At 41.9% G+C, this 288,358-nt stretch overlaps 3 protein-coding genes and 1 non-coding gene across 13 annotated transcripts; all 4 read right to left on the bottom strand.

Annotated features, from left to right (window-relative positions):
* Window positions 1-31,391: 31,391 nt before the first annotated feature.
* LOC110533877 (dehydrogenase/reductase SDR family member 13) lies at window positions 31,392-33,670 on the bottom strand. The gene is made up of 5 exons (XM_021618450.2): window positions 33,443-33,670; window positions 33,077-33,195; window positions 32,529-32,652; window positions 32,111-32,437; window positions 31,392-31,933 (listed from the first exon to the last, which is right to left on the bottom strand). The coding sequence occupies exons 1-5, from the start codon at window positions 33,567-33,569 to the stop codon at window positions 31,674-31,676; spliced, it is 957 nt and encodes a 318-aa protein (XP_021474125.2). The 5' UTR covers window positions 33,570-33,670; the 3' UTR covers window positions 31,392-31,673.
* Window positions 33,671-46,123: 12,453 nt separating this feature from the next.
* On the bottom strand, window positions 46,124-58,850 carry LOC110533875 (PHD finger protein 12). 5 transcript variants are annotated; one of them, XM_021618447.2, is made up of 14 exons: window positions 58,263-58,850; window positions 57,789-58,165; window positions 57,252-57,433; window positions 56,019-56,091; window positions 54,081-54,631; window positions 50,607-50,739; window positions 50,340-50,504; window positions 50,033-50,191; window positions 49,115-49,919; window positions 48,863-49,009; window positions 48,507-48,605; window positions 48,299-48,381; window positions 47,972-48,110; window positions 46,124-47,805 (listed from the first exon to the last, which is right to left on the bottom strand). In XM_021618447.2, the coding sequence occupies exons 2-14, from the start codon at window positions 57,852-57,854 to the stop codon at window positions 47,417-47,419; spliced, it is 2,991 nt and encodes a 996-aa protein (XP_021474122.2). In that variant the 5' UTR covers window positions 57,855-58,165; window positions 58,263-58,850; the 3' UTR covers window positions 46,124-47,416. The 5 variants fall into 5 exon arrangements, with proteins under 5 accessions (XP_021474122.2, XP_021474121.2, XP_021474123.2 ...); XM_021618446.2 differs by having other exon boundaries at window positions 58,413-58,850; XM_021618448.2 differs by having other exon boundaries at window positions 57,789-57,968; window positions 58,413-58,850.
* Window positions 58,851-64,616: 5,766 nt separating this feature from the next.
* LOC110533874 (seizure protein 6 homolog) lies at window positions 64,617-273,015 on the bottom strand. Of its 6 annotated transcripts, none has more exons than XM_021618444.2 (18): window positions 270,855-273,015; window positions 180,657-181,451; window positions 177,790-177,929; window positions 139,660-139,855; window positions 106,176-106,361; window positions 93,645-93,813; window positions 92,723-92,889; window positions 92,409-92,603; window positions 91,272-91,410; window positions 75,110-75,306; window positions 73,965-74,159; window positions 69,412-69,603; window positions 68,283-68,477; window positions 68,126-68,164; window positions 67,896-68,004; window positions 67,675-67,774; window positions 66,020-66,095; window positions 64,619-65,411 (listed from the first exon to the last, which is right to left on the bottom strand). In XM_021618444.2, the coding sequence occupies exons 1-17, from the start codon at window positions 270,937-270,939 to the stop codon at window positions 66,069-66,071; spliced, it is 3,126 nt and encodes a 1,041-aa protein (XP_021474119.2). In that variant the 5' UTR covers window positions 270,940-273,015; the 3' UTR covers window positions 64,619-65,411; window positions 66,020-66,068. The 6 variants fall into 6 exon arrangements, 5 of the variants coding, with proteins under 5 accessions (XP_021474119.2, XP_021474117.2, XP_021474116.2 ...); XM_021618442.2 differs by having other exon boundaries at window positions 66,020-66,031; XR_005053663.1 differs by having other exon boundaries at window positions 64,617-65,411; window positions 66,020-67,774.
* Window positions 199,301-199,376, bottom strand: trnaa-ugc. The gene has a single exon. It is a non-coding gene; the product is annotated as a tRNA-Ala (tRNA).
* Window positions 273,016-288,358: the final 15,343 nt, after the last annotated feature.

Here is a 288,358-nt window from a genome sequence, read left to right as displayed (position 1 = left end):
CCACTGCAATCTGCCATAATCACCTCTCCATTTAGCAACACCTAACTGCTCACATCCCATTTTACTCCGGGTTAGGAGCACCAAGTCATTTCCGGGCAGTTTGCTGGCTTACTTGTGTTTCATCTGGATACACCTTTGTTCTTGCTGACTGTTGTTGTATTGTTAAATACATTTGTATGACTAGGAGTTGTAGTGGGCTTCGGGACCTATTTACCTGTTGGTCTACATTGTAAAACACAATTTGACATGACTGTTTTGATTAATGCATTTTGTAATAAAGTACAAAGCTGCTCGAAAAATGCAATTTTTTTGTAGGCATGACCTACTTTACTGCTACCAGTACATGTTTTTCAGTCCCAGCACTTCCATGACAGTGATGTCTCCAAAAAGAGAGAACAACATGTGAGAAGCCTAGTGTGTGTGTGTGGGGGGGGGGGGGGGGGGTGCTTCCTCCTTTACAACACCTGTGATTAAAGGACACATACAGTATCAATGGGAAACGTGTAGTGGCTATTGAATTCAATTCTGCCTAATTAACAGTAAGGGCCCTTCTGTAAAGAGCGTCTCATTGACACAGCGATGGGACGGCTCTCTAACTTACTGCAATTAGAACAATTACACATAGGAAGCCTAGGCAGTGGTACTCAGCACTAAGTAGCTGTAATACTGACTCTCCAGCTGATGGCTGGCCTCACTTCACATCACAGCCATCATGATGAGACTGTAGGGGAATGGCTCCCTATGCAGGTCAGGAGTGGCAGAAGGACAACTGTCACACTATCCATTACCCAATTGATTTAAATAGCCATAATCTACTCCGCATTGACATCTCATAGTGAGGAATAAGACGTGGTGGAGGACACGGTAGAAAAAGGTGTTAGTAAAATAAAATGAATAGACAGTAGAGCTCGACGACAACAGGGCCGCTAACAAAGATCACCAACGTAGTGGTAGGAAGCTCCAGAACATGCTGCAGCACAAGCTGCACCAAGCCACATATGGATGAAGGTGCCCCGGTGTTGATGTGGACCTATGGACCTCTATTACTGGGAAACGCTCATTCCAAACTCAAGCACCTTTATGACAGTGCCCGTGCTTGACCGAGGAGAGGTGTCGTCAGGCTAATGGTGCTTACACACACAGACAGAGGATGGGGGAATGGGGTTCATGGGTAGCGGTGCAGTGTAGGCCACGACAGCACCTCCACCACAGTAAATCATTGGGTGGGGTTCCCCACAAAGGCTGTTCATGTGAGTCTGAGACACATAAAGACAATATTTCATGTGGGAAAGTGGGAATGTTAGACTTTGGTTTTCGCCTTGAATAATAATAGTGACAGTGGATGAATAGAATTCAATCCAACAGGATGGATTGCTTGCGCCTGCTTGCCCTGACGGACACAGCTAACAATAGACCTTTTCTGGTGTACAGTTTCTCATGAAAAGCAAAAATACTAAAAACAAATGCAACTAATCTCAGAGACAAAGATGTTGATCAACGAAGAGCAAAAAACTACAGACAGCTGGCTACATCAAAAACATCCTAATCCTAACTCTTTGTCCTTCGCAAGCAGTTCACATGTCAAAACAATATTAGATAGTAGTCTAAAATGGGAATGATGTCAAGAAAATCTGATGAAGAGAGTTCCCCTTGTTTTCATACAAGCCTTCCTCAGCTGCCATGCATCTGATGAGAAATCAGTGTATAAAGAGTTAAATTAATCCCGGGACGACTTTACCCACGGAATACATTGCTGTTTGATGGGGCCAGCAGGGGAGCTTCGTTCAGGAGCTGTCAGTCTGTTGCATTCCCTGGAGTGTGTTTACTGGCTAGTTAATATATTAGACACATGAAAAATAGTTAGACAGAGACCTCTTCTCATCCTCACTCCCCAGTGCAGAGGTAAGAGGGACACAGCCCGCCTGGCCTGCCTGCCAGCTGAGCATCAATATTTCTGCATCCCCCTTTTCTGGCCTGTCATATAAAAGCGCTCATAATTCTGCTGCTTCCTCTGTGGCCTTTGCCACAGACGGCGGCCATATTTCCTGGTGAATTCAAGGGATATAAAAGCACCAACTGCCAGGCTGATGACGACGGCCCTCTCCTGGCTTTATGTGAAGGACAAGCAGGGGTCGGGAACAGGAGCCTTCTAGGCTCCACTGCACACAGTATATATCACCATTACATACTCACAACATTTAGGAAGTGTATACTACATTGTAATTATATAAAGTGAGGTGGATTATAATTGTAGACAGTATTTGAAATACCATACTGTTTCGTACAGTATGTTTTCTCAATCCATTGAAAATGACAGACTCTATTAATTAGCTCTATGAAGTAAACACTCACATTTTTTGTACAGTACTAATCACACAAAAAGACACTGAATCTGACATCTATACAATATACATTCATTCACACATCACATAATATTGACTTCCCCAACTGCTTACCCAGGAATAGTGACCTGAGGTAGCCTGGTTTTTCTTGAATCAATAGACCTCTTCATTACATATTACCCCTGTCAGAGAAATAACTGAAGTCTGGCCTGGAGACAAAAGCAATGAGTAAGCTGATTTAATTTTCTCCAGCAAGTGACCCTATATTCAGTAAATTACGTTCTGTACTGTTGGCATTTAAATGTGACACAAATGTCAGCAGACACAATTTACAACCCAAATACTGTAGCAAGTGCTCTTGGGTAGTGAAGTAAATGAACAGGAAGAATCTACGACGTAGAATACAACAGAGTACAAAGAAAGTACCCATAATTCAAACATTCAAAATAAAACACTGTTATATTAGACCAACTCTCTGACGAGGTGAAGAGTGTGATTGAGATAAATGATGATTGAGTGAGAAAGACAGAAATAAGGAAGTAGGAAGTGAGAACATCATTTCTATTGGATCAGAGCTCCGAGACCACATTACATTGAAATGATTGACTAATAGCGGGTTTAATAAGCTCCATTGCACTTCCAGCAGGCTAAGTAGTGAAACACCACCCCATGTCCCCCTCAAAGACACTCATTGGCCATTAAAGGATGAACTGACATAGATGGAGGAACAGGTTTCCTCAGGAGGCCTATAACCATGCTCTTCTCCCTCCGTTATCCTCTGTTAAATCATCACTCCATCCCAACCATTCTCCTCTGCAGACCGCTTGGCCACTCGGATCTTGTAAACTGCTACCATGTAAATGTCAGCCAATTAAACTACCGGGAACAGGGAAGTAAAAGTGACACTGTAGAGCACCATGATACTATGTTGCCAGTATGGTTTTAAAGTCACAGCTGAGCTTTCCTTCTTCTTCAAGTCTCTTTTGCACAAGCCAATACAATCAAGATATCATCCCGACCGTAAATACAGTGCCAGTGTGAACCAAAAGGACATCATCCTTTCACCTTGTTCCACCTATCTCCTAGTAAGAGAGTGTTATTATAGTTATCTAATAATTCCCGCTAAAGATCTCATTAGTGCCTGTTTGGTCTAATTAGGTTATCTTGGAAAGAGCAGAGATAACCAAGGAAGTGTGAAGAAGATTTCCACACAAAATTAAAGGAGACCAATGAGGCAGCAAGTGAGAGAGAGAGACAGAGAGAGAGACAGCGACCTAGCCAGAGACAGAGAGACACAGAGAGAGCGAGACAGACAGAGACAGAGAGACAGAGACAGGGAGACAGAGAGACAGAGAGACAGAGAGGAGACAGAGAGAGAGAGAGAGAGAGAGAGAGAGAGAGAGAGAGAGAGAGAGAGAGAGCAACAGGGAGAGACAGGGAGACAGAGAGAAGTCATTCAGAGACAGAGACAGAGCGAGAGAGAGAGAGAGAGAGAGAGAGAGAGAGGGAGAGACAGAGCGAGAGAGAAAGACAGAGAGAGAAAGCAACAGAGAGAGACAGAGACAGAGAGGTCCTACAGAGAGAGAGAGAGAGAGAGCAACAGAGAGAGACAGGGAGACAGAGAGAAGTCATTCAGAGACAGAGACAGAGCGAGAGAGAGAGAGAGAGAGAGAGAGAGAGAGAGAGAAAGCGAGAGAGAGCGAGAGAGAAAGAGAAAGAGAGAGAGACAGAGCGAGAGAGAGAGACAAAGACAGATAGAGAGAGAGAGCAACAGAGAGAGACAGACAGGGAGACAGAGAGACAGAGAGAAGTCCTTCAGAGAGATAGAGAGAGAGACGCTCTGCTCACCCTCTCTCATTAGTACAGTTGTCTCTATTAACAAAGCCTGCATGGCACAGTGCAATCACCCCTCCAATCATTTATTTAGGTTGTGCTTATCAGGGGTGGCCACCATCCGTTAGGGCCCACACAGCACAGCACAGCTCAGCTCAACCCACAGCTCAACACGGGCATCATTAAGTAACCCAGTCAGTGGGGATGGGAGGGAGGGGAGTGTCTCTCCAGCAGCCTGATGCCTAATAAATGTACCTGATGTGGATCAGGGTGCAGGGGGGAACCAGATTGGTTCATCCTCTGGATCACTGATCCTCTACTATACCACAGCACAGCGCCTGCCGTCTTTTGTTCCTCTCACCACTGTTTCCACTTAAACCAATCTAGCTTGCAGTTCGGTTAGGTTAGCATTGGAAGACCCATACACCGTGACCTGCTCATCACGCCAGAGGACACCGAACAGAGACACAGGAGAGTGGAGGATCTAAAGTAACCACCATGTTTCAATTAATGTACAGGCAACGCAAGAATATTAACCGTTTACCAATTACCACTATATATTATGCACCTCAGTGTACATTTTAATATACAGTTAGTGCACAGCTGGAGACTGTCCTGTACTAGATCTGCCGTATGATATGAACGGTAGCAACATAGTGCTCCTCCACGTGGCCCAGACCAATAAACACCACATGCAAACAGAGAATGAGAGCCTGTCAGCTGCACCCCATTCAGGGGGAATTAGCCTCATATGCTGCCCAGCCGCGACCAACCCCAGCCAGGCCAGGAGATGAATCTGATGGCTAATGTAAAAATAACAGAGGCTCATAAATCAGGGAAGTGGGAGAGAGTCGATGATGAGAGTTAATCAATACGGAGGCCTGGCTTTGCCACGGCCGCAAAATGGCACTCCATTTATTACTGAGGACTTTGAGGGGAAACATCAGTCACATTAGAGTATGCAGCGTGGCACCAGACCAGAGGAGAAAATGTCTGGATCACACAAGGCAAGGTGCTCTGGGAGCCGGCTGGGTCTAACCTGCTCTGCTGCTCTTTGACCTGGACTAAAGCGTTGGCTTCGTTTTGTTTCTCAGAAGAAAGAAGGAGGAACTGCTTCTCTAGAAAATAATGTTTTTATAGCACAAGGAATAGTTCCCTAATGTCAACATACAGTATGTAGGTCTAGGACCATGCAGGTCCCTTTCCTGCAGTCAAATGACCTAGTGACCTCAGGGGTGGAATGCTATTCATATTTTTCAGAATTGTTTAATCAATAAAGATTATTAAATTATTATTATTATTTATTATTATTATTAAAAATCCAGTGTTTCTATGTCAAATGGTTCGCTATAATTCAGTCTTCTGTTATGTATATAAAACGTAATACTGGAACGCTATATTTGACATTGGGGCAGTGGTCTAAGGCACTGCATCTCAGTGCTAGAGGCGTCACTACAGACCCTGGTTTGATTCCAGGCTGTACCACAACTGGCCGTGATTGGGAGTCCCATAGGGCGGCGCACAATTGGCTTAGCATCGTTAGAGTTTGGCCGGGGAAGGCCGTCATTGTAAATAAGAATTTGTTCTTAACTGACTTGCCAAGCTAAATTAAAATAAATCAATGGTGCAGGTGCCTTCTCTTTTTGAATCCCATAACCATGTGTGTGAGGTGTATACTTTTGTTTCAAAGTAGGTTTGTTTAAGACTACCAAGAAACACTCTGTGTGCCTGTGATTTAGCCCACTGCAATGAAATCATATTAAAAAGAGACACTCCTGTCAGTGATCAGGTGATTCTACCACCAGCCCACTTAAGACTGAAATCCAAACTAGCAACCATACAACATGGGCCATGAAAATGAATTGCGATCCAAGAGCAACTTCCTCAGTAATCCGTTAGTAATGTATGTTCAGCCACGATGGCAAGACGAGGAAACACATTACAATGTCAATTGAAAATATATGCATTTGCCGGTGAGTAATTAATCAAGACATGAGTAAAACACAGTCTAGCTTTGCCTTCTGGTTAACACATTAAATTTTCATATCTAATTATAGAAAGGTGTGAAATTAAATATTTACAACTTTTAATCATTCAGGTGCTAATTTGGCAGACTCATTTGTAGTGCTAATGTTGTTTCCACAGCTGACTTTGAAAAACAAAGGTCACATTTGATTAGCACTTCATAATATTCATGCGCGTAATAAAGTGTCACACGTTGTTGTTCATTTCTCCCTAAAAGGGCATTGTTTATTAAAACTTGTTTAGCAAAGATAGCAGACTAAACAGTGCAGCCTCCAGGCTGAAAGCCCAGATGAACATGCACCAAAACATTCTCCAATCTGTCAAAAAAAGTTGACTATTTGTTGTTTACTCAACAGATAAAAGTGAAAGTTTTACGCATTACTCCAAATGTAAACCCCCATCCCACCCCAATATCCTTATATCGTCAAGCCCTATCCCCTCCCTGCCTCACCCTGACCTCTGACCCCCATTAGAGTTTTCACATAGTATTCTCACCCACCAGACTGCTGCAGTGGCCGTGGACACGCAGGGAGCCAATATGGCTCCATAATTGGCCCGGTGGTGTGGCGGACTGTGGCCAGCGTCCAAGGCCATTAATCCCTTCCACCTCAGCACAGTTTGGCCTGCTTGAAGATAACAGGGTGCATAGTAATTGGACCTGAGCACCCTTGTCCCCCCTCTTTACATTAATATCCCTCCAATCCTCCACGTATAATCCTGTCCAGGTCACGGCCAGCTTCCCCTGGTCATGTATCAAGTGGCCACATCAGCCATCCCCACGCTTATTTACTGAGAGAACCATGGAATATCATCTGAAGGTTTACGTTTGGGGGGGGGGGGGGGGGGGGGGGGGTAAGTAGTACAGGTGTAAAAATGCGAATTGGCTCAAACAGCAACACACAGACACAGACACCTTCATGTACAGTCCAGCGCGCGCACAAAACACATCATATAATATACCTTTCCTCACCAATTGATTCAGTCAATTTAAACTGGAATTAGGAATAAAAACCCAATGACACCAGCCTGTGTGATATATACGTCACAGTGATTTTGAACAACACCTAGTCTACATCTATCTACAGTACAGGATGTGAGGGGAAAGGTTGTCATAACATCACAGCCAAGTTGAACCAAAGATACTGGTGTGACTGAGTCATCAAGGCCTCACAGGGTCAACCTGTTCATGGGTGTGCTCAGTTTGTCAACCAGCCCCTCTTCTGTCCTGCGGTCCATCCAGTCCTCTCTCTCACTCTCTGTCCTCGGCTGTTTATGATTCCCTCCACTGGCTCTCATTACATGTGCTTCAAACACAAATCAATAGGAGGATAATGGCATTGTACACACTCTGTAATCTCAATATCGTTACTTCTCATTTACTCTCCCTTTGCTTCTCATGCATCAAAATTTAGCTGGAGAAAAAAATAAACTTTATTTAGTATCCCATGAATTTCAAATCAGTGATGTTTCATAATGATTTTGCGTCAGAGCCCACAGAGCCGAAGGGAAAGGCAGAGGGAGGAGAGGGTGAAATCGATATGAGCGGCACTCTTCCCCTGTATGGCAGAGGGGGGATCTATTATGGGGAAATCATGATTTATGTCAGCAGTGGAGGGGACATCAGGGTGAGCAAGGGATGGAGGTGTGCGCCAATAATGATGAATGCCCCCCACTCATATAAGCCCACCCGGCCCCCACCTCCGTCTCCCCCTAAACACCGTTCTCTCTCTACTGCTCTCTCCCCCACACCTCTCCTTTGTGTCTCTCATTCCATTCTAAAACTCAGTGTATATCTAGACTATCCTCTATGTAACTCAGTCTCTTCTGGTTCTTTATTCTCATCCCTCCTTTTCTCATCTAATACTCTCATCTCTGCCTCCCCGTTCTGTTGTTCTCCATCCTATGTGATGTGTCTGAGTGGAGTGCGGTGTCCATGAGGGAATCCCAGGATCCAGCGTTGTTGGGCAGAAGGAACGAGGCAGTCACCTTTAAGCTGGGGCTGAGCGATCTGTCTCTGCCAGCCATCTCCGTCCACGTAACACCAAGCAGACAGTGAGAAACAGAGAGAGGGGGATGAAGGAGAGAAATGGAGGCGAGAGGGGAAGGGAGAAGATCAAATATATGAGATAGAGATCAAAATGAAGCATTGAGGAGGAAAGAGCACTTCCGTTTTTATCTGCTACAACCAGTACACAACCTCTTCACAATGTTGCAGCGATGGAATTCTGAAAGCCGGGAAACACAAAACAACTGTCCGTCCACAGAATAATAGACCGGCAGCTCCCAATGGAGCCTCTATTAGATGTTTCCAATCATCATACTATTAACCAGAATGTAACTGCCAATTAAAAGATGGTTTCACAATGGAGTGGGGCTGATGGGTTTTGATTTAATGTAGACCATCATTAGAGGCAGGGCCCGATTGATTCCAGATAACAGCAGCTCAACTCAGCTTAACAGGAATGTTCTCAATTAATACCTTGAATGGAAGACAAAAAGGAGGGGAAAAATAAAAAAAGAAGATCCATATGACATTTCTTGAATATGCAAATTTGCACAATGATCTATAATGTAGCCTACATTTGACAGATGAGAATCCAACAGAAAAGAGACGACAAACGTTTAAATGACTGTCTCCTATCACCGTACATTCCTCTCACTTATTCAGACTCGACGTCACTCAGACCCAGGATCAGTAAAAGGTACCGGTAGCCATGTCGAGTAGCCGTCCGCTGGACATCTCTCTGGACAGTACTGTTGTGATTACAGATGTCTGCCATTGAGTAGCCAAACTCTACCAGACACACTGATGTCACACTCATACGCACATCTGTCATCTTTCTGAGCAAACTTGACTGGACATGCATGTATCTGATCTATCATATTGACTGTTTTCAATATTGAGTTGCCTTCAGGGGTAGTTGTTGTAGCAGGGCTCCTGGGAAGAAATGTGAACACCTTCACTTTCAGATGCAGTAAAACCCTATTGCCCTCCACACCTACCTCTAACAGTGCCTTGTCCAATACCTGCTGTGTGGCGTGTACATCACATCCATCTGTCACGTGTTCTGAACCTACCCCCCCCCCCCCCCCCCCCCCCCCCCCTACCTAATATGTTATCCACTGAGTGGACAAAACATTAGGGACACCTTCCTAATATTGAGTTGCACCTCCCTGTTTTGCCTTCAGAACAGTCTCAATTTGTCAGGGCATGGACTCTATAAGGTGTCGAAAGCGTTCCACAGGGATGCTGTCCCATGTTGACTCCAATGCTTCCCACAGTTGTGTCACGTTGGCTGGATGTCCTTTTGGGTGGTGGACCATTCTTGATACACATGGGAAACAGTTGAGCGTGAAAACCCCAGCAGCGTTGCAGTTCTTGACACACTGAAACCGGTGCATCTGGAACCTACTACAATACCCTGTTCAATAGCACTTCAATCTTTTCAATCTCTAAATGACACACAATCCATGTCTCATTTGTCTCAAGAATTAAAAATCCTTCTTTAACCTGTCTCCTCCCCTTCATCTACACTGACTGAAGTGGATTTAACAAGTGACATCAATAAGGGATCATAGCTTTCACCTGGATTCACCTGGTCAGTCTATGTCATGGAAAGAGCAGGTGTTCCTAATGTTTTGTCCACTCAGTGCATATCTCCATAACCTGATACTGTATGTTCTAATGAATGAACCCATAATGTGTCTGCCAGTCTGCTATTTATATATGGCAACTTATTTGGCAAAATAAGAGTTTTGTAATATGTAGCCATGTGTCTAAATTTAAAATGGAGGGAACCCTCAGAAGAGGATAGTGGTGGGCCACTGTATGTGTGGGATATATGTATTTCACCCCTTTGAGGTGGCAGAAGGGCATGAGGCAGCTACTGTGTAATTGACAGAGACAGATAGCAGTCAGAGGTGATTAGTTCTGGCTTGGTAAGCAGTCCATCAAGGGCAAAGCTGACAGAAGAAAACAGAAGTGGTAAAGCAGCAGCAGAAATGGACTGGGGAAGCTGTTGGTTCAGAACAAAATATATATCCATCACCATATTCTCATTTATTTTCCATTCTGTGTCAAGCAATGAGGATACATACTGCATTCACTCATGATGAACAGCAGGTGTTTCCAGCATGCTGCTTTCCCCCAGCAAAAATAGGACAACAGTGTCGTATTCCCCACACATGATTCAGCTAATAAACCTCTCACTATTCTTACACCTGACCCCAATTTCTATTCCCATTTCGAAAGGGAAACTCATCAACTATGAAGTTGGACAAAGGGATTGTCACTCAGAGAGCAGTAGGATGGACTGGGTGTAGAGATGTTGTGAACACAGCACCACCACTCCAGACAACATCCGAAAAGAACAAGCAAAACATGAAAATGTTTGTCTGCAGGCAAGTCTTCAGTGTATAATACAATGAAATACATTCAGAGATTTCACATCCTAAAAGGGCTCTGTATGTTTTATGTGTGTAGGTGGGTGTGCATGTTGCTTGGCAAATAACTCGAATAAATCCTACTTAGCATGCTCGGGTGCATGAGCAAATACAACTGTGGAAGAGAGATCAGGCACTTTCCCCAGTATTTACAAATGTACCACACAGATCATATCCTTCCCTGCTGCTAAGCCCTGTGCAAACAGAACATCACACAACAGAACAGCCATGTGCATATAGAATATAGAATGGTATAGGCATGATGCATGGTGGACCTGCACCCCATTCACCCTCTACACACCCCAGGACCAGGACCATGGAGTAGGAATGGCTGAACATTAGGTAGTCTGGATGGAATACAGCTGTGTGTATAATCATGGACCTTGATGGTATAGGGAAGGTACAAAGAAAATCGGAGCTGAAGAAACTGGTTACTGGTTTGTATTTCTCTCTGAAAGCGGTGGTCATGATCCATGAGAGAGGGAAAGAGAGAGAAGGCCAATGTGTATTCGGGTGTGAATGTTTTTTTGCAAACAATTATTTATTTGTTTTACATTGTATGTCATAGACAGTTACATAAAACATGATACAATACCTACTCGTGTATGTTTCAATGGGAGCGAACCAGAAGGAGAAAAAACAGACAGACAAAGAAAAAACGAAACAAAAACAATACAAATGATAAAAGACCAAACCTAACAACTTAGAGAAATGTGAATATTGACAAAGCTCTGGCTATGGGGATTTAAGTCTAGCAACATGCTAATATTATGTCCGTTTGAAAATGAAGTGGGTAAACTAAGAGAGTGGATGGAGAAGAAAATATGGGGGGGGGGCAGAGAAGATGATAAATAAAGATGAGAAGAGAGTCAGTCAGTCTAGTGGAAAACAATTGCAGAGGCATGGGCGTGCAAGCAGCTGACAAAAGGTCTGTCCTGAGCAGCTACATGATCTAAATACTGATCAAACATCATTTACAGCTTGTTTTATTTCAGCCTCTTGAGAGACTGTCCCCTCCAGCCTCTTTGCCATGGCAACCAGGGTCTCATTTCAGAGGTGTCATGCTGCATTATCATCTCACCGGCTCATCCACTCCCCCTCTCCCCCTCCCCCCCCAACCCCTCACACCCCACTCCCAGGACCCTGTGAGAAAGACACCGTCTCTCCCTCTCTCTCTCTTGTCAAATACAAACAACCTTGCTCCTCTCACTATTCCCTTTTAAACCATTTTTAAGACTTTGAAAATGTTCTAAATAATAGTTTCCTGGACTTGCTTCTTGCTTGAGACAATTTGCGTAAGTGTTAACAGACGACCGTTAACATGCTGGACCGTGCTCATTTTATGAAGGCTGGCAACCTAGCTACAACGAGCATTAAACACTGAGAGAGACCTGTTGTAACGTCACACTTAATAAAGACTGTTTAGACACTTTTAGAACAATATTGCTGTAATGAAGAAGTGTTCATTCCTGAAAGAGTGTGGTTTCTCTAATGCAGCCCCTCCTACTTCCAGACAAAAACCTGCTCCATGAATATGGTCAGAAAAAGCTATGCGTTATGTCCTCTCTGGTCTGCATGACTCGCTTCATCTATTTCTGTGTGTCATGCAGATGAGGAGAGGTGATGGAAAAAGGGGTGGGATTACCAATGCCAGTAGTACGCTTGGCTTGTAGACCAGGGGCTAATTCAGGAGGCCATTTGTTTACATGTCTCAGCAATTTGAGGCATTAGGGAATCCCCGGCCCCCTGCGGACCACAGAGAGTGAGAGACGACAGCGTCTGGGCACACACACCTCCGTGCCAGAGGAGGTAGCATGATGCCTGGGTTCACTCTTTGTTTTGTGCCAAATGGATTCCTGAGGCTGCAATTTTCACTAACAAACACGGTGAGCCCCTCCATTCTGGTGTGGTATGACATGGCTGCCAGCCTCGACAGCACAATCGTCTGCCCGCCCGCCGCCCCCGGGTGAGCTGCACATATGCAAATTGTAGGATGGATGTCCCTGGCACGGCGATAGACAGTGAAGGAGGAGGGAAGAGAGGAGGAGTGGGGAGGAAAGGAGGAGACAGACAAACCCTGAAATCCCTCATTTCAGAGCAAAAACTCATCTGACATCGGAAAACATATGATGATAAATTATTAACTTTTTGGGTTTCTTGATACTTATCTGATGACAATGAATGTACTGTATAGTAGACTTCAATGCACAATTATCATAGAACAGGGAGGCTGGAAATTGCTCTAAATTCAATGGAAGCTACACACTGGGCCTTAAGACTATAAACTCTCAGTAAATCAAATCAAATCAATTTGTATTTCTCACGATCGTCGTAATAACACTCGGACCAAAGCGCAGCATGAAATCGGTTCGATATATTTTATTTGAAGTGAACAGCACAAAAACAATAAAGAATACACGAAACGTGTCGATCTGGCGTGCTCACAGGCAACAACACAAAAACAAGATCCCACAAAACACAGTGGGGAAATGGCTGCCTAAATATGATCCCCCAATCTGAGACAACGCTAAACAGCTGCCTCTGATTGGGAACCATACCAGACCAACATAGAAATAAAACAACCTAGATTACCCACCCTAGTCACACCCAACCTAACCAAAATAGAGAATAAAAAGACTCTCTATGGTCAGGGCGTGACAGTATTAGTCTCATGCGCCGAATGCATCAGGGGAGACCTTGCAGGGAAATGCTTACCGACGAGTCCCTAACCAACAATGTAGTTTAAAAAAAATACAGATAAGAGTGAGAGATAAAAGTAACAAGTAATTAAAGAGCAGCAGTGAAATAACAATAGCGAGACTATAGAGGGGGGTACTGATACAGAATCAATGTGCGGTGGCACAGGTTATTTGAGGTAGTATGTACATGTAGATAGAGTTATTAAAGTGACTATGCATAGATGACAACAGAGAGTAGCAGTGGTGTAAAGAGGGGGTGAGAGGGGGTGCACTGCAAATAGTCTGGGTAGTCTGACTAGATGTTCAGGAGACTTATGGCTTGGGTGTAGAAGCTGTTTAGAAGCCTCTTGGACCCAGACTTGGCGCTCCGGTACCGGTTGCCGTGCGGTAGCAGAGAGAACATTCTATGACTAGGGTGCCTGGAGTCTTTGACAATTTTCAGGGCTTTCCTCTGACACCGCCTGGTATAGAGATCCTGGATGGCAGGAAGCTTGGTCCCAGTGATGTACTGGGCCGTTCGCACTACCCTCTGTAGTGCCTTGCGGTCGGAGGCCGAGCAGTTACCATACTAGGCAGTGATACAACCAGCTCTCGATGGTGCAGCTGTAGAACATTTTGAGGATCTGAGGACCCATGCCAGATCTTTTCAGTCTCTTGAGGGGGAATAGGTTTTGTCGTGCCCTCTTCAGTAAAGGTAGGTTTTAAAAAAACGAGATACCTTTATAACAATATTTAACACTTTTAATTGGTATTACACTAGTGTGAAATTGATGTATTGGGGACAATACCTCTTAGTGTGCACAGCTCCAACACCTGGGTTTAACTGTATCTTCTTCCTCTCCCCTCCTCCTGGTTACCATCTATAACGCACGCTGCATTTAGCTCCGTTATGACATACCAGCTCAGTCAAAGTGACTGTGAATTTCACAGAGCAAATTAGCTAATAACTCACCACCCATAATGAACTAAAACATTGTAATGTAAAATGTATGAGGGATTTCTCATTTTCATTTGTGTAAATGAGTCTGGTCATTTAGAAGTAGTAGGTAGGAGGGGGCCGGTCTGCACCCTCTTCTTCAAACAACTCGATATGAGCCTGGTACTGACCAGTGACTGCTAATTATATAGCTAGAACCTATGGAGTGAGAGCATCCTACAGCCTACTGCAACTTAGACGGCCAGGCATCCTCTGTTCAACATTTGGATGATGTGTGACATTTATGAAGTCCTATTGAGATGTCACTGCAAATGGCAGCGCTTTCAACGGTCTTGAAAACCAAACAGTGGAGACGCTCCCATCACTGCAACAGGGATATGGAGATGAAAGCACATATAGTAAAGAGATAAATATTTCTGTGCTTATAAGTAAGCTCATGTATAGACAAGAGGGTTGACATTCATAATAGGCACAGGTGTATTGCATTTGGAGAGTGTGTTGTTGCATTACTCCACTACCTTATACATCACTCTCAAGGTAAGGACACTGGGGGTAATATAATATATATTTACATGTTTTCATAGAAACTGCACTGAACAAAAATTAAAGTGTTGGTCCCATGTTTCATGAGCTGAAATAAAAGATCCCAGAAATGTTCCATACACACAAAAAGCTTATTTCTCTCAAATGTTGTGCACAAATTTGTTTACATTCCTGTTAGTGAGCGTTACTCCATTACCAAGATAATCCATCCACCTGACAGGTGTGGCATATCAAGAAGCTGATTAAACAGCATGATCATTACACAGGTGCACCTTGTGCTGGGGTCAATAAAAAGCCACCCTAAAATGTGCAGTTTTGTCAAACAACACAATGCCACATATGTCTCAAGTTTTGAGGGAGCATGCAATTGGCATGCTGACTACATGAATATTCACCAGAGATGTTGCCAGATAATTGAATGTTAATTTCTTGACCATAATCCGCCTCCAACGTTGTTTTAGAGAATTTGGCAGTACGCCCAACCAGCCTCACAACAGCAGACGTGTATGGCGTTGCGTGAGCAAGCTGATGTCATCGTTGTGAATAGAGTTCCTGAGTTCCTCATCGTGGCTGTGGGGTTATGGTATGGGCAGGCATAAGCTACGGACAACAAACACAATTGCATTTTATCGATGACAATTTGAATGCACACAGATACCATGACAAGATCCTGAGGCCCATTGTCATATCATTCATCTGCCGCCATCACCTCATGTTTCAGCATGATAATGCACTGCCCCATGTAGCAAGGATCTGTACACAATTTCTGGAAGCTGAACATCACACAGTTCTTCCATGGCCTGCATACTCACCAGACATATCACCCATTGAGCATGTTTGGGATGCTCTGGATCAACGTGTACAGCTGTGTGTTCCAGTACTGCCAAAATCCAGCAAATGTGCACAGCCATTGAAGAGGAGTGGGACAATATTTCACAGGCCAAAATCAACAGCCTGATCAACTCTATGCGAAGGAAATGTGTCGCGCTGATTGAGGCAAATGATGGTCATATCAGATACTGACTGGTGTTCTGATCCACTCCCCTACTTTTTTTGAAAGATATCTGTGACCAACAGATGATCCGTATTCCCAGTCATGTGAAATCCATAGATCAGGGCATAACGATAAAAAAAAAAATTGACTATAAAATCTTTTAAATTGTTGGGTTTATATTTTTGTTCAGTATAGTTTCTGTACACAGCCAATCCATACAGGTAGACAGTGGAGGAAAGTTTCTCACAGAATGGATGCAAGTATCCTACAGAATGGAGATAACTCTCCTACAGAATGGATGTAACTCCCTAACAGAATGGATGTAACTCCCTAACAGAATGGAGGTAACTCTCCTACAGAATGGAGGTAACTCCCTAACAGAATGGAGGTAACTCCCTAACAGAATGGAGGTAACTCTCCTACAGAATGGAGATCAATCTCCTACAGAATGGAGGTAACTCCCTAACAGAATGGAGATAACTCTCTTACAGAATGGAGGTAACTCTCATACAGAATGGAGGTAACTCTCCTACAGAATGGAGGAAACTCTCATACAGAATGGAGGTAACTCTCATACAGAATGGAGGTAACTCTCATACAGAATGGAGGTAACTCTCATACAGAATGGAGGTAACTCTCCTACAGAATGGAGGTAACTCCCTAACAGAATGGAGGTAACTCTCCTACAGAATGGAGGTAACTCTCCTACAGAATGGAGGTAACTCTCATACAGAATGAAGGTAACTCTCCTACAGAATGGAGTTAACTCTCCTACAGAATGAAGGTAACTCTCCTACAGAATGGAGGTAACTCCCTAACAGAATGGAGGTAACTCTCCTACAGAATGGAGGTAACTCTCATACAGAATGGAGGTAACTCTCCTACAGAATGGAGGTAACTCTCCTACAGAATGGAGGTAACTCTCATACAGAATGGAGGTAACTCTCCTACAGAATGGAGGTAACTCTCATACAGAATGGAGATAACTCTCATACAGAATGGAGGTAACTCTCCTACAGAATGGAGGTAACTCTCCTACAGAATGTAGGTAACTCTCATACAGAATGGAGGTAACTCTCCTACAGAATGGAGGTAACTCGCCTACAGAATGGAGGTAATTCCCTAACAGAATGGAGGTAACTCTCCTACAGAATGAAGGTAACTCTCCTACAGAATGGAGATAACTCTCCTACAGAATGGAGGTAACTCGCCTACAGAATGGAGGTAATTCCCTAACAGAATGGAGGTAACTCCCTAACAGAATGGAGGTAACTCCCTAACAGAATGGAGTCTTTATGAGGGAAGGTCACCAATGTGAGGGTCAGAATGCAGGGTGAGGAGCGAGATGTGACCCCCTCCGTCTCCCAGGGCGATGCGACACCATTGCACAGCAAGCCATTCATTTGGCCTCCACCTTGTGCTGCTGCGTTGTCTGATATGCAAGGCCGCTCTAACCTGCCCAGATTCCATTAGCGAGCTGCCAGTTCTCCCGCTCCACTGTTTCCCTGGCATATTAAACAGATTAATAGAACAGGGCTGCACTCCGCTCCAGGGCGGGAGAGAGAGCGGCCTGTCAATCTCAGCTAAAAACACAAAAGCAGAAAATGAAAGAAGCCCCTGGCTGAACCGTCAGAGCTGATAAAACAGAGTTAAATCTCACATGCAGCGCAGGGGGAAAACAGACAGTTAGTAAATATTTATTCTCTCTACTAGTTGAGTGAGGAAAAAGGAGGCCACATAGACTACCTAAGCCACCATACAGTGGGATCAATGGAGGGGAATGGTTGAAGAAAATTAATTAAGAAAATTCTCTCTCACAGTAACTACTGCGAATGCTGACGAGCACCCAGACCAGTCCTCAAGTCTTGGCCTATTGACATTGATTCAACTATCATTTTTGCAACAAACGTCTACACTTCAAATAGGGATCCCCACTGTACACAACAAAGAAATGATCCAAGCTTTGCTAGGAAACAAGACTGCACTGAGGAGTGAAGCTGGATCATGAGATAGGCCTACATTCTGTAGAACCTCACACAGCACTACAAATCATTCTCTGCACTAAAAATCATAGAATGGGTCATTACATTAAACCATCTCTTCTAATATCCCCCAGTCCCATGCCAGGCCCGTGCCCTGGGGCTCCCGGCACAGAGAAGGAGGTCTAATGGCCTACTGTATTAGCGGGTTAATTGCCCTGTCGTGGTCTCCGTTGGATTGCGAGTGGAGCCCGTTTTAGTTTAATTGTGAACCGTTCCGTTCCATAACCCCACTAAGCAGCCAGTCACTGGTGCATGGAGCTGGATTACGTGTCAGAGGTGTCCTTCATGATGCGTGGAGACAGACAGACAGACAGACAGACAGACAGACAGACAGACAGACAGACACCCTGGAATACTGACTTAGAGCACCACCTGCTGGCTCTCACTCTACACACCTGTTTTCAATGACGCACAGAAACATACTATTCATAGACAGTCTAAAAGTGATCAGTCTTGCCCCTGTAATATCAGATATGTTCAGGGGATGTCTTCCTATTGGCCTTGGGTGCTTTGGACACAGACACCAATTCCGACAAGACTCTTGATGCTGTCCTTCACCCCCCCCCCCCCCCCCCCCCCCCCCCCCATTCGCCTCTGTGTCCAGTCCTTCAGCAGTCTCCTCTACCTCTGTTCCTCTCACATCCTCTCTGCTGTGCTCCCACTCATTCATTATCACTTGTTCAAGACTCATCTATTTCAGAACTCAACCACTCCCCCTGCTCCTCTCCCACGTGTCACTCCCTCTTTGGCATTCCTCTCCACCGTCCAGAGGATTATCTCCCCCACTCCTCCATCCCCACCCGGCCGGCCCTGTCCCTTCTCATTCTCCTCAGAGGCAGACAAGTCATTTGGGAGAGGGAGAAGCAGGGATAAAAACTGGCTTATGACCTTTTCTACCTTATATCGAACTCCTCGTCGACTCAGAGAGAAAGTGGCAATCAGCCTAGGTGGAAGTGACACCCTTATGTGAGAATGGTGGGGCTGGACTCAGAATTGCAGAGGCTGTCACCATCTGTTAGGGTGAGCCTGGTGGGGATAGGTAGCCTAAGAGGTAAGACACTAGACTTTTAGCAGACACACCAAAACACAGTAAAGACCACATGTTTACTAAATCACATGGAGCATAGAAATATGTAACATGGTTAATTAAGAAAAATAACTATGCCCATATAAAACATATATAGCTATGATCCTGTTGCAACAAATAACCACTATAGCTATGAATTCAAAAGCCTCCATAATGTTGAGCGAGTGATCATAGACACAATAAGTCTATGTTCTGCCCAGTGCTGAAAATGAATTATCTGATGTGTGACACTGACCTTTCTACCTCTGCTGGCCCTAGTGAGACAGAGCCGTGTCACACAGACCAGGGCTCCATGTGTGTCCATGCACTTCCTATTCTGGGGCCATCAATTGAAATGCAGAGCCAGACAGCATGAATGGAGCCTGGTGTGCTGCTCTTGACTGCCATGACCACAAGAGCCCCACCTAGTATTGAACCAAGCAGTGGCAAGAACACTTAAACCTGCATTTACATTGTCATTTTCATATCACCATAATCCTCCATGGGCCTGCACTGCCATCCGGCTACATCTACATGTTCTAACACCAACACCAGACAGGCAAGCCTGGGCAACCTCATGGCTGGGACAGACCAGCAGGGGTCAGTGGGTGCTAGACAAATCCATAATTCATGTGGGTTGTGGGTTTTTGCCATTTACGAAGTGTTCAAATGCTAGTCAGAACTAGGAAACCCAGAAACTCAGAAATGTCCATGTTGCTAAATGGTTGAACGCGGCACGTGTATAATTACAAACAGTTAGCAAGACAGAAATGTCTGAGTTTCCTAGTTCTGACTAGCACGTAAACGTGGCATTATACCTCTAAAAGTGTGTGTGTGTGTGTGTGTGTGGGGGGGGGGGGGGGGGGGGGGATGTTCATAAATGGCCAAAAAGACAGTCAAAAAATAAATCATAAAGAAGAAGGTTTTGAAGTGTCTATTCTATATCTAGGAGATATAAGAAAGCTCAGGAAATATTAAAGTTTTTTTTTTACACATATTTTACACATATTTTTTACACTCCTTGTTTTTGTTGGCACAAAACTATCTCAATACATCCATTAATTTGTATGGGTTACATTCAGACGAGTCCCGTGACACAGAACACCACCGTGTTTGTGAAAGTCTCATCTTTCAATAGAGGGGTCACATTAGTTTGTAGGCCAAACCGTTCAGACGCCACATACGTTTTTGTGAGAAGATACATTTTCGGGATGTCTCGTGGTCTGACAAACACCGCTATAGCTCGGCCACCTTCCACCGCTGATGCGGAAGGCCAACCTAGGAGGATGCTGCGATTTGAGACAGAGCCCATGCAAAAAAACAGACATCTCTAGTTTAAACTGACAGATTTTTGCGGGTATTTTTTTATTACGCTACTTAGAGTGACGCACGGGTGAGTCAATAGACTCTTAAGGAATTTAACAGTGGTGGAAAAAGTAATCAATTGTCGTACTTGAGTAAAAGTAAAGATACCTTAATAGAAAATGAAAGTGAAAGTCCCCCAGTAAAATACTACTTGAGTAAAAGTCTAAAAGTATTTGGTTTTAAATATATTTAAGTATCAAAAGTAAATGGAATTGCTAAAATGTACTTAAGTATCAAAAGTAAAAGTATAAATAATTTAGAATTCCATTATATTAAGCAAACCAGACTGCACAATTTTCTTGTTTTTTTTAATTGACTGATAGCCAAGGGCACACTACAACACTCAGACATAATTTACAAACAAAACATTTGTGTTTAGTTAGTCCTCCAGAAAAGAGGCAGTAGGGACGACCAGGGATGTTCTCTTGATAAGCGTATGAATTGGACCATTTTCTTCTCAAAATGCAACAACATTTTGGGTGTCAGGGAAAATGTATGGAATAAAAAGTACATTATTTTATTTAGGAATGTAGTAAAAGTAAAAGTTGCCAAAAATATAAATAGTAAAGCAAAGCACAGATACCCCCAAAAACTACTTAAGTAGTACTTTAAAGTATTTTTTACTTAAGTACTGTACTTTACACCACTGGTTGATTGAGCAAAACATGGGTACATTGACAAAAAGTTGAACTTCAGAGGAGCACAATAGATGTCTGTCTCTCAACTGGAGAATGTAGCGTAGCCAACCAACTCTGTGAATGCAATCAAACAACAGCAAGCAGGGCCACTTAGGGTTCCATCATGATGAGAGGGGAGTTAGGACTGTAGTGAAGAGCAGCCCATGCTCTAACAGGGAACTGGAGGACCATACAGTAATTGGTCACTACAGTCCCATCCTGCTATCATCACCACATACACTCAATAGAGCACAACACACCAGTTCATTTTAGAGGGCTTTGTCCTGCAAACTCCTGTTTTTGTTGTGTGCTAAATCAAATGATTTTTGCGTTAATACTTAACTGTCATCAACTTTGCAAGAACGCCCGATGAAGGAATCAAATGTCCGACCAATACGACTGCCTTGGTGAAGTGCTCCTTGCAATCCACAGAGCTCATTTTCTAGAAGAGTCATTTCAGTGTAAGATGACTATAAATGCAGGGCATTTAGAGAGCAACCTCATTTTGTGAACCGCTGACCATTTCATTCCACCTCAAATTGCTGTGGCTCAGATGTCTATGTTATTGAGAATAAAATAATTGTGTGCCAAGCTTTGGAAAAAAAAAAATATGATGTACTCCATTGCCGCACTTTTCCAAATGTTGTTTTGCACAATTGCAGTTCAGAGAGCTTCAGTGCTTTTAAAAGATTCCTTGTGGTATTTCCAATCAGAAATAATAACAGTATTTGTTGACAAGTGCAAAGAGAGAAGCCGTAATGATGATATTTGAACCCTGGGGTTCAAAAAGCTATAAAATCCCCTCCACTACCCCACAACAAACTCCCCCATTTGATTGTGCGATCACCGATTATTCTTCAGAACATGATGTGTATGTGTATTTCAGAGTGCACAGCAGATATGTGGTTAGCACAATCATTTACAGAATAACTTTTGGGGACATTGATCACTGTTAATAACAACTGCCATGACAACTACATGGGCCACTACATGGGCCACTACATGGGCCTACAGCCACAGACGAAATGGGATTCCAATTCAAATTCCTTCATAGAAATCCAAGTCAAAACTTGAATAATGCTGTAATATCTTTAAAGAGGGGTATACTACAAAGCAGGATCCTGGAGTTAGCCTGCTAACTTGCCTAAATAAATATTTTTTAAATGTTTGAAATGGGCGTGGTCTACTTAACTCAACAACCAAAAACAAATAACATAAGTTTAGCTTTCTTGATGAACCTGAAAATGAATGTATTTCTGGTTGTTTATCAAAGTCAGCTGGATAACTTGATCCTGCTTTGTAGTATACCCCTCTGGGCAATTCTAAAAAATTGCAGTTACAATGCATAATATCTCTGATCATTTAAAATGACAAATCATAAGCGGCTACATTTTTTCTAATTGCTTTTTTCTGCTCCACACATCTCCTCCAGGTCGGTGGCAGCCGACATATGGGCCTGTCTCTCTGTGATTAACATGTGAAGTGAAGGGGACAAGCTGACACATCCCCAAACCCTTGAGCAGATCCCCTCTCCCTCCTCCTCCTCCAGTCTGGCCCCACTGAGTGCACAGGGAATTTACATTTTAATAGGTAGAGCTGCTTGGTGCCTCTGCATCAGAGTGCAAGCTCAGCCGAAACAGCAGGTGACCGCTCCCCGAGTGTTCAGAGCGACCCCCTGAGACAATGCACATCTCATATCAGCACAGGACCTGCAGACAGGCACAAAGCCTGCTAAGACATAAGACAGTGTTCAAACACTTTAGGAACCTCTCCTTATTAATTAGTGTCTTTGTTAATGACCTGATCAAATGTGTGTCATCATTGCCAGATTCTAAGCTTATACTATATGCTCAGAACACCTTACCGACATCCCACTAAAACACAAAGGCCAGATTGGTAGGGATCCCACTAAAACACAAAGGCCAGATTGGTAGGGATCCCACTAAAACACAAAGGCCAGATTGGTAGGGATCCCACTAAAACACAAAGGCCAGATTGGTAGGGATCCCACTAAAACACAAAGGCCAGATTGGTAGGGATCCCACTAAAACACAAAGGCCAGATTGGTAGGGATCCCACTAAAACACAAAAGCCAGATTGGTAGGGATCCCACTAAAATACAAAGGCCAGATTGGTAGGGATCCCACTAAAACACAAAGGCCAGATTGGTAGGGATCCCACTAAAACACAAATGCCAGATTGGTAGGGATCCCACTAAAACACAAAGGCCAGATTGGTAGGGATCCCACTAAAACACAAAGGCCAGATTGGTAGGGATCCCACTAAAACACAAAGGCCAGATTGGTAGGGATCCCATCTAAGGATACGGAATGGGAAACCCTTCTTGCCTTGAGACAGCAACTATAGAGCAGGTTGACATTTATTGAGATGACTCATGTACTGGAGGCAGCTCTGCAGAGTGGTCAATAGCTGGCACAGCCATTAAGTCATAAAATCTGATTTTAAACCTAAACCTAACCACACTGCTTTGCCTAATGCCAAAACCACCATAAATTAATGCCAAAAAAAGCTACTTTTGTTTTCATTAATTTTTACGATACAGACAATTTTGACTTTGCAGCTTAAGCGCTCAGTTCTGCCTCCAGGGAAAGACATGACAATAAACATCAAACTGCAACTATGGAACTCACAGTCGAGGCAATAGCAGCAACCAATGCAGTACATTTCCCTTTATACCCAAACAAAATATGTTGTTAACAGTTTACTTTCTTATGCATGTGAATTAGATACCACTTCATAATATCCCAATGTCCTAGAAGCAAACCCTAGGAGAGCAGTGACCCTGTGAAATTCCCTGCCAGATATCAACTAGACATTTGACTCAAGCCAAGAATAGAGTCAGCTCCAGGCAAGCAGTCAGCTGAAGGACACCTCTTCCCCTCGATCAATAACTATTGAACATGCCAAAAGCAATCAACACCAATTAATTGTGTGCATGTTGATGAGTATGCAGAGCTTATCAAAACTGTAGGGCTAAGAGAGACAATGCCTCCTGTTTTCCATAATTAGTAATCAAGTACATCAGGCCAATTCATGGTCAAGCACTGCAGCACACTGGGAAAGAACAAACAGGCCTGATTATAAAGCCACTACTACTGCACTGCTCAATGTTATAGGAGAGTATTTACTCTGTAGTGGAAACTAGATTTTTTTTTCAATGGATGTAACGATGCAATCCTTGTAACATGAATTGATAAATATTTGTCAATCTATTAAAACACACATGCATATAAATGGTCTGAGGCAAAAGCTAAATGTTTGGTCAGCAAAGAACAAACCCCAGCAATGAAACTGATGGTAAATGCTGAAGATGTGACAATGTTCACAAACTATATACAGTATACAAACACACATATATATTCTTGTGTGCACATGAATGATAAATTAGTCCCTGGGTTAAACGTGGAGCGACAGTCAAAGGGCAAATGTTGCCTATCAATAGCAGCCGCTTGTTCCCATGATCAATTTTAAACAGTCACTGACCAGAAACAATAGCCCAGAGACTGTGGCCATCCCCCCCCCCCTTCCTACTCAAAACCAGCATTGGCAATCAATTTAGCTGAACCTAATCCCCTAACCCATTCTGATAATAGCACAACAGTAGCTCTTTCGCCAGGTGCTACATTCTCATAAACCCTTATCTTTTTATGGATTCAACATGCACATATGCAAAAATCTTAACATCTCGAGTGAATAAACATTAGAAAGAATCCAATAATAACTTTGAGTAGAAAATGTTTGATTTGATTTAATTACATTGTACTAGGTTTACATTCAGACAAGCAGTTAGCATGGTCCAGAGCAGTGCAGAACAGCACGGCAAGGGGACATCAGCTGCTAGAGAACAATCGATCAGCCAGCCAGGCCTCTCAGAGACCCTGATGGCTAATTGATGCAGTAAATCCAGTCATTAAGCCCTGGGAGGAGTGCCTGGGAGGGCATCCAAAGTAAACACCTTGAGTTGTGTAGTCTAGTCGGTCATCGATGGCCATCTCTACAGGACGACAGGGGGAAGTGTAGCAGGATGCCTGGAGAACACAGAGGGGAGGAGAGGAAGAAAGGGTATGGATAAATCACACCGAGTGAGATCATACATTAGCGTTCAAAAGTTTGGGGTCACTTAGAAATGTCCTTGTCTTTGAAAAAAAAAAGCATTCTTTGTCCATTAAAATAAAATAAAATTGATCAGAAGTACAGTGTAGACAATGACTATTGTAGCTGGAAACGACAGATTTTTTATAGAATATCTACAAAGGCGTACAGAGGCCCATTATCAGCAACCATCACTCCTATGTTCTAATGGCACATTGTGTTAGTTAATCTAAGTTTATCATTCTAAAAGACTAATTGATCATTAGAAAACCCCTTTGCAATTAGGTTAGCACAGTTGAAAACTGTTGTGCGGATTAAGAAGCAATAAAACTGGCCTTCTTTAGACTAGTTGAGTATCTGGAGCGTCAGCATTTTTGGGTTTGATTACAGGCTCAAAATGTCCAGAAACAAAGAACTTTCTGCTGAAACTCTGGTCATTTTGAGCCTGTAATCGAACTCACAAATGCTGATGGTACAGCTACTCAACTAGTCTAAAGAAGGCCAGTTTTATTGCTTCTTTAAATCAGTATAACAGTTTTCAGCTATGCTAACTAGAGGTTGACCGATTAATCAGAATGGCCGATTGATTAGGGCCGATTTCAAGTTTTCATAACAATCGGTAATCTGTATTTTTGGACACCGATCATGGCCGATTACATTGCACTCCACGAGGAGACTGCGTGGCAGGCTGACTACCTGTTATACGAGTGCAGCATTAAACGTATCTTATAAAAAACTATCAATATTAACATAATCGCTAGTTAACTACACATGGTTGATGATATTACTAGTTTATCTAGCTTGTCATGCGTTGCATATAATCGATGCGGTGCCTGTTAATTTATCATTGAATCACAGCCTACTTGGCCAAATGGGTGATTTAACAAGTGCATTCGTGAAAAAAACACTGTCGTTGTACCAATGTGTACCTAACCATAAACATCAACGCCTTTCTTAAAATCAATACATATATATTTTAAACCTGCATATTTAGTTAATATTGCCTGCTAACATGAATTTCTTTTAACTTGGGAAAATGTGTCACTTCTCTTGCGTTCTGTGTAACAGAGTCAGGGTATATGCAGCAGTTTGGGCCGCCTGGCTCGTTGCGAACTGTGTGAAGACTATTTCTTCCTAACAAAGACAGCCAACTTCACCAAACGGGGGATGATTTAACAAAAGCGCATTTGCGAAAAAAAAGCACAATCGTTGCACTAATGTACCTAACCATAAGCAGCAATGCCTTCCTTAAAATCAACACACAGAAGTATATTTTTTTAAACCAGCATATTAAGTTAAAAGAAATTCATGTTAGCAGGCAAAATTAAACTAGGGAAATTGTGTCACTTCTCGTGCGTTCATTGCAAGCAGAGTCAGGGTATATGCAGCAGTTTGGGCCGCCTGGCTTGTTGCGAAATAATTTGCCAGAATTTTACGTAATTATGACATAATATTGAAGGTTGTGCAATGTAACAGCAATATTTAGACTTATTTAGACCGTTAGATAAAAATACGGAACGGTTCGGTATTTCACTGAAAGAATAAACGTTTTGTTCCCGAAATTATAGTTCCCGGGTTTGACCATATTAATGACCTAAGGCTCGTATTTCTGTGTGTTACTATATTATAATTAAGTCTATGATTTGATAGAGCAGTCTGACTGAGCGGTGGTAGGCAACAGCAGGCTCATAAGCATTCATTCAAACAGCACTTTCCTGTGTTTGCCAGCAGCTCTTAACAATGCTTCAAGCATTGCACAGTTTATAACTTCAAGCCTATCAACTCCCGAGATTAGGTTGGCAATACTAAAGTACCTATTAGAACATCCAATAGTCAAAGGTATATGAAATACAAATGGTATAGAGAGAAATAGTCCTATAATAACAACAACCTAAAACTTCTTACCTGGGAATATTGAAAACTCATGTTAAAAGGAACCACCAGCTTTCATATGTTCTCATGTTCTGAGTAAGGAACTTAAACATTAGCTTTTTTACATGGCACATATTGCACTTTCATCTCCAACACTTTGTTTTTGCATTATTTAAACCAAATTGAACATGTTTCATTATTTATTTGAGACTAAATTGATTTATTGATGTATTATATTAAGTTAAATAAAAGTGTTCATTTTTCATTGTCATTATTACAAATATATACATATAAAAACCGGCCGATTAATCGGTATCGGCTTTTTTTTTTTGGTCCTCCAATAATCGGTATCGGCGTTGAAAAATCCTAATCGGTCGACCTCTAATGCTAACATAACTGCAAAATGGTTTTCTAATGATCAACTAGCCTTTTAGAATGATAAACTTGAATTAGCTAACACAATGTGCCATTGGAACACAGGAGTGATGCCTATGTAGATATTCCATTAAAAATCAGCCGTTTCCAGCTACAACAGTCATTTACAATATTAACAATGTCTACACTGTATTTCTGATCAATTTGATGTTATTTTAAAATGTTATTTTTTTTTTTTTTTTTTTTCTTTCAATAACAAGGAAATGTCTAAGTGACCCCAATCTTTTGAACGGTATGTAAATATTGATCAAAAATATAAACAACATGAAAAGTGTTGGTCCCATGTTTCATGACCTGAAATAACGCACAAAAAGCTTATTCTAACAAATTTGTTTACATCCGTGAGCATTTCTCAACTGCCAAGATAATCCATCCACCTGACAGGTGTGACATATCAAGAAGCTGATTAAAAAAAACATGATCATTACACAGGTGCACCTTGTGCTGGGTACAATAAAAAGGCCACTTTAAAATGTGTAGTTTTTTCACACAACACAATGCCACAGATGTCTCAAGTTGAGGGAGCGTACAATTGGCATGCTGACTGCAGGAATGTCCACCAGAGCTGTTGCCAGAGAACTGAATGCTAAGTTCTCTATCAGTTGAGAGAATGCCAAGAGTGTGCAAAGCGGTCATCAAGGCAAAGGGTGGCTACTTTGAAGTATCTAAAATATAATATATATTTTAATTTGTTTAACACCTTTTTGGTTGCTACATGATTCCATGTGTTGCTTCATAGTTGCGATGTCTTCACTGTTAATTCTACAATGTAGAAAATAGCACAACTCTTGAATGAGTAGGTGTGTCCAAACTTATGACTGGTACTGTAGGTCAAAAGTGCTAACAGTAAAGACAAAAGTAAAAACGTGTTAAAGTTCTCATAAAATACTGAAGCCAAACAATGAGATTCTGAAAGTAAGCTGACCAGTGCATGACCAGGCTAAAATGCATTGGGACAATATCAGCATAAGTATGAGGCTGTCATAGCCATACACTCCAATGTCCTCCATCCACACCTGTGCTGGCTTTACTCAAGACTGGTGTCAATGGACAGCTAAAAGCAAAGCAACATCATGCATTTAACACAGCCATAAACGCCATTACAATTGATTTTCAGTTGATCAGATGAGACCTCTTAAAAAACAAAGTCAGATCTTCAATATTAGTTTTGGCCAGCTGTTAAAAAGACTTCCGCCAACTCGATCCACCCCAAGAAAATATGCAGAATGTTAATTGGGTCTTGCACTCCATCTAAGAGTAGCCAGAGGGGGATGCGACTGCCGTCCCTGGGTGGCTTGGCGGTATTGTCCTCTGGCAGATAACCCAGAGGACTGGCATGCAGGCATAAACCCTGGTGGACCCCCCCTGAGCTCATCTTGTTCCAAGTCCTTCTACTAACCCCCTGGATCTGCACACACTGTCTATGGGCCTCCTCACACACCTGCCTTACAGAGGCCCTACAGGAGGCCACACCCTCCTTCACAAAAAGCCTGTGGGACTTCTTCTGCTCTGGGTAAGATCCAGGAGACGCCAAACAATTTCTCATAATTCCTGTCTTCTTCTCTGGATAGTCCTTCTCTGGAGGCCTTTACTAGCCTCTCACCATCCTCTGGAAAGTCATCACGGCTGAGCTTCCGGAGCTCAGCTGATACTCTGCTGTCTGGATTGGGCTTCCTCTCCAGGGATGCTTGAGTATCTTTCCTCCAGATTTTTGTTCTGTCGTTAAGACACTGCGTCGCCACTTCTCTGCTACCTCACATCAGTCCTTTATCCCAGAGGATAGCACTAGTGGAAATGTAGGATGCAGAGTGAGAGCCCACTTTCATGTCTGACTGACACCAAAGTCAACAGTCTACTGTGTACAAACATCCTGGAGCACTTACAAGCCAAATTCCAAGTTGCCATGTTTATAAATTGAGAAGACATGAATGGCTCTAGCAACAGTGATTGGACGGTCAACTTATAGAACGCTGGAATGATAGCTATAAAATAAATAAACTTTTACCTCTACCATCAGGTAGGCAGATGTCCTTCAGCATCAAGGATCCAGCAAGGCATGCTTGCCAACCAGCTTGCTAAAAGTTTATCTTTGGTGTCCCAAAGCTACTAAAAGGTATGAACACTGGACACAACATCGTGAAAAATAAACTTACAAAAAAATATGATCTGAATTTAAACATATTATGCTAATTAGTTTGATGTTGTACTTTTCTGAAGATCCAGAACAGTGCCAGTCATCACTAACACGAACTGTTATCCAACCAGCATGTCTGTACGCTTTCAAGACTGCCTCCTCCAGGAAGTAAACAATATTTTTTCTTCATCCTTTATGGTGAAAATGCCTACTACGAGATTCAACACTATCCTCTAGTGTCCATTTATGATATTGCATGGCCATACATGTCACAAATAGTTTTAAAATTTGAATTTTTGGTTCAAAACAGCAGCAAAGTTTAAAACACATTTTTACAACATAAAACACTACAATTTAAAAACATAAATGTACACATTGAACAGACAAAAGTTATTTGGGGAGGTGTGGTGCATCAAAACATTGATAGCCCCCCACTTCATTGCAGTGGTGTAAAGTACCTAAGTAAACATACTTTAAAGTACTACTTAAGTAGTTTTTTGAGGTATCTGTACTTTAATTTACTATTCATATTTTTGACAACTTTTACTCTAGTACATTCCTAAATAAATGTATGTTTTACTCCTTAAGTAGTTTTTTGAGGTATCTGTACTTTAATTTACTATTCATATTTTTGACAACTTTTACTCTAGTACATTCCTAAATAAATGTATGTTTTACTCCTTACAATTTTATTGACACCCAAAAGTACTTGTTACATTTTGAATGCTTAGCAGATTTTGAATGCTTAGCAGGACAGAAAATTTGTCCAATTCATGCACTTATCAAGAGAACATGCCTGGTCATCCTTACTGCCTCTGATCTGGCACACTCACTAAAGACAAATGCTTAGTTGGTAAATGATGTGTGAGTGTTGGAATGTGCTCCTGGCTATCTGTAAATAAAAAAAATAAAACATACAATCTTGCTGGTTTGCTTTGTTTCATCTGGTTTGCTACTCAAGTAGTATTTTACTGGGTGACTTTCACTTTTACTCGAGTCATTTTTTTATGAATGTATCTTTACTTTTACTCAAGTATGAAAATGGAGTACTTTTTCCACCACTGCTTCATTGTCAACCACAGTTTTTACCCTAGCTTTAAACTCATTCAGAGAGAAGAGCTCCTGTAATTTCAAGTCCTTTTGTAGCTAGGTCAAAATGGAAGGCAAAGAGAACTGGAACTCCGTTTTACCCCACTCTGTATGTGCCTTAGGCAAAGTCAACAAAATACACTTGTGTAGAAAATAGTTGATAGAATGATTGACAGTGAACACATTTGACAAGGCCCTACCATCTCACCCATCCTAGCAGACAAAGGCAGGCCCTGTTGCAGCAGGTGCTTAAACCACATTGTTGAGTAGTTAAGTGATGAGAGCACTTGGAGACAATGAGGCCAAGGTTCAGAGCTGTTCTGAGAAACTGGTGTGACCTGTCTGACTGCTGATATACGGTCTCATGCAAAGATTAAGGTGAAGGGTGTGTGAAGGATGTTCTTTCAGTGAGCCAGTCACTTCGTCACACCCAAGCAAATGCCTCTGGTGTCAAGGAATACAATGTCACGGCAGCGTCCCACAGGGGAAAAAAAAACGTATAGACTATTAGACCCCCTCTGGGGCCGAGGGCAACTGATTCTGAAGTCTCAGGCGAGGCCTCATCATAAGACCATGAGCCCACTACAGAAGCTCCAATAAAAGTTATACAAGCTAGAGTATGCAGCCTAATTACACTACATGCATAGGCCCAATACAATCACTAGTTCGGTTACATGCTGGAATTAGTCACCGTTTCATATCCAATAGAGAGCTCTATTCTATTTGATAATACAGTGATGGCAACAATAAGTCAAAGCCTAAGGAAATCCAATCAAGCCCAATCACTTGGAATCTTTTTTATTATAATAAGTCAAACAGTTTTTACAAGAGCTTCCTAAGTCTTTAGACTGAACTGGCACACTTACTACACACTGATCATCATCAATACAAGACACACCACAAACAGGATGTCACCAACATCAATGCTCTAGTGAAAAGGCGATCAGCTAATGTATGAGCAGTTTCTTGTCACATTGATCCATTTTGATGAGTGTTCAATAAGCATTTTCCCCCAGATCTGTAAACCCACCAAATCAAAAGCAGTGTAACAATGTGCCTTTTTCCTAGAACAGGCCACTCAGCCGTTCACTAACTTCCCACAACTTCTTGGCCACAGCGTCGTCTTTGCCCTTGGCAACCACGTCCTGCGGCGCACAGCAGAAGAAGTAGCGTCCACTCAGGGGCTCGATACCCTCCTGGAGGGCACAGTGGAGAGTGGTCTGGGCACCGGATTCTGGATCCAGGAACAACAGTCTAGCTATTGGCTCAATGATGAATCTCTGCCACAGGCTGCAGTTTCGGGATAGCTCTGTTTTCACTACTCCTACAGTGGGAAAAACATAATAGGTTAAGAAAAAGAAAACAGGTGAACTTTCAATGATCCAACACAGGAAAACAAATACCCTTAGCATGTATCCTAGGATGTGTAGAATGTATCAGGACTCATTGTGATTCATAGTGACAGATATACCATTTAATAATCTTGAAGGAAATGACCAACCTGGGTGAACACTGTAGCAAGTGACATTGGTACCCTTCAGTCTCTTGGCCAGCTCGTGGTTGAAGAGAACATTGCACAGTTTACTGTTGCAGTACGCGTGGAAGAACTGCCAGCTGTACCTCCCAGTGCCCAGGTGTTTATTAGTGATAAGGGCATCAAAGTCGATGTTGCCCCAGCGATAGGCCATGGAGCCCAGTGTGACAACACGGCCCCCAGTGCCCTCCTTCAGGCGGTCCAGCAACAGACAGGTCAGCAGGAAGTGGCCAAGGTGGTTGACCCCAAACTCAATACCAAAGCCATCAGCAGTGCGCCCATCTGCCACCAGACCTGAAGGAGAGACCACAGATGGTTCAATAGCCTTTTTCTACTCATGTTTTCTTGCGAACACAATTAAGAGAAAAAAAATATGACCACTAACCAGCATTGTTAATGAGAAGATCCAGTCTAGCCTCGGTCTTCAGGAAGGTCTCGGTGAAAGAACGCACTGCTTGAAGGCTCCCCAGGTCCAACTGCATGTACACCACATCAGTGCTGCCTGTCTCCTGAAATCACAATTTGTTAGGCCTATATTTGCCAGAGCTTATTTTATTGTATTTAAATTTTGTGTCCCAAATCAAATATTTTCAATAATTTCCTATAAATAGCTTACTATTTGAAAGTAATTTCCTGGGTTAAATGGTGAAATGAATGGGAGTGTATTTGAATCAGTGTATTTGTGTATTTGAAAAATAATTTCTCAGTGTATTTCCAAATATATTCCAATATTGACTACTTCAATTTAAAAATAAAATAATCTAAATTCTTACTTCCAAATGCCTTTGAAAGTAATTGAAATACCCTAAATAGTATCTGAATCCAGGTCGGATATTTACAGGCATACAATATTTTCAAATGATAACGTGACATCTAACTAATGAATATTCGAATACACATGTGGAATTATTGATTATTCTAAGATTCTTGTACCCTTTTTATATCACTTATAGCAAGTTCTGCTTTCTCTTGGTTGCGGCATGCCAGGATTACTCTTGCACCCCTCCTGGCAAGCTCCAGAGCAGTGGCTTTCCCAATGCCAGTGTTGCCACCTACAGGTAGAACAAAACATTGACATAAAATTGACTTTGACATAAAATATTAAAATACAATTCGGAGTTCCAGAGGCAAAACAAACCGGATTAAAAACCCAAATTAGATAAATATGATAGGCTGCGTGAGACAGACAACACCAATGAATGTATTATTTAGGTAAATATCCTAAATGTTATCAGACTTACAAAGCAGTCCAACATGCTTACAAAGCAGTCAAACATGTTTAAAGGCTAACAAACGTACCTGTTACTATTACAGTCTTCCCTGCCATCGCTGCATTTCCTTTAAATTTGGAGCTTTTGAAAATAGTTTTAACAAGGACAATATACACTGCAACTACAACACCAGTTGCAACTAGTAAAGGTAACATGATGTTTTTTGCCCGGTCGTTGGTGTCCCGACTCAAACTCTACTCGTGGAAGTGCAACCAGTGAATAAAACATAGTTTGTTGCGGAGCAGGCTTTTTGTTAGGTTACCTGCCAGACCTACCTGTCCCACCGGTTCCCTGCTTCCGATTGATCACAGTCAAATATTCTGACCAAACCCGTGTTGATGTGCTTCCCCATTTACTTCGAGAGATCTGTTAATTAAATTGCGTCCCCCACTTCCGATTGATCACGGTGAAATATTCTGACCAAACCGGTGTTGATGTGTTTCCCCATTTACTTCTAGAGATCTATACAATTGCGTCGTAGCAGAAAGGAAGAGGAAGAGGAAGAGAGAGGCCCAAATCGGCGGAAAATCTGTCGTTCTCCAGCAGGGGGCAGTTTTTCGTTGTTTGCCCACCAAGCAAGACGTTTTTGAATTAAGGTCAATGAGAGTGTCGAATTTGGTCGACAAAAAAATGAATGGCTTATTTTCTACGTGAGGTTTATCTAATATAAATTACTTAATCCGTAAATTGTTACACTCTAAAAAGAAAAGGTTCCTGGAGTATCCTTTACAGGTTCTTCAATTTTAAATTGTGGGGGAACATCTTTTAATGGATCGTCAACTAATCTTTTGAAGAACCCTTTGGGGTTAATTTATTAACTACCCCACTCCCCAGCTATTAGTTTTATTAATAATAATAATAATATGCATAACAACAATAACACAATATTGTAGTTCTCAGTGTTTATTATGATTTTAGTGGCAAAGCAGAATAAAAAAATCCAAATACGAGGTAAACTCTTAGCAAGTCCAATGGATATATCCTCTGGTGTGGTGATATTGTGTCGATGTTCTCCGTATCCATAACCAAAATGATTTTGCAGTGCATGGTGATAGAACAGGTTTTCTGTTATATTCATCAGAGGTGTAGGGAGGGTGAAGTCCGTGAATCCTAAAAATAGTAATTGTACAGATGATTAACAAAACATGCACATGACAGAATTCATACCTTGGTTTTTGTGGTGAATGTGAATGAAAAAAAAACTGTTTTGATCATGGTTTTCATACACATACCTTGTCCATAATGTAGAGGCCTATGGGATATTCATTGAAGAGGTAGAACCTTTGGGGGGCCATTTTCAGTGCCAAGAACCCTAAGGTTCTTCAAAGAACTTTGAGGATCTTAGAAGAACCCTAGTTGAACCCCTAATTTTTTTAATGTACGAGTGTACTGACACGTGACATCCCAGCAAGTTTGAGAAAAAACACTTTATCGGAAATGTTTTCAGATGGCTCATGGCATTAGGGCTAGTAGCATAGCATCTCTCTCCATGTAATACAGGTGGTTGACGTCAACAACCCTCATTGAATATTTAAAAATGGGATTACAAAAATGAGATGTATCCACCAATTCAAAGAAAGGATAAGCGGGAGCTGGACAGCCCGCTGTGCCGCAATGTGGACAACATCTCCCATATTTAGGGAGGAGAGACATGTATCTTGTCAGTATATCCATGTTCTTGGTGTACCTGACACAACCGGTTCTTCTACAACCTGAGAAGGTTGATTGCTCCCCACTACTGGATTCAGAAAATAAGAAGAGGGGGAAGAAGAACATCACACAAAAAAATAAGAAGTTAACCTCAGTAATTCAAATTCACTCAGAGCCCTACACAGTAAGTATTTTTTCAGTAGGACTCTGAGGGTTTCTGGATCCTGCACATGGCAAACGGCACCCACAGCACTAGACTGCGGAGCCTCCACCATGATGACCAACACACTCCCACTTTCTTTCACTATTTTCACCGCCTAGGAGACATGCTGGACAGTGCTTAGCCTGGCAATCTCTTCCTTTTTCACCCTAAGAGGGCACTCAGGGGACTCGTGCATGTTCCCCACCACAATTCCAAAATTAGTTGTCCTCTTCTATCTTAGCAAAATGATCAGTCATATCCAGTTTCCTAAAAACACTTGATACATGTCCAAACGCTTTACAGTTTGTACATTGCAATACCCTGGGAACAAATGCTCTTGCACAATAATTCATATAGCCCATCTTAAGAGCCTCCTCATCTAAAAACAGTAGCACAGACTTACTATCCTCCTTTCTTCCACTGACCATATGAGACAACCGACGAACACCTACTACTCCAGGAATTTCTCTTCATCGTCTCAACCTCAACTTCCCACTGACCCCAGAAATCACTCCCTTAATTGGTGCCCTGCTCTGAAAAATGAATAGCAAGTCACCCCTTTCTCCAACATTCTGGTGTGGCCTAACGTGTACTCCTTTTGATGTTCCAGTACACAGAACGTCAAAACAATTCCACTTCTGGTTACCCTCACGGACTCCCCAGACCCAATGCTTTCTTTACCATCCTTGAAACATCAAATGGATCCCCCAGGTACATCTTCTTATCAATAAACCGCACTCCCACTACATACGGACTCGTTTTCCACTGTAATTTTAGCTCTCTTTATCTGAGCTTTAGCGACAGTACTCCATCCAGTATTATTATCAGTTTTGTCATTCCCATTGTTGCTAGCGCCATCAGACTCAAATTTGACCTCTGCTTCCACCATTTCCTCCTCGTTTGTCTCTCCTCGTTTTCAGCAACACCACACTGGCACAACCTGCCTGACCGTGTCTACACTTCTGCGACTTATCATCACATTGAAAAGATCTAGACGCACAAAATTCGCATTGTAGTCTGAGGTCTGATTGTGTTCAAATATGGCTGACCAGGGACGCATTGTGTGCGGATGTCTCCTAAATCTGGACTCAGGCGAGTCTACATGCATGTAGCAAAAAGTAGGCCTTGGTTTGTAATCTAGTCTTCTCAAACTCAGCAGGGTATTACGTATCTCACCTGGTGTTGAGAACAATAATGAATAGGCCTACCTAGTCTGCTGTGTAAAGCCTTGTAGACTTTTCATCAAACGTACATTTCACTAGTAGTCTACAGGGTGCATTTAAAGACTTGGCGTACCTGCCAAAATTTGAACTGTATTGAATTTCTGCACTAGAACTTTGACTTTTCACCTACTTCCAAATGCTTAAACTTAAACTGAAAGGAACAGATTTCCAGCATTGAGTTGGACTTTAATACATATCTGTTCAAAGGTATTAGGAAAAGCAACACATTTTCAGGATGTTCCCATCACCCACAAAATCTCACATCATAAAATCTCATCTAATGTAATGTTTCGCCTACAGGCTACACATAGGCTGCGTTTACACAGATAGCCCAATTCTTCTTCTTCTTTGAATTTCTATTAGCAGTCTAAATCCAAAGAGGTGTATTCCTGCCACCTACTGGGTGGGGTAAAAACTGAGAAACTTTAATACAGTAAAAAGGTAATAGGGGAAGGGTGAAAAACATACTCATAATATGCTTAAACTCATATTGTCCAAGCCCCCCAAAATAACAATAAAAACTCAAATCAATGTACTCCTTCAGTCAGTTTCAAATGTCTCCTCAGATCCCTACACAGGTTTTGGGGCCTGAGAGGGGAGAGTATCTTCTGACAGTATTCCCTGCAATGTTTCAGATCCAAGAACCTTTTTGCTGCTTTCACAATGATGTCCAATTTCTTCGATTTGTATTAGTTTGTCCTTACAATTAATCACCTGAGCAATGAATGCAACAAAATCCATCCCCTTCAGCATTAGTATTTCAGGATCTTTTATCGATGAATGACATCAACAGGAATGACATGAATGACATCAACATCCACTGCCATAGCTTCGTCATATCTACTCTTTCCTTCAACAATTTTCACCGCCTCCACCTAGGAGACCTGATCGACAGCCCTGATCCTCACTACATTGATCTGTTTCACCCTGACAGGGCACTCAGTGAACTCTGGAACATGAAATTCTTATCTTTTCCCAATAATTGGTCTTTTGACCAATCAGATCTGCTAAGCCATGCCCCAAAATTTGGGGCAACCAATCGTGGCTAGCAACTGTTGTCGAATCACCTCGGACAAACTCACGTTTGAAACATTTGAAAGCACAGCATTTTTAAACGGGCAGCAGATAGCCTAGCTGTTAGAGCATCGGGCCAGTAACCGAAAGATCACTGGTTTGAATAAAGTTGAAAAATATGTCCTTGAGCAAGGCATTTAACCCTAATTTTCTCTAGGGGTGCCGTTCTACTATGGCTGACCCTGTAAAGCAACACATTTCACCGCACCTATGTGGTATGTGACAATAAAATCATAGATATTTTTAACTTTAAACCCAGAGGCGTAACATCGCGAGACTTCCGGGAGTGCTTGCAAAACAGATCAAGCAGACCAGGCCCGGGGGTTTGAGAAGTCAATGAGAGAAGTGAAAAATCTGTTTCCTGATTAGCATGAGGTAGTCTGATTAGAAGGGGGAATTGGGCTTCCTGGGAACATGTTGGCCGAGGTTGTAACAGTAACCAAGAGGGGCTTAGCGAAGGGTCAATTGGGCAAAATATTCTAATTGGGCTGCCTGTGTAAACACAGCCTTAGACAGACTCAGCATACCTACCAAAGCATCTCTAAACTATCACTTCTCAAGGTAAACCAACAGGTTTATTTTTAGAAATAGCTATCTCTGAATGTTGTGTAGACAATACAATAACAGAGGCAAAGATGGTATGGTGTGTTTTTTAATTTCCTTTATTGAACTTTTCACCAGAGGCTGGTGGGAGGAACTATAGGATCCACATGCTAGCCTCAGTTCTATTTACTCCATTTAAACAAAACTTTCCATACATGTTTGACCATGGAAGAAGTGGTCAGTAAGTGATTATTTATTTATTTTTCTTTGAATTTTACCCCCTTTTCGTGGTATCCAACTGTTAGTCTCCTCGCTACAACTCCCGTACGGGCTCGGGAGAGACGAACAACCCAACCAAGCCGCTCTGCTTCTTAACACAGCGCGCATCCAACCTGGAAGCCAGCTGCACCAATGTGTTGGAGGAAACACTGTGCACCTGGCGACCTGGTTAGCGTGCACTGTGCACGGCCTGCCACAGGAGTCACTAGTGCGCGATGAGACAAGGATATCCCTACCAGCCAAACCTTCCCTAACCCGGACAACGCTAGGCCAATTGTGCGTCGCACCATGGACCTCCCGGTCGCAGCCGGCTGCGACAGAGCCTGGGCTCGGACCCAGAGTTTCTGATGGCACAGCGTCCACTGCGATGCAGTGCCCGAGACCACTGCGCCCCCTGGGGGGCCAGAAAGGGACTTTTTGGACCTGAATGCCAAATCCTTTAGGAGATAAAGGTGCTCAAAGTTGACACATTTAGCATACCCCACCATATGATGAGACATCCATGTCTTCATCCCTGGAAAATAGAAAAGGTTTAGTTTGATATGTTTTTAAAGCTAACAAGCAGGGTTGTCAAACTATTTTATAATTTCTTGAGACATTGACATTTTACAAATGATCTAAAAACCTGTAAACTCAAACCGTTTTTGCATATGTTGTAGTTTAGACCCTACTTTACATCATCTAATGTGTTTGTACTGTGCCTGCCATTGGTTGAGACACAACATGTTTGTGAATATTGTCATTTCAATAATTTCAATATAATTCATTCAAACAACAGATATTCTAATTCAACAAACATTCCCTGATTTGTGGATCTCCAACCATCTTTGTGGGACCATTTGAAAGTTGACATTTCCATTTTATTCCCATTTTAGCACGTATCAGCAATAACATGACACCCCTTCTCTATTTAAGAGCATGTCCACTGGGCACAGACGTCAATTCAACATCTTTTCCAGATTGGTTCAATGTCATTTAATTGAAATAACGTGGAAACAATGTTGATTCAACCAGTGTGTGTCACGCCCTGATCTGTTTCGCCTGTCCTTGTGATTGGAATTCCACTAACTGTCCGTATGTAGCCAAACGTAGCTGCTACTTATGTTGTTATCTGTACAGATGGCGCAAAAGCCATGACAGGGAGACATAGTGGAGTGGTAACACGTTTGCAAGCAGTTGATCCTGACGCTACTTGGGTACACTGCAGCATCCACTGAGAGGCTCTTGCTGCCAAGGGAATGCCTGACAGCTTGAAAGACGTTTTGGACACTACAGTGAAAATTGTTAACTTTGTTAAAGCAAGGCCCCTGAACTCTCATGTATTTTCTCCACTATGCAATGATATGGGCAGCGAACCATGTAATACTTTACAACATACAGAAGCGCGCTGGTTATCAAGGGGCAAAGTATTGACCTTTTTTTTTTAAATTGAGAGACGAGCTTAAAGTTTTCTTTACTGACCATAATTGTTACTTGTCTGACCACTTGCATGATGACGAGTTTCTCATATGACTGGCCTATCTGAGTGATGTTTTTTTCTCTTGAATTATCTGAATCTACTATTACAGGGACTCTCCACAACTATATTCAATGTGTGGGACAAAATTGAAGCGATGATTAAGAAGTTGGAGCTCTTCTCTGTCTGCATTAACAAGGACAACACACCCGTCTTTACATCATTGTATGATTTTTTTGTGCGCAAATGAACTCAAGCTTACGGACAATGTCAAATGTGATATAGCGAAGCACCTGAGTTAGCTGGGTGTGCAATTACGCAGGTATTTTTCCAGAACGGATGACACAAACAACTGGATTTGTTATCTCTTTCATGCCCTGCCTCCAGTCCACTTACCGATATCTGAACAAGAGAGCCTCAACAAAATTGCAACAAGCGGTTCTGTGAAAATTGAGTTTAATCAGAAGCCACCGCCAGATTTCTGGATTGGGCTGCGCTCAGAGTATCCTGCCTTGGCACATCGCGCTATTAAGACACTGATGCCCTTTGTAACCACGTACCTATGTGAGAGTGGATTCTCGGCCCTCACTAACATGTATACTAAATACAGGCACAGACTGTGTGTGGGAAATTATTTAAGACTGAGACTCTCTCCAATACAACCCAACATTGCAGAGTTATGTGCATTCTTTCAAGCATACCCTTCTCATCAACTTGTGGTGAGTTCCGAATTTTCGATGAACAAATACGCTTACATATGTAAGATGGTTAAATAAAGAGCAACATTATTGATTATTATATTATTATTTTTGCTCTGGTCCACTTCCCACGAGCTGGGTTGTGACAAAAATGAATTCTTATATTTAATGAATGTATCATATAGTGTGTGTGTGTGTGTGTGGCAGGCTTACAGGGGGTACACAGCTGGAGGTTGAATGTTTTAAGGGGTATGGGACAATAACAAGTTTGGGAACCACTGATCTACACTGATTGAAGTGGATTTAACAACTGACATCAATAAGAGATCAATGTTTTCCCCTGGATTCACCTGGTCAGTGTCATGGAAAGAGGTGTTCTTAATGTTTTGTATACTCAGTGTATATTAATTAAGAAACCAACCAGTCATATTATCCATTTGCCTTTGCTCTGCTCGAGGGAGGATGCAACATGCAAAAATATCAGTTGTTCAATATAATGCTATGTGAAACAAATATCACACTCAAAACCGGACCCAGAGCAATACATGACTCACCAGTGTTGTTGATAAGAATATCTAGTCTACATTTAGACTTCAGGAAGCTCTCAGAAAAGGATCACACAGACTGGAGGACTCAAAGGTCCAGCTCCATGAACAACAACATTGTTCCCAGTCTCCTGAGAGAAAATAATGACCAGTCAGATGCTCTGTGTGTCCCTCACTTAATAGAGTCTAATAAACCGTCAATGACTTTCTGACATGGCCTCCCGAGTGGCGCAGCGGTGTAGTTCATGTCCATTAGCTTGAGGTGTCACTACAGATCCGGGTTCGATACCAGGCTGTGTCAGAGCCGGCCATGACCAGGAGACCCATGATGTGGCGCACAATTGGCCCAGTGTCGTCCGGGTTAGGGGAGGGTTTGGCCGGCCGGGATTTCCTTGTCCCATCGCGCTCTAGCGACTCCTTGTGGCGGGCCGGGTGCCTGCAAGCTGACGAAGGTTGCCAGCTGGATGGTGTTTCCTCTGACACATTGCTGCAGCTAGCTTCTGGGTTGACCAAGCAGTGCGGCTTGGCAGGGTTGTGTTTTGGAGGATGCATGGCTCTTGACCTTCGCCTCTCCCGAGTCTGTAGGAGGGGAAAAAATAGTTAAAAAATACAAATATAATTTCTGACAAGGTGAAGCTCAAACAAATGGATCAGTTAAAGTGACCAGAGCACAACTAACGGTCAAATGTAAATGAGACGGACAATGTGTGAGGAAATGCGAACATGACTAAGTGATATGGAATTACAGTAATATCATCCATGTATGATCCACTTGCGTCATCCTCATTCAAGGATATGTAACTGCAGTTTTTCCACTGTTTACCAGACAGTGTCATGTGAGACATATCAATGAATATTGATTCGGACACTTCTCTTATGTCACTGATGGCAGCTTCTGCCCTCTGCTTATCTCTACAGGCCATTATAACCCTTGCACCTCTCCTGGACAGATCTAATGCTGTTGTTTTCCCAATGCCAGTGTTAGAGAGGACACACACCTGGAGAGGACACACCCACACGAATCTCGAGTTCATGTCCATTAGTATATATTTTGCAATGTACAATAAATGGCATTCCAAAAAATGTATTGCGCAAAGTAATGTAGAATCAGTCTCATGTTACCACCAATAACAACGGTTGTCACGAACCGGCTCAAAGCGCGTAACAAAGGGAGACAACGTGGAGATAAGGAGTAACAAAATATATATTTATTAACTAAAGCAACTAAGGAAAATATACAATGGTGTGTGTAATCAGTAATCAGTAGTGTAAGTGATTGTTTTGCATGCATGAATGTGAAAATGCAGGGTGTTGAAAAGATGCTAAAGCAAACAACTCAAAAACCACCAAGAACCACAACACAATCTACAAAGGTGTCTGCATGGAGAGAGACTCCTCCATGAATGTGGAAGAGGTCTATTTATCCTGGGAGACACCTGACCCAGGTGTTTCCCATGAAGCTGACGACCTTCTCAACTCCGCCCACCGGCATCCTAATAAGGAAACAAGAACAAAGACAGAATACGGCAGACCTAGTGGGAGGGTCGTCACAACGGTACATAACATTAGATCGGACACTGACTGTACATGATGATGCAGAATAATTGCCCACCTCAAGTGTCACAAATTGTTTTATAACGAACCAACTCACCAGTCACGATTACAGTTTTTTCATGCAATTTGGTAGAGCTTTTGCATCTTGGTAGATTGAGATGCCAATTTAGAAGTGCATAACCTGCGATGAGTCTAGCGTTGACAAAAAGCAGTGTGAATATATTCAGACTGTATGTATTATCTTTCTCTATACATAAGAATGAACAACAGTGGAATTCAAATATATTTATCTATTGCGCAATGAACCCGCCCTTTGACAACATGTGCTGTGTTTTGTCTTGACCGTGAGACTCCTAAGAAAGTTAAGCAAAAAGCACGAATTTGAATTTGACAAAAATTCACATTTTGCACCACTTAGTGCTTATTTTATCATTACTTAGCTAGGCAAGTCAGTTAAGAACAAATTCTTATTTTCAATGACAGTCTAGGAACAGTGGGTTAACTGCCTGTTCAGGGGCAGAACGACAGTGTTTTACCTTGTCCATTCAGGGATTCGACCTTGCAACCTTTCGGTTACAAGTCTACGCGCTAACCGCTAGGCTACCTGCCACCCCATGGTAGCCTAGTGGTTAAATACTGACTTCATCACACGCTATAACAAAAATATAAGTTGACTTAGTGTTGAGCTCAAAGGTATACTGTAACTGTATTGTGCCGAAAAAGCGACAGTGCAATGCCCCTTTTGGGTCTCGAACCCTGGTCTCCCAAGCCTTAAACAAAGGTTGCAACACTATCACGCTCCATTTGTTAGAGCATGTCCCCACTAATAACTTTACCAAGTCCCTCACATGTACTGTACATGCCTCTGTGATGGCCTAACAGGCAACATCCCATCCCACTGCTGACACCGGTGTAGCAAACAGCAACGTGCAATGTCCCTTGCAGGTCTCCCATTCCTTAGGCAAGTTTGCTAATTACTGCTCCAATAGGGTTAACCCATTTAGGGGAGATTGTAAACTTCTCACATAGAAACTTCATTGGGAGAAAGGATTTCTTTTACATGCTTTTTACATTTGTATCACACCCCATTTTTGAGAAAGTCATGATTAAAGTGTCAATTTTAGACCGATACATGCCTCCTGGAAGACCTTATGATCCATGATACTGACAACATCACACTCTTTAAAGTGTGCTCTCAAAAATGTCGTATGTCAAGATTCTGAAATACATTTTCCCACATTCATTTATGACCCTGAAGAAGGCTGTGATGCCGAAACGTTGGCAAATAACAAATAAATTACAGGGAGTTTTAATATGGAGTGTGCGACTTTCTTTATTTCGATAGTTTACACATGAATTTATTCAACATAAAAAAATATTCATCTGAATATCTAAAAAATGACCTTTGTTGATTTGGCTTATTTTTTCTTGACATTGATTGCAACAATATACTCTTCAAACACATAACATTTCCAGAGTGGCTCTCTGGTACTTTTAAGATATATGACCCATTTTAAACATAGAAATGTACATTATAGGTCATTAATCAATCACAGATCCATTTTGCCATTCATTGAGCTGGTGGCGCTCATAAAATGTATCATTTCATCAGAATTAGTAGAGAGCCCACTCTAGAAATGTGATGTGCTTGTAGACTAGTATATTGTTCCAACCAATGTCTTGAAATTAACTAAATTAAAAAGGGTACTTTTAAGATATTCATAGTCATATTTTTTATTTTGAATAAATTGTGGAAATGTGTATTTCAGAAGGTAGATACAGTGGGTATCAATATCTTAAGTATTCACCCCCCCCCCCCCCCCCCCCCCTAGGATTTCTTCACATTTTATTGTTACAAAGTGGGATTAAAATGGATTTAATTGTAGTTTTCTTAATCAACGGTCTACACATAATAGTCTGTAATGTCAAAGTGGAATAAAAGATCAAACATTTTAAAAATAAAACACTAATATACCTTGATTTGATTAGTATTCACCCCCCTTAGTCAATACATGTTAGAATCACCTTTGGCAGCAATTACAGCTGTAAGAGCTTTGCACCCATGGATTGTGCAATATTTACCCATTATTCTTTTCAAAATTCAAGCTCTGTCCAGGTGTTGGAGTTCATAGCTAGACAGCCATTTTCAAGTCTTGCTATAGATTTTCAAGCAGATTTAAGTCAAAACGGCAACTTAACCACTCCAAACATTGTCTTCTAAATTGGTAAGCAACTCCAGTTAAGATTTGGCCTTGTGTTGTTGGTTATTGTTCTGCTGAAATGTGAATCCCCTCCCTGTGTCCCAGACTGAGGAGGGTTTTCCTCTAGGACTTAGCCTGTGCTTAACGACATCTTGTTTCTTTTCATCCTGCAAAACTCCCCAGTCTTTGCAATTTCTTTTCATCCTGAAAAACTCCCCAGTCTTTGCCAATGTCAAGCATACCCATACCATGATGCAGCCACCACCATATTTGACAGTAAAGAGGCAGTTATTCAGTGATGTGTATTGGATTTTCCCCAACATAAGGCTTGCATTTAGGCCAAAAAGTGTATTCCTTTGCAGTATTACTTTAGTGCCTTGTTGCATTCAGGATGCATGTTTTGGAACATTTGTATTCTTCTTTTCACTGTCATTTAGGTCATCACTGTAGTCACTACAATGTTGTGGATCCTTCTGTTTTCTCCCATCACAGCCATAGGACTCTGTAGCTGTTTTAAAACCACTAATGGCCTCATGTTGACATCCCTGAGCAGTTTCCTTCCTGTCCTGCAGCTCAGTTCAGAAGGACAACTGTATCTTTGATGTGTCTGGGTGGTTTAATACATCCTCACCATGCTTACAGACATGCTCCAGAACTTTGGCAACCAGTATTTTTGTAAACCTCCAACTTTGGGCTGGTGTGAATATGTAGGACATACATGCATAATTGATGACCAGAAGGAGTCTTACCTCAATTAGCCATGAAATCCCTAGTTTGAAAGCAACTGTTTTCTGGAAGCTGTGCTGCAACATTTTCCCCTCACCTGGGCCAGCCCCCTAGCAATTCTAGCTTCAGCCCCTTACCATTGCCCCTTACCATTTCAATGGCAGCTAGCAAGATGCACCCAGCAGAGCAGGGAAGAGCACAATGACATGGTGCACATATCTGCATGTGACTAGTTTGGGACCACTTTTGGCTTGTGAGTGCTACAGTACTTTTTATTTTATACAAAAGTATCTCTTTAAAGAGATATTCAATGTTTGATTTGTTATTGCTACCCATCTATCAATCACGGCCATTCTTTGAGGTTTTTGAAAAGCTCCCTGGTCTGTGTAGTTGAAATTCAATACTTGACTGAAGGACCTTGCATGGGGGACAGAGGAAGGAGTAGTCATTCAAAAACCATGTCACACAGTGAGCCCATATAACTTGTTAAGCCAAAATGTACTCATGAACTAATTTATGCTTGCCTAAACAAATGGGGGTGAATACTTGTGCAACAACTATATTTTAGTTACTTCATTTATTAATTTGTAGAATTTTATTTCACTGACATGAAGCATCTCGTGTAGATCAATGACAAAATATAAAAAATAAAATCCATTTCCATCCTACTTTGTAATGCAACAAAAATGTGAAAAAAATTCCAAAAGGGATGAACACGTATGATACCCACTGTATTCCATATAATAGAGTTACACTATGAGGAGTATAATGACAACAAGATGTCTATTATGTACAGTTCAGACATCAGGTCTTACAGAAGGAATGTATAGGTCTAAAAACAGCCTAAAATGGCCACATTCTTGATAAAAAAAAAAAAGTTTGTGATACAAAATGTAAAAAAACATGTCAAACATCCTTCCTCCCAATGTGAGAATTGCCAGAACAATCGGATACCAAAAATATTTTCGGGCTATGCTGGCATGGAATCGCCCAATTGGTTGTTAGCGACGAATGAAATGACAGAAGCCACAGTCTTCACTGACGCTTAAAAATCTTTAGGTATTTACAGTGACTATGACAGACAAGAAACCAAGTCAAAGTTGCTTTGTATTTACAGAGTACATGACAAAGTTCAGATGAATTATTTCTAAAAACAGACACTTGAAAAAAAACTGGACTAAAACTTTTGAAAACTACTGCACCAAATTCACATGAAGCACTGGAAAGATTTAAAAGCCAAAATGGCCATAATTGAAGTTTGCATACAGAATCCTATGCTTCCCTTGTTCTATGTTAAAATTATTCTTAATCATGTATATTTTGTGTGTGTGTATTTCAACACACACGACCATGTATACAACATGTATGCATAAGCATGGATGTGTACACGTATGTTTGAATATAGTGCTACTGGAGTGCAATAGTAGCAAAACAAACATCTGAACACAACTACATTTTCAGATACAGTACACAAACTAAATTTATAAAAAGTAAATCAAAGTTGCATTTTCAGAGGAAAAAAAAAAAGTTTATGCCATCATTACTGGCAAAAATAGAATGATTGGAGTTCTTTACAAGTATGCTGGAAACCTGGTGATGTTTACATTTCTTCACATAATGTCAACGATAAACCATCCCCCTTTTTCAAAGCCAATTCAAAAACGTTCAGAAAATTGTCCAGTTACAAAAAATAACAATACAAATTGTATGTGCAATTTGCCCACAAAATCTGACTGAAAAATACTTCATTTCATGCAAATGTATGAACATCAAAAAAGCTCTCTCTTTTTGATGCAGTATACAAGTATAGCTGCTGAGGCTGGTTCTTGTTGCTGAGGGGACATGATTGGGCTAGGGGACAGGGTTAGGGTGCAGCACTGGCACTTGGTGGAGCTGGGAGGTGGACGTGTGCTTGTCAGAGGGTTCTGTTCCCTCCTGGCACTGGGGGGTGGCAGTGGTGGTAGTTGGGTTGTTAAAGGTTTCCTCTTTGGGCTGCTTGCAGGCAAACTCTGTAATACTGAAGACAAACTGCATGCAGCCCAGCTTGACGAAGCTGCCGTGATGGAGCAGGGCAGTGCCCTCCCAGCCTGCTCCACTGCCCCCGATCAGACTGGAGCTGCTGGCCTTGCAGTCGCAGCAGGGGCTAGAAGGAGTCACCTGACACGGTCTCATCACCCCCTCCTCTAGCACCATGGGCTCCGCTGCCCCTTCCTCTTCCTGCTTCCTCCTCTTGCAGCGCTCTGCGGGTTACAAGCATTACAAAACACTCAGACCTTTGAACACCATCACCTGTCTCTGCTTTAACAACATTAGGAAACATGGCATGTCAGAGCATGGTCCTTTATCAGAGGTAAATGTTAATTGCTTCCTGTTTCTATAGGAGGCCATGAGAGGAGCTCCACTCACTGATAATGTTCTGCACTTTGGAGACCAGGCTGCTGGAGGGGCTTGGCCCAGTCTTCTCAGAGAAGTCACAGGAGTACAGCACATTGTCCACCGTTGTCCCATGTTCACTGTAGTTGAGGAGCTCATACTGCTTGGTGTTCTGATCAAGGCAAGAGCAGTTACAGAATGCAATATTTAATTCACAGAGCAGCTTCTAAAACAAATCCCCGAAACAAGAAAAAAATAAATATCAAATGTATTTATACTGTATTTCTTCACAGTTCACAAATTATTGTAAAATGTATTCCAAAACCAAGTACATGTTTAAATGTGAAATGACCCACTCACCTCATCATAGAAGATACAGGCATGTTTTCCTGAAACATAATTACAATGACCATAGTTTGTAAGGCACACGTCCATGTCAGCGCCTGCAAATAACAAGACATAACCTCAAGTCAGCAAAATCTGCCAGGGATGGAAGACACCTTTACATGAATAGAAGGTCCTGTTATTGGGTCATGTTGTGTTATTTGGGATTGGGAGTGAATCTTACCAGTTCCTATGTACAGGCTTCTGTAGCACATACGGACAGCTCCTCCTTTCCCAGTCAAAGGATAAAACACAGCCCTGGCCTGGATATTCTTGTTTTGTGCTGAGAAAGAAGATAACACATTCTCTTCCTCACAATGCTGCAATATACAGAGCAGTTAAATGTAACAATACAGGATAAACTAACTAAGGGATGATTTTACAAACATAAAAGGGGGATATAAGTAATGGACAGCAATATAAATGGACAGAATAATAGGAGTGAAGATGGTAAGGTTAGTGAGGGAATGGACAGTGAGTCAGTTAGGTAGAAATATAGGGAATACAAAATGGTGTTGATAATGAAAAAGGTTCTCTTACCTTCTGTAGGCTGGGGTTGTGGAACAGGAGGTAGGCTGATACAGCTGCTCTGTGGAGGGGAAGGGGCTTTAGGCCCAAACAGCTGCTGGATCCTCTGCCAGGCCAGGAGTTCAATTAACTTCTCATCCAGACTACTCATCTGAATCTCTGGAAAATTATCATGTTGTTAGCAAAAAGAGAATGAATTCAGTGTGGATCCAACTTTTCTTCACCAATCTAAAATGTGTCTTATTAAAATCAGGTGAGACTTACCACCATGGCAGTCTGCCACAGCCTTCAGACAGCTGGACAGGTCTACCATAGAGAAAGAGCTGGGGAGCAGAGGACCACTCCTGGTGGTCACAGCATCACGACTGACTTTCCCATCTGCTGGTGGGGTGGAGCCCAGCTTGGTCATCCTCTTGATCTGGTATGGTGCTCTGGGTGGAGTGAGGGCACAGGACCCCACAGTGCTGCTGCTACTACTGGTTAGAGCAGGGCCCTGTGTGCCTGGGGAGGGTCTGTGAGGTGGAGAGGGGCCTCTGAGGTCTGGTTTGAAGGGACAGGTGGATGAGGAGGCCGTCCCTTCACAGGGTCTTAAGAGGGTGTTCTCGGTCTTGACCACAGCTTTACCAGTGTGGTTGGGTGACTCCGGGCTGGAAGCTGCAGGTGTCTGAGGAACAGGCCTATCAAGACCTGAGGGCTCTCTCAGCTTGTGGAGGTTGTCCTGTCTGCAGGCCTCTGGACTCCCATTGGTCCAAGCCCGCTGCTCCTCCAGGGGACCGTTAACATTACTGGGCCCACAGTTGTGACAAGGCTTCTCTGTACACATGCTACACTTCCCTTCCTTGAGTGCAGGCGCCCCCTGGAGGCAAACTGCTGCACTGTCAGCTTTAGGCTTGGAGGCTGGCGACTCAGTCTGGTTAGAAGTGCACACAGCACTAGCCTCCTCTGCTGTGACACAGGGTTTGATGTCGGCCATGTCCGTCTTCCCAGAGTCCCATTCGGACGACAGCTTCTGCTTGGCTGACAGATGTCTCACTATGCTGCACTGGAGTGTGATGACGTCTCTGAGCCACTAGGAGACAACACAGGAAAACAGAACACATTCAATCAGTATTAAAGATGTGGGATTTGTTTACTCTCATGAGACATTGTATATCACTGCTGGGTAACACACCAGTTACCTACCTCCTGTTGCTCATCCTCACTGGTTAAGTGCTGAGAGGGTGTAAAGTGCTGCTGAGGGGCTTCTGAACTGCTGTTACAGACCAGCTCCCCGTTGCGGATCCCTGCCGGGGCAATCATGGCCGGGGGACACTTGTACTGGGACTTTATAGAATCAGGGACCTGTCGAGAGACACACACACACACACGTGTCTAGTTACAAGATGTGACAACAGTGAGCACAGTGGTGTGTTATACATGTCACCTCATCTGTCAGAGGAAGCACTGTTGTAACCCACAGTCGTAGTAGTACAGAGACTAGCAGGCTGACCTTGAGGGTTTTCTTCAGCTGTGTGTGGGCTCCTCGGCGGACGGGGGTGTTGAGACGATGCACCCGCTGCAGGAAGTCCACCTTGACGGCATGCTGGGACATCCTGTCCTGAAACTGGTCAAACAGCTGGCAGCGACCGCTCAACGGCAGGCTCCTCTGCTTCAGCTGGGAGAGGGGCACAACCATTAAAACAACATCAACACGTTTTCAATACGTAGATGTGACCATAAAATAAAAAGAGGTTTGTACAGGCTTTAGCTTACTTACCACCATGTGTTCTATGTGATTGGGACACATCCACTTGCCCACAGGCATGGCAGTAAGAGGGGGGTCCAGACAGTCCATGTGGAACAGGAGGGGGCAATAGTCACACTGGATTAATGGTGCCAACCTGCAGCTCCTACAGCACAGAGGAGATTCACAAAAACACGGGTTAGATTTATGACAAACAAATAAACTGCAAAATATCCTCAAAATAGAGCTAGGGGTAGTCTGCGCTAATAGTTTGGTGGAAAGAGGGGATCACTTGAGGGCCAGAGACGAATGGATTTCCAACCCACACTAGCTAGGTTTCCATCCAAATGGAGTGGAGTGTGAGATGGAGCTCTCGGGCTCCGAGCCCTGGGAGTCGTCCTCCACGTCTAGCATGTGATCATCCATGTCATTCATGCGAATATTCTAAAATATGCATAAAGAAAACATGTACATTTCCCTGCAGTGGGGTTTCCACCAAACCGACTTGTTGCAGATAAAAAACAGCGCTTGCTAGTCAACATAACGAGATCATTATGGATAAGAGCGAGAAAATGTGTACTTGTCAAAAGGCAGTCAAGCGTCGATGATCATGTCACCAGCATAATGTCACCTTGATATTTGTTGGAAAGGAGCATCAAGCTCATTACATGCACTTTCAACGCCCTGTGAAGTTCATCACAACTTAATTCATGTAGCCTAGCCTAATAAACTGCATGGTTTCCTGAGTCGTAGTGGGAGGATCTCACACACACACCATTGTGACAAAACAATGTCCCACTATGTCAAATTAACAAATTCTCTTAATTTATAAAATTATACCAACATTTCCTGTTTCCATCACAGCTGCAGTGATTTTTATTTTATACGGAATGACTTTACTTGCATGAAAACTGTGGATGGAAATGTGGTTACTGTCTGGAATCCTGGCAGTCACTGTCTGTGGCAGAGACCCTAAGCCAAGCCCCATCATTCCAGAATATATGAAATGCTCAGTGAGATAGTTTGAATTCCCCTTTCTCTCTGGCCAGCCATGTGGTTGTGCATTCTGTGGTATTCCTGAATAGCCAAGGCTCTGATGCCAGCACAGAGGCACTCTAGAGAGTGTGGTAAGTAACACAAAAAAACAAAACTACAGAACATTTTGGTGCATTGCTGAAATAAACATCAAGACAAACTCTACAACCCCTCTAAAGAATATTTAAAAAAATAAAAGGGTCAGTCAGTCATATATATATATATATATATACACACATCTCCCCAGAAAAAGAAGGAAAGCAAACACCTAACAAACACATGTACAGTGCATTCGGAAAGTATTAAGACCACTTGATCTTTTCCACATTTTGTTATGTTATAGCATTATTCAAAAATCGATTAACTAAAAACATTTCTCAATCTACACACAATACCTCATAATGACAAAGAGAAAACAGGTGTTCAGAAATGTTTGCCAATTTATTAAAAATACATAAGTATTCAGACCCTTTGCTATGAGACTAAAAATTGAGCTCAGGTGCATACGGTTTCCATTGATCATCCTTGAGATGTTTCTACAACTTGATTGGAGTCCACCTGTGGTCAATTCAAATGATTGGGAAAGGTACACACCTGTCTATACAAGGTCCCACAGTTGATAGTGCATGTCAGAGCAAAAACCAAGCCATGATGTCAAAGGAATTTCCCGTAGAGCTCCGAGACAGGATTGTGTTGAGGCACAGATCTGGGGAAGGGTACCAAAACATTTCTGCAGCATTGAAGGGGAGAAGGGCCTTGTTCAGGACCAAGAACCTGATGGACACTGACAAAGATCCAGAGTTCCTCTGTGGAGAACCTTTGAAAAGGACAACCAGCTCTGCAACACTTCACCAATCAGGCCTTTATGGTAGTGGCCAGACAGAAGCCACTCTTCAGTAAAAGGCACATGACAGCACGCTTAGGATAGGATTCTCTGGTCTGATGAATCCAAGATTGAACTTTTTGGCCTGAAGGCCAAGTGTCACATCTGGAGGAAACTTGGTACCATCCCTACGGTGAAGCATGGTAGAGGCAGCATCATGCTGTGGGGATGTTTTTCAGCAGCAGGGACTGGGAAACTAGTCAGGATCGAGGGAAAGATAAACAGAGCAAAGTATAGAGAGATCATTGATGAAGTGTGCGCTGGACCTCAGAATGGGGCAAAGGTTCACCAGGAGTGGCTTCGGGATAAGTCTATGAATGTCCTCGAGTGGCCCCAGCCAGAGCCCGGACTTGAACCTGATCAAACATCTCGGTAGACACATGAAAATAGCTGTACAGCGACACTGCCCATCCAACCTGACAGAGCTTGAGAGGATCTGCAGAGAAGAATGGGAGAAACTTCCCAAATACAGATGTGCCAAGCTTGTAGCGTCATTCCATCAGCAAGGGCATTGAAGATGAAACATGGCTGGGTCTTTCAGCATGACAATGATCCCAAACACACCACCCGGGCAACGAAGGAGTGGCTTCGTAAGAAGCATTTCAAGGTCCTGGAGTGGCCTAGCCAGTCTCCAGATCTCAACCCCATAGAAAATCTTTAGAGGGAGTTGAAAGTCTGTGTTGCCCAGCAACAGCCCCAAAACATCACTGCTCTAGAGGAGATCTGCATGGAGGAATGGGCCAAAATACCAGCAACAGTGTGTGAAAACCCTGTGAAGACTTACAGAAAACATTTGACCTCTGTCATTACCGACAAAGGGTATATAACAAAGTATTGAGATAAGTATTTGGTCAATAACAAAAGTTTATTTTCCACCATAATTTGCAAATAAATTAATAAAAAATCTTACAATGAGATTTTCTGGATTTTTTCTCTCTCATTTTGTCAGTCATAGTTGAAGTGTACCTATGATGAAAATTACAGGCCTCTCATCTTTTTAAGTGGGAGAACTTGCACAATTGGTGGCTGACTAAATACTTTTTTGCCCCACTGTATGTAAATATGATATTTCAGTTTATTGTTTATACATTTGCAAAAATGTCTAAACCTGTTTTTGCTTTGTCATTATGGGGTATTGTGTAAATTGATGAGGGGAAAAAACGATTAATCAATTTTAGAATAACAATTTTCTTGGGGCAAAAGGTCAGAACTTCTGAATGCACAGATATACATGTATATAGCACCCCTTGTGTGCACTTATGATAATACGGTATACACATGTACAGAAACGGTATGAAGTATGAAAATGTTAATATGACCCAACAGTAGTATACTGTATATTTTCATAGTAAACCATGCAATAATTTATATGCCTTTTAAAATGAGTGTCAAAACAGCTGTGAAATAATGTGTGATCTGCATATAACTGGGTAAAGAATCTCCTTTCCGGATTTGTTCGCAACGCCTAGTAATGTATGTAACATCTGGTACCAAAAAATCCCAGTTAGCCTACACAAAAACATTTGGTTTATTAAAAGAAAGGCACTGATATATGGTTATTAAAACAATGGCCTTGCTGTTGTCCGTACCTGCCACAGGGATAGCAGACCTTCACCGGTAGTGGGACCAGCCCATTGTGGTCCAGCTCATGCTGCAGTCGCTTCACATTCTTCCCTGTCATCTCATCTCTCCTCCTTTTTTTACTGGTTCCTGGAAGTGCAGTTGTGCAGGTGAGCTCATTGGGAAGCTGGAACTGCGTGGGGTTCCTCTCCATGGCTGCTGCTATCAGAAGATCAAAGGGCCTCTTGAGGTGTGGGGTGGAGCTCTCGGGCTCTGAGCCCTGCGAGTCGTCCTCCACGTCTAGCATGTCATCATCCATGTCGTTCTGCTCCGAGGGCGTGGCGGTGTCTGTGGAGGCGGTGGAGGTTGGGGTGTTGGGTCTACTGCTGGGCCTCCTCTCCAGGAGACGGACCTGGGCCACAGCTGCAGCTCTCAGGCCTGTGGTGCCTCCTACTGCTGCCGTGGGGTCCAGCCTCAGGGTGCCCGGGGCCAGCTCGAACTCTGCTGCAGGAGAGGGAGACTGCTTAGACAGCTGGCGGTCCAGCAGACCATTCATCTGCTCCTTCTTTATCTCCCGCTTCTATGACACAAGAAACACAATGTGTTAACAGTCTGAACAGCCCTGATTAAACCAGTCTCAAACTATTTTTGATTTTTATTAGGATCCCCATCAGCCGACGCCAATGGCGGTAACTAGTCTTACTAGTGTCCAACGTATAAAGAAAATGCCATTACATACAAAAGACTTAACACAGCCATGCAATCTCTATAGACAAACATTGGTAGTAGAATGGCCTTACTGAAGAGCTCAGTAACTTTTGACGTGGCGCCGTCATAGGATGCAAACGTTCCAAAAAGTCAGTTTGTCAAATTTCTGCCCCGGTCAACTGTATGTGCTGTTATTGTGAAGTGGAAACGTCTAGGAGCAACAACAGCTCAGCTGCGAAGTGGTAGGCCACACAAGCACAAAGAACAGGCCCGCCGGGTGCTGAAGCGCGTAAAAAAAGAACCTGTCCTCGGTTGCAACACTCACTACAAAGTTCCAAACTGACTCTGGAAGCAACGTCAGCACAAGATCTATTCATCGGGAGCGTCATTAAATGGGTTTCCATGGCCGAGCAGCCGCACACAAGCCTAAGCTCACCATGCACAATGCCAATCGCCGGCTGAAGTGGTGTAAAGCTCACCACTATTGGACTTTGGAGCAGTGGAAACATTCTCTGGAGTGATGAATCATGCTTCACCATCTGATAGTCCGGACTAATCTGGGTTTGGCAGATGCCAGGAGAACGCTACCTGCCTGAAAGCATACTGCCAACTGTAAAGTTTGGTGGAGGAGGAATTATAGTCTGGGGCCGTTACATTTTTGGGGCTAGGCCTGTTAGTTCCAGTGAAGGGAAATCTTAACGCTACAGCATATGAAATTCTAGAAGATTATGTGTTTCCAGCTTCTTGGAAACAGTTTGGGGAAGGACTTTTCCTGTTTCAGCATGACAATGCTCCTGTGCACAAAACGAGGTCCATACAGAATTTTTTTTCTTTGAGATTGGTGTGGAAGAACATGACAGGCCTGCACAGAGCAGTGACCTCAACCCCATCGAACACCTTTGGGATGAATTGGAACGCCGACTGCGAGCTAGGCCTAATCGCCCAACATTAGTGCCCGACCCCACTTATGCTTGTGGCTGAATGTAAATAAGTCCCTGCAGCTATGTTCCAACATCTTGTGGAAAGCCTTCCCAGAAGAGTAGAGGCTCTTATAGCAGCAAAGGGGGGGACCAACTCCGTATTATGTCCATGATATTGGAATGAGATGTCGACGAGCACGAGCAAGTGTCCACATACTTTTGGTCATGTAGTGTACATGACAGTACATACACAAAAAGTAGGTCACATATCCAAATGACGGAAGCAGTCAACATAAAACATGGGAAGTTTGTGGTGGTGTTAACATAGATTTGACTCACCTTCCTACGCACCATGCAGCGATGACACATCCAGTCTCCAGGGGGCAGCATCTCCTTACTCAGAGGTGGGTTGCTGCAGGGAGTTCAACGCAAATCAGCAATTCATAACGTCCAATGCCCTCACAATGTAACCTGGTTTACAAGTTCCAGAGGTATGGCGTTAAGGATATTTTCCTACATTGAAATAACTGTGGAAATGCTAGAGACCTGTAGCTGATGAAAGCCAGGGGAGAGGGAATTAATTATATTAAGGGCTCTTTTTGGGCAGAGTGCCAAGGTCCCTGGGCACAGTCTCACAGTTCCGTGGCAAAGGTATGTGTTGAATCTATTGAAAAGGATGTTGGTCCAAAACCAACATCGACTCATTCAAGCTTTCCAAGAAAGACCGACTGCAGTGATTTAAAAAGAGGAGCACTACCATAATAAATAAACAATTCACTTTCCTCAGCAAAAACCTTTCATGCTCTATGAAACTGTTAAGGCAACAATCCAAGGGCATTGATAACACTATTCTAGAAGGAAAACAACAAAACAATTAACTCTGTCGAACTGTAGTCCAGGCTAAGAGTAGAAAGGCCCTGGGAGGTGCTTCATGGCACCAAACAGCAGCCCTGATCTGCTCAGGCCACTGTCCCAGCAGCACATGCCATGGTTAATGATTATTTATACTGTCAATGAGGCAGCACACTGCACAGTCAGGTTCCCTGAGCTCCCCATTGCCTCAGCAGAAATCTCAACTAAACCTCACCAACATCTGCAAGCTCATTAAATACTGGAAATGGCTGTTAGGAGAGTAGTAAGTGGTGTGTGGACTGGAGAATGAGCTAAATGTATGCCAAAAATATGTCTTCCTTGACTGAAGAGAAGCATGGCTAAGTAGCTAAGTGCAGAATTTAGTGCAGACATGTCTTCTGCACATAAAATGGTCAACAACACACACTACAGTAGTTATATACAAGTACAAAGCTACAGTTTTAACATGTAGACCCAACCAATAGGGTGGCGGAATAAACACCATGTAGACCTAACCAATAGGGTGGCAGAATACACGTCTCGTGGTGTTGAAAAACTGAGCTACAGCGCCCCAATGTGGCAACTATTGTGCATTAGATTAGCTGACAATGGTCAACTGCTTCCCACAAAGTTAAGTCAACCACAAATGCTGCCTTGCACCTTGGTAGGAACACTGGGAAGTCATTACTGTAAATGGAAATATATCAATCATAAACATACCAGCACTGTAGATGAAAGGCGGCGGGACAATGATCACAGCAGAGGAGGTCACCCCCCTCTCTGCAACTGTCACAGGTGTCGTGATTCGTGGCTCTCCCCGCTCTCCGTGCGTTTTTATCTGGTTTCCGACCTCTTTTTTCTCCATCTTCAGACTTGGGAGGCGCGAGCAATGCTTGTATTTGCTACAAAGTATCAGCAAACGAGTACAGGGATACATTTGATTATCTGCATTGTTGCACAGTATCTACTGTAGTGTCAAGTCTGCCACACAACAACAAACCAATTTAATGAGCTAGCTACAAAGTAACACCTTCAGTCAATGGTTTGACTTGATACTTTTTGATGACATGACTTCTGGCAGAGGTTAGCTAGAGAGCAATGGCGTCCTGTAGAGTTAGCTAGAAAGCTAGCTACAAACGTTGGCCACTGGGCCCTAACCAACTACCTAGCAAGCTTCTACTAGAAACAAACAAAAAAAAGAGAACAAAACTTTTCTTAGTTATTTTCTCATCATGATAGTAATAGTAAAGGCTTTACCTGCATAAGACCACCAGAAGTGTCAAGATCGTAGACAATCGTTGGGGTCTCCATTTTATCCCACATTCAAACACAGCCGAAGTGAGCAAGCAATCAGCTCTGTTTAACGAATACTTCAAGCAATGTCTGACAAGAGGCGATATCCTCACTGTCAGCAGATTATTTCCCAAACAACGCTGTCTTGAAAAAAAAAACAAGTTCCTATTGGTTAGTTTGCTAATTGTTAGTGAAATGGAGAACACACTGTTGATCCCAGTAAGATCCAAAGCCTCCCTTCAGTTCAAAGACGAAGTCCTTTCTTCATGAAATCCTTGGCTTAGCTAGCTAACGTTAGCATGGTTGTCCTTAATAGGTTATCTTCCGCTTCGTTGTCCCAACTGTGTAATGCAAAAAAGACAAAACAGTACTTCTCTTGTTGCCAAATTGGAGAAAAGATAAGGTACAATACCACAGATATTCGGCTTTTGGACTTACTACTGAGGCCTAGCTTTGTACATTATGGTGCTTGTCCCTACGCCGGTGGTTGAAGCTAACGTTAGCTATGATGCTGTTTATAGAGGCAGAGGCATATCTGTTCCCTTCCATATTAAATACGGCTATAAAATAACACAGTATCTCACATACCTGACATATACTTGCAAATAGATGAAGTACTGTCCTTATATACGGGTAAAAACAGTGCCGAAACTCTAGAAAGCTAAATGGTTATTGTTGTTGTGAAGAAACACTAGCTAGCTTGCTAAGCATCACCCCTGATACTGCTTCCTTCAGCCTCACCACGGAGTTGGCGCAAATTTGCGTAGAACGACGTTTTGAGCATGCGCTCTACAACCGCGCACTGTTCTTGGTAGAGGCAAACATGGGCGTTTCGAGTAGCAGCTTGAGCTTTGGGTACAAGGAACACGATAACCTAGAACATAATCAAAATATTGTCATCCGTGGAAAATAATTGTCATAAATCATATCAGGAATTTGGTTGTTCTGTTAGGGTGAACAATGATTGCAAGCTTATTGACTTTGGCAACTGTAACTGGCCAGAAAACAAACGACTCATAATTCCCTTGTTCCAATAGTAAATCTGCATCCTTCTATTTGTCCTACCGACGGGGGGGTAGTCTAGGCCCAGTATAAATTCCATTCAATCTTCCTATTGACTATTCCCAGGAATCCTCATGAGGGTGTTGCCCTTTTCAATTTTAATTAAGGGAAATCGTGGAATAAATTAGAAATGGACCAATTATATTCATGAGGATTTATTTAAATTGGTGAAAATGATCATTTCCAAAAAGTCCTGGAGCTCTTGATTTAAGTGGGCCTACATTCAATAATCTGTCCCAACAATCTTCTAAAATGGATTTTCCTTACCTCTATTCACTCACAGTTACAGAGAGAAATCTGAAAATGGGCAGCCCTAATAGCGTTAGTTCACTCACCTTAATTGCAGTGGCGAATTTAGCACATAAATCTTGGTGGGGTAAAAAATACAAAAAGTGGGATGCATGCACTATAACGGCAACAAACTGTTAGGGCCTACATAAAGCTGTCCCAACAGCAGTCCCAACATCTTACCACTGCTACACCTGGCTAACAGCGGAGCCTTGTCTGGCAGCGAAACAGTTAATTTAGCCTCATTTACTGCCTTTTTAAAAAACATAGCTGATATGGCTGACTTGTTTAAACAAATGTGGTTTCTACTGACAATTGAGATGTACAAACTATGGCATAAGGGGACGACGAGCGCATAAGAGGCAATCTGTAATTTCAATTAAGACATTAATGAGCGAGCTAGGATGGAAGTAACGTTAGTCAATATAAATATTTGTTTAGATATTGAAATGTACAGCGACAGAATTCAGAACATGGGCTGTTCTTAAAGTGTTCTCCCTGTACACCAAGTCAGAACCGTAGGATAAATAAAGGGAGCATATAAGCAGACAATGAAAGCTCTTACAACATTCTATGGTTACATTTCTCTTAAACAGGTTATAGGCTAGATGTGCACCACCAAGTCAGAACAGTAGGCAAAATTAAGAGGGGTAAATAGACCAAAGTATTAGGGTGAGGCCCACAGGCCACTAACATCTTACTACACAACATACACTTAGCATTACTTTCTTAGCTACAGTAGACATATCTCCTTGGCATATCACATCATTTATGCAGCAACATACAATACAATTTTGGACTCACCTTGTTGTGCTGTGCTCACTTGAAAAGGAAGGTGGCGAGGCGGACCTTTGTGAGCCAATTTTGTCATCAAAGTCTGGCATTCTCTGGATTTATGTTGCTTTCAAAACATCTGGAGGCAGGATTTACAATTCCGAGTTGGATGACCATTCAAAACGTATTTTCCCAGTCGGAGCTTGTTTATTCCTGACTTCCCAGTTGTCTTGAACTCACTGAAGTCAAGTTTTCGCAGTTCAGAGTTAACAGTTGTTTTGAGCGCGGCACAAATCATGCTTCATTGAAAGCATGGCCGGTGTTGAATGTTTATCATTTTAAACTTGGAAAAGAGCCCCTTGATCCCAGATTTGAGACCACACAGACACTGTCACTGATTCCTTTCAAGCCACATTGAATTTGTGATTTCCAACTTGTTGTGTAATGTTTATGTCCAATGGCTGAAGAGCACCGATACGTTTTATTTATAATTTTTCTTCACTATATCTCTTCATATGATTAGGATTCAAAAGGATTTGCCAGTAGATAGTCAACTTTATTCATGACGATGACTGCTAGCTAAGATTTAGAAAGTATGATGTTGACATGATCAGTCCAATCAAAGCTTCTGTACATATAATGTGATTTGATGTCATGTTATCTGTGGCCAATGACCTTGAGCCTTCTTGGATGGGCACTTCTAACTCTATGGCAGCACCCGAAGGGCTAGAATTTTTTGAGGTCTCCTCTTAGACTTTGCGGTGAAGTAGTGTCCCCATGAGTGCTGGCTTGCACCACCACCACAGAAAGCACTGAGCTTTCTTACTCAAGAAAGCTCAGTGGAGCCGCCTTACTCAAGAAAACAAAAAAGAGACCATGTTTGTATGCTTCTTTATTAACTCAATGATATATATTATTTTTTACATTGTTTGCAAACTGATATGTGACAAGTATTAATGCCAAATAACATGCAAAACAGGCATATATTTTGTGTTATTTGTAAAAAAATAAAAAATAAAATGTGGGGCTCAAAACAGGTGGGTCAGCCCGGAATCACGGGTCGCCACTGCTTACCTGGTATATTAATCCATCCAAATCACTCCCTATGGAAATGCTGGAAATATGGATATCCTGGAGAGGAATTAGGCAGTGTGTGAGTGCATAAATAAAGTTGTGAAAACTGGAAAATAAATTCATAATGACGACAACCCCCCCCCCCCCCCCCCCCCCCCCAGAGTGTCAGAGTGAAAAACCATGCATAACTTATTTATAAAATGTATTAGTATTTAATATCATGGTGTTTATCACATCTAATTCACAAGAAATGAAAGACAAACACATAGGTAAATAGATATCTTGCCAACTTTATTTGTATTATTCTTCTCTTTTAACACACCCAAAGTCAATTGACTGACTCACTCATGTAAAGGTGCATTTCACATTTATTTTGGACCATCAATGCAATCAATCAGCAGGATATGACAGTTCTCTGTCAGAAAAGGTTCTTAATTTCTTGCAATTCTCTAAATAATTTTTAAACGATCTGACTCTCTGAGAATATTTCACAGTAATGCAGTTCTTTTTATTCAGATTTTGAGTAATAAAATATACACCCACCCTACAACTTACTCTGAATTTACAATTGTTGGGCAATCATCGTTTTGTACTAAACAGTGGGGTCCGGAATTATTGAGACCCTTGATAAAGATGAGCAAAAATGACTATAAAATGAATTATTAAAATACTAAGCTAAATTATATACAAAAATATTAACAAGTAATGTAATATTTTTTATCTCAAAAAGGTAGAAGTCTGAATCCTTGATATCCTTTGTCTGTGTTCATGGACATATCCCTTCAATACAAAACACAGGTTTTTAATGGGTTTTAAGTCCATAGTGTAGACTGAGATGGCCATTGCGAAGTGTTCAACTAATTTCTGATTTTTAGTAATACAAGCTGTGGTTTAAATTTGAAAAGGGCAGTCCATGAGCATCTGTGCAATAGATATCTAGGATCTGTAAGGATTCTGTAAGGAGGAATGATCCCTCCCAAAGTGTTCTCCAACTCATAAAACATTTTAGAAAAAGGCTCAGTGCCGTTAGGTATTGAAAGGTATTGAAAACAGGGGAGACAATCATTTTTACCCCTACCTTTTTGAGGAATTAAACAAAAAAACGAAATCTCTTTCTCTGAGCAATTGTATTGGTATAAACTAATATAATTTCCCACTTTTCTTGTTGCATACAATATACAGCAGCTCAATATTTGAATGAGATATTTTATACAGTCATTTTCGCTAATCTTTATCAAGGGTGTCAATAATTTCGGACCCCACTTAATGACCAAAGAGACTGTACATAATGATACCAAAGAAGTGAGTACATTTAACATTTATAGAGCCAACAACAAAGATAAACAATCAAAATAAAACCTGTTGTTACTTTGCAAACTCAAATTGGACTGTATTGGATTGTTAATTTTACAAAGAGAAGAAAAGTACACAAGGTTTGAATATCTGACATGCTGTTTGACGTCAGCAAGTGTTGTGGTTGGAGTTCAAGACTTTAAAGCTGCAGTATGTCATTTTTTGGTCGACCAAATTGATGTAGAAATGTGAGTGATAGATCTGTCATTATCGTTGAAAGCAAGTCTAAGAAGCTGTAGATGTGCGCTATTTTTATGCTTCCCGTTTCGTTTTCACATCTTTTACTTTCGGTTTTGTACACCAGCTTCAAACAGCTGAAAATACAATTGAAAATATATTTCACAGAGGTTTAGATGGTACAATGTTTCTCTACACATTAGGTCACTTGTTTTGTCACATTAACTGAAATTAAGCAAACTATTAGAATTAGAACAACCAGGAAATGGCAGAGCGATTTCTGCATATTGCACTTTTAAGCAGTGCATTTTCTTGTGTGGAAAGACAGAAACTAATGACAGCAATAATCAAGGGGTAGCCCATGAGCATTCCTATGTACATGAAGATGGTGTACTTTACAGAATAGCACTTTGTAGAAGATGGCATATTATATTCATGGCCTCCCTTCATTGAATTGATGCATACTCTCAATGCAGATGGCATGACAAGAGAAAGCTGTTGGGATTTGACATTAGTTTAATCAAGGAGATAGTGGAGTATTCGCCAACTCTATACCAGCCATGAGGAGGAGCTTAACACTGTGGGCTATACATTACAAGTACACTATCGGTCAAACGTTTTAGAGCACCTACTCATTCAAGGGTTTTTCTTTATTTGGACTATTTTCTACATTGTAGACTAATAGTGAATATATCAAAACTATGAAATAACACATATGGAACCACGTAGTTACCAAAAAAGTGTTAATACAAATCCAAATCTATTTTAGATTTTAGATTCTTCAAAGTAGCCATCCTTTGCCCTGATGACAGCTTTGCACACTCTTGGCATTCTCTCAACCAGCTTCATCTGGAATGCTTTTCCAACAGCCTTGAAGGAATTCCCACATATGCGGAGCACTTGTTGGCTGCTTTTCCTTCACTCATCCCAAACTATCTCAATTTGCTTGAGGTCGGGGGATTGTGGAGGCCAGGTCATCTGATGCAGCACTCCATCACTCTCCTTTTTGGTCAAATAGCACTTACGCAGCCTGGAGGTGTGCTGGGTCATTGTCCTGTATAAAACAAATGATAGTCCCACTAAGCCAAACCTGATGGGATGAAGTATCGCTGCAGAATGCTGTGGTAGCCATGCTAAATTCTAAATCCATCACAGACAGTGTCACCAGCAAAGCACCCCCAAACCATAACACCTCCTCCTCCATGCTTTATGGTGGGAAATACACATACAGAGATCATCCGTTCACCCACACCGCATCTCACAAAGACAGCGGTTGGAACAAAACATCTCAAATATAGGCTCCAGACTAAAGGACAATTTTCCACCGGTCTAATGTTGTTTGGCTTGTGTTTCTTGGCCCAAACAAGTCTCTTCTTCTTATTGGTGTCCTTTAGTAGTGATTTCTTTAATGCAATTCGACCATGAAGGCCTGATTCACACAGTCTCCTCTGAACAGTTGATGTTGGGATGTGTCTGTTACTTGAACTCTGTGAAGCATTTATTTGGGCTGCAATTTATGAGGCTGGTAAACTCTAATTAACTTATCCTCTGCAGCAGAGGTAACTCTGGGTTTTCCTTTCCTGTGGCGGTCCTCATGAGAGCCAGTTTCATCATAGCGCTTGATGGTTTTTGCGACTGCACTTGAAGACAATTTCAAAGTTCTTGAAATGTTCCGTATTGACTGACCTTCATGTCTTAAAGTAGTGTTGGACTGTTGTTTCTCTTTGCTTATTGGAGCTGTTCTTGCCATAATATGGACTCGGTCTTTTACCAAATAGGGCTATATTTTGTATACCCCCCTACCTTGTCACAACACAACTGATTGACTCAAATGCATGAAGAAGGAAAGAAAATCCACAAATGAATTTTTATGAAGGCACACCTGTTTATTGAAATGCATTCCAGGTGCATTCCTCATGAAGCTGGTTGAGAGAAATGCCAAGAGTGTGCAAAAGCTGTCATCAAGGCAAGGGGTGGCTATTTGAAGAATCTCAAATATAAAATATATTTGGATTTGTTTACCACTTTTTTGGTTACTACATGATTCCATATGTGTTATTTCATCATTTTGATGTCTTCACTATTATTCTACAATGTAGGTAATAGTACAAAATATAGAAAAACCCTTGAATGAGTAGGTGTTCTAAAAATTTGACAGGAAGTGTATATTTATAGTTGTTTTAGCACAGAAAATGTCTCTCAACAAAACTGTGAGTCAAATTGAACAAAGCACTAATTTGTTTCCTCAAGTCGCAGACACCCTCATATTAGACAGGCAGGTTATTTACAAAGTGATATTTAAAACCCATATATAGACTGGATGGTTGAATTTTAGTAGCAAAATTGAAAAATACAAATGTTCACTCAGGGTAAATGTGAAATTGATATTTGGACAATGTTCAAACAACTTTGGGTCATTTTGTATTTTTCATGTATACTGTATATTTCAAGACCCATGACAATGAATAAACCGTACATTTGTTCTTCACATTTCTTGTGTAAATCTTAAAACCTAAACCATTTGAACTAAATGTATCCCCCCCACAATGTTACCAGTCCTGGGCTCAGTTATGACATGAAAATGTACAAACACTAAAGAAAGGCCATCTGCGTCAAAGGTCTACAAAAATAACACCATGTTGATCCACCATCTTTGCAGTTTTGGTAGAAGTCCTCTGGAAAGACATATTTACAAAAGCCCACAAAAAGGAGTGAATTAAGAGAAAGAGGAAGGAGGGAGGAATAGGAGCTGAAGTCATTGCAGGTAAGATGAGAGGTGCAGAGAGGGTCCCAAAAAGAAACCCCTGAATTCCCCTAGCTGTAAGGTCTTTAAATGGTCACCTCATAATCTCCTTTGCCCTGTAAAGACCAGACAAATACACTCATCAAAAGTTCTTACTAGCCAAAAGCTCTAACTCTGTGTCATAATCACACAGCAGTTCCTCAGTCATTAAAAGGTGGATTATGAAAATGTGACAGAATATGGTCAATGGCCAGAACTGGATCATGCAAATCGTGTAGAAATAAAAAGTAGAAACAACATGATCAGAACAGAAATTCTTTAATATTGTTTCAAACTGATTGACAAGGGAGTGCGAGGACATGAAAAAGACAGGACATCAGTGCAACAACAATAATGTAGTACATTTAAGCTTCACATTTTACTGACACCCCATACTTTACTTTCAATAACAGTGAGATGTTATGAAAAGGTATTTTCTTTTCCAACTGAAGTAAATAGTACATGTTAGAGAGAGAAAGAGAGAGAATGAGAGATGAAGTGAGGGTCAGGGAGCTGTGTTGTGAGGAACCCCACAAGTTGTTGACTGAAGTGACAGAAGTGTTGACACCAGTTCGGTACAGTGGACAGCTGGCTGGAAGTGGATGCAGTGACAGATGACAGTGGTTGAGGTGTAGTTTAGGTGTGCCTTTTAAGATGGACAGTCGGCATCAGAAGAAGGCCTTACCTCGTTGTTCTTCTGCAGGCAGCCAAGGAGGGACAGACAGACACAGTCATTAGTAATCACAGAACGCCTGCCGGGGCTGATGGGAAGAAGAGGTGGAGGAGGAGAGTATGGTCCAGTCAAAATGGAGTCCAGAACATGAAAGTAAAGAATGAGAGAGACAAAGCATCCGCTCAAGTCCCACAGCAGAGTGACTAATAGGAAAACATTTTGAATCAAGGGCATGATTCAAGTCAGATGGTCTATCAAGCACAAAGTTGCTGTAGTTTAGGAGAATTGTATGCATCACTAACATTTGTAACAGAGATGATGAATAGTTTAACACAACACAATAATAGACATGGCAGCATTCTGTTGCTTGCACAATGTGCCTGTGACATTGCACAACAAATCCAACACTCACATTAAATAAAACAAATACATTTAAATGACCTATCAAATACATGTAACTGATATATTTGTACACACAGCTATATAGATATGAAGGACTTATGGACAAAGGAATATGTAAGACAAGTACAAGAATTCCTGACAAACTATATGTCAAATCTAAGGATTTTGGTTGTTATTTTAAGTGCTCTGAAATGCTGTGTGCAGCACATAAAAGTAACGTCAATACTAAGTGTAGATGTAAATACAGTCTATTATTGTACATTGACATTTGTTATAGCCTATGTGATTCAAAAACAATCATTTATAATAGGGTCCAGGGGTGCAACTTTCACTGAGGACGGGGACTGGGGACGGGGAATAGGGGGGTGTGGACGGGGTGTGGACAGGGGACGGGGGGTAATATGCCCCCCACATTCTGAAATTGAATTTTTGGCCCCCCCAGTTTTATCAATGGAATGTGATACAAAACGATGCAACGATGTGTTTCAGGACCATGCGGACATCTCTGAGCGGTCAGGTAGGCTGTTTGGAGTGTTTATCCGACTGGATAAAAAAAAACATATAATACAAAATAATAATAAATATGTCCCCCCCACTTCTAAAACCAAAGTTGCGCCCCTGATAGGGCCCATAAATGTACACTTTTCAAAAGTAATTCAAACTAATTAATGGATAAGACTCAATGAACTCAATCCCATGTGAATGACATGATGAAGATGACACAAAGATGGAGGAGCTTTAAAGTGTCTTTGAAGTTGACATTAAGCATTTTTGTTCAAGCTTTTTCACCTTCATGCAGTAAAATATTACATTCATCTATCCAGAAGCATAGTCCGAACAGAAGCACTGTGCAAAGCTAAAAATGGATCCTACAAAGGTCATCACAAATGGAAACGCATATGTGTAGTGTACTACATCTGTCCCTTATCCAATCCACTGATTGAGTGCTTGTACAATCCTATTGATCCACTGAAAATGCACATATTTTTATAAAGCTTTAAAGCTAAGTAAACTGTAGGGCTTCCACGCTTCAAAGTTGAGAGAGATAATTTGTAGGTGCTTGTCTGCATTCAACACAAGACCACAAATTGAGAGGCACAGCTCAGACCCCCGTGTCTGCGGTGGGAGACGGTGTGAAGAGTGCCCTCAGCTGGTTAAACATGAGATGACAGGCAGACAGATGACGATGAGATGGATCAGGACAGGACTATGGTGTTCTGGGAGTCCACGTCTCGGAGATTCATGTGCATGACATCCATACTTACTCCTGTCTCATAGATTGGGTTATTAAAGGCAGACTCCTCTGTCATGTTGTCATACGGCGGCAAGGATGATGTTGGCATTCTGATGGTCTTCCCCTGAAGTCTGAGGGACAGAGAAACGCAAAGTGTCTTGAAACGGCTCTGAGGCCTTCAACTGAATTACACATGTTATCAATTGATGGGCGTCATGCAGTTACTTCCCCTTCTTTCATTCTCATACTCACTTTGCAAAGTAGAGGTAAATCCCCAGGATGACTAGCAGTACGACCGCAGCAGGAATCAGAACAGCAATGACAATGTTGCTTCCTTCCATACCGTAGTCAGGACTAGCAACTAAATAAAAACATAGAATATACATAACTAGAAATGACCTAAAAACAAGTATAGCATAAGCATATCCTCTATTGGCATCACCATACTTCACACTGTGGTTACAACTAGCTGATATACTTACCATCCAACTTGCGCTCCTTCAAATACTGCGAGGAGGATGCTGGAAAAAAGAAAGATAATATTCATGTGTACCCTAATAATTTTACACGTCATGGAACTGGGCGTCATAAGTTATTTGAAGTTGAGGCATATGTGTGCTATGGAAGCAGACAGTGTACCGCTACAGGTGGGTGGTGTGCCGCTCCACTGTGACGGGTGTCCAGGGACACAGCGGATGGTGGGCTCCCCCTGCATCTCATAGCCGGTACGACAGGTGAAGCTCAGGGTCTCCCCGGCCTGGTAGAAGGCCTTTTCTAAGCTCTGCACGCTGGTGGATGGGGCGCCAGGGTTCCTGCAGGGCTCGTACCTCTCCGCTGCCAGGACACACACACACACACACACACACACACACACACACACACACACACACACACACACACACACACACACACACACACACACACACACACACACACACACACACACACACACACACACACACACACACACACACACCATGGCTGTCACTATGGGTGTTTCAATGTCTCTTAGACAGCAGAGTGCCATTATCAAATGCATAATTTCCAACATAGATACACATACTGCCACCACTTCCATAAGGCAGCTACCTCACTTTGTGTTTTCTCTCTACGCAAAAGTAATGATGTTTGACACAGGCAGATGTGGCTATCAATAGGCACTATCTCATTGTGCAGATAGTTCCTGACCTGACAACCAGTGTCAGTCCCTCAGCTCATTTCCCCATTGTAATTTACCTGGGACAGTTTCCAGCCTGTCTAATTACTTTGAAACAATGAAGAGAGTGTCTCATCACCACTCTGTTTGAACAGCAGGTCCAGCTCTTCTTACATAGGCCATATTGATTCTGCACCTGTTCTCTCCAGTTCTCTCCTCAAGTTTCTCCAATGCTAATTGGCTATACTTGCTGTGTCATGCATCATCTTCCTCTCAATAGATCATTCTCCAACAAGGCCTTTTATCTGAGGCAGGGAGTGAGGAGGCTGGGATGACAGGTCATCAATGCTTTTGGAGGGCTTCTGGAGGTTAGGTGGAAGAAATCAGCATGTCCTCTCGGGCTACAACTTTGCAGAACGTACTGAGACCATCCACAAGATCACCTGGCACAGAGTTCTCTGAGTTATCTAAAGGAATACTGCGGACTCTTGAAAAACAGTGCTGATTGTTAGAGAGGAGGACCACGACTATCCTGGTTGAATAAAATAAACAACACTGTGTGTGTGTGTACGCGTACGTGTGTATTTGCTCAGATACAGTTTCCTGACTTACGGTTACACTTGGGAAGCCTCTCACTCCACTTGGGGTTAGCTGTGTCTCTGTTGTAGCAGGTGAGCAGTGTGCTTCCAGACAGGGAGTAGCCCTTATTGCACACATACTGCACCGTTGATCCCACTATGAAGCGGGATCCCGTCAGCACCCTCCGACTGTGCTCCACAGTCCCCGGGTCCGGACATGTCATTACTGATCATACACAGACACACACACAGGCGGAAAACACAGGCAAATTGATAACCACTCCAATGCATAACCACTACAGTGCAGTATGTTCACGATCATCATTATTAGTCAAGTCACACCACATCTTATCCTCAGTGATTCCCTCAATAAAGGCCCAGTCTCATACAATAACCCAGTAGATGACACCCAAAGCCTTCTAATTCAATAGCAGCCATCTATCTAGGTCATTAAAAAGAACAGGGCTGGATATTGAAGCCATCCAGGCATAGCAGCCCACAGCCCAGGGGACCTCCACACAGAGAAAAGCACTGGGTCTGCCTGTAATATGCCTGTAATATGTATCAGAGATGTGCAGATGGATCGATGTCACTAAACACACAGAGACTACTTCCAGTAATGTTACACACTGGAGGCTGGGGTTGAAATGTGCCACAAAACAACAAGGAACCCATACAAAATGGAGGTTCTTATAACTGTGGTTTTCATCTGTAATTGACTGTATTTAAATATAATATTTTAATATTGCTTAGTATGATGTAGGATTGAATGGCGGGAACCCGGTTACCGAGATTTACCGCCCAAAACGACTCTCTTTTCCCGGGATAAATGACTGCGAGAAACCGGTAAATGATAATAAATTATTTCTATGAACAGCATGGAGTGAAATGGAACTACTAAATGATTTGCGATGTCTAAATCTGGCTACTCTATGGCCTCTGTATGATGACTCATCAACGCTCAGGGTGCATGTAGACCTACTCATCATGGTAACTGTTTTTCTTGTGACAGGTATGTGACAGATAGACTATGCTACAGTAATATAAAGACCGAATGCGCATCTAATTTACCCATCTCCATATGGCTTTCGGGGTCACCTTATTTTTTAATTGTAAAGATATGTTATTTTCAATTGCAGCTGCAGAGTTTTAAAACATCCTATCATTCGAATATCGTTGCTTTAAATCAGTGCATGCTGAGCACCCTCGCAGTCTTTCTCGCTCTCCTTCAACTCCATTCAAATTGCATCCAAAATAGATAATCCTGTTCTAGATTGATACTATATAGCCCTTTAAATAATGTCCTAGCTTACCTCTTTCAGGCAACACATTCAATGCAGTATTAGCATTATATTTAGCTAATTAATGATGGGTTATGCATCATAAGTTTCTAACATATAGCCTCTGGCTCTTGCACAATATGCAAGCACCCAGGGACTCAACTTTCACTGGGGACACCATTCAACCACATTTTGAAATTGTATTTTTGTCCCCCCCCCCCCAGTTTAATAATTGGAATGTGATACAAAGCAAGGCAACACGGTCTGGTAGGCTGTTTGGAGTGTTTATCCGACTGGATAAAAAATGATTACAATAATTTTTGTGTCCCCCCCACTTATAAAACCAACGCTGCGCCGCTGCATGCACCTATGCTCCGCTGGCCTCTCCTTAAAAAACGCTTCTTAGCTCTTGGAGTCCCATGCAGGGAAAGCTAGACTAGAATAGATGCTGGACATTTGAAGAGGGACTCAAAGCCTTTTTTGCTGAATGTTAAATACAGCAGCCCAATAAACATGCAATGGCTGTAGGCTATAGCAGTTATTTATTCAGACCCACAGCCATTCAATCTTTGTGAAGAGAAGTGAAAGCCTTCTGCATCTAATTCTTGTCCTATGTTATTCAAGGATGTCATTAGAATTATGACGCTAAGGACAACAAAACTTATTTCATTTAACAATTGAAAGCGAGGAAGGAATGAAGCAACAATAGAGAGAGAGAAAGAGGAGGTAGGCTAATAACATTAGGGGAAATATTATGAAAGGTACAGTTGAAGTCGGATGTTTACATACACTTAGGTTGGAGTCATTAAAAGTCGGTTTTTAACCACTCCACAAATTTCTTGTTAACAAACTATAGTTTTGTCAAGTCGTTTAGGGCATCTACTTTGTGCATGACACAAGTCATTTTTCCAACAATTGTTTACAGACAGATTATTTCACTTATAATTCACTGTATCACAATTCCAGTGGGTCAGACAACAAACAACAGTACGCAAGTATAAACACCATGGGACCACGCAGCTGTCATACCGCTCAGGAAGGAGACGCGTTCTGTCTCCTAGAGAGGGGAGCTTTGTTGCGTGAGGGACTGGTGCACTTAACAAAATAGATGGCATCATGAGATAGGAAAATGATGTGGGTATATTGAAGCAACATCTCAAGACATCAGTCAGGAAGTTAAAGCTTGGTCGCAAACGGGTCTTCCAAATGGACATTGACCCCAAGCATACATCCGAAGTTGTTGCAAAATGGCTTAAGGACAACAAAGTCAAAGTATTGGAGTGGCCATCACAAAGCCCTGACCTCAATCCTATAGAACATTTGTTGGCAGAACTGAAAGCGTGTGCGAGCAAGAAGGACTACAAACCTGACTCACTGACACCAGCTCTGTCAGGAGGAATGGGCCAAAATTCACCCAACTTATTGTGGGAATCTTGTGGAAGGCTACCCGAAACGTTTGACCCAAGTTAAAAAAATGTAAAGGCAATGCTACCAAATACTAATTGAGTGTATGTAAACTTCTCACCCACTGGGAATGCGATGAAATAAATAAAAGCTGAAATAAATCCTTCTCTCTACTATTATTCTGACATTTCACATTCTAAAAATAAAGTGGTGATCCTACCTGACCTAAGACAGGGATTTTTTACTCAGATTAAATGCCAGGAATTGTGAATAACTGAGTTTAAATGTATTTGCCTAAGGTGTATGTAAACGTCCGACTTCAACTGTACACATGCGTTAGCCTACTAATTATACAAATTGCCTTATTATATTTAAAAAATAAAATCTAATCCGCTAGCCTATACTTGTAGCTTTGTAGGCCGCATGTTTTGCACCAGAATTGCATGTTTTCTTTGGCTTTATCATGGTTTGAAGATGTGCATAATTCCAGTCCATATAAAACAGTATAATACAGTACAGTACAGTAATACAGTACACACTCAAAAATATTAGCCTACTGGAGCTAGTTTAATTTATTTACCCAAGAGAGCATATACATCTATGGGTTTTTATGTTTTTATGTCGTGCATAATGCGGACTAGCCTATATCAGATATGTAATGGACAATGGCACAATCATTTGGGAATTTTTGGGCTTGGGCTCATTAAACGTCGTTAATATATGACTCATCAGGCTCAGGTAGCATCAGGTTAGAATTGTCATACTGATCAAAGCTCTAGTCAAATCCTGACATATTTATATGCTTTATAATGCTTTTGAATGACACTTCCGGATTTGGAGGGAAATACCGGGTTACATGGGAGAAAAGGGATTTATTCTCGAGATTTTTAAAATACTGGAAAAATATTCAACCCTAGCATAGCTGCGGGAAGTAGGTGTGGTGTGTGTGCTGCAGCACCCCCTGAAAATTCACAAGAATATAAAATGTAATAAAATATAAATCACAAAAGTAGTGCACTGCGCCTTTAATGGTCCTATATTAGCGGACCGATGTAGCTGTCAGCGCAGCCAAAAACGTATTTCCACCCCCGCCCCCAAACTACTTCCAGTGGCTATGAACTCTAGTATGATGTAATTGTCAGATTATTCAGCTGTATGCAGTATGTTCTCTCTCCTGTAGGTGGCAGTTAAACCATTTTAGTTTTATGTTGCTCACCCACCCTTCAGCATCAGATTTCAGACAGCAATTAAGTTCACCCGAGTGCTTTAAAAGAATGACATTCATAAAACAATGTTCTCACTTAAAATGTCTGGTTAAATGTGGCATGACCATTGCTTTGGTGTAGCAGTGGCTGTAGTGCCATGTGATACAAAAAAACGTGTAGCCTGACATTGCATTTTGCTCTGGGTTTGATAACACAGTTTATCATCTATAGGAAGTGTTGATGGAGATTATCCAGGCAATGAGGCAGCTATTTAATGCAGAAATGGGGTTATGTATGTATTACTGTGTTTCTAGAAGATGGCTGCAGGTATGCTGCTTTCACACAGCAGACTGATACAACATGACACTCGTTACACCATTTTGCTCAGAAGTCAGCACACATTACATGGAATGTCAATCAAAGCACCAGTGACCAGCAGGGTGTAAAAGTGACTCTGACTTGCATGAACAGTTATTCTAGGAACTCGTTGAATCCAGGCTTTCAATATAGATGTTTAACCAAATTGTCTCTGGTCCGTTGTCTATCCAAATGAGACACAAAATACTAAACAGAAAATAAGTAGACATACTGGTACAATCCTGTCCCTTATCTCCTAAACGCTATGGGAGACATTGTTTGTAAGCAGGCAGAGAATCATGGTTAGTTCCACTGTGGGAGCTTGTTATTTCCCAACTCACCTTTCTCACAGCTAGGCACATCTCCGCTCCACGTCAGGTCCCACTGGCACATTAGGATCTCCGAGCCCTGCACCTCGTAACCTGGGTAACACTGGTAGGTGACCACTGTCCCGTGGATCAGGTCTGGGTGGGAGGTACTCTTCCAGCCGTTGGTGATCTCTGGCAGCTCAGAGCATGTATCGTTCCTGGGGACCTCTGTGAGCGAAGAGCCAGGGCAGGTTGGAGGGATTTAGAGATGGAGAGGAAGGACGGATATTAAGAGAGACAGAGATAGAATGAGCAGGGTGTGTCGAGATGTTATCCTTGTCAAAAATGTCCCTCAACTGCACATGGGTTATCCATTAATCTGAACAAGAGATTGCTCTAATAATATAGGCTCATCAAATCTAGAAACAGGTTGATTTATACACAGCAAGTAAAGCCCAAAATCTATGACTGTACTGATGTGTGTGGTTGATAAAAACAGATAAATGACAATTGAGTTCAGCAGCACAGCAGTGACAGGCACAGGGAATCCTTTGGTGCGACCTGCATGTGAATTAGGCTCTGGTGTGTGAAGAGAATGTCATCAATTTGCAGTGATTGTACACTGCACTGTGAGCCAGCTAAGGGGAGGACAGTGGGTGGGTTGGCACTGCCCGTTCTGCCCTTCTTCTTCCACTATGGCACACACGGCCGGGGGTGCAGCCCCCGGCAAATACAGAGGATGTGGACAAAGCAGGCCACATAATTGTGTTTTTGTGTTTGATGTCCCATAATCATATGCACCGGTGGCTGTTCAGAGGGAGAGAACAGCAGATACTGTAAAACACGTTTTCTCTTGTATCCTGCCATCCTCTGCACGATAATTCCTTCTATGTAGTATTATTCTCCCTCTCTCACTGGTTGCTACCAGCAGCCTCTTGTTAGAGGATATTTTTTCAGTCAAGGAAAAGTTATTATCATTGTTTGCCTGTGATAGTCTACAAAAAAAAGGGAACACTGTATTCCATGTACTGTATGGACAATTTTGTCACAGCCATGGGAGAATAGAGGATTTATTGTAATACATTTTAAAAAGCCATCTTCCAAGAATCCTTCCATTAAAGAATTTCTCATAAAACAGTGTGCAGGTACAACTAAACAGCAGCTTAGTACTGCCTCACCAAAGAAGTGGACCACGAAGCCGTTGCCGTAGCCGTAGATGTTAGTGGCAGGGTCCGACTGGAACTGGATGGTGACATCAGCCATGGAGGTGTAGAGCTTGAAGCGAGACCTGGTGCCACTGTACTGACCCAGGATGTTAGCTGTTAGGTCATCACCATCGTAGAAAGTCAACAGGTCATTCTTACCCACATTAAGCCTGCAAGGAGAGGTAGAAGCAGCAGTCAGTCAACACATCTGACAAACAGAGTATATCTGTATATAAGAACAACAGACAGAGCATGCAGAGCAGAGGAGAGGAATGCTTAATTTCTCCAAAAAAGTCTGGTTTTTCTGTCAAAATTAGACTGCAGAGGGAGGGTGAGAGATGTCTTGCAGGGAAATGTCAGACCTTTGCAGGAAATCTAAATTATGTTTACGTTGGATGGATCTGATGCGAAATAAACACTAAATAATTCAGCATTAATTTGCCTCTGCTCCCTTTGACTTTCCACAGAGCTCTGTCTGTCTGTCTGTCTGTCTGTCTGTCTGTCTGTCTGTCTGTCTGTCTGTCTGTCTGTCTGTCTGTCTGTCTGTGTCTCTCTCTCTCTCTCTCTCTCTCTCTCTCTCTCTTTCTCTCTCTCTCTCTCTCACTCTCTCTCTCGCTCTCTCTCTCTCTCGCTCTCTCACTCGCTCTCTCTCGCTCTCTCTCGCTCTCTCTCGCTCTCTCTATGTACTGGAAGATGTATTTGCTGAAGTGAAAGTATTATGAGAACTCTCAATTCCTCATCGCTATTCACTCCGGGGGAGGTAGTTTAGCCTCTTGGGTAAATTAGATTACTGAATAATGCCTGCTGGTTAACTGTTGAGTGGTATTGATAGATGGTTGGTAGAGGGAAAGAGCCTCAAACTGGACAGGTCCTAGACAGTTAAAAGCGCCACATGTTTGAGAGAATAAGATAAACAGTTGGACTATTATTCATACTAACAAAAAGAAAACTGCATCATAACAAGAAAATAAATTGAACAATAGAAAAGCAGGCCAGACGCTGAAGGAGGATGGAAGCCAACAAATCAGGTCATTGAATACATAAATACTGTCATTATATCAGTGGCAGGAATCAGCCCCGTTTCCCATGGTCATTGCTGCAATGTATCTACATAATAACACACATAAAGCCAGTCACATCTTGACTTGGGGGCTCAGCTGCCTCTGCCTAACTTCTGAATGCATTAACCTTTCCAAACAGAGAACTTAGACTCATTGCCCTCTCTCTTTCCGGAGCAAGAGCAAAGCCTGACCTTTATTCATAGAATAAATCATGGGAAAATAAGCAGTGAAAAACTCTAGTCCCCCATAGATGATAAGCAGTGAAAAACTCTAGTCCCCCATAGATGATAAGCAGTGAAAAACTCTAGTCCCCCATAGATGATAAGCAGTGAAAAACTCTAGCCCCCCATAGATGATAAGCAGCGAAAAACTATAGTCCCCCATAGATGATAAGCAGTGAAAAACTCTAGTCCCCCATAGATGATGAGCAGCGAAAAACTCTAGTCCCCCCAAAGATGATTTCAGCAGAGATAGTTCCTCTGTTCAGTGTGCACCTTGGAGCATGTGTCAGAATAGCTTTGCAGATGTCTGTGCCCACGGATGGGGCAGGTTAATATTCACAGCCTGTGTGTAGGAGAGCACTTAAGAACAATAAAGGAGGGGGCTCCGTTCTCCAGACAGCCATGGGTAAGAGCAATCCTCTTGTACCTATCAATCACCTGTCTCCTGCATCCGCTACCATATTTATTCTGCATCCAGATTGCATTTACATGATTGAGTGCACATGACTTTTTTAAGGATGGGCACCCACAGGACTGACTTTTAAATGGTCATTAGGACCCCCTCCCTTCACGCAGATTAATCCTGCCTGATTGCTCTGCCTGCAAATCTGTCCCTCAGAAGCCATGGGTGGGTGCGGCCCGCCCAGCTTGACTCACTTCTGCTCCCCCCCCCCCTTTCCTTCTCTCTGCCTCTGCTATCCTTCATACGTCCTTGAAGGTGAAGACTAGCACTTTACTGTGTGTCTCTGTATGCATGTTGATGGATTGTGGCAGACCATTTCAATCCGCTGCTTAAACTTAAGCAGCTCTTATTAAACAGGCCCTGATGTTAGCGAGGTGGTAGGCAGACATTAGCAGAAAGGCAGCCCATGCCACCACGTGTCTACCAAGTATGCCTGTGGACAGATTTGGGCTTAACTAACTCGGGGCTACAACTCCAGAATACAAATCAGGGTTGGCAAAGACGGCGATGAGAGCCAAACGAGGTGAAGCCTGACAAATACTCCCTCTAGTCTGCAGGACGGGCAAGAAATCAAATTAGACCTCCATTTTCCCACTAAAACCCTGGAGCGAGACACTCCAACACAAACGCCTGTAGGATGGATAGGAATGACAGGCTGTGCAATAGACAGGTTTGACATGGATCAACTGCCTGATTAAGCCAGTGTTTAAGTCCACTGATCCAAATCCTCATGGGGAAACAACATCATGCACCAACCAACATGGAGACAATTACACATGCACCTTGAATGGTGTTGGTCCCGAAGCTGAAAGACCCCATGTTGCACTGTCAGCTCCACAAGCAGAAGTAGATGCATGAAGATGGACAGCCAGAGAGTGATGGGATGTGATGCTATGCTGTCAACAACACATTGTTGAGGTTGCGCCTCGGGCAATTATGAAGTAAGCCTGTGGGCAGCTGTTGCTGTAGCTCCCCAGAAATGTTGGACACTTACAAGCACAAACACACATACACGCATGCCCACACACACACACGCATGTCCACACACACACACACGCACACGCGCACACACACGGACACACACACACACACTTTCGCTAATTTCAAACACGTGTACAGGTAATTGTGATTGCTCTCAGGGATTGAATGCTGGCATGCTACCCAGCCAGCAGCATCCAGTGAAGAGTGTTGAAATTGTCTCTAGAAGTATCTGTGGATCCATGGAGTAGCTCTCTCAGTGGAAGAGTCTTGTGAGACTAAGGAAGGCTGTGTGCTGCGCTGGCCCCGTTGCACGCTGGCGCTAGGGCACTGGGCTGAGAGACTGGGACACTTTCTGAGCAGAGAGCCAGCACGCACCCGTTCCATTGTTAGTTCCTGTCTCAGACTTAATGGAGAAACTGGTCATGGCTGGCAGAGCCTCCTTGGCTGTTCTGGACACGGTGAACACATCTGAGATGGTAGGTAGACACAGCACAATTCAATCTCTTCGCTCCCACCCGGCTTTACCAGGACTTTAGTTCTATCAAAACAATTAAGCAGAATGAGGTTTTCCCGTTTGTTTAGCTTTCTCTTTTTAATTAGAAAGTTAAGTATTTGTTTTTAAAGGCCAGGGCTTTGGCTTGGTGCCCGGGTTAGGGGGCTTTTGAAAAATGTCTTATTAATGACAATCCTGCCAAATCCCTGTGCCCCTGGGGGCATCGCTCACACCACGCTGCCCTGCGCACAGGCACCCTGCCAGCCTGGAGAGGTACATCTCAGCCTAGATACATCTCTCTACGATGACTATAACTTATTGCACTGACAGTAGGTAAACTGATGTACAAGCCAGTTATTGTGTCAGTATTAAACATGTAAGTCCCAGAGCTTCCACTGAATGAGTCTCTGGACCCAAGGTGCCCTGAGAGTCAGAGGTCTGCTTCTGTTACTGTTACCAGAGAGAGAGCCACTCTGGGTCTTACCAATTGAAATACTGTTCCTGCATGGCAGAGTCAACACAGAAGATCTAATTGGAAGAGACAAACCAAGTGTTTGTCAGAGTGACATAAGGTAGCTAGCTGCAGTATGGATGGAGGTTGTTACAACACTTACATCTTCATCTGGCCTCTAACCTAGACATTCCATTTTGTACCCAGCGGTGTGAGTCACAGGCAGGTGTGCATGACTGTCACCTGTGCTGCCGCCTGCCCGTGCCCCAAGTGTGCTGTCTTAATGAGAAGTGAGCCAGCCCTCCTAGTTTGGCCTAAATTAATTAATCAGTCCTCATTATGCACACTGTTCCTCAGTAATTGCGAGCACAGGCACAGTGATGAATGATAGTAGAAGAGTGAAAGCATTCTCATTAACAGGGAAAAGTGTTTGACCACCCTTATAATGAGGCCTCTCCCTTCCTGCTACACACACAGGTGCCCCCACTCACTTACATGCACTCTCTCTCCTCCTCCTCTCTCCCCACCGCCACTTTCTCTCTCTCTCCTCCTCCTCCTCTCTCCCCACCCCCACTTTCTCTCTCCCTCTCTCCTCCTCCTCTCTCCCCACCCCCACTTTCTCTCTCCCTCTCTCCTCCTCCTCTCTCCCCACATATCTCTCTCTACCCTCCTCTCTCCCCACCCCCACTCTCTCTCTCTCTACCCCCCCTCTCTCTCTCTCTCTACCCCCCCCCACCCCCCCCCCCTCTCTCTCTCTCTCTCTAAAACAGTGAGCGCACTGGGACTCCCTGAACGAGACAAGAGCAGCGAACTCATTTCAGATAAATGGCCAACAGCGTGGTGGTGGGGTCTTGCGGGGTCAGGAAAGCAGTGGGTTTTTGCCATGTAGGCTATTCCTGACTAAGTTGGAGCTTAGCTGGAGTTGCGTAGGGCAGGGTCAATTTAATGGAAGGTTATGTGGCTAAGAATGGTATTGATATTCAAAACCCAGGGAACTTCATCAGTCAGTAAACTCTCTGTAAAGATTCTCACATCCTTATTCAAACAAAATAATTAGTGAATTTTTTCAATGCTCTAAAACAGTACCTTAGCCAGACAAATGTCTACTGTTTGAGGTGCTCACGAGTAGCATTGACCCCTAACTAAACTATCTGAAATGTGATTTAAACCCCAAAGCCCCTCAATTAAACCCCTGTGTGTCACTGGCACACCCTGCCGCTATCATTCCCCTCCATCTGTGGCTCTCATTTGATGTGCCTCACTGATAATGTTCCATATGCCAGTTGACAAATTGGAGAGTTTTGGTTCTGTGAGAGGCTGTGAGGGGCGTGAGGTTCACTCTGCCCAACAGGGAGGATGCTGGGTAAGACTGATCCTGAGAGGAGGAGGCCACAGTCCTTCCATCTGTTTCACCTCTATATCAGCTCTCTCTCTCTCTCTCTCTCTCTCTCTCTTTGAGGAAACTGCAGGGACCAGCGTTGTGTCTTTTAACCAGTTTTCAACATCTTTCAATACAATTTCCACTCACTAAATAAGAATATGTAGTTGAATCAAGTTTCAATGTCACATGCACAAGTCAAGTGAAATGCCTTTCCTGCAAGCTCTAAAACCAACAATGCAGCAATCAACATCAATTTGAAAGGTAAAACACAATCAACAGGACAGGACTACAGAGTGCTGAAGCACATAGCGTGTAAAAAACGTCGGTCCTCGGTTGCGACACTCACTACCGAGTTCCAAACTGCCTCTGGAAGCAACGTCAGCACAAGAACTGTTCATCGGGAGCTTCTTGAAATGAATTTCTATTTTGTTTGGAGAAGGCCATTTTTCTATTTCAACATGACAATACCCCCCTGCCCAAAGCGAGATCCATACAGAAATGGCCTTTTGAGATTGGTGTGGAAGAACTTGACTGGCCTGCACAGGGCCCTGACCTCAACCCCATCGAACACCTTTGGAATTAATTGGAATGCCGACTGCAAGCCAGGCCCAATCGCCCAACATCAGCGCCCGACCTCACTAATGCTCTTGAACTGAATGTAAGTCCCTTAGAGTTCTTAAGAACATAAATGGTGGTAGTACAGACTGAGACAATGAGAGGTTGACAATGACCGTGAATTTGCCTGCCAGCTGATCTGTGAGTGCTCTGAGAACGCGCCCTGGAATACTGTCCGGCCCCACGGCCTTGCAGATGTTGACCTGATTATAGACCTTACTCACGTCGGCCTCAGGGAACAGACAGTCCTCTGGGTCCGTAGGGGCCCTCACGCACAGCAGGGTGTTGCTATTGTCAAAGTGTGCATAAAATGCATCGAGTTTGTCTGGTAGAGAGACATCGTTGGGAATGTCACGGCCAGATCTGTCTTTGTATCCATAATGGACTGTAGCCTTTGCCACATGCGGAGGGCGTCGGAGCCTGTGTATTATGATTCCACCTTAGTCCTATATTTTCCTTTTGCTCGTTTGTTGACTCTGCGGAGGTCATAGCGGGACGTCTTGTACTTGTTCCAAGATTGGGAGTGACATGTCATCTATTACCCTAATGATATAACATAATGATGGAACAATGGATAGGCAGACGATAACAAACAAGCAGATATCAATCAGGACAGGAAATGACTGTATATCTGCCTGAGTAATCTGCTGGCGACAGGCAGGCACTGCATCAGCCCATTCATGTGTTTGAGTAGCGACTTGACTTCATGTCCTCCGTGTTTGCAGTGATTCAACCCTGTGAAGAACATGAAGTATTCCTCCATGCTTTAACGTTAACCTTTCAAAGCTTTTGCCTCTGCTACTGCTTCAGGCAAAAACATGCTTCACATCTGATGAGAAGAAATATGTACAGTGCACACTCTCATGGGAGTTAAACTGCTATATACTCTGTGTACAGCATGCACTGTAAAAAATAAAAGTAAAATTCACAAATCTAGTTGTTTCAACAAATTATTATTAAGTGACTGGTTCCACAGCCTTTTTTTGGTTAACTCAACTTTTCAGTCAGTGTTACCGGTACTTAACATTTTTAGTTGGACCAAACCTCGCTCCAACATGAGAAAGCGTATGCAAAAATGATGTGTTTTCTCAATTTGTCTCATATGTTAATTCAACTACAAATTATTATTTTGCCATCTTACCTAAAATAAAAAAGGCTGTGGAACTAGTTACACACACAGTGCTTTGAAAATACAATGTTTTAAACTCAAATATTTAACACTCATTGACTGTGCATGTTAATTTATACAGCAGTTATTATTCAACAACCTCTTGGTTCATGCCATGGCTATGCCACCATGTCGGTGCCAATTATCAGTCAATCTGACAATTTTGTCATAATTGATTTGATTTACTTAGTTCAGCAATTTGAGTTTTTTCTGTATAGTTGTCTAATGTTGGTGGGGAATATTTTCAAGTTACTCCTTAATCACTATGATAAATCAAATAGTTTTCCTTGAGTGTACTTTTAACATAGCTGAGATTTACTTTGAAGTGCAAAGTGTAGCAATACAGGTGAAATTGGTCATTGACCTGGACATGGTGGTGTAGCAGGAAACTCAGCATGCTGTGAACCAAGAGGTTGTGATCCCAGGTGAGGAAATGTTGATTAGCAATTACTGTATGAATGAAAATGTACAATCAAATAAATATTTAGTGGTCACATGAACCAAATACAACAGGACTTTACAGTGAAATGCATACTTACGAGGCCATTCTCAACAGTCCAGAGTTAAAAAGTAAGACAAATATTTGCTAAAGGAAATAGTAATACAATAAAAACAATAACGAGGCTGTATACAAGGAGTACCAGTACCGAGTCAATGTGCGAGGTAGTTGAGGTAATTGAGGTAGAACAGTTTGTACATGTGGGTAGGGGTAAAAGTGACTTGTCAATCAGGATACTAAACAGAGTTGCAGCAGCATGTGTCAAGTGTGTCTATGTGTGAGTGTGTTTGTGTGGTGTCAATGTGTGTGCTTGTGTATGTGTGTGTGTGTGTGAGCGTATGTAGTGTGTCTGTGTAAATGTGTGCGTGTTGGAGAGTTAGTGTAGTACGTGTGAGTGGAGTCTAGTGAGTGTGCATAGAGCCAGTGTAAGGGAGTCAAAGCAAATCAATTAAGATAAATACATTAGAAAGGGGGTCAAGGTAAATAGTCCAGGTAGCCATTTGACTAACTGTTCAGCAGTCTTATGGCTTGGGGGTGTGTATGTGTGCCAAATATGTAAGTTGAAAACAATGTATGTTAAAAGCACTGTTGTGTGTAACTAGTTCCACAGCCTTTTTTATTTTAGGTAAGATGGCAAAATAATAGTTTCTAGTTGAATGAACATATGAGACAAATTGAGCAAAAACATCATTTTAAGTTGACTGAATGTTATCTACACTGCTCAAAAAAAATAAAGGGAACACTAAAATAACACATCCTAGATCTGAATGAATGAAATATTCTTATTAAATACTTATTTCTTTACATAGTTGAATGTGCTGACAACAAAATCACACAAAAATTATCAATGGAAATCAAATTTATCAACCCATGGGGGTCTGGATTTGGAGTCACACCTCAAAATTAAAGTGGAAAACCACACTACAGGCTGATCCAACTTTGATGTAATGTCCTTAAAACAAGTCAAAATGAGGCTCAGTAGTATGTGTGGCCTCCACGTGCCTGTATGACCTCCCTACAACGCCTGGGCATGCTCTTGATGAGGTGGCGGATGGTCTCCTGAGGGATCTCCTCCCAGACCTGGACTAAAGCATCCGCCAACTCCTGGACAGTCTGTGGTGCAAAGTGGCGTTGGTGGATGGAGCGAGACATGATGTCCCAGATGTGCTCAATTGGATTCAGGTCTGGGGAACGGACGGGCCAGTCCATAGCATCAATGCCTTCCTCTTGCAGGAACTGCTGACGCACTCCAGCCACATGAGGTCTAACATTGTCTTGCATTAGGAGGAACCCAGGGCCAACCGCACAAGAATATGGTCTCACAAGGGGTCTGAGGATCTCATCTCGGTACCTAATGGCAGTCAGGCTACCTCTGGCGAGCACATGGAGGGCTGTGCGCCCCCCCCCAAAGAAATGCCACCCCACACCATGACTGACCCACCGCCAAACTGGTCATGCTGGAGGTTGTTGCAGGCAGCAGAACGTTCTCCACGGTGTCTCCAGACTCTGTCACCTCTGTCACATGTGCTCAGTGTGAACCAGCTTCCATCTGTGAAGAGCACAGGGTGCCAGTGGCGAATTTGCCAAACTTGGTGTTCTCTGGCAAATGCCAAACGTCCTGCACGGTGTTGGGCTGTAAGCACAACCCCCACCTGTGGACGTCGGGCCCTCACACCACCCTCATGGAGTCTGTTTCTGACCGTTTGAGCAGACACATGCACATTTGTGGCCTGCTGGAGGTCATTTTGCAGGGCTCTGGCAGTGCTCCTCCTTGCACAAAGGCGGAGGTAGCGGTCAGGCTGCTAGGTTGTTGCCCTCCTACGGCCTCCTCCACGTCTCCTGATGTACTGACCTGTCTCCTGGTAGCGCCTCCATGCTCTGGACACTACGCTGACAGACACAGCAAACCTTCTTGCCACAGCTCGCATTGATGTCCCATCCTGGATGAGCTGCACTACCTGAGCCACTTGTGTGGGTTGTAGTCTCCGTCTCATGCTACCACTAGAGTGAAAGCACCGACAATATTCAAAAGTGACCAAAACATCAGCCAGGAAGCATAGGAACTGAGAAGTGGTCTGTGGTCACCACCTGCAGAACCAGTCCTTTATTGGGGGAGTCTTGCTAATTGCCTATAATTTCCACCTGGTGTCTATTCCATTTGCACAACAGCATGTGAAATGTATTGTCAATCAGTGTTGCTTCCTAAGTGGACAGTTTGATTTCACAGAAGTGTGATTGACTTGGAGTTACATTGTGTTGTTTAAGTGTTCCCTTAATTTTTTTGAGCAGTGTATGTTTTCTCATGTTGGGTCCAACAAAAAATGTTAAGTTCATGTAACATTTTGACCGAAAAGTTGAGTAAATAATAAAAAGGCTGTGGAACCAGTTATTTAATTATTTTTAGTTGAAACAACTAGAGTGTGACGCTAGCATATGAAACCCATACTAAACATTACACACGCACACACACACACACACACACACACACACACACACACACACACACACACACACACACACACACACACACACACACACACACACACACACACACACACACACACACAGTGTATACAGTATAAGATGAGTGAGGCAGGCTCTCTGATCAGGTCCAACTAAACTGGAAGAGACAGAAGAGACAGCAGAGGAAGATGTACAGAGCACCAGAGACTATTGGAGGGGCCCAGGCCTATTGAAAGTGCTGCAAGTGTGTGTGTGTGTGTGTGTGTGTGTGTGTGTGTGTGTGTGTGTATGTTTGTGTGTTTGTGTGTGTGTGTGTGTATGTGTGTTTAAGTGGTGAATTAACATTGTTGAGAGGGCTGGGTAAGTGGCTCAGAGTGGTCTCACTGCCAGAGCATATTCATTTCAAAGCCAACTCTGAGACACACACTAGGGAAAGGGAGAGCATGGAGGCTTAGTGGCTAATCTGGTCAGAGAGTGTGCTGGAAGCTGTGCTGAATATTCAATACAATGGACGAAAACATAGATTTCAACATCAGTAGCAATGCTCTCCCTTTAGGATAGTTCTACAATCTGAGATTTTACCTTGTGTACTTGCAGCATCCCTTTGCCTGTGTTTGAGAGTGTGTCCATGAGTGTGCACGTTTTTGTGTGCGAGTGAAAAAGACTCAGTAGCAGGACTTGACATCTACTCTTTATGTTTTTCATAAAAGAAGAAAAGCAAGTTGTGACCTTAAATGACGTAAGGTTGGCTTGAACTGCATCCAGCAATGTTTGGTTTCACATTGGTTCTGGGAACGAAGCCATTAGCTTCCTGACCGGTAAAACAGAAAAGTTTTGAAACGTTCTGAAAACGGAAGTGGAAATTTCACCTGTTGTGTGAACGTTTCTTTTTATGTTGCAGGGAGATTCTGAGAATATTTTACTCCAGTACCTTTAAAGGCTTCCTGGGTGGTTTTATTAACGCTCTGAAAACCAAAATTATAGGTCATTTTGAGTTTTTTTAAATAGCTTCCTTAAAACCTTCACAAGAATTTAAAAAAATAGTTTTAGGAAGACTGCTAGCTTATTTTGGGTTAACTTTTTTGAACTCCAAGAACCGATAGAACACATTATTGTGACACAACATCACTGAGATTCAAACCTGTAATCTTCTGTTCTCTATCCATGGAATTACTCCACTGCGCCACCAGAATGTGGCAAGGTTTTTTTTTACACATAAAAACCTGATTATTTTACTCTATTCAAACAGACCCCATTTCTAAGGAAACAAACACTCATTAAGAGCAACTGTGGCCAATTAGTGGATGAGGCCAACACACCTGAACAAACAGACGAAAGAGTTATGTTGACACTGAGAATGGAATGTATTTGTGGAATGTATTTTCTGAACATTACTAAGCTTTTCTTGTGGTGTTTATGGAAAGTTTTCTTAATGTTTCCGGAACAATTTGAGAACAACTTTAAATAGAACCAAGAGAAAAGCTGTAGGAAACATAGTGCTGAAGTACTGAAATTCCCACAAAAGATCATTTTTTCTTAACGTTTCTGATAGGCTAATTGACCTAATTTGAATCAATTGGAGGTGTACCTGTGGATGTATTTTAAGGCCTACCTTCAAACTCTTGATGCTTCACATCATGGGGAAATCAAAAGAAATCGGCCAAGACCTCAGAAAAAAAATGGTGGACCTCCACAAGTCTGGTTCATCCTTGGGAGCAATTTCCAAATGACTGAAGGTACCACATTCATCTGTACAAACAATAGTACGCAAGTATAAACATCATGGGATCACTCAACTGTCATACTAGGGAGGAGATGCGTTCTGTCTCCTAGAGATGAATGTACTTTGGTGCGAAAAGTGCAAATAAATCCCAGACAAAGGACCTTGTGAAGATGCTGGAGGAAACAGGTACAAAAGTATCTACAACCACAGTAAAACGAGTCCTATATCGACATAACCTGAAAGGCCACTCAGCAAGGAAGAAGCCACTCCCCCAAAACCGCCATAACAAACCCAGACTACGGTTTGCAACTGCACATGAGGACAAAGATTGTACTTTTTGGAGAAATGTCCTCTGGTCTGATAAAACAAAAATAGAACTGCTTGGCCATAATGACCATCGTTATGTTTGGAGGTAAAAGGGGGAGGCTTGCAAGCCAAAGAACACCATCCTAACCGTGAAGCATGGGGGTGGCAGCATCATGTTATGGGGGTGCTTTGCTGCAGGAGGGACTGGTGCACTTCACAAAATAGATGACAATTATGTGGATATATTGAAGCAACATCTCAAGACATCAGTCAGGAAGTTAAAGCTTGGTCACAAATGGGTCTTCCAAATGGACAATGACCCCAGGCATACTTCCAAAGTTGTGGCAAAATGGCTTAAGGACAACAAAGTCAAGGTATTAGAGTGGCCATCATAAAGCACTGACTTCAACCCTATAGACAATTTGTTGGCAGAACTGAAAAAGCATGTGCGAGCAAGGAGGCCAACAAACCTGACTCAGTTGCACCGGCTCTGTCAGGAGGAATGGGACAAAATTCACCCAATTTATTGTGGGAAGCTTGTGGAAGGCTACCTGAAATGTTTGACCCAAGTTAAACAATTTAAAGGCAATGCTACCAAATACTCATTGAGTGTATGTAAACTTCTGACCCACTGGGAATGTGATGAAAGAAGTAAAAGCTGAAATAAATCATTCTCTCTACTATTATTCTGACATTTCACATTCTTAAAATAAAGTTGTGATCCTAGCTGACCTTAGACAGGGAAATTTTACTAGGATTAAATGTCAGGAATTATGAAAAACTGAGTTTAAATGTATTTGGCTAAGGTGTATGTAAACTTAGGTCTACAGTGCCTTGCGAAAGTATTCGACCCCCTTGAACTTTGTGACCTTTTGCCACATTTCAGGCTTCAAGAAGAAGAAGAAGAAGAAGAATCAACAACAAGTGGGACACAATCACGAAATGGAACGACATTTATTGGATATTTCAAACTTTTTTAACAAATCAAAAACTGAAAAATTGGGCGTGCAAAATTATTCAGCCCCCTTAAGTTAATACTTTGTAGCGCCACCTTTTGCTGCGATTACAGCTGTAAGTCGCTTGGGGTATGTCTCTATCAGTTTTGCACATCGAGAGACTGAAATTTTTTCCCATTCCTCCTTGCAAAACAGCTAGAGCTCAGTGAGGTTGGATGGAGAGCATTTGTGAACAGCAGTTTTCAGTTCTTTCCACAGATTCTCGATTGGATTCAGGTCTGGACTTTGACTTGGCCATTCTAACACCTGGATATGTTTATTTTTGAACCATTCCATTGTAGATTTTGCTTTATGTTTTGGATCATTGTCTTGTTGGAAGACAAATCTCCGTGCCAGTCTCAGGTCTTTTGCAGACTCCATCAGGTTTTCTTCCAGAATGGCCCTGTGTATTTGGCTCCATCCATCTTCCCATCAATTTTAACCATCTTCCCTGTCCCTGCTGAAGAAAAGCAGGCCCAAACCATGATGCTGCCACCACCATGTTTGACAGTGGGGATGGTGTGTTCAGGGTGATGAGCTGTGTTGCTTTTACGCCAAACATTACGTTTTGCATTGTTGCCAAAAAGTTCAATTTTGGTTTCATCTGACCAGAGCACCTTCTTCCACATGTTTGGTGTGTCTCCCAGGTGGCTTGTGGCAAACTTTAAACAACACTTTTTATGGATATCTTTAATAAATGGCTTTCTTCTTGCGACTCTCCCATAAAGGCCAGATTTGTGCAATATACGACTGATTGTTGTCCTATGGACAGAGTCTCCCACCTCAGCTGTCGATCTCTGCAGTTCATCCAGAGTGATCATGGGCCTCTTGGCTGCATCTCTGATCAGTCTTCTCCTTGTATGAGCTGAAAGTTTAGAGGGACGGCCAGGTCTTGGTAGATTTGCAGTGGTCTGATACTCCTTCCATTTCAATATTATCGCTTACACAGTGCTCCTTGGGATGTTTAAAGCTTGGGAAATATTTTGTATCCAAATCCGGCTTTAAACTTCTTCACAACAGTATCTCGGACCTGCCTGGTGTGTTCCTTGTTCTTCATGATGCTCTCTGCGCTTTTAACGGACCTCTGAGACTATCACAGTGCAGGTGCATTTATACGGAGACTTGATTACACACAGGTGGATTGTATTTATCATCATTAGTCATTTAGGTCAACATTGGATCATTCAGAGATCCTCACTGAACTTCTGGAGAGAGTTTGCTGCACTGAAAGTAAAGGGGCTGAATAATTTTGCACGCCCAATTTTTCAGTTTTTGATTTGTTAAAAAAGTTTGAAATATCCAATAAATGTCGTTCCACTTCATGATTGTGTCCCACTTGTTGTTGATTCTTCACAAAAAATACAGTTTTATATCTTTATGTTTGAAGCCTGAAATGTGGCAAAAGGTCGCAAAGTTCAAGGGGGCCGAATACTTTCGCAAGGCACTGTATTTTTAAATGTTGTGAACAACAATGCATTGGCAATAGCCTATAGCCTACTGCACAAACCTCATGGCGACAGTACTTTTTTTAACGGGTTAATGTTGCATAGGCTTAAGTTCATGTCATGTTTGTATTTTGACTCAGAAAGTGATCAGAGACTCAGAAAACATTGATGACCACCGTGTTCAAGTAATGAAATACAATGAAAATAATGTTATATTTTTTGTCAAGTTACTTAACCTATTCACATGGGAGTTCCAAATATCTCTAACTGTCGAGCCAGAGTGAGTTTATTTATGCGTGTGATGTCAGAATGCACTCACTGTTCCAAAATGTGATTGTTACATAACAGTTAATGCATGCTGCTCTCAAACCAAGGCACGCTCGCTGATAATTATCTACAGGCTGTTTCAACTTATCAATACATTTTTTTTATTTGAATTAAGGTGTGTTCTGCCTCCTCATTAATTCACATAGAAGTAGCACATTTCATTATTGCGGACAATTTACATTTGAGGCATTACTGAGCCGGACAAATGTTTCTCTTTGACAGAGCCCAAGCACTTCCCCAGTATTTCCCCAGATCAAGTATGCAGACATTTGTGTATCTATTGCCAGAAAAGAACTTGCGCAAACATTTTCCCTCTGGCACATTTTCTGTCTGGCGCTTGCATTGCCTTCATTGTTGTTGTCTTTACTACTAATAACTTTGGACATGTGTGCAAAGTAAGTGCCTTATTGTGTTATCATTATAGCTTGTTTCTGTATATCGTGTTGTCTTTTTCACTGCAGCACACCCTTTGTACGTATGGAGCAAACTGTATCACCTGTTTTATTCACGGTTTCAAGTTCTGGTGATAAATCATGCATTCTGATTCTTGAATAGAATGTGATGGACACAAATGATGTGCATTTTGAAAGGTTGTGATGTACTTTTTTGAAGGTTGTTCTGATTATGATGAGGTAATGCTAAGCTAATTGCCAGCAATGGGTGGGGCCATGCTTGTGACATCATACAATGCATTCTGTTGTCACATAAACGTCAGACCAAAGATGTGAAGGGATGGTTCATTAGTCTTTCAAGTTAACTTCCGTAAGTGAATGATGGAAGTGAATGATGGTAGACTACACAACTCCCTTCAACTTACATACTGCAAACAGACCAAACTCATCATCAAACTCTAAAATTTGGATGACTTGAAAAACAAACATGGCAGCGCGCACAAACTACCCATCGTCGGATTACTCAATTATGTCAACCACTGGTGAGCTCACACGTGATGAATTGTAAATACTAATTGCTGTTAACTAATTCATATTATGGTTTCTGTCAGTCAAGAGCTAAATAGGACCGCTTGTGTTAGGTCACTCTTTCCTCAGTAAGAGCTACATCTAATACAGCTTACATTTTCCGGTCTGGATGAGAGTTATACTATGTTGTTACTACTTCCGTGAATGTCGGAACATTGCATCCAAAACTAAACTGCTCACAATGAGGACATAACGGTGTGAAGACTGTTTATGCTAAATGTTTCTGTGTAAAAACAGTGTGGCCAGCTCAAACGCTGACTGCTGTGTCTATCGTAACTCAACGTTCTAAATGACTGTTCTAATCACACCGGTTTGAGCATATGTTGCATGGACCACGTAGAATGATCACACCTGTGTTAGTATGTGTCAGAGGGTTAAATGCACTAACAATGTTCCAAAGCCAAGCAACTATCCTGCACCATTCACAGAAAGCTGTACGCTAAATAACCAAAGGACAACCACGCTCTCACCAAGCTCTAAGAAACAGATGGTTGTCAGAACATTATGTGCTAGCTGAGCAGTGACCACTATGGCTGCTGTTGGAGCGGAGAGCTGTCTCTTACACTTGGATGTCCAGCATAATCCTCTTGTCCTCTTCCACGTGGATGCCCCAGATGCAGTCCTGGCCCTTGTCGTAGGTCTCCGGCCAGTTTGGAGAGAGAACCACCCCGGCTGAGTCTGTGATTTCACCACTACACACAGCTGGGACACACACACAAACACAGAGTCAAATCCAAATACTGAGAAATACATACATTCATGGCCAACACTTTTGTGATAATCCAAAATAGTTCAAAAGTAAACACCAATATCAAACTAACAACATGTAGGCCTACTCACAGTAAAGTGATTGAACATCTAAAATGTCAGTGCCAGCTGAGCTAATGATATGAAATAATATGTGGTTTTGCTTTAGGTCTGGGGACTGTGGGACATCTTTCAAATGCCATGTGAATTCACATGGGTAAATAAGTGACAGCGATGAAAGAGCATCACTGCTGAACAGAATACCATTCATAATGACTTTCCATGCTCCTTGAAAACTCAAGAGCAAGAGGGGTGGTATAGAACCATTACAAATGGCTAACTCTGTAAAATACAGTACTGTAGCTCAGCAGAAATTGAATCCTTTAATGTCTACCATTGCTGAAGAGCTGTAAGATCAAGGGCAGTGTGGTGTGGGGCAGTGCGGGGGAAGTAGATAAAGTGTAAGAGGTTGTGAGGTCAGTGTGTGTGTGTCTGTCTGTGGGAAAGAGAGAGAGTGAGAGAGAAAAAGCTAAAGTAAAGGGGGAAAGGGAGCAAGAGAGAGAGAGAGAGAGAGAGAGAGAGAGCGAGAAAGAAAGAAAGAAAGAAAGAAAGAAAGAAAGAAAGAAAGAAAGAAAGAAAGAGAAAGAGAGAGAGAGCATCAGGGAGAAAGAGAGAATACACCTAGGCTTTGATGGCTACTGGCCATATGACTCAGTGTGTAGCCTAGACTGCACAGGGGAATACCTTCAGTCTGTAGCACTACTGAAACCTGCCCTGGAAACACATGGGCTAGGACGCATTACATTTTGAAAAGTCATTGACGATCAGATCCTGGGAGACTGGTTTTATTGTGACTGGGGTTCCTAGATTGTACTCAGATGCTGATAGAGAATTAGCCAAACATGAGCAGGGGAAATTCTGTGGCCTGGCTTTGAAATGGGATGAGGACTCACCCCTGCAGGCTGGCTCTGTCTCATTCCACTGGGGATTCTCTGCATCCAGACATTCAATGATGACTGAGCCCTGCTCCAGAGTGTAGCCAGGGTCACAGGCAAATTCCACCACCGCACCCACACCGTAGGCCGTGTCACTGCTGGTGAAGTTGCCATACTTCACAAAGGGCCCATAGCATGTGCCCTTTGCAAAAGCTGCAGGACAGAAATCACATGTGGATTTTTTGTTACAATAAGTCACCATCAATTCTCTATTTGACATTAGTTAGCATAGGTAGAATAAATGTTAGTATTCTGTTGATTCTTTGAAGAACCTTCATATCTGATTGCTGCTCCCGTAGAGGTGACCGTCCCATCTGTGGTGAACTCCACAAAGAGGTGACGGCCTGTGCTCACCACGCCCTCATTGGGCAGGTACTCCACCTCGTAGGAGTCATACACCGGAGGGGAGTCAATGTTGTTCCCATTCTTTATAAGGAGTCTGAAACACAATCAAAAATAGTGCTTAATAAAATGGGGGAGGGGGAATGAGACACACTTGCCATTGAGGACTAAGAGAAACATCCAAAGGGAGTGGTCAGTGGTTCTGAAGTGGCGCTCATTGTTTCATCTGTGGCTGTAATAACCCTGTGATAAGATTCTACACAACTCGGCAGCAAGCGGCTTCATTAAATGTCAGTTTGTTACCACAGCCTTGAGACATAGTAGTTATGGTACAAAAATGTAATTAAATACTGTCTCCCCGCGTCTGAGTGGCCTCTATAGTCCATCAATTAATTTGCATGAGGAAATACAGTTAATTATTTGAAATGACATAAAGCCGTTTCAATTTCATCCTCCAACCCGTTCAAATTTGACTCACATAGGGGATTTAGTTGCCTAGCCTTAGCAAGCATATGCCTATTTAAGGCATACAATTAGGCTAGGTGTTGTTGCCCAGTGTTGCATTGCATTCTGACAGCCTGAGGTAAAAGCTGCCATATCTAGCCCAACTGGAAACTAATTAGCAACAAATAAAGAAGACGCCTCCAAGTTCTACCACTTGAGCACGCACCAACACCCCCCTTCTCACACACACACACACACACACACACACACACACACACACACACACACACACACACACACACACACACACACACACACACACACACACACACACACACACACACACACACACACACACACACACACACACACACACACAGCTTCCATCCATCTTTCTGTGTACTCTACCTGTCATCATCCTCAGCCAAAGCCATTTTTTCAAAGTGTACATGAAGCCGGTGGCCTTCAGGAGCCTCCAGGACCCAATGGCACGTCAAGTTGTTGCTGTAGTTGCCAGGGAATCCAGGAGAGACAATACGGCCAAACGTGGCATTTTTAATCATACCACCACAGGAAGCTGTATTGAGGATGGATTTGATTAGAGAGATAAGGAGACAGAGAGAGAGAGGAAGGGAAGGATAGGACACAGAGAAAAAAAGTTAGACATAAAAATAACTTAAATGTCCCTTTGAAGAAAGGCTTATTTTCTATAACACTGTTGGTTTTCTGCTCTCTCTTTGCTGTGTAATATCACAGTACATAGAACCTGAGGTCAGGAGTAAGAAAGTTTCCATTCCTGTACTGAAAGAGAAGGAGAATGTTTGGGAGTCTGGGAGCTGTATAGTGGTCTGGCGAATAGCCATCTCACCAGGGACTGACTGACTTTCTGACTGTGTGTGATGATGGACTAGTGAGGAGAGCATAGCAGCAGAATAGTATCAGTGCAGAACAGCTGTAGGGAGCGAGAGTGGGGCTGGCTGAAGAGATGGTGCTATATAGAGCAGCAGGTAGCTTAGTGGTTAGAGCATTGGGTCAGTAACCGAAAGGTTGCTGTATCGAATCCCCGAGCTGACAAGGTAAAAATCTGCCGTTTTGTCTCTGAGCAAGGCAGTTAACCCACTATTCCCCGGGCGCAGAAGATGTGGATGTCGATTAAGGCAGCCCTCAGCACCTCTCTGATTCAGAAGGGTTGGGTTAAATGTGGAAGATACATTTCAGTTGTTTGCATTCAGTTGTACAATTGACTAGGTATCATCCCTATCCCAGAGCAGGTAAACGTTAGTCATGTAGCCCACTCCTGATTACTATAGTATTAGCCACTAGCTAGGTCTCGTCTTTGTAGCACTGCTCCCTCTTGCCATACTGGTAATCAGACACTACGAAACCAGGCCTCACAGCACAACCAATCAACTTTGGATCTTAATGATGATGCTCAACTGACATGGTGTAAAAGCTCACTTAAGGCCTAAGTACAATCTATTACTGGTATACAGGGAGGCATGGGCTTTACACAATGTGAAGTTAGCCGTCGCAGTGAGGGCTATTACTAATATAAACAATAGTCAAGTAGGCCTACCTACAATGTTTACAAAATAATTAACAGGACGAAGAGCAACATAAGTCAGAGCACTAACAACCTAACCCAGACCTCAATGTCTGATAGCAATTTGGCTACACAGCTGCAAGTATAGCTAAACCTTTCCATGTCTGGCCACAGCAGGAAATCATTATTTTAGGTTGGATCCTTGGAACCAAAGTGGATAAATTCAGTTTACCATGCTCACGTGAGAAAGGGAACATCCACTTGCACAGACAGGATTTTTTCATGTGTGAAACTAAACAATAACAGATAGCTCTGGTCTACTTATTGTTCCATTCCCTCTCTCCCCACCCACCACACCAGAAAGAATTAACCAGTGAAATGTCTCTGCTTCGAATAACCTTACGTAGCACGTGTAAAAGAACCGCCTGAGAGGGTTTTAAAGAAACCTGATTTTCAGGCTTTGCGTCTTCTCTGTTTTTCCCCTGAAAACTGAATGGTTTAGAACGCCATGATTTGTCATGCGTTGGATATCGTCCAATCGCAATTCAGCATCTGTCTCAGGGTTGGTTTAAAGGGGCCATCTGCTGATGCCACATCCAGTTTTTGATATATACATTTTTATTTAATCTTTATTTAACTAGGCAAGTCAGTTAAGAACAAATTCTCATTTGCAATGACGGCCTACCCCGGCCAAACCCTAACCTGGACGACACTGGGACAATTGTGCGCCACCCTATGGGATTCCCAATCAAAGCCGGTTGTCATACAGCCTGGAAGTGAACCAGGGTCTGTAGTGACGCCTCTAGCACTGCGATGCAGTGCCTAAGACTGCTGCGCCACTCGGGAGCCCTTATTAAATGAATGATATGTATCCATTGATTCTTGAAGAGCTTATATATGCCTCATGAGCCTAGTTCAACTATCGTACCACGTTGGAACCCAAATATAAGCTTGTTATACTCCAACGTTTGTAAACAAAGTAAATGTGAGCAAACACTGTATAGCCTCAAAACATGGATAAAGGTGTGTAATTGTTATATCTTGGATGGTTAGTCCTTGCATCCATAACTCTGGTGCGTCAAATAAATACGAGGAAAACAAGGTAAGCGTTTACATTTATTTCAGCTTAAAGGTAGACTCAGCTAAATTACGTTTCCACCAGCAGCATCGGCATACAAAAAAAACATATATACAAAAAGACATACAAAAAAAAGATATATATACATATTTTTTTTAATCTCTTTATTTTACCCCTTTTTTCTCCCCAATTTCATGGTATCCAATTGGTAGTTACAGTCTTGTCCCATCGCTGCAACTCCCGTACAGACTAGGGAGAGGCGAAGGTCGAGAGCCGTGCGTCCTTCGAAACACAACCCAGCCAAGACGCATTGCTTCTTGACACAATGCCCGCTTAACCCGGAAGCCAGCCACACCAATGTGTCGGAGGAAACACCGTACACCTGGCGACCATGTCAGGGTGCATGAGCACAACCCTCTACTATCCCGGATGACGCTGGGTCAATTGTGCTCTGCTTCATGGGTCTCCCAGTCACGGCCAGCTGTGACACAGCCAGGGATTGAACCCGGGTCTGTAGTGAAACCTCAAGCACCGCTGCACCACTCGGGAGAACGCCGCAAATTGTTTTAACAAACAATTGGTCACCCAAAAAATGCGTCCCTCCGTTGAATTTCAAAATCCTGATCTGGCCCTCGAGCCAAAAAGTTTGCCCACCCCTGGTGTACAGCGTGTTAGCCATAGGCCCAAAACAACGGCGAAGTTGAACCTCCCACTTCAATGCTCTTAGTTGAAACAGAAATTGACCCACTATGCTGTTGACTTTCTGCATCTGTCATATCGCTGAGACTGCCTTTAACCACATGGATTTAATTGCTTACCGTGAACCATTTTTGGAGTAACATTTAAAAAACTCTGTGTAATTAAATGTAACCTAAAATGTAACTATGTAATCCCCTAAAGTAATGATTTATCATGAGAGGGCCATAAACATTAACTAGTAATGCTGCATACTCCAAGAAAGGTTCAAATCTCAACTTTCCGGTGATTTTTAAAAAGAAATTGCTGAAGAACACCCTGAGTTAGTTGCTCAAGTAACAATGCCTAACAGTGCAGTATTGCTCCTAACCCTGGATTTCTATTTTAAAAAGTCTGTAAAACGGGATGAAGTTTACAGTGAGAGAATTTAAGTTGCACAGTGGTAAGCCAGACACCTGATTGGCCAACCTGTTCTCAGAGCATTTTGTATTATTCTGTTCTTAAATCAGATACCCCATTTCATATGGTATGTATTAAAATCTGTTTGGGATAGGGGGCAGCATATTCACGTTCGGATGAAAAGCGTGCCCAGAGTAAACTTTCTGCTACTCAGGCCCAGAAGCTAATATATGCATATTATTAGTAGATTTGGATAGAAAACACTCTGAAGTTTCCAAAACTGTTTTAATGATGTCTGTGTATAATAGAACTCATATGGCAAGCAAAAACCTGAGAAAAATCCAACCAGGAAGTGGGAAATCTGAGGTTTGTAGGTTTTCAACTCATTGCCTATCAAATATACAGTGTCTATGGGGTCATATTGCACTTCCTAAGGCTTCTACTAGATGTCAACAGTCTTTAGTTGTTTGAGGCTTCGACTGTGAAGTAGGTGCGAATGAGAGCTGTTTCAACAAGAGGTCTGGCAGAAGGCCATGAGCTGATCACGCAGGCACCCGTGAGAGCGACCTGCATTGCATTTCTAAAAAAGGAGTTCTCTGGTTGGTAAAGTATTGAAGATTTATGTCAAAAACATCCTAAAGATTGATTATATACATCGTTTTACATGTTTCTACAAACTGTATAACTTTTTGAACTTCCGTCTGAACTTTCGCCTGGACTTGCCCGCGCCTCGTGAGTTTGGATTTGTTTACTAAACGCGCTAACAAAGGAGGTATTTGGACATAAATTATGGATTTATCGAACAAAACAAAAATGTATTGTGGAACTGGGATTCATGGGAGTGCATTCTGATGAAGATCATCAAAGGTAAGTGAATATTTATAACGCTATTTCTGACTTTTACTGACTCCACAACATGGCGGGTATCAGTATTACTTGTATCGTTTATCAAAGTTTATGATGAGTATTTCTGTAAATTGATGTGGCTCTCTGAAAATTCGCCGGATGTTTTCGAGGCACACCATTACTGACCATAATGCGCCAATGTAACCTGAGATTTTTGGATATAAATATGAACTTTATCGAACAAAACACACATATATTGTGTAACATTAAGTCCTATGCCATCTGATGAAGATCATCAAAGGTTAGTGATTAATTTGATCTCTATTTCTGTTTTTTGTTACTCCTCTCTTTGGCTGGAAAATGGTGTTTGTGTTTTTGTGACTAGGCTCTGACCTAACATAATCATATGGTGTGCTTTCGCTGTAAAGCCTTTTTGAAATCGGACACGATGGGTAGATTAACAAGAAGTTAAGCTTTAATTTGGTCTATTGCACTTATGAATGTATGAAAGTTAAATATTTCTAAAAAATATTTTTGAATTTCGCGCTCTGCCTTTTTAGCGGATGTTGCCGCTAGCGGAACCCCTAGCCCTAACAAGTTTTAATTTGTGGATGTTCATCATCCATTTCATATGATATGTTACAAATTGCAATTCGTACAATATGTTACGAATTGAAATTCGTACAATATGTTAAGAATTAGCAAAAATGGACAATATGTAAACATTTTGTAAAAACACATGATATGTTACCCCCCTACACTGGCTTCCTGTTAAGGCAAGGGCTGATTTCAAGGTTTTACTGCTAACCTACAAAGCATTACATGGGCTTGCTCCTACCAATCTTTCCGATTTGGTCCTGCCGTACATACCCACACGTACACAATACGCAGGCCTCCTAATTGTCCCTAGAATTTCTAAGCAAACAGCTGGAGGCAGGGCTTTCTCCTGTATGGCTAAATGTTTATGGAATGGTCTGCCTACCCATGTGAGAGACGCAGACTCGGTCTCAACCTTTAAGTCTTGACTGAAGACTCATCTCTTCAGTTCGTCATATGATTGAGTGTAGTCTGGCCCAGGAGTGTGAAGGTGAACGGAAAGGCTCTGGAGCAACGAACCACCCTTGCTGTCTCTGCCTGGCCGGTTCCCCTCTCTCCACTGGGATTCTCTGCCTCTAACCCTATTACAGGGGCTGAGTCACTGGCTTACTGGTGCTCTTCCGTGCCGTCCCTAGGAGGGGTGCGTCACTTGAGTGGGTTGAGTCACTGACGTGATATTCCTGTCTGGGTTGGAGCCCCCCTTTGGGTTGTGCCGTGGCGGAGATCTTTGTGGGCCATACTCGGCCTTGTCTCAGGATGGTAAGTTGGTGGTTGAAGATATCCCTCCAGTGGTGTGGGGGCTGTGCGTTGGCAAAGTGGGTGGGGTTATATCCTGCCTGTTTGGCCCTGTCCTGGGGTATTATCGGATGAGGCCACAGTGTCTCCTGACCCCTCCTGTCTCAGCCTCCAGTATTTATGCTGCAGTAGTTTATGTGTCGGGGGGCTAGGGTCAGTCTGTTATATCTGGAGTACTTCTCCTGTCTTATCTGGTGTCCTGTGTGAACTTAAGTATGCTCTCTCTAATTCTCTCTAATTCTCTCTTTCTTTCTCTCTCTCGGAGGACCAGAGCCCTAGGACCATGCCTCAGGACTACCTGTTTTCAACAGCAGGAGCGGTAGAGATGCTCTTAATGATCAGCTATGAAAAGCCAACTGACATTTACTCCTGAGGTGCTGACTTGCTGCACCCTCGACAACTACTGTGATTATTATTATTTGACCATGCTGGTCATTTATGAACATTTGAACATCTTGGCCATGTTCTGTTGTAGCCAGAAGAGGACTACACCTGCATTGCTTGCATCTACACCTGCATTGCTTGCTGTTTGGGGTTTTAGGGTGGGTTTCTGTACAGCACTTTGAGATATCAGTTGATGTAAGAAGGGCTATATAAATACATTTGATTTGATTTGATATGTTACAAATTCCAATTTGTTGTGGCTAACGTTGGCTAGGTGGCTAATGCTATTGCTAACTTTAGCTAGCCGGCTAACGTTAGCAAGGCTAGGGGTTAGGGGTTAAGGCTAGGGTTAAGGTTAGGAGTTAGGTTAAAGGGTTAAAGTTTGGGTTAGGGTTAGGATTAGCTAACATGTTAGGTAGTTGCAAAGTAGCTAAAAAGTAGTAAGTAGTTGCAAAGTTACTAATCAACTAAAATGCTAAAGTTGTCTGTGATGACTCTCCCTGATCTACATTTACTATGTTAAATCTAGTCTATGAGAACAGTCTGGATGGCCTACCATAGAAAGCATACAAGAAACCTCCATTAACCTCTGCGCAGTGGGAGACAAATAACACCCAGTCCATTTAAACTGAGTTTAATTACTTTAATCATTCAGCTGAAAAGTTGGAGTTCTCTGAGGGGGTAACTATATATTCTCATTGGTTCTCAGTGAGCGGCTGGATGGATCCTGCGGTTGAAGAGCTAAAGTGTGTCTTTCTGTCTGTGTGTGTGTCAAATCAAATCAAATGTCACTTGTCACATACACATGCTTAGCAGATGTTAATGCGAGTGTAGCAAAATGCTTGTGCTTCTAGTTCCGAACATGCAGTAACATCTAACAAGTAATCTAACCTAACAATTTCACAACAACTAGCAACTAGCCACAAGTGTAAAGGAATGAATAAGAATATGTACATAAAAACATATGAATGAGTGATGGCCGAACGGCATAGGCAAGATGTAGTAGATGGTATAGAGTACAGTATATACAGTACATATGAGATGAGTAATATAGGGAATGAAAACATTCTATAAAGTGGCATTGTTTAAAGTGGTTAGTGATACATTTATTATATGAAGATTACAAGATGCAGTAGATGGTATAGAGTACAGTATATACATATGAGATGAGTAATGTAGGGTATGTAAACATTATATAAAGTGGCATTGTTTAAAGTGGCTAGTGATACATTTATTACATCAAATTTTCCATTATTAAAGTGGCTAGAGTTGAGTCAGAATATTGGCAGCAGCCACTCAATGTTAGTGATGGCCTTGAGATAGAAGCTGTTTTTCAGTCTCTCGGTCCCGGCTTTGATGCACCTGTACTGACCTCGCCTTCTGGATGATAGTGGGGTGAACAGGCAGTGGCTCGGGTGGGTGTTGTCCTTGATAATCTTTTTGGCTTTCCTGTGACATCGGGTGGTGTAGTTGTCCTGGAGGGCAGGTAGTTTGCCCCTGGTGATGCATTGTGCAGACCTCACTACCCTCTGGAGAGCCTTACGGTTGTGGGCGGAGCAGTTGCAGTTCCAGGCAGTGATGCAGCCCAATAGGATGCTCTCGATTGTGCATCTGTAAAAGTTTGTGAGTGCTTTTGGTGACAAGCTGAATTTCTTCAGCCTCCTGAGGTTGAGGCTGCTGTGCCTTCTTCACCACGCTGTCTGTGTGGTGGACCATTTCAGTATATCCGTGATGTGTACACCGAGGAACTTAAAACTTTCCACCCTCTCCACTACTGTCCCATCGATGTGGATAGGGGGCTGCTCCCTCTGCTGTTTCCTGAAGTCCACGATCATCTCCTTTGTTTTGTTGACGTTGTGTGTGAGGTTATTTTCTTGACACCACACTCCGAGGGCCCTCACCTCCTCCCTGTAGGCCATCTCGTCGTTGTTGGTAATCAAGCCTACCACTGTAGTGTCGTCTGCAAACTTGATGATTGATTTGGAGGCGTGCATGGCCACGCAGTCGTTGGTGAACAGGGAGTACAGGAGAGGGCTGAGAACGCACCCTTGTGGGGCCCCAGTGTTGAGGATCAGCGGGGTGGAGATGTTGTTACCTACCCTCACCACCTGGGGGTGGCCCATCAAGAAGTCCAGGACAGTTGCACATGGCGGGGTTGAGACCCAGGGTCTTGAGCTTAATGACGAGTTTGGAGGGTACTATGGTGTTAAATGCTGAGCAGTAGTCGATGAACAGCATTCTTACATACTGTAGGTATTCCTCTTGTCAGGATGGGTTAGGGCAGTGTGCAGTGTGAATGTGATTGCGTCGTCTGTAGACCTATTGGGGAGGTAAGCAAATTGGAGTGGGTCTAGGGTGTCAGGTAGGGTGGAGGTGATATGGTCCTTGACTAGTCACTACAAAGCACTTCATGATGACGGAAGTGAGTGCTACGGGGCGGTAGTCATTTATCTCAGTTCCCTTTGCTTTCTTGGGAACAGGAACAATGGTGGCCATCTTGAAGCATGTGGGAACAGCAGACTGGACATGTCCATAAACACACCAGCCAGCTGGTCTGCGCATGCTCTGAGCATGCAGCTGGGGATGCCGTCTGGGCCTGCAGCCTTGCGAGGGTTAACACGTTTAAATGTTTTACTCACGTTGGCTGCAGTGAAGGTGAGCCCACAGGTTTTGGTAGCGGGCCGTGTCAGTGGCACTGAATTGTCCTCAAAGCGAGCAAAGAAGTTGTTTAGTCTGTCTGGGAGCAAGACATCATGTTCCGCGATGGGGCAGATTTTTATTTTGTGGTCCGTGATTGACTGTAGACCCTGCTACGTACCTCTCGTGTCTGAGCCGTTGATTTGCGACTCTACTTTGTCTCTATACTGACGCTTAGCTTGTTTGATTGCCTTGCGGTGGGAATAGCTACACTGTTTGTATTCGGTCATGTTTCCATTCACCTTGCCCTGATTAAAAGCAGTGGTTCGCGCTTTGCGTGAATGCTGCCATCAATCCACGGTTTTTGGTTTGGGAATGTTTTAATAGACGCTGAGGGTACAACATCACCGATGCACTTGCTAATAAACTCGCTCAACGAATCAGCGTATTCATCAATGTTGTTGTTTGACGCTATGCGGAACATATCCCAGTCCACGTGATTGAAGCAATCTTGAAGCAAGGAATCCGATTGGTCGGACCAGACCTGAGCACGGGTGCTTCCTGTTTTAGTTTCTGTCTATAGGCTGGGAGCAACAAAATGGAGTCGTGGTCAGCTTTTCCGAAAGGAGGGCAGGGGAGGGCCTTATATGCGTCGCAGAAGTTAGAATAACAATGATCCAGGGTTTTGCCAGCCCGGGTCGTACAATTAATATGCTGATAGAATTTAGGGAGCATTGTTTTCAGATTAGCCTTGTTAAAATCCCCAGCTACAATAAATGCAGCCTCAGGATATGTGGTTTCCAGTTTACATCGAGACTAATTAAGTTTTTTCAGGGCCGTCAATGTTTCTGCTTGGGGGAGAATATACACGACTGTGATTGTAATCGAAGAGAATTCTCTTGGTAGATTATGTGGTCCGCATTTGATTGTGAGGAATTCTAAGTCAGATGAACAAAAGGACTTGAGTTCCTGTATGTTGTTATGATCACACAACGTCTCCTTAATCATAAGGCATACACCCCCGCCCTTCTTCTTACCAGAGAGATGCTTGTTTCTGTCGGCGCGATGCGTGAAGAAACTAGGTGGCTATACCGACTCCAATAGTATGTCTCGAGTGAGCCATGTTTCCGTGAAACAAAGAACGCTACAGTCTCTGATGTCTCTCTGGAAGGCAACCCTTGCTTGGATTTCGTCTACATTGTTGTCAAGAGACTGGACATTGGCGAGTAGCATGCTCGGGAGCGGTGCGCGATGTGCCCGTCTACGGAGCCTGACCAGAAGACCGCTCCGTCAGTAATGTTGGTGAGTTGACGTTGCTCTTATATCCAATAGTTCCTCCAGACTGTATGTAATAAAACCTACGATTTCCTATAATAATGACACATAGAAAAAACAAAATACTGCATAGTTTCCTAGGAATGCGAAGCGAGGCGGCCATCTCTGTTGGTGCTGGAAGTATAGCATGTGTGTGTTACGAATCCCGCCGAAGATGGTGCCTCTTCCTGTTCGGGCGGCGCTCGGCGTTCGTCGTCGCCGGCCTACTAGCTGCCATCGATTCCCTTTGGCAGATTCAACCAGTTGAAGGCGCTGTTTACTGAAGCTCCCGTGTTGGCGCATCCGGACCCTTCGTTAGCATTCATAATGGAGGTGGATGCGTCCAAGGCTGGGGTTGGAGCCGTGCTGTCACAGCGCTCGGGCACGCCACCGAAGCTCCGTCCCTGCGCTTTCTTTTCTAAGATGCTGGGTCCGGTGGAGCGGAACTATGATGTGGGGGATCGGGAGTTACTAGCTATGGTAAAAGCCCTGAAGGTGTGGAGACAGTGGCTTGAGGGGGCTAAACACCCTTTCCTCATCTGGACTGACCACTGCAATCTGGAGTATATTCGAGCGGCGAGGAGACTGAATCCGCGTCAGGCTAGGTGGGCCATGTTCTTTACGCGCTTTAGATTTACTATCTCTTATAGACCAGGTTCCCTTAACACTAAGGCCGACGCGCTGTCCCGTCTCTATGACACCGAGGACCGGTCCATCGATCCTACTCCCATCCTTCCAGCATCTTGGCTGGTGGCCCCGGTGGTATGGGAGGTGGACGCGGACATCGAGCGGGCGTTAAGGGTTGAACCTGCGCCTTCACAGTGTCCGACCGGTCGTAGGTACGTGCCGCTTGGTGTCCGTGATCAATTGATTCGGTGGGCTCACACACTACCTTCTTCGGGTCACCCGGGGATTGCGAGGACAGTGCGGGGTCTTAGGGGGAAATACTATTGGCCCACCTTAGCTAAGGACGTGAAGCTCTATGTCTCCTCCTGTTTGGTATGCGGTCAGAGTAAGGATCCTAGGCATCTGCCTAGAGGGAAGTTACAACCCCTCCCAGTTCCACAACGGCCATGGTCTCATCTCTCGGTAGATTTTCTTACTGATCTTCCCCCATCTCAGGGGAACACTACCGTTCTGGTCGTTGTGGATCGGTTCTCTAAGTCCTGCCGTCTCCTCCCATTGCCTGGTCTCCCTACGGCCCTACAGACTGCGGAGGCTCTATTTACCCAAGTCTTCTGGCACTACGGGGTTCCGGAGGACATCGTATCTGATCGTCCCGGGTTTGGAGGGTGTTTATGGAGCGTCTGGGGGTCTCTGTCAGCCTTACCTCTGGTTAGCACCCCGAGAGTAATGGGCAGGTGGAGAGAGTAAACCAGGAAGTGGGTAGGTTTCTGAGGTTGTATTGCCAGGACCGGCCAGGAGAATGGGCGAGGTACGTCCCGTGGGCAGATTTGGCCCAAAACTCACTCCGTCACTCATCCACGAACATGTCGCCATTCGAATGCGTACTGGGCTACCAGCCTGTCCTGGCTCCGTGGCATCAGAGTCAGACCGAAGCTCCTGCGGTCGAGGATTGGGTACAGCGCTCTAGAGAGACCTGGCGGGCAGTCCAGGATTCTCTCAGGCAGGCCAGTGAACGGCAGAAAAAGAGCGCTGACCGCCACCGCAGTGAGGCCCCTGTGTTCGCACCAGGGGGCAGGTTCTGGCTTTCGACCCGAAACCTGCCCCTCCGCCTGCACTGCCGGAAGCTGGGGCCGCGGTGTATGGAGCCATTCAAAGTCCTGAGGAGGATAAACGAGATGTGTTATAGATTGCAACTTCCCTCTTACTATCGCATTAACCCCTCGTTTCATGTGTCTCTCCTCAGGCCGGTGGTAGCTGGTCCCCTACAAGAAGGTGAGGTACCGGAGACCTGGACATCGAGGGGTCCCCGGCGTACACAGTACGAGCTATTCTGGACTCGAGACGCCGGGTGAGGGGCCTGCAGTACCTCGTGGACTGGGAGGGGTACGGTCCGGAGGAGAGTTGCTGGGTACCGGGGAGGGACATTTTAGATTCTTCCCTCTTGAGGGATTTACACCGCCTCCACCTGGATCGCCCTGCGCCCCGCCCTCCGGGTCGCCCTCGAGGCCGGGGTCGGCTCGCTGCGGGAGCCGCGCGTCAGGGGGGAGGTACTGTCACGAATCCCGCCGAAGATGATGCCTCTTTCTGTTCGGGCGGCGCTCGGCGGTCATTGTCGCCGGCCTACTAGCTGCCATCGATTCCCTTTCTTTTGTTTCTGTTAGTTTGGTCTAATTGGTTACACCTGTTTTGAGTTAAGTTTTGTTTGTAGGCTATTTAAGGGCACTAGGCCCGCTGGCTATTGTGCGGGCTTGTTCTCTGTTCATGGTGTCTGATTATTTTGTTGTCTCTATTTTTCCGACAGATTTAGTCCTGTTTGTTTGGACGGGTTATTTCATGCGCCCTTGTGTTTGGCATGTCCGTTTTCACTCTTTGGAATTAAGATCCACGTTCGGAACTAACCTGCTCTCTGCGCCTGACTCCACCACCCACTATTCCTAGAAGCTTTAATAGTGTGTGTGTGTGTGTGTGTGTTTGTGTGTGTGTGTGTGTTTGGCAGGAAGGAAGCAATGTTGTTGGCTCTTACCCAGGCATTTGGGGTCCTTTCCACTCCAGTAAGGTGTAGTGGCGTTACGACAGGTGAGCATGGTGGGGCCTTGCAGCTGGTATCCGGTCAGACACTGGAAGTAGGCTTCTCCCCCAGCATGGAGGTGAGTCACTGATACTTCCCCATTGGCTGGCTCCTTAGGGAAGGCACAGCTTAGAACGAAGGCTAGATGGAGAGAGTGAGAGAGTGGGAGGGAGGGATAATTAAGATTGAATCAGTCATGACTGGATTGATATGATTTCATATGATAAAATTCATTGAAATGGTGTTTCGAAGTGGAATCAGTTGTTATCTTAGTGACACCATTTTACTTGAATTATATGTATGCTGATGCAAGCTCCCAGCCATCCAGGACATTTATACCAGGCGGTGTTTGAGGAAGCCGGGAAAATTGCCAAATACTTCAGCCACCCCAGCCATGTACTTTTCTCTCCACTACCATCCGGCAGGCGGTACCAGAGCATCAGGTCTCGGACCAACAGGCTCACAGACATCTTCCATCCCCAAGCAATAAGACTGTTGAACAGCTAATCAATGGCTGCCCACCGTCACCCACGGACTGTCGGCACTGACTCTATCTGCACTGACTCCATGCACACTCACAGGTCTCTACCAACAAATTCACAGTTTAAACTGACACTGACATTATCGCACATGTTGACACCCATACAGAATCACACATGCACACACACTTTCACCATATGCGCTGCTGCTACTATTTCTTATAACAGTTTTTGTCTATAGTTTTGGTACTAATTTTCAAAACTCTAAGTACAAAACTCCAAACTGGTAACACTTGTCACACAGCCAGTCTTACAGTACATTCCAAACCTTTCATTATGCATTCATTTTTACCATACATTTCAATCCAAAATATAAGTTTACTGTGAAATATAATGAGTACATTGATTTAATCACAAAAAAACACAACATAATGATATCTTCTCAATTTAGTTATTTTAACAACCAGTTAATCCAATAGCAAAACATTCAAGATACATGTTTATAAATTACCCTTTGAATGTAGTATGTTACAGTACTGTACATTACACTGATTTCACATTAGGCAATACACTTACACTACCCATTAAAATTGTCTGAACATCAAATTTTATATAATTTCTATCCCATGTGTGATCAAAGGTGTGATCATTGAAGACATATTTTACAATGTAACCAATGAAACAAATTAAAGAAACAATGTTTAGCTGGCACTAGTTTGCATCAAGCCTGTCTTGAACATTTGGCCATCGGTTCTCGTCCAAATCACAGTAAATATCCTCATTGTTCATGCATCTGGGGAAAAACATTTTGACATGGCGAAGCCAAGCCTGACATACAGTGCATTCGGAAAATATTCAGATTTATAAAAAATAAAAAACAAAAAAAGCTTATTTACATAACTACTCAGACGCTTTGCTATGAGACTCAAAATTGAGCGCAGATGCATCCTGTTTCCATTAATCATCTTTGAGATGTTACTACAACTTTATTGGAGTCCACCTGTGGTAAATACGATTGATTGGGAAAGGCACACACCTGTCTATATAAGGAGTTGACAGGAAGAGTATTGGATGTTCCAAACATCTTCCATTTAAGAATGATGGCGACCACTGTTTTTGGGGACCTTCAATGCTGCAGAAATGTTTTGGTACCCTTCCCCAGATCTGTGCCTCAACACAATCCTGTCTTGGAGCTCTACGGACATTACCTTTGACCTCATGTTTTGATTTTTGCTCTGGCATGCACTGTCAACTGTGGGACCATATATGGACAGGTGTGTGCCTTTCCAAATCATGTCCAATCAATTGAATTTACCACAGGTGTTCTCCAATCAAGTTGTAGAAACATATCAAGGATGGTCAATGGAAACAGGATGCACCTCAGCTCAATTTTGAGTCGCATAACAATACTTTTGTAAATAAGGTATTTCTCTTTATAAAAACCTGTTTTCACTTTTTCATTATGGGGTATCGTGTGTAGAATGAAGACCATTTTTTAAAAGATCAGTTGGATTAAGTAATAGTAAAATGTATTTTAACTAAAGAGAAGAGAATCGCATCAAAAGTAAAGTGAGCATTGCATTGTGAAAAGCAATTACTTTACATGAAAATGCATTGGAATGTGGAACATGTATTTCTAGATTAAACACTGACTAAATTTGGTGAAAAAGTGACTGTATGATTTTGTGTGTACTTAGTCAATTAAAAATGTGCTTAGAGCTCTGAAACAACTGCCTTGTTGATGATCTGTTGTGAAAATGTACCCCAAAACTCCACCAAAGCAATTAAAAAAAACTGTATTATCATTATTATTTTTCCTGCTAACAGACATTTTTACACTTGGTTACTTGTACATATCTACCTAAACTACCACCAATATCCTTGCACATTGATAAGGTATTGGTACTGACCCTGTATATAGAGTACATTTTTGTGTGTTTTTATTTGTTGTGTGTTTGTATTTTATCTTTTTTTCTTACCTTTGATATCTAATACTGCATTAGAGCTCTCAAGAGAAAACAAGTTAGCATTTCACCCTACTGTTTACACCTGCTGTATCCTGTGCATGTGACAAATAAACTTTGATTTGACACTGCACACACACACACACACACACACACACACAGTAAATGTTGTGTATGAAAAATGTGGCATAATTGGTCAAGCAGAGCTGTTTTCATTAGTATTCTACTTGGGTTATAAATACTCCACTCCAGCTGCTACAATTAATTGCAGTTTAAAAGTACATTTGCAAATAGATTGTGACATGTTTGCAATGACTAATGAGTCTTAGTGTGCAAGTCTACACACACAGCTGTGGCAGGGAACTTTAGGTTTGGTTTAGAGGGTAGAAGTAGAGATGCAGATCAGGGCCTTGCTTCCCAGATAACTTCAGAACAAAGTTGACTACAAATCAGTGTTGGAAAATGTATCCAATTGTCATACTTGAGTTAAAGTAAAAATACCTTAATAGAAAATTACTCAAGTAAGATTGAAAGACACCCATTAAAATAAAATTCCAAAAGCATTTGGTTTTAAATATACTAAGTATCAAAAGTAAAAGTATACATTATTTCAAATTCCTTATATTTCAGATGGCACCATTTTTTTTGTTTTTCAATGTAGAGATAGCCAGGGGCACACTCCAACACTCAGACAAAATGTAATTTAATTTACAAACGAAGCATGTGTGTTTAGTAGGATGACCAGGGATGTTCTCTTGATAAGTGTGTGAACTTGACAATTCGTCCTGTCCTGCTAAGCATTCAACATGCATCAAGTACTTTTGGGTGTCAGGGAAAATATATGGAATAAAAATTACACAATTTTCTTTAGGAATGAAGTGAAGTAAAAGTTGTAAAAAATATAAATAGTAAGGTACAGATACCCTAAAAAAAACTACTTAAAGGAAAACTCCACCCAAAGGTTTTGCTTGTCAGCAATCAAGTTTTCAAGATATGTGACTTTCAAAATACAGAAATCATCCCATACAATGCATTTTGTATCATATGATGCAAAACGGGGCATCATATGATGGAAATGCATCATGCAGGGATGATTTCTGTATTTTGAAAGTCACATATCTTGAAAACTTGATTGCTGACAAGCAAAACCTTTTGGCACTATATCAACAATGGACTAATGAAACAAATACCAAAAGATAGTCTTTGGGTGGTGTTTTCCTTTAAGTAGTACTTTAAAGTAATTTTTATTTAAGTACTTTACACCACTGCTACAAATACAAAGTTGCTAAAATTTTTGCAATTCTTACAAACAAGTGAAGACTAAAATTATGTTTCAAAAGAAAAACGAAATGACTGTATTAAAAGATACATAGTCTACATGGATCTATATACTATAGGCTATTTAAATCATATTGAAATCAATTTCATGTTCAACCAATTGAGTTCTACTTTGAGACTAGGCTACTGTCTGTAATTTGTGCCTCAATGTGTTTCATGATGTGTGACAACATGTGCGCAATGATGTGCCCAAACTGTGATTTACTGCATTATTATTGGGTAAGTATAATAAGCCGCCTCAATAGACTATTTGCAGCAATAGGTGTTAATGATTCTAATGATAAGGTGAGATTTGAATGGAGAAAGCTGATCCGAGGGCAGCACTGCTTTTCTTTTGATCCTGTCAGTATCGACACATGGCCTAACGATGCACTTAGCAAATTTTCTCTCTGCATGCTTGTCTGGGAAACACTCTTAAAAAGTTGTCTCGTAAATAACGATGTATCTGCTACAATCATTGTAATGCTTAAGTTACTGGGAAACGAGGCCCAGTTCCATTTCAGAGCTGGTCCATTAATGTTATAGTGGGGAGAAGAATTGCCTCTGTACCAGTTGTCAAACCGCTATTAGTCCAGAGCAGCAAGATGAATGGGCTTCAACTTCTCTGTCCTTAAAAGAATTGTGCTACATAGGATGTATGGTAGCAATCATTAGTTGGCGTGGATGATGGATTGAGCTAACCATGTCCGTAATAGGAGCTATAAAACAGGCCTCTGCCTGTCGGAGCGCAGGCCCACTCTGCTCTGCCTCACTGGTCCAGCATCCTCTCTGAGATTATATTCCTGAGGTCCAGTACAGATAACACCAAAACCTGGAGTCTGTTGAAAAAACACCATGACAGCAAAAATATACTTTTTTAACAACACCGGACCAACAATAAAGCGATAGTGACAGACAGAGGTGGTCTAAGGTAAAGCCTAGAAAGATAAGATAGTTAGTCAAAACGCCTGCCTCACTCCAAGAGATCTACTGTAGGTGTGTTAATACCAACAATGTGTGGCATCTTTGATTGTTGAATCGGATTGCTGTTACTGTAAATTTCAACAGTAGTCTGTATATCAAGCATAACAAAGCTGAGAAATAGACTCAGTGTCTGCAGAGCGTGACAGCCAGAGGGTGACAGCCATCATTAAAAACAGAAAGCAAAGACAAGGACCCCGTGGGGGATCCCTACTGTTTAGTATGTCTGACTCAATCCTTTACTCATTAATATGATTTGGAGGAACAGTCGGAGTGGAAATGAGCTGTTAGGTTTTGTCAACACGCAGGTGGAAACATTTTAAACAAAGCTCTCATTTCAGCTTACACTACTGCTCTCCTGCTTTAAACCAGTCACTACACTCTTAGAAAAAAAAGGTGCTATCTAGAACCGTAAAGGGTTCTTTGGCTGTCCCCATAGGAGAATCCTTTGAATAACTATTTTTTTCAGGTAGAAGCCTTTTGAGTTCCATGTAGAACCCTTTACACAGAGGGTTCTACGTGGAACCCAAAAGAGTTCTACATGGAACCAAAAAAGGTTCTACCTGGAATAAAAAGGGTTATACTATGGGGACAGCAGAAGAGTGTACCTCTTCCGTTCCTGCTCCCCCAGACACAGGACTAAAAGGCACAGTGTAGCGTGCTGCTCCTGAGACAACCACTTTTGGGGCTGAGTGTGCAGACACTCAACCTGGTCTCAGAGCATTTTGTATTATTCTGTACGTAAGTCCCAGATGCTCTATATACTATGATATGTTACATTTTGCATGGTATGTATTAATTTGTGGATGTTTCGAATTACAATTTGTATGATATGTGCCAAATTTGCAAAATGTACATGTTACGAATTTGCCAAACGTTTGATATGTTACGAATTCTGATTTGTTGTGGCTGATGTTAGCTAGGTGGCTAAGTGGCTAATGCTGACATTAGCTAGCTGGCTAACTTCAGCTAGGTTAGGGGATATGGATAAGGTTAGGGCTACTTTTAGGAGTTAGATTAAAGGGTTAAGGTTATGGTTAGCGGAAGGCTTAGCTTAAAAGGTTAAGGTTAGGGTCCAAAGCACCTCTCACTCACATGGCTCTCTCAGATATCTCAATTCTTATTAGCCAAAGCCCATCACGAGATTGGGTCCTTCTCACAGTGAAGACAGACACATTGGGGACGCAATTGCGCGCATCCGAGGTGCATATTGAAGATGTTAGAAGGAAGAACTGTCCACATTTACTTTTTGTCAACCAACAAGATGAGTAGGCCTAACGAACAGAAAAAGCATTAGCGTATGTCAATCTACAATCCCTCATAGTACAAAAGAGACCTATTCAATTGGTCAACTGCCAAATCAATACAACCACTAGCATCAAAAAAGTGTTTAAAAGCAATGAGGGTGATGCAACAGATCAGAACGTTTAGTTTAAAACATTGATAAACTATTAGGCTATTTCTTCACATTATAAGCGCAGCAACGCACACCTGGCAGTAGGCTACAAGCGCATCATGTTCCAAAATGCAATCAATTAGCGGGAAATCACCATTCTCAAAAGTGACCGCAAATGTAATTATGCATGTAATGCTTTATTATAAAGGTGTATTTTTATGGTGAAAATTATCTTCACCAAATTTGAAATTCACTGTTGCCTATGTATAGCAGTTAGGCTCTACACCGGTTGTAAAGCAGATTAATGTGCTTCATTTTGAGAAGTTATTTGGCTACTTTAGTTGTGATACAAACCTTATCAAAACATACAGGGCTAGGCTATATGAGGTTTATGTCTATGATTTGAACAATTCACAATTCACACGCTGGCCATCATTCAATAGTTATAATATGTCATTCACAAGTGACAGGCTAATAGTGTCACCCATCAAAAGTGGATAAATAAATAAAGTAGGCCTAGCCTATAGAAAGCTGACGGGATTCTCCTCTTTTTAAAAGAGGCCACCAAAACTCTGTTTTCTCATGTAATTCCATAGCCTTTAGAAATGTTGTACAACATCAGCTCATGGGCTCTCATGAAGTGTTTGATTTCGATTTTCGACCACATTTGCATTCATGTCAGAGTGATTAGAGGGACAATAGATTGCTGAGTACCAGGCAGTTAGCAAGTTTGGTAGACCACCGTCAGCAGCATCAGCTTCCGTGTCTAAACTGTCACATGGAATTTGACTGTGATTATGACTCGTCACCACCGGTGTGGCGGTAATACGGTCACAGTAACAGTCCTATGTTAGGGGAAGGGGAAGGGTTAGCTAATATGCTAAGTAGTTGCAAAGTAGCTCAAAAGTAGTAAGTAGTTGCAAAGTTTCTAATTATCTAAAATAGCCTAAAGTAACCATCTGTCTAATGTAACCATACCAAACATTATATATCATACATTTACTATGTTACATCTAGTCTATGAGACCAGGCTGAGAGACTGAGCACCAGAGCATTAGGCTGTCGATAAATGGTTAAGCATTACAGAAACCATTCAAACGGTATAATCACTGCTTTTTAAATACCTCTCTCATCATGGATGCATATGAAAGTCAACATTAAAGCTAACAGTTTTACAGCCCACAACTTAATTTCAAGCCCTCTCCCTCCCTACCATAAGTTATTTGGATATTAGTGCTGAAGCAAAGGACGCACTCCCACAGCAGTCTAACTCAATAAGAATGACAAGGGCATGGGGTTTTAGTGTCTGCCGATTTACTAAGGATCCACTTTAGCTGTTGTGTACTATACATCATTGTACTTTTTAACACTGTTGTGCTATGGTATACTTTGCAGGAAGTTGTTATGTTTCTTCTTGATGTACTACATGTGGTTGTAGTGTGCAGCAGCCATGATTTATCACAAATGCCCTCATAAACCTGTACATAACTCTCCGGGCAGTAATAGGGTGTTAAATTATCATCTTACCTGGCTGCCTCAGTGGATCAACAACCGCTTAGGGTACCAAGAGTACACAGAAACATTTGTCATCCAGAGACTATCATGTATTGTTTGCATTACTGCTATAGGAACAGCACAGAACCAATAAAGATAAAATTATTTGTTACACACTGCATTCAAAAGCCCATACTGTAGATACAGTGCATTTGTAAAGTCTGAGGTCCTGAGCGCTCTGGAGCAGGTTTTCATCAAGGACGTCTTTGTACTTTGCTCCGTTCATCTTTCCCTCGATCCTGACTAGTCTCCCAGTCCCTGTCGCTGAAAAACATCCTCACAGCATGATGTATCACCACCATGCATCACCGTAGGGATGTGCCAGGTTTCCTCCAGACGTGACACTTGGCGTTCAGGCCAAAGAGTTCAACTTTGGTTTCATCAGACCAGAGAATCTTGTTTCTCATGGTCTGAGTCCTTTAGGTGCCTTTGGCAAACTCCAAGCGGACTGTCATGTGCTTTTTACTGTTGAGTGACTTCCGTCTGGCCACTCCACCATAAAGGCTTGATTGGTGGAGTGCTGCAGAGATGGTTGTGCTTCTGGAAGGTTCTCCCATCTCCACAGAGTCTAAATATGGGGTTTTGGTTTTGGCATTATAGAGTATTGTTTGTAGATTGATGAGGAAAACATTGAATGTAATCAATTTTAGAATAAGTATTTGTCTGAATACTTTCCGAATGCACTGTATCTCCCATAGGCTAACAACAGACTCTCTTTAACTTTTTTGGGATAGGGGGCAGCATTCAGAATTTTGAATGAAAAGCGTGTCCAAAGTAAACTGCTTGCTACTCAGCCCCAGAAGCTAGGATATGCATATAATTGGTAGATTTGGATAGAAAACACTCTAAAGTTTCCAAAACTGTTAAAACAATGTCTGAGTATAACAGAACTGAAATGGCATGCACAAACCTGAGGAAAATCCATCCAGGAAGTGCTATTCTTTTGAAATAGGTGTTTTTCCATTGAAAGCCTATCCACCATTTAAAGGGATATGACCCAGATTCCATTCCCTATGACTTCCACTAGCCATGAACAGTCTTTAGACATTGTTTCAGTCCTTTATTCTGAAAAATGATGGAGAATGAGCAGTTTCAATGAGAGGCCAGTGGAAAGTCCTGTTTGGTGTGTAATCCCGAGAGTGCGCCTTTCTTGTTTTTCTTTTATGTTGACGACGCTATTGTCCTGTTGAAATATTATCGATTATTTAGGCTAAAAACAACCTGAGGATTGATTATAACCATCGTTTGACATGTTTCTACAAACTTTACGGATACTATTTGGAATTTTTGTCTGCCTCTTGTGACCGCATTTGAGCCATTGGATTACTGAACAAAACACGCCAACAAAATTGAGGTTTTTGGATATAAAGAGGGACTTTGTCGAACAAAACAAACATTTATTGTGTAACTGGGAGTCTTGTGAGTGCAGCCATTCGAAGAACATCAAAGGTAAGTGATTAATTTTATTGCTATTTCTGACTTTTGTGACTAATCTACTTGGCCGCTAACTGTTTGTAATGTTTTGTGTACTGAGCGAGGTCCTCAGATAATCAAATGGTTTTCTTTCGCTGTAAAGCCTTTTTGAAATCTGACACGGCAGCTGGATTAACAACAAGTTAAGCTTTATTTTGATGTATTGCGCTTGTGATTTCATGAAAGTTAAATATTAATAGTAATTTAATTTGAATTTGGCGCTCTGCCATCAGCGTCCCACTGATCCTTAAGAAGTTTTAAGCATAGAGCAATAGTTTTTTTTTAAGGCTTGTCTATTTGTATTTGGTTCTGACCTTTTAACAGGATATTGAAGTCCAACTAACTAAGTTTTTCCCTGCAGCTTTTGAAAGGTTTTGAACTATTATTAACCAAATACCAATCAAATGTCAATACATCAAACTTAAATTACAAACCACACCCTGAAGAAAGGCCTCAGGGCTGGGTGTGCTAACATAGGTTCTAATCAAATGAACACGTGGATTTCTCCCGCACCAATATGTCCGCCATAATGAAGCAGGAAGCTCTCTACAGTAAATCAATGAGGCGCAGAGTGAGAGTCCAGCCGCCCTAGGTCATCCATTCAATTCCTAGTTTATCGCTGGCTCCACTGAGCCCAGTTATTGCCATTATCATACCACCATTTCCATCTCTGTTGAGCCTGTACAGTGTGTATGCTGCAGGCAAAGACTTAATGTGTGGAGCCAATCCCTTAAGAATTAAATTACATGCGGCCTCCATTCCATTGTACGTCGTCGTATAGGGCCATAAAGCCTGATTGTTTTGCTATTACAAGTAATGGCTCCACAGTGAATGCAGTCAGGCATATTAGCTGATGGTAGGGCCTCAGGCAACAGATGTTGAGGTAATGTCCTTGATTATTCTGCCCTGGAAGAGAGGAAAAATGGGATGAAAAGTGCAGGGAACGACTGGAAGTGTGATCCTAATCTCTGCCCTTAGTGACAGCTGTCCTGGGAGTTCGAATGACATCCTATCTCATCAATCACAATTGCTGTTTCATCAGTCAAGGGTCAATAGGTATTGATGCACAGAGCCAAAGTGGATAAAGGATTATTACTAGTGGCAATGGTGGCTAGTCGTAGGTTTGACCACCACTTTGGCATTAGGCTACAATAATCACATGCCTTTGGAATGGCATGTCACTGAGTAAAATAGTCTAATAAACTCAATATTGACCTGACCTCTAACCTATTATGGCAGGTTGAATTTGTAATCTGTCATGTATTGCATATTGAATTACTTATTAAGTACGGCAAATCAATGGTATGGATGATGACGACAATGATTACAAATCATTACTGATTCATGGCAACCAATCAGCAGTTTCAAAATAAAGAAAGTTGCACACTCCATGTATAATCTCCCAGCAATTTACTGGGTATTTACCAACGTTTCGGCATCAAGGTGCCTTCATCAACTAATCAGCAGTAATCACAGGTGCAGGGCAGCCTACAGCATCAGTGGTAATGTAATTGGGTGCTCAGGAGAGTCACTCTACTAATGCCGTGGAAAATTACATAATTAGTCATGCTATCCCTTGTTTTGCTGCTTAAAGAATAGTCTCCTGTGATATGCTAGTGCTTTTTCTAACCTGATACAAACGTGTCTTTATGTGACTTAGTCATAATACTGGGCGTAGAGCTAAGATCCGTTAGGTGCGACCGCAGCATGTGAGATATCCCGTGAGTTTACTATCTACAGAAAGTAAGCTGTGTGGACCCTTGCAGGAAGGAGCACATTATGGTGAGAACTGTGCCAAAACGCAGCTATACGGTTCAGCCCTTGTATTATCAGCCTTGGGCTATCTTAATCTGCACAGACCAATCGCCTTTTACACTATGTTCCGCCCCTGTTCTACACATCTGCTAAACTGCCACATAGACAAAAGAGGTTGTGCTTTTTCTATAAAAGCAGAGACACGACTATGTTTGTTAAGCTTTCAACTCTGAACCATTCTTGGTAATGGTTGATTGCTTCATTTTTGCAAATCTTATAATAAAGGTGTTGCAAAAGGAATATACAGTCTCTCTCTTCCTATAGAATTGCTACCACAATTTGGCGATGAGGATGGGATGGCTAACTCCGCTTGCTGATTGCTCCTGAGGAGACCGAGGTTAACTGCGCGCAAGGGAGCCCACACTCTAACTAAAATAGAGCAGAAAGGGACCCGCCTCGGACCGGCAGGGAGCGTCAGTGAGTGGATACGCCATTGCAGACAGATAAAATAAATTATAGGGTGAGACTGATTTTCTTTTAAACATCATAGAAAATCCTGTTCTGGCAACAGGTTGTGCACGTTAGGTATTTTGTTGGAGCAAAAGATACCACTAGTTAGAAACTTTGTTGTAGCAGAGTTATTTCTGAATAGCGGATGTCCTAGAATCTTTCATTAGGAAATCTTATAATAAAACAAAGATATCTTTAATTAAAGAAGTCATTTTAGGGCAAACATCCTGTTGAAGTAGGGTGGGATCTTTTTGTTGAAGCAGAGAAGTGGCCATGGGACAACATGACACGGTTACGAGTAATGTGATCCCAGGGCACAATTCTGAGATAGAAATAAGAAAATATTCCTGCAGGTTAGAAAAATATTGTAAAGGAAAATTAATGAATCAGTGTAGTGGTAAAACAGTTGGTTATGATTGGGAAACCAGCTATGAATGTAAAACCTACATTGCATATTTGCTTAAGAGAAACTACCATGTGGGTATAAAATAAAATATTACATAAAATAATTAAGAATATATAAATATATATATATATCAGTTGAAGTCTGAAATTTACATACACTTAGGCTGTAGTCATTAAAACTCGTTTTTCAACCACTCCACATATTTAACAAACTATAGTTTTGGCAAGTCGGTTATCTACTTTGTGCATGACAAGTAATTTTCCCAACAATTGTTTACAGACAGATTATTTCAGTTATAATTCAGTGTATCACAATTCCAGTGGGTCAGAAGTTTACATACACTAAATTGACTGTGCCTTTAAACAGATTGGAAAATTCCAGAAAATGATGTCATGGCTTCAGAAACTTCCATAATTTGAGTCAATTGGAGGTGTACCTGTGGATGTATTTCAAGGCATACCTTCAAACTCAGTGCCTTTTTGCTTGACATCATGGAAAAATCAAAAGAAATCAGCCAAGACTGATTGTAGACTTCCACAAGTCTGGTTGATCCTTGGGAGCAATTTCCAAATGCCTGAAGAAACCACGTTCATCTGTAGAAACAATAGTACGCAAGTATAAACACCATGGGACCACGTAGCAGTCATATTGCCCAGGAAGGAGACGTGTTCTGTCTCCTACAGGCATGTACTTTGGTGTGAAAAGTGCAAATCAATCACAGAACAACAGCAAAGGACCTTGTAAAAATGCTGGAGGAAACAGGTACAAACATATCTATATCCACAGTAAAACGAGTCCTATATCGACATAACCTGAATGGCCGCTCAGCAAGGAAGAAGCCACTGCTCCAATACCGCCATAAAAAAAGCCAGACTACAGTTTGCAACTGCACATGGGGACAAAGATTGTACTTTTTGGAGAAATGTCCTCTGCTCTGATGAAACAAAAATTGAACTGCTTGGCCATAATGACCATTGTTAAGTTTGGAGGAAAACGGGGGAGGTGTAGCGGCCGTGGTTGGTGGAAGAAGGTGGGGACCAAGGTGCAGTGTGGTAAGTGTCCATATTGATAATTTATTATCACGAGAACACTAAACAACATAAGGAGAATGAACGAAATGAAACAGTCCTGTCTGGTGAAGACACAAAACAGAAAACAGAAAATAATCACCCACCAAACACAATAGAAAACAGGCTCCCTAAATATGGTTCTCAATCAGGGACAACGATTGACAGCTGCCTCTGATTGAGAACCATACCAGGTCAAACACAGAAATAGCAAATCATAGAAACACTAACACAGACAACCCACCCAACTCACGCCCTGACCATACTAAAACATAACAAAAGAACTAAGGTCAGAACGTGACAGGATGCTGGCAAGCCGAAGAACACTATCCCAACCGTGAAGCATGGGGGTGGCAGCATCATGTTGTATAAGTGCTTTGCTGCAGGAGGTGCTGGTGTACTTCACAAAATAAATGGCATCATGAGGGAGGAAAATTATGTGGATATATTGAAGCAACATCTCAAGACATCAGTCAGAAAGTTAAAGCTTGGTCGCAAATGGGTCTTCTAAATGGACAATGACCCCAAGCATACTTCCAAAGTTGTGGCAAAATGGCTTAAGGACAACAAAGTCAAGGTATTGGAGTGGCAATCACAAAGCCCTGACCTCAATCCCATATAAATTTTGTGGGCAGAACTGAAAAAGAGTGTACGAGCAAGGAGGCCTACAAACCTGACTCAGTTACACCAGCTCTGTCAGGAGGAATGGGACAAAATCCACCCAACTTTTAGTGGGAAACGTTTGACCCAAGTTAAACAATTTAAAGGCAATGCTACCAAATACTAATTGAGTGTTTGTAAACTTCTGACCTACTGGGAATGTGATGAAAGAAATAAAATCTTAAATACATAATTCTCTCTACTATTATTCTGACATTTCACATTCTTAAAATAAAGTGGTGATCCTAGCTGACCTAAGAAAGGGAATTTTTACTCGGATTAAATGTCAGAAATTCTGAAAAACTGAGTTTAAATGTATTTGGCTAAGGTGTATATACACTTCTGACTTCAACTGTACATATAAAAACAATTTTAAGAAGTACATTTCGCTAGAAAGTGTCCAAATCCAAGTAAGCAGCTGTAGATACTCTAGAGAGAGCAAATCTGCCATCACATCTGTCAGCTCAGGCTGCAGATTTGTTTGCACTGACAAGGGCAACGATGACGATTTATACTGATAGCATATACCCATTTTGGGTGTTGCACGATTTTGGAACATTGTGTCAGCATCGTGGGTTCCTTACCTCATCTGGTAAGATGATTTTACATTCTAAACTGATTGCGAACCTGATGGAAGCGATTATTTTGCCAACATCCATTTTTGTCTGCAAGTGCCAAGCTCACACTAATGCATCTGATCCTATCTCTAAAGGGAATGCTATGGCTGATATGGCTGCAAAAGTAGCTGCCATGTTGATTGTTTCCCCCACTCTCCAAAAAAGTGTTTGATTTGTATGACTAACAATGCAGGCAGAGGCATTCCGATGCCTATGTCAGGACATTTGAGCTCATAATGATCGACTTCATTGAGCTTACTCCATGCCAGGGGAATAAGTACTGCCTGGTTGTGGTTGATGCCTTCTCCAAATGGGTAGAAGCATGCCACATAAATGGCTGTAGCAAAGAACCTGCTAAGGGAAATCATCCCTAGTTGGGGTCTGCCGGCCAAATTAATGTCAGACAACGGCTCTCATTTTGTAAATAGTGTTACTCAGAACATCTCTGAAAGTTTGCAGATTGACCTACGAACACATTGTAGATATCATCCAGCCAATAACAGTCTTGTTGAGAGAGCCAACGAAACACTGAAAATTAAATTGACTTAACTGATGACTGAGACCGGATTGCCATGGGTAACATTAATGCCTCTGGCTCTGATGTACATGCGTGGACTCGCACATCGTACCACTGGTTTAGCACCTCATGAAATACTCAAAGGAAGACCCATGAGAATGCTTAACACTCCATTCCCACAGAACAGGTTGACATTGATGGGTTGCGAGGATCAAATGGTAAGCTACTGCGAGGATGTACCAGCTGATGTCCTGTTGTAGGCAACCCCAGATTCCAAGGGAGGACCAGGACCGGACTCTACGCATCATGTTTGTTGATTTTGTGGTCAGTCTTCTCATTGCAGCTGTTGTATGTGCCCTGGGAGGAGCATAACAGTCCAGAGCGAGAACTGGCCACAATGCAACTGAAGTATACAGCACCAGCATAGTCCCACGGTGGGACTTAAATAACAGCCGCTCCAGCTCAAGCCAACGGCAGGCTCAGGACCTGAGTCCAGCAAACAATAGCCACACTGATATCAGAAGAAGCAGGAGATCGATGCATCCACTTGACGAGCATCACAGCCTGAATCACAAGGTGAAACACTTGGTGGTCACTGCTTCATCAGGATTGGTGAGTCCCCTGCAGGACGGTTCAGCTAACGTAGGCTAATGCGTTAGCATGAGGTTGTAAGTAACAAGAACATTTCCCAGCACATAGACATTCTGATATTGGCAAAAAGCTTAAATTCTTGTTAAATTAATCTAACTGCACTGTCCAATTTACAGTAGCTATTACAGTGAAATAATACCACACTATTTATTGTTTGAGGAGAGTGCACAGTTTTGAACATGAAGAGTTATTAATGAACAAATAAGGCACATTTGGGCAGCTTTGATACAACATTTTGAAAATAAATTCAATGGTTCATTGAATCAGACTAAAACTTTGCACATACCCTACTGTCATCTAGTGGCCAATATCTAAATTGCACCTGGGCTGGAATAATACATTATGGCCTTTCTCTTGAATTTCAAAGATGATGGTAAAAAAAAAAAAAAAAATTAAAACTTTTTTTTCTTTGTATTATCTTTTACCAGATCTAATGTGTCATATTCTCCTACATTCCTTTCACATTTCCAAAAACTTTAAAGTGTTTATTTTCAAAAGGTACCAAGAAAATGCATATCTTTGCATCAGGGCCTGAGCTACAGGCAGTTAGATTTGGGTATGTCATTTTAGGTGAACATTTTAAAAAGGGGGCGTTTTGTATTTTTTTTGTACCATCATCTTTGAAATAAAAGAGAAAGGCCATAATGTATTATTCCAGCCCAGGTTCCAATTAGATTGGTCACTAGATGGCAGCAGTTCATGCGTAAAGTTTTAGACTGATCCAATGAACCATTACATTTCTGTTCAATGCTATGCTAGGCTATCGATAAACTTACACAAATGCTTGTCTTGCTTTGGCTGTAAAGTATAATTTCAAAATCTGAGATGACAGGGTGATTAACAAAAGGCTAAGCTCTGTTTCAATGTATTTCACTTGTGATTTCATGAATATGAATATTTTCTAGTAATATTTGTTGTCCGTTGCGTTATGCTAATTAGTGTCAGTTGATGACAATTCTCCCAGATCTGGGAGAGGAAGTTCCAAGAGGTTTTAAACAACTCGCTTTGAGGACAATATAGAGCCACTGACCTGGCCCGCTGCCAAAGCCTGTGGGCTCTCCTTCACCATGGCCAACGTGAGTAAAACGTTTAAACGCCTTAGCCCTCGCAAGGCTGCCGGCCCAGACGGCATCCCTAGCGACGTCCTCAGAGCATGCTGTCTGGTGTGTTTACGGACATATTCCATCAATCCCTATCCACGTCTACTCTGCCCATGTGCTTCAAGATGGCCACAATTGTTCCTGTTCCCAAGAAACCTAAGGTAACTGAACTAAATGACTATCACCTCGTAGCACCCACTTCTGTCATAATGAAGTGCTTTGAGAGACAAGTCAAGGATCATATCACCTCCACCCTACCTGATACTACTTGACCCACTCCAATTTGATTACCGCCCCAATAGGTCCACAGACGACGCAATCGCTATCAAACTGCACACTGCCCAATCCCATCTGGACAAGAAGAATACCTATGTAAAAATGCTGTTCATTGACTACTGCTCAGCATTTAACACCATAGTACCCCCCAAACTCATCATTAAGCTCAAAACCCTGGGTCTCGACCCCGCCCTGTGCAACTGGGTCCTGGACTTCCTGATGTGCCGCCCCCAGGTAACAACATCTCCACCCTGCTGATCCTCAACACTGTGGCCCCACAAGGGTGCGTTCTCAGCCCTCTCCTGTACTCCCTGTTTACCCACGACTGCGTGGCCATGCACGCCTCCAACTCAATCATCAAGTTTGCAGATGACACTACAGTCGTAGGCTTGATTACCAACAACGACGAGACGGACTACAGGAAGGAGGTGAGGGCCCTCGGAGTGTGGTGTCAGGAAAATAACCTCTCAATCAACATCAACAAAACAAAGGAGATAATCGTGGACTTCAGGAAACAGCAGAGGGAGAATCCCCTACCCACATCAACAGGACAGTAGTGGAGAAGGTGGATCGTTTTAAGTTCCTCGGCGTACACATCACGGACAAACTGAAATGGTCCACCCACACAGACAGCGTGGTGAAGAAGGCGCCACAGCGCGTCTTCAACCTCAGGAGGCTTGTCACCTAAAACACTCACAAACTTTTACAGATGCAAAATCGAGAGCGTCATGCCGGGCTGTATCACCGCCTGGTACGGAAACTGCTCCGCCCACAACCACAAGGCTCTCCAGAGGGTAGTGAGGTCTGCACAACGCATCACCGGGGGAAAACTACCTGCCCTCAAGGACACCTACACCACCCAATTTCACAGGAAGGCCAAAAAGATAATCAAGGACAACAACCACCTGGGCCACTGCCTGTTCACCCTGCTATCATCCAGAAGGCGAGGATAGTACAGGTGCATCAAAGCTGGGACCGAGAGACTGTTAAACAGCCATCACTAACATAGAGTGGCTGCTGCCAACATATAGACTCAAATCTCTGGCAACTTTAACTTCTTGGATATAGGGGGCGCTCTTTTAATTTTTGGATGAAAAACGTTCCCGTTTTAAACAAGATATTTTGTCTCGAAAAGATGCTCGACTATGCATATAATGACAGCTTTGGAAAGAAAACACCCTGACGTTTCCAAAACTGCAAAGATATTAACTGTGCGTGCCACAGAACTGATGTTACAGGCGAAACCCAGATAAAAATCCAATCAGGAAGTGCCGCATTTTTTGAAACCGCCTCATGCCAATGACTCCTTATGTGGCTGTGAAGGAGCTAGGAGTCAGCTTACGTTTTCCACGTTTTCCCCAAGGTGTCTACAGCATTGTGACGTATTTGTAGGCATATCATTAGAAGATTGACCATAAGAGACTACATCTACCAGGTGGTCGCTTGGTGTCCTCCGTTGCAATTATTGCGTAATCTCCAGCTGTAGTATTTTTCAGTTTGCTTCTGATGAGAAGCCAACTGCCACCACTGATAGATTATCGAATAGATATGTGAAAAACACCTTGAGGATTGATTCTAAACAACGTTTGCCATGTTTCTGTTGATATTATGGAGCTAATTTGGAAAAAAGTTTGGCGTTGTAAGTGACTGCATTTTCCGGTCTTTTTCTTAGCCAAACGTGAAGAACAAAATGGAGCTATTTCGTCTACACAAATAATCTTTTTGGAAAAAATGAACATTTGCTATCTAACTAAGAGTCTCGTCATTGAAAACATCCGAAGTTCTTCAAAGGTAAATGATTTTATTTGAATGCTTTTCTTGTTTTTGTGAAAATGTTGCCTGCTGAATGCTAGGCTTAATGCTATGCTAGGCTATCAATACTCTTACACAAATGCTTGTGTAGCTTTGGTTGAAAAGCATATTTTGAAAATCTGAGATGACAGTGTTGTTAACAAAAGGCTAAGCTTGTGTTTGAATATATTTATTTCATTTCACTTGCGATTTTCATGAATAGGAAACGTTGCGTTATGGTAATGAGCTTGAGGCTATGATTACGCTCCCGGATACGGGATTGCTCGACGCTAGAGGTTAATACATTTAATAAATGGATTTAATAAAGGTATCACTAGTCACTTTAGATAACGCCACTTTAATAATATATAATCTATATAATCTACTGTATTCTATACCATCTACTGCATCGCTCATCCATATATTTATATGAACATATTCTTATTCATCCCTTTAAATTTGTGTGTATACGGTAGTTGTTGTGAATTTGTTAGATTACTTGTTAGATATTACTGCACTGTCAGAACTACAAGCACAAGCATTTCTCTACACTAGCATTAACATCTGCTAACCAGGTGTATGTTACCAATACCATTTGATTTGATCAAATGAAACTTCATGAAGTAAACCTTCACAGGGTAAAACTTTTAGGGGAAAATGCATTAATGGTGATTTGCCATCAGCAAAACATATGAGAGGTGGATTTGATTGTGCACATTGGTGCACCATAATTATTTTAGAACCCAGACATCGTGTACCAGAGCCTATTCTAATCCAACCCCGGCAAACTCCATTCCTGAACCTGCCATTGTCACAACCCAAGTAATATCTCCATAACACAATTCAATGAATCCTATCTGAGAATGCAAACGTGTTAATTACAATATCTTCTCAAATAGGATGTAGCTGGATAAATGGAACATGCGCTTCTAGCATTCCCATTAAACTGAATGTGGGGTACACCACTATTCAGGCAGAAGCAGACATTCACTCTCCACATCAATATGCCTCAGTCATCATTCCTGTCTCATTTCCAACCAGAGCCAGTCTCTTAATGTTTGTCTTGAAAAATGGGCCACTCGAGATAGGCCTCCTGTCCAATTTCCATTAACAAACTGGCAGCAGAGAATATGACTTGGGAAGACTGCAAGAGCTTGTCTGGATCATTCCATGCATGGTTCGTTACACAGTATGGCTGGTAAAGGCTTACCCATTCAGTATTATTCAGGCCCTGTAACTGTAGTAAAAACCAGTGTGTTTCTTTCTCCAGTTTTCTGTCAGCCTCTGTGACAGCTGTGTTTTATCTCTTCAACAGGCTGAAACAGCAGCTGCAGCTGAAAGTACTGAAGGCCACTCCAGAGAATGTGCTGTAGTTTTACTGGTTGAATAATGTAGCTTTGGCATAAGCCTCATTTAGGGGAGGGGAACATCTGCAGTTTCCTCAGAACTCTATGTATTATCTAGAGTGTAGCAGTGGGAATCAGAAATGAAAGACAACCAGGGATCTGATAATCATCTTGAACACATGCACCAGACTACAGTGCATCTACTGTCCCAGTGATATCTTGTAGCCTGTCCCCTGTTCCAGACTTCAGGCCTCCACATCAATATATCTCAGCCACGTTTACTGATCATTATTCGATCTGTGGTGAAGGCATATCTTTATTTACCAACAAATTGGACAGGGTGCTGTGTTTTTGGTCAACTAAATCTCTATTGTTGTAATGCATAAAACCAACTCCTCCATTCCAAGCAGATTAAGACGGGATTGAAGTAGCATTTCACAATTGAATGACGTTCCAATTTAGTCAAGACGATCCTCGAAACATGAAACGTTTTTGGTGCGGATTATTTCCTTGGTATGGGGCATCAGAAAATGGCCATGATTTCGATCAATTAGGATATCATTTAGAATCTTTGTTAAATTTAACTGAATGTTTTTACCTTGGTATTATGGATTATCATAGTCTTCATCAGACATGTAATCAGACATAGGAAATAAATCAGGTAAATAGAGTTCTGAGGTGTCTCCTTCAGGGGTCAGTAATGGCATGGCAAGAATAGTCTCAACGGCTTTGCTGAACAATTTATAATTTATAATAAGCATTATTGTAAATAAGATCACTAAGCCATAAATTAACCAGTGAAATATTGTAGCTCCCATAACTCCAAATAATGACTGAACCCATCCAAACGGATTCCAATTGTTGTCTGAGCTCTTTCAGATGTTCCACTGCAATATTCAAGTTACCGTCACCCCAGGATATGAATGTACAGCAATGGTCACCTATAATTTGGCATACTCCCCCCTCCCATTGCTACCAACATGTTAACCAGTTGCGACGAGCAAACCCGTATCCGGGATCCTATTTATAGCCTCAAGCTCATTAGCATAACGCAACGTTAACTATTCATGAAAATCGCAAATTAAATGAAATAAATATGCTAGCTCTGAAGCTTAGCCTTTTGTTAACAACACTGTCATCTCAGATTTTCAAAATATGCTTTTCAACCATAGCAAAACAAGCATTTGTGTAACAGTATTGATGCCTAGCGTAGCATTTAGCGTAGCATTTAGCGTAGCATTTAGCGTAGCATTCAGCGTAGCATTCAGCGTGCAACATTTTCACAAAAACAAGAAAAGCATTCAAATAAAATCATTTACCTTTGAAGAACTTCTGATGTTTTCAATGAGGACACTCTCAGTTAGATAGCAAATGTTCAGTTTTTCCAAAAAGATTCTTTGTGTATTAGAAATCGCTCCGTTTTAACATCTTGTTAATCTACCCATCGTTTACAGTAAAAGCACCACATATGATTATGTTAGGTCATAGCCAAGTCGAAAAAATACATTTTTCCAGCCAAAGATAGGGGTCACAAAAAGCTGAAATATAGGTAACATTAATCACTAATCTTTGATGAACTTCATCAGATGACACTCATGGGACATCATGTTACACAATACATGTATGTTTTGTTCGATAATGTGCATATTTATATCCAAAAATCTCAGTTAACATTGGCGCCTTACGTGCAGTAATGTTTTGATTCCGAAACATCTGGTGATTTTGCAGAAATACTCATAATAAACATTGATAAAAGATACAAGCGTTATTCACAGAATTAAAGATAGTCTTCTCCTCGCTGTGTCAGTTTTCAAAAAAACGGAAAAAGCATAATCTGAGAACGGCGCTCAGAACCCAAAACAGCCAGAGGAATATCTGCCATCTTGGGAAAAGTTAGAAACAACACCATGAATATTCACTTACCTTTGATCTTCATCAGAAGGCACTCCCAGGAAACCCAGTTCGACAATAAATTACTGATTTGTTCCATAAAGTCCCATAAAGTCCGTCATTTATGTCCAAATAGCCACTTGTTGTTAGCTTGTTCAGCCCAGTAATCCATCTTCATGAGGCGCAGGCACTTCATCCAGACAAAAACTCAAAAAGTTCCATTACAGTCCTTTAGAAACATGTCAAACGATGTATGGAATCAATCGTTGGGATGTTTTTAACATAAAACATCAATAATGTCCCAACCGGAGAATTCCTTTGATTTCAGAAAAGCACTGGAACGAGAGGTAACTCAGTCGGGAACGCGCGTCATGAGACCAAGGCTCTCTGCCAGACCACTGACTCAAAGAGGTCTCATGAGCCCCTCCTTTATAGTAGAATCCTCAAACCAGTTTCTAAAGACGGTTGACATCTAGTGGAAGCCCTAGGAAGTGCAACCTCATCCTTATCTCAATTTGTATTCGGTAGGCCAAGCTTTGAAAAACTACAAACCTCAGATGTCCCACTTCCTGGTGGATTTTTCTCAGGTTTTCACCTACCATTTGAGTTCTGTTAAACTCACAGACATCATTCAAACAGTTTTAGAAATTTCAGAGTGTTTTACATCCAATACTACTAATAATATACATATATAAGCATCTGGGACAGAGTAGGAGGCAGTTCACTCTGGGCACGCTATTCATCCAAAAGTGAAAATGCTGCCTCCTATCTCAAAAAGGTTAAACCACCTGGCGTGTCAGATTTCAAAAAAACTTTTCAGCGAAAGCAATCCAAGCATTTATGTAAGGGAATACCCCCCTGAATTGTACAAAAATGAATGGCAAAATATTGGCATTGGACAAACCATATACACGATGTCCAATACCACCCAAAGCGGCGTTGATTCGTTCAAAGTATATTGCAAATGCCATATGGCAATTGCCAATTGTAACACTTCAAAAATCCAACAGGGGGCGTGTGCGCTCCACCGGGGTTTTTCATATTGGAAATGCAACCCAAGTCAACATCCAAAAGCAACATTTTGAAAAAATGATTTTTTTTTCAAAAACTTATCACCCCTTAAAAAAGTGCTTTCTGGACCTTTTTTTGAAATTCTTTCGATTTTTTTGTCAATTACACATGTGTAAGAACTGTATGAATATACTTTTGTCCAATTTTGTTATCATAATTTTTTTTTTTTTAATTACATGCGCATAAGGCATATGTTTTGTCCATTTGCAATATGATTTCATAGGAAGTCAAAAGTCAAAAGTCAAAAATGTCAAAATTTGGTAAAAAACTTCACACATCCTTAAAAAAGTGCTTTCTGGACCGTTTTTCAAAATTCTTTCGATTTTTGTGTCAATTACACATGTATAAGAACTTTATCAACATACTTTACTCATACTTTATTATCATATTTTTTTATTTTTTTTACTTGTGCATAAGGCATATGTTTTCTCCATTTGGAATATGATTTCATAGGAAGTCAAAAGTCAAAAGTCAAAAATGTCAAAATTTGGTAAAAAACTTCACACATCCTTAAAAAAGTGCTTTCTGGACCGTTTTTCAAAATTCTTTTGATTTTTGTGTCAATAACACATGTATAAGAACTTTATCAACATACTTTAGTCATACTTTATTATCATATATATTTTTTTTTTTACTTTTGCATAAGGCATATGTTTTCTCCATTTGGAATATGATTTCATAGGAAGTCAAAAGTCAAAGTCAAAAGTAATGATTTTCCTCCGTGCAACTGGTGATCTGAAATGTGCAACTGGTGATCTGAAATGTGCAACTGGTAACCCCCCAAAAAAAACATTTTGATTTTTTTTGTTTATGTTTCCTTACTTTTTCAAAGTCACTGTGCATTTGCAATATGTTTTAATAGGCAGGTACCATCACGAATTTGTCATGCTCAAAATTCAAACTATACTTTGCTCAAACTATACCTTTGTCAACTTGTATTATCATAATTTTTTTTGTTTTACTTGTGCATAAGGCATATGTTTTCTCCATTTGCAATATGATGTCATAGGAAGTCAAAAGTCAAAGTCAAAAGTAACGATTTTCCTCCGTGCAACTGGTGATCTGAAATGTGCAACTGGTGATCTGAAATGTGCAACTGGTGATCTAAAATGTGCAACTGGTAACCCCCCAAAAAATCTTTTAGATTTTTTTTGTTTATGTTTCCTTACTTTTTCAAAGTCACTGTGCATTTGCAATATGTTTTAATGGGCAGGTACCATCACGAATTTGTCATGCTCAAAATTCAAACTATACTTTGCTCAAACTATACCTTTGTCAACTTGTATTATCATCATTTTTTTTGTTTTACTTGTGCATAAGGCATATGTTTTCTCCATTTGCAATATGATGTCATAGGAAGTCAAAAGTCAAAGTCAAAAGTAACGATTTTCCTCCGTGCAACTGGTGATCTGAAATGTGCAACTGGTGATCTGAAATGTGCAACTGGTGATCTAAAATGTGCAACTGGTAACCCCCCAAAAAATCTTTTAGATTTTTTTTGTTTATGTTTCCTTACTTTTTCAAAGTCACTGTGCATTTGCAATATGTTTTAATGGGCAGGTACCATCACGAATTTGTCATGCTCAAAATTCAAACTATACTTTGCTCAAACTATACCTTTGTCAACTTGTATTATCATAATTTTTTTTGTTTTACTTGTGCATAAGGCATATGTTTTCTCCATTTGCAATATGATGTCATAGGAAGTCAAAAGTCACAGTCAAAAGTAACGATTTTCCTCCGTGCAACTGGTGATCTGAAATGTGCAACTGGTGATCTGAAATGTGCAACTGGTGATCTAAAATGTGCAACTGGTAATCCCCCCCCAAAAAAATTTGGATTTTTTTTGTTTATGTTTCCTTACTTTTTCAAAGTCACTGTGCATTTGCAATATGTTTCAATGGGCAGGTACCATCACGAATTTGTCATGCTATAAAAATCCTGCAGGAATGTGAAATTGACTGGCCCGATGAACTCGGGATGGCTTTGCAGTGATTCTGGTTCATCTCAATCGCTCGTTAGGGTAGATTTCAGAATGTCGCTTTTTGTGATGGTACCTCACTGTTTAAACATATTGCAAATGTACAAGAGTCAAGTGGACAAGAGTCCATCCGTCAATTAGATATCATTCTGACACCAAACTGATACAAACTGACACCAAACCCACTTTTTCCAACTCGTTTAGTAGCCAACTATTACATACTTCAGAGCTGGCCCAAAATTCACAACGCCTTCGGTTCAAACCATAAAAAAACCATAAAACACGTAGTTACGTTCTAGCTGCGGGTCCATTTCTTATGTTATGTGTTGGCCTAGCTGAGGCGACCCCGAATCCCAAGTTTCGGCTCGATAGGTCATTTGGTGTCCGAGAAAAAGCCTAATTGGTGCTGAAAATCCACTATTTTCCATGACTTGCTACGGGGTCCTTGAATGAGCTATCGGACAGAAACGTTGGGGTCTGTCTATATGGGCTGAGACGTTCGCAATGCACCTAGTCTTGCGACTCTGGGACATTTCTAAATGTCGTCATTTTCGTGATGCAAAAATGAATTGAAAGTATTGCAAATGTACGAGGCTGTTTCTCGGTCCGAGAACCGTCTAGAGCCACGTAACTCACCACGCACCATCGACGGGAGGTCTAGAACAGGTTTCTAAAGTTTCGGAACTCTAGGTCTGACGGTTCTTTTTTAGCTCGAACAAAGCTAACTATTGCAGCCACTGTCTGTCTCTACGCACCCCAATACGTCCCTCCTTCCAAGTTGTGTTTTAGTGTGATTTTTTTTTCCTTTGAATTTTTTTGGGAAAAATGACTGATTTACAGTTCATGGGGGTTGCCTAATCACACATATGAAGTTTTGGAAATATCAGACTTTTTTAACCCCTCGAAACAGCCCCTGAGACACCAATTATGGCACTTCCGGTTGGCACAGGAAGCTATAAATCAACACATATCCTCATTGGGGTATGCTGTTACAGAATCCGGAGTTTTAAGTCCTTACGTTAAGAACTGACTGATTTACACAGGCTTGAATGCACTATGTCTATCAAACTGCAGGCAGGGTATGGGTAAACACTTTTAGGGTGATTTTAACCACTTCCGGTTGGTCCAGGAAGCTTAGAATCAACACAGGTAGACCTGATAGTGGCCTGATGGACTGGTACCGAAGACAGGTTCATACGGCATTCATAACCCATATAGACTTCAGGTTGAAATTAGGGGTGCAGGCAATGTATTCCTATGGGGAGAGAAGTCAATGCAAACTGTTTGATGTAAACACCTTCTTTAAACTATTAAGGGTTAATGCCACACGGTCAAGGTTAGGCTTGCACAGATCGGGAGGACCTTAGGAACATTCCTGTGGTGGAATTTTTCTTCTCACCCTAACGGTTCTCTCACTCTCACCCAAAATCAAATGACATTGTGGGGCAGGCTTCATTTTGGGCCTACTATTCTAATGGTCGCTGCGCCTAGACCGAGCGAGCTACGGTCAAGCGGGATATCTCGTTGAACTCGGCACGGCCTAGGGATTATGGTAATGCCATTTCCTGCTCTCTGTGTCTTTAAGCACCACGCTTTGTCACTCCATCCTTGCTGTGTGTGTGTGTGTGAGCTTTTCTTTGACATCTGTTGGGAGAAATGACTGACTTACAGTTTATGGGGGTTGCCTAATCACACATATGAAGTTTTGAAAAGATCTGACCTTTTTAACCCTTGGAAACAGCCACTATGACACCATTTAAGGCACTTCTGGTTGGCACAGGAAGCTATAAATAAACTCATATCCTGATTGGGGTATGCCTTTACATAATCCTGAGTTTTAAGTCTTTACGTTAAGAACTGAGTTATTGTGTTATTTCAGAAAATCATAGAAAATCACAGAAATGTCGCAGAGCTCCGCAGCACACTTTAAAAATATTCGTATGAACACCCTGCAACTGGATCTGTAACTGTGGGAAAAAAAACGGCTATTTGTGAACATCACCAATTTGTCATTGTTCCGTTTCTCTTAAATGACGATAGATAAATGGCTGGTTCTTTTTTTTATTGACACCGGAGGCTCCTTGACTTTGACCTGAAGTGGAAAAATAATTTCTCTATTTCCATTTTGGACCTTTAATCCCAGAAAAATGGCGATAACTCAAAAACCGTTGAGGCCTAGACGCCATCCCGTACGGGGCCAACTGCCCATTATGCCAAACCTACGCTCACCAAGTTTCGGCTTCAAAATATTTTCCGTTTTTGAGATAATTCCCGGCGTGACTCGTGATGTTTTGCCAAATTGCCATATGATTCCGTATGCCCTCTTGTGGGAATTTCCGGGATAGCGGAAAAATGGTCCAAAACTTGTTTATTTTATTAAACGGAAACTGAATGTCCGACAAAGTTCATTCGATGACTTCCCGGTAGGTCCGGCCCTACCGCACGGCCCGACGCCGACCGCAAATTTTACAAACGATTTCGGACGTCTAGTAAGGGACCGTACATTTGCAATATGGACTTTTTCACTAATCATAGACGAAATGCCGAAATGTTCCCTTAAGGTATGTTTCAGCGAAAGCAATCCAAGCATTTATGTAAGGACATTACAAACATTACGAACAGCTAGCAGCAAAGTAGATTGGTCACGAAAGTCAGAAAAGCAATAAATTAATCGCTTACCTTTGATGATCTTCGGATGTTTGCACTCACGAGACTCCCAGTTACACAATAAATGTTCCTTTTGTTCCATAAAGATTCATGTAAAACGTTTTTTTATAATCAATCCTCAGGTTGTTTTACAATAAATAATCGATAATATTTCAACCGGACCGTAGCTTTTTCAATAGGAGAGAGAGCGAAAATGTCTGCTCCAAGCTGTTGCACATGCAAAACTCTGCTGGCACCCAGCCATCCATTGATGCGATGTGATCGTTCTCGCTCATTTTTCAGAATAAAAGGCTGAAACTATGTCTAAAGACTGTTCACCCCATGTGGAAGCCAGAGGAAAAGGTATCTGGTTTATATCCCTTTAAATGGAGGGAAGGCATGCAATGGAACAGGGAGCTTTCAAAATAAGAGGATTTTACTCAGGTTTTCGCCTGCAATATCAGTTCTGTTATACTCACAGACAATATTTTGACAGTTTTGGAAACTTTAGAGTGTTTTCTATCCTAATTTCTATCCCTATCCTAATCTGAATTATATGCATATTCTAGCTTCTGGGCCTGAGAAATAGGCAGTTTAATTTGGATACGTTTTTCATCCAAACATCAAAATACCCCCTACACTCAACAGGTTAATGGTTCAGCATGTCCATAGGCCATGATCACGACGGGGGTTATGTGAATAGTGCTCCCAAGGTAGAGTTAAGGGCCTACTGTCATGGTGACCCTGTGGCAATATGGACAGTCTCAACGAAGCGATTGCCTTGTGTGTGGTGATGAAGTAGGTACTGATGTTTAAATTCATATGTTCCTTCTGAGAATGGATTGCACTACGTGAAGTGATGGAACGCCAATAACAATGGCGGGTATTTACAATGGTGATATACGAAGTGTGAGAAAGTCTTTCCTTTTACCTCATGTTAATGTGTGTTTAATGAAAATGCTTGTAAATTATTTTCTATTTGGTTGACACTTAGTCTCAAAAGGGAGGAAATGTCATGGAAAATTACATAATTAGTCATGCTATCCCGTGTTTTGCTGCTTAAAGAATAGTCTCTTGTTATATGCTAGTGTTTTTTTAACCTGATACAAACTTGTCTTTGTGTGACTTAGTCACAAGACTGGGTGTATAGCTAAGATCCGTTAGGTGCGACCGCAGCATGTGAGATATGTGAGATATCCCGTGAGTTTACTATCTACAGAAAGTCAGCTGTGTGGAACATTGCAGGAAGGAGCACATTATACTGTGAACTGTAACAAAACACAGTTATACGGTTGAGCCATCATGATATCAACCTCGGTCTATCTTAATCTGCACAGACAAACCAATTGCCTTTTACAATATGTTCTGCCCCTGTTTCCACACATCTGCTAAACTGCCACCTAGACAAAAGAGGTTGTACTTTTCTATGAAAGCAGAGACCCGGCTATGTTTGTTAAGCTTTCAACTCTGAACCATTTTTGGTAATGGTTGATTGCTTCATTTTTGCAAATCTTATAATAAAGTTGTTGTAAGAGGAATCTACAGTCTTTTTCTTCCTATAGAATTGCTACCACACTACTCATCAGTCCAGAGTAGACCAGCCCTCATTGATGGGACCGGGCCGGCTGCAGTCTAAGGTTATTTATCTTTAATAGCATTTATTGAGTAGTTGACCATTGGAATTGAGTGTTCAACCCAACCACATAAATATCAATACATCACAGCAGGACTGTGGTCGGGGTCCTCTCAGATTGAACCTTTCTTCCCAGGGACAACACTATTGATCTTTGTTTAAGGGTAGAGTTTAACCAGTGAGCTCGTATGGAGCAAGGCCCACATGTCCTTAAAATCAGAGTAATTCACCAGACCTTTCACTTAGCTTTCAAAATATGCTGATGATGCTGAACCACAAAACCACATGTTGTCCAATCAAACTGAATCGAATGGACCTTGAGGCTGTGGATCAAATCATAATGTCACTTGACATTTGAGTGGATAGCTTTCTTTGCCATGTGAAATATTGTAATCTCATTGGCCACTCATTGCATAGTGACTTAGTGGTGATAACTTGATTGGGCTGGGGTATGTATCCCTCTGCTCTGCAGACCTCTCCATCCATCTCCTAGCCATAGTCATGGCCAATCTACAGACTCCTGTATTTTACATGACCAGATGAAAAATTAATTTCTACACTTGGGACTGAGTATCAATTAAGACATGCAGAGATACTTTGTTTAGTGATGAGGGAGTTAGTAGGAAATGGCCCTGTCTTCCTCTTCCTCCCCTCTGGTGTCACATCAACAGATGTCCCCATTACAGAGAAGACACACTGAGAGACACATGACTGAAACCTCTAGGAGTCATCTGTAGTATTCACAAGACTCATACGTGGGTGGAAGGAGATAGTTGAGTGGTAAAAAGCATTACATGACATGAACCATAACAACATGATCTATTTCAGTGATGAATAGACCGTTTTTCTCATTAGGCATGTGCAATAACTATGTCTCTACTTGTCTAGACACTCATTAAATGTCGACCTCAGTGTGAGGGATCAGGCATGTCATAAAGGAATTCCAACAGGGCTTAGTCTATTTTTGCTTTCACCAATATCAGCCTGGGTGACCACTCTTTCTTGTATGTACCACACACACAGCATGCACAACCCTCAGGAGAGTTGAATAAGAAAGGGGTATTCTCAACCTGGTCTCAGAGCATTTCGTATTATTCAGTACGTAAATCAGAAACAAAACTTTAGTATGATATATTACGTTTCTTGTTGTATATTAATTTGTGGATGTCCATCACCCATTTTGTACAATATGTTACAAATTGCAATTCACATGACATTATAGGGGTTAGGGTTAAGGTTAGGGTTTGGGGAAGGGTTACCTAACATTCAAAGTAGCTAAAAAGTAGTACGTAGTTGAAAAGCTACTAATTAGCTAAAATACTAAAGTTGTCCTTGATGAAATTTGAACTCGCAACCTTTTAGTTGCTAGACATTCACATCCACCATGACCAGCCACCCTACTTTCATTTTCGCCTTAAGTAACCATCTGTCTTATGTAACCATATCAAGCGTAACATATGAAACTAATTTAAGTGTCCTGGATTTACATGTACTATGTTACGTCTAGTCTATGAGACCAGGCTGGTATTCTAGACACACAAACAGGTCTGCAGGCTGTAACACAGACATATCATCACTCCCCAGTGGTAACTGGTCTGCTACTATTACTACTGCAACATTCATCAGCCTGTCATCTCAGCTAGCACCAACGCCTTCTGCAGATATTAATTACCCAGAGCTGAGATCTATCTCTCTACAGATCTGTCTCTTTCTCAACGCTTATCCCATCACATTTTTCACACCCCATTATAAGAGGACAAAGTGATTGCGCATACCATGGAGATGAGCGCAAATGGAAATATCTGAAATATCTAAATTGCGACAGCTGTTGAAATTTGCTGGAAAAAAGGTAAATGTTTCGGTCATACTTGTGCACTAACGGTTATAAAAGAGTATAGCTGCATTCCCATATTGGAATTAGTTTAATATGGAAAGCAAAAATATTTTCTGAAAAGTACCTTTTTTCCATAGACTAATGATTTCAAGTAGCATTTTCAAATCGGCTTAACGTTACTGTGAAAGGGATTTATCATTCAGACCTGCTGTTCCACAACATCATTAGCTCTGTATAACTAATGGGACACCATACGTTATGATGACTTTATATAGGCCCCTATTGTTGCTTTGATGAGCATAACAATTTCACAGGCACAATGTGAAAGCATATCATACTGCCATAATGTTTGATATCAATTAGAGAGAATGTAATATCCTGACATAAATATTTGACACAATACTTACAGCACCGAATGACTTAAACATGTGGTTGCCTTCTGCACACCCACAGATGTGCCCCCCATGCTTCAACAGAGTCTAAAAAGAGTCTATTTTTTGAGGGTGTTCTTTGCTTAGTTTTTTTTGAGGATAAAGCCTGATTGTTGGGCTCACTTGTCTGAGTATGAGGGGAAATGATCATGTGCTGCTGGAGCCAGAGGGAGCTGCTCAACAGGAGACCCTTGCAGTGTCTGCTCTCATGCAGGATGTGTATGGATGAGAGACAAGTCATTTTATGAGCACAGATTTGGTTTATTGTTGGGTGATGCTTTACAAAAACCAATCTGTTTCACCCTCAACAGGATATTAGGAAAGACTATTTTGAGCAAGGTTTATTATTCAAATTGGATGTATTGTCTATTATTCAGTGAGTAGGTGTTAATACAATGCTATTGTTAATACATACCTGTGATATTTTTGAATATCCAGTAGGTGATGGTTGTTTTGCTATTTCAATGGATAGCCACTCAGTAGCGTGTACTGTACTCAGACGAATTGCTTATGAGGTGGTCTCACTCGTATCTGATCCAAAATAAATATAATATTTCTACACCCCTTTACTGTTGGATCTACATTCACTTTTCTCGTGGTCTGTTTGCTCTGAGTCTCCGGAGCATGGCTGCTATTCTCCTATTTCTTTGGGAATGATTGAGCGGCTTGAATCTTTAAAGTTCACCCGCTTCTTCAGTAACCAGTGTTCTGTGCTGCCAGTCTAATGGAGATCACATGGTCTATATAGGCACTAACAGTGACGTGTGGATGTGTGTGGGAGAGTTGAATAGAATTCCACATCACCCACTGCTTCATTATTGGTTACTATTCTGAAGGGGGCTTTTTTCCCACACAGTTCTGTATAATCAATGGGACAATGTGAAATCAGCGCATTAAAGGCTGTACTTTAAAACCTATTCATATATCCAACAATACATTTCAACCCTACAGGGACAGAGTCTAATCACACATGGTGAGCAGCAACATTACTGCATTAGCTTCTCTTTCCATGGTTGTTTGGGATGCACAAAGGCCATGGCTCATTGTGATTGGCCATGCACTGGACACAGGTCACATGTATAATTGGTCCATTAGAAGCCTGGTAAAAGCTTTCATCATTCCCCCACTGTGGTCCCCATCTGCCCCCCCCCCCCCCCCCCCCCCCTCTCCCTGCTCTAACACAGTGTAATGTGGGGTTATTACCTTGGCAGTGCCAGCTCTCAGACAGGCCAAACAAAGACACACAGGGCCATTTAGAAACACTGATGAACTATTTCCTAAGTGGACTGGATGTGATTGGACAAACTGAGCCTCAGGCTCAGGCAAGTAGTAACAGTTAGCTGTTATGTCATGTGTATGATATATGAATCATACTCTTGAAAATGGCAGATTTTATGTCAGGAGCCATGTCAGTTACAATCCTAAAGTCTTTCAGGCATGAATTGGGTTGCCAATTTGTTGGAAGGGTTTCATTAATGTTGTTGGACATATACTGTAACCGATTATTGCCATCTACTGTATTAGAGAGAAGGAGGAGAGACAGAGGGGGAGTTTGAGGGGCAAGGGGGTGCCACTCTATTTGCCAGGCACATCAGAGGCATGTTAGAATGCATTATTCTTCTGCAAGCCTGTCATAGTTCATTCGTTTGCAGAGACAAAAGATTTTGGCTTAATGCTGTGTTGTTTTTTCCCCTTCTCCTGGTGTTGTCACATGAAAGACCGTGGTGGAATGAGAAACAATGGGCCCGACAGCCCTCTGCTATCTGACAGCTCTGTAAATGTCTATTAACACAATACTTCTCCTATGTAATTACATCGCTGAAATGACAGCCCTTGTGATTTTTCAGCCTGACATGAGCAAGCCGCGTTGACTAGTGATGAGAGCTATAGGCATAAAGAGCTCTGCGGCTGAACCAATTGCTACTGGAGGATTTCCACCTCTATACATCAAACCTTACTACTCCGGACCACATTGTTTCAGATACATTTTCATTGCACATTGGGTGAATCAGAATGGAGTAATTGATAGGGAGGAGACCTGTGTGAGGGTGTCCTGGTGTGTGTGGTCGTGTGGTTCTGTGTTGTGACCTCACCTTGGTAACGCAGCAGCAGCAGGGAGCCGGAGCGAGGCTGCTGGTCACTGCGGTAACGGATGGAGATCTGATTGCTCCAGCTGCGCACCACCAGACCCCTCATCAGGACGGTCTCGTTGGCAAGGATGGAGGACTCCCGTCCCCCCATGTCCTCCACCGTCATCACCTCCCCCTCAGACAGGCTCACATTCAGCACCTGCAAACGCACACACCACACAGGTCAGTCCAACGTCGCATTTGTTTCCATTATGTGATGTGTCCAAACAGCCTGGTAAAATGTGTTTTTTGTGTCTTTGCTTCTCAAGCTACAGCTGTCGGCAGTCCAGGAGACAAACTAGTTAACGCTCATTACCACACAGCAGAATGGGACACTGCATGAATGGTTCATGTCCAGCTTGAGATGTAGATGAGGTTTAATACAAGATATCATCAGAAACACTGCCACCTATATCCTCATCATTCCCCACAACTGCTGCATTAGGACTGAGGGTCTGGCCCATATTCCACCCCATAATCCGGTCCCTCTTACCACCTAGCTTGCCTCCCTCCCACTTTGTACATCACTGCAGGCGAATGTGCCCCAGAAACCATCACTCGACCCTGACTGGCCATTTGTGTGGTCACGGCTCACATCAGACAGGATTTTAATTCAATTGACACCCCCATCATTCCTGTCTCAGAGCCAGTCTCTTAATGTTTGCTTTGAAAAATGGGCCACTTGAGATAGGCCTCCTTCTGTTCAATTTCCATTAACAAACTGGCAGCAGGGTGTATTTTATCAGAGAATATGATTGGAAAGACTGCAGAGCTTGTCTGGATCATTCCATGCATGGTTCGTTACACAGTATGGCTGGTAAAGGCTTACCCATTCAGTATTATTCAGGCCCTGTAACTGTAATTAAAACCAGTGTGTTTCTTTCTCCAGTTTTCTGTCAGCCTCTGTGACAGCTGTGTTTTATCTCTTCAACAGGCTGAAACAGCAGCTGCAGCTGAATGTACTGAAGGCCACTCCAGAGAATGTGCTGTAGTTTTACTGGTTGAATAATGTAGCTTTGGCATAAGCCTCATTTAGGGGAGGGGAACATCTGCAGTTTCCTCAGAACTCTATGTATTATCTAGAGTGTAGCAGTGTGAATCAGAAATGAAAGACTACCAGGGATCTGATAATCATCTTGAACAAATGCACCAGACTACAGTGCATCTACTGTCCCAGTGATATCTTGTAGCCTGTCGCCTGTTCCAGACTTCAGGCTTGGAGTGTGGTGTGGGAGTGGGAGCGTGCTGTGGCCTTCAGATAGGCTGCTCTCCCAGGGGGAATGAGAGTGTCACTGAGGCAGACTGAGGGAGCTCAGAGTGCGATGCGGAGGATCACCAGGCGAGTCACTGGCACCAGAATGAATTTGGTCTCACTGACAACCTGTCACTCGGTTGAGGGGATGCCAACGATGGGTGTGAGGGGGTTTACTACCGCTCTCACAGACAGAGCTGAAATGCGACTGTCTGTTACTCTGTCTCCATCAGACATCAGCCAAGACTGAGGTCAACCTCCTTTTGTTCTTACCCAGAATGCTACACAAAAATAAAGCTTTCCCAGGTCATCAAACTACTTAAAAAATTATAATAATTGTAAGCCTCATTGTCACGCCCTGATCTTAGAGAGGTTTTATTTCTCTATTTGGTTAGGTCAGGGTGTGATTTGGGTGGGCATTCTATGTTTTCTGTTTCTTTGTTTTTGGCCGAGTGTGGTTCCCAATCAGAGCTGTCTATCGTTGTCTCTGATTGGGGATCATACTTAGGCAGCCCTTTTTTCCACATTTAGGTTGTGGGATCTTGTCTTTGTTTGTTGCATGTGTTGCACTCCGAAGCTTTACGTTCGTTGTGTTGTTTATTGTTTTTTTGGTGAAACATTTAATAAATAAAATGTACGCCTTCCTCGCTGCACCTTGGTCCGGTCATTCTACTACTAACGACGGACGTAACACTCATCTAATTGATTCCCACAATCAAATACTGTACAGAAAACAGGTGTAAATTGAAGCCATTTAGTATTTTTTGAATCTTTACATATCCAAATTAATTTAACATTGTGTTGACAATCACGCCTCTCGTGAATAATGTGAAGATTGAAAATAACACCAGACTTGATCAAGCCATCACTATTCTATGCATTTACCCCCAAGACTGGCATGTGATCTCATGGGGCCAAATCTGGCCCAAGTTAAGCGTGTGTAAATGGAACTTAATTCCCTTTTTATGCACCTTTCTCTCTATTAATTTTGGATGGAAATCAAAGAAATTAAGGTGTGGTGGAGACTTAATTACATCGCCTTTACGTGTGATGATGCAACAGATAAAGTTGCAAATGACAATATAGGGCCAAACCTACCGAGTTGATTTCTGATTTCTAGAATATTTTAATTATATAATATGACTTTTTACTGTATTATTTACAATGTGTATCGTGTTAAATATTAGCCACTATCGGTAGCCACTGTCTGTTATACCAACATACATTTATAACTGTCACTTTAGTAGTTTCCTTACACTTTCCACTGTCAAGTTTGTGTGGTTGATCCTGAGGATCTCTACAAAAACTGGATCATATTATGCTAGCATATTACAAGTTGTGTAATAATTTGGAACATGTAGCCTATTTGAAACATTATGGAACGCAGACCATATGTAGCAGGTTAAACCTTCACGATGACTGCACCGTTGTCATCACAGTTACATAATTAGTGAGGATTATTAGGGTAGATTTATAGGACTACTGGTTGACCCTATATTTGCCTATTGCATGTGACAGCATCCTTTTTGATCTACCAATTGGTGCTGAAAAGTAGACGATGTCACACCCTGACCTTAGTTCCTTTTTATTGTCTCTATTTTGGTTTGGTCGAGGCGTGAGTTGGGGTGGGCATTCTATGTTGTTTTTCTATGTTTTCTTTTCTACGTGTTTGGCCTGGTATGGTTCACAATCAGAGAAGGCTGTCTACCGTGAGAACCATACTTAGGTAGCCCTTTCCCACCTGGTGTTTGTGGGTAGTTGTTTCCTGTTTTGTGTTTTCACCTTTCAGGACTGTTTCAATTTTAATTTCTTATATTCACTTTGTTATTTTGTATTTTCATGTTCTGGTATAATAAATAATCATGAAACACTTACCACGCTGCGTTTTGGTCCGATCCTTCCTACTCCTCATCCGATGAAGACGAAGATCGTTACAGACGAGTATGAGTGTATTTAATTGATCCCTATTATGAACCCATTCTATCTGTATATTCAGTGAGTCTGTCGACATAGATCAAACTAAAACGTACACCATGTTTAAAGGGATGTTTTCCGCTAAATGTACAAAAAACCATAGTGAATGAAATCTCCACGAGAAAATGTGTTGGCCAACAAGTGGGATGGTTTTCCGTGGTTGAATTCAAATTATTCACGCCAGGGAGTCACACCTGCAAAGCTCGTTACGCACCTGCATATGGTAAGTCTAAATACCAACTATCTATCTGGGAAGCGAGGAAGAATACAAAGTATTTAAGCCTTGAACTTATTCACTTCCTTCATAACTCTCTCTCTCTCTCTCTCTCTCTCTCTCTCTCTCTCTCTCATTTCCATCTCTCCTATTATTATGCATATTTGTTAGATCGACGAGAGATGGTTGACATTCAACCATGCCTCTGCCATGCAACATTCATACATATTTCAGTCAGCGTTAGCTCCACAAACATCAGACCACCACTCAAAGTCAATGCCTTCATTCTAAAATGATTCTGCAATAGGACCCGGTAAGAAGACAGGATTGCTCCCCTGTTGGAACCTTCGCGGCCTCTCCAATGACAGCTAAGGCATGATGCTGGGTGTCATGGAGGAATAAAACTGGAACATTCTTAGAGGTGATCAAGCAAACTCTAGTGGTCTGTACAGATACAGACACATTTATTCATGTTACAGTCGTGCAATGTCCAGTGTCTTATTTCACAATTCATGAATACAATACTTTCAAAAAAAGGAAATGATTACACTGTTGAGGCCTGTGAGTGTATAAAAAACATTATACGATTTAGTTGGCATCCTGCCCACTATCAACTAAGCCACTCCATAAGAACCTGAAATAATATGAGGAAAAGTCAAATTTTAATCCCTTTTATCTGCAGGTAAAAGTAAGCTGTTTGTTATCCGAGGCAGGACACACATGGAAATGGTTGGCTTAAAAAAAATGTAATTCCGTATCGTATTGATAATCCTCAGTCTAGTTGCAGGGCACTTGAGGGTTGACATGGCTTCTCAATCCCATATGAAAGGTCAAAGGAGCACAGAGCTGGATTACCCATGGAGGAGAAGTGTTACACAACACAGGGCAGCAATTCCTCCCAAAGGGAACTCAATATGTGTGCCAGCAGATCTGCCCAGGAAATCCAGCTCTGCTCATCCTAATGACTACATCCTTGAAGGACTGAAGACTGGAACGAGTGTCTCTTCCTCTTCCTCATTCATTGTGATTTGAGAATGTTCTTGCTGTGGCTGACATTTCACTTTATCTCCACAAGGATGTGGAACCACTGAGATATGCAGGAACCTTGAGAGACAAAGGGAGGGGAACAAAGAAATTACATTGAAGTTTAAAGCACTCTATTTTTCTCGGTGGCCCGGCGTCCTTTTATTCAGAGCCAGGTCTTCAGACAGGGGGGAAAACAGTGCTATGGCAGTGTAAGAGTTGTGTGCAATACGTGATAACAATATTCATGCTCTGAGGGGTAGGTTATGTGAGCATGTGCACATACAGTGGTGTCTGAAGTTATTGACACCCGTGATAAAGATTAGCAATAATGACTGTATAAAAGACATAATTCAAATACTGAGCTATATCTTATGCCAAAACATTTTGGGGGAAATTATATTATTTTATACTAATAGAGTTGTTCAGGGAAAGAGATGTTGTTTAACAAGTAATATATATAGATTGTTTTAAAGGTAGGGGTCAACATTATTGAGACCACTAAAGATTCTCATGACTAAAGTAGTCAAAAGTGTTGTATTAGGTCCCGTATTCCTAACACACATTGACTACGTCAAGCTTGTCACTGTTCAAACTGCTGGATGCATTTACAGTTCGTTTTGGTTGTGTTTCAGATGATTTTGTGCCCAATAGAAATTCTTTATTTCATACAGTCATTAATCCACATCTTTAACAAGGGTGTCAATAATTCCGAAACCCCACGGTACAACATAGTGAACGTTTACAGTAACATATTGTACATTGTAATAGAATCTGGGATGTTTGAGTGTTTAGAAGTGATGGGTCTAAGGCTGTTCACATGGAAACAGGGGATAAACTAGAGCATAGTCTTCTGACCTGTGCCATCACACCGTGTACATGTATACGACAGCCACCCGAGGGACAGGCGAGCAGGCAGCAGGAATTTGTACTGGAAAATAGTATGGGTCCTTGGGGTCCTGTCATCCGTCATCCACCCTGAGACCTGTCACTACAGCCAGGAAAAGCTGTCCTGGCTCAATTATGAAGCATTGTCCATGTCTGGAGACATCAGGCCCTGTTATCTCTAGCAGCACTGCAGCCAGGGGACCACAGGGAGCAGAACTCAGATTATACACACACAGTACAGTGTACTGCTACTACAGGATCATAATGAGACCTAGCTTATACCCCTTAAGCTTTCAACAAAATGGATCCCATTGGGACAATAGCCCAGGGTAGCTGGGTCCAAGTAAACAAAAACAGTGGCAAGCTTCTGGGTTTCTGTAGTTTTGAACCAAGAGTTATTGTTCCATTTTTGGGTCCTGTTGAGACTTGAAGTTGTTATTTTTTGGGGGTTGTGTGTACTTAGTGATGGCAGCCCACGGTATATGCATCTGTGATGGGCTTACAGGCGCTAGGCCGGAAAATACAATGTCAAAATACTTCTTCAGAAATGCTGAAAATGAGCATCTGGCTTATAATTGAGAGGAAATAACTATAACTGGAGTCAAATAGACTTAAATGAAAATAAGTAATGATTGGGTGGTGGTGTGGAAATTGGCTTGGATGGTTTCCAGATGTGTGTGTGTGAGTGTGTGACAGACAGACAGACAGACAGACAGACAGACAGACAGACAGACAGACAGACAGACAGACAAGACAGACCATAGAATAGCCATTTCAATAAGGCCAGGTGCAGTAGGGAGATTTCCCCTCAATGATTGCCCAGCCTCTTTCAGAGCCAAAAATACATTACACAATCATTTCAATCTACATACCCACCAATATGTTTCACAAGTGAATCATAAAACAATCTCCATGCTTCCATGACAGACAACACAAACTGATTCTATCAACAGACACTGATCCACTGGGCGCTAAACGAACAGTAGCCTGTAAACCTAAAAGCACAGCACAATATTTAAATGAGTGAGGAACCTGCAAGCATGACTAGCTATTCTCCAAACCAAACAAGCCTTCATGGTAACATGTGCAGTCCATTCTTTTCATTAAACACAAGTGTGTATTATGTTCCAAAACAAATATGCAGGTGAAAAATAAAGAAATAAAGAAGGCAATTTAAAGCATTAAAATGCTGAGCACATAATTCAATGTCCTGTCCTCTGGGTAGGTGCCATTTCAGTTCAATTTATTTTCAGTATTCCGTTAAAATTCTTCCAAAGCTCACATCACAATTATGGGTGAACATGGCTTTGTGAAGGGTCATCTCTCTCCCCCAGCCATTGCCTCCTCAATCAAAATATTTTAACGAACAGACAATTTTGCAAGGATAAAGTGCCTACAATAGACCTTGGACAAATCATAGAGTACAGAAACAGCAAATACAATGTGAATGCAGACAACCAGTTGTGACCTAAAGTTCATGTTAATACATAATGGACGTAAAGTATGTACAGTATGTTATATTAGAGTACGCAAATCTGACTTGACAGTTTTCACGTATAGCATACATGCTCGTATTGGAATTGTATATGGGTTGATCTGAGGATAAGTATATTTGCATTAGTAAAGCACATATTTTTGTGTTCATGGTCTGTGTTAACCACAGTTCTAAATATTATAAGGACCAGGACCACCCCAAAGAAGGTCCAAAGTGTGACAGAATGGAGAGAGTTTCTTATCACTACACATAGTGATACACAGGGAGTTGGCATGCTGTTTTAACTACGACCAGGACAACCCACTGATCTGCGCCAAGGGTCAGTTCGGCTATCTGACCTCTGCTTCAATACAGCAGATAAATGTTTTCTTGATGAAGATAACAGACTTCGTATATCAAATACAAAGACGAGTTTACATCTAGCTCTTATCAGTCCACATATAAATGGTGAGCATCTTCTGTTAGAAATGCAGTACAATGCTTTTGATAGGAAAGGCTTAAAGATAGCAGTACACCATTTGCCACATATCTGTAGATACATCAGCCCAAAATGTGACTGCATAAACATCAGGGTGTAAAAGCTATGGCACTATCACTCATGGTGTATCAATCATTTTACAACCTAGCGAATGCATTATGGCTAAGATAACATTCACTGGAGGCTCTCTGCCTGCTAATTTCACTGTGGAAAATATTTGATGGTATGCTGCTATGAAAATACAAAATGTCTCTGAGGAGCCATTGGCTGGTGCAGGATAGGTCCCTGTGCAAACTAAATGGGTGAGGCCTGATTAATGTAGGTCTTAAGCTACATAAATAAACGTTGTTATATTCACCAACAGCAGGGTTGTCATCAAAATGCTGAAACTGCTTACCACCTGCAGATACTGTGTTTCTTCCTGAACATGACTGGAGAGGAGAATGCTGTACAGGCATAATTGAATGCATTCTGACAGTCTGGGTGGTCTGCTCATCCAACATTGTCCAAATTGCAAGGTGTCACTCTCTCACTCACCCACTTACTCACTCACTCACTCACTCACTCACTCACTCACTCACTCACTCATGTACCCACTCACCCACTCACTCACCCACCCACTTACTCATTCTCACTCACTCACCCATTCTCACTCACTCACCCACTTACCCACTCATTCTCACTCACTCACCCACTTACCCACTTACCCATTCTCACTCACTCACCCACTTACCCACTCACTCACCCACTGACTCATTCACTCACCCACTTACCCATTCTCAATCACTCACCCACTTACCCACTCACCCACTTACCCACTCACCCATTCTCACTCACCCATTCTCACTCACTCACTCACTCACTCACTCACTCACTCACTCACTCACTCACCCATTCCCACTCACTCACCCATTCTCTCTCTCTCTCACTCACTCACTCACTCACTCACTCACTCACTCACTCACTCACTCACCCATTCCCACTCACTCACCCATTCTCTCTCACTCACTCACTCACTCACTCACTCACTCACTCACTCACTCACTCACTCATTCACTATTATTATTATTTGTGAGCACCTCCAGACATTTCCACAAAGAGAGGCATAAATAAGCATGAAATGGAAACTACATTGAATGTACAAAACATTAAGAACACCTTCCTAATATTGAGTTTGCACCCCTTTTGCCCTCAGAACAGCCTCAATTCATCGGGGTAAGAACTCTACAAGGTGTCGAAAGCATTCCACAGGAATGCTGGCCCAGGTTGACTTCAATGCTTCCCACAATTCTGTCAAGTTGGCTGGATATCCTTTGGGAGGTGGACCATTCTTGATACACATGGGAAACTGTTGAGTGTGAAAACCCCAGCAGCGTTGCAGTTCTTGTCACACTCAAACCGGTGCGCCTGGTACCTACTACCGGTGCGCCTGCTACCTAGGTTTTGGCCTTTCTAGGGAGTTTTTCCTAGCCACCGTGCTTCTACACCTGCATTGCTTGCTGTATGGGGTTTTAGGCTGGGTTTCTGTACAGCACTTTGATATATCAGCTGATGTAAGAAGGGCTATATCAATTAATTTGATTTGATTCATGTAAACACCTTACTCTGCTTATCTTAATCTGTATAAGGTCACAAACATCTGGTTTTCTGAGCAACATTTCAAATTATTAGGACATGTAAAGAGCTTAATTCCAGTGGTGTATTTGATCTGTGCCAGGACCGGGTAGCGCAAGCTTGCGTCTTATGCGCAAGTGAAGTGAGTTCGTAAAAACTGAAAGTATACATTTTATAAATAGTATTCACATTCAAACGTCATATGTCCGAACTCAAATAGTCTTTGCTGTGGTAGAATGTTTAGTTTGATTGCAGATTTTCGGCAAACATTTTATCAGAAGTCCCATCAGTAGACTGATTTCAGATGTGTCCATGTAAACAGGATTATTAGTGAAATCGTTCTTCTGCAAAGCATGTAAAAGTTATAAACAAACAAATGAAACCCAGGATTGGGAGTGGTTGACAGGGCACACGTTAATAAATTAACTGAATTTACACTTAGAATGACATCCCCAACATTAGGTACACTCTTAAGGGGCTCCCGAGTGGTGCAGTGGTCTAAGGCACAGGTGTCACTACAGTCCCTGGATCGTATCCAGGCTGTATCACATCTGGCCTTGATTGGGAGTCCCATAGGGCGGCGCACAATTGGCCCAGCGTCGTCCGGGTTTGGCCCAGTGTCGTCCGGGTTTGGCCGGGGTAGGCGGTCATTGTAAGAATTTGTTCTCAATAACTGACTTGCCTAGTTAAATTAAAGTCTATGTTGTCTCACTGTGGCAGTCTTTTTCAGCCGGGACAGAGGTTAAAGACCATCTACATATTTAAAAAAAATATAGTTGATTTCCGCTATGGGTAATGGACTTCTGCTTCCCGAGATGCCGCTCAGGACCAAACATTTGCATGACTTTAATACATGCATTTGTGATTTCTCTGCTTATTTCCCTGCATTTGCTTCTCCTCATCCCTCTTCATCACGCCTCATGATGTTCCTGCAGAGCTGACAGAGATGGAGGGCAGAGTATTCTCACAGACAGTTTTCTCTTTTTTTATGACAGCTAGCTAGGTTGGAGGAGCAATTAGTGTCACCTGAAAGCATTCCTCTGGGGAGGGGACGGACCGATGAAAACTCATCTCAGCCCAGGCCTGACACCCTAAAAAGCTCATCAGGACCAAACAACCCTCCTTTCTGTCCTACCCAGGGCCGGCCCTGGGCAATAAGCGACACAAACAGGCACTTAGGGCCCCCAGCCGCTAGGGGGCCCTCAGCCCACATGGCAAAATGTGTAGAATTGCAGGAAATTAACTTTAATAGTTCTAAAATGTTTTACCCACCAAATCTCGAAAAATAGTCAAAAAGCTAGGGCCGGCCCTGGTCCTGCCACCATTCCCCCAGGCCCAAGGCACAGGATGAAAGGTTCTCCTCATCTCATCTCAAGTTCATTAAAGTCACCATTGCTCTCAGAGCCTACATTACAGGAGCTGGCTTCGTTCCTCAGTCCCCAGTCAATGTGGCCTGCTCTGCTGTGGGGAGGGGGTGGGTGGGTGGAGGTACAACTGGACCAGGACTGGAGGGAGAACAACTAACTGACTGAAACCCTTTTCCCCATCGTGGTGAAACGTGTCCATACATTATTCAATAGTACAAGGTCTCCCTCAGAAGTGGTCAGTGCTGTCAAACGTAGTCGGTAGGCTGTTACTGTGGCTCCTTATGGGACTCTGCATGTGATCTTGTTTTACGAAAGAGGTATCGATGGTGTGTATTTGCAAACGCAGGAGTTCCTGGACTGTTTGTTAGAGAAAAGGCTTAAAAGTTCCTCCAGCTGGAGTCTTGGCGAAATGTATTGCCTGTCTCCACTATTAATTTGTTAGCTGAATGGGGAGGCGTACATCACTGACAAACACACTGACATTTCCCTCTTCATCTTGCCATGGTTTGTCAGGGTCAATGCCAGATGCATTTAGCTTCCTTTGTCAGAAACAGTGGAATTAAAATGAAAGTGCTGGAATCAATAGAGAAATTCTCTCTGCATGGGAAAGAAGCAACGTGTCAGCTATTGGCAATGTTTATTAACATGACTATTGATCAGAGTCAGAGGAACAGGGCCCCAGAGGCACCGTCAAACAGCAATCGTTAACCCTTGACTCAGTCTGAGCTGTGAACACTTCTCCATGCCGCATCACATCCAATAAATCAACCGATTGGTGGCAACCATCACATTTTACAAACAAAATCAAGAGAGTGGACTTGACAGTTCAGTCTTACAAAATATAGTCCCGCTTTATATAACGTTCAGCTTATAAAGGCTTTATAAATCCTTCATAATGCCTTCATAAGCACAACATAAATGTGATACAATGCATCTACAACCGTATTTCATGATTTATAAATGTGGCATAACTGTGTGATATAATCACCAATGTCACATGTGACATAACCCACTATGTTGAATATGATAGACGCGCTTTATAAAGGGTGACCTGTTGTGCTGAAGGATGGCACACGCTCTAAAGTGAAGCAATGTCAGTCCCATTACACCTAATCTCCTTCCCAGACACTTCTGCCCAAATGGTCTGTTGGACCAACACATCAATCTTAATGTTCAGTAGTTAAGGTTGGTTTAAAATACATTTTAAAGAGAAATTGTGGAAACGGGCAGGGTTTAGCCATAAATATGACATTTTTATATATAATTTGTTTCAAATTTGTAAATATTTTTATATTTACAGTGGGGCAAAAAAGTATTTAGTCAGCCACCAATTGTGCAAGTTCTCCCACTTAAAAAGATGAGAGAGGCCTGTAATTTTCATCATAGGTACACTTCAACTATGACAGACAAAATGAGAAAAATAAATCCAGAAAATCACATTGTAGGATTTTTAATAAATGTATTTGCAAATTATGGTGGAAAATAAGTATTTGGTCAATAACAAAAGTTTCTCAATACTTTGTTATATACCCTTTGTTGGTAATGACAGAGGTCAAACATTTTCTGTAAGTCTTCACAAGGTTTTCACACACTGTTGCTGGTATTTTGGCCCATTCCTCCATGCAGATCTCCTCTAGAGCAATGAAGTTTTGGGGCTGTTGCTGGGCAACACGGACTTTCAACTCCCTCCAAAGATTTTCTATGGGGTTGAGATCTGGAGACTGGCTAGGCCACTCCAGGACCTTGAAATGCTTCTTACAAAGCCACTCCTTCGTTGCATGGGCGGTGTGTTTGGGATCATTGTCATGCTGAAAGACCCAGCCACGTTTCATCTTCAATGCCCTTGCTGATGGAAGGAGGTTTTTACTCAAAACCTCACGATACATGGCCCCATTCATTCTTTCCTTTTACATCAGTCGTCCCGGTCCCTTTACAGAAAAACAGCCCCAAAGCATGATGTTTCCACCCCCATGCTTCACAGTAGGTATGGTGTTCTTTGGATGCAACTCAGCATTCTTTGTCATCCAAACACAACGAGTTGAGATTTTACCAAAAAGTTATATTTTGGTTTCATCTGACCATATGACATTCTCCCAATCTTCTTCTGGATCATCCAAATGCTCTCTAGCAAACTTCAGATGGGCCTGGACATGTACTTGCTTAAGCAGGGGGACACGTCTGGCACTGCAGGATTTGAGTCCCTGGCGGCGTAGTGTGTTACTGATGGTAGGCTTTGTTACTTTGGTCCCAGCTCCCTGCAGGTCATTCACTAGGTCCCCCCGTGTGGTTCTGGGATTTTTGCTCACCGTTCTTGTGATCATTTTGACCCCACGGGGTGAGAACTTGCGTGGAGCCCCAGATCGAGTAGATTATCAGTGGTCTTGTATGTCTTCCATTTCCTAATAATTGCTCCCACAGTTGATTTCTTCAAAACAAGCTGCTTACCTATTGCAGATTCAGTCTTCCCAGCCTGGTGCAGGTCTACAATTTTGTTTCTGGTGTCCTTTGACAGCTCTTTGGTCTTGGCCATAGTGGAGTTTGGAGTATGACTGTTTGAGGTTGTGGACAGGTGCCATTAATACAGGTAACGAGTGGAGGACAGAGGAGCCTCTTAAAGAAGAAGTTACAGGTCTGTGAGAGCCAGAAATCTTGCTTGTTTGTAGGTGACTAAATACTTATTTTCCACCATAATTTGCAAATAAATTCATAAAAAATCCTACATTGTGATGTTCTGGATTTTTTTTCTCATTTTGTCTGTCATAGTTGAAGTGTACCTATGATGAAAATTACAGGCCTCTCTCATCTTTTTAAGTGGGAGAACTTGCACAATTGGTGGCTGACTAAATACTTTTTTGCCCCACTGTATATAGTTTTAAATGTTATGATTATTTATTTGTGTTGTTCCAAAAGTCTGAATAAAATTACAGTTAGTGTAGTATGGTGCTTTTTTGGGGGTGGGGGGCTGAAGGGGTGGGATTCACCCAGGGAGCCATACAAGCTAGAACCGCCACTGGTCGCACCCACTAAGGCCAACTTTGAATGGTTTATATCGCAGGCTTATATGTGCTGTGTTCGCAATAGCCTGGGGACGATGTTACACAAAGAAACACTTACCTTGACGAAAGCCCCCAACCTAAAGAAATTGAAAGTGTCTTTCTTCTGGAACCAAGTTACATATTCCCCAGTACACAAACACGCACACAACCACAACGAGCAATACTGTGCGGTGCTGGGCGCAGTCAGGTCTTTGACACATTCAATAGATTAGCCACAAAATGTTGTGCGGTCGTCTCAGGTTGGACTACTCCAAATCATCTTGGTTTTGATGTACACAAGATTTGCAGGTCCATCAAACCATTTAAATACCTCTCACAATCTACAGTAACCTTTGGATCATGAGAGAACCCTCATCAACCAGCAGAACGTTATTAACCTATTTATTGACACGTTATGTAGTGTCCTGTAATACTTTGTTTGAAGTGAGACACTTTAGGTCATTCATAACACGTCCATAAAGACTATATCGCATGACGCTGTGCTTAATTTAAAGTCAGACACCTTTGGTCATTCATAACACATGCATAAAGAATTAATGATGTAAACACAAATGTAGTAACACTTATCACTAATAGTTCAAACAAATAAACATTAAAGACATGTTTAAAACCTGTTGTGACTAGGGGGCAGTATTTTCATTTTTGGAAAAATAACATACCCAAAGTAAACGGGACATTTTGTCAGGACAAGATGCTAGAATATGCATATAATTGACATCTTAGGATAGAAAACACTCTAAAGTTTCCAAAACTGTAAAAATATTGTCTGTGAGTATAACAGAACTGATATTGCAGGCGAAAGCCTGAGAAAAATCCAATCCGGAAGTGCCTCATGTTTTGAAGGTAATGCGTTCCAATGCGTCCCTATTGAGCAGTGAATGGGCTATCAACCAGATAACTTTTTCTACGTATTCCCCAAGGTGTCTACAGCATTGTGACGTAGTTTTACGCATTTATGTTGAAGAATACCCGTAAGCGGCTACATTGTGTAAGTGGTCACCTGATGGCTCTCAGAGTTATTCTCGCGTAAAATACAAAGGTAGCCATTGTTCCAATCGGTCCTACTGAAAAACCAATTGTCCCGGTGGATATATTATCGAATAGATATTTGAAAAACACCTTGAGGATTGATTATAAACAACGTTTGCCATGTTTCTGTCGATATTATGGAGCTAATTTGGAATATCTTTAGACGTTTTCGTGACCGCAATTTCCGGTCGATTTCTCAGCCAAACGTGAAGAACAAACGGAGCTATTTCGCCTACAAAAATAATATTTTTGAAAAAAAGGAACATTGGCTATCTAACTGAGAGTCTCGTGAATGAAAACATCCGAAGCTCATCAAAGGTAAACGATTTAAGTTGATTGCTTTTCTGATTTCCGTGACCAAGTTACCTGCTGCTAGCTGGATATAATGCTATGCTAGGCTATCGATAAACTTACACAAATGCTTGTCTTGTTTTGGCTGTAAAGCATATTTTGAAAATCTGAGATGACAGGGTGATTAACAAAAGGCTAAGCTGTGTCTCAATATATTTCACTTGTGATTTTCATGAATAGGAATATTTTCGGATGGGGAGTATCAAGACGTTTTAAACCATATATTTCCTTTTATCTGTACATTTTTTAAACAAAACAATACATTAAGTTTCGAAAGGTCCAACAATGCAATGCAAGCTTCAAAAGGTCCAGCAATTGAACATTACACAGGGCTGTGAATGGTGTAGCTTGTCCCTGAGCTGGCAAACAAATCATTATTGCCTCTCTGCCTGCTGAAGGAGGTACTGCATGTTGGTTCCAACCTTAAAAGCAGCAAAGAACGTTTTCAGGTCTGTTAGGAAATACCTTTGTCACACCATCTGGATAAGGGCATTTCTGTGCTGCGCCAGAAACTCTAAATGGGGAGATGGGAAACTCCATTCGATTCAAATGATTATGTTCCTCTTTCATTTACAAATGTCATGATATGACTATGAGAAGTGGCTGTATCGAGGGGAATTTTTAGTTAGCTGAGCCTGCTAGTACCTCCGGGTTACAACATTTCTGGAAGTTTCTAAATAAAAGTGCCCTATGTAATAGTAGAAATGTGTCAATAACCTGTAGTTATTCATGATATATGAAAAATAATTGACTAAACATGAACAATTATTCATATGTGTTCCTATTTAAGTGACATTTGCATTACATTCGTGTTTTAAAACATGTTCCAAGGTTAAATAAATGCCCCCAATGCAAATCACTGTATATGGAATACATATTGGCTGAGAGAGAACTATTCTAGGTGCCGCAGTAAAAGTATTATAGGGAATACTCAGTAGAATCTATATGGTGTCATTTAGCGGGGCTCTGAATAATACGGAGTGTTGCTGGCATTTTACTCCACCATTTCCATTGGTGGCCACAATGCGGTTCACTGTATATGGAATACATAATTATCACGTGTGCTTATTGCACTACAAAACCCCCACTAACCAAACCACATTGCAGGGTATACCCACTGAATTAAAGGGCACATACACAATAAAAAATAAAATAATACCAGACACACTTTAGAGTGTGTGTCATCCTGCAGCACAGCATTTTAGGAAAGGTTGAGGTCAGGTCCAATATTGACTATGTACCCAAGAGGGATAGAGGTTGGCCCATCCTAGAAATGTTTTAAAGTAATATGATATATACAATTTACCAGACACTTTATTCCAAAGTGACTTACATGCATTAATACATTTTTATGTACGGGTGGTCTTGGGAATCGAACCCACTTTCCTGGCGTTGCAATGCTCTACCAAAATGCATAACAGCTTTATGAATCCTCAATTTAATATGATTTATAAAGCTTTAATTTATTAAGCTGTGCTTATCCCACCCTTTATAAAGCACAGGTTTATGTCATATTTGACATTGGTGGTTATGTCACACAGTTGTGTCACACAGTTATGTCACATTTATAAATCCTATAAAGCAGGAAATAAATGTATAGATGATTTGTAACACATTTATGTTTATGAAGGCTTTAGGAAGGCTTTATGAAGCCTTCATAAACTGCACATCACTTAATGCAGGACCGGAAATATATATAGCATTGTTTTAATATTCTATGAATGCTTAATTAATCTCCACAAGAAGAAAAATGCTGAGGTCAGTATATTATTCTACATAACAGCAATACATGAACATACAGTGCCTTCGGAAAGTATTCCGACCCCTTGACTTTCTCCACATTTAGTTACGTTACAGCCTTATTCTAAATTATTATTACTATTTTTAAATTCCCTTATTAATCTACACGCAATACCCCCCAATGAGAAGGCAAAAACACATTTTCAGAAATGCTTGCTAATTTATTTTTTAAAAACAACTGAAATATCACATTTACATAAGTATTCAAAACCTTTACTCTGAACTTTGCTGTAGCACCTTTGGCAGCGATGACAGCATCAAGTCTTCTTAGGTATGACACTACAAGCTTGGCACACTTGTATTTGGGGAGTTTCTCATCTACAGATCCTGTCAAGCTCTGTAAGTTTGGATGGGGAGCGTTGCTGCAAAGCTATTTTCAGGTCACTCCAGAGATGTTTGATCGGGTTCAAGTCTGGGCTCTGGCTGGGCCACTCAAGGACATTCAAAGACATGTCCCAAAGTTGTTGTCCTGTTGGAAGGTGAACCTTCGCCCCAGTCTTAGGTCCTGAGGGCTCTGGAGAAGGTTTTCATCAAGGATCTCTCTGTACTTTGCTCCGTTCATCTTTGCCTCGATCCTGACTTGTCTCCCAGTCCCTGCCGCTGAAAAACATCCACTCAGCATGATGCTGACACCACCGTAGGGATGGTGCCAGGTTTCCTCCAGACGTGACGCTTGGCATTCAGGCCAAAGAGTTCAATCTTGGTTTCATCAGACCAGAGAATGTTGTTTTTCAAAGTCTGAGAGTCTTTAGGTGCCTTTGGCAAACTCCAAGCGGAGGAGTGGCTTCCGTCTGGCCACTCTACCACAAAGGCCTGATTGGTGGAGTGCTGCAGAGATGGTTGACCTTCTGCAAGGTTCTCCCATCTCCACAGAGGAACTCTAGAACTCTGTCAAAGTGACAATCGGGTTCTTGGTCCCCTCCCTGACCAAGGCCCTTCTCCCCCGATTGCTCAGTTTGGCCGGGCGGCCAGCTCTAGAAAGAGTCTTTGTGGTTCCAAACTTCTTCCATTTAAGAATGATGCAGGACACTGTGTTCTTGTGGACCTTCAATGCTGCAGATATTTTTTGGTACCCTTCCCCAGATCTGTGCTTTGACACAATCCTATCTCGGAGCTCTACGGACAATTCCCTCGACCTCATGGCTTGGTTTTTGCTCTGACATGAACTAACAGTGGGAACTTACATAGACAGGTGTGTGCCTTTCCAAATCATGTCCAAGCTATTGAATTTACCACAGGTGAAGTTGTAGAAACATCTCAATGATGATCAATGGAAACAGGATGCACCGTAGCTCAATTGCCAGCAGCATACCACCCTGCATACCACTGCTGGCTTGCTTCTGAAGCTAAGCAGGGTTGGTCCTGTTCAGTCCCTGGATGGGAGACCAGGTGCTGCTGGAAGTAGTGTTGGAGGGCAAGTAGGAGGCACTCTTTCCTCTGCTCTAAAAAATATCCCAATGCCCCAGGGCATTGTGTCGGGTGCCTTCTTTCAGATGGGACATTAAACGGGTGTCCTGACTCTCTGAGGTCATTAAAGATCCCATGGCACTTAGGGGTGTTGACCCCGGTGTCTTGGCTAAATTCCCAATCTAGCCCTCAAACCATTATGTTCACCTAATAATCCCCAGTTTACAATTGGCTCATTCCTCTCCCCTGTAACTATTCCCCAGGTCGTTACTGTAAATGAGAACGTGTTCTCAGTCAACTTACCTGGAAAAATATATAAATAAATACAACATTTTGAGTCTCATAGCAAAGGGTCTGAATACTTATGTAAATAAGGTATTTCTGTTAAATTTAAATATATATATATATTTGCAAAGTCTTCTAAAACCTGTTTTGCTTTGTCATTATTGAGTATTGTGTGTATATTGCTGAGGAAAATGTTTTATTTAATCCATTTTAGAATAAGCCTGTAACGTAACAACATTTTGAAAGTCAAGGGGTCTGAATATTTTCCGAAGGCACTGTATATATCCACGGAAATATGCCATTCAGACCACTTACTCAGCTTTTAATAGCTCAACCCAATTTTCTCAATGATGTATCTAGCATAGCTGAAGGAGAGCCTGATATACCTTCATTTTAATTGGTCCCTGTTTCCCAATAATATATCCCTGAGTGTTTGTCAAATCAGGCCAGGAAGAGAGAGAAAGAGAGGAGAGAGAAAAATAGCAGAGCGAGAGAGGGGGGAAATAGGGAAAGCGAGATAGAGAGAGAAGAAGTAAGAGAGTGAAGAGGAGAGAGAGAAGAAGTAAGAGAGTGAAGAGGAGAGAGAGAAGGAGAAAGAGAGAGGGAGGGGTGGAAAGATAGCTGTGCGGTGCTGGAGAGTAGGACTAATCGCAGTGTGTTATTGAGATGATATCAGTGTACCTTGACCTCAGAAGCAGCCTGTGTGACAAATCCCCCTTTACTTTCTGCTTTGAATGATGCTGACTCCAACCTCATGGAAAATGGAATCTTTTCCAAACCATGCTTTGTGAAATTAACCACATCCAGTTTCCATGACTCTGAAAAGCTTCAAAGATTCCAAGGTTCATTCCCCTCAAACCCCTTATGCTATCTTTCTCCTCTCTCTCTCTCCTCTCTGATCCCCTCTCTCCATTCTGTCCATTCGGACCCTGTATAATCAGAAGGGGGAACAGGAGGTGGCCCGTCTGAAGAGAGATTGGAGAGTCGAGAGGAGTGTATAACAGGAGTTTTCCAGATGGTAACCTCTAAAGAAGGGGCCAGGTAGACGAGTGGGCAGGGGAACAGAATGTATCAGAGAGATCAAGGTGGCCTGGAGAGAGCTGATAGCTAACCAACAGGCATTATTTGATCAGAAACACTCCTTAACGGACTTGAAATAGTTCAGATGCTCTGGCCAACTCTGGAAACTCTTCACCTGTCCCCTAAAAAAACAATTAATCTGAGGTGATGTGGAGAGGTGGAGAAGAACAAGAATAGAAACAAAGTAATGAGTTTCTGTTTTCCAAACTCAACCTATCTGCCGTTTTCTATTTGGATGCTGCTGCATCCAACACTGTAACAAAATGTACTCACTTATTGAGAACTGGTTACTAATGAGTGATCGGTATGGTGAACATTAACTAACCTAAGACAGTGTTACCCAAACTCAGTCCTGGGGCCCACCCCCCTGGGTGCAGGTTATGTTTTTTCCCTAGCACCACACAGCTGATTCAAATAACCAACTCATTGTCAAGCTTTGATTATTTGAATCAGCTGTGTAGTGTTAGGGCAAAAACCAAAACGTGCACCCGGGTGGGGGGTTGGGAAACCCTAACCTAATAGACAGATCTTCAAAAACGTATAATGTATTCACTGTTGATAGCTGCAGCAGTGAGGTTGAGCCACCAAGCTAATTGCAGTCAATGTCCCTGATACATATTTCTTCCTCACTTGCCCTCCTGTGCAAGACTCCGAGAGTGTTGAGAGGAGACCCAACACAGAAAAGGTCTCGTCTTGATTATGTGTTGCCTCCCTCCCCCAGACTCGTTGGTGTGTTGGTATATCAGGGGGGCTACTGAGGGGCCGAGAGGTCTCAGGGTGCAGCTCTATACGTGTTTAGAAACTCTACCAGCTGTGTCGCTCGATAGGGCTTCGGTGTAATTACGGCGGAGCAACATGAGGAATCCTAATGATAACAAATATTTTTCAGCGCAACTCTACTCCGTGGCCTTTGCCTCTCCATCTTCTCCATCCCTCCATTCCGCTCCTCCCTCACCTCTACTGTCCTGTCTGTCTGTGGGGATAGTGAGCAAGGCAGCTGGCGCATGGATGAGAGCAGAGCCCCGGAGAGAAGCACGCTCCACAAGGTTTTTCTGCAATTACACTTCAACAGGAGGCTCCCTCCCTCCTACAACTTCAACAGTATGTACTGAGGAACAGCCAGCCGGCTTGCTAGTGTCCCTACTGTTTCACTCAGGGGAGGCGTTTCCTCTTTGTTTACTGTCTGTTAGAGGAGAGGAGGCAGAGAGAGTCCAGGAAATCAACTTCGAGAGGGGTCATTCATGAAACTTGATCGCTGTGGTAAATACTGAATAAAAAACAGCTATTTACATTCTTACGTCTAGCTAGTGGCTAACACCCTAAATATAGCGCAACAATCCAATCATTAACACTTGTAGAAATCAGACCTGGTAAATCTATTGCAGCTGAACCGTTTGATGAATAAACAAGACAATATAATATATGGGACATAAAAGGTCTGAAGAAAGAACTTGATGGTCTATGGGACGCATCTTGAGGATTTATATAAAGTCTCACACTGATCCAGTTCTGTTATCTTGGTTTGTACCCTCCTCTGAAAAAAAAGGGTTCCAAAACAGCTGTCCCCAAAGTAGAATCCTTTTTGGTTACAGGTAGAAAGAACCATTTTTAGTTCCAGGTAGAACTATTTTGGGTTCCATGAAGAACTCTTTGGGGAAAAGGTTCTACATGGAACCCAATATGGTTTTACCTGAAACCAAAAAGGATTCTTCAAAGGGTTCTCCTATGGGGAAAGCCAAAGAACCCTTTAAGGTTCTAGAAAGCCATTTTTTTCTAAGAGTGTATCGAAGGTGATGAATATGCACTGCAACATCCATGCTTGAGAAATGGTATGATTACCACATTATTCAATTACATTACAACAGTGGCACATTAAATTGGATTACTGATTACAAATTAGACAGCGGTGGATGAATTAAAAAACAAACACTGTCGTTGTTACCACTGCCGTTCTAATCTAATTGTATACTACTTGGTTATCACAAAACCCAATCTCTATAATCAAGTAGAAAACTCGTAGATAACGTGAGCGGATGTCTCTGCCCCAGTGGATCCAGTGCTTAACTCTAAACTCCAGGAGGACACCCTGAGACACACTGGGCTGATCAGAAAGGCAGAAGCAATCTATTTAATCTGTCCTCCTTTATCTCCAATCATGATGAAAAAGAGATTAGTGTCTGAAAAGATTACATAAATAACTGACACAAATCTGCTCTTAAATTGAAGGGGCAGAGTGAACGCAGATTTTAAAAATTAAAAAAAAAGTTCTGGTGTTATTAATTGATATGATCTGAATATGTGCGCTTCTGTTTTCTGGGTGTAAATAAAGAGATTTGTTTTGCGGTTTATGTAATGCATTTTAAACGAGCTAGGTCTATGTAACATACTGTGTCTATGTATGCACAGAGAAGGATACACACTGAAGAACACTTCTTAATATTGAGTTGCACCACTTTTGCCCTCAGAACAGCCTCAATTAGTCGGGGCATACAAGGTGTCGAAAGCTTTCCATCGGGATGCTGACCATGTTGACTCCAATGCTTCCCACAGTTGTGTTAAGTTGGCTGGATGTCCTTTGGGTGGTGGACCATTCTTGACACACACAGGAAACTACTGAGCTTAAAAACCCCAGCAGTGTTGCAGTTCTTGGCCATACCCCATTCAAAGGCACTTAATTATTTTCTTACTCATTCACCCTCTGACTGGCACACAATCCATGTCTCAATTTTCTCAAGGCGTCAAAATGATTCTTTAACCTGTCTCCTCCCCTTCATCTACACTGATTGAAGTGGATTTAACAGGTGACATCAATAATGGATCCTAATATTTTTTACACTCAATGTATGTCTACTTTTACTGAGAAGAAATGGCCAGTGGCTTTTAAGGGAAGAGTACGTTAGTCTAGCATGTAAGGTTATATCATCACCATCAGAAGTACATCTAAACTATATCCACTAAGCAAAGCTTAGGAGCGGCAGGTAGATTTGTGGTTAGAGCATTGGGCCGGTAACCGAAAGGTTGCTGGATCGAATCCCCAGCTGGTAAAAATCTGTTGTTCTGCCCCTGAACAAGGTTTCCCAGTAGGCTGTCATTGTAAATAAGAATGTGTTCTTAACTGACTTGCCTAGTTAAAAAAAAAAAAATTAAGCTACAGTCTAAATACTGTAGGCACAGCTGCTACAAGATCAAAGATTCATACTATATTCATATTCATGCTATATTCAGGAACATCAACCAAACATTTAGCAGAATGACTATATGCATTCACCATCAGCTCTGATCTTGATCTCTCTGCCCTGCATGTCCATACCAATAACTCCAGGGTGAGATAACTATTTTCAAAAGTTTTAAACAGTGCTGTCTGGTGCAATTGAAGCACTATGGATTCCAAAAAGCTCAGTAGCAATTTGCAAGGACATGGTAGGGTATATCCAGGCGCGCAACTTTCACTGGGGATGGGGGACGGGGGGGTCATGTCCCCCCCCACATTCTGAAATAAAAATGTTGTCCCTCCCCCAACTGCATGTGATATAAAAAAAAGTGTGCTTTAGGACCATGCAGACGCCTCCGAGCGGTCCGGTAGTCTGTTTGGAGTATAAAGACAGCTGGATTTAGGACTGCACGGACACCATAGAGCAACCTGTTTGAAGGCAGAGCTTCTGGAAGGCTGGCTAGACCAGCACAGAAGAGCTGAGCACAGTTCAATGCGTATGTGTTGCGCTCTTTCACCGCGTTGTCAAAGCAAGCAGAGCAGAAACTGGCTACTAATTAGTTGATTGACGTAGATGGCAAGGTAATCGCTGTATAACTTAACAGAAAAAAACAAGTGTTTATTTGCAGTGCTGAACTAGTATTGTAACTGACATGTAACGTTAGCTAATGTTTCCTCCCCTCTCGACTGAGGGGAATTAATAAGCTAGGCTAGTTAGTAGCTACCATAGCCAGGTCAGATTTAGCCTCTTGTCATCTGTCAGATAGTAATAATAGCCAAGCTCATATCGCTAACAGCTGTTTTTTATATGGAAATGTTTTGTTCATTCAGAAGTAAATGAGCTTGACTAGCTTTTGCCAGTTGATGTACCATTCGAGAGAGAGCTGGCAAAAAGTTTGCTAACATTAGCTATTATTTTTGCCTCAATCACACTAGACCTGAATAAAACGATGAAACCATCGGTCAAACGATTGAAGATTGATGTTCTGCCATTTTTTCAGTGCAATGTGAGTTGTATTAGTCAGTACGGCAATGTAACGTTATTGATCTCTCAGTTTCCCAAGCTAATTCCCTACTTTTCACATTGACACAGCAATAAACAGCTCTAACGTTACAGGCGTCACTGTCATGGTGCACAGTAGAGGTCTGCGAGGGACTGATTTCTTCATCCCGCTCCAGCCCACATCTGTTGGCTTTCTGTTCGACTCTCACCCGCTACCGCAAGAACTGGTCCCAAACCCAACTGCAGTCCCGCAATGTTATTTTAGGTGTATGTGACGCAGTTCACTTGCAAGCCATGGTCCCAGCAATTTAGCACCCTATAGGCAATATAAAATGTGCAAAAATAAATGTAATTAAATTACCAGAGATTCACATGGCCCTTATATTGTATTACTGGGCTATATTTTTATAGCCTACCTTTTAGGAGTGGGAAAATTGTTTGATGGAGAAATATGGATGATCAACATTTAGGCCTATTTCTAGGCAACGTAGTAAACTATAGCCTAGTCGTAGGCATATTTAGGAAGTATATTTATTTGGAAAGATAACTTCCCCGTACTTCTCTGCCCATGCATAGGCTATAGGCTACTCTATTTAACTGAGACCACATGCGCACCTGATCTCGCAGGTATGGCTACTGAACTGGAAGCAGCAAGAATGATGACAGCAACACTGGCTACGTTTTGTATAGGCCAATAGGATATAGCTTACCTTTCAGGAAGATGATTTGTCAGGCAGAGACAAATAAATACGTAGGTAATCAATACTTATTGAAAATGAAAAGGTGCAACACTCGCTCACCGTAGTAGCCTAACCTATGTGTGCCCATGGTTACATTTTTTTATTGTATTTCGATTCACGTTGGTTGAGCACCCTCCACTTCTTTCCATTATTCATATTTATTTACAGACACTAGTGAACTGTAGTCTAATAATATTGAATTTCATTTCATATTCAAGTTAACTACCAAGTGACTCTATTTCAAATACTAGGCGCATTTGAACTCTCACGAATTCACGAGTGTGTGAATAATGTGCAAAATATGTGGTTTCAATACATTAGGTAGGCTAATGCATACAACGCAGAAAGAGGACCGTTTACAAATTATCTGTGGGACAACAAATATATTTTCATCTGCCCGTAGCATGAAAAATGTCGTCCACAGCGCTACGATCTCTGTCGGGATCCGCAGGCGTCCCGCGGGAATGCAACACTCTAGTGCAGTCAGTACACAACACTATGCTCATCATGTCTTAGCAGGATCAGATGGTGACAGGTGTCCCTGCAGGGTCAAACAGCAAGGGATGACCAGTCTATGGAGCTCAGGTGAATTTTGCAGTATATTAATGTTAGCAATTGATGTTACAAGTAGCTCTGAGTTTAGTAGTGACATTCCACAGATTCTAGACAGATGTTGAACTGAAAACCAACTCCTATTGATCATTAACTCTAGTCCTCTCATCCTCTGCATTGTGTATTAATCTTCAAAATATTCTTATATTAACAATATCAGTTAATGACACAAAGTTCCATCTTGATCTGATGGGTAGACCTACAGTAGCTACAGGACAGCAGTTTAAGCTTAAAGCTACAGTCTGGGATCTGGGAATAATGGTCATTTCAATGATTGAACCATTGTTTCTATTCTTGGATAACATAATGTACACCAAGGTAATTCTTTGTCATGCCTCATTTTCAGAATGTGACAGGGGTCTCAGCAGGGTCAGGCAGCCAGGCAACCAGCCTGTGGCAGAGGTGAGGGGAATTTTTTCAGATACAACACTTTATTCTCTCTGTACAGCAAACACTGGACAAGCCAGATGCTATTTTAAGGCAGTCTGACAAACCTCCAAAGATGATTTCCAAACTGTATCATGGGTTGATAGAGGCTTTTCCCAATGATATACAACATGTAAAACAAAAATGTGAGGAAGACCTTCACACAATCCATAGAACGTACTATATGCCAGTGAAACTGAATTACTTGCACTCAGAAATGTAATTCCTCTGCCGGAGGTGTAGAGCACAAAAGGGGACATATTTGCATATGTTATGGTCTTGTGAAGGTTGTATGTTCTTTTATCTCAGCATGTCTACAGATTCTCCCTTCTACCTGTTTAAGTTTGCTTGGACATTATGATACTGGAGACTGTTATGTGAAGAAACTGTCTAGGCATGCATTTATAGTGGCAAAAAAATGCATTGCCGTTAATTGGAAGGTTGGTTATCATCCCACAATGTCAAGTTATGTATCACTAGATATGATTTATTACAAGATTGGGCAACTTTCACAAGGTCTGGATGCCTCATATAGAATACAGTATGACAAAGGGGTGTCTCTATTGAAAACATGCCCACATCAGGGGAGATACCTATTTAGGCAATCCCTAGCTGCTGGGCTGATCAGTCCTGGCCCTGGGAGTCTCCCGTCACTCTGGTCTTGGCCTAACAATGTTTCACTAAGATCCTTAAGCTGAGTGGGGTGTGTTGTGTTGGGTTTGGGCATTGCAGGGTGGTGGACCCCTAGGGACAGGGATGGCGTGAACCAGCTATATTGTGTGCAAGCAAAAAGAGCTCTACAGTACTATTAGTCCTATGAGATTAATTTTATAGAGGATTTGCTGTTTCTGTGCATTAATGAATATTTGATGTATATGTGTTTTTTTTGTTTAGTTCTTTTGTTTCTAAACCTTTAACTTGGGAATAAAAAAAAAAGTAAGGCATGAACTAGGAAGGAAATTGTGTTGAGAGAGAATTGAGCTATTGACTAGACTGGTGGGGGTCGGTCGTGCAGGCGGCTCGGGCTGGCTGGTCGGTCTGAAATTCGATGTAGAGGATGTCTTCATAAAGAAAAACAAAAGTCTGTATTTTTTCAAGAGTTGTTCATTTGTTAGGCTATTGGTTAAAGGTGCAGCACAATATTTGTAATTGAATTATCCTAGATCTAGTTGAGTCTTATTAATCACTTAAACATATTTAATAATGATCTCTTACGTAGCTTTATGACTGTGGGCATTTTTGCTTACTTTTTATTCTAAATAGAGACAGCATATTCGATTGTGTAAAAATGCAGGAAATTAGCTTTAGATGTCCAAAAAATGCAGGGGAAGTCCCGCAGACCCCCCGGCAGGTTATGTTCCCCACCACTTCTAAAACCAAAGTGGCGCCCCTGGCAATATCAATGCTCATTATTGGTGAAATTACATTAGACCAACAGTGCACTGATTGACAACCAGCTGGAGTCTCTGTGTGGAGAAGATGGTCAGCTCTTCTGAGAACCATTCATATTACAATCAGGCAGGATAACAATGAAGGAAAGGTTTCAAAAAGCCCTGTAATCTATAGAATCATCACCAGGGGAAATACAGGTAAATAGCTGGTATCTGAATGAACTGGACTCTAACAGTTGTGATAGCAGAGACTGACTGGGGAAATGGGAGTCACTGAGATTATGATACTATTGCACTCTGTGCTGCAGATAGCCTCTCGGCCCACTTATCTATGGGAAACAGCAATAAGAGCAGTACACAGTGACCCTCAATGATGAGTGACTATCAGCAGGAAGCCTGCATGCTGCACACACCATTCCTCCTGACAGGCCTGTCAGCCTCCTGCTCAACACTGCTACTTACAGGGATATGCAAGGAAAGAGGGGAGAACCAACGTGTGGGCTTAAAACCACTGCCCAAAGTCCTGTTGCTTAACACATCTTTACTCCTACTTGCCATACTGTTTGCCATTCAACATAATTACATAATTAGTCTGTTTTTATGTTATCCAGAGTGTAGGTGATTGCAACTGTGCTGCTGGCAACAATTTAATTATGCTTTTTTGCCAACATTACTGACACCGGCCATATTCAACGGGTGTTTAGCATTTGGAAATTCAGCAGTTATTCTGCGCTCTGGCACACTCAGACGAGAGTGCTCTGATATTGGAGTGGATGGACATACCGAATTTAGAAATGCACCCAAAATGGTTACTTGCATAGTGGAGTCTTTTGTTAAGACATGTAGCTAGCTGGCTAGCTAGCTAACCAATGAACCATAATTGCAACTCATAACGTTACTACCCTGAATGAATATGCAGGTAGCTAACCAACCAGGTTCAATGTTAGCTATCTAACATTAGAAAAAGGAGAGCCGCACACTGTAGGAGCTCAGATGCAATTATTTTTTAACCTAATATCCAACATTTCGACAGACAAGCTGTCTTCATCAGGGTATTAGTTAGCTAACATTAGGCTATAATTAGCCAAGCAAATGGCTCTGAGATATGAATAATAAGATCACACACGAAACATTAGCTAGCTAAACAATGAACTATAATCCCAACTCATGAAGTTACTGTCCTGCATGAATCTGCAGGTAGCTAACCAACCAGGTTCAATGTTAGCTAGCTAACATTAAGCTTTAAATAGCCAAGACAATGTCTCTGAGATTCAAATAATAAGATCATACATGTAACATTAGCTAGCGAGCCAGCCAGCTAAAGTTAGCTAGCTAACAGTACACTTTAACTTGAAATTAAACCAGCTTCTGTCAAATTGGAAACGTGTAATATCTGAAAATGTAGCTAGCTAGACTATTTTACCCATATGCATCATGGATGGACGCGTCTCCTGTCACCGATGACATGGTTGCCCTTAGTTTGAGGATGTAATCCGGAGACAGCTGTTTTCTCCATCTCCTTAGCTATCATACTCGAATTCCACTGATTTCAAAACTTGGTCCTCCAGAAAGTTTAGAGCAACACTTATGCAGTTTAACTACGCAATACATTTTTTAAAAGCTGCTTAGACAGGATTACAGACACACACTGACCAGCTCAAATAGCCTCAAATATGAATCCTTAAAGAGATGGGTGGGGCTAAAGTTAAAAGGGTGTGAACGATGCTGAATGGGTGTAGACAAAGCAGAGCTCTCCAGTAGGTAGCAAAACATTCAAGGGCCATTTTCTCAAAAGTGAGGTTACAAGTTTATCAACTTTCGAAGCAGAATTACTTTCCCATTGTTCCTCAACTGCAGTGTTAAAACAACAGCAATTTACTCAATCAGTGGCAGGGTGTCCAAGCCAAGTCTTTATTGAGTTTTGGGTTGTAAAAGTTGGTGATTAAGCTGAAAGACACAGATGATGCATTACAAGAATGCCCTTCAGTAGTTAACTGAGGAGAATCCACATTTCTGGTCAAGAAAATGATCTCATATACTGTCTGACTGTTAATGATTGTAAACAAGGGGAGCTACGAGTATCAAAGGGTAACATGTTGAGAGCACATAACATTGAAAAATATTCTTTCTCCTTGGATTATGAAAAATAAAATGAGATTTATGAGGAAACTCCTGAGGCTCTACTGAACAACATTCTTTATTTCACATACTGTAGGGCATTATAATTGATGTGTCCTATAAAAAGAAGAATCATGTTTGCACTTCCCTTTCACTTTTCATGGTCAAAATGTATTTTAGTGAGTGTGTGGTGTGCGCTTGTGTTTTCATACAGTTTACTATGAGATATAATTAATGTGTGTGCGCCTATGCATGCGTTTTATTGATTCATCCAACAGTGAAGATCGTAATTACATCCCTCCTCGAGCAGAATCTATACAGCGAGAGAGAAATATGCACATGGGAGGCACCTTGGAACAGAACCCTTAATAATTGAGCAGTGCTGTGAGAGAGATGAATACAAACTCATAATAACTGTAATTCTGAAGAAGTGATCCATAAGAGATGCTTCAACCCTGTGTTGCCCCTGGTGGCAGCACCAATATACAATGCATATTCACTCATTTTTATTAGTCAATTCACTTAATATATGAGAAGTAAGTAGAAATTAAAGTGACAGGTGTGAGATTATGTTAAGGATTAGAGATAAACAGAGATACTGAATCCTTAACATAATCTCACACCTGTTACTATTCAAGGATATGCAATGCATGTGCAGTGGGTCAGGCTTGGATATATGTCCTTGTCTACAGAATCCGGCACCTTATCCACTAGAGCTGACATTAACATTTTGGACAACATGCCACTCTGCAGGACACTCTCAGGTGTCATGACTAGACTTTAACATTCATCTAAAGACTGTTATTTATCTAATTAACTAACTACTGTATGTTTCATTGTTACCCGATTAAATTAATCATGTAACAATTAACATTAGGATTTGGGGCACCACGAGAGCGGTTCTTTAAAGAGTTACCATCTCCCGAATTAAACTCTATAAGGTTTTTACCTGTCACATCTATAATCAGTCAACTTATAAATCATAACCTCATATCATATCACCATTCTGAACAGTCGTATCCTCCTTGCATCTGCAAAAGCCGGAGTCTTACTTATGAATCAGTAGTACAGAAATTGGTTTAATTATGTATTTACTAGCTAATTAAACGAGAACGCAGGATCAACACACACACTCTGCACTTTCTATTGACTGGATACTTATTACGCGGAAAACAGTTCCCTAGTGGAATGACAACAACATGGATGCTTATTAAAGAAGAGATGGAGAGGGAGAGAGAAGGACAGAGACACTTAACAAAGCCACATTCAGAAACTACTCTCACCTACAATAACCATATACTTTGCACACGAACCGCCGCACGCTTTGAGCAAGAAATCATTAATGTATTTACGTGAAATGCCTGTGTTCGCCGGGGATCTCGGTGAATAGGGCAGCCTTGGAAAGGGTGTTGGGCCTTTCGCGGCATGCTTGTAAGGCTCTGATTGTCCGAAATGGTTCCAACAACTCTTCTACTGTTGTCCTTCTTCGTAGTTGTCCGGTAACTGGTGACTTGTTGTGTAGTACTGAACAGAACTACAGAGTTGATTTTCAAATCAAACTTTATTTGTCCCATGTGCCGAATACAACGTGTAGACCTTACCATGAAATGCGTACTTACAAGCCCTTAACCAACAGTGCAGTTCAAGAAAGAGTTAAGAAAATATTTTGCAAATAAACGAAAGTAAAAAATGATAAAAGTAATACAATAAAATAACAATAATGAAGCTATATACAAGGGGTACCGGTACCGAGTCAACGTGCAGGGGTACAGGTTAGTCGAGGTCATTTGTACATGTAGGTAGGGGTAAAATTACTATGCATAGATAATAAACAGTGAGTAGCAGCAGTGTAAAAAAACAATGGAGGGGGGGGGGGGGGGTCAATGTAAATAATCCGGTGGCCATTTGGTTAATTGTTCAGCAGTCTTATGGCTTGGGTGTTGAAGCTGTTAAGGAGCCTTTTGGTCCTAGACTTGGCACTCCGGTACCGCTTGCCGTGTGGAAGCAAAGAAAACAGTATATGACTTGGGTGACTAGATTCTTTGACCATTTTTGGGGCTTTCCTCTGACACCTAGTATGTAGGAAGCTTGGCCCCAGTGATGTACTGGGTCGTACGTACTACCCTCTGTAGCACTACCCTTCCAATCGCTCTTGAAGATGCTTCTTTGAAGATAGGCTAGTCAGCCATATTGAAGGTTCCCCAGTGGGGTGATGAGAGTAGCGCAATACGATGGTTTGAGCAGAGTAACAGGATGGTCCTACTTAAACTAGCTTTCGAAAATACCTTACTTAGGACAGCTAATCAGCCGTACCTGATTGTCCGGGAGGTGAGTTTATCGTCTCCACCTTGTGTTGAGATTCAAAGTTCAAACCATTTTAAATGCACAGCTGCCGCTTCACACTTTCTTTGGATCAATTAGTTAATTCATAACCCGTCATTTACACCTTTTGCTTGACAGGGGCGGTTCCAGCAGGCTGGCATGCTCCCTTTCCTCACTTCGGGGCAGTGATTACTCAACGTGCAAAGTTATGGAAAGCAATTATCTCTTATAACTTCTCAAATCACACCCCTCTCTTAACAAAAACACTTTCATCATTTTGTATATTTAATGCACAACCCATAGTATGGAAACGTCATCTATGTAGTGGGAATACTTTAAATTACCGTATTTCCTTTATAATTTTTTTTATGACATCACAAAATAACAAACAAAATGACAGTAGTGTTCTAAAGATCGCCTCTGACCATTCCCCATGTTCTACGTTAGAAAGATTATTCCAGTATTTGCTTTTGAACGTGTTTGAGTTTCAGTGGGAAGAAAGCACACTGACTGTCTTTCTTGATGTCTATAGTATTCTCTCGGGTATGCAATCTGGTTTCTGTTCAGGTTATGGATGTGTCACTGCAAACTTATAGGTCCTCAATGATGTCACCATTACCCTTGATTCTAAGCAATGTTGTCCTGCAATTTTTATTGAGTTGGCCAAAGCTTTTGATATGGTAGTATTAGGGTCTCTGAGGGGTGTCTCTGAGGGGTCTTTGGCCTGGTTTGCTAACTACCTCTCTCAACGAGTGCAGTGTATAAAGTCAGAAAATCTGCTGTCTCAGCCACTGCCTGTCACCAAGGGAGTACCCCAAGGCTCAATCCTAGACCCCACGCTCTTCTCAATTTACATCAACAACATAGTTCAGGCAGTAGGAATCTCTCTCATCCATTTATATGCAGATGATACAGTCTTATACTCAGCTGGCCCCTCCCCGGATTTTGTATTAAATGCTCTACAACAAATCTTTCAAGCTTTCTCTACCCTTAACCTTGTTCTGAACACCTACAAAACAAAGGTAATGTGTTTTGGTATAAAAGAATGACCCTCTCCCCACAGGTATGATCACTACCTCTGAGGGTTTAGAGCTTGAGGTAGTCACCTAATACAAGTACTTCGGAGTATGGCTAGATGGTACACTGTCCTTCTCTCAGCACATATCAAAGCTGCAGGTTAAAGTTAAATCTAGACTTGATTTCCTCTATTGTAATTGCTCCTCTGTTACCCCAGCTGCCAAACTAACCCGGATTCAGATAAGATAAGATAAGGGTGCTCTCGAGCAGCTAGATGTTCTTTGCCATTCGGCCATGAGATTTGCAACCAGTGCTCCTTATAGGACACATCTCTGCACTCTATACTCCTCTGTAAACTGGTCATCTCTGTATACTCGTCGCAAGACCCACTGGTTGATGCTTATTCATAAAACCCTCTTAGGCCTCAATCCCCCCTATCTGAGATATATACTGCAGCCCTCATCCTCCACATACAACACCCGTTCTGCCAGTCACATTCTGTTACAGGTCCCCAAAGCACACACATCCCTGGGTCGCTCTTCTTTTCAGTTCGCTGCAGCTAGTGACTGGAACGATCTGCAACAAACACTCAAACTGGACAGTTTTATCTCAATCTCTGCATTCAAAGACTCAATCATGGACACTCATACTTACAGTATTGGCTGCTTTGTGTGATGTTTTGTTGTCTCTACCTTCTTGCCCTTGTGCTGTTATCTGTGCCCAATAATGTTTGTACCATGTTTTGTGCTGCTAGCCTGTTGTGTTGCTAGCATGTTGTTATTATGTTGTGGTGCTAACATGTTGTTGTTATGTTGTGGTGCTATCATCAATGTAAATAATCCGGTGGCCATTTGGTTAATTGTTCAGCAGTCTTATGGCTTGGGTGTTGAAGCTGTTAAGGAGCCTTTTGGTCCTAGACTTGGCACTCCGGTACCGCTTGCCGTGTGGAAGCAAAGAAAACAGTATATGACTTGGGTGACTAGATTCTTTGACCATTTTTGGGGCTTTCCTCTGACACCTAGTATGTAGGAAGCTTGGCCCCAGTGATGTACTGGGTCGTACGTACTACCCTCTGTAGCACTACCCTTCCAATCGCTCTTGAAGATGCTTCTTTGAAGATAGGCTAGTCAGCCATATTGAAGGTTCCCCAGTGGGGTGATGAGAGTAGCGCAATACGATGGTTTGAGCAGAGTAACAGGATGGTCCTACTTAAACTAGCTTTCGAAAATACCTTACTTAGGACAGCTAATCAGCCGTACCTGATTGTCCGGGAGGTGAGTTTATCGTCTCCACCTTGTGTTGAGATTCAAAGTTCAAACCATTTTAAATGCACAGCTGCCGCTTCACACTTTCTTTGGATCAATTAGTTAATTCATAACCCGTCATTTACACCTTTTGCTTGACAGGGGCGGTTCCAGCAGGCTGGCATGCTCCCTTTCCTCACTTCGGGGCAGTGATTACTCAACGTGCAAAGTTATGGAAAGCAATTATCTCTTATAACTTCTCAAATCACACCCCTCTCTTAACAAAAACACTTTCATCATTTTGTATATTTAATGCACAACCCATAGTATGGAAACGTCATCTATGTAGTGGGAATACTTTAAATTACCGTATTTCCTTTATAATTTTTTTTATGACATCACAAAATAACAAACAAAATGACAGTAGTGTTCTAAAGATCGCCTCTGACCATTCCCCATGTTCTACGTTAGAAAGATTATTCCAGTATTTGCTTTTGAACGTGTTTGAGTTTCAGTGGGAAGAAAGCACACTGACTGTCTTTCTTGATGTCTATAGTATTCTCTCGGGTATGCAATCTGGTTTCTGTTCAGGTTATGGATGTGTCACTGCAAACTTATAGGTCCTCAATGATGTCACCATTACCCTTGATTCTAAGTAATGTTGTGCTGCAATTTTTATTGAGTTGGCCAAAGCTTTTGATATGGTAGTATTAGGGTCTCTGAGGGGTGTCTCTGAGGGGTCTTTGGCCTGGTTTGCTAACTACCTCTCTCAACGAGTGCAGTGTATAAAGTCAGAAAATCTGCTGTCTCAGCCACTGCCTGTCACCAAGGGAGTACCCCAAGGCTCAATCCTAGACCCCACGCTCTTCTCAATTTACATCAACAACATAGTTCAGGCAGTAGGAATCTCTCTCATCCATTTATATGCAGATGATACAGTCTTATACTCAGCTGGCCCCTCCCCGGATTTTGTATTAAATGCTCTACAACAAATCTTTCAAGCTTTCTCTACCCTTAACCTTGTTCTGAACACCTACAAAACAAAGGTAATGTGTTTTGGTATAAAAGAATGACCCTCTCCCCACAGGTATGATCACTACCTCTGAGGGTTTAGAGCTTGAGGTAGTCACCTAATACAAGTACTTCGGAGTATGGCTAGATGGTACACTGTCCTTCTCTCAGCACATATCAAAGCTGCAGGTTAAAGTTAAATCTAGACTTGATTTCCTCTATTGTAATTGCTCCTCTGTTACCCCAGCTGCCAAACTAACCCGGATTCAGATAAGATAAGATAAGGGTGCTCTCGAGCAGCTAGATGTTCTTTGCCATTCGGCCATGAGATTTGCAACCAGTGCTCCTTATAGGACACATCTCTGCACTCTATACTCCTCTGTAAACTGGTCATCTCTGTATACTCGTCGCAAGACCCACTGGTTGATGCTTATTCATAAAACCCTCTTAGGCCTCAATCCCCCCTATCTGAGATATATACTGCAGCCCTCATCCTCCACATACAACACCCGTTCTGCCAGTCACATTCTGTTACAGGTCCCCAAAGCACACACATCCCTGGGTCGCTCTTCTTTTCAGTTCGCTGCAGCTAGTGACTGGAACGATCTGCAACAAACACTCAAACTGGACAGTTTTATCTCAATCTCTGCATTCAAAGACTCAATCATGGACACTCATACTTACAGTATTGGCTGCTTTGTGTGATGTTTTGTTGTCTCTACCTTCTTGCCCTTGTGCTGTTATCTGTGCCCAATAATGTTTGTACCATGTTTTGTGCTGCTAGCCTGTTGTGTTGCTAGCATGTTGTTCTTATGTTGTGGTGCTAACATGTTGTTGTTATGTTGTGGTGCTAACATGCTGTGTTGTCATGTGTTGCTGCCATGCTATGCTGTTGTCTTAGGTCTCTCTTTATGTAGTGTTGTCTCTGTTGTCATGATGAGTGTTTTGTCCTATATTTATATTTGATTCATTTTACATTTTTAATCCCAACCCCCGTCCCCACAGGAAGCCTTTTGTCTTTTGGAAGGCCAAATTGTAAATAAGAATTTGTGCTTAACTGACTTGCCTGGTTAAATAAAGGTTAAATAAATCAAATTTTAAAAAAAACATTCCTTTGGTGAATTTGGAGAGCACAGGACAGAATCTTCTGCTTTGATTTACAAAAGGACGTGAGTGTCAATCCCCATTAGCTATTTCCTCACCCCTCTACGGTTGAAAGGGGGTCTGATTGAAGTTATTCATTGCAAATCTGATCTGACCTATTTGGATTCTCGTGGACAGTCATGACCCAGGTTTACATGTCCATTTCATTACAGTCCTAAGAGCCTGGGCAGATTGATCCTGTGACATCCTGCAGACAGTACTGCCTCCTTGAGTGGCAGATGATTTGGAGTGGTAACACATGCCCTGGCTTCAATCAATATCTGCCGTCACCAGAGAGGGAGGTGAGAGACTGTCTATTGAGTTGTTCTATCTCTCTAACTGAACACTAGGCCTAGCATGTGACTGTACAGCCCTTTATCGCATTTGTCCAAGGGCCTCTGCCCATTCATCCACTGGTCTGAGCCTTTTAGCCCCTGGGTCCAGTTGGTCCTCACATGGACATATTCATCCCATCAGGCTACCTGCCTCAGTGATGTGGGTTGATAAACAGGGCTCTGCATTCTTTCCAGCACCAGCATTTCATTATATTCCACTACACAGAGACTGCCTGCTGAGATAGGAGTCCACTGGAGGGGCTAGAGAGAACAAGAGCTACTATATCAAAAGCTTGCCTGAGAGCGAGGTTGTGTGTGTGTGTGTGTGTGTGTGTGTGTGTGTGTGTGTGTGTGTGTGTGTGTGTGTGTGTGTGTGTGTGTGCCATTAACCTTAGCATAGATCCAAAACCCCAAGCAGGAGAAAAACATACATACAAACAAACACCCTCCACCTAAACTTATCTTAGCCCTCCAGAGCCGGGCGGGATGAAAAAGCTCAACCATTCAAGGTCTTTCGTATTAAATTAGGTGTTTGGAGTATTAGAAATGCCAGGGAAGGGGTAATGTGGAGATCGTTTTGCAGGAAGGACAGAAAAATAAGGAAGTAAACATTCAATAACCATTACCATGTGTGTCTGTGGGAAGCCAAGAACTAATCATGGCCCAATTTCGCAGGCTGATGATTTGCATAAGGCCAAAAAAGTGCACTACCGTTCAAAAGTTCGGGGTCACTTTTGAAAATTCCTTGTTTTTGAAAGAAAAGCACATTTTTTGTCCATTAAAATAACATCAAATTGATCTGAAATACAGTGTAGACATTGTTAATGTTGTAAATTACTATTATAGCTGGAAACAGATTATTTTTTATGGAATATCTACATAGGTACAGAGGCCCATTAACAGCAACCATCACTCCTGTGTTCCAATGGCACGTTGTGTTAGCTAATCCAAGTTTATAATTTTAAAAGGCTAATTGATCATTAGAAAACCCTTTTGCAATTATGTTAGCACAGCTGAAAACTGTTGTCCTGATTAAAGAAGCAATTAAACTGGCCTTATTTAGACTAGTTGAGTATCTGGAGCATCAGCTCTGCCTAGAAGGCCAGCATCCCGGAGTCGCCTCTTCACTGTTAATGCGATACAGAATTATACATTTTGTCTGGAAATTTAAATGAATCTAAATGCATATTGACCTATTTAATGTGTCTCCACATACATCAAGTAACTTATTATTATTTTTGCTAGGGAAAATAGACGCACCATCCCTTCCTTCCCTGGAGAAAATAATGACTGATGCCTGCTTCCATAGATAAACATTGGATGCAGCCAAGACGGGAGCAGTGAAAGAGATGCATTCAAAGTGAGGGCCCTCTGAATGCATGCTAGCAAATGGAACTCGGGGTTGTCTTTTACCCACGCTTTCGCAAACAATTTTAGTAGGCCATTGTGTCTCAATAGATCATTATGAAATTACGGCTGACTAAACATTTCGCTGTGCTGTGGTGTCTCTGCTGCTGGGTCTGTATTGATTGTGGTGGGACTGTTGCTGTGACAGCCCAGAGATAACAAGTTCCACATGAATGAATAGAAACACAACAAGCAAAGAGCCCTGGCTGAATTCAGATTTCCCCTTACCACTCCAAGAGAACATTTTCAGGAATAACTATAATGGTTTTATTTTGAAACTACTCTAGTTACAAGTAAGACACTTGCTAAACATGAAGTGCGGTTGATTTTCTTTCTTGTATTTTTCCTTGAAGTCATGTGAAGCTCAAGGCTTTGTAATGGCAGAAATAAGCTGCACTCATAAATGTTGACATGAGCCATTTGTTTCATGAGCAAGCTGAAGTGTTATGTTAGTTTGAGATTCCAATAGATGCATAGCTCATTAGCATTTGGGCAGCTGAAAATAGCATAAAGGTGTAACACTTCATCAGAGCCGCTGGCTCTAACGACAGCCATGATAATTAGGTTAAATGAAGGTAGGGAAGAGAGAGAGAGAGAGAGTGCTAGAGTGGTGCTAAAACAGTGTGTCCAGCAACACTAACCCAAGGCCTATTGGCAAACCTGGACCTAACAGCCCTCCTTTCATTTCCATTAACATTAACACGCTGAGCAGGTTTCCATTAAAACCTTGAGATGTGGGAAAGTGTATGGATGTGAACCCCATAAAAGGGACAACTTAAACAGTATCCTGTTTTCACTGACCTGTACTTCAATCCCGTATCCCAGGTAGACCGTCACCACATAGGTGCAATCCACTCCAGGGTCGGACGACAATGCTGCAGAATGCTGCTGTGGAATCTTGATGTGGCCCTCGGGGTCAGTGAAATTCACAGTGCAGGGACCTGGCACAGGAGAAATGAAAAGACAAGTGATCCCTCTTCCCAGACTACTGATCCATCTCTGACAGCCCATCTGTGTCTCAGTGGCCCTCTAACCCCCTCATTAACTCCCCAGATTCCCTGCCTCTCAGCCGGGCCTTGGAGATCACGCCGCCCCTCAGCCATCTAGACCCACTAGAGAGGACAGCCAGGCAGCACAGATCAGGTGGAGCCGGCCTCTGCAGATTGGTTTGCCGCATGATCAGCTTTGTGATCCTGGGTGCCAAATGAATAGGAGCTGTCAGCACGGAAGGATGAGAAACACTGACTGGCCCTCTCCAACGCTATTCCTGCCACGCTGTACAAGACTCTGACTAAAATCTGAGTAAACACTGTAAACGAGAGGCAGTCATGCAGGCCACTTTAGGTTACTGCTAAGGGTTGACATCAGGGTTTGGAACCGGTCATGGAACAAAATCAACATTTCTTTTGACAAACAAAATCAGAACCGTCAATGAAAGTGAAATATACTGTTCCGGAACAGAACCATTATTTTAAATGCATGGAACCAGTTAATAACATTATTTTCCTCACAAAACGCAACAAAGTGCCTATGCAAAGCCCTACTCTTTCCCTACGAAACATATTCTAGTGTCTGCTAGCCTGCCTGCTGAAATTGCATAGGCACTTTGTTGCGTTATGTGTGGAAAATAACATTCAAAGATATTCAGAGTTCCATCATAGAAGCCACTCCTCTGTAGGTATAATTATGTGGGCCTAATTCAGATAATGCATGTCATAACAAGATGCCCTGCGTGTCAAGCCAAGCCTTCTCCACCACCCTCTCTCGCACTCTCCCCACCAGCAAAATTTCAGTCGCATCACGCACCCTACACTCATCTGTCGAATGCACACTCAAAAGCAGGCTGCTCTATCCACACTGATTGGTAGTGTAATTTAATGTTAAAGTAAATGTTTTTTTTAATGATTTCAGAGGTTTAAAAAGTAACAGAAAGGAACGATATAAACTGTTACTTTTTTTATTTGTAACAGTGGAATGGAACAAAAAAATAATGGTTCTGTTCAAAATGAAATGATTGTAAAATAGTTTTGGTTCCAACCCCAAGTTGTCATACTCTTTTCTTTGGATTTGGGAAGGTTGTGTGTTTTTTTTTATTGGGCACTGGAGAGGGAAGTTGTCACGCCTGCTCCCTCTCTCCCTCCCTGGCGCTCGTGGGCGCCTGGCTGCCAATCACTACACACTCCTGCCACCTGTTTCCCTCGTCACGCACTTTTACGCCTCAGCCGGATCATCAGGCTCTCATGTCTCAGCTGGCTCACTAGGCTCCCACATCCCAGCGGGATCCTCAGGCATTACGCCTCAACCGGATCGTCAGGCTCCCACGCCTCAGCTGGTTTGCCAGGCTCCCACGCCTCTGCCAATTTGTCGGGCTTCTACACCCTCAGCCGGCTTGTCCAGCGCCCATGCCTCGGACGGCCAGTCAGGCTCGCCCAGGTGGGAGGGGGGTACTGTCACGCCTGCTCCTGCTCTCCCTCCCTGGTGCTCGTGGGTGCTAGGCTACCCAGCACTACGCACTCCTGCCACCATCATTACGCACACCTGATACCTGTTGATAATTAAATGTTCACTCCCTGTACCTGCTTCTCATCTCCAGCACCGGGTCTTACAGAAGTACATTTGTCCCCTGGTTTACATTCACCCTTTTGCAGGTTTTACTATATAATGTCTTCCATCCCAGCCAAATTTTGTAATCTGCTTGCATGTGCCTCCCTCCCCTATATCAAGGTGTTTTGGTACTTCTGCACTACGCTTTTCTGGGTGTTAACTTTTACTATACCATAAGTCAATATAGTATACTAGTCTAACTGTCTATCCTGCCCTCTATCCAACATTCATAGTGACAATAGTGGTAGATGGATTGTTTTTCCAGATCTGCAATAGGCTAACTAGCATCATACCACACGTAAAATCATTCAAAGATGCACCAATTTTCAATGTAAGTGGAGAGGCCAGGTACGTCATTGCACATAAAAGAACAGTGAAGACAAAAAAATGCAAGAGAGGGGGACAATACAATTATCCTACCCAAACTATTCTACAACACCACAATGCAATGAAAGTTATACTCTAGGCTGTAAACTGCAGTGAAAATGTAATTTCAATAACGATGCAAAAGCCCTGTGATTTGATTATTTAATTCAATATGGATTAGTTGTGGGTATGCCCTTGGCAGTTTATTAGCTCTAGAAAGGCAAAGTTGCAGGCCAGTCTGGATATATTTTAAGTTTTGATACTGAGATGTGCTGTCTGTTGCAGATCATCATTCTCCCAAGTCATCCTATAATAATGTGGCCACATATTGTATGCTCCCAGCAGGCCCGGTTATTCAGGAAAGCTTAACACACGCTCTGCCTCCTCTCCGATCCTAGTGGCTTTTCCTTGCGTGCCTAGAACCTAACGCTTCAAGGTCATGTGAAAATATTTGCAACATTGGGGAAGCGAGTGCATTTTTCTACGACACCTCGAATTGGACAGCCTCCGAGTACATTTTTAACTGTTGATAGTTTAAGTGATTTGACGATACCTGCATTAAAGCTGCTAATCTAAAGCCATTGCATTAGGGCCATTACAGAAAAGCAGCAGTTGCCAAATGGATGTAATTGGATTTACATACTTCTACTTCACTCTATACTGTGTGTGTGTATGAGACCAATGGAAACAGAAGTTACCTGGTGTCTGCATGGTGGTGATGGTGGTGGTTGTGATGATGGTTGTGGTGGTCATTCCCTCATCCACCTCTCCTGTGGATAAGGCGGTCAGTTTAGTGAGCTGGATGCCAGGGTCTGTTTTGTTCTTTACCCCTGGTTCCTCTGACTCACCTTTCTCCGCCCTAACTGAGGTGGTCAGGACAGGGGGGGGCAGGGTGGCTTCCATGATAACTTCCCCCTGACCATAGGCGCTTCCATTCAGGAAGGGGGGGGCATTGGGGCTGCGGCCACTGACTGTAGGGGCAGTGGTTGCCACTACAAGGGTGGTCAGGGAGTCTGTGGTCACTGCCACCTTCTCTGCCTCCCTGGCCTTGTCCTTGGCAAACTGGTTATTCTGAGCCATGCTCACCAGTAGCCCAGGGTCTGTGGAAGCAGAGATGGTGAGGGGGGTTGTGGCAGCCACCGTGGCAGTAGTGGCGATGTCAGAGAAGGCAGGGGCGTCCTCATGTGGCACCAGGCGAGTTGAGGCATCCCCCGCCTCAAAGGCAGTAACAGAGCCGGGCATTGTGGGATGTCCTTCCACATCTCCATGGTCTGTGAAAAACCGCTGGTCCCCCTGGAAATCTTTAGTGAGCAGGAGTTCATGTAGGGCGAAGCCTCTGAAGACAGGTCGGTGGTTGGGGACGTTCATGGAGGATGCTGTGGTAAAATGGTGGATCTCACTCTCTGTGTCCTGTGTGGACGAGTGTGTGAAGGCTCCGCTGTCTGCTTCGACTCTCCTCTGGCCCCCAACATTTCCATTCTCTAGAGAAGACACTGGAGAGAAACACACCAACAGCAGGGAGGTATTAGAGTATACTAGAAGAGAAATATAATACCAGAGAACATGATTCCTAAATATTACATGACATTTTTATAAGTAAAACAAAAATCTACATTGGATACATATTGTTGTAATTGCAAAATCTGTTAGTCTAGGATTTAGTCTAGGGTTAGGGACCCCCATTTACCAGGCTGTAAGGAGCATTATGAGTGGATATCTTGTTACATAGAAGGTTAAGTGCAGTGACTAGTGAGTAAAGTGGAACAATAACCACCCTGATTAACTAACCACTACTGTAGACAAATTGCCACAAGAGGCCCTTAGAAAAGGCCCTTCAGGAAAAAACCCTCATGATAACCCTTTGATGATTCATTTGAATACCTTTATTCCTCCTTCTTCCAATTAGCCAAAGTAAAGATTTTGCTCTGAATGTCTCATGATTACCAAATATAATAATGGCTGAGCCGTAGAGAGTAATTATTCCCACCTGCAGCAGTTAAGATGCAATCAGGAAGCCCCAGGGTATGGGTGCTAAATTCAAAAAGTGGGAGGGATGATAATGATAGCTCCAAATTGCTCTCATACAGTATTTCTGTAAGAATCCAAAACCACAGTGTTAAATATATTTGCTCTCAAGAAGTAAGGTTGGAAATGAACAGTGCTTTTGAAAGTGGGTCCTTTTTGCCGGAATGACGGCTTAAGTGTCAAAATACACACCAGAGGACGTCTCTCAGGGTTAATAAAGAGCAACAACACGATCATCTTTCATCTCTTCTACATTTATCTCCATTAGTATAGGGAATGCCTTTAAAAAGTTTTGTGACAGATTAATAATGACAGTCCTCACTGTGAAGCCTGCAGTAAGTCAGCATGAGTGTTCATTATCGCAGACAAGCTCTGCAATCACAGCCAGAGCGAGGGAAAGAACTGAAAGGAGAATTTCATCAAGAAAATGTAAATATTCGTCTGACTTCTGAGATAAAAGATTAAAAGACACAAGTTTTCTAAAGGACAGACTCTAGCTGAAGGATGGCATGACTTTCAGAATGTAGATTACCCCTAGTGTGCATATGCATGCACACTGGCACACACACACACACAATCCCTTGACCCACACTCCTTAACCACATGCCAGAGAAAGAAGTAAACCATGATAAAGCACAGAAAACACACAATCCTTGTAGTGGAAAAGCACTTTGAAAATGGAGAAAAGTGTGTTATCTAGCTACTGTGATTGTCTCCAAAACCCCAGACACAACTGCCAAAACAACAGGCAGTGTGAAGAGATTGATATGGCACAGCAGTGATAACGGCTACTTCTCTTGTCCTTTATCAGAGTAGGACCTCAGTGAAATGGAAATAAAGGGCTTACAAAAAGCTCTCTGATGTAATACTGCCTTATCTGTCGTAAAGAGTAGGATATGCTGCTGGGATTTTATATACTAATTGTCCTTGACAGTTTCAACACTTATGGTTGTGCTGCGTGGACAAATGTGACAAGTTTCAGGAAACTAGGTGCATGTCGCGCGTCACTACTTCACAGGAGAGGCATTTGAACAAAAACCTGCGTTTTTTGGCAGTAATGCCATCTGGAACATGTAAACTTTATTTGCCTTAATACCAAACTTGTATGCCATCTGTAAATACAAATACATTGTTTAATTACGAGCCTAGTTGGTTTAGGAACGGAAAAAGACAGGAACCTTCCTGTTAGCCATGATTGACTGAGATAATGGATGGACTGGACATGCCGAGAGATGAGTTCGGGTTTGGTCTGCCATGTAGCACGCTTCTGTCTATAATATGAGCTGCTCAGTATGTGTAGATAATCCTTTCTAATGTGGCTTTTTGAAAGATATCACAAAGAACTGTGATAATGTTGCAAATGCTCTCCACTCTCCACTTCAAGTTTGGAAATCAGTGGAATTCCCGGTGGAGTAGGATAATAGCTAAGGAAATTTAGAAAATTCAGGCATTTGATTGCAAATATACAGATGAAATCAAAAAAAGAACACACAAAGGCTGTTGTATAAAACATGGCATCCGTAACAGAGGGAGAAGCGTTCATACATGTATACAGGTAAGAGAGTCTAGCTAGCTACATTTTCAGATATTATACATTTCTAATTTTGGCAGAAAATAATTTTCATTGCAAGTTAAAGCGTACTGTTAGCTAGCTAGCTAATGTTAGCTGGCTGGATGGCTCGCTAGCTAACGTTACATGTATGATCTCTGTAGTAATATAATTTGTATCTCAGATCCATTTGTTTTGCTAGTTATAGCATAATGTTAGCTAGTTGGTTGAACCTAGTTGGTTAGCTTTAGCGTTATGAGTAGGAATTATAGTTTATTGTTTAGCTAGCTAGCTAGCTATCTACATGTCTAAACAATATATTTGATTTGATATACAGTGGTGTGTGTTTACCAGAGACAGGAATGTGAAGAACAATATGACCTGCACCAAAGTCAAATTAGGATATGACGTTAGGCCAACGAGGCAGTGTCCAAGTTCTACATTTTTCCAGTAGAATGCCCTGCTTTTATTTCATCATACTCACAGCCGTAAGCTGTTTTCTGTAATTAGCCATTAACTTGAAAATAACGATCTTGTTGTGAGTATTTTTCTGTAATAATGAATACAAATTAGCTAAAGTTAAGATGATGTCAGCTTTATGATATGATCATTATTTGAACTGGCTAGCCAGTTAACGTCATGTTAGCTAGCTAACTAGCTAGAAACTAACAAAAACATTGTTTAGAAAGTTGCCTGGTTCGCTAGATTGACCTATACTAAATACATTTTTAAACGGATGAAATCGTTGGTTGTTTTGTACACTCCCGTAATCAATCTGTTTAGCACATGGCATCACATGTGAAGAGATGGGTGGGGCTAAGGCTTAAGAGGGTGTGAAAGAGGCTGAATGGGTGTAGACAAAGAAAAACGCTCCAGTAGGTGTACCAAAACATTCAAGGGCCATTATCTCAAAAGTGGACTAACAACTTAATCAACTTTCGAAGCAGAATTACTTTGCCATTGTTGATCAACTGTAGTGTATGATTTCTAGCTCTGAGTCTCTACTTTTATCCAATGTAAAAAAAAAAAAACATTTCAAATGTTGCTACATAAGACCGAATTGAGCCGGTCGGTCACAAATAGAGAGATACAACTATTCAGTAGGATGAATGTATAGTAAGTTTGTGATTATGAAGTGTCTAATGTCTAAATCTAACCCAAGATGAATGACAAAATATGGTTCAACCGCTAGGCTACACATGTACTGTAAGTCTGACATTTATCTCAAACTTCTCAATGTCACTATCCTCTGAGAAAATAAAAGAGAAACTCTTTACAGCTCTCAACTTTACATGCTAAATAATAAATAAATAAATAACCTAAATAAAATAGTTTGAGGCAAAGCCATGTAAGCGGATGCTTTATGCTCCCTCCAAGATTTGATCAGCAATGGTGAATCCACGCTGTTGTTAGAAATAATCACGGCATGACTAAGGAGAATCCGATTTTGGTCGATAATAATGATCACAATTTCAGAGTGCAATTCAATTCCGAAACAGACCTGAGCTTCCCTCCAGAGACTTATCTGCCATTGTAATTGAATTTGCCTCTTGACACTGTGCACTCATGCTAGGTGTTACTACACACTCTTTAGACGCTAAGTATTATGGATTATACTAACTCTCCCTGTGGCTGAATGGTAGTTTTAGGGTTGACAGTGAGGAGTCAAACGAAGATGTTTGCACACCTTTTTGTGAGCAGGACTATCTGAAGCCTTTCAAATGGAGACGTTGACTCACAGTTTTAGATCTTTTAGAAATGACTTTGCTTTGATATTTTTCAGAGGGAAAAATACAGCGATCCAGGGGATCCAACCATTCTGTTACTGGTGAGAGACAACATCTCTACCACCTTTTTTTAGTCAGTTGGAGTTACCATTGCTGGTAAGGAAGAAATTAACCACAAACACAAACTCCACGTCAGTAGCACTAGGATAAACAAACCCTTTACAAATCCAACGGGGTGAAATGTTTTTTTGTTTTTTTTACTTCTACAGACCAGCAAAACCGATCAAACGATCAAAAACAATACTTCTCACAGAATAGTTCAATCATAAGAAACACAATGCTTTACTTGAGCTGTGTGCCCTCAAGCAGACTCCAGCTTGCCAGTTGAACACAACTGTAACTTATAGCAGAGTTTGCTGTCTGCATTAATTAGTTGTTACAGAAATAGATAAGACATCATTCATTCATATTGTATGCATTATCCTGTAGTTACAGTAACTACTGTTTATATTGGGCTACAGTAGACTAAAAAGAGATCAAACAAAGCCATTCACCCTACATCTCCCAGCTCTGCTCTGACTGTTCTCAGTTGTCCAGAACACTCCATCTCTACTTCATGTCACAAACACATGCTGCATTATCTAGCCGCTTGGTGACATCTGGGCACAACTCCCCTCTGAACTGGCTGTGTTTAGTGCTGGAGGGAAGCCTGGTCTATGAATCAGAGTAAATACAGGCAGAGATGGCTCTGTGGCAAGCGGACCAACCACAGGACAATGTACAACAGCCAACACGCCCAGGGCCTGCATGGCTGCCCAGGGACAGTTACCACAGTTGATTTCGATCTATTTTTCACCTCACGCTCTATCACAGGTTGACACCCTCTCCCTCATACCATCTCCTATTTTCTCTCTTTTCCTGGTACATCTCTCCAATCATCTCTATCTTCACCTTTTCATTCTCCTTTCTTTTCCCATTTCTTGGAATGGATCTCTCTATCAAGAACTGTGACTTGGCGCATGAGCAAGCGAAATGGTGAGAATGAATCGTTTCACCAAGGCAATTAAGACACACTGAACAAACCACTGATGCTCTATGGACTTCACTGCCTTCCCCCAAAAAATCCAAAAAGGAATTCCTTGGTACATATTGAACTGTATCATTTATCCATCTTCCGATGCTGAATGATGTCCAGAATTACTATGTGTGTCCGTGTGCAAACACACATGGATCTGGAGACTATTTTGACACCTTAATTAGCTTGCGCTCTGTGGGTGACAGTTTGTTTTAACAAGGCGGGAGAGCTGCAACCACACTTCACATGGGGAGAGATGAAAGGGTGTTGTTGACACAGACAGAAAAATGAGTGAGATATCCCAGAGCGGGGGGTTCTTGAAGCTACGGCACCCAAAGAGGCAGTGTAAGCCACAGAGCTGAAAATACTGACAGAAAAGCAAATCTCTAGGATTCAATCCAGCAACCTTTCGGTTACCGCCCAACGCTCCTACCCGCCAGGCTACGAGGTAAAAATTGGTCATTCTGCCACTGAGCAAGGCAGTTAATCCACTGTTCCCCGTGCACCGAAGACATGGATGTCAATTAAGGCAGCTCCCCGCACCTCTCTGATTCAGAGGGGTTGTGTAAAATGCGGAAGACACGTTTCAGTTGAATGCATTCAGTTGTAAAACTGACTAGGTATCCCCCTTTTCCTCTCTAGTGGAGTGTATTTTAGCCACACAACCTGGAAGCTGAAAAGCATGAATCAGTGATGCAAGGAAATACCGTTGAATTCAAAAGTTTGCATACACTTAGGTTGGTTTCAACCACTCCACAAATTTCTTGTTAACAAACTATAGTTTTGGCAAGTCGGTTAGGACATCTACTTTGTGCATGACACAAGTAATTTTTCCAATAATTGTTTACAGACAGATTATTTCACTTATAATTCAATGTATCACAATTCCAGTGGGTCAGAAGTTGACATACACTAAGTTGACTGCATTTAAACAGCTTGGAAAATTCCAGAAAATTATGTCATGGCTTTAGAAGCTTCTGATAGGCTAATTGACATAATGTTAGTCAATTGGAGGTGTACCTGTGGATGTATTTCAAGGCCTACCTTCAAACTCAGTGCCTCTTTGCTTGACATTATGGGAAAATCAAAAGAAATCAGCCAAGACCTCAGAAAAAAATTGTAGACCTCCAGAAGTCTGGTTCATCCTTGGGAGCAATTTCCAAACGCCTGAAGGTACCATGTTCATCTGTACAAACAATAGTACACAAGTATAAACACCATGGGACCACGCAGCCGTCATACCGCTCAGGAAGGAGACGCGTTCTGTCTCCTAGAGATGAACGTACTTTGGTGCAAAAACTGCAAATCAATTCCAGAACAACAGCAAAGGATCTTGTGAAGATGCTGAAGGAAACAGGTACAAAAGTACCTATATCCACAGTAAAACGAGTCCTATATCGACATAACCTGAAAGGCCCCTCAGCAAGGACGAAGCCACTGCTCCAAATTGGCCATAAAAAAAAGCCAGACTACGGTTTGCAACTGCACATAGGGACAAAGCTCTTACTTTTTGGAGAAACGTCCTCTGGTCTGATTAAAAAAAATAGAACTGTTTGGCCATAATGACCATCGTTATTTTTTAAGGGAAAAGGGGGAGGCTTGCAAGCCAAAGAACACCATCCCAACCGTGAATCACGGAGGTGGCAGCATCATGTTGTGGGGGTGCTTTGCTGCAGGAGGGACTGGTGCACTTCACAAAATAGATAGCATCATGAGGGAGAAAATGTATGTGGATATATTGAAGCAACATCTCAAGACATCAGTCAGGAAGTTAAAGCTTGGTCACAAATGGGTCTTCCAAATGGACAATGACCCCAAGCATACTTCCAAAGTCGTGGCAAAATGGCTTAAGGACAACAAAGTCAAGGTATTGGAATGGCCATCACAAAGCCCTGACCTCAATCCTATAGAACATTTGTGGGCAGAACTGAAAAAGCGTGTGCGAGCAAGGAAGCCTACAAACCTGACTCAGTTACACCAGCTCTGCCAGGAGGAATGGGCCAAAATTCACCCAACTTATTGTGGGAATCTTGTGGAAGGCTACCCGAAGTAGCCCAAGTAAAAAAAAAAATGTAAAGGCAACGCTACCAAATACTATATGTATGTACTGTATGTAAACTTCTGACCCACTGGGAATGCGATGAAATAAATAAAAGCTGAAATAAATCTTTCTCTCTACTATTATTCTGACATTTCACATTCTTAAAATAAAGTGGTGATCCTGCCTGACCTAAGACAGGGATTTTTTACTCAGATTAAATGCCAGGAATTGTGAATAACTGAGTTTAAATGTATTTGCCTAAGGTGTATGTAAACGTCCGACTTCAACTGTACACATGCGTTAGCCTACTAGTTATACAAATTGCCTTATTATATTTAAAAAATAAAATCTAATCCGCTAGCCTATACTTGTAGCTTTGTAGGCCGCATGTGCTGCACCAGAATTGCATGTTTTCTTCGGCTTTATCATGGTTTGAAGATGTGCATATGTAAACTTCTGACTTCAACTGTATATAATACTTTACTGTGCAAGTGACATACAGCAGGTACTCTTGTATTGAAGACTAGATTTTTCCAAAAATTCAATACATTTGACATAGCTGGTCAAATTGGGCAACAGTATAACGTTTATAAACTAGTTTAGATGGACTCAAGGCAATGAGCTGGAATATAGCACTTATGTCTACAACTATGTCCAAATGGAGTCTAGTATCACCGGAATGATGTGGTGACAGTTTAGAGTAAACAACCATCAATTCTCTTTTCATCTCTGTCTCTTTGCCAACTCTCTGTCTGTCCCAAAATGTCTTGAGTTGCAGATTCATTATTAATGCGCCATTCAATTGTTATGCTCGTGTTTTCCACAAATTGCAAAGTCATTTTGGAAGGATTGATCATGAGGTTGGTTGATTTCAATGCATAACGAATAGATGCTCAATTATTTCTGCCCCGAGGCCAGATGTTCTCACTTGCAATCACCCTTTGTTTCTATTGATCCTGAAATGACTCCCATACCAAGAAACACACATTCATACATTACAAATGGGAAATGGAATCAACATTAGCTCTGAAAATCTGAATGGTCTCAGAATTTTCAGAAGCACTGCGTCCCCCATCAGTCCCAGACAGAAGGCGTATAAGTCAATGTAGCATTTGCTAAAGCAGAGATGCAGAGTGCTTTTACTGCTGCCATAGTGTGTGCCATAATAAAAAAGTTTGATCGCACCATTCAAGAGGCAGAGTAAACAATTTCTTTACAAAGCCTCTCTCTGGCTGACAGAGAACTGACACATAGCGTTACATTTTACTGACAGACTCAACACCAGTCATTAATCTTCCTGGGTGACAGAAGCAATTCAAAGGTATTTTGATGTTCTGGGTTAGGAGTGGGAAACATTTCCTTGTAGCCTTATTCTGTCACAACAGGAGCAGCCCAAGCTGCTCTTAAAAGCAAACTAAACACATTTGACATCTCGCACAAACTAGAGAGAATAAAAGATGTAAAGGAAGATCTTCATAAAGTCTGACTGTACACATGAGCCTGCCTCCTCCAACCCAAGACACATGATTGCCCCCAAAAAATGTATTGACGGAAGCGTTGAGAAATGTAAAGGAAGTCACTAAAGGAATATATATACGATTGCAAGCAGACTTCTGAAATCTATGTGAGAGGCATTCATTATTTTGTTTTTCCATAATCATCTCCATTTCCGAACTGGATTGTCATGTAGCTAATGATCAGAGCATAGCCGTGAAAGACTATATACTTCTTCAAATCTCTTCAACTATTCATCTCACTCTCTTTCTCCTCCTCTCTTTCTCTCTTTCCCTCTCTCTCTCTCTCTCTCTCTCTCTCTCTCTCTCTCTCTCTCGCTCAATTTCTCCCTCTCTGTATGAACAGAAGGAACATGGAGGTTGGTCAGTGACCGTACAGCTCCTGCCCTTCAGTGGGAATATTTAGTGAGAGTGGAGAGTGGGAGTTGATCCCCCCGGGTAAACCAGGGTTTCTCATGCTCAGATCAATAGCGGATCAATGTTCAGGGAAACATTACCCAGTGAAGACAGGCAGGAAACATCACCATGGTGATTTTACACTCAGAGTCAGAGCTGCTAGGCTAATTGATGATCTCAATGATCTCAATCCACTCTCAAACCAGTATCAGAGCAGACATGCAACAGTGTGAAACAAACATTAAAATGGCACACATACTAAGGAACCTCCCTTTGCAATTGGTGATTGTGAGTAGTGGTCCATGGTGGAGGGTCTAGTTTAAGAGAGCATGGCTCAATACTTCCATTCTCTATGCCCTGTTTAGCTGTGTCCTCATGTGGTGATAGTGAAGGTCACCTCCTATCATCTGCATAATGACCAATGTAAAGGGTCCATACTGTATATGCTAAAGCTATTGCTCAGAGGAGATGCTTTCCCCTTCTGAAACACCTTCCATCCTTCAACCTAGTCATTGGCTGAGCAGGTGGAGAGACATGCAGAAACACACATACGCATATGGTACAGTAAACCTAAACTGTGAACTTGCAGTGACCATTTTTCCCAGATCAACACATTCTGTTGAACAAACCAATTAAAAGTTCAGGGATTTCTATTTTTGAGGGATGGAGTACTCAAGGACTTTGAGTGGTTGAAGGACTTTACCAATCAGGCGTAAATGTAATATGCCGACTAATCTAAGTGTCCCTGAGAGAGACGGGAGACAGGAGTGGGAGGCTGACAGAGTGCTGCTTCACTGTCAGATAGATGTGATCCTGACAGACATGCCCATTCTGGGACTGTGTGATGGGGGAATGACTTGCTTTACCCATAGATACAGGGATCAGTCAAGAACAATACACCAAGGTCTACAGGACAATGAGTGATGAGACCAGAGAGGGTGTGAAAAGAGGAGAATGGATTGCTTAAAGTACATGAGACAGAAGTCTGTTTCTCCAGTGTATCATCAGGCTTGGCATAATGTGAAAGCTAAACGGTAGCTAAGTAAACAAACTCAAAATGACTGTTTCAACTAAACAGCTTATGAGGGTTCCAGGTCTGTATCCTCCACAAAGTAATAGTGTGGGAAAGGGCTACACAGGGGCAGTGGAGATCTGACACAGAGAGAGCTAAGCGATGAAGAAAATGTCAAGCCTCTGAGACCTCATTTAAAATATCTAGGATTGCTATTCCACAGCAATAGCCTGGATCTATTTTTTAGGATGCGGCAGACAGTCAACCTGACGACAGCAGATTTGAAATCCTGACCTGAACAAGACTGCAGAATAGCAAAGCAATTAAGGATTGTTTTTGTTCCTCTTAAAAAACTCTAATCCAGGCAGTATTTTGTTTTATTGGATTCTTCTTGGCTGTGCTCTACTTAGAGACTTTCTGGCACTGACTGCATTTGACTGGCAGAGAGAAAATCACTGATTGTCTCACCATAGACTGGTTGCAAGAACTTTGGATTGGGTGCTAAACACCACATAGCTAGGGTAGGATAGAATGAGGCAAAGAAAAATACAATGCTTCACTAGAAGAACTCTTCTTCAGCCACAGACAGAGAGATTGTTAAAGAGAGTTGGTTAAGGTGAGAACAAAAAAATCGATTGAGGCAATCAGAGAAATTGTAGAGCAGCTCTGCAGCGTAATACCTGAATTTCTGTCTCACTCTATCTGATCCTACTGAGGGAATCTTTTAACAATTCCTTTCAACCCTCTCAGCCAAAGGAAGTGTTATGTTGGGCGACATTCTGATTGGAAGAAACCTCTGCTTAGCACTGAAATCCTGTACAGTACATTGTGTACATTCCATGTCTTTCTTTTTTTACGGCAAGACAAAGAGTGAAAAATCACAGGGATTTCTCCCCCGTACGGCATCAGAGCAGAGAGAGAGAGAGAGAGAGAGAGAGAGAGAGAGAGAGAGAGAGAGAGAGAGAGAAGGGGAACTAATCAGGCAGAACGGGACAGGCTCCAGGGAAGCTGCTGATTGGCACCAATCCTCTAATATCCAGCTCTTAATTTCCTTATTATTCTAGAGAGATACTAGACAACAACAAAAAATCTATAGTGGCCTTCCGCTTGTCTGAAGTTACATTGTTGCCATCACAAGACGGCTCTACGCGACAGGCTTTCTCATCCCCTCCTTAAGGGGGTCTTGCTGATGGATTGAATGCATAGTGAACTCATTTAAATGACTGGGCTGGCCAGACTGTTGTAGCTAGGGACCTGGATCATTATGAGTCAGAATGAGCAATGGTCTGAGGCAGAGTAATATACAGTGCATTCGGGAAGTATTCGGTCCCCTTCACTTTAACCACATTTTGTTACGTTACAGCCTTATTCTAAAATGGATTAAATACATGTACCTCATCAATCTACACACAACACCCCATTGTGACAAAGTGAAAACGTTTTAAGAAATGTTTGCAAATGTGTTAAAAAAAAAACAGAAATATCTTATTTGCATAAGTAAGACCCCTTGCTATGAGACTCAAAATTGAACTCAGATGCATCCTGTTTCCATTGATCATCCTTGAGATGTTTCTACAACTTGATTGGAGTCCACCTGTGGTAAATTCAAATGATTGGACATGATTTGGAAAGGCACACACCTGTCTATATAAGATCCCGCACTTGACAGTGCATGTCAGAGCAAAACCAAGCCATGAGGTCGAAATAATTGTCCGTAAAGCTCAGAGACAGGATTGTGCCAACACACAGATCTGGTGAAGGGTACAAAAACATTTCTGTAGCATTGAAAATCTCTAAGAACACAGTGGCCTCCATCATTCTTATTTGGAAGAAGTTTGGAACCACCAAGAGTCAAACGTGGGAGAAGGTCCTTGGTCAGGGAGGGGACCAAGAACCCGATCAAGAACCTGATGGTCCCTCTGACAGAGCTCCAGAGTTCCTCTGTGGAGATGGGAGAACCTTCCAGAAGGAAAACCATCTCTGCAGTCCTCCACCAATCAGGCCTTTATGGTAGAGTGGCCAGACGGAAGCCACTCCTCAGTAAAAGGCACATGACAACCTGCTTGGAGTTTGCAAAAGGCACCTAAAGATTTTCAGACCATGATAAACAAGATTCTCTGGTCTGATGAAACCAAGATTGAACTCTTTGGCCTGAATGCCAAGCATCACGTCTGGAGGAAACCTGGCACCATCCCTACAGTGAAGCATGGTGGTGGCAGCATCATGGTGTGGCAATGTTTGTCAGCTGCACGGACTGGGAGACTAATCAGGCTTCAGGCAAGCTCTGATTGGCACCAATCCCCTAATATCCAGGCCTTAATTTCCTTATTATTCTAGAGAGGCATTAGACAACAAAAAAATCTATAGTGGCCTTCCTCTTGTCTGAAGTTACATTGTTGCCATCACAAGACGGCTCTACGCGACAGGCTTTCTCACCCCCTCCTTAGGAGGTCTTGAAGATGGATTGAATGCATAGCGAACTCATTTAAATGACTGGGCTGGCCAGGCTGTTGTAGCTAGGGACCTGGATCATTATGAGTCAGAATGAGCAATGGTCTGAGGCAGAGTAATATACAGTGCATTCGGAAAGTATTCGGTCCCCTTCACTTTAACCACATTTTGTTACATTACAGCCTCATTCTAAAATGGATTAAATACACGTTTTTCCTCATCAATCTACACACAACACCCCATTGTGTCAAAGTGAAAACAGGTTTTTAGAAATGTTTGCAAATGTGTTAAAAACAAAAACAGAAATACCTTATTTACATAAGTATTCAGACCCCTTGCTATGAGACTCAAAATTGAACTGGCCGTTATGGTAGAGTGGCCAGACGGAAGCCACTCCTCAGTAAAAGGCACATGACAGCCCACTTGGAGTTTGCAAAAGGCACCTAAAAATTTTCAGACCATGAGAAACAAGATTCTCTGGTCTGATGAAACCAAGATTGAACTCTTTGGCCTGAATGCCAAGCATCACATCTGGAGGAAACCTGGCACCATCCCTACGGTGAAGCATGGTGGTGGCAGCATCATGGTGTGGCAATGTTTGTCAGCTGCACGGACTTTGAGACTAATCAGGATCGAGGGAAAGATGAACAGAGCAAAGTACAGAGAGATCCTTTATTAAAACCTGCTCCAGAGTGCTCAGGACCTCAGACAGGACAACGGCCATAAGCACACAGCCAAGACAATGCAGTAGTGGCTTCGGGACAAGTCTCTGAAAGTCCTTGAGTGGCCCAGCCAGAGCCCGGACTCGAACCCGATCTAACATCTCTGGAGAGACCTGAAAATAACTGTGCAGTGACGCTCCCCAACCAACCTGAGAGAGCTTGAGGGGATCTGCAGAGAAGAATGGGAGAAACTCCCCAAATACATGTGTGCCAAGCTTGTAGTGTCATACCCAAGAAGATTCAAGGCTGTAATCGCTGCCAAAGGTGCTTCAACAAAGTACTGAGTAAAGGGTCTGAATCATCCTTTGTCCTTGACAAAGGAGATGATTGTGGACTACAGGAAAAAGAGGACCGAGCACGCCCCCATTCTCATCGACAGGGCTGTACTGGAGCAGGTTGAGAGCTTCAAGTTCCTTGGTGTCCACATCATCAACCAACCAACATGGTTCAAGCACACCAAGACAGTCGTGAAGAGGGCATGACAAAACCTATTCCCCCTCAGGAGACTGAAAAGATTTGGTATGCGTCCTCAGATCAAAGGTTCTACAGCTGCACCATCGAGAGCATGGTATGGCAACTGCTCGGCCTCGGACTGCAAGGCAATACAGAGGGTAGTGCGTAGGGCCCAGTACATCACTGGGGCCAAGCTTCCTGCCATTCAGGACCTCTATGCCAGGCGGTGTCTGAGGAAGGCCCTAAATATTGTTAAAGACTCCAGCCACCCTAGTCATAGACTGTTCTCTCTGCTACCGCACGGAAACCGGTACCGGAGCACCAGGTCTAGGTCCAAGAGGCTTCTAAACAGCTTCTAACCCCAAGCCATAAGACTCCTGAACATCTAATCATCTAATCTGTGCATAGTCTCACTATTGTTATTTTACTGCGGATCTTTAATTACTTGTTACTTTTTATTTCTTACTCGTATTTTAGTTAGGGGGCTCATAAGTTAGCATTTCCCTGTTTCCCTGTTGTATTCAGCGCATGTGACTAATACAATTTGATTGGAATACTTTGTAAATGTGATATTTCAATTTTTTATCTTTAATACATCATCATTATGGAGTATTGTGTGTAGATTGATGAGGGTGGAAGAAAACTATTAGAAACATTTTAGAATAAGGCTGTAACGTAACAAAATGTGGAAAAAGTGAAAGAGTCTGAATACATTCAGATTGCTCTGAATCGAGAGAGTTGTGCCAATGCGGTTTCTTTCTCAACATTTCGAGAGTGCCACTTTCTCCTTCATAGTCGTTTGCTTAGTGATAATTGACGCTTCCGCGTTGTGCTGTTTGTTTCTGATGGTTTTCAAAGCCGATGAAGATGTCCAGCGAAAGCAGATATGCAATTTATTGGCACTACAACACTGTACAGACTTGTATTAACATTATCCCCAATGCTAAACCATAAAAACGTCTGTTCATTTCGGTGCTCTGTTTAACTTCTTTACCGCGGGTCATTTCATAGGGAATTGTTGGAGGTGCTCTAGTATTGTTACATCACCAACATTTTGAGAATAATGGCAGCCATTCTAAAACCTGGCCCAACTCTCTCACTGGGCAAAAAACTGTCTGAATCAATGTTGTTTCCATGTAATTTTTACCAAAAAATGAAATGTGACGATGTTGAATCAATGTGGAAAACTGATTGGATTTGCAAAAAGTCTTCAACGTATTTTTTTTCACCCAACTTTGAACTTAAATCCAATGACATGGTGGCATTTGTTTTTATTTCACATTGAATTGACGTTAGTTGACAACTAAATGTAAATAAGAAAAATAGAGGTTGAACTGACTGTAATGTCTGCAGCCCACTTTCCAGGTCCCTTTCCAGATCCCAATCACCAGAATTCTAATCACCTGTTCACACACCTGCATGTCATCATCCCACACTATTTACTTCAGTTCCTTGCACCCCACCACTGTGAGGTATTGTTTGTTTCGAGACACTTTTTTTCGGAGCGCTGGTTTTTCCCGTCCGTCTCTCCTCCTGTGTATGATAGTTTTTGCCTGTCTCACTCACAAATATTTTTGCCTATTCCCTGCCGGTACTGTTGGACCTACCGCGTATGCCTGCCCCTGGACCCAGTCTCCTCCTATGGTCCCTTTCGTTAAACACCTGTTGCACTCTGCGCTTGAAAGCAGCTCTCTGTCTCCCTCGTGTTCATTACACTGACGTCTGCCAAGTGGGCTCTATACCATGGGGTCCAAAATGATTGACACCATTCATAAAGATGAGCAATAATGACTGTATAAAATAAATCATTCAAATACTGAGCTATATTGTATGCTCAAAGCTGTATTATATTGTTTTATACTAATACAATTGCTCAGAGAAAGAGAGGTTGTTGAACAAGTAATACTTAAAGTAGTCAAAAGTTTAGGATTTGGTCCCATATTCCTAGCATACAATGACTACAATGATCAAGCTTCGGACTCTACAGACTTGTTGGAGGCGTTTGCTGTTTGTTTTGGTTGTGTTTCAGATTATTTTGTGCCCTATTGAAACGAATGGTAAATAATGTATTGTGTCATTTTGGAGTTACTTTTATTGTTAAGAAGAATAGAGTATGTTTCTAAACACTTGTAATTTAATGTGGATGCTACCATGATTACGGATAATCAAGAATGAATCGTGAATAACGAAGAGTGAGAAAGTTAGAGGGTCAAAGATCATAACCCCAAGACATGCTAACCACCACTGTTATTGGTAAAGGTGAGAGGTTAGTCGTATAACTTTTTAAACAACATCTATTTTAGGATTTTATTCTATTTTATTAGAATAAAATCATATAATTTCATTATCTGAATTGTATATGTTATACAGTCACTATTGCTCATCTTTATCAATGGTGTCAATACATTTTGGACCCCACTGTATATATGGCTGCCTACTGCTGGTGAGGATATGGTGCAGGTGGGACAGGGTGATACGGAAAGAATGAAGAAGAATGAAAGCATGGAGAAGTGAAAAATAAGCGTAGCACTGCAAGTGGAAACTTTGTTTGGCATGTCGGATTCTATAAAATAATAGAAAACAAAAGAATGAAAAGCACACGGAAAGAAAAGTGGAACCTTTAACAAAGAAAATCTCACATTCTCTTCCCTCAGACAGTAATTGCCTTTATAAAAGTAAAAGTGTTGGTTGAGGATCCGTGGCTTTGACATACCCTTATGTGAAAAGCAAGAATTCCCTTCAAAAGCTCCGGCAGGCAACTGCCTTAGAGTGGAAAGGATAACAGTTCATTGAGTTGAAACACCTGCCCTCCCCTTTCATCCAGACACCCTCCATCTGCCCTTTGGCGTCATTAAGTGGAACCAAAACTTTTATTTTCATTTATTATGGCTTCTATCCGTGTTCCAGCTCATCGAGCCACCGTCCTTCAGACAGGCTTTGAACAAACTGTTGCTCAATGGCTCCAATAACCTCATCAGACACAACCTTTAGCTGGAGCGGAACCCAGGCAGAGGCACGGAGCACCACCATTAGCATGACAGCTGTACAGGGTGTTAGAGTAATGTAGCTACTGTGATAGAGATGGACTAACCCTAAACAGACATGAACCCAGGAAGAGGGAGTCAAAAGTGAAACCTCTAGGAATCCTAAGAGATGACTGGTGTACCTCCACTGACTAAACAATTATTCATTGCAAAAAATATGTAGCGTCCTGACAGCAAAGCAAAGCATGCAAATGAATGGGCTATGGGTAGCTCATCGTGGAAGTTTGCTGTCAGAAAACAGAAAGGGCGTTTGATCAATAAAATATACTTTCAATACTTTTATGCTTTGCTGACCTTTATTATTTGTCTGAAGTACTGAATAATGAGAACTGACAGAAAGCATCAGCTGTGCATTTTCCATTTTATAACAGGGTTGGGGTCAATTCCCTTTCAAATGCAGTCAATTCATAATTGAAAACCAATGAAAACCCATGAAACCAATTGGAATTTCAGTGTACTTCCTGAATTGACTGGAATTGAAATGGAATTCACCCCAACCCTGTTATAAAATGGAAAATGCACAGGTGTCGCTTTCTGTCAGTATCAAATAGCTCAATAAATTCCAATTAATCTAATATATATATATATATTTTAAGTATGTACGGCCTGGTTCTGTGTACGGTGATAACTTTGATCTATCATAAATGTAACCCATATGCCATATGATTAGGGTTGCCATAAATCCTGGTTGGAGGTTTCCTGATATCTTTCTTATTCCCTGCTGATTCCTGGATCCGCACACCGGGATTTCTGGAAAACCAGGGAATTTATTGCAACCCTACATATGAGTATGTAAATTACAGTACATAAGACACTCCAGTAGGCTTCTTCTGCTGGGTTCACCTCTGGGGTCTGTGTCTTATTCTCTGTGATGAAAGCATGTACTGTACATTCTAATGACACATACAGTAAGTAGTATGTGCACGCACGCACACAAAGCGAGGAATGGGGAGAAGAGAGGATGGAGAGTACTGTGTGAATACAGATGGAGCATCGCCCTCTCATCTGACAGAAAGACCTCCTCTAGCTCCCTGACTAATTTCACTGTCTCCTCTCTCTCCTCCCTTTCTCCCTCTCCTCCACTGATCTCAATGGCTATGACCATTCAATCAGGACAGATGAAAAGCAACGGCAAGAACCAATCCCTTCTAAGAATAAATCTACTCCTCAAGCCAACCATTGACCTTATGGTGTTTGAAACACTCCAAGACGAAGGTTAGTGTAGCTGACTGCAGGTTCTATGGGTTTAGAGACAATATAACATTTACATTTTAATAATTTAGCAGACACTCTTATGCAGTGCATACATACGCAAACTTTTTTTCCTTTTCACTGGTCCCCTGTGGGAATTGAACCCACGTCTGTGGCGTTGCAAACACCATGCTCTACCAACTGAGCCACACGGGACCAGACTACTAGTTCAATCGTTGACTTGTCACAGAGAGCGTCAAGAGTAGAATCCTTTTCCAATTCCCAGGGAACTGATGACAGGCATCAATCTGCCTGTGTAATCAGCCCAGGGCCTAAGGCAGAGCAGGACAGCCAGGGGGAGCCAACAGAGTGATGGGGAATAAAGTACTGTCATTAGCTTCAATGGCTCCCGCTCCCTCCCGCTTCACTGAGGGAAGAGTTATCCAGATCAAATTTAAATCTCATTCACCAAAATGAGGGCAATATGAACGCTACAAGCACTCTCCCTATACTCTTTACGCCTGTCGTAAGTGTGGCCAATGAAGCAGATAAGGAGAGGGGAGAAAGTAGGATAAGAGGTGGCGAGAGAGAGAAGGAGAGAGACAGCTTGGGATTGTTGCTATTCCCACAACATTAACTGTACATTTGCCATAAACATTATTCTTAGAAAAAAGTGACACGAAGGAGGTGACAATCACACGAAGGACAGAAATAAACTGAAAGTAAACTGGATTTGTTTATTTTGTCCCATTGAACATGTCAGCCACACTCTGTAATAATCTAGGTAAATAGAAAAAACGAGAAAGTCCAATCTCTCGCCGTGTGTGTGTGTGTGTGTGTGTGTGTGTGTGTGTGTGTGTGTGTGTGCGTGCGTGCGTGCGTGTGTGTGTGTATTCGTGTGTGTGCATGTCAGCAACAGAGCCAGCCTGGGCTGCTCTGGCTGTGGGATAAATGGCCTTGTCTGGAGGGCAGCTCTTTGCCGGAGGCCCCCAGATGGGCTACTGGAGCAGATCAGATATGCTTCATGTGTCGCACTTCCCGCACATCTCTCATCAGCACTCTGACATCAGGGCCTGAATCACACCATCCAACTACCTCCCTCTATTGCCCTAGCTCACCATATCCCCCCCTCACTCACAGCACCCCCTCTCTCCTGGTTTGCTTATCTCTCCATCTCCCAGCTGGATCAGATGTAGCACAGTGTAGCGCCAGCTGCCCAGTAGAGTTCTCCTACAGTAGACAGACAGACAGACAGCCCACTGGGCACAGACGTCAGTTCAACATCTAGTTTTGATTTCATTTGGTTGAGATGTCATCTAGCGTGAATTCAAAGTGAAATCAACAAGACATTTTACCACGTCATTTCGGTTAAAAGTTGGGTGAAAAAAATACAATGCCCTTACATTGATGACTTTTTTGCAAAATCAAGTAGTTTTCCACGTTGACTCAATGTCATCACATCGACTTTTTGGGGTTGAAATGACATGGAAGCAACGTTGCCCAGTGAGAGGAGAGGACAGAGACTGCCTCATAAAGCTCATTACACTCACTGTGACCAGGCCTGTCTAGTTGGGCTGTTCACGCATATACAGCAATACCAGGCCAGCCATGCCCAGCTTTTCAAATCAGATCAAATCAAATGTTATTTGTCACATGCGCCGAATACAACAGGTGTAGACCTTACCGTGAAATGCTTACTTACAAGCCCTTAACCAACAATGCAGTTTTAAGAAGAAGAACAAATAAAAGAAATATAACAAATAATTAAGGAGCAACAATAAAATAACAGTAGCGAGGCTACATACAGGGGGTTCCGGTTCAGAGTCAATGTGCAGGGGCACCGGTTGGTCGAGGTAATTGAGGTAATATGTACATGTAGGTAGAGGTAAAGTGACTATGCACAGATAATAAACAGAGAGTAGCAGCGTAAAAATGATTAACTTTCCACACTGAGAGAATAGTCCATCCCTCCAGCCCGGCCCACCCATTCCAGTCTGCTACCTGCAGGACATGGAGGTGTGTGTTTGGCAGCGAATCTTCATAGGGGATCTGGCAGAGTTGGCAGACAGAGAGGAACAGACAGACAGCATGAGGCCTCTCAATTAGCAGTCAACATGGCCAGTCCTCAGCCAATACCTCCCCTTGTGTACAATCCTCATCCTTCTGAAAGACTGAAGAGGAATTCACCACTTTCTGTTTCTGTGGTGCATCGTGGATTAATAGTTCACCACAGAACACCGGGAGGTCTGTTTGAGTGTGAAGTATAGCATGGAGGATTAGACACGGGGACAGAGCAGAATTTGGTGGAAAACTGGATTTTGAGACTTTTTTCCTTGTCTGCTGGTCTGAAGTCAGATCCCAGTCCACCGGGGGGAGTGAGAGAGCAAAGCTGCAGACGCATGTCATCATGCTGAGGCATTTTAATAGGCTGGGTGCATGTAACACTGAAATTGCTTTCACGCAGTTTGGCAGGAGTATGTCAGAGAGCAACACCAGGCGAGGGCCTGGGAGTACACAAGTCTGAAAACATAAACGGCGTAAACAAAAACATTAGGTGCCTGTTGGGAGCCGGGGAAACCCAATATTAGAGTTGACACTGATGGATGCACAGGTCTAGATAAAACAGCTGAGCTCCACCGGGAAGTAGAATACCATAGGGATAACTCTGTGGCAGGTGTCTGGCCTATCACAAGGCATTCCATGTGTTTCTGGTTAATGTACATAGTGTTTAATGGGAGCTTGGGCCAATTAGGGGATGACCAGAGCTTAATACCATAGTGCTATGGAGTAGTTCATTTACTGCCAGAGAAGAAGTTGCCGTTGATGAAAATGAAATAGCAACTGACCACAATTGTGTGCGTGTTTACGTGTATGTGTAATGTGTGTGTGTGTGTGTGTGTCTGTCTGTCTGTCTGTCTGTGGATGTGTACAGTATAGCATGACTCCCTTTGCTGGTGACAATGCTACAGTTAGCATCCAGAGCTTGGGTCTTGGGCACAAATTGGGTCCTGACAGAGTCCAGTTTAATGAAGAAATATGGAGGCCTGTGGGAAGAGAGAGTGGCTGGCAGATTTATGAGAGATCAAGAGCCCATCCTTCCCTCCCACTGCCTCCTGTCCACGGCCAATAGATTGCCTGCTGCTGCTACTCACTATAGCTCAAATAAATGTTTTCCCTGCCCGCTGAAAATTCATACTATTCCAATATTTACGTGTCAGGCAGGATCTTGTTATGAGTCTGGAATGATTCCTGTGTATCCAACTGTATTTCCACTGTCATTGTCGTGTTTAGTAGCGGTTTGGCCCTGACAGAAATGTAGTTACCTGCCAATTAAGTATTGTTCAAAGGCAAGTTTCAGATTTCTCTGATCATCATCAGAATAGAACTCTTCTCTCAATGCTTGGATATCAAATATTTTCTCCTGTCATAACAAACTGTCACATGAACCCAGAGAAAGCAGATATCAATCTCTCAAAGTGAAAGCAATGAGAAAATAAATTAAACTACCACATAGCCACTATATAAATGAATGGTGTATTCTGACGATAGCACTGCATTTCATAAGTCAGAGTGAGACCAGCTTATTAAATTATGTTGGAATTGCTGTGTCTGTAGAAGTGCAGCTTACGCACATTTACAAACAGCTGTCTTCGGTAAATGTAATAATCCAAATAATAGGATTGAAGTGCTTTATCCTCGGCCTTTCCATGCCGAGACAGCACTGCAGGAGTTCTGCTCTAGACCGCTCTATTCCTACGTCTACCCAATACCATGTAGTGTGGTAGAACAAAGACGGGCGTACACTACTCTATTTTTAGAGGTTACGCTTTTAAGATTTGTCTACTCGGTAGCGTGTGGCCATCACCGACGCCTGTTTAGTATGAGCAGGTCAGAGACGCAATCTGAGGGCTTTCGATCCCGGCTCTCGATCCCGTCTTTGAGCCGTCCCAGACGTCCCGGTATTTTTATCGGCACAAAATCTGCAATGCTTTTGTAGTGCGAGATGTGTAACGACAATGTTCGGGTAACAGTGATCAGCATTAGCCAATCAGAGCATGTGAGGTAGCCTAGCTAGCGTAGCCCAAAAAAAGGAAAACAAAATGGCTTCCAAGAGAAGAGCTGGCAGACAAATCAGTACACAAACAACAAGTGCGACCAGCTGTTGTTCACTGTCAAGCTTAATCTTCGTTTGGCACTGTCTGTCTCGTCTTGTGACAAACAAAGTCATGTTCCGTTTTTGTTTTCGCGAGAGTGGTTTCAAGAATCCTCACGACCAAGTGAAGAGTCTTGTAGCGTGTGACCCTCGTCTGTGCCACATTGTTTAGTGTGCGCACCAATACATTGGCAAGACAAAAGCATTTTTAAACATAAGACGCTCATCAACGTTAGGATTTTGAAAGTCGTGTAGTGTAGGCCCGGAATAAGTAAGAGCTTACACATATAGAATGCATGTAGAACCCCAGTCGCCCAGTGCAAAAACATCTGCTGGTTCTGATGGTGGAATGTGCACTATTGATGTTGTTGTGCACTATCTGTGAATATGGTAGGTACTGTATCTTTGTGTTGGACTTCTACTAGCTGCAAGAAGCAGAGAGCTGCCTGATGGTGTGAGAGGTACTTAATATAAAATTACTAAGGGCTGTATATTACATGTACTGCAAGCTAGAGAAAATCAACAAACCAATTGATTTGAAGCACCTGCAGATGGTAAGAACAGAGTCTGGATAATGAACAGACTCTCAGAAAGAAAGTGTTCTGTACCCTAAACAAGCTTTGGCTGTGAAGATCCATTTAGACAGTCACCCGGACTCCTACCACTGCGCTAACTACATCTGTTAGCATCACAGACATACAACAATACAGTGTTATTTTCTATTGGCTTCTGTGTAATGAAAAGAATCATGTTAGCTTATTAGGATTTTTCACTATAGAACTGTAACAAAATTGGATTTCAAGCCTGGCTAGCTCGGGAAGATCTGGAGAAGGAGAAGTGGAGCAAGAGGGAGAGAGTCAGAGGGAGAACAAGTAAATGAAAAATAAAGTGAAGATTCAAGTGGTTCAGCATGGAAGGTTTTGAAACAAGAGAAGTAAAGGTTTTAGTGGAATGCTGTTCATTCTGCTGATATTGCTGACATACTGTCAGGGGCAAATTGGACATCTGGCATTTCGGGCAAATACCAGATGGTCTGGTCAATTTTTTTGCCTAGTGGGCCTGTTTAACTTGTTGTTTTTTTGCTCAAAATGAAAATGATCTGGCTAATAATGGGGGCCTCAAGGAATAAAATGGGCCATTGTGGGGATCTCATGGGCCAGAAATGGGCCAGTGTGTTAGAAATCTGCCCCTGCATACTGTAGTTATTAATGGCAACTATAACAAATTATAAATTATACATTATATGCAGAGGCAGATACAGATACAGAATCCAGTAGAATGCCTGAGGAGACCATCAGCAGTGTGCTGTTGCCGACTGACCCTATCACACAGAGGGTTTGCTACTTGTGTGGGCGACTTTAAACAAACACGCGATTCATCCAATCAGGTTAATCAAATGTCTCTGCAGACAATAATGTAAAGGGTAATAGAGCAAATAGAAAGCTTAGGTAAAGAGTTTGTTGCAGTCAGGTATTAACGTTGGGTTACGATTAAATCATGGTATAAATTCCACATTGACACCAAGGACAACACTTTATCTAGCTTTTCAATGCATGCCAGTCATTGATATGAGCAATGCCTGCCACACAATATAGCTAAAGCTGGCATTGTGATTGAAAGGTCAAATGGAGACAGGTAGATGAGTGTCTCCAACAGAGATTCAAGAGCAAGAAAGCTGCATTAGTTAAACTTTGCAAAACTATCTGTTTCACTCTGGCCTAGACTGAAATCTGTCTTCAAAATTGCATGCCGATCATCAGCGGGGCTTATAGATTTTCCCTGAACAGTATTTCAATTTTCCAAACAAATACAATTTCAGGACCAATCTATCCTTGTTGTAAAGCACAGAGGCAATCCCACCATTGACATTTTGTGTGGGTCTTTTTCAGAAAATTTGCTGGAAGTAATCTGAATGGTAAGACACAATGATTGATTGAATACAATGTCGGTGATAAAATGGGTCTTTATCTCTGTAGAATCAGAGACATTTTCAACTCTTCTGCGTTTAGAGAGCATACAGCTTTAACACTGTACAAAACAGATTTTACACACACACACACACACACACACACACACACACACACACACACACACACACACACACACACACACACACATATACTAATGACAGCTACGAAAGATTAGGCGGCATTCATCCAAGTCTGACCACTAGAGCCGCTGGGGTCTAAACCTGCATTGGTTATTTTACAATCAATATGTATGAAGGCCTCTGGGGGGATAATGTAGAGGTTACTAGAAGGACATTTCCTTGTGTCCACCCCAGACTGACTGAGGCAGGAAACTATCCCCTGAATGTTTTACACACACACACACACACACACACACACACACACACACACACACACACACACACACACACACACACACACACACACACACACACACACACACACACACACACACACACACACACACACACACACACACACACACACACACACACACACACACGCACACACACACACACACACACACAGAAAAATAAGCAAATCAACAAAGCGAGGCAGCAGGCGAGTGTCGGGCAGGGAAGCGGCAAGGCAGGCTGGCTGCATCCAGTAAATTATATGTGGTTTGGTCTCTCGCCACACAGCAGGGAGCAGAGATCACTTCCTGAGAAATAATAAAGATGATCTGCTGCCCTTTTTCCTGCTTCACGATAGAAATGTCAAGACATCTAGAGGAATGTTATTGCAAGGTCAAGTACTACACACACACACACAACACACAGAGCTCTGTTGAAAGGGCAAGCCTCTCTCTTTTTATTTACCAACCCTCAGATCTCCACCGTTCTGTTCGGTTCCCCTCGTGTTCCGTCCTGCCAAACTGCACTGAGACTCTGGGGAGCTCTTCAAAACCCTTTAAACTCAGCAGGTATACTCATGAAAGACCAGCTCTGACCAACCCTCACCCCATATCATCATGTAGCTAATAAACATGCAGGGGAAATTACATTCAACACCTGAACCTGTTTGTTTGTGTTTGTAATCCTAATTGAGACCACACAGACACGCTCCAGTCACAACAGCCACCTTCCTGTAATGTCTCCCGCTGGGATCTGACATCACTGTAGGATAAACAAACGGTGTTATACAATCAGTTACAGCACTCTGATTAGCCTTGATGTATAATTACAGTGCTTCAGATGCCATAACACACCACAACATTCAGGAGCGCAGTTCACACTCAATTTCCCCACAACAGCCAGTAATTTTATAATGAGACTTGCCAGGTGCAATTGGTTTCAATACACCTGCAATCCTCCATATTATGCTCTCCTTTACCTTAGTGTGGCCCACCAAAGACATACTGTACAGTATCTTAGGCAATCATAACCTTGCACAGTGTAAGTAAGAGCAGAGCAGTGGAGGCTGCTGAGGGGAGGACGGCTCATAATAATGTCTGGAGCGGAGAGAATGGAATGGCTGGTTAATACCTTTCCACTAATGATAGCCGTTACCACGTGCCAATCTTCCCCAATTAAAGTGCCACCAACCACCTGTGGAGGGAGCACATTGTGCACTTGTGCTTTGTATATGTGTAGAACTAGGATACCAACCAATAATCTCACTACATCCCACATGTGCCCACCCACTCAAAAAGTAAGCACTATGTGCCATTTAAAGTTACACTAAACAGACTGACATGATTGCCTTATTGTCCTCTGCTGTCAGCACTAACCATCTGTGCTTACAGAGGTGAATTCAGCTGATGAAACTTCCTCTCTCTCTCTCTCTATATATATATATATATATATATATTTAAATCTTTCTTCTCTCTGTGTTTCATAGTTTTCCTTCAATTCGCAAGAGGCTGAATGTATCTCACAGGAGAAAGCGTCCGAGTGAAACAGCACCCCTCTGTCTCGACGTGTAGGCCATCTATCTGATGCTGTCTCATCCAAACGAGTATGACGTTGTTGCCGCCTGTAGCATTGAAAGCAAGGGAAGCCAGAGAGCATTTGGCCTCCCTTGATAAAAAAGCATTACAAAAATGGCAAGCAGTGTTGAGGTAAACTTGAGCGAGCTCAACTGTGAATGGTCCACCAAAAAAAGTGTCAAGGGAAGCCAGCATGAATTTTGGCGTCACTCCTATCAAATCCCATTGAGGGCATACGTCATTGACAGAAACACTTGAATTGTTGCATCTCGTTGTGTTGTTGTCCTCCAATAGCTATCTAGCTAAAATTGTCCCTTTCTTAAATTAGAAATGGATGGGGAAAGGGATCTGGACTTATGGTTTTACATAATTCTCTGTACTGGCAAATTATAATAACGCCGATTCTGATCCAACCATTACATTCTTGTGCCCCTGGCCTGATCGGATGGAAGTTCAATATGTAGCTAGATGTAGAATGATAATGTTAACTAGCTAACACTGCCCATAAATGGAAGTTAGGTTAGTGAGCAAGCATTTTAGCCAGGTAGCCTAGGACAGCAAAAATTAAGCGTGCACTGTATGACAGAGTGATAGATAGTTTTGTCAACATGGAAGAGAGGAGGATGGTATTGGCATTTCTCTACAGGTAGGGTGAGTCAGTATGTTTTTCTACTTGCACGAACGTGCACACACACGCTATACACACACATACACGCTATACACACACTGAAATCCGAACCATGGACAGCCACATCACATTTAGTTTACATTGATTGGACTAAATTGTTTTTTGGTATCTTTTAGTTGTCACTGTATTAGACTAAGCAGATGAGATTTGATGATGTTGAAATGTCGAAGTTGAATGGTGCTGGAATAGTGGAGGCAGCTTTGTAACTCTGTGGTTCTAAATCAATAGTTGTTTAGTGGCGGAAACATTAACTTGCTTGATCATGCTGTAGGTAATGTAACTGTCTGTTACTGTACATGCAATATGCTTTGTGGACTTCACTGGACAGAGGTTGCTATCCGGATATTATGTGATAAAACAAAGGTGTGGTTGAATTTATTCTGCCACAATGTCTTCTTATTGTTTCAGCCTTTTAGCCTATATGTGTATCACGGTCGCAAGGCATATGAATTAACAGGATATTATAGAGCAAACAACGCAATTATCACAACACATAGGCTTCCCCAGTGATTATACCCACACACCGCTACTGTGCAGGGAGCTCATTGAGAGACACTTTAATAGAAAACACATCAGCTACACCCTCTAGCAGGTTTCACAAACAAAGAACCCCAAAACCCCAAGACTTTTCTCCCTTCTGTTTTCCAAAGTGATTTGGACTGATAGCGGCACCATCAAAGGTAGGAGCAAGCTGCATAATTCATGGAATTTTCTTAAAGGACAATTGGCTGGGGGAAGTGACAACTTATTAAAGGGAAATAAAGCACCACAATGAACGAAAGAGCAGCAAAAGGAAATTAAAGACAGCATTCCAACAGAGTCAGTTAAATATATATTAGTAATAGGGGTTGCAACAATTGCGGAGGATCATTTTAGAAAGAGAGGGTCCAGATTGTCTAACCCAGCTGATTTGTAGGGGTCCAGATTTTGCAGCTCTTTCAGAACATCAGCTATCTGGATTTGGGTGAAGGAGAAAAGGGGGAGGCTTTGGCAAGTCTTTTTAACTTTACTGATTTATTATACAATGTTTCCTCGTCGCTTCCTGTGAATGATTAAGAGCTGTCCATCAGAGCCCACTGGGCACACACTGGTTGAATCAAAGTTGTTCCAACTTAATTTGTTAATGTATTGTAACGTGGAATCAACATGGAAAATACATTGGATTTGAAAAAAGTCAGCATCTGTTTTCATCTGATTGCAGCCAGCATTGTAAACGTTGAAATTACGGTAAAACTTCAACTTAATACATTGACTTAACCTGCCTGACAGGTTGTTACATCAATCTAATTTCAACATAATCAACAGAACTATGTACAGTATACTTTGAAAGTTGAGTTGAAAATTCCACATAGAAATGTTAAAACTTTTTCATCCAATATTCAATTTGAAGTACTGATGATTATCTTAACATTCGCACTTCTTTATCCAAAAGTAAATCCCATTTGCATGTGCAACATTTCCATATGCACCGCTATCGCTTATATTAGCTAATAGCCTCAGGCTTCAGTACCCAATGGGAAAAAGACGATAGCTTAACATTACAATCCTATCCCAGAAGTATCATAAAAAATGTAGAGAATAAAATACACTATAGGGTAAGAGGTGAAAATGGTGTGAAATGAAACACAAAGAGCACAACATGGCGTGAAACAGACTGACAGGCGAGATCCGGGAGGAAATTGCAGTGGCATGTATTGTTAAATGTCAGGCTTGTTCTTCACCCTCCCTTCAATATTATTTTGTTTAATGTGTCAATCTTTTTCCACTACCAGAGAGGCTAGTTTAAATACCATCTTTGTTTGTTGGTTTAAGGCACAAGAGAATTCCTTATGCAATTTACATAATTTTGGAAGTGTTGTACAATGTCCTGACCTTTCCTACAGTACCTAGCAAGTCCAATGACATTGGCAAAGGATGTCAATATAAGGCATGTTGCATGATTTGAACTGACTCAATGTCATTTGTGTGTGAGTATAGCACTGAGACAGAATACACAGGTGTATAGTAGCCTCCGTATGACAGGCATGGCTCCCACCCTGAGGGGAGGAGAGAATGGTGTTAGCCTGAGGGAGGGTTAAAGTTCTAAAGCTGGGCCTGTTCTATCGGTTTTAAAGGGAGCCTGTGGGTTAAACGATGAGGACTCACTACCCTGGGGCGGTTACTGCAGCCCCCAGATAGACGGAGCCAGACAGCACAGAGCCAGAGAGCACCAGACTACATCTTATAGGGGAGGCAGACGTCATCTGTGTGTGAGTTCTGCCTGGGAGCAGAGCTTACTGCAAGGTCACTCATCCACTTGATAGGGGCCAGTCACATAACCTCACTAGCACACCTGAGAGATCTGTTACGAATGGCGCTGCATTGGATAGTAGCTGTTTTACGGGCTCCCGACCAACTTTTGATGTACTTTTGATGTACATGTTTCCGGCATTATTTCCAATGACCCGGAAAGAGCTTCTGGACATCAGAACAACTATCACTAACCTGGATTTAGGTGAAGATTTCTACTTCAGCGAGTCGGAGGCGCAGGACATACTGCTCACCCGGACCAGGCCCTAATCCCAGGGGCACGGAAAAGAAAAAGGCAGCGTAAGAGAGGCCGACGTGTGGGCAACCTGACGAAACTACGCCGGCAAGTACATAAACTGCCTTTACCCTCTGTTCTACAATCACTGGAGAACTAACTGGATTAGCTCTGTTCAAAACTATCCTATCAACAGGACCTGAAGAACTGGAATATCCTGTTTTACGTAGTCGTGACTGAACAAGAACATGGATAATATACATCTAGCTGTTTTTTCTATGCATCGGAAGGCAGCGTCGTAAGCTCAAGGGAGGAGGTGTGTGACTCTTTGTTAACAACAGCTGTAGACCATGCTATTTACCAAGAGAGTTTTCATCTATATTTTATTGTAGCTGTCTATTTAGCACCCCAAACCGATGTTGGCACTAAGATCGCACTCAATGAGTTGTATAGGGCCATAAGCAAAGGTGATTTTAATGCAGGAAAACTTAAATCCATTTTTACCCAAGATCTAACAGCATGTCACGTGTGCAACTCAAGGTGATAATCTGACCAGAACTCTATCCTCTTGAATCCTGCTTTCAAGCAAAAACTCAAACAGGAAGTACCATTGATGCACTCAATATGGAAGTGGTCCGATGAAGCTGATGCTAAACTACAGGACTATTTTGCTAGCTCAGACTGGAAAATACTGTATCCCAACCAGAAGCCATGGACTACAGTCAACATCCGCACAGAGCTAAAGGCTAGAGCTGCCGCTTTCAAGGAGTGGGACACTAATCTAGACACTTATAAGAAATTCTGCTATGCCCGTCTGATGAACCATCAAACAGGCAAAGCGTCAATAGAGGACTAAGATCGAATCCTACTACACCGGTTTTGACACTCGTCAGATGTGGCAGGGCTTGCAAACTATCACTGATTACAAAGGGAAACCCAGCCACAAGCTGCCCAGTGATGCAAGCCTACCAGATAAGCTTAAAGGCTTCTATGCTCGCTTCTAGGCAAGCAAAACTGAACCATGCATGAAAACACCAGCTGTTCCGGAAGACTGTGTGATTTCGCTCTCAGTAGCTAATGTAAGACCTTAAGCAGGTTAGCATTCACAAGGCTGCAGGGCCAAATGGATTACGAAGACATGTACTCAGAGCATGCGCTGACCAGCTGGCAAGTGTCTTCAATTATATTTTCAACCTCTCCCTGACCCACTCTGTAATACCTATATGTTTGAAGCAGACCACCATAGTCCCTGTGCCCCAAAACACAAAATAACCTGTCTAAATGACTATCGCCCCTTAGCCATCACATCTGGTGCCATGAAATGGTTTGAAAGGCTGGACATGGCTCATATGAACACCATCATCACAGACACCCTGGACCCACTCCAATTTGCATACCACTCCAGCAGATCCACAGACGAGGCAATCTCTATTGCACTCCACACTACCCTTTCCCACCTGGACAAGAGGAACTTTCGTCAAATGTATGCCCTGAGGTCAATTGTAAGTGCTGTTATTGTGAAGTGGAAACGTCTAGGAGCAACAACAGCTCAGACACAAAGTGGTAGGCCACATAAGCTCACAGAACAGGACCAAGTGCTATAGCCCTCGGTTGCAACACTCACTACTGAGAGACAAACTGCCTCTGGAAGCAACGTCAGCACAAGTACTGTTCGTCGGGAGCTTTATGAAATGGATTTCCATGGCCGAGCAGCCGCACACAAGCCTAAGATCACAATGCGCAATGCCAAGTGTTGGCTGGAGTGGTGTAAAGCTCGCAGCCATTGGACTCTGGAGCAGTGGAAACACATTCTCTAGAGTGATGGCAGTCTGAGTTTGGCGGATGTCAGGGGAGCACTACCTACCCGAATGCATAGTGCCAACTGTAAACTTTGGTGGAGGAGGAATAATGGTCTGGGTTTGTTTTTCGTGGTTTGGGATGGGACTCTTAGTTCAAGTGAAGAGAAAACTTAACGCTACAGCTTACAATGACATTCTAGATGATTCTGTGCAGTTTAGGGAAACAGTTTGGGGAAACAGTTTGGGGAAGCCTTTCCTGTTTCAGCATGACACTACCCCCATGCACAAAGCGAGGTCCATACAGAAATGGTTTGTCAAGATCAGTGAGGAAGAACTTGACTGGCCTGCACAGAGTCCTGACCTCAACCCCATCAAACACCTTTGGGATGAATTGGACTACGAGCCAGGCCTAATCGCCCAATATCAGTACCTGACCTCACTAATGCTCTCATAGCTGAATGGAAGCAAGTCCCCGAAGCAATGTTCCAACATCTAGTGGAAAATCTTCCCAGAGGAGTGGAGGCTGTAATAGCAGCAAAGGAGGGACCAACCCATGATTTTGAGTAGTTGACTCAAAGAGAGAGAAAGACAATAGTTGAACAGTTTTGAACAAATTAATTTATTCAAAAATGAGGGAGAGAGGGAGATTGAGAGAGAGCTAGCTATATTTCATAGTTTATTTTTTACTTTCACCTACTTAGCTAGCAAATGAAGCTAGCTAGTTTAGCCTACTCAAACAACCACCTTAAACAGAGAGGGATGCTATGTTAGCTAGCTGGCTATGGCTATTCAACACTGGAACTCTTCCAAGTCAATGTAAGCTTTTGGTTTTAATAATTTATTGCCATCGGGGCCCACAGTTGTAACTGCTAAACTGCTTGCTAACTGTACACTGTACTGCATGATTGCATCGGGTTTACTGACCCATTAGCTCTAGTAGCTATGTTGACTATGACGTTAGCTAAAATGGTGACAACAATGTAGACTGTGTGTAGTGGTTAGCGGTTATGATATGAAGGTTCGGCTTCGAAAGTTTTTTTTCCCTGGTCACCGAGAGCTGATCAATCAATCAAATTTGTTTATAAAGCCCTTCTTACATCAGCTTATGTCACAAAGTACTGTACAAAAACCCCAAACAGGGGTTTTAGGCCTGTGATCAGAGGTGTATTCATTCCGCTGATTCTGTTGAGAAACGTTTCTTAAACGGAAGTAAACAAAAAGGTTGATAAACATATCTGAATTTGTCCAATAGAAACTCTCATTTGCAACTGTTGGACTAATGATTACACCCTAGATCAAATGGGTATAGGGCAACATTTGAGTATCCTGTAGTAGCCTTAACCTATCGATGTTACATTGAGCTCTGTGAATAGAATATGAATGACAGCCATCCAATCTGCTAGAAATTAGACAAAAAAAACTGTCCTCCCTCATCTTAAACGACACCGACTGCCACTGAAGTCAAGGGGTAGGAATACTTTCTGAAGGCACTGTATCTACCTCAATTACTTCATAGTCCTGCACATAGACTCAAATCAAATGTTATTTGTTACAGTTTTTGACAAACGCTAGGATCCAATTCTCAATACTTAGGTCACTTTTTCAAAACTCTTCACACAGTGTGCACAACAGCAGTCTATGTGGGCTAAACTGTGGATCCTTTTTCATTGCTTTGGCACAAAATGCATTCAATGACTACATCTTTCAAATTTCATGAATTATTTTCTCATTTAGACACAACCACCTCCAAAACACTATGCACCTACAGGCCAATTTGCACATGTTTACATACTCTTTTCAAAACTGTTAAACTTAAGTTCAAAACCTAACATAACACAAAATTGATTAAGACAGCAATATGCTACATTTCTACAGTAATACCATATCGAAATGTATTCCAAATCTAAAAAATGAAATACTATCAAAACAATTAGACCAACCACAGCTGATTCCATTGTAGCTGAACACCTACCCAGGTGTTAGTCTTTCAATTTCATTACCATCTATACAAAAGGGGACATCTTAGGAATAATGCTGTACTATAATGTAAACATGGACCCAGCCAGAGATAGAGAAGAGGCTGACAGAGGAAGAAGAGTGGCTGGGAGAGGGAGAGGTAGAGGAGGACATATGCGTGGTGGAAGAAGACTAAGAGGAAGATCAAGAGCTGTCTCAGATGAGATTACGGTTACTATAATTGATCATGCAATAAATCATGGTCTATCAATGAGAGAGGCTGGTCTGAAAATGCAGCCAAACTGGCATCTATTGAGAGAAATTTCCAGCAAAACAATAGGTAAGATGTGCATTCTGCAAAGGCATCTGACTGAGCTGCACATTACAGAAGTAAATTGAGCAAAGCCTCCAAACCCACTTTTGTGTATTTGTTTTTGTATTTCTGCTTAGGACCCAACGGTTACCTCCCACAGGCGGGAGAGGCAGGATTTTCACTGCTGTGCAGGAAACTGCAATCGTTGATATGGTCATCAGAAACAATGGCATAAAATTCACAGAGATTCGGGACAGTGTTGGCAGACAACATTACATTTGGAAATATTCACAATGTAAGCATAACAACTATTTCTAGAGTCCTGAAACAACATCAAGTCAGGATGAAGCAGTTGTACACTGTCCCCTTTGAGAGGAACTCTGAACGAGTCAAGCACCTCAGGAACCAATATGTCCAGGTAAGATGACTATAAAATACAGAACTGGTTTTGAAAAAAAACAAACAGGGCAGAGGCACACAATAGCAAATGTTTAAGTATAATGGAAACTACCTAACTCTTATGTTGCCTTGTGGATTTATTTTAGAGAGTCATGGAGATTGAAGCCAGGCAAACATCGCACATATTCATCTTTGTGGATGAGGCTGGTTTGAACGTGGCCAAAACACGGCGGTGAGGAAGGAATGTGATTGGGAAAAGAGCCACAGTGGATGTCCCGGGCCAGAGGGCCAACATCACAATGTGTGCAGCAATATCCGCTGATGGATTGCTGTTACACAAACCGCTAATTGGGCCATACAACACCGAGCATCTCATTTCATTCCTGGATGACCTCTATGGAAGGGTTGTGCCAGGTGAGGAAAGGGTTGCAGTGAGGTGAAATCGGCCAACGTTTGTAATTGTATGGGACAATGTGGCATTTCACCACTCCCATGCAGTCACAGAGTGGTTTGCAGCCCATCCCAGGATGGTGTAACTTTTCTTCCCACCTTACTCTCCATTCCTCAACACCACAGTGGAATTATGTTCCTCATGGAGGTGGGAGGTTTATGACCACCATCCACATGATCAAATGTCCCTCTTGGACGCAATGAATGCTGGATGCCTGGACATATCTGCAGAAGATTGCCAAGGATGGACCAGGCATGCCAAAATATAATTTCCTAGGTGTACTGCCAAAGATGACATAAGATGTGACGTGGATGAGAACCTGTGGCCAAATGCAGAAGACAGGGTTGACTAGCATTGCTACTGTATCTGTATCGGTAGATGGTGTATACACAAATTCTTGTATTTTGGAATCACTCAATGCCAAAAAATGACATAAAAAATATTGAAGCATATTGCATCATGTCTGAGAGGTGTCATTCTTGTTTTGTAAAGACATTTTGCAAAAGAAAACATTGTGTAATGCTACCTGTTGTTGGTGTTTTTTAGGTCATTGTTTTATGAGTGACAAAGTGTACTTGCTGAGTGACAACCTTTGCTAGTGTTATGGAAGAATGAGTTGATTTGAGACATGTCTGTGTTTTGGTAGTTTAGTGCATTTTGGATGTGAAATTAACTGCTGTGCCAAGCTGAAAGTTGGTTAGAAGAACTGTGTGAAGAGTTTTGAAAAAGTGACCTACTGTAAGTATTGAGAAATGGGTCCTAGCGATTGTAAAAAACTGTAAATGCGCCGAATACAACAGGTGTAGACTTTACAACGAAATGCAACAAGCCCTTTATCACCAATGCAGAGCTAAAAAGCTAAACAAAATAGCAAAATAAAAAAGGGAAATAGTAACACAATAAAAGAACAATAACAAGGTTATATAGAAGAACTACCAGTGCCAAGTCAATAATTGAGGTAATTGAGGTAAGGGGTAAAAATGTCTGGGTAATCAGGCTGGATAATAAACAGAGTAACAGCAGAGTATGTGAAGAGTGGGTGAAGAGGGTGAAAGTGTGTCTATGTGAAAGTGTGTGTGTGTGTGTGTGTGTGTGTGTGTGTGTGTGTGTGTGTGTGTGTGTGTGTGTGTGTGTGTGTACGTGTGTGTGTGTGTACGTGCGTGTGTGCGTTTGTGTGGGGTCAATATGTGTGTGTGTGTGTGTGTGTGTGTGTGTGTGTGTACGTGTGTGTGTGTGCGTTTGTGTGTGTGTGTGTGTGTTGGAGTGTCAGTGTAATATGTGTGAGTGTGTGGGTAGAGTCCAGTGAGTGTACATAGAGCCCAGTGCAAGAGATTCAGTGCAAAAATACAATAATAAATACAAAAAACTCAGTACTGGTAGCCAGTGTATATATCTAAATAAATTACCTCGTACCCCTGCACATCGACTCAGTACTGGTACCCCATGTATATTGCCAAGTTATTGTTACTCATTGTGTATTTATAATTTTATTACTTTTTTTACTTTTCTATTTTGCATCTATTTCCTTTCTCTCTGCATTGTTGGAAGGGCATTTCACTGTAAGTCTGCATCTGTTGTTTATGAAGCATGTGATGAATACAATTTGATTTGATTTGTTATTTTTTATCTGGCAGTAGGCCGTCAGATCAGTAGTCTCATATGCACCTCCAGGAGAACAATTACACCCAAATGGGAGCAGAGATTTCGAGGGGACTTGGATAGGTACTGATCTGCCACACACAATCTAGTACTCTGTATCTCTTAGGAATGGAACACATATTCTGAATCACCCCAAAAAAGATAGTTAGATTCTGTCAAACAAACATAATCATTTCTGAATAAATCTAAACTGTAGCAATTGCAATGTATGCTTTCCAGACTGCATAGCCATTTTTCAATTGTTAAGGCAAAAGGGGACGTTAGGGAATCTAACAATGATTGTGATCATGCACCTGATACTGTATCTACGTCCATGACATCAAAACATCAATAATCACCCTTGCTGACTACACTATGTCTCTGTGGACAAGGTTGTTGGTTCTTAGAGCTCCTCATTCATCTACTAAACAGAAACTCAGTGGGAGACCCATGCAGTGAAACACTGGCTTTGTATAGGAAGCACTGCTGAGGATCCTCTCCTCAACATACTGTATTATATTGAAATCCCCCATTGAAATATAATTAGCCTGGGAGATTAACGTAGAATCATAATTGGATATATGGAATGTGTGCGACGTAGCAACTGCTGACCAAAAATATGTCTGGTCTCAGCTCTTTGATAGGTATTGTGTGTGTTTTAATGGTTATTTCTGATGCTCCAGAGCACAGCGTCCTGATGTCCTATTTTACATGCAGCGTAGCGGGCCACAGAAACAGCCCTGACCTATCGATTGGTCTGTAAAAGCGTCTTCTTATCAGCAGAGAATTTATGTCTGGTGGTATACAGCGCAGGAGCTACCGTACGTTAACAGATAAAACAATCCATCTGGTTGGAGAGAGAGAGTTTAAGGAGTGCTCATGTTTTTAGTGGGGAGATAAGGGACAAAGTGATGACCCTGAGACATTACAGAGTTTGGCATTGGCAGACAAGTTTTATTGCTCAGAAAAGGTCACTGTTGCCATAAAGCAACTCAGATGCAGAGTCCCTGGAAAAGGACTGCTGATTAGAACTGTGGTCAGATCATAACTCATCCAGGAACTCAGCAAAGAAACACACAACATCCTGTCCTATACCTCTACAGTACCTATTCCCATCAGCAGATCTCCTGACATGGGAAAATCTAAGAAATGTAAGAGATAATTTTAAATAAAAATTGTGGAGAAAAGCAAGCTGGAAGGCCATGGTGGACAAGGATGGACATTTCTCTGAGAGAAAGGCCATTACAAAGCAGTTATGTTTCTGCTTACAGTATGTAGCTGAATCTTTACAGCTGTTCTCCAATAGATTGGAAAACGTCACTTTTCTATGTACTGTACTTTTGGCTCTACAGTCATGTAAAGCACTCCATGAGCCTCAAACTATGAAACACCTCACTTCAAATATCAATGCAAAAAAATGAAATAATGCATGCAGCTTGTTTTCAGCTGCAGAGCTGATGTAAGACCATGACTGGTTAGAAACAGCAACATCAATAGATGAGATGTGTTTTTGAAGAGAGAGTGTGGCTGCCCACATGAAAAGATACTATAGTATACTATGGTAAAAATACTAGCGTTTTTGCAGACTTTAGTAGTATTTACAGTTAGCTATATTATTACTATTCTAATATATAATAAAGTTTTATTTTACTATAGTTATTCATGTAGTGTTTTGCGGATTGTAGTATACTGTAGTATTTACTGTAGTGTTTTTGCAGACTTTAGTAGTATTTACAGTTAGCTATATTATTACTATTCTAATATATAATAAAGTTTTATTTTACTATAGTTATTCATGTAGTGTTTTGCGGATTGTAGTATACTGTAGTATTTACTGTAGTGTTTTGCGGATTGTAGTATACTGTAGTATTTACTGTAGTGTTTTTGCAGATATAACTGTAGTTTTTACTATAGTGTTTTTGTTTTGTTTCATTATCTTTAACATAGAAGTGGAGGCTTTCTCCTTTAGGAAATCTACTGGAGTATACTAAAAGAGAAAATGTTTCGTAACCTGTAGATAGGTAGGACTGGGGTCTGAACAGATCGTTCAGAGCTTCTGCTCTATAACCTGTAGGAAACCCAATATATGGTCTATACTTGGCATGTAGGTTAATCACTTATGGGTGGGATAAATTGGTATATGGGGGAGGGGAATAGGCAGGGTTTATGCAAATGAAATACTAAAGTGTTTACAGTAACACTTTACTTGACACCAAGTGTCATAACACGGCCATAAATATGTAATATGTCATAACACGGCCATAACTATGTAATATGTCATAACACGGCCATAACTATGTAATCTGTCATAACACGGCCATAACTATGTAATATGTCATAACACGGCCATAACTATGTAATATGTCATAACACGGCCATAACTATGTAATCTGTCATAACACGGCCATAACTATGTAATCTGTCATAACACGGCCATAACTATGTAATATGTCATAACACGGCCATAACTATGTAATATGTCATAACACGGCCATAACTATGTAATATGTCATAACACGGCCATAACTATGTAATCTGTCATAACACGGCCATAACTATGTAATATGTCATAACACGGCCATAACTATGTAATCTGTCATAACACGGCCATAACTATGTAATATGTCATAACACGGCCATAACTATGTAATATGTCATAACACGGCCATAACTATGTAATATGTCATAACACGGCCATAACTATGTAATATGTCATAACACGGCCATAACTATGTAATATGTCATAACATGGTCATAACTATGTAATATGTCATAACACGGCCATAACTATGTAATATGTCATAACACGGCCATAACTATGTAATATGTCATAACACGGCCATAACTATGTAATCTGTCATAACACGGCCATAACTATGTAATATGTCATAACACGGCCATAACTATGTAATATGTCATAACACGGCCATAACTATGTAATCTGTCATAACACGGCCATAACTATGTAATCTGTCATAACACGGCCATAACTATGTAATCTGTCATAACACGGCCATAACTATGTAATATGTCATAACACGGCCATAACTATGTAATCTGTCATAACACGGCCATAACTATGTAATCTGTCATAACACGGCCATAACTATGTAATCTGTCATAACACGGCCATAACTATGTAATCTGTCATAACACGGCCATAACTATGTAATCTGTCATAACACGGCCCTGTCAGAATATGGCCATAACACATGACACATATATTTACACCTGTTGTGACATATAGTGCGTTATTTTATGGCTGGTTATGGCCCCAACATAATTACTTTTTTCACTGTCAAGAAGTTTTCTATCGTTTGAAAATGTGTTTCTTAAATCCGTTATTGTTGTTGTAATGAATTCTTTACAGTCATGTTTTTTCCATCATATTTTCAATAACTTGTGGAAAACAGACTTTATGACACTGTCATGAAGCATTATGACCATCCTGTGTCACTTTACTTGGACTAAGAAAATACAGTTTATGACACTGTCATGAAGCGTTATGACCATCCTGTGTGACTTTACTTGGACTAAGAAAATACAGTTTATGACACTGTCATGAAGCGTTATGACCATCCTGTGTGACTTTACTTGGACTAAGAAAATACAGTTTATGACACTGTCATGAAGCGTTATGACCATTGTGTGTCACTTTACTTTGGACTAAGAAAATACAGTTTATGACACTGTCATAAAGCATTATGACCATCCTGTGTCACTTTACTTTGGACTAAGAAAATACAGTTTATGACACTGTCATAAAGCGTTATGACCATCCTGTGTCACTTTACTTTGGACTAAGAAAATACAGTTTATGGCACTGTCATAAAGCGTTATGACCATCCTGTGTCACTTTACTTGGACTAAGAAAATACAGTTTATGACACTGTCAAGAGACATTTTGACCATCATAATCATATAAGCCAGATAGACCTATCTGGTGCATACCCGTATACCAGTCAAAAGAATGTGTCTTGTCCTGCTCCTAGAATCTGCTCCTGCATTCATCCCAGTCATCAGCAACAGAGCATTGGGCAGGTGCATGTCTGACATCAATGTGTGCGCAATTACAATTACAATTGAATATGGTCAATTAAAAAATAATATTTATAACATCATAACCAACCACAAAATAACTACCGTGGTAGGTTTTGTGTTTTTTTTACACTCTTATGTTGGTGTCATAACCATCCATAAATAAAGCAATATATGTCACAACAGGTCTGAATATATGTGTCATGACAGTGTTATGGCCAAATTATAACATGTTAGGACAAGTTATGTCAGCTCTTACCGTATTTACCTCAGTTAAAAAAGTCATTACTGTAGACATTTCTGAACTATTTACTACAGTGTTTTTTGTAGACATTACTGTACTATTTACTACAGTGTTTTTTGTAGACATTACTGTACTATTTACTACAGTGTTTTTTGTAGACATTACTGTACTATTTACTACAGTGTTTTCTGTAGACATTGCTGTACTATTTACTACAGTGTTTTTTGTAGACATTACTGTACTATTTACTACAGTGTTTTTTGTAGACATTACTGTACTATTTACTACCGTGTTTTTTGTAGACATTACTGTACTATTTACTACAGTGTTTTTTGTAGACATTACTGTACTATTTACTACAGTGTTTTCTGTAGACATTGCTGTACTATTTACTACAGTGTTTTTTGTAGACATTACTGTACTATTTACTACAGTGTTTTTTGTAGACATTACTGTAGTATTTACTACAGTGTTTTTTGTAGACATTACTGTACTATTTACTACAGTGTTTTTTGTAGACATTACTGTACTATTTACTACAGCGTTTTTGCAGACATTACTGTACTATTTACTACAGTGTTTTGTTGTTGTTGATAAAACTGTAGTATTTACTATAGGAATCAACAGTTTACTACAGAATTTGATAGTAAGTACTGTAGTTTTCTGTAGTAGGGTACTAGGGGGTCATTTTCCCAACCCTTTTCCCCGGCTTCCACTGCTCTTGCTCAACAACAGAAATTCCTCTGTGTCTTCACAACGTTTGGAGATATTTCAACAAAACGATTTTGTGGTAAGTTTATCATAAGTTTGTCGATATGTTCCAATGAAGTTGATATATATAAGTAGGAAAACCTTAAAATTAAAAAAACACTTGTTTAGAGAGAAAATGTTTTTGAGTAAAGTAGTAATATGTTGGATGAGTGTGTTAGGGGCATCACTTTATTTGTGACCTATGTACAAACTAGAATCATGCAACGGCAGAGCATAAGAGAGTTTCCACATTAATGTTACACTGAATTAATTTAGTCACGTTATTGTTATTAAATGTTATATTCCAATGGTATTTAATGTTATTAGTTATATTCCATTCCAATATTATATTCCAATTAATATTTTTTTAATTAATTCAAAACAACTATTGAAAACCTTTGGCTCCTGAATGTCATTTTAAAGACTGATGGGATTTAAAATATTGCATTATTCAAATAATGTTTAGTGCAATTGTACATAATGAACTGTATGGAAAAGGAACAAAGAAAATGTATGTGTAGGTGAGTTAAAAAGAGGGACTTTACATCAAACCTTCTCATAGTGCAGATATTAATGGTAACATGTGCAACACTCCCCACCCCCCCACCCCCCCACCCCACCATATGTATTTAAATAATTAAAATAAGACAACTAGAATTAGCTTTTAACTATTACTTACTAAAGAATGTATAAATAGAACTGATTAAATGGATTTGAACAGCCTATGCCTATGCCCCTTTTCTAAAAACAACATTTAACGAAATAACCAAAAAAGTGTAAACTGTAGACATGCTTCTCTTTATAGTATATTCACCTAAGCATGACCTTTATCCACATAACATTTTTTTTTCCAAAACGTAGCTTTTTTTGTGTCAGCAATTAGACATTGTTCTTAGGAGGGGCTAGTTATCCCCTAGTACCCTACATTTAATTATTTTTTAATGTGGGTGGGGTGGTGGTGATAGCAGGGGCAGACTGTTATGTGCAGCTCAGCATGGCTGCCCTGCCCCCATGCTGGTCTGGCTCCCATGTGAAGTCTGTGGGAATCACGGGAAGGCTATGTTTGTTTCTCGGGGAGGATCTAAACTTGAGCAGTCATTGGTAAGCCTTCATAGGCAGCCAGTGAGATGAAAGAGCTTGAGTCAGTGGAGAAAACAGAAGGCAAATTTAAAGCACATTTGGGATCGAGGGGGTGATTTCACAACAGAAACAGAAAAGCGAGTTCAAAGTATTGAAAGTCAATTGCTGTTTGCAGTGGGATTCTGCCAAATATCAACTGATTCAAATGAAGATGTCTGGTGGTGTCACACTGAGCTGGCAGTAAATGTAACAGCAGAGATGATGCAATAGAAGGAGCTGTCCATAGCTCACATTAATGCTTCCATTACTCCTGATAGGTGAGGAGCAGGGTGGGTGGCATGGTGGGACTAGGTGATGGACCCATCCAACAGATTTATGCTGTGATCTCTGGCATATCTCAGCCACTCAAGGCACAACTCAAGGACAGCAGTGACATCATGGACTGCAGTGTGGGACATTAGGACTCCGATATTAGAACTAGTATAGAGAAGTTCACTTCTCAGTGCAGGGTTATATGAGTAGAATATATTGCGCTAACTTTAAGGTGTGCCTTCCCTTGTCTGAGGTGCAGCTTGCCTGCTATTACACCAGTCTGTAGAGACAGAGGAGTGTTCAATGTCAACAGACAGACAGAATGAGTCAGACAATGCAAACAAAAACACACTTGTCTTTAAAGAAACATTTTCAGATAGTCCCTTAGAATGTCGGTGTGATCAATAATTCATTCGCAACTGTTTACCAACAATTATCTTTACTCCTTTCTTGACAAAAACGGTCAGAAATTGCAGTACTGAATGTGAGTACGTCTGCCTCCTTTCATTACTAATTACCACAAAAGCGTTGGGTCTTCCACTGAATACACTATCAGCTTAAACTGCCATCTACAGCTGGCTTTGAGAAATACATTTGACACTTTGTGATGTTTGAATAATTTGACTTGATTTTAAACAAAGCAGCAACTTCAGTCTCACTGAGGCAATGTTACTTTGTATTAGCCCAATGAGTCCCACAGTCACGCCGGCATGATTTACTGTGGGACTGTTAAACCTTTTTAAACAATGTGTGTTTAAGCTACAGACTTCTGGGTTGTACCATTGGATTAGTCTATTTATTCTGCATTCGTTGGTAACATTAGTCTGTGTGATTAACGGGGGCTGAGCTAGAGCAGTACTTGTGAGAAAAGGGTGGATCATGAAGGGGCCCGGGACCGGCAAATTTTTACAAAAACGTCAGAATGTTTTGATGTACTGTCACGCCCTGACCTTAGAGAGCCTTTTAATGTCTCTATTTGGTTTGGTCAGGGTGTGATTTGGGGTCGGCATTCTATGTTTTGTTATCTATGATTTTGTATTTCTATGTTTTGGCCGGGTATGGTTCTCAATCAGGGACAGCTGTCTATCGTTGTCTCTGATTGGGAACCATACTTAGGTAGCCCTTTTTCCCTACTTTCTTGGTGGGAAGTTGACTTTGTTTATGGCACATAGCCTTTGAGCTTCACGGTGTGTTTTTGTAGTGTTATTTGTTTTGTCCGGCGTCATTTTGATTAATATACGAAACTGTAGGCTCACCAAGCTGCACCTTGGTCCTCTCCTTTCAACAGCCGTGACAGAACTTCCCACCACCAAAGGACCAAGCAGCGTGGTAAGGAGGACTGGACATGGGAGGAGATCCTGGCCGGAAAAGGATCCTACACGTAGGAGGAGATCCTGGCCGGAAAAGATCACCTGCCATGGGAGCAGGTCGAAGCAGCAAGGAAGGCGGAGGCAGCTAGGAAAAGGGATTACACAGGGACAAGGCTGGCACTAAAGACCGGGAGGCCACTCCAAAAGAAATGGGGAGGGGGGCACACGGGGAGAATGGCTGAGCCAGGTTGGAGACCTAAGCCAACTCCCCATGCTTACCGTGGCGGGCGTCGTACTGGTCAGGCACCGTGTTATGCGGTGGAGCGCACGGTGTCTCCAGTACGCGTTCTTAGCCCGGTGCCCTACATCCCAGCTCCCCGCATCTGCCGGGCTAGGGTGAGCATCCAGCCAGGACGGATTTTGCCAGCCCTGCTCTCCAGACCTCCAGTAGGTCTCTATGGCCCAAGATATCCTGCGCCGGCTCTGCGCACTGTCTCCAGTACATCTGCACAGCCCAGTGCGTCCTGTGCCTGCTCCCCGCACGTACCGGGCCAAAGTCACCATCCAGCCAGGATGGGTTGTGCAGGCTCTTAGCTCGAGACCTCCAGTGCGCCTCCACGGGCCAGTGTATCCGGTGCCTCTGCCAAGGACAGGGCCTCCTGTATGTCTCTCCAGCCTGGGGAGTCCTGTGCCTGCGCCCAGAACTAATCCTCCTGTATGTCTCCCCAGCCTGTTGAGCCCTGTGGCAGCTCCACATACCAGACTGCCCAAATGTCTCCTACCTCCAGTGACGATCCATGGCAAGAAGCCTCCAGTGGTGATCCATGGCAAGAAGCCTCCAGTGGTGATCCATGGCAAGAAGCCTCCAGTGGTGATCCATGGCAAGAAGCCTCCAGTGATGATTCATGGCGCAAAGCCTCCAGTGATGATCCATGGCGCGAAGCCTCCAGTGATGATCCATGGCGCAAAGCCTCCAGTGATGATCCATGGCGCAAAGCCTCCAGTGATGATCCATGGCGCGAAGCCTCCAGTGATGATCCATGGCGCGAAGCCTCCAGTGATGATCCATGGCAAGAAGCCTCCAGTGATGATCCATGGCGCGAAGCCTCCAGTGATGATCCATGGCAAGAAGCCTCCAGTGATGATCCATGGCACGAAGCCTCCAGTGATGATCCATGGCGCGAAGCCTCCAGTGATGATCCATGGCAAGAAGCCTCCAGTGATGATCCATGGCGCGAAGCCTCCAGTGATGATCAATGGCAAGAAGCCTCCAGTGATGATCCATGGCACGAAGCCTCCAGTGAGCAAAAAAAAAAAAAATGTATTGACAGTATTCATATAAAGGTTTTTGCTTCCGCGGATGTTATTTTTTTGTTGACATTTGTCATTAAAATTCATGAATGCAACTGTTTTTCAATTTGTTTTGTGTTCTACTTGTAACTCTGGTTGTCCTGAAAAGAAAAAGGTAAAAGATTTCATTGTGAGCCTAAATATAAGGGCTGGACATGCAGATAAATGAAAAGACGATTTTTGCTAGGGTCTCGGAACTGATAGGGTTAAATGTCAACTACAGATCAAAGGTCTGTAACTAGTGAAATTAGAAATCACATCTACCAAAAAGACAGCACATGTCAATTCTACACTGTCAGTTTTCAGAACTTTGGTTCATCCCAATGTCGACAAAAAATGTCAAACAAATGTGAATGTCTACTGCTGTTCACCAATGATTCCGACTCAAGTATAAAAATAATGGTTGGTTGGTGGGTTCAGTTGGAAGCAGCAGAACAGGTCAAGTCATTAGAACATATGAAAAGCATGTTCTGTGCTTTGAAAGTCTGACATTGACTTGAGGCAAAGGCTTATGATGTACATGGTAAACAGGTTGCCAGTCTACCTGGAGGTTTCTGTTTCCAACAGAGGGACTTTCATTCTGAGGCCTGGTTGTTTGAGATGCTGGCCAGAAAGAGTAACCACAGATGTCATGTGAGGTATTTACTTTGTGTGGTTTGGCCTGAACCAATAGGTCAAATGAGGAGTGGGGTGTAAAGTAATTTGCCATGCTTATTCAAGTGTTGACCTTTATCGGGTCAAATGACTTTGAATGTGGATTGTACAGTATGTAAAGGTCAATAGCTACTGCATTGTATACTATTCTGCTTTGAAGTGTAGGCATACCATACACCCCCCAAGTGTCCCTCTTTACTGCATTTACATTCTATAAAAAATACTTCAGCCTTAAGCAGAGTAATAACCACAATTTTCACTAAAGGTCAGGGTTGGGCAACAGCATGAGATTTCAGACTGCACCATTACCATTCACCTTCAAATCAGAACTAAACCCAAGACACTCATTTTATATTAAAGTTAAAGTTTGATTCATTATTTGTATTTATTATGTTTATTTGGTAGGGAAAATGCACAAGAAAAAGTCTCAGAGACTGAGAAAACATGTCACACCAGATTTAGCTTATACATAATTTCCATCTGTAGTCCCTAAAACATCTAGACAAAGGTGAACATCTAGACATGGAAACATTATAAACATTTAGACAAAGGTGAACATCTAGATATGGAAACGTTATATACATCTAGACAAAGGTGAACATCTAGACATGGAAACATTATAAACATTTAGACATAGGTGAACATCTAGACATGGAAACATTATAAACATTTAGACATAGGTGAACATCTAGACATGGAAACATAAACATCTAGACGTAGGTGAACATCTAGACATGGAAACATTATAAACATCTAGACATAGGTGAACATCTAGACATGGAAACATTATAAACATCTAGACAAAGGTGAACATCTAGACATGGAAACATTATAAACATCTAGACGTAGGTGAACATCTAGACATGGAAACATTATAAACATTTAGACATAGGTGAACATCTAGACATGGAAACATTATAAACATCTAGACATAGGTGAACATCTAGACATGGAAACATTATAAACATCTAGACATAGGTGAACATCTAGACATGGAAACATTATAAACATCTAGACAAAGGTGAACATCTAGACATGGAAACATTATAAACATTTAGACATAGGTGAACATCTAGACATGGAAACATAAACATCTAGACAAAGGTGAACATCTAGACATGGAACAATTATAAACATCTAGACATGGAAACATTATAAACATCTAGACATAGGTGAACATCTAGACATGGAAACATTATAAACATCTAGACATAGGTGAACATCTAGACATAGGTGAACATCTAGACATGGAACAATTATAAACATCTAGACATGGAAACATTATAAACATCTAGACATAGGTGAACATCTAGACATGGAAACATTATAAACATCTAGACATAGGTGAACATCTAGACATGGAAACATTATAAACATCTAGACATAGGTGAACATCTAGACATAGGTGAACATCTAGACATGGAAACATTATAAACATCTAGACATAGGTGAACATCTAGACATGGAAACATTATAAACATCTAGACATATGTGAACGTCTAGACATGGAAACATTATAAACATTTAGACATAGGTGAACATCTAGACATGGAAACATTATAAACATTTAGACATAGGTGAACATCTAGACATAGGTGAACATCTAGACATGGAAACATTATAAGCATCTAGACATGGAAACATTATAAACATCTAGACAAAGGTGAACATCTAGACATGGAAACATTATAAACATTTAGACATAGGTGAACATCTAGACATGGAAACATTATACACATCTAGACATAGGTGAACATCTAGACATGGAAACATTATACACATTTAGACATAGGTGAACATCTAGACATGGAAACATTATAAACATCTAGACATAGGTGAACATCTAGACATGGAAACATTATAAACATCTAGACATAGGTGAACATCTAGACATGGACACATTATAAACATTTAGACATAGGTGAACATCTAGACATGGAAACATTATAGACATCTAGACATAGGTGAACATCTAGACATGGAAACATTATAAACATTTAGACATGGAAACATTATAGACATCTAGACATGGAACCATTATAAACATCTAGACATAGGTGAACATCTAGACATAGGTGAACATCTAGACATGGACACATTATAAACATCTAGACATGGAAACATTATATACATCTAGACATGGAACCATTATAAACATCTAGACATAGGTGAACATCTAGACATGGAAACATAAACATCTAGACGTAGGTGAACATCTAGACATGGAAACATTATAAACATCTAGACATAGGTGAACATCTAGACATAGGTGAACATCTAGACATGGACACATTATAAACATCTAGACATGGAAACATTATATACATCTAGACAAAGGTGAACATCTAGACATAGAAACATTATACATCTAGACATGGAAACATTATATACATCTAGATATAGGTGAACATCTAGACATGGAAACATTATAAACATCTAGACATAGGTGAACATCTAGACATGGAAACATTATATACATCTAGACAAAGGTGAACATCTAGACATGGAAACATTATAAACATCTAGACATAGGTGAACATCTAGACATGGAAACATTATATACATCTAGACATGGAAACATTATATACATCTAGACAAAGGTGAACATCTAGACATGGAAACATTATAAACATCTAGACATAGGTGAACATCTAGACATGGAAACATTATATACATCTAGACAAAGGTGAACATCTAGACATAGAAACATTATACATCTAGACATGGAAACATTATATACATCTAGACATAGGTGAACATCTAGACATGGAAACATTATATACATCTAGACAAAGGTGAACATCTAGACATAGAAACATTATACATCTAGACATGGAAACATTATATACATCTAGATATAGGTGAACATCTAGACATGGAAACATTATAAACATCTAGACATAGAAACATTATACATCTAGACATAGGTGAACATCTAGACATAGAAACATTATACATCTAGACATGGAAACATTATAAACATTTAGACATAGGTGAACATCTAGACATGGAAACATAAACATCTAGACAAAGGTGAACATCTAGACATGGAACAATTATAAACATCTAGACATGGAAACATTATAAACATCTAGACATAGGTGAACATCTAGACATGGAAACATTATAAACATCTAGACATAGGTGAACATCTAGACATAGGTGAACATCTAGACATGGAAACATTATAAACATCTAGACATAGGTGAACATCTAGACATGGAAACATTATAAACATCTAGACATATGTGAACGTCTAGACATGGAAACATTATAAACATTTAGACATAGGTGAACATCTAGACATGGAAACATTATAAACATTTAGACATAGGTGAACATCTAGACATAGGTGAACATCTAGACATGGAAACATTATAAGCATCTAGACATGGAAACATTATAAACATCTAGACAAAGGTGAACATCTAGACATGGAAACATTATAAACATTTAGACATAGGTGAACATCTAGACATGGAAACATTATACACATCTAGACATAGGTGAACATCTAGACATGGAAACATTATACACATTTAGACATAGGTGAACATCTAGACATGGAAACATTATAAACATCTAGACATAGGTGAACATCTAGACATGGAAACATTATAAACATCTAGACATAGGTGAACATCTAGACATGGACACATTATAAACATTTAGACATAGGTGAACATCTAGACATGGAAACATTATAGACATCTAGACATAGGTGAACATCTAGACATGGAAACATTATAAACATTTAGACATGGAAACATTATAGACATCTAGACATGGAACCATTATAAACATCTAGACATAGGTGAACATCTAGACATAGGTGAACATCTAGACATGGACACATTATAAACATCTAGACATGGAAACATTATATACATCTAGACATGGAACCATTATAAACATCTAGACATAGGTGAACATCTAGACATGGAAACATAAACATCTAGACGTAGGTGAACATCTAGACATGGAAACATTATAAACATCTAGACATAGGTGAACATCTAGACATAGGTGAACATCTAGACATGGACACATTATAAACATCTAGACATGGAAACATTATATACATCTAGACAAAGGTGAACATCTAGACATAGAAACATTATACATCTAGACATGGAAACATTATATACATCTAGATATAGGTGAACATCTAGACATGGAAACATTATAAACATCTAGACATAGGTGAACATCTAGACATGGAAACATTATATACATCTAGACAAAGGTGAACATCTAGACATGGAAACATTATAAACATCTAGACATAGGTGAACATCTAGACATGGAAACATTATATACATCTAGACATGGAAACATTATATACATCTAGACAAAGGTGAACATCTAGACATGGAAACATTATAAACATCTAGACATAGGTGAACATCTAGACATGGAAACATTATATACATCTAGACAAAGGTGAACATCTAGACATAGAAACATTATACATCTAGACATGGAAACATTATATACATCTAGACATAGGTGAACATCTAGACATGGAAACATTATATACATCTAGACAAAGGTGAACATCTAGACATAGAAACATTATACATCTAGACATGGAAACATTATATACATCTAGATATAGGTGAACATCTAGACATGGAAACATTATAAACATCTAGACATAGAAACATTATACATCTAGACATAGGTGAACATCTAGACATAGAAACATTATACATCTAGACATGGAAACATTATATACATCTAGATATAGGTGAACATCTAGACATGGAAACATTATACACAAAAACAGAAACACATAAATACTGTACGTCATACATAAAAAAACAACATTGCCCATAGAAACACATTGCTATTGGACAAAACATGTAATATACCTATTAAAATATATATATCTATATTGTACATAGCCCAGTTATTTCACGTATTGCAATGATACCTGTGTATGTACTAGTGTGTCTTCTGCTGCATTGAAAGTCAGTTTAGCCTTTTAAGTTGAAATCAATGAGTGCATGACTGATTGGACTTTATCATTTTTTTGTCTCAGTCGAGAAAACTTGGAGTTATCTTGTAAACCAGGCAGATGTCTGAGAACAGAATGAAGTTGTCGAAACTAAACAAGTTGAACATGGTAATTATTTTAACATTATAAGCTGGTATTCCCTCAGAAGTCAGAACATAACATATTTTTTTTAATAATCCACTTTAAATCAACATTCTGGAGAAAATGTTCAGTGATAGAATTCAGATTTCAGGAGCTTAATTTTATAGTTCAAGGGTAACAGTACTCATTGCCATAATCCCCATTATCCCCACAGCTCCATAGTGATAAGATAGTTTTATTTTTTCCAAACTATCCCCATTATTAATTTTCACCCCCAGCCTATCATCCCTTCAGATAGCACACAGTTCTCCATTCTATATCAGATCATAAAATTGTTGTAAGTGGTTTAAAACTACAATCAGAGAGAGAGAGAGAGAGAGAGAGAGAGAGAGAGAGAGAGAGAGAGAGAGAGAGAGAGAGAGAGAGAGAGAGAGAGAGAGAGAGAGAGAGAGAGAGAGAGAGAGAGAGAGAGAGAGAGAGAGAGAGAGAGAGCAGTTTTAATTAATGTTGCTCCACTTCTCCCAAACGAATCCCTGCCACTGTAGGATTTACTGGCATTACTGATACTGACAAAATGATCGCTCAGGGAGAGATAAAACAATATAAAAGGAGCAAAAAAAAAGGGCTTTGAAACAACACCCACTCTGGTCTCAAAACGAGTAAAGCACTTATTCAACGTGGCTGTTAGTTAAACCAGTAATATACTACATTATGTCAGCTAATTGACATGGATCTTGTGACATGGACACGAGACAGCAACAGGCTTTGATTTATGTACTTTTAGAGTAGACATAACCCACTTATAACCTGATTTACTGCATGAGTAATATAAAACATGCCAAGTCAGAATTATAAACTGTTCTATTGTAGCAGCAGCAGTATTTTGAAAAATGTGTGCGTCCTTTGCCTCATAAACGCTTAATCTTTACTCTCATAAGATACAAAATAATCTTAATATTTGACAAGCTCCCATGTTGGACATCACATTGAGTCTAGTCTGAATACCTCCAGCAACATACCAAGCAGCTCCCATGTTGGACATCACATTGAGTCTAGTCTGAATACCTCCAGCAACATACCAAGCAGCTCCCATGTTGGACATCACATTGAGTCTAGTCTGAATACCTCCAGCAACATACCAAGCAGTGACTTAAGAGCTCCTTATGTTTTTAAAAAGCATCAAGGCACAATCACACTGCCTTTCTCCACGGATCTGTGTATTTGTGAAATTCGGCTGAAATAACAGGGGTTTTGGCCTCTCCAATTCACTGTCATGCTCAACTTGTATAAATATTCAGATGGAAAGGACCAGAGGCTAATGCAGTCTTATGGGCAATTTTAGGAGAGCAGAGATGATGATGAATTGCATGCCAGCTGTGATTTTAAACCCCGCAATGAGGAAGAGAAAGGCAACCCCCTGCCTGCTCCTCCCTTCCTCCGATCTTCCCTTCCTCCCCTCATCCTCTCCTCCCATCCTTAATCTTCTCTTCCTCCCAGCTTCCCCTCCTCCCTCCCATTTTGACATTTCTATTATGGAGGAGTATCTACTCCAGTAAAGCAGGCTGCTGCCGCCTGGCACTACCCGCTCCTACCTGCTCTAACTTAATCCTTCTGATATTTCAATAGCCCACTTGCCTTCCTCAGAAACACTGACATAATATTTTATATTGAATCCAGTTCAAGATGGGGGGTACCAGTATGGAGGGTTCGTAGTGGATTTGGGGACCACAGAGTCCTGTTTCTATAGTTCAATTTTTCATGCATTTTCTTAGAATTTTCTTATCGGGCATTTCCATGTAAAGGACCCAAGAGCACTAAGTAAATTCCATGTAAACGACCCATGACACCAAGTAATTTCCATGTTAAGTCATATTTGCTGTCAAATGACAGCTAAGAGTATGTATTGTATTGTTTTATTAAAGGAAAGATCCACTCTAAAACAACTATATTTTGGTATTTGTTTCATTACTCCACTATTGATATATTCCCAAAATGTTATAAATGTCAGCAATCAAGTTTTCAAGATGTAGGACTTTCATAAAGCAAATTGTTTTGCATAATATATTTTGCATCATATGATGATGTATCAATTACTGCTGAGCGATGAACCATTTTTTGGGGGCTTCAATTACTTCCATTTAGTTCTGTTTTTTTGTGAGCTCAACATGCCATTTCTCTAGAGAGAAATCAAATCATTCATGAGAGAAATTGGGCATGTTCGAGCGCATCACTTTTGTGAAGTCGGTGACCATCGTTGGCCACCACCTTTCAAAGAGTGTTGCATTATGGACATAAAAATTGTCAGAGTTGCACCTACATGTCGACTGCATGAACTTTACAACAACCATGTGATCAAAGGTCATGAGGTTTCGACTGCAGTCGACTTACATTTTCTTCAGTTTCTCCTCACCAGCTGCAACTTGCCACCATCACGTGCATTGTGGGAGGCACTATTTGTCAACCAATCATTAGAATGTTTTTGTTTGACCCATGCAAACAGGACCAAAGATGTGACTGCATTAAGAAGCACCTTTGCCTCGATTCATATGTACAGTATACAGTGGATATCTACAAATTCATGTGATATTTGAGGCTCTCTCTCCCCAATTGATAGTACAATGTACACATATATTTACAGTTGTGAATGTGAGATATGGGGTTGTAATGTTCGACATTACAAAGAAACACTTTTATATACAATGGGAAAACTGCCACGTTGCATGCACTGAGCCTTGCTGTTGGAAAACCACATCACCGTCCAACTTTTGCCTGTAGCAGATGCACCTCCCCCGACTTTCATCTGCAGTCAGTTGCTTCAGCCTTACCACTCAAATGAGCCCACTAGGTCAAGAACTATGTGGGACGCTGGGCGTTGTAGTTTGCATTAGGCAAATATTCAACTCAAATGTGGTCAGTTCTGTGCTGAACTAGTTGACCATTGAGCCTATTCTACCCAGCTCAGACAGATGGATAGCCTACATAGACCCATGAGAGAGAAATGTACACAACCCAAAGACAACAGGGATAGAGACTACCGGATTGATAGTTTTTGTAGTTTGTAAGAAGCAGTCTTGAAAGTACAATATGACTTATGTACCTTGAAAAACTTGTACAATTATTTTGTCAGACTGCTCTGCAGCATACATAGGCAGGTACGAGCAAGTTACTAGCCTAGCTAAATAGGATGACTTAAAGACTACAGTATGGGGAGCACAGAGAGCGTTAGATGGTTGTCTGGTTGGCTGCTAATACCTGAGATGAGATGAGATGACGACTTTAAGGAATTAAAAATAATAAAGTCATCAAATAAAAGCTAAGTAATATACACAACTGAAATATTGTATTATTTCATAGTAATTTCCTATGTTTCTATTGATATCTACCCAATGTGGACCTGACAGAGACAATGGAATGTTTTCAATGTTTTGGCAATTGAAGGTTCATTATTTTTGGCTTTGGAATTTTCATTAAAAACTCTTAAATAATTGTAACGTACTTATTTCATCATGCATTTAATGTTTAAAAATAATTAGCGAAACCAAAATCAAAAAGCGTGATTCTTTTTTAATAACTGAAACCGAACCAATCTCAAAAAGCCCTAATCGCTCAGCACTAGTGGCAAGTGTGCAAGTGACACGCAATTTACTGTACTGAACTCAACCTGAACTCTGAAAGAAACTCAGCCCGACTTTCAATTTACTCCTGAAATTTGTAATAGTAGAATGCACAAGGTGTAATGGGAAGTGCATCATCAGTTTACCTCGTCGTGACAGTCATTGCATACCTAAGAGAGCTATTTATAACTTGTCAGAAATGTGCAGATCAACTAGCCCACGTCAACTAACATTTTTTAGCTAGGTCTTTTAGCCCATAGATTGTGTTGTAATGTTTGAGTCACTCAAATGTCACATGAATACACATTAGACAAGGGAAAATGTATAGAATTGCAAGAACATTTGCTTTAAACCTGCAAAATGTTCTCTCCACCAACAAGAGTGGTGTGAACAGTTTGTGTCATGAACAGTGCTTGTGCACATAGAAATAGACGTAGCATGTGCACACGCTTAGGGGAGTCGAGGCATGTTCCCCAATACTGAAAGGGGGTCTAAGTGAAAAAGTTTGGGATCTCCTTCTGTAATGTAATGTACAGTAGAGTAGAGCACACTAGAGTTGAGTACAGTATAATGTATTGTATTTTATTGTACTGTACTGAACTCTACTGTACTGTACTGAACTCTACTCTACTCTTTTGTGTTGTACTGTGCTGTACTGTATTGTATTGTACTTAAGCAATAACACCCAAAGGGGTTTGGTATATGGCCAATATACCACGGCTAAGGGCTGTTTTTGGCACGACGCAACGCCATATACCACAAAGCTCAGAGATGCCTTATTGCTATTATAAACTGGTTACCAGCCTAATTAGAAAAGTAAAAATACGGTCTGATATACCACGGCTTTCAGCCAATCAGTATTCAGGGCTCAAACCACCCAGTCTATAAAGTACACTAGACTGTGCTTTACTTTGATGTCCAAACTTGTGAAAGATAGAAGTCTATGCTTGGTTCAAATTTGTTCCGGTCTCGACCAACCAAATTTGTTCTTGTTTGGGTGCAGAGCTCATTAAAATAATAGCCAGTGTGTAGAATAATACCCAAATATGCAAAGGAGGATAGTGCATATTTCTATCTTTGTGTACCTGTTCAGGCTACAGTATTTTGCCATGAACAGAATGAAATTCATATCCATAATTATACATTTCTATATAGTACAGATCAGGGACCCATGATGTCTTTCTGCAACCAGGTGTAAATCCACTTCACTTCCTGTTCAATTTCTTTTAAGTCCAGGTGTCATGTCATAGCTGACACCCAATTCCTTCTGCAGACATCTTTGAATCTTTGAGTTTTTGGAAAACGTAGTCACAGAATAACTGAGGGCGATTTTACAGATATTCTGCTAAAAAAAATAAGTAAAAGTACATGTGTAAATGTTGTAAAATGTTCAGTGTAAATTGTTAAAAGTAGTCCTTGTGCATAGAGTTATATGGTTTGTTAAACTTTGAAATATACTATGATTTCTGTTTGGCATATATTTTAAAGTGAAAAATCGGAGTCATACTTTCCTACAGTATGTAGAAGAAGTTCATGAAGTTCCTGATTGAGCAGGGATTGGAGAGAAAGCTCCTAATGAACACGTAACATCTCTTTGTGAAGTGCAGCCTATATCCCTCTATGGTGATCTCACACCACATCAGAGTAGAGAAGATGATTAAATGCACTAATTGAATTGCTGTGTGTGTACGCACTTGTGCATCCCTCCAAACAACCAGAGCAATCACCTCAGCGGGTGCTGCGTTTAATTTCACAGCCTGTGTTTGATGTGGGAGAAGGAATAGATTAAAACCCAACGCTACATGTGGTCAATCTGTTGCAGTGGTTGCCTCTGCACTCTTGTTTATTTACAGAAATTGAATTTCCGCCATTATAGACAACCCCCTACCCTCCATCACTTCACCCACCCTTCTCCCCATCCAGCAGCTTCACTCTAAGGCCCACACTCCTCTCTGCTACTTCTGCATGTTAAACCATTGCTGATGACATGAAAATAAGCCATCGAGCTATCATCAATGAATTAAGTTAAGCCTTCCAAATCACTGTGCGTCCAGCTGCCATTCACTGAGAGAGAGAGAGAGAGAGAGAGAGAGAGAGAGAGAGAGAGAGAGAGAGAGAGAGAGAGAGAGAGAGAGATTCTGTCTTCTGAGAATAGAATGAAACCACAACAAAGACCTTGAAAACTGAGCAAGGTGCTGCAAATCCAAATAAACGTACACTACACTGCTGGTCAAACATCTCATTCCAAAATCATGGGCATTAACATGGAGTTGGTCTGCTATAATAGCCTCCACTCTTCTAGGAAGGCTTTCCACTAAATGTTGGAACATTGCTGTGGGGACTTGCTTCCATTCAGCCTCAAGAGCATTCATGAGGTTGGGCACTGATGTTGGGTGATTAGGCCTGGCTCGTAGTCGACGTTCCAATTCTCCCAAAGGTGTTCAGTTCGGTGGGATTGAGGTCAGGGCTCTGTGCAGGCCAGTCAAGTTCTGCCACACCGATCTCAACAAACCATTTTTGTATGGACCTCACTTTGTGCATGGGGGCATTGTTATGCTGAAACAGGAAAGGGCCTTCCCAAAACTGTATTCACAAAGTTGGAAGCACATAATTGTCTATAATGTTTTTGTATGCTGTAGAATTAAGATTCCCCTTCACTGGAACTAAGGGGCCAAGCCCGAACCATGAAAAACAGCCCAGACCATTTTTCCTCCTCCACCAAACTTTACAGTTGGCACTATGCATTCGGACAGGTAGTGCTTTCCTGGCATCTGCCAAACCCAGATTTATCTGTCGTACTGCCAGATGGTGATAGCATTACTCATCACTCTAGAGAACGCGTTTCCACTGCTCCAGAGTCCAATGGTGGCAAGCTTTACACCACTCCAGCTGAGACTTGGCATTGCGCATGGTGATCTTAGGCTTGTGTGCAGCTGCTTGGCCATTGAAACCCATTTCATGAAGCTCCCGTCTAACAGTTCTTGTGCTGACGTTGTATCCAGAGGCAGTTTGGATCTCGGTAGTAAGTGTTGCAACTGAGGACAGACGATTTTTACACGTTACGTACTTCAGCACTCGCCGATCCCGTTCTGTGAGCTTGTGCGGCCTACCATTTGGGGCTGAGCCGTTGTTGCTCCTAGATGTTTCCACTTTACAATAACAGCACTTACAGTTGACCGGGGCAGTTCTAGCAGGGCAAAAATTTGACGAACTGACTTGTTAGAAAGGTGGCATCCTATGACGGTGCCACGTTGAAAGTCACTGAGCTCTTCAGTAATGCCATTCTACTGCCAATGTTTGTCTATGGAGATTGCATGGCTGTGTGCTCGATTTTTACACATCAGCAACGGGTGTGGCTGAAATAACCGAATCCACTAATTTGAAGGGGTGTCTACATACTTTTGTATATATAGTGTATTTCAAGGTATCACTCACTCCAACTCACTAAATCGTCTACCTAGCTAGGCTACATTTAATGTTGAACATCACACAAGATCAAGATAGAAAAGGAGCAAGAACACTGGTGCACTCTTAGACACACAGAGCAAGTAACAGACTGACTGAGAAAGTCGAAGTTGACCTTGAGTCTGCGTCTCCTCTGAGTCAGTCCATCTACAGCCATAGAGTGTGGATAACTCTCTTCACACTAATGACATGTAATGGCAACTCAGTCAGGAGACATTCTTAAAAAGGTGATTTGACAGGTGTGGGAGCCTCATACTGAGTCTTACCCGCCTCTACTTCCAGAGCCATGCCATGCTAATATGTATCAACAGGGATGCGACTCCAAGTGCTATTTAGCGTGATTTCCAATACAGACTGAAATATTCTACTGTTGCGCATTGATCAGAAAATGTAATTTGGTATGATACCTTTCTATATGTGATGTCCTGAGGCTATGCGTGGTTTTCCTTGCCCCATCCCAGCGTATAAACCTTGGACCTCCGTGCTTCTCAGAGACCATGTGTGTGCATGATGCAACACTTACACAGTTGCAGTGCAAGACCATCACCACAAATCACATCAACAGGAGGGAGGAGAACAATTTAGAGATGTTGTTGTTGTGTGGCGGTTTGAGAGGCCCGAAACGCAGCTGCCTGCCTGGGTATTATATTGGGCTGTTGTGAGAGGGGTTGAGCACAATCCCATAAAGAATGTGATTTAATGTTGACAAATATGGACACGGTAAAAGAATACATTGTGTGTGTGAATGCCTGGCTTCACTCGGCCAGCTTAGATGTGATGCTATAGCTAGTGTGTGAGTGGCCAAGTCAGTTGAGTAATGCAAGCAGCTTCCTCTGGCCAGAGCAGTGGGATATGACGTTTTTCACCTGCCAACCTGCCATCTCTCCTGCAGTGTTTTCTCCCATCTCCAAACCCCACTGCCCCCCGGGGGCGCGGTCAACGCGCTCCATTCAGCTAAAGCTGATTGAATTAGGCGCCACACATGTGGATTCTCAGTGCTCTCTCTCTCGTATAACACATAAATGCATTATTGACAGGGTTTGAGCCCCGGCCGTGCAGACACTTGTCTGAGACAGGATTTGACCAGGATGAGGATGCTGCAGCCGGATAACTCACACCAATGACAGGATAAACACACTCCTTCAGCTAAATCAAATATCACAGGACTTATTGTAAAGCATGAAGACAGTAAGCCCAGTAAACTCAGTGAGGGCTCTTGAAGGCGAGAGGTCTCCTGTTTCTGCTTTAAAGCTAGGGAGGTGATAACAGTTAGCCATTGGTTGTATATTCCTGCCGGCTTGAAGCTGTTTGATTCCTGAACGTGTCTTCTTCTCCAACACAATATAATGAAGTGTTTCTCTGTTGGATCACACTCCGCAGAACTGTAACATAAACACTTTGGAATGAAGACAGATGGTCAGGTCAGACAGTGATGTGCAGTACTAAGCACATTGAAGTCTGAAGGGGGAGTAAACTGACTATTTCCCTCAGACAGACATCAAGACCATGGGTTACCTGGAGGACTCAACTGCCCTCTCCGTCACGCGCTAATTGCTTTTTGTTTTCTCCGTCTGAGCTGCTATCTGGACCATTAGACATCTAGCCAAGTTCCTCTGAGCTAGCGCGGAAGAGGATGGGTGAACTAGCAGGGGTACCGCTCGGCTCAACCCAGGGGATGGTGGGTCTCAGTGATTTCCCATAGTCCAGACGCCAGAGGCTTTAAGGGTTCTCAATACGCCACAAGCACACATGTAGCTGTTCCCTGCTGCCACAGGTTGTCTGCAGAAAAGGCCCATATAGAGCGCTACAGGGAGCTTGATGAATGGCCTTGTCCAACATACAGATGGTTCCTTCAGGGGGGCCCGGTCCCTCTGGGAGGAGGAGGAGGCTGGGCTGGGAACCAGATGTTGACACAGTGCGATCAGTGGCAGCTTAGGGACAATAGATACAACACTGTGTGATGACGGTCTGCTATCGGGCAGGCAGTAGGCACATGATCGATAAAGCATGAGGAAACCCAACAGCGTCAACAATCATGTGTCTGCTGTGCAATCTGTCTCATGTGAGGGACATGATGATGACGAGATTGGCAACGACGATGTTGACTGTGCACGATATGGGGAAAGAATAAGCACTTTCCACATAAATTCTTAGACCTTTAACTGAACCACAGGATACTACAGTAGAGGTAAGGGAGACAATGTGAAAAAGAGAAGACATGGTGCTACAATGGTGCCAGAGGAGCCAGTCAAAGTAAATGACAGGGCAGGAGGGTCCTGGTGAAGGGGTACAGGGTGCGAGCACTGTCAACGAGGGTGTCAGTGGGCCTGACCCCTGACCAGCCCCCCCCCCCCCCCCCATAATTCCACTTGTCCCTGCCCCGCATGTTGGCACGACCCATTCCAATCAGAGGGCGAGGCGAGGGGGCAGGCAGCAGGGGCATGGGGCATGCAGCAGGATCTGAATAAAACATTGGGGGAGATTTAATCAATGGAGGGCATCTGGAGCCGTCTCTCTGCAGGCTCCTGGCAGTGCTGATGGTCTGATGCTTTAGTCATTCACCACACGTGTCCTCATACAAATGACAACCCCACAAGGAGGTGGAGGGCAACCATTTTTTTATAATCAAAGTGTTTTTATTCATAACATCTATTAATTAGCATGCGTGCATGTACACAGAATTATGTTCATGTACTTTCGGGGGGAGTAAAGATTGAAACTGTCAGCTCTGTTTCTGTTCCTGCTATACTGAATCCACTACAAGTTTGAAGCACGGATGAACAGTCTATTTTTATCTCTGAGAACAGAGACATCAACAGCAGTTTAAACTTAGATGACAGTCTCTTGTGATGGGTTGTGTTATTTTTTGCATCATAAGCTTTATCAAGAGGCTCAGAGTGATACTGAGATGTTTTTCATATCTAGTCAAGTTTTTTTTTATCCCATTAGATTCAGAGCATCATACAACAACCCTTTCTATTCGTGGATCTTTACTGATCTTAGCCAAGTTAGAACTACATGGTACTCTTTGGACTGGACACTGCACCCTAACCAGTGACATGTCTGTATACCCTGCAGAGGAATACAGGAGTTGAGAGATTTTACTTTGATCATGGTCTACTCCAAGACAGCTGGGTCCATTTGAATGATTGTTCAATCTCCATAGCAACAGTACCAAAGTTGTCAATACTGCTGCAAACAGCATGGTTCTCTTTAGCTAATTAAATCTCTCTGTGTTCCACCGTGATCCTTCATTACCCTTTTGTGCTTCTCCTATTGCAAATGAAGTAGGCATGTTGACCCCAGAGTGTCTTAAATCATGTTTTACTTTAACTTACGATGACTACTTTTATTTCCATATTCAGATGTTATTATAATGCAATTTAAACCCAGTAGAATGATGCAGGGGGGAAAACGTGGGTCTGCTACAGGAATAGCATGGACTTGTTAGAATGACACATGTAAGGAGACAATCAGTGGTAATAATTTAGTCATGGGGAGGGCTGGAACAGGAGGCACATTTGTCTGCTAATGCTCATGTCACACTCTTAATGTGAAATCAGCCAGACATGCAGCACAGCACACTGCTTAAACACCCACAATGGCCTGACTCATACACTGTGGAACACAAAATTATATTCTCCACAGTTCAATTATTCATAAGGCAAACATAATTAATTTCGATATCCTTTCTCGTAGGAACTGTTTGGTATAAAGCACTGAAGTCAGCTTGGGATACTTATTAATCCCATATTAATATTGCAGCAAGGATGAGCACCTGCAAAGACCTGCAACATATTATTGAAGGTATAATATGTCATGTTATTCATAATGAAAATGTTGCTATAATGTCAAGGATACAATATAAAGACATTTCAATGGAACACGTATAAGCAGTACTTTTACTACTTTTGGTAGAACTGTGTGCTAAAATATCAAAATAAATGTCTGTCTTAATCTAACCAGTAATTGCCAACATCAGAGAGCTCTCTCCTAGCCCATGTCTCAGTGGTCAGTGTGTCCATGAGGGCCAGCGAGAGCCAGTGAGGCTGTAGGATATCAGAAGCCTGCCATCTGATAGTGGGGGGTCTGAGGCAGAGGGAGGAGGCATGAGGGCACTCCGATGGAGCCCACTCACCCTTCAGCCTGTCCACCTGCCACCCCACTCACTGGCTCTCCTCCGGGAAAGAACAGTGCATGCACACACACACACACACACACACACACACACACACACACACACACACACACACACACACACACACACACACACACACACACACACACACACAGACCGAGTCACTCACAGACATGGCTATGGACTCTTCAGATTCCTCTCGATCATGCGGATCGAAATATATAACTTTCATACCTGTATGAAAAAAATGAAATTAAACCTTAAATAAGTAAATAATGTATTTTCTGCGGAACTCAAAAATATTTTTAGGTATGAGGCAGACACATTGCATATCCTTACAATGAACCAAAAAAAGTGAAAAAGAGCCCTTTTCACAGCACATTTCCCCTTGTCAACTGTCAGAGTCGTGTGTATAGGTGGCAGGGAAGTCAGACGCAGGAGAGTAAAACGAGTGTAATGGAGTCGTTTTAATATATGTCCACTAAACATGCTCCAAACACTAAATGTACATACATAATAAACATGGGTACGAGGACCCGTCGCGCACCTATACAAACATAAACAACACTGACATAAAACAATCTCTGACAAAGACATGAGGGGAAACAGAGGGTTAAATACACAACAGGTAATGAATGGGATTGAAACCAGGTGTGTAGGAAGACAAGACAAAACCAATGGAACATGAAAAAGGGATCAATGATGGATAGAAGACCGGTGACGTCGACCGCGGAGCACCGCCCGAACAAGGAGAGGCATCGACTTTGGCAGAAGTCAACACACAGGTCTTTCCATCATTGTATGATTTTTTTGTGTGCAAATGAACTCAAGCATACAGACAATGTCAAATGTGATTTAGCTAAGCACCTGAGTGAGCTGGGTGTGCAATTATGCAGGTACTTTCCCGAAATGGACGACACAAACAACTGAATTTGTTATCTCTTTCATGCCCTGCCTCCAGTAAATAAAGAACAAAATTATTGATTATTATTACATTATTATTTGTGCCCTGGTCCAATAACAGCTCTTTGTCACTTCCCATGAGCCGGGTTGTGATAAAAACTCACACTCATTCTTATGTTTAATAAATGTATTGTACATTTTGTGTGTGGGAGGCTTACAATGATGGCAAAAAGAAACATTTCAGCGTGCGCTGACCCTGGTGCTAGAGGGGGTACGCAGCTGGAGGTTGAATGTTTGAAGGGGTACGGGACTATACAAAGTTTGGGAACCACTGTACTAGATCCTATGGGTTGGGGAAACAACTACATTATTCACAATTTGTTACTCGTTACAGGAAACTAGGCATATGTCGCATGTCACTACTTTACAGAAAATGCGTTTTAGGGCAGAAATGCCTTCTGGAACATGTGAACTTTCATGTGGCTTAATGACAAAGGTGTATGCCATCTGTAGATACAAATAAAAAAATTCAATTACAAGCCTAGTAATTTTTGCGGCAGAAAAAGACAGGAACGTTTCTGCTAGCCATGACAGGCTGAGGTAATGGTTGGGCTGGACAAGCCGAGAGATGTGTTCGGATTGGTCTGCCCTGTAGCACGAGTCTGTCTATAACATGAGCTCCTCAGTATGTGTAGCTAATCCTTTCTAAGGTGGCTTTTTTTTAAAGATATCACAAAGAACTGCAACAGTGGTGCTCTCCGCTTTCTGAAGGACTGAGTTTTGAAATCAGTGGAATGCCCGGGGGAATCAGAGTATGATACCTAAGGAAATGTAGAAAATTCTGGCGTTTTATTGCAAATATGCAGAGTGAGTAGAAAAGAGAACACACAGAAGGCTGTTTTATAAAACACCTGTCTCTGTATTACATCTTCAAACTAAGGGCAACCATGGCATCCATGACAGAGAGGGTGAATCATTCATCCATGTATACAGGTCAGACAGTCTAGCTAGCTACATGTTCAAATATTATACGTTTCAAATTTTGCCAGAAATTTGGCTTCATTGCAAAGAGTACTGTTAGCTTGTTAGCTAAAGTTAGCTGGCTGGCTCACTAGATAACGTTACGTCTATAATCTGTGTAGTAATATTATTTGTATCTGATAGCCATTTGCATTACTAGTTATAGCCTAATTGTAGCTAGTTAGCTAACATTGAACCTAGTTGGTTAGCCACATGCAGATTCATGAAGGGTAGTAAATTGGGATTATGGTTCATTACTATGCAAGTAACCATTTCACTGTACTGTTTACACCTTCTGTGAGCTGTTCATGTGACAAATAAACATAGATTGTATTTGATGTAGTGTGTGTTTACCAGAGACAGTAATGTGAATAACAACATGACCTGCACTAAAGTCAAATTAGGATATAACTTTAGGCCAACGACACAGTGTCCATGTTCTAAAATTCTCAGGTAAAATGCCCTGCTTTTCGTCACACTCACAACCATGGACAGGAAAAGGCGCAAAGCTCGCTCACCATTAAAAATGAAGAGTTTTATTAGACAAGTGTAAAAGATTGACATTTCGGCCTTCAATAGTCTTCTTCAGAACTCACAACCGTTAGCTTTTTTCTGTAATTAGCTCGCCATTAACTTGTAAATAGTGATCCTGTTGTGAGTTTATTTTCCTGTAATAATGAATACAAATTTGCTAAAGTTAAGACATTATCAGCAATATGATATGGTCAATATTTGAACTGATGTTAAGATATACCAGTTATGCCATTTTGGACCACCAGGCCTCTGATGTCATGCAGACTGTACTTTTCGTGTTTATACTTTGTCATAACGACAACGACAGGTTATTTGGATGACAATCGAATGTTCACGATGTCACTGCGACAACAGTCTACAGACATGTGGATAGACATAGTTTAAACCAGCCTTTAGTCTTGAAATCTTTGGTTGTTTAGTACACTACCGTATTCACTCTGTTTAGCACATGACCTCATACAGTATGTGAATCCTTCAAGAGTTGGGTGGGGCTAAGGCTTAAGAGGGTGTGAACTGTGCTGAATGGGTGTAGACAAAGAATAGCTCTCCAATAGGTGTACCAAAACATTTATGTGCCATTTCCTCAAAGGTGAGATTACAAGTTTAAAAGCAGAAATCCTTTCCCATTGTTTCTTAACTGTCATGTATGATATACCATTTTCTAGCTCTACTTTTTAACTATGTAAAAAAAAAACACAATTTAAAATGTTGGTACATAAGAACGAAACGAGCCGGTCGGTCACATATTGCTATCTTGCAAGATTGATGAATACAGCCATAGCAAAAAAGTGCAAAAGTGCAGTCAGCTCAATGAAATCAAATTGAACACAAAACAGATGAGCTATTGTGCTGCGCTGGTTCTCTCAAAACAATGACAAATAATTGTTCAGAGTTGTGCAGTTAATCAAAGAATGGAGAGAGGTTTGTTTATGTTGGTTTCATCAGTTGGAGACTTGAAGTTCAACAGTCATTTGTACTGTCATCCAACATCAGACATCATGAAATGATGAGACTGCTCTGCTGCTAATGGTAGTGTCTGTATTCCCTATGTGTCTTGTTAACTTTCTCAAGTTTCTCTGCCAGTTTATTTATACCTCCCCTCAGGGTCCTGCTTTGTTGAGAATTCTCCCTTGAGTTACCATGGAAACAACTTTAAGTTTTGTCCCAGTGGATCCATTCAATTTATGCAATGAATAATGAATATGTGAATTTGAATCTTCACTGTGTCACTGTCTGTCAGTTTGTCTGTCTGTCTGACTAGGTAAACAAGGAAGAAACAAACTTAGTTTAAACAAATGAATATCAACTAGGGAGGGAGAAGGAGGCTTGTGTATGCTCATGAGTAGAACTAACAATTTACAGTATAATATAAATGATACAAATGAATCAGGAAAAATATGGGTGAAGGCGACTGTATTGTGATAAACTGGAATTCTCTTGAATGAGGAATATGGAAGACATATACAGATAGAGAATATAGAGGACAAAAAGAGACACAGAGAATGAAATACAATTGATAGATGAGAAGCAGAGTATCTAGTCTGTGGTCCCTACACAGAAGAAAGGTCTGCTGATGTACCACAGTCTACATTAACTGGCAACACAGTCAAAGCTCTTTTATCTTTATGAGGGTGTGTGTGAGTGAGTGAGTGAGTGAGTGAGTGAGTGAGTGAGTGAGTGAGTGAGTGAGTGAGTGAGTGAGTGAGTCATCCTTTGTCCTTCTGTATAGAGCAGAGGAGAATGAATCAATCAGATCAACTATTACTATATTTATCCTTCAATGCTGTCCTTGGTAATAAAGAACAAAGCATAAATCACTGTGGAAAGAAAACACTTGAGACTACTTTATAGACTTCTCAAGGACAAATTCTGGATGGCAAATCTGTAAAAAAAAAAATCAGCATTGTCTGTGTAATTCACAAAATGTAAAGATACTGTACAAATACACTCTCTGTCCAATTCCAGAGCAACCTTCCATTCAGGCTATTGTAGATGAGGCATCCTACAGATGAATAGACCTTTGCCAACTCTTTAGTCTCTAAATACAATTTATATAACTGCTCTCTCCCTTCCAGTCCAAATGGACAGTATTCTCTTCTCTCCTTCCTTCCTTCTTACCCCCCATGACAGACGAAAAGCTGCTAAACCTCCAGCAAATGCAATTTGTAATACAAGTCATTTCCTTTGTGTCCCTGCAGCCAAACTGGCACGTCTGCTGTACCTATTGTCTGTCTCCTCTCCACAGTTCCTTTATGCCTATGCCAATGCAATCAACCAGGGCTGACCAGGGGTGGTCACTGACGTGGAGCAGATGCATCCCTGGAACAAGTTCCATGACCGGATCACAGCAAATGGACTTATGATACTATTAACAGTCAATTTACTGTTGATTTCTGGTCAAACGGATGGAAAAGGGGTCTTAGAAAAAGTTGACCAGAAAAGGTCTTAAAAGGTATTAAAATACATCAAAACACAATAATGTTGAAGACGCCTGCCAACTAATATTAACATTTATAATTAGTTATGCAGAAATTGTTTGCCTTCTGTAAGTTTAAGAAATATTGCCTAGTGTAATGTCATTCTGTTTCCAAAAACCCACATATCTTTTAGATATTTTCTAACTTCTCTCCCTTTAGGGAGGATAATGAAAGTTCACTGAAGTAAGAAATAAAGGTAGACATACCAATTAGTTATGGTGTTTTTAGTGATAACAATTTGGTTTATGATTTATTAAACAATTAAAACGTGTCATTCTGTTACTAGCCTCTGCTGAGTCCCCAACAACCGAATGTTCTGATTTTCAGGGGAAATGGAAAGAGAGCCTGTGACGCAACTTCCCGTTTTGGAGGTTAACAAGGCAATTCTTCTTCTTAACTTCTCCTCCACATTTACTAGATTGGTTCAACAGTGTAGAAGACAACATCCCCCAACAGTTGTTTTTCTTCTCGTCAAGACCAGTATGTAGGGAACCTAGTTTCAGGCGTTTGTTTTACACCTGCTACATTAGGTTACCAAATCGGTAACAGAATGACAGAAAAATCAGTAACATAATGGCTGCAACTGAATTGGATACAATGGGAATTCATAGTAGTCACAAAACACAGTTGGGTGACCTTCTACTGTCCTCCCTTCCACTGGCATACTGTTATGTTCAGCTCAATGTTTTATTTTTGTCACATGGTGGTCAAAGCAAGAGTGTGAAAACAGTCTGAACATCCCTCTCTCTCTCCTGTTAATGTCAACTCTTCCGGCTCTTACTGACACCTACCCATGAGCCCCTCTCCTTCCATTTACTCTAACCAGCTCTCTCACCCACTGAGCACCGATCAACACCGGATGTCCATGGACGTAGAAAAGTAGATGAAATTTGGAACCAAATAGGGTTCTCCTATGGGGACAGCCAAAGAACCCTTTAGAAACCTTTTTTTCTATGACAGGTTCAGAGTAAAGTAATCTGATTACCTCCATGTAGAACCCTACATGGAACCCAAAAAGAGTTATTCAAATGGTTCTCATATGGGAACAGTCGAAAAACCCTTTAAGGTTGATTAGGTTACTTTCTAAATGTAATCCATGACAGTTACTAGTTAGCTGTCAAAAATTGTAATCAGTAACGTAACTCTTGGATTACTCATAACTCAGTAAAGTAATCTGGTTACTTTCAGTTACTTTTGGAATACTTTTCCCTTTATGGGCATTATAAGAAAACAAAAAGGATCCACCAATTGAATTTGGTGTGTCATCATAGTGGTCTCTGACATCATAGCGGTCTCTGGCTCAGGTGGAACAAACTTGCACCTTTTTCAAATCTTAATTGAATGTCATTCAGAAGGTATTTTTCACAAACATCCTTTCTGAATTTAAGTAATCATCTAGTTTTTCAAAAATATCTGTAATTTGATTAGAATATTTTTGTTTGTACTGAAACGGATTACAGTTACATTATTTTTGTAATCGGGTTACATGCACACTAGAGTAGAGTACAATATCATTTATTAACTATACTGTACTGTACTGAACTCTACTGTACTGAAATATATTCTACTTTACTGCACTGAACTATACTCTACTGTAGTGTGCTGTACTGTACTCTACTGTGCTCTAGTGTGATGTACTGTGATGTCCAAACTTGTGAAACATAGACATCTATGATTGGTACAAATCTGATACTGTTTGGGGCCAGAGCTCATTAGAATCATAGACAGGTAGCTGACAACGTCATGAAAACTATGTGCACGTTTCAATGGGGCAGAAGGCCGCATGTGGTTGTGATTCTGGATAGCTAGCAACAATGACAAGAAGCTGCCATGTGGGGAATCATAGCTGGCTCGTTTCAGCTACATTTATCTTGTTTTCATACCATGTCTTGTTTTTAGGCGTTTTGACTGATATCACGTCTATACTGAAATGGTTCAAATTCGCTAGCTAACCCACAACGGTAACAATGTATATGAGAGACATTATGCAAATGTGTTTGTTTTCAATAAACAATGGAGACGAAATATGGTTGACATGTTGTCAACAGTCCAAGCCAACCCTGTCTGTTTTGCCCCATAGTTGCGCCCGCTCCGGTTTTGTTGCTAAACGACCAACCCGTCTATAGCCAGTCAGTGTGTAGAATAATACCTAAACATGCAAAGAAGGATATTACATGTCTACCTTTGTGTACCTATTCAGGATACATCATCATGAAGAGAATGACATTCAAAATAATGCATTTCTGTATATTACATGTTAGGGACCCATGATGGAAACCCATTTCATGAAGCTCCCGACGAACAGTTATTGTGTTGACGTTGCTTCCAGATGCAGTTTGGAACTCCACAGTGAGTGTTGCAACCGAGAACGGACAATTTTTACACGCTACGTGATTCAGCACTCGGCGGTACCGTTCTGTGAGCTTGTGTGGCCTACCACTTTGTGGCGGAGCCGTTGTTGCTCCTAGACATTTCCACTTCACTGTCACCACTTAACAGTTGACAGGAGCAGCTCTAGCAGGGCCGAAATTTGACGAACTGACCTGTTGGAAAGGTAGCATCCTATGACGGTGCCACGTGAAAGTCACTAAGCTCTTCAGTAATGCCATTCTACTGCCAATGTTTATCTATGGAGATTGCATACTGTAGCTCAATTTTATACACCTGTCAGCAATGTGTGTGGCTGAAATAGCCGAATCCAGTCATTAGAAGGGGTGTCTACATACTTTTGGTCATGTAGAGAAGCTGACACCCTATTGTGTCTGCAGACATCTTTGAATCCTAATTCCGAGAAGATATTTAACAGAGTTTTTGGAAAACATGGTCAAATATAAAAAGGTGGGACATTTTACCGTCATTCTGTTACCAAACTTGATATTTGCACTGTGTTTTTGAATAGTATTCAGTGAACATTGTTAAAGGTAGTCCTTGTGCATAGAGTTGTATGGTTTGTTTAACTTAGCAATGAATGGTTTTTGTATGGTACACTATTAAAGTGACAAATCTAAGTCTCCGAGCCATTCTGTTATTGTAAGATTTCCCAAACATAGAACATATCGCCTTGAGAAAGACTGTGGTTCTGGGTGAGTATCTCATTGTGTATGGTATTTTATTTGTTTTTGGCACTCAGGGCTTCTGTTTCTGGAAATGAAATGAACAGTAGTGTTCAGTTATGACATTTGTGGTCTACATTATGGGGATAATTCTAATCTATCTGATTATTCTACATCAGAAATAACCTCATGACCTCAAAAAGGGCCTTTTAATTCCACCCCTTTTTCAGCTATTAAACATTAATCTAGCTTTGACATGAAACAATAACATGGAGAACATCATTAGCATAATCTACCTGTCTGGGATGCCATACTGTATATTTACAGTGCCAGACCTTCTGAATTTCTTATTTGGGAGGATTACCATCTCATTGTGAATGTTACACAAGCTGCTGCTCCATGGGAGGTTGTTTGGAGGGATTAGTCCTCCTGTCTGTCTGGTACAAACAGACAGACAGACAGACAGACAGACAGGCAGGGGTTCCAGGAAGAGGTGACGCTTACTCATCTATTCTTCAACTTAATCTGGGTCTCACATAGCCATTCACTCACTACATTCATCTCTCACACACTCCGTAAACTGATATTGTTTTCACACTAGAGGGAAAGCTAAGGTCATGGAGATCAGAAGCAGAACTTCTTGCTGAAATTATACACATTTTGTAATTTAAATATACACTACTGGTCAAAAGTTTTATAAAATCCACAAGGGTGGCAATTTGAAGAATCTCAAATATAATATATATTTTGATTTGTTAAACACTTTTTGGGTTACTACATGATTCCATATGTGTTATTTCATAGTGTAGATGTCTTCACTATTATTATACAATGTAGAAAATAGTAAAAATAAAGAAAAACCCTTGAATGAATAGGTGTGTCCAAACTTTTGACTGGTGCTGTATGTGTGAAATTAGTTTAGGTATTTTTTAGGTGAAATTTTGAGGCAATTATTGGGGTAATTATCAACTTGGCATGGCACCTTCAACTATCGGGAGAACTACGTTCGTGAGAAGCAGGGGCAATGGAGGAAAACCATTAAAAAAATGATGTCCTCTTAAAACTGGTTATAACACCAGTTCTGTTTGTGATATTAAGATTATAACAAAGACGGTGTGTTTTATAGACTGATTCAGAAAAAGTCAAGGACAGAGGGGGGCATGACTTTAAAAATGGCAGAGTAATATTTTTTTAAATGAATGAACAGTCCAAATGACTGCTTTAGCAGTTCTAGTGTGAGTTTTATAGGAAAGACATGTAATTTAACTGTACAAATGTATGACATTTTAATGTGGTATGAACACAACCTGTCATGATGGTTTCATCTGATTGTCAAACAAATCACTTATAAAGTATTGAAATTGAAACAGAAAACGAAGCACTTTAAGTAGCTGGTGACTTACACATTTTGGCAAGTAGCAAAATATTGGGTTTTTGCAGTAATTTCAGCCCTGTCTACCCTTGTTTCTTTTGTATAGTACAGCGGGACAACACAAATGGATATGAACAAAGAGAGGGAGAGCGCCTGACAAGAACAAGAGGCCGGAAAGACGACTCGACCATTCTCTAAAGGGGGATAAATTGAGCCCAAAATAACAGCGGGCGGCTAATCCACTCTCCTTGGCAGTTGGGAGTCTGTAAAAGTCACAAGCTGGTTGATCCTAAAAAGTCTGGTGTGCCTCGTCACCTGCCCAATCCCCTGTCCCAAAACACAGGAAGCATTATCCATATCCAACTCTGTGACGGAGAACAGACAAACGCAAAGAACAAAACATTGAACAGCTGAATGGTGATTCCTATAGCCCAGACATTGGAAAATGAAATGGTGATGGCTAAAGCATTACTTTGTAGCCTTAATCTTATGGCTAGAGGTCTATGAAGTGATGAGAAAGACCATACCCAGGTACAGATGGTTAAGTCAGGGAGGGATGGCCTCTTGCCAACTAATACTGCAAGCTTCGTTAGCATTTGTATATACCTCTCTCATCACTACAGAAAGCAAAACAGGGTAATCACTAGAATGTGTGTCTGGCTGTATGTTTAATGGACTTGTTTGTTATGGAATGGATAAATTGACCTATTGAAAATCACTTCCAATCCCCCATATATTTTTTGCATTTAATTAATACATACACACACATACATATATATATATATATATACATATATATATATATATATATATATATATATATATATATATATATACAAACATATTCACATACAGTACATACAGTACCAGTCAAAAGTGTGGACACACCTGCTCATTCACGGGTTTTTCATTATGTTTACTATTTTCTACATTGTAGATTAATAGTGAAGACATCAAAACTATGAAATAACACATATGGAATCATATAGTAAGCCTTCATAAAAGTTAATTTGTGGAATTTCTTTCCTTCTTAATGCATTTGAGCTAATCAGTTGTGTTGTGACAAGGTAGGGTTGTATACAGAAGATAGCCCTAATTGGTAAAAGACCTAGTCCATATCATTGCAAGAAAAGCTCAAATAAGCAAAGAGAAACAACAGTCCATCATTACTTTAAGACATGAAGGTCAGTCAATACGGAACATTTCAAGAACTATGAACGTTTCCTAAACTGCAGTCGCAAAAACCATCAAGTGCTTTGATGAAACTGGCTCTCATGAGGACCGCCACAGGAAAGGAAGACCCGGAATTACCTCTGCAGCCCAAATAAATGCTTCACAGAGTTCAAGTAACAGGCATATTTCAAAATCAACTGTTCAGAGGAGACTGTGTGAATCAGGCCTTCATGGTCGAATTGCTGCAAAGAAACCACTACTAAAGGACACCAATAAGAAGAAGAGACTTACGTGGACCAAGAAACACGAGCAATGGACATTAGATCTGTGGAAATCTGTCCTTTGGTCAAATTTGAGATTTTTTGTTCCAACCGCCATGTCTTTGTGAGATGCAGAGTAGGTGAACGGATGATCTCTGCATGTTCCCACCGTGAAAAACGTAGGAGGAGGTGTGAAGGTTTGGGGGTGCGTCACTGGTGACATTCTCTGTGATTTATTTAGAATTTAAGGCACATTTAAACAGCATGGCTACCACAGCATTCTGCAGCGATATGCCACCTCCAGGCTGTGTAAGGGCTATTTGACCAAGAAGGAGAGTGATGGAGTGCTGCATCAGATGACCTGGCCTGCACAATCACCCAACCTCAACTAAACTGAGATAGTTTTGGATGAGTTGGACCGCAGAGTGAAGGAAAAGCAGCCAACAAGTGCTCAGCATATGTGGGAAATCCTTCAAGACTGTTGGAAAAGCTGGTTGACAGATTGCCAAGAGTGTGCAAAGCTGTCACCAAGGCAACGGGTGGCTATTTGAAGAATCTCAAATATAAAATATATTATGATTTGTATAACACTTCTTGGGTTACTACATGATTCCATAAGTGTTATTTCATAGTGTTGATATCTTCACTATTATTCTACAATGTAGAAAGTAGTAAAAATAAAGAAAAAGCTTTAATGAGTAGGTGTGTCCAAACCTTTGACACATATTTTCTTCAATATATTTTCCTTTATTACTTTCTAACACTGCCACCCCTCCCTCAATTGAAGCAAACGAGTGAACAACAACGCTTAGGCCTCTACGACCAGCTTATACATACTATTTATATTTTATGGACACAGTCTATTTTGCAATAGTTACAGTTGAAGTCAGAAGTTTACGTACACTTACGTTGGAATCATTGAAACTCGTTTTTCAACCACTCCACAAATATCTTGTTATCAAACTATAGTTTTGGCAAGTCGGTTAAGGCATCTACTCTGTGCATGACACAAGCAATCCTTCCAACAATTGTTTACAGACAGATTATTTCACTTATATTTCACTGTATCACAATTCCAGTGGGTCAGAAGTTTAAATACACTAAGTTGACTGCATTTAAACAGCTTGGAAAATTCCAGAAAATTATGTCATGGCATCAGAAGCTTCTGATAGGCTAATTGACCTCATTTGAGTCAATTGGAGGTGTACCTGTGGCTGTGTTTCAAGGCCTACCTTCAAACTCAGTGCCTCTTTGCTTGACATCATGGAAAAATCAAAAGAAAAGAAAAAAAGAAGAAAAAAAAAGAAAGAAAGAATTGCCGACCTTCACATGTCCGGTTCATCCTTGGGAGCAATTTCCAAACACCTGAAGGTACCACGTTCATCTGTACAAACAATAGTATGCAAGTATAAATACCATGGGACCACGCAGCCGTCATACCGCTCAGGAAGGAGATGCGTTCTGTCTCCTAGAGATGAACTTACTTTGGTGTGAAAAGTGCAAATAAATCCCAGAACAACAGCAAAGGACCTGGTGAAGATGCTGGAGGAAACGGGTACAAAAGTATCTATATCCACAGTAAAATTAGTTCTATATCGACATAACCTGAAAGGCTGCTCAGCAAGGAAGAAGCCACTGCTCCAAAACCACTATAAAAACAGACTATGGTTTGCAACTGCACATGGGGACAAAGATCGTACTTTTTGGAGAAATTATCTGGTCTGATGAAACAAAAATAGAACTGTTTGGCATAATGATCATCGTTATGTTTGGAGGAAAAAGGGGAATGCTTGCAAAATGAAGAATACCATCCCAACCGTGAGGCACGGGGGTGGCAGCATCATGTTGTGGGGGTGCTTTGCTGCAGGAGGGACTGGTGCACTTCACAAAATCGATGGCTTCATGAGGGAGGAAAATGATGTAGATATATTGAAGCAAAATCTCAAGACATCAGTCAGGAAGTTAAAGCTTGGTCGCAAATGGGTCTTCCAAATGGACAATGACCCCAAGCATACTTCCAAAGTTGTGGCAAGATGGCTTAAGGACAACAAAGTCAAGGTATTGGAGTGGCCATCACAGAGCCCTGACCTCAATCCTATAGAACATTTGTGGGCAGAACTGAAAAAAGAGTGTGCGAGCAAGGATGCCTACAAACCTGACTCAGTTACACCAGCTCTGTCAGGAGGAATGGGCCAAAATTCACCCAACTTATTGTGGGAAGCTTGTGGAAGGCTACCCGAAACGTTTGACCCAAGTTAAACAATTTAAAGGCAATGCTACCAAATACTAATTGAGTGTATGTAAACTTCTGACCCACTGGGAATGTGAGGAAAGAAATAAAAGCTTAAATAAATAATTATCTCTACTATTATTCTGACATTTCACATTAGAATAAAGTGGTGATCCTATCTGACCTAAGACAGGGACTTTTTACTAGGATTAAAGATCAGGAATTGTGAAAAACTGAGTTTAAATGTATTTGGCTAAGGTGTATGTAAACTTCCGACTTCAATTGTATATTTTGTTTATTTCTACTCCTGTCCTTCCTCGACCCTCAACCTCCCCCATCTATATCTGATGTCCTTCCTCGACCCTCAACCTCTCCCATCTATATCTGATGTCCTTCCTCTACCCTCAACCTCTCCCATCTATATCTGATGTCCTTCCTCGACCCTCAACCTCTCCCATCTATATCTGATGTCCTTCCTCGACCCTCAACCTCTCCCATCTATTTCTGATGTCCTTCCTCGACCCTCAACCTCTCCCATCTATTTCTGATGTCCTTCCTCGACCCTCAACCTCTCCCATATATTTCTGATGTCCTTCCTCGACCCTCAACCTCTCCCATCTATTTCTGATGTCCTTCCTCGACCCTCAACCTCTCCCATCTATTTCTGATGTCCTTCCTCGACCCTCAACCTCTCCCATCTATTTCTGATGTCCTTCCTCGACCCTCAACCTCTCCCATCTATATCTGATGTCCTTCCTCGACCCTCAACCTCTCCCATCTATATCTGATGTCCATCTGGTTTGATTTATATTTGCCATATCTTTCAAACTGTGCTCTTTCACAACAGTTCTTAACCCATAAACGTTTTACGGACACAGTATGTTTTACATTAGTTATCTTGTTATTGTTTGTTGTTATTAGTCCCACCCTTCAGCTCCATTCAACCCCTCCCATCTATCTCTTAACACCATCCATATTTGATTTCTATTTGCCATATGTTTGTCTTGTGATGTTTCAGAAAAGTTCTGAACCTTTCTATTCTCATTGTTTCTACAGATTGTAAATTGAAAATAAAACTTTTTGCAAAAAATATTATTATTTTATTGATCAATTGACTATGACTTTTCAGATCGCCCAGTAGAGCTATCTCCAGGGTTAGCTCCAGGTAAATATTGCAATTCTTCAGCCATTCCTGGATCTGTGACCAAAAACAAGTTACATACAGTATGGACAGTACCAAAACAAATTATCTAATGATTCTGCCTCTTCGCAGCAAAATCTGCAGAGCTGGGAAGGTTGTATCTGCCATATAAATAACATGTTGTTTGCAAGAATTCTGCACAATAATTTAAATTGATCTATGTGGCACGCCTGTCCATTTTTTGGTCCTTAAATAAAACTGGCATACTTTCTTTAACCAAGTAAGGTCTTTAATGCCGACAGACCATTTCTTTACTTTTTTCTACTTCCTCTTCCTCTTCCATTTTTGCGGTAATGCTGTAATTAGTTGGTTGTAATTTTGGGTAAAGCACACATTTACATATGTTTTAGTTAGCTGCATGTATGACATAAATTCACCAGTCCTATGATATAATTCATGAAGATTCTACCTTTTTTTGTAGTATATTTGAGTTTTAACACAATATTTGTTGTGTAATTTGTGCTGTCCTTTCTGGTGGATAAAATTGAAATTGCAACCAACGGCTTGTTTTAAAAATAGCTATATTTGGGCCATTCTTGAACATAGGATGAGACATTCTTACTAATTTGCTAGAGAACCCATTTGGATTTAAGTATTACTTTTTTTATGACTGAAGCCTTTTTTGCAAGGTGTAATGCTTTAATATTTAATCATTTCTTTCCTCCAAATTCATATTCATTATATAAATTAGCCCATTTAATTTTGTCTAAAATTGTTCCAAGTAAAAAAAAAAAAAGATTTTTTTTTATAATTTAAAATACTGTGCGCTAGGTGTAGGCAATACCATAAGAAAATATGTAAAGTGGGATATGACCAAAGAGTTAATCAGGGTGATTTTTTCCACAAATAGACAGGTATTTACCTTTCCGTGGCAGCAAGATCTTATCTATTTTTGTTAACTTTCTATTAAATAGAGTGAGATTAATTCTTTCTTTTGGGATATGTATACTGAGTATATCCACATCACCATCAGACCATTTTATTGGTATACTACACGATAGTGTAAAAGTTTTTAAAAAATTGTGAGCCAACACGTAATATAGTACACTCCAGAGAGGTTAGATAACGTGTCTAGATCCTCTATGAGGCTGTGGCGGGATCCACATTGTGGATTTAAAAGAAAACATGAATCATCAGCTTTACAATGACACCTTTGTTTTTAAGCCCAGGATTTCTAAATGAAAGCTTTACTTAAGCTCTTGGGAACCAAGAACCTTTTAGTGTAATATAAATAGAGGGGAACATTCAGAAAGGCTGCAGATTCACAGAGAGGAGTGAGTGATGTGCTGCTGCCCTCTGCACGCTGACAGTCCACAGAGGGGTTACTGGGCCTCCTCCCTCTGCATTACCATTTACCACTTCCTCAACTCCACATCCAGACACAAAGCTGAGGGTCCTGGAGTTGGCCCAGGAAGCAGCATCCCTGCAGCCTCTCAGCAGAAACAGCTCTGTCAAACTCAGTTAGCCTACCCCCTCAGAGGAGGGCTGCCTCTGCCTGCCTTTCCCTCCATCCCGCAGAAACCGAGGAGCTTTTCACATCAAGCCATGCCTCAGGTCAGACGGCCCAGCCGTCAATCCACACAGCAGCAAAGGTAAACAGCCTGGAGCCTCACGAGCAGAGGTCTTCGTCAGTTTGATTACACAGTGAGTGTCTAGGGGGCGAGGACGGACGGACGGAGCAGGGGAGGGCGACCCAGCCTCAGGACTGGGCAGCTTTATTAACGGAAGGTAATTGCATTGGAGCTGTGAGGTAGGCAGGCAGGCAGGCACGTCTTGGTAAGATCTTCGAGTGTCTCAAAACCCTCTAGGGTTGCTACTTACTCTCAAAATGAAGGCGACTATAAAGGAGTTATGTTTTGCTAATAGCAGTAAACAAAAAGGAAACAAGTCATCCCCACATTAGAGAGGTCAAAGGGGTCGCCAGACTCTGTGCTGACTCAGAGCACGGGCAGTCAACTGTATGACAGGCATGCCTATGGGGGTGCCACCTCAGACAGCACGTTCACAACCTCCACCTCCCCAAGAGAGAATGAGTCGGCATCCTACCCAAAGGGTATGTACCACGTTCTCTCTCTCTCTCTCTCTCTCTCTCTCTCTCTCTCTCTCTCTCTCTCTCTCTCTCTCTCTCTCTCTCTCTCTCTCTCTCTCTCTCTCTCTCTCTCTCTCTCTCTCTCTCTCTCTCTCTCTCTCTCTCTCTCTCTCTCTCTCTCTCTCTCTCTCTCTCTCTCTCTCTCTCTCTCTCTCTCTCTCTCTCTCTCTCTCTCTCTCTCTCTCTCTCTCGCTCTTTCTCTCTCTCTCTCTCTCTCGCTCTTTATCTCTTGCTTCCCTCTCTCTCTTCATCCCTTTCACTATCTTTCTCTGTCAAATTGTTTACAAACTTCCACCTCAGATGAACCATCGTGCGATTCCTGCCATGAAAATGCAACACATGCCTCCACTACTGTAATCTTATTACAGATGTTATTATACTTACGTTGGTGTGAAATCTGCTGCTTCTATGTGGTGTGTGTATGGTGTGCTATGATACATCTGGTGCTACTGTGGTAAATAAATAGCAACAGAAAAAATATTACAAAACACATATCGATGGACAGAATCCGCCCTTTGCCGGCCCTGTCTTTTGGGAGGAATGATAAGAGACATGCCTTGTTTATCTGAGTCTCTGTACCTGGACCATCTCTGGGCCTCTCCACACACCACACACTGACAGACAACTGTGATAGCAGCCTTTTGTTCTGCTAAAAGGACAGAGAAGAGGAGAGGGACGTTTTACAGGGAAATGCAGCAAATTGTGCAAATTCAGGAAAAGCATGTGAGATGAGTTGATAGCGACATCAAGGACATCAAGCCTTCAGATGATCTTTGGCACAGTATTCGTTCCCACGTCCCGCTCCTCAGCCAGTCTGCGATAAACATCTGGGCTCCCCATTATAGCAGTCATTTCAAAGAAGTGCCTGCTACCAGGCACAGGAGTTACGTCTATGATGCTACTGATGTTATTGGTGAAAAGCAACAAGAGGGCAACAATGGCACCATCTGCTAGAGAGGCATATTTTTGCAAGTTTCTTCTTTGGCTAAGAGCTTGTTAGAACAACCCAGAGCAATTATAGTACATACTGTCTTTTTGGGATGACATTACATGCCTTTTGGGGCCTCGCGTAGTCCATTAAAATGATTTCTCTTATGTTCCTCCCTACTTTCCCCACCATTCTCAGAAGATGACTCACAATGTGAGAATATTAGGGTTTGAATTGATGCATGTCTCAATGGTAGGCAGTTTTTGGTGTTTACCTGACTCCCAATTGTAACAGCAAAGCTTAAAAACAAACTATATTATTTTCTCTAACAGATAGACAAGAGAATAAGCATTTTTACCCCAGCCCCGCATACAGACAGTGTGTGTTGTGTGTGAACTGTGGGCAGCCCACTCTCCAGCCCTGGCTAGGATCATCCCCTACTGTCATAGTTCTCTTTCTCTGTTTGCCTTCATAATCCATATTTAATCCTGGAATGAACACACAGCAAAGGCTCATGTGCAGAGACTCCCCCACACTTGCCTGATAGACACACTCGCTCGGTAACTCTCAATACACCCCAGTCCCCACTATCCTCATTTCCCATCTCAATGTCCTCTTAAAATGATATTGGAGAGAGAACAGCTCTGTGTTGCAACATGGGTTTCCCTCACACTACTATAATATAACTTTTATTGTGATACGTAAACTGACACAACAATTGCCCATTGTTGTGTTTCCTCATAGAGTCGAGAACATCTGAGACAATATCCTTTGAGTAACTCCGACTCCCAAACACCAGACTAAAATTGATCTAACAAACTTTGCAATGTTGGGTTGGACCAGTAGATTGCAGTCTTCAGGGTGTTGTCTGTTTGCCTCTGCCATTCTGACTACTGTGTGCTACAATAACAGGCCTGTAGTCTAATGGAGCAGACTATGAGACAGGGTTAGCTAGATGCTACCATGGTACATCTGGATAATGTTCCAGTGAGCTCAACCATCCAGACCCCACATCTCACTGAGCAGGACAGGGTCTAACGCTCCTCTGATTACCATCCTCCCTCTGATTGGGCACTGAACCCTTTAACCTGCACACAATTCAGGGAGGAGTTGATTGAAAATAACAAACTCACTGATACTTGTTTTGTCTCTTTCACAACAAGACAAGAAAGAGCTGAATATGTCATCGCCAAGTAAAATAACAGTGTGTGTATCTGATCTTGGAAAAGTTCAAATAAATAAATAACATGCAAAATGCTTCATCAACGAAATATTGCGCATGTGTGTTTCTCTCCAGATTAGAAACTATAATAGAATCTGTGTCTGCTGTGAGTGTGAATCTGAGCCTGCCCTTGCTGAGGCGTAGTGTGTCTCCAGAGGCGATGGTGTGAGGCCATCTATGTGATGATTGGCCATCCCTATTCTCGACGCATCTCTCCTGTGACTGACTGACGGGCTGTCATCTGCCATTCAAATGACAGCTCAGAACAGCACTATGTCTCGTCGGCCAGGAGACGTCAGTCTGTTCCATTGTGGCAGGGGACAGGGGCCTCGCTTGATGTGACAAGATTGGATGTCTCCGATAACACGCTGCCGACATAGGGCTGATAACACGCTGACGACATAGGGCTGATAACACGCTGCCGGCATAGGGCTGATAACACACTGTCGGCATAGGGCTGATAACACGCTGCTGACATAGGGCTGATAACACGCTGCCGACATAGGGCTGATAACACGCTGCCGACATAGGGCTGATAACACGCTGCCGACATAGGGCTGGTAACTCGCTGCCGACATAGGGCTGATAACACGCTGCCGACATAGGGCTGATAACACGCTGCCGACATAGGGCTGATAACACGCTGCTGACATAGGGCTGGTAACACGCTGCCGACATAGGGCTGATAACACGCTGCCGACATAGGGCTGATAACACGCTGCCGACATAGGGCTGATAACACGCTGCCGACATAGGGCTGATAACACGCTGCCGACATAGGGCTGATAACACGCTGCCGACATAAGGCTGGTAACACGCTGCCGACATAGGGCTGGTAACTCGCTGCCGACATAGGGCTGATAACACGCTGCCGACATAGGGCTGATAACACGCTGCCGACATAGGGCTGATAACACGCTGCCGACATAGGGCTGATAACACGCTGCCGACATAGGGCTGATAACACGCTGCCGACATAGGGCTGATAACACGCTGCCGACATAGGGCTGATAACACGCTGCCGACATAGGGCTGATAACACGCTGCCGAGGGCTAGATGCACGGAGAGTCAGACAGAAAGACCCTGAGTGCACACACGCACACTGCACCCTGGGCAAAAACTGGCAGAAGCAACGTTGTTTCCACATCATTTCAACAACAACAAAAAACATGATAATGTTGAACCAACGTGGAAAACTGATTGGATTTGTAAAAAGTCATTATTGTAAGGACATTTTGTCTTTTTTCACCCAACGTTTAACCTAAATCCAATGACATGGTGGCAATTGTTGATGATCTTACGTTGAATTCCAGGCTGCATCACATCCGGCCGTGATTGGGAGTCCCATAGGGCGGCGCACAATTGGCTCAGCGTTGTCCGGGCTTGGCCGGGGTAGGTCGTCATTGTAAATAAGAATTTGTTCTTAGCTGACTTGCCTAGTTAAATAAAGGCTAAATAAAAAATAAAAAAATACAAGGAATTCAATTTAGCTGAAAACTCAAGCATTCATACACGCATGCATGCATAATAGTCTACATACACACCTGTGCATAGACACACACGGACCTACACACACTTTATCCATCCATATGTTGCTTTGTATATTGCAATATTTTCTGAACAGTGAATAAAACATGACAAATGAAAAAATAAATATGCAAGAGTACAGGATTTACCATCACGGTCAGGCTTGTTCGATAGAGTGACGTTCCTGTCTCGACTTTAGGAAATCACACTGCAGTAATACGTTAGAAAATAAACTGCAGACTAAATTGTATTGAGTGAATTATTGACAAGGTCTACAGCTAATAATTATGGCTCCAACAAGCACATTAAATCCAATGATCTATGAACTGTACAGAGATTTACAATTACAATATACATGTAGAGGTGTAGCCTGTGTGGTTGTCTGTAGTGGTCTGATTTACACACACCTACCAGATAGCCTAACTTCTCTGTTATGTTATGTGGGTGTTGGGCGGGATTGGGAAAATAACACACTCACATACATGTATCATTGAACACCAAAAGAAGAAAAGAAAAAATCATAAAACAAACCAATGTCTCCATGTCGTTCTCCCTTCCCTCTGTTTTCTACCTGTGAATCATCTAGCTTGAGAAAATAAAAACACACATACATTTACTTGGAGAGCCATCCACTCAAAGCCAGGTCCCTGAAGTGAAGTAGGCTGATCACATTCACATACAAGTGCTCCACAAGGAACAGCAGATAGATAATACATTTTAAACATGGCTGGAGAGAAGAGTACTATTTCACATACGCTATAATCACACCAGCCTCCAAGGCAGCTTTTTCTCTGTTTTCCAATGCATTGGCAATGAGCAGGGAGAGGGAGCTTCAGCACACTGACATTTAGCACTGTCTGCCTGTCTCGCTGTTCGTCAGGGCTGCTGGCGCTGGCTGGGCAGAATGGCTATATACACCAGGCTTTCATCTCACCACACACATACAATCCTCTCAACTGCAGTGGCTGCTCTACAGAAATATAGGCTGTGGCTGTCCTGGGAGTGTGTGGTTTTGTTTCAGTGTGAATGATGTGGGTAGTCCAAGGAAAATTGATTGGTTTGTTTATTAGTTTGTTATTTACAAGTACAACAAAATGGACTTTTAGCCAATGCAGCCATATTACATAATATATTGAATCAGTCAACCAAAAGAAAGGTAAAACAATAGGTCAACTCAGTGATGAAAACATTCCTAAATGAATGAAAGCGATGATATAATGACTGAATGCAGACAATACATCTCTTTACGTTTTTATTTGATCAACAACAACGAGGGACACAGGAGACCTCAGCTGGGCTTTGTCATTATAGCCTAATAAATGCAGAAAGCCTTGGGCTCGTCTGGCACCACATGACCACCTTCAGCTCAGTAGGCAACATCCACTTTTCAGGGGAAAAGGTAGACAGCCTGTGACACGTCTTCTGCTTCTGGACGTGCGCCTCGCTGTTTACATACAGTCCCAGTGATACATATTGTATAGCAGCTAGCTATGGCACGTTTGCTAGCTGGCTCTCTGAAGTTGTTTCCATCCGGAATTGTGATACTCCATCTTAACTCCTCCTCCACATTTACACGACAGCGCAGAAGAGAACCTCCCCCGACAGTTTTTTTCCTTTCTCGTCATGACCAGAATATGGAGCATGTAATTTCAGGCATTTCTTTCACGCCTGCTACGTTAGGTTACCACAGGACGGATTTAACCTGAAAAAAGCCCAATAGACCAATCAATGTGAGGGCCTAACAGAGATCCGGCTCCTCTGCTAACTAATCGAAAGAAGAGCGTCCTAATTACAGGCCACTCACTGCACAGTCTGCAGTGACAGAACAGAACAGAACAGGCTGCCCCGTGGTTCCCCTGAGCGACAATGTTCAATATTTCTGACATGGCAGCAGATGTGAAAACCTCTCAATTATACATGCGGCAGGATCCTCTGGGATCATGGTTAAATACCTCTCAACACAGGGATGAGATGCTCACAACCACATCATAGTAGGGAGAATGGTAGGTAGGGAGAATGATAGGAGGTAAATGGCAGGAACCGAGTGGCACTCTTCTATAACAGAAAAGCCAAGCAAACCTACACAGGGGACAACAACACAATCAATATATAGATATGTAGCAAGAAGTAGTATGAAGTTGGAAATAAACTAATATGTTTTATTTTCCTAAGATTAGGATTGGATGGATAGGCATCCACTGGACTGCCTGCTTTTCAGGGAAGAAAGCTCTTCTGCAATGGTCAATCAGTTTGAGATAACAGCCTGAATTGTTTTGTACTTGAACAGCAATATCTACAGAAAACAGATAACCAAAATCTAATATTCTGCTTTATCCGATTGCAATCGTTGTCTGAATGCGTACCTGTGCAAGGGTGTGCAGGTTCGGTTGTGTGTGTTTGCTTATGTGTGTGTCCTTTAAACTGCCTCCTTTAAACAAATCACAAAAAGGTTCTCCTAAAATGGAATTAGTTTTGTGAGGGGGAGTGATTGGAGTGAGCTTTTTTAGTAGTCAAGCTGAATTTCGTAGTCAGCTCCCATGGCTGGTGTGGTAAAAAAAAGAAATCTGCCATCTGAGTCAATGTAGGACACCACAAAGTGTGGTAGTATTTAGCTAGCTTGTCTGAAAAAGAAAAGTGCGTAAGTCAGACACACTACCAATACCATTGTGTTTGGCTTTGCCCATTTTCAATTACTTGTGAAGCTGCTATCCCATTCCATGATCTATCCACAACATCATTATCTCACTCTGCTACTTACAATATGTTTACCCTTCCTGATGAATTCAATTACATCTTTTCAGAGGAAATTACTGTGGGGGTGGCCCTGCCTGGCTGAGGTCAACGTTGGCTGTGAATACTAAAACTACTCCTCCAAACACATTACACAAGCTATTACCTGTTGCCTTCCACACAGTGCTACCCAGTCGAGCTAGGGCCTCTGTGCCGGCCCAGATGAAGTGCTTTCTAGATGGGATCTGGCATTCAGAACAGGGGGAAGAGAGCTGGAGCTATCCCTGGGCTTAATTGTTTCAGAGAGCCAGCTCCTCTGCAGCCCAAGCACACGCCACTCCTGATTAGAGAGGTGTGTACGCAGCCTGGCAGAGCGTGAACACTGGGGTGGGGGACTGGGGGAGGGGCTCACCACACTGACTGTTTTTTTTTGTGGGACAAGGTTTGTAGGATTGATAAGGCAAAAGGCCCAAGGGACGGCAGCTAAAAGCTCAGCCCACTCTGCTCTGCCTTGACGAGGTAGCAGCAGGCAGCACTCTATTCAGCTGTGAGATGGAGGTCAGAGGTCAAATGGAGGTGGACACGAGAGGCAGAGATGGAGGGAGAATCCACTTAATCTACATTGCCACTGATGTTGGCGAGTCACGTTTTTTCAATCCCTGACCCTCTCTCAACCGCTTCTTGCCTCGACCCTCTCTGTTGAGAGTGATATATCATAAAAGGATTGGCTGTGAGTGATGGGATCCGCCTCTGAAGAGATTTCTTATTTCCGTCGCTGCACGCATGGCCCGGGTGAAATGGGCTGCGGTCGGTGTGAACCCTCTAAATGTGCTTCACCCCACTGGAGATTACCAGGAGAGTGACGAGAGGAACCATCACGATCTGAAAACGGATGATAAGTCCTCCTGAAGAACCTGCTCATCAAATCCTTATCTATCACCAAAGAGCCATACCCAGGGCCACTTAGAGTGAAGCAATGGTAAACAGCCATGAAAGGCTGTTTTCTCTCGGCTAAGGTTGTGACGACTAAAGCAACCCCTTATTTATACCAGAACAACGGAATTAATTCTACATTGAGTACATACAGCAACAAAATGTCAAATAGAGAGAATCATTGCAGAGTAAAATAAAATGTAGATTATTTTAAAAGAGATATTTACAGAATAGTTTCCACAAAAATATAAACCTTTTAAACCACATTTAAAAAGATGATGACGGACATTACAATGCACGTGACATACTGTAAGAGCAGAAAGCCTGACAAATGGCAGCATAAAGCCAGGCTGTATGCTGCACCTGGGAGGCTGAGAGAGGCAGAGAGGCAGAGAGGCAGAGAACGGCACTGTCAGGCGCCAAGCCCGGAAAAGGGGTCATTCTGGCATAATGACTCTCATTTACAATTGACAAGCTGAAGGAAAGCGAAACTAATTATGACAGCGTGCAGATGCTGAATGGCCCTTGATGAAGTTAATCACCAGTAATCCAGAAAACAGGTGTTGAACATTTTCTATCCCCTCCTCTGAAATTACAGGATGATCAGAATTCAAGAACGTGCAGTATAATTGAATGGGACGTCTGCTGCCTGCCTGTGTGCCACCCCCTCCCACCACCTTCCTAAAAACGCTGTGAGGAAACAATTACTCCAGATCACCATGAATGACAGGCTTTCTCTCCTCGCTCAAAAATGAGGTGGGGGTGTCACTCATTAATCTCTAAGTTGATGGTGGCTTTATGAATTTTTTTTAGGCTATAGACTGAATGACTGCATGCTATCGATTAAGAGTACATCAATTTACATAAGCTTGTAATTCTACTGAGAATCTGTCAATATTTTATTTTCTATGTTGTCTACAGTACATCTATCTGAAAGTGAAACTAGCTACCCCACACCCTGTCTCAATATCAAGCTCCCACAAAACTTGGGGAGGATAACTGTGTCCCCAAGAGCAAAAATAAAATATGGACTTTTAGTGAAAACCTCTGTTGTGCAATTTAAATTTATTTGCAATCCTTAGAGTAATGAGTACCTGTTTCCAGACATATTCCAGCCCCTGAACCCCCATCTAGCACAAACCATGGGTAATAATCCTCCATTCTTCCACAACAAGGCTCTGTTGAATGGCTCATTATTCTAATCATAGACTTTCATCTTTGGTACAATAATCAAACCAACAGTGGCGTGTCAAGGAGAGCTCCATCAACCAGGAGGGGCTCGTAATTCATTTAATGAGCTGCAGGATACATAAAACATCCCCAAACTCAATCTCCTAGATCCCACCCCGCACATGTTAGCACATTCAGATAATGTGGGACACTGTACAGAGATAATGGGCTCCGAATTACTGTGAAAATGTTGGAAACACAAACTACCACACACAAACCAAGATATCCAAACAAAGAAAGGGAAATCGTTTGTGTGCGTGTGTGTGTGTGTGTGTGTGTGTGTGTGTGTGTGTGTGTGTGTGTGTGTGTGTGTGTGTGTGTGTGTGTGTGTGTGTGTGTGTGTGTGTGTGTGTGTGTGTGTGTGTGTGCGTGCGTGTATGCGTGCATGTGTGCGTGCGTGCGTACGTATTGTAGAGAGCATGAATAGCATGCATGATAGCCGCTCTTTAAAGACAAAGGAGAAAGGTGAAAGGTCAGACCTTAAAATAGCTTAAGATAGATGGTGATCACTGAGCAGTAATTACCCTGTCAAGATGAATACCATTCCATTGTATTTCAAGGTGTTAAGCAATTTGTCTCTAGCCAAAGCTTTGAATCCAGGCTGACATCAGCCATACAAAGGAAAGTGAAGCAAGGCTTGGTTTTCTGCTCCGTGAAAGTCTCATGCATTAAAAACATTGCTCAAGTTTACACAGAAAAAAACACCACAAGGGCCCATTTACACCGCTGATTGTTATCATTAAATATCTTCAGCCTTGAATGCACTAATGGAAACTATCAAAGGTACTTTGCTCAAAAAAAATAATGTGTGCATTTTGTTCCTTCTTCCAGGAGTGTTCAGCGGTGAGCGAGGGATGCTGGTCAGCTGGTGTGTTTACGGGGAGGCTGTTGTAATTCTTTAAAGCAGTCAGCAATTATTTGATCTCATACTAAGCACTATGGGCTGTCACGACACTGAGAAGTTGTTGTTTACTTGATGCTCCGTCGTTAGGCCTAAATAATGCAGTCATAATAATGACTCAACATATGACATAAACAGTTATGCCTGGTGTCAGCTGACAGCTACTGTGACTTCATATCATGTCTTTAACTGTTATTTTGGTAATGTAATAATTGGTCAGCTGAATCGGTCAACCAAATCAATAGCTTGTAAAGTCAGTTGTCATAATTTGACACCAGGAGTGAAGACTTTTTAAAAATTAAATCTAGTTATATAAGTATTTATTGGTATGTCATCATCTGTGAATAAAGGGAACGTACACAACACATTATGCCGATGAGAAATCAGTGTATGACATTGAAATACCCCTTGAACATATTGGTCTACTGTACCGGATGACTGCAATAGAGAGAAGAGTGGGAAAGCTGTTGACGCAGCCTGTCGGCCTGTTTATACACTCTCACAGTTCGTACTCTATACGCAATCCTCTAAGCTCCTTAGACAAATAGCTAATGGTTTCACACAAAGGGGAATTTGCAATTCATAGGGTCTTATTCATAAAGTATTTGATGGGATCTCTGTGTGGAGAGCCAGAACAGTGCATGGCATGAGTTATTTACATGGCATTATGGATACAGAATAAATTGCATGTCTCATGATGCATAGACTGGCTCAGATGAAGTTCATGGCAGTGTCCAATATCGATCCAGTTTCTATGAAAAATAAACGACGACTGAAAAACTAAACTCATAGATCTGCAGGTGAAAGCAAACAGGTTAAATATTCACTTGCTCAGAGGCAAAAGGAAAAAATAATGTGGCTTCTCATAATCATAGGGATGACTATTGTGGAGAGAAAATAGTAGACTAGCCTAAACTGGTTTAGGACATTTAAAAGTCACATAATTGAAGAAAGATTGGGATATTGTTTACAGACTACAAAGTTCGAGTGACATGGCTTTATAAAATTGTGTAGACAGAACATAAATAAGTGAGACCATTGCACCTATAAAAAAAAAGATACATATATATATATTTGTTTTAAAGACAGTTGCACTGTGCAATGGGTAGAGGCGCTTCCCGCTGTAGCACTCAACTGTGTCAAACAGCTCGGTCAGTAATCTTCATCTTCCTGAGGATTAGACTCTTATTCACCGTCTGCCACATGGACCATCTCACACAAACAGTAAAGGTCTGCTCACCCCGGTGTTGCGTAAAATGTTGTTCTAGGCTACTCCTAATTGTATGCTATATTATTGAATAGGACTTTTCATTGATGTTTCTTAACCAGAAAGGCAGTATTATATGCCATAATTATTATATTCCATTACAGTTGTCCTTTGAATCCGGTTGTCAAAAACTGATAGAGAGTACAAAGTAGACTCCTAAAATGTTTTTTTTTTTACAAACCCCTTACCCATTTGAATGAATTAAGCAATATGATCAGTAACTATGTTAATTGAGAGTGTATGTTATGTTTGGTGCAATATTTACATTTGTATTCCATATATTTATAGTATATATTTATTTATTAACTAAGGGCATGCTTAACTTTTGTTCCATGAGTTTAGTATGACTAAGTAGAGCTCTAGCTTGATTAAATGTATATAATGATGCAAACACACCCAGTGAAACATTTTTGAATATTACATCATGTTTTAAAGGAATTAAGTAAGTAACTTAAGTCCCTGTGACGTTTTCTTTCTGCTTCCAAGTACTAAGGGCTTTTGGGGGATTTTACTTTATTGTAGGCAGACTGGGATGCATGCGGGGATATCAGGGACAGAATACAGATCCTTGTCCTTAATGGACTTATGCATATAAACATAGATCTATACTAAGAGCACAAACACACTTGTAGATCTGGTGCCAGGAACAGTTGATACCGTACGCAGAGCAGTAGGGGCTGATCTCGCAAATAGTCTACTATCGTAGCAGACTGACATTAAAACATAGTACTTTTCCCCAGAACTCCACGTAGGACTGAATCTATTTCTTACCTTGCCCATGTATGCTTGTCACCGCAGCAGCGAGAACCAACACCGTAAAGATGACGTGTAATTGGTCGTCTCTTCTTATACACATGTCTACTGAAGTCGAAGTCGCTCTCTGCTCACAGAATACGTCCTTGTATTAAATACTTTCCAGAGCAAAATAAGCAAACGGATAAATAAAATGTCCGTGAGGTCTGTGAAACACAGAGAAAAGCCGTGCTGCTTTTGCACTTATTTAGCAAGTCGAGCAATAAGTAGATCTGACAACAATCAACTGAAACGCAGAGCCCGTTTAATTGTAACGCTCAGTAAACGGATTCCTGGCTCTCTGTGCTGTCAGCACCGTCAAGACAGCTAATACGGTGCTGACGCTTCAGCACCATGGACAGCTCCTAGCGTCAGCAAACGGTACAACTTCCGCCCCGAGGAAAAGTTACTACTCCGTATAGGACTGTGCATTTCAAATGCGCAACAAATCACATGCTTTTTTGTGGTTAGATATTTCAACTTTTCAATGACTCTGGCATGTATGCATGCATGTTATTGCTATAATTTTGAGAACTCGATGATAAGCATATATCAAAACTAAAAAAGTGAGCAATAGCTACATTCCAGTGTTTGTTGTAATTTATATCAGTTACTGTTAACAACAAGGGAAAAGTGTTTTATATAACTCACATAACATTCACTGAATACTAAAAAGGGCAACCAACAGTATAGGGAAAGTTCATCAATTGTGTAGAACAATCATGAATTATAAAGTATTGTTGGTGGTTAAACCCCTGTAGCCTCTTGTCTTGATGGACAGTAGCAATAATGAAATAGTGAGGACATTCTGCATTATAAATCAACTTGCCTGAGCCTCATGTACACTGTGGTATTGAAGTAGTCGTATCTCCTTGTACAATAGTTCACTAGGTACTTCTTTTCATGCTCCTATGGTGAGATGGGTTTATTTTCCATGTGTGTCTGTTAAATGCACCTCTAGCCTGACTGGTTCACAAGCTGAATCATGGATTAACACATCCGAGTGGGAATCTCACCTTGATGGTATTGAGCTATGACACCACATGGATTGCATCAATACAATGCATATGATGTACTCACTTAGCCTCAGTGCTCCCACCTAAAGTATTAGTAACCATGTGCCTGCGCATAAAGTAGTGCAGGGACGGAAATGGTGTGCATGCCGTTACAGGTCCATCATGCAGGAGAAAAAACATTCACAAGAACAAAGAAACGGAGAGGAAGACAAGACTGGGAAGCAGGAACTATAGGTTAACAGGGAGCAAACAGGACCCATCGTATCTAATGTACCAGGAATGCAAGTTATTGTTATTTCAGCATCATGCCTAACTGGAGACATATTAAACCAAATTAAGCCATAATGTACATGGAGCTACATGTTTTTCCTCTTCCTGGTAGCTGCTCCACAGCCATTTGTCTTAGACATTCCAGTCATCCTCTTGATAAGTGAAGGTGTGGTGTGTCATGATGACTAGGCAGCGCCTGCCTACACCGTCACTCCTCTAGAAGGGATATCTACACTCACTAAGAACTCACTGGCTAGGACTCTCTGCTGGGACTTATGTTTATTTCATTTCCTGTGGCTGTGTGACGGTAATGTATGTAAATTGGATGTTATGGTCATCTCAGACACACCCCTCCGTTGCTTTCTCTAGCTCTTTTTTTACTCTCTGCGTTTCTTTTTCTGTCTCTCTCTCCCTGTCTCTCTCCCTGTCTCTCTCTCTCTCTCATCCACCCCCTTTCTCATGGCTGAGTCAGGCCTTGGTTTGGAATAAATGTGTCCCTCTGTCAGTGAAGCTCACTGGCCCAGTTAAGCAGCCCAGAGGTCTTGCTTGGAGCCAGAAGTTTGCATCCAAGCCTTAATTTAGTTAATGGGCAGGAGGCCCGGACAGCTAATGAAAACCGAGCCCGTGAAATGAAATGGCCAATGTCTAGAGGTAATGAGCCGCACATCAGTGGCATGCTGCTACAAGCATTAAGGTAATATTCGATGGCATGATGTTTTAAAAGCATCTTGAGCTCACTTCTCGCATTGGTAGTAAGGGCTTACCAATGATATGTATTAACCCTAGATAACTGACAGGGTGGTGTTGTTTTGAAGCCACCAAGCAGCCATATTGGTCCCCCACATTGTAAAAAATATATATATTTTGGAAGCTATAGAAATGCATTTATTAATGTCGACATTAATATTTGACAACTTTATTATATTACAAATACCTTAATGCATGCTTTATATTAAGAACTGAACATGAAAATGTTAAAAAAAAAAACTGTCCCCACTACAACAAATACATATATGTAATTTTGAAACATTCTTTGAAACATTTTATTGAAATACCGTAGAATTCCATTCATTCCTATGGTGGCCAGTGACTTCAAAGCTTCTCATTTGCCATTATATAGCATCAGCAATCCAGGTTTTCTGTAATTGGGGTTTACTGCGTTTCATCTCACGTGCAACTGACACACAACAGATGCAAACTGGAGGCAATGTTCTAGATGTTTATCTGTACTGTTGTTGTGTTTCAGCCAAACCAGACAACAGGATGTCACATGGTATCAGAGGGCCTCTTACCACCCACACAGACTAGAATTAACCCTCCAGGGGATTTCTTAAAAGCATGCTGGGGTAATCAGCTCCCATCACATTCATACCATAGAGCTGACTCCTGCAACCCCTTTAAGTTATACTTTCACTGAACAACTGTCAGCCATTAGGCCATTGTATAGAAATCTATTAGCTCTGAATGAATAACCATGCACACAGATGTTCTCTATCCTGAGTTTGGTTATCATTAGCTTCTAACTTATTTGCAATATTATTCTGTGTTCCTTACATCAGCAGCGTAGAGGAGGAGTCATTCTCGCCCAGTCCAGTGTTAAAAACTGCTGTGCATCATCAAGTTGCGTTAAATGCATGGACTTTCTCCAGCTGAGCAGTAGAAATGGGAGCTGAGTCACCCTGAATGAGGCTAGTTTAAAACAACAGGGTTACCCACCTGACTCAGCTGGGATGAGAACACGCAGGAAGCAGGAAGGAAGTGGTTCTGCCCTCCCCTCCTATTTGCCCCAAATGTGGCCTGCTCCAGTCTGCAGGGTCTAGGGCTCCAGGCCCCCGGCTGCAGGCTCTGTTCCCTTCCTCAGCTGCCAGCCGTATTTGTCTCAATAAGCTGGAGTGCCCTCACAGAGCTCTAATAAAGCTCCTTTTCCCCCTGAATACATTCCCATTCTCCACGCAGGATAGATCACCAGTCGCTTCCTGATGAAGTCGTTCTAGCTGCACGGACCATCTGGCAGAACAAGGGAATTGAATAATATTTCCCCAGAAAATGCAATCTATTTGCGATGCTTTTCGGTGAACACCATCGCCGATTGATTCACCCATGCCTTGGCTAGTGTTTGTGCCCTCTATATGGGCTTTGTGTGATTCGGTTTCTGGGCCTTTTCCTTCCTTACAGCCCTGCTGAACAGGGATGTATTTAGAGAATGTGTTTATAGAGCTCACACTATGGGTTTAATGGCATAAATCATCATGTAGCTGTATATAGGGGCCATGCCTAGGAGGGCTGTGTGAATTGAGAGGTGGGAAGCCCTTTAACCCAAGCCTACGCACAGTGTGGCTCCAGCAGGTTGCACAATGTGTTAATGGCTCCCAGCCGTTGTTAGCCTAAGACTGACTCGTAACTTGGTCCTGCTGATGCACTGATGAAACACATCCAAATCAAACTGAGCACTCTCGTCTGGGATAGGGGAAGTAAATATATATAGACGTTGCATTCTGCACTTACAGATGTAGGATGTTAATTTGATCACTCTTTTGTTGCTGACAATTTTTCTACACAGCAGAAAATGGAAACTTGTAGTGTGTTTTAGTTTTAAAAAGGCTTCTAAAGTTTGTAATTTCCACTTTGAAAATTCAGTCTTCATTTGACCAAACGTTTGGTCAAATGAAGTCTGAATTTTCAAAGTGGAAATTACAAACTTTAGAAGCCTTTTTAAAACTAAAACACAAAAACTCAAAAAATGTCCATTCATAATAATCCACATAATAATTCACATTTCCTGTTGACGCAGGATTATTTTCCTGCTGTAGAAAACTGACTCAAATTAAGATCCCACATCTGTAGGAAGTGCTGCTGCTCCCAAAAACCTTCTGTCTTTCCATGGCAGCAGGCTGTGAGATGTCTGTATGGCATCCTGTCCAGCCTGCTCAGTCAGTCCCAACACTGAACTATAGTGATTGTGACCCCATGGACTCTGCATCTGGGAGCTGCATCTGTTAGCTCCCTGATCAATGCTTCTATCTGACATATATATGGTGAGTAGCGTCTTCCCGGTCATGTGGGATTCTGCCAATCGATTCAGCAGACTGTGCTAATGAGATCCACTGTATCCCCAAGCTCAGTAATGTCAGCTTGACAAGTCCAAAATGAACATCAAACACCTTGTTAATAACATTCCAAATAGAATGTATATGAATTCCATAATGTATTGACGTTAGGGATGTTGCATTGACCATATCACCACCACACCGGGAGTCAGGAGTCATGACCGCAGTCAAATTCCAAGTGACCGTCAAGGTAATCTCCTCTTATGCACTCTGGACATGCATTGGTAGTAGCCAACTAACTAATGATCTGATGCCCTGGTACTCAGGGCCCTGTGGTCCTTCTAACCACTCTGATGTCAATGCAATCCAAAATCACATCAAACACTCAAACACAGTGTCGTTCTTTTAAAACTCTTCTCACTGAGATGATCAATTTGAAGAAAGTAGTTCAACAACAGGTTGAAAATGAGTGGAAAACATGGTCATTGTGGGTGTTGTTTCAATGCCTGACACAATGAAATGTACAGCAATTTGTAAGGTGATGATTAATTCAAAACACTCACATGCATATTAGAGCTTATGCATGCCCCCCCAAAAATTACCGGAATTTTAAAAGATTGTGCTATTATACAATAAATAGCCTACAGCATATTATGCATGGCAGAAAAAAAATCTATATATTTTGTTACTGATTTAAGGTGTCTTTGGTACATAGTTGGTCTAGCCTATACTAAAAAATTAAACAAATTCCAGTAATTGCCTTTGAGTGTGGAGTATTATGCAAACTGGATGGACTGGTTAGGCCTACCTTATGCTATGCTCCAAACATTCTATCCATGAGTTTGGGAGAGAACGTATAGGCCTAGGTGACGCTGTTGGTTAATTGATTGTGCAGGGCGGCTTACAGAGTTAGCCTACAATTACAGTGAATTTGTATTTGATAGCCTAGGGCATTATGAGGCTGACCTTTAGCTGCAGAATATCTCAGCACCATGCTTTTCCATCTCCTCCTCTCTCTCCTTCATCTCTTTCTCGAGCTCGCCAAGAGAGGGGCTGTCAACAGTTTAATGAAATATGCTTTGTTGTGAAAACATGTTACTCTCGATGTTCCAGAACAGATTTAACTTATTTTCAGAAATTAAGCACTGGATAGATGCAGTAACACGTTTGAAGAGCCCATGGCATACTCGGATGGGGCCACAGTGTCTCCTGACCCCTCCTGTCTCAGCCTCCAGTATTTATGCTGCAGTAGTTTGTGTCGGGGGGGCTAGGGTCAGTTTGTTATATCTGGAGTACTTCTCCTGTCCTATTCGGTGTCCTGTGTGAATCTAAGTGTGCGTTCTCTAATTCTCTCCTCTCTTTCTCTCGGAGGACCTGAGCCCTAGGACCATGCCCCAGGACTACCTGACATGATGACTCCTTGCTGTCCACAGTCCACCTGGCCGTGCTGCTGCTCCAGTTTCAACTGACCTGAGCCCTAGGACCATGCCCCAGGACTACCTGACATGATGACTCCTTGCTGTCCCCAGTCCACCTGACCGTGCTGCTGCTCCAGTTTCAACTGTTCTGCCTTATTATTATTCAACCATGCTGGTCATTTATGAACATTTGAACATCTTGGCCATGTTCTGTTATAATCTCCACCCGGCACAGCCAAAAGAGGACTGGCCACCCCACATAGCCTGGTTCCTCTCTAGGGAGTTTTTCCTAGCCACGTGCTTCTACACCTGCATTGCTTGCTGTTTGGGGTTTTAGGCTGGGTTTCTGTACAGCACTTTGAGATATCAGCTGATGTACGAAGGGCTATATAAATCAATTTGATTTGATTTTTGATTTGATTTGGTTAATGCATGGAGTGAAATAACTGGAGTAGCCTAACAGGCATCATTGAAAAAGCAACCAGCAGGAAAGCAGCCTCCATTCGCTATTAGAATGCATACAGATGACATGTCTTTTCCCCTGCCGCTGTTCCTGTCCTGCCCCTGTTCCCTGTTCCCTGTTCCCTGTTCCCTGTTCCCTGTTCCCTGTTCTTGCCCCTGGTCCTGTTCCTGCCCCTGTTCCTGCCCCTGTTCCTGCCCCTGTTCCTGTTCCTACCCCTGTTCCTACCCCTGTTCCTGTTCCTGCCCCTGTTCCTGTTCCTGTTCCTGTCCCTGTTCCTGCCCCTGTTCCTGTACAATTAACAATGGGCCATTCTAAATCAAAACACATTTTATATATTAATAAAGACAAGGTTAAATTGTGAATAGTCTGATGGGTGAAAATATGATCACTTGATGAAAGAATAGTGTGTCAACCCCGAGGCAACAAACTTTTTTTTGCAACTTTCTCAAATTATCAATAGCCTATAGTTGCATTATACAGCCCATACACAGTGCATTCAGAAAGTATTCAGACCCATAGATTTTTTTTGTTACATTACAGCCTTATTCTAAAATGTATTAAATTAACTTTTTTCCTCCTCAATCTATTGTGGCAGACCAGGGGGTTTGGTCAAGATGTTTACACAGATCAGACATGGACAGAATTGTATTAGCTCGGATTCAAGGGTGTTTATTTAAATAACAAACAAAGAGAAAAGAATAGGTCTCCACCAGGAGACATCCCCCAGGAAACCGTCAACTGGGCTCTTGCTGTATCCTGTGGGGAACAAAACCGAGCTCCCTCCGTTATCTTTGCTACTGCACACGACTATATGGGAGTAACCTCTCTTCCTCAGTCCCTACCCTGTGGGCTGCCCTTCTGGCAGCTTTATGGGACTCATCCAGCTGGTGAGCAATCAGTCCTGGCCGGAGAGCCCGTCAAGACCTGGAAAGTCCAGCAGAGGGAGACATCACCGCGTGATGTAGACTCCGTCTGTCACCAGGCCTCAACGAGTCTCCCCCTGGTGGCTAACCTGCGGTCGGGGAGGGGGCTGTCATCAATGTGATGTATGTCTCCCTTCTCGATAGGGCATCCGCGATTCCCATGCTTCGCCCCTGACCTGTGCACAACAGAAAAAGAGAAGCGTTGAAGGGACAAGAACCACCTTGTGACCCGATCGTTTGTGTCCCTTCCCCTGGCCATCCAGACCAGGGGAGCATGGTCTGTGACCAAGATTAAATGGGTGCCCGACAGGTAATACTTGAGAATGTCTAGCACCCACTTCACTGCTAGACACTCTTTCCCGACAATCAAGGACTTTTTCTCTCTAGGTATCAGCTTTCGGCTTATGTACATGATGGGGTGCTCTTCCCCATTGTGTACCTGAGACTGGACGGTCCCGAGTCCTGTGTTGCATGCGTCCATCTGGACCAACCACGGTACCTATAAATCAGGCGTTACGAGAATCGGATGGGACCAAAGCGCTTCCTACAGATGCCTGAACGCCACTTCAGTCTCGCACATCCATTTCACTGTTTTCGGGAGGCGGGCCCTGTTTAGATCGGTAAGAGGGGAGGCTATAGCTGCAAAGTTGGGGTTAAACCGGCTGTAGTATCCTGCCAGTCCCAGGAAGGACTTGACCTGTGTCTTGGTGTGTGGAACGGGCCAGTTACGTACTGCGTGGACCTTCCTCTCCTGGGGCTTGACCTTCCCCTGTCCGATCAAATAGCCCAGGTACTCAACCTCCTCAAACCTTAGTTTGCATTTCTTGGGGTTCGCTGTCAACCCAGCCAGCCTGAGCGCATCCAGCACCGCCAATATCCTGTGGTCAGTCAGGATCTCATTCCGGGATGCCCACCTGGCTAAAGAGGTGGAACAGCTCCCGGGCTATTCCCTTGGAGACCACCGCCCGAATTGGAATGGCATCGGGATACCGGGTGGCATAATCTACTATTACCAGGAAGTGCCTCTCAAAGTTATCCCTGTTGGCACAACACCTGATACAGAAGGTTATTTTTTATTTGAAAATGGGTGTTTTCGCCAGTCACTCACCCACGGAAGTAACTGGCCATCCACCGCGATCACTTAGGCTGCGGCGGCTTTCAAGTTCGGATCCTCCCACTGGGCATTCCCAAACTGTCCCCGCCGTAGGCCCATGGTGGGTGTCTCGGCTGGTCCCTCGAAATCTACGAGGGGAGGATGGGCTCCTCCTCCAGTTGTTCACCAGGGGGGGATCGGGTTCCGGCACCCCCTCGGACTTGGACTCGAGAACAGTAGATACGGGTTTGTCAACCCCTTGCTTCTGGGCAGCTCAGGCGACGGGTCATCCTCGATCTCGTCCTCTGCTGGCTCGTACCTTTTTCCTCAGCTCGTGCCGTGAACAGCGGACAATCTCTGCCCACGAGGAGGTGTACTGGAAACTCGGATACAGCACTCACCCCCATCTGGCAGCTCCCTTGTGGTGTCATGATGTTGGCCTGTAACCTCTCTTCCTCAGTCCCTACCCCTGTGAACTGCCCTTCTGGCATCTTTGTGGGACTCGTACAGCTTGTGAGCAATCAGTGCCCTGATTAATCACTGCCCTGGCCCGTCGAGAACTGGCACGTCCAGCAGAGGGAGCCATCGCCGCGTGATATAGACTCCGTCTGTCACCAGAACTCAACGAGTCTCCCCTTGGTGGCTAACCTGCGGTACACCACACTACACACAATACACCATAATGACAAAACGAAAACAGGTTTTTAGAAATTTTGCATATTTATAAAAAAATTTAAACGGAAATAACTTATAGGTATCGAGGTATCGAGACCCTTTGCTATGAGAAATTGAGCTCAGAAGTATCCTGTTTCCATTGATCATCCTTGAGATGTTGTTTCGACAACTTGATTGGAGTACACTGCGGTAAATTAAATTGATGACATGATATGGAAAGACACACACCTGTCTATGTAAGGTTCCACAGTTGGCAGTTTATGTCAGAGCAAAAACCAAGCCATGAGGTCGAAGGAATTGTGTCGAGGACGGGATTGTGTCGAGGCACAGATCTGGGGAAGGGTACCAAAAATGTCTGTAGCATTGAAGGTCCCCAAGAACACAGAGGCCTCCATTGTTCTTAAATGGAAGAAGTTTGGAACCACCAATACTCTTCCTAGAGCTGGCCGACCAGCCAAACTGAGCAATCGGGGGAGGGCGGTGACCAAGAGCCTGATGGTCACTCTGACAGAGATCCAGAGGTCCTCTTTGGAGATGGGAGAACCTTCCAGAAGGACAACCACCTCTGCAGCACTCCACCAATCAGGCCTTTATGGTAGAGCGGCCAGATAGAAGCCACTCCTCGGTACAAGGCACATGACAGTCTGCTTTGAGTTTTCCAATAAGCACCTAAATGACTCAGACCATGAGAAACAAGATTCTCTGGTCTGATGAATTCTGGCACCATCCCTACGGTGAAGCATGGCTGTGGCATTATTATGCTTTGGGGATGTTTTTCAGTGGCAGGGACTAGATTAGTCAGGATCGAGGGAAAGATGAACGGAGCAAAGTAGATAGAGATCCTTGATGAAAACGTGACTCCAGAGCGCTCAGGACCTCAGACTGGGGCGAAGATTCACCTTCCAACAGGACAATGACACTAGGCACACAGTCAAGACAGCACAGGAGTGGCTTTGGGACAAGTCTCTGAATGTCCTTGAGTGGCCCAGCCAGAGCCCGGACTTGAACCCAATCGAACATCTCTGGAGAGACCTGAAAATATCTGTGCAGCGACACTCCCCATCCAACCTGACAGAGCTTGAGAGGATCTGCAGAGAAGAATGGAAGAAACTCCAAATACAGGTGTGCCAAGCTTGTAGATTCATAAAGCATTGAGTAAAGGGTCTTAATACTTATGTAATTGTGATATTTAAGTTTTTAATTTAAAAAAATGTTTTTTTTTTTACTGTCATTACGGTGCATTGTGTGTAGATTGATAAGGGCAAAAAATAACAATTTAACACATTTTAGAATGAGGCTGTAATGTAACAAAATTTGGAGAAAGTCAAGGGGTCTAAATACTTTCCGAATACACTGTATGTGTTGATTTCTAAGACAAACTAAGGTTTGTATCATTCAAAACTAAAGTTGCCAAATAACTCTACATCTAGCATATACAGTATGTTGGGAAAAATATGCCTTGCATTTTATTCAGCTAAGTTCAATTATGTTCTTCTTACAATAAAATCATACAATATAAAAGAATGGCACGGGACGTATAAGCATATATTGTCTGCTAAATGGACAAGCCTACATCCTATTGCATGGCACATAGCCAGATAACATACAGTAGTCCAACTCATAGTCTGTTCTTCTGAAAATATTTTCTTCATATCATAATGTTTTTTTAGACCTGACTCAAATAAACAATGTATTTATTGGGATGGTGTATATCAAATAAATGTATTATAAACATTTTTAAAGTAGATGTTCCAAGGCTTCGCATCAGTGGCTTGTATGCGGCTTGTACATTATGCCTGGAGGCCCGGAGATGCTAAACGGTTTGATGTTAATTAACGGTCAATTACCGTGGGACCAGCAGTCTTTTGCGTGACAACAACCAGCTGGCAACATTTCATGACAGCCACAGCCTTAATTCACGTTTCTTTTTTTTTTATGCATTTACTTGTAAGTAAATCTAACCTCTCTTGCCAGAATAAATTATTATAATGCAGCAAGTAAAACCTGACACATTGCATTTACAGAAAATTACAGTATAAAATGGCATTCTTGTTTAGAAGTCCATGCCACATATTGTATGAAATACTGACAGAACTTGTTTGTATTTACAAAGAGGTCTTTGAAGCGGGGCAGTCAGCTGTCCATGGCAATAACAAGCCATAGTATATTAAGGGCCTCTGTGATAAAATACCCACCCACACAGACATGCCTTTCACACAGCCTTTGTGCCTTTGACAAGCTGATTACATAGCAAGCACATACAGGTGTAGGATCTTAATTTAAATCATCTGCAGCGACAGGAAATGTGAATTATTATGTGGATTATAATTCATAGACATTTTTGTAGGGGCTGATGCATTTTCCGTAAAGGAGCCTTTTTAAACCTCATGCATTACAGGAAGGTTCTGCAATATGGTGATCAAATTAAGATCCGACATCTGTACACACGCCATCATGTGCACATGCACGCATACATGTACCCACTCGTACACGCGTACACACACACACAGCCATTGGGATAGTCTGTACCCTGACATATTGTCCTTTACCAATATTTCTACTTTATTCTCATATTGAAAAATTTCCCTTTTCTCACATGGTGCACCCTTCCTCCTCCTCTTCAACTTCCTCCTCCTCTTCCTCCTTCTCTTTGTATTAGTCAGTCTGTGTCTCATGGCTTTAAGAACACTGAGACAGAACACGGCTCCAAGGCTGCAGCGTTTTATAAATTTGGTCGCTCTCAGACATTAGCCGGGCAAGGCCAGCGGCCACTGTATCTGACATGTGACGACAGCCTTACAGCTACACCACATCCCCCCACCATAATCTTATCATAGTCGAATATACAGCGTATCTGTTGGGTCCCAATGTGTTTCCTCATGTCTTTCTGTATCAGAGGATCAACCAAAACATATCCACCAGAGTGGCATGCCCATATTTTAAATGTAGATATTTGTGGTTAAATGTTTTGTGGTTGTTTCTCTGTAATACTACTAGCCACCTATCTATTTTATGAAGTTGGCTTTAACTATCCCAGATAGGTTCCCAGTCTCCCAACCTCATAATTAGCTACCAAGAAGCCATTTCAGGGTATCAATCAAGTTAGAGTATCTAGCTTGTCTATCTATCTTAACTGGCATGCCTGCTGGCAAGGTAGGTAGACTAGAAAAGCAAACAATAACTAAATGTACTGAATTAGAGTCTCATCCCTTTCAATATTTTACCCAGATTTTAGCAGAGAAGCATATTTTGTTTCTTTAAAAAAAAAGGTATGCTTAGATTTGCAGCAAAATAAACAATGATTAAGGCTCTAGATCGCAGGGAAAAGCTATTTCAGGTGTTGGAGAATTTTTCAAACTTCCACCTCAGGACCACCACCCAGCCATCCTCACGTACTTAGTGCCCCCTCCTATTTGTTTGGGGTGCATGACGCCCCTGATATCCTCAGCTCCTAATTAGATGCTAAGTTGCAGCAGCCTGGAGTAGAGAGAGGTTGACACACACTGACCACAGTACGTCTGAAGGTCATCAGGACCACTCATATGAATGGGCTATCAGAACTCACACTCACCATGAAGAGAAGACTCTGACTCACTCAGTCAAATGCAGCTCAAGTCACTTTTTATTTCCCCTGCTCACCTCTCACCTCTGCCCATTGCTCATCTCACTTTGCTCAATTCAACGGCTGTTTTCCACTCACAGTCACAGAGGGGGTGACTGCCTTCTGAGTAGCAGAGGTCTAGTCTGAATCACTGGTCTACTCTCAGACAGACCTTTTTTGGTAACACTACTCAACTAGTCTAAAGAAGGCCAGTTTAATTGCTACTTTTAAATCAGCACAACAGTTTTCAGCTGTGCTAACATAATTGCAAAAGGGTTTTCTAATGATCAATTCGCTTTTTAAAATGATAATCTTGGATTAGCTAACACAACTGGTTCACAGGAGTGTTGGTTGCTGATAATTGGCCTCTGTACAGCTATGTATAGTCATGACCAAAAGTTGAGATTGACAAATATTAATTTTCAAAGTCTACTGCCTCAGTTTGTATGATGGCAATTTGCACATACTCCAGAATGTTATGAAGAGGGATCAGATGAATTGCAATTAATTGCAAAGTCCCTCTTTGCCATGCAAATAAACTCAATCCCCCCCAAAAAACATTTCCACTGCATTTCAGCCCTGCCACAAAAGGACCAGCTGACATCATGTCAGTGATTCTTTCGTTAATATAGGTGTGAGTGTTGACGAGGAAAAGGCTGGAGATCACTCTGTCATGCTGACTGAGTTTGAATAACAGACTGGAAGCTTCAAAAGGAGGGTGGTGCTTGGAATCATTGTTCTTCCTCTGTCAATTATGGTTACCAAGGAAGGAAACACGTGCCGTCATCATTGCTTTGCACAAAAAGGGCTTCACAGGCAAGGATATTGCTGCCAGTGCTAAATCAACCATTTATCAGATCATCAAGAACTTCAAAGAGAGCGGTTCAATTGTTGTGAAGGCGGCCTCAGGGCGCCCAAGAAAGTCCAGCAAGCGCCAGGACCGTTGATTCAGCTGCGGGATCGGGGCACCACCAGTACAGAGCTTGCTCAGGAATGGCAGCAGGCAGGTGTGAGTGCATCTGCACACACAGTGAGGCAAAGACTTTTGGAGGATGGCCTGGTGTCAAGAAGGGCAGCAAAGAAGCCACTTCTCTCCAGGAAAAACATCAGGGACAGACTGATATTCTGCAAAAGGTACAGGGATTGGTCTGCTGAGGACTGGGGTAAAGTCATTTTCTCTGATGAATCCCCTTACCGATTGTTTGGGGAACCCGGAAAAAGCTTGTCCGGAGAAGACAAGGTGAGCGCTACCATCAGTCCTGTGTCATGCCAACAGTAAGCATCCTGAGACCATTCATGTGTAAGGTTGCTTCTCAGCCAAGGGAGTGGGCTCACTCACAATTTTGCCTAAGAACATGAATGAAGAATGGTACCAACACATCCTCCACTTCTTCCACCATCCAGGAACAGTTTGGTGATGAACAATGCATTTTCCAGCATGATGGAGCACCTTGCCATGAGGCAAAATTTATATTTAAGTGGCTCAGGGAACAGAACATCAATATTTTGGGTCCATGGACAGGAAACTCCCCATACCTTAATCCCATTGAGAACTTGTGGTCAATCCTCAAGAGGTGGGTGGACAAACAAAACCCCACAAATTCTGACAAACTCCAAGCATTGATTATGCAAGAATGGGCTGCCATCAGTGCCACTTCTGTGGCCCAGAAGTTAATTGACAGCAGCCAGGGCAGATTGCAAAGGTCTTGAAAAAGAAGGGTCAACACTGCAAATATTGACTCGTTGCATCAACTTCATGTAATTGTCAATAAAAGCCTTTGACACTTATGAAATGCTTGTAATTATACTTCAGTATTCCATAGTAACATCTGACAAAAATATCTAAAGACACTGAAGCAGCAAAATTCGTGGAAATTAATATTTGTGTCACTCAAAACTTTTGGCCACGACTGATGATATTCTGTTAAAAAATAAGCCGTTTCCAGCTACAATAGTCATTTACAACATGAACAATGTCTACTCTGTATTTCTGATCAACTTGATGTTATTGTAATGGACAAAATGTTTTGCTTTTCTTTCTAAAAACAAGGACATTTCTAAGTGACCCCAAACTTTTGAACGGTAGTGTACCTATGCACACCCACACATTGACCATGACATGTATTCCTGATGGTTTCTGTTATTTGACAAATAGAGAGAGACCCTGAAAACTTCCCAATGACTTTGTTATTGACTATTAGCTTGACTGTCGTTACAGTGTATCATGTGTAGCAAAACTCTGCATGGAGGTTCCACATATTGATTCCACACTGAAGTTAAAGTCAGCCCCATCACTGCTGGAGTGCCTGCTGCTCTGTGCTCTACACGTCCTTCAGAGTATCCATCCAACCTCAGCCACATAACCTCCATAACGTCTCACCCATGTATGAGTCCCTACGTCCCATTACAAGAATGCTTTAACACACCATTCTGTGAACATTCAGTGCCTCGCTGTTTTGCATACATAGAGGCAATGACATTTCCAATGACCCCACTTGGCCCTCACTGGCCCTAACACAGGGTACAGCAGCAGCATTACCAGCTGCCTTGTACTACGCCATGTACAAACTGGCTGAGAACGCTGCATCCATCCACTGTTATTGTAGTGATAATAGGTGACCAGGTAGTGAGTGCACAGAGAGCCTATGAATATGTTATTACAACTCCAGCCTGCATTGCCTTCACAGGGAATTCTGTATACCAGCAGTTCCCAACCTTTTCCGTTCCAGGACCCACCAAATCACGGAAGAAAGCTTGAGGACTGCCTTTCAGGGAACTGTAATAGATCAATCATTGGAGATGTTTTCATGAAACACGTTTTACCCTTCAATGTGTTGTGTTATTATTTTAAAGGTCACAATAAAGCTGCTCTTGATTCTGGCTCATGTGTGGCTTATGTTCATTCAGAGTGGTTAATCACTGACTGCACAGTCATGTCTACATAATCAATGCAACAATTCAAATATGGATTATGTGTCAAATTCACTGGCATGGGCCGGGTCAATAACGTACAAAATGATTACGCTGAGAAATATACACTGACTGCACAAAACATTAGGAACACTTTCTCTTTCCATGAAAGCTATGATCCATTATTGATGTTACTTGTAAAATTCACTTCAACCAGTGTAGATGAAGGGGAGGAGACAGGTTAAAGAAGGGTTTTTAAACCTTGAGACAAGTGAGACATGGATTGTATACTGTAATTGCCATTCAGAGGGTGAATGGGCAAGACAAAATATTTAAGTGCCTTTGAACGGGGTATTGCAATGGTGCTAGTGTTTTTCACACTCAACAGTTTCCCGTGAGTATCAAGAATGGTACGCCACCAAAATGACATCCAGCCAACTTGACACAACTTCGGGAAGCTTCAGAGACAACATTGGCCGGGTATGGTTTTCAATCATGGACAGCTGTCTATCGTTGTCTCTGATTGAGAACCATACTTAGGTAGCCCTTTTCCCACCTATCGGTGTGGGAAGTTGACTTTGTTTAGGACACATAACCGTGAAGCTCAAAGGCTTGTTTTTGTAGTGTTTATTGTTTTGTTCGGCGTCATTTTGAAAAGAAAAGAAAATGTACGCTCACTACGCTGCACCTTGGTCCTCTCCTTTCAACAGCCGTGACAGCAGGGGATCAAATACTTTTTTCCCTTCAATGTATATACAGTGGGGCAAAAAAGTATTTAGTCAGCCACCAATTGCGCAAGTTCTCCCACTTAAAAAATATGAGGCCTGTAATTTATCATAGGTACACGTCAACTATGACAGACAAAATGAGAAAAAAAATCCAGAAAAAACACATTGTAGGATTTTTCATGAATTTATTTGCAAATTATGGTGGAAAATAAGTATTTGGTCACCTACAAACAAGCAAGATTTCTGGCTCTCACAGACCTGTAACTTCTTCTTTAAGAGGCTACTCTGTCCTCCACTCGTTACCTGTATTGATGGCACATGTTTGAACTTGTTATCAGTATAAAAGACACCTGTCCACAACCTCAAAAAGTCACACTCCAAACTCCACTATGGCCAAGACCACAGAGCTGTCAAAGGACACCAGAAACAAAATTGTAGACCTGCACCAGGCTGGGAAGACTGAATCTGCAATAGGTAAGCAGCTTGGTTTGAAGAAATCAACTGTGGGAGCAATTATTAGGAAATGGAAGACATACAAGACCACTGATAATCTCCCTCGATCTGGGGCTCCACGCAAGATCTCACCCCGGGTGGTCAAAATGATCACAAGAACGGTGAGCAAAAATCCCAGAACCACACAGGGGGGACTTAGTGAATGACCTGCAGAGAGCTGGGACCAAATTAACAAAGCCTACCATCAGTAACACACTACGCCGCCAGGGACTCAAATCCTGCAGTGCCAGACGTGTCCCCCTGCTTAAGCCAGTACATGTCCAGGCCCGTCTGAAGTTTGCTAGAGAGCATTTGGATGATCCAGAAGAAGATTGGGAGAATGTCATATGGTCAGATGAAACCAAAATATAACTTTTTGGTAAAAACTCAACTCGTCGTGTTTGGAGGACAAAGAATGCTGAGTTGCATACAAAGAACACCATACCTACTGTGAAGCATGGGGGTGGAAACATCATGCTTTGGGGCTGTTTTCCTGCAAAGGGACCAGGACGACTGATCCGTGTAAAGGAAAGAATGAATGGGGCCATGTATCGTGAGATTTTGGGTGAAAACCTCCTTCCATCAGCAAGGGCATTGAAGATGAAACGTGGCTGGGTCTTTCAGCATGACAATGATCCCAAACACACCGCCCGGGCAACGAAGGAGTGGCTTCGTAAGAAGCATTTCAAGGTCCTGGAGTGGCCTAGCCAGTCTCCAGATCTCAACCCCATAGAAAATCTTTTGAGGGAGTTGAAAGTCCGTGTTGCCCAGCAACAGCCCCAAAACATCACTGCTCTAGAGGAGATCTGCATGGAGGAATGGGCCAAAATACCAGCAACGGTGTGTG

The sequence above is a fragment of the Oncorhynchus mykiss genome, chromosome 10 (genome assembly GCF_013265735.2).
Source record: "Oncorhynchus mykiss isolate Arlee chromosome 10, USDA_OmykA_1.1, whole genome shotgun sequence".
In the NCBI taxonomy this organism is placed as follows: domain Eukaryota; kingdom Metazoa; phylum Chordata; class Actinopteri; order Salmoniformes; family Salmonidae; genus Oncorhynchus; species Oncorhynchus mykiss.
The sequence above is the reverse complement of the archived record's forward strand: the minus strand, read 5'-3'. Positions and strand labels throughout refer to the sequence as shown.

Coding starts and splice junctions, on each gene's coding strand:
- LOC110533877 (XM_021618450.2), bottom strand. CDS start 33,569: ATGTTACCTTTACTAGTTGCAACTGGTGTTGTAGTTGCAGTGTATATT. Junction 33,196..33,442: donor GAAGACTGTAATAGTAACAG/GTACGTTTGTTA, acceptor TTCTACCTGTAG/GTGGCAACACTGGCATTGGG. Junction 32,653..33,076: donor CTATAAGTGATATAAAAAGG/GTACAAGAATCT, acceptor TTGTGATTTCAG/GAGACAGGCAGCACTGATGT.
- LOC110533875 (XM_036990263.1), bottom strand. CDS start 57,854: ATGTGGGATAAAATGGAGACCCCAACGATTGTCTACGATCTTGACACT. Junction 56,092..57,251: donor GCCTTTCATCTACAGTGCTG/GTATGTTTATGA, acceptor AACTCCCTGCAG/CAACCCACCTCTGAGTAAGG. Junction 49,010..49,114: donor TGTGGCAGACTGCCATGGTG/GTAAGTCTCACC, acceptor ATAATTTTCCAG/AGATTCAGATGAGTAGTCTG.
- LOC110533874 (XM_021618440.2), bottom strand. CDS start 270,939: ATGTGTATAAGAAGAGACGACCAATTACACGTCATCTTTACGGTGTTG. Junction 106,362..139,659: donor GCTGCTGCTGCGTTACCAAG/GTGAGGTCACAA, acceptor CTCTCCATCTAG/CCTTCGTTCTAAGCTGTGCC. Junction 69,604..73,964: donor TGTGCCTAGCTGTGAGAAAG/GTGAGTTGGGAA, acceptor GTGTATGATCAG/TAATGACATGTCCGGACCCG.